Source organism: Onychostruthus taczanowskii, unplaced genomic scaffold, assembly GCF_017590055.1.
Source record: "Onychostruthus taczanowskii isolate IOZ18803 unplaced genomic scaffold, ASM1759005v1 scaffold25, whole genome shotgun sequence".
In the NCBI taxonomy this organism is placed as follows: Eukaryota; Metazoa; Chordata; class Aves; order Passeriformes; family Passeridae; genus Onychostruthus; species Onychostruthus taczanowskii.
Window position 1 is genome coordinate 8,428,731 of NW_024499796.1, and position 277,399 is coordinate 8,706,129.

General features: G+C 51.4%; 10 protein-coding genes across 28 annotated transcripts; 8 read left to right on the forward strand and 2 right to left on the reverse strand.

The window, feature by feature from the left end:
* Nucleotides 1-45,139: 45,139 nt before the first annotated feature.
* On the forward strand, nt 45,140-86,870 carry NOTCH1 (notch receptor 1). 2 transcript variants are annotated; one of them, XM_041406419.1, is made up of 34 exons: nt 45,140-45,357; nt 47,018-47,099; nt 62,940-63,202; nt 63,454-63,792; nt 66,756-66,878; nt 67,028-67,261; nt 67,365-67,520; nt 67,610-67,795; nt 68,176-68,289; nt 68,918-69,031; nt 69,982-70,215; nt 70,569-70,679; nt 71,355-71,547; nt 71,782-71,927; nt 72,393-72,506; nt 73,407-73,526; nt 73,770-73,922; nt 74,320-74,548; nt 74,683-74,884; nt 74,997-75,150; nt 75,393-75,577; nt 75,763-75,895; nt 76,203-76,460; nt 76,569-76,681; nt 77,122-77,693; nt 78,395-78,823; nt 79,618-79,766; nt 80,390-80,606; nt 80,945-81,035; nt 81,254-81,419; nt 82,094-82,389; nt 82,728-82,875; nt 82,987-83,084; nt 83,501-86,870. In XM_041406419.1, the coding sequence occupies exons 1-34, from the start codon at nt 45,300-45,302 to the stop codon at nt 84,992-84,994; spliced, it is 7,674 nt and encodes a 2,557-aa protein (XP_041262353.1). In that variant the 5' UTR covers nt 45,140-45,299; the 3' UTR covers nt 84,995-86,870. The 2 variants fall into 2 exon arrangements, with proteins under 2 accessions (XP_041262353.1, XP_041262355.1); XM_041406421.1 differs by having other exon boundaries at nt 76,341-76,460.
* A 4,306-nt stretch (nt 86,871-91,176) lies between these two features.
* SEC16A (SEC16 homolog A, endoplasmic reticulum export factor) lies at nt 91,177-117,948 on the forward strand. Of its 5 annotated transcripts, XM_041406449.1 has the most exons (32): nt 91,188-91,301; nt 95,193-97,738; nt 98,483-98,992; nt 99,543-99,685; nt 101,992-102,077; nt 102,773-102,902; nt 103,727-103,925; nt 104,931-105,102; nt 105,513-105,655; nt 106,084-106,145; nt 106,361-106,499; nt 106,758-107,000; nt 107,230-107,327; nt 107,806-107,887; nt 108,043-108,160; nt 108,381-108,492; nt 108,719-108,824; nt 109,298-109,438; nt 109,534-109,647; nt 110,229-110,430; nt 110,731-110,970; nt 111,649-111,737; nt 112,130-112,288; nt 112,541-112,618; nt 112,841-112,897; nt 113,069-113,180; nt 113,485-113,622; nt 113,699-113,799; nt 114,169-114,243; nt 114,860-114,919; nt 115,811-115,885; nt 116,302-117,948. In XM_041406449.1, exons 2-32 carry the CDS (start codon nt 95,264-95,266, stop codon nt 116,368-116,370), a joined length of 6,528 nt encoding a protein of 2,175 aa, XP_041262383.1. In that variant the 5' UTR covers nt 91,188-91,301; nt 95,193-95,263; the 3' UTR covers nt 116,371-117,948. The 5 variants fall into 5 exon arrangements, with proteins under 5 accessions (XP_041262379.1, XP_041262383.1, XP_041262378.1 ...); XM_041406445.1 differs by having other exon boundaries at nt 91,177-91,301; nt 95,190-98,992; XM_041406444.1 differs by having other exon boundaries at nt 95,193-98,992.
* Nucleotides 117,949-118,494: 546 nt separating this feature from the next.
* INPP5E (inositol polyphosphate-5-phosphatase E) lies at nt 118,495-128,125 on the forward strand. Of its 2 annotated transcripts, XR_005952842.1 has the most exons (12): nt 118,495-118,626; nt 119,331-120,381; nt 121,865-121,988; nt 122,195-122,292; nt 122,821-122,945; nt 123,065-123,184; nt 123,553-123,660; nt 124,496-124,657; nt 125,188-125,303; nt 125,662-125,798; nt 126,772-127,267; nt 127,620-128,125. XR_005952842.1 is itself a non-coding variant. In XM_041406630.1 (11 exons), exons 2-11 carry the CDS (start codon nt 119,540-119,542, stop codon nt 126,902-126,904), a joined length of 1,965 nt encoding a protein of 654 aa, XP_041262564.1. In that variant the 5' UTR covers nt 118,495-118,626; nt 119,331-119,539; the 3' UTR covers nt 126,905-128,125. The 2 variants fall into 2 exon arrangements, 1 of the variants encoding a protein (XP_041262564.1); XM_041406630.1 differs by having other exon boundaries at nt 126,772-128,125.
* Nucleotides 128,126-128,319: 194 nt separating this feature from the next.
* On the reverse strand, nt 128,320-134,400 carry PMPCA (peptidase, mitochondrial processing subunit alpha). The gene is made up of 12 exons (XM_041406716.1): nt 133,935-134,400; nt 133,732-133,811; nt 133,349-133,431; nt 132,959-133,053; nt 132,711-132,811; nt 132,082-132,345; nt 131,795-131,887; nt 131,440-131,558; nt 130,928-131,018; nt 130,769-130,831; nt 130,258-130,402; nt 128,320-129,960 (listed from the first exon to the last, which is right to left on the reverse strand). Exons 1-12 carry the CDS (start codon nt 134,398-134,400, stop codon nt 129,791-129,793), a joined length of 1,770 nt encoding a protein of 589 aa, XP_041262650.1. The 3' UTR covers nt 128,320-129,790.
* A 2-nt stretch (nt 134,401-134,402) lies between these two features.
* Nucleotides 134,403-137,109, forward strand: ENTR1 (endosome associated trafficking regulator 1). Its single transcript, XM_041406466.1, has 7 exons — nt 134,403-134,548; nt 134,625-134,801; nt 135,208-135,281; nt 135,410-135,521; nt 135,955-136,017; nt 136,536-136,672; nt 136,952-137,109. The coding sequence occupies exons 1-7, from the start codon at nt 134,450-134,452 to the stop codon at nt 137,043-137,045; spliced, it is 756 nt and encodes a 251-aa protein (XP_041262400.1). The 5' UTR covers nt 134,403-134,449; the 3' UTR covers nt 137,046-137,109.
* Nucleotides 137,110-137,322: 213 nt separating this feature from the next.
* SNAPC4 (small nuclear RNA activating complex polypeptide 4) lies at nt 137,323-150,549 on the forward strand. 7 transcript variants are annotated; one of them, XM_041406460.1, is made up of 23 exons: nt 137,323-137,622; nt 138,128-138,174; nt 138,437-138,604; nt 138,980-139,105; nt 139,775-139,853; nt 140,424-140,505; nt 141,022-141,126; nt 141,577-141,649; nt 141,910-142,079; nt 142,299-142,438; nt 142,734-142,840; nt 143,100-143,194; nt 143,313-143,407; nt 143,678-143,763; nt 144,210-144,605; nt 144,985-145,074; nt 145,293-145,527; nt 145,617-145,687; nt 146,000-146,098; nt 146,335-146,362; nt 146,789-148,815; nt 149,277-149,407; nt 150,025-150,549. In XM_041406460.1, the coding sequence occupies exons 1-22, from the start codon at nt 137,457-137,459 to the stop codon at nt 149,394-149,396; spliced, it is 4,605 nt and encodes a 1,534-aa protein (XP_041262394.1). In that variant the 5' UTR covers nt 137,323-137,456; the 3' UTR covers nt 149,397-149,407; nt 150,025-150,549. The 7 variants fall into 7 exon arrangements, with proteins under 7 accessions (XP_041262394.1, XP_041262391.1, XP_041262390.1 ...); XM_041406457.1 differs by having other exon boundaries at nt 141,910-142,074; nt 142,291-142,438; nt 149,277-149,425; XM_041406456.1 differs by having other exon boundaries at nt 141,910-142,074; nt 142,291-142,438.
* Nucleotides 150,550-150,677: 128 nt separating this feature from the next.
* Nucleotides 150,678-158,790, forward strand: CARD9 (caspase recruitment domain family member 9). Of its 2 annotated transcripts, XM_041406464.1 has the most exons (13): nt 150,678-151,400; nt 152,760-152,982; nt 153,434-153,571; nt 153,910-154,235; nt 154,636-154,815; nt 154,982-155,131; nt 155,387-155,512; nt 155,601-155,792; nt 156,306-156,347; nt 156,928-156,973; nt 157,589-157,659; nt 158,162-158,238; nt 158,428-158,790. In XM_041406464.1, exons 2-13 carry the CDS (start codon nt 152,799-152,801, stop codon nt 158,522-158,524), a joined length of 1,629 nt encoding a protein of 542 aa, XP_041262398.1. In that variant the 5' UTR covers nt 150,678-151,400; nt 152,760-152,798; the 3' UTR covers nt 158,525-158,790. The 2 variants fall into 2 exon arrangements, with proteins under 2 accessions (XP_041262398.1, XP_041262399.1); XM_041406465.1 differs by having other exon boundaries at nt 150,678-152,982; nt 158,165-158,238.
* A 24-nt stretch (nt 158,791-158,814) lies between these two features.
* On the forward strand, nt 158,815-160,586 carry DNLZ (DNL-type zinc finger). The gene is given in 4 exon segments (XM_041406467.1): nt 158,815-158,856; nt 158,859-159,143; nt 159,558-159,697; nt 160,258-160,586. Coding segments are annotated over 4 exon segments (639 nt in total). The 3' UTR covers nt 160,430-160,586.
* A 3,184-nt stretch (nt 160,587-163,770) lies between these two features.
* Nucleotides 163,771-228,972, reverse strand: GPSM1 (G protein signaling modulator 1). Of its 5 annotated transcripts, none has more exons than XM_041406896.1 (14): nt 228,869-228,972; nt 207,421-207,642; nt 206,857-206,992; nt 206,339-206,481; nt 205,106-205,229; nt 204,098-204,213; nt 203,460-203,615; nt 201,734-201,842; nt 199,166-199,292; nt 187,734-187,804; nt 185,335-185,499; nt 168,002-168,161; nt 165,809-166,017; nt 163,771-165,714 (listed from the first exon to the last, which is right to left on the reverse strand). In XM_041406896.1, exons 1-14 carry the CDS (start codon nt 228,925-228,927, stop codon nt 165,526-165,528), a joined length of 1,986 nt encoding a protein of 661 aa, XP_041262830.1. In that variant the 5' UTR covers nt 228,928-228,972; the 3' UTR covers nt 163,771-165,525. The 5 variants fall into 5 exon arrangements, with proteins under 5 accessions (XP_041262830.1, XP_041262829.1, XP_041262831.1 ...); XM_041406895.1 differs by having other exon boundaries at nt 185,335-185,505; XM_041406897.1 differs by lacking the exons at nt 206,339-206,481; nt 228,869-228,972 and having other exon boundaries at nt 185,335-185,505; nt 207,421-207,555.
* Nucleotides 228,973-251,278: 22,306 nt separating this feature from the next.
* CCDC187 (coiled-coil domain containing 187) lies at nt 251,279-274,824 on the forward strand. Of its 2 annotated transcripts, XM_041406940.1 has the most exons (18): nt 251,279-251,408; nt 251,846-251,945; nt 256,707-256,900; nt 262,589-262,686; nt 263,034-263,144; nt 263,431-263,543; nt 264,022-264,155; nt 264,639-264,763; nt 264,886-265,073; nt 266,144-266,231; nt 266,961-267,175; nt 268,319-268,502; nt 268,689-268,851; nt 269,569-271,898; nt 272,252-272,593; nt 272,934-273,077; nt 273,498-273,623; nt 273,908-274,824. In XM_041406940.1, exons 1-18 carry the CDS (start codon nt 251,294-251,296, stop codon nt 274,091-274,093), a joined length of 4,956 nt encoding a protein of 1,651 aa, XP_041262874.1. In that variant the 5' UTR covers nt 251,279-251,293; the 3' UTR covers nt 274,094-274,824. The 2 variants fall into 2 exon arrangements, with proteins under 2 accessions (XP_041262874.1, XP_041262876.1); XM_041406942.1 differs by lacking the exons at nt 268,689-268,851; nt 272,252-272,593; nt 272,934-273,077; nt 273,498-273,623; nt 273,908-274,824 and having other exon boundaries at nt 264,636-264,763; nt 269,569-269,769.
* The last annotated feature ends 2,575 nt before the right edge of the window (nt 274,825-277,399 follow it).

Genomic DNA, 277,399 nt, shown 5'->3' on the forward strand with positions numbered 1-277,399 from the left:
AGTGCCTTGCCCAGGTGATAACCTCGGGAAGCTCCCTGTGACCTGCAGGAGCTGGCAAAGGGAGAGACGGTGACTTTTAACCTCCTGCCGTGCTCCATCCTCCTCCTGGAGGGCTGAGCTCCCCCCTGCTGCTGCCCTCCGCCCCGAGCCCATCCATCTCCCTGGGGCCGCCAGCTCTTCCCACGATCCCATCTCAGGGAAGGAGAGGAAAGAGCTTCCCTTGAGGCTGCAGCTCACCTGGAGCTCCTGCTGGCCCTTCAGCCCCAGCCCGGGCCAGCAGGACCCAGCAGCAGCTCCCAGGCCAGCCTCAGCGAGAAAATGCCACAGGAATTTTGGCAGGGCTGCTCAGTGCCCAGATTTTGGCCGAGCCGCCGAGTGAGGCAGAGCTGACCCCGGCCCCTCCCTGCCCCACAGCCGCAGGACCTGCCGATAACCCCGGGGCTTTGATGTGCAGGGGAAAGGAGATATCCCTTATCTCCCTCTCCTTCTGGGCTGAAACCCTTCCCCAAAGGCATCCCTGGGATGGAGGGGCCGGGCAGAGCCTGGCTACCCTGAGAGCCCCGGGTCTGGGTGTGCCAGGACGAGGGAAGGGATGATAATCTTGGCTCCATGTTTCAGAAGGCTGATTTATTATATCATGAGTCTGTCATTGGTCATCAAGTAAAAAATTTCACATGCTGGGTAAACAATTTTCCAAATCACATTCCAAAGCAGCAAAACATGCATAAGCTGAAGCTTCCCAGAAGAAAATATCCTTCAAAAGGCAAAAGGATTTTTCATACAATATGTCTGTGGCAGCTGGGGTCTGGCCAGGCAGGAGCTCAGACCCAGCCGGGACACGCGGGCTGAGCACAGGAGCGATGCTGTGTCCCTCTGCCTCCTTCTGCCCTCCTCTGGCGTCCCTGGGAGGTTTTCCTTGCATCTTTCTCCTCGGCTGCTCCGGCTAAATCCCGTCGGGAGGCAGGGCTGGAAGGAAGCCCCCAGGGCGGCAGGGAAAATTATCATTATTGGTTATTAATCCCCTGCCCCAAAGGCAACCCAGCCCGGAGCCTGCCAGGGCTGGCACTCCTCGGGAGTTGTGCAAAAGGGCTTGGGACTAAACACAGACCACGAGGAGAGGAGGAGGAGGAGGAGGAAGCAAAGCCAAGAGTCGGGAAGGGGAGAAACACCCGAGTGGTTCCTTGGGAGGAGCAGGAGCCGCCTGTCCTCGCCGGGAAGGGGAAGCACACCCCGCTGTGGCTGCTGCTGCTCTCATCCACCATCTCCCTGTGGAGATCTCCCATCTCCAGCCCCCCCAAAGGCGCCCTCCTCCAAGGGGTCACCGGGATTTTCCAGCCGGGAAAGCCCAAGGAGGGGAATGCTGGGGCTGGAGGCTGCGCCTCGCTCCTCTGTCCAAGGGGAAAGGCAGCGGGGAGGAAAGGGAGAGCTGCTGCCTTCCCTCCTTCACCCCTGTCTGCTCCAGAGAGGTGAAAATTCGGGAAAAGGTGCAAAAAAATTCCGTGTATCCCGCTGCTGGATAGCACAGGCTGTCCAGGGAATGTCCCCACCTCGGGGGGACACTCCACAACATCTGGGATGCAGCAGGGACATTTTAAAATTATTTTAAATTATTATTTACTTTTTTTTTTTTTTTGAGCCTCAAAAACACATTTCAGGAAACCTTTAGATGAGAAAATATATAAAGCAAGGAGTAGCAGCAGCTGCAGGCGACAGGAAGGTGGAGTGGGAGAGCCACGCTGGCAGGAGCTGAGCTGTGCAAGAGCAGGGAGGTTCCTCTGGTTCCACAAATAAGAGGTTCAAAGTTGGAAAACGTGTGAATCTGTCTGCTGGCGTGGGTCAAATTGAGGCAGCAGCTTCACAGGGAAAGAGGAGGAAGGATGGATGCAATAAAAACATTGAAATACTTTGCAGCAAGGCTTGCCAGCAACAAGTTTAATTCTTGAGCTGCTGGATGTTTTTTGTCTCATTATTGTCAGATATGAAACGTGCTTCTGGTGAGCAGCATTTTCCCTGAGAAATTGCTCCCAGCCTCAAAAGAAAGAGAAAAAGCCTTTAAAGGATATTGAACATCCCCCAAGAAAGAAAGGAAGGTTTTAATTTCGCGTGGAACACGGCACTTGCACAATGAACCAGAAAAGGAAACATGGCAGAGATTCTCCCTTTGGGCCTGAGCCCGTCTGACTTTGCCCTTGTGGTTTTCGGTTCAGCTACAGAGCAGAAACCTCTGTTTCCCCCCAAATTTCTCTCCCTGAGCCCTCAGGAACAGCCTTGCCACGGACACAGGCATGGGAACTGCACCTGGAGCTGCACTGGGACATGACTCACCCCCTTTGGGTGCTGGGGGTTAAAATCCCTTCCCAAACCTGATTAAAATCCCTCCCCAAATCTGGTTGAAATCCCTCCCCAAAGCTCTCAGGCAAGGCTGCTGCTCCTCCGGGCTCAGCCATGTGTTTCTGTTTACTCCCTGTGTGTGCCAGCAGAGCCTCGGCGTCCACACACATCATGTTTGCATATAAGCTGCAAATTTGAGTTTGATTTGGTGGGCTGGAGCCCCCGGGGGCCTCTTGGATGCTTTTGAAAGAGCTGCTGGGTCTGAAAGGTCTCCAGTGCGTGGGGATGTGTGGTCCAGGAGAGGTGCTGAGAGGGGGAGTGTGGGAAGAAGAGCGGGAGGGAAGAGAAAGGAAAAGGAGATGAAAAGGATGGGGGTAATGGAGGAATTGCAGAGAGGAGAGGGAGGGCACCCAGCCCCCAGCCAGTGCCCGGGGCACAGCACACACAGCCCCAGCTCCCCACATCCTGTCCCGAGGGATGTGCTGGGATCTCAGCAGCCCCAGCCCTGCAGCCAAACTCGCTCCCCTGAGGCAGCAGAGGCAGAGCCACCTCTGGCCACCAAAACCCTGCAGTGTCCTCCTGCCCTGGTGTCCCTCTGCAGCCTGGGGGTGACTTTGTACAGCCCACCCTGTCCCCTGTGCTCCCTCCTGCCCTGGGGTCCCTCTGCAGCCTGGGGGTGACTTTGTACAGCCCACCCTGTCCCCTGTGCTCCCTCCTGCCCTGGGGTCCCTCTGCACTCTGGGGGTGGCTGTGCAGAGCCCATGCTGTCCCTTGTGCTCCCTCCTGCCCTGGTGTCCCTCTGCACTCTGGGGGTGGCTGTGCAGAGCCCACCCTGTCCCCCCATCTCCCCCCAGGCCCGGGGGCTGCCGTGCCCTCCATCCTCAGCGCTCCCGTCTGAAACACCCAGCAGGAGGCTGGGAACGTTTGGCTGCTCTCCCAAGGAGATTTTCCTTCATAAAACACAAGGCAGGCGGGGGCTTTTCACAAGCAGTGGGCACGGCTGAATCCTTTTTCTCGGCAGCCAGCGGGAGGAAAATGGAAGAGGGACAAGTGAGGGGATGGCCACTGCCTTTGTTCAGTTTTAGAGGCAGAAAGAGGACAGTGTGGGGGGTTTAAAGATATGATGATGGGCCTGAATGTGCTGAAGGAGCAGCTTGAGGTGGGGAGGCTTCAGACTGCCATGGGAGGGGAAAGGCAAGGTTTGGTTGTGGTGCCAGTGGCTCACGGGACAGGGGTGAGCCTCATATGGTGGGCATCCAAAGGGCTGGGGTCTCCCTGCTGCACTAGGGTGCTGTCCAGGGGGGAGCAGGCTGCTTGGGAAGGGTCCAAAAGGAGTGTGGGATGTTGGGGACACGGTGAACAGGTTGGTGCTGGGTTACCCATGACCATTGAGGGCTTTCCAACCTTAATGGTTCTACCATTAAATAAATTAATGATTTAACACTGTTTTGCACTTCGGGGCTTATGCACTGCCTCACCCCAAAAGAGTGAGGAGAAGGAACCCCAATCCTGCTTCCTCACCTGGCTCTGGCTTTGTCCCCCCAGCCCTGAGGAGCTGGGGATGGTGGGGACAGGGACACGGGGCCAGGGCCACCACTGCCCTGGGGACCCACTGGGGAAGCCCATCCATGTGTCACTAGATGGCGGCTCCACCTCAGGAATGGCTGCAGGGGCACGCTGGGGGCCAGCCAGGGGTGTCCTGTCCCCCATGGGGGCCCAGCAGAGCCCCCCATGTCCCCCTGATGTCCCCCTGCCACCCGTGTCCCCACGGGCACCAGCGGAAGCCACCACGGCCATGCAGGATTTTTCTCTCTCTGCTCACTGCAGCCTCCCCTTGCAGCACCATTCCTGCTGGGAGGACCTCAAATTGCACCAGAGGAGGTTTAGGTCGGATATTAGGAATCATTTCTCCACTGAACTTGGGATTCCCTGTATCCAGCTCCTTCCCACGGGGCTGCTCCTGAGCCACGGCTCAGCCTGACCGTGCCTGAGGTCAAAGAACTCTGTCCCTGTCTTCCCCCTCAAGGAAACCCAGATGGAGACACGGAAAGGATCTCATCTCGTGCCTAGACCAGCCCTGAGGGTATGAACCTCCCGTGGTGGTCTAAAACCCCCTGCAGCACAGGGGGGAAAGGCCCTGGAGCCCCGGCCTGGCAGGCACAGGCAGGGAGGGTGGGTGTGCATCCCTGGGGCACAGTCCGGGATCATCACCCCTGCTAAATCATCAGGGATTCATTCCCTGGCAGGTACAAAGAAATGGAGAGCAAGCACCTCTCCCAGCAGCACACATCCCCCAGCCCCTGTGGGGTGCTCACACTCCCAGTATGACCAGTTCCCTCCAGCCCCGGGCCTGGCTCTGCACGGAGCTGCAGCTCCAAGCACAGCCAGGCTGGAGCAGGTTCCTCCTCCCAGCCTCCAGTGCCCTGCCAGAGTCAACTTAGCCGAGAGTAATTAGTGTGGTTATCAAGGGAGGAGGTGGATTAATGTGGGAAAGTCATTGATGAAGGCAGAGAAGGGCAGATGCTTTCCTGGAGTCCCAAATCAATACAGACCTTGGAGGATGAATGAGGGCTTCAAAGAAAAACATCAGCCAACAATTGAGTGCTTTTAGCTCCCGGGACGGCTGCTGTGCCTGGAGCAAGGAGTGAAACACAGCCCAGGGCACCGCACCCCCTGCCAGTTATCCCTCCTCGTGCCCGGGAGAGCCTCTGCCCACCGTGCAGGGAGGAGGTGATGCTGCTGGGGCGGGATGGAGATGGGCACCGAGGATGTGCAGGTGGCCGTGAATCTGTTGGAATCCAAATTCCTGCCCCCTCTAGTCCCTCTGGGTCTGCCTCACACCTCCCCTCCCCGGCAGGGTGAGGGGACACCGGCAGCAGGGCTGGTGACTGCCAGGGCTCTCTGCGACAGCCACAGCCTTGAACGTGTCCCTGCAGGGCAGTGGGTGAGAGAAAACCATCCTTGATAGCCCAGCTCCTATCTGGGAGCCTGAGCAGCTTCCAGAACCTCGGTGCCCTGCCCAGTGCCCTGCCCTGTGCCACACAGCAGTGCCAGGGGCTGTGCTGCCTGTCACCCTGTGCCCCCGGCCCTGCCAGCATCCACTGCGTGTTGCTTTTCCTTTATTGCGCAATGCAAGGGCACACAGTGGTCGGGAAGGGAGGGAGAGATGGAGCTGCAAGGCTGTGCTGCCCCTCGGGGACACTCTCTGCTGGCCAGTGACACCAGTCTGGTGGCCACCACGGCTCCCGAGTGCCACCACTGCTGGATGTGGGCACACACACAGACATGTCCCTGTCCCCAAAGCTGGTCCTCTCCAAGGCGAAGCCTTGCCCGTCTCCAAGGTGCAGAGATGTCCTTGTTTCAGGGGAAACTGAGTCACGGAACGGGCAGCAGCTTGCCCAGGGCCAGCAGCCCTGGCAGTGCCAGCCAGGGGATGAGTGCTGAGCTGCAGGGGTGGCTCCTGGCACAGGGGGCATTTATTGCCGGGGGGCAGAAGGGTCTGGCCACAGATGCCGGTCACAGGGAGCATGGCCGAGGTGGAGAGGGGACAGCAGAGCTGTCCTTGTCCCTGGTGCCAGCAGGGCAGCGCTGGGTGCCCAGCCAGAGCTCCTTCCGTGCCCCCTGCAGCACCCAGCGCTTTACTCGAAAGCCAGGCGGGGCGGGACAGCTCTGCGGAGAGGGAGAAAAAAAAAAAAAAAACAAAACAAATCGCAGCATGTATTTTTTTGCACTCCCGGCCCAGCTCCCAGCGCCCCTCCTCTGTCATTCCCGCTGGAATGCGTCTCCAAATTCCTCTCTGGCTCGCTGCGTGCTGCTGCCGGCTTTGCCTGTGATTGTTTGCAGCGATTGCGCTTTTCCCACACTCCGGATCGTGGCTCGGCATCGCCGTGGCTCCGTGCCGGCTCCGCATCACCCGCAGCGCCACGGGCCAGCGCAGGCTGGGGCGAGCGCAGCGTGACTCTGCCCTGAGTCACACCTGAGTCACCCCCCATCCCCTCCAACGCCTCCTGCCCCTCTGCCCCGGCTCTCTGGGGGCTGGCAGGTAGGGAGAAGTGGCTGCTGCCCTTTGGTGGGTTCCTCACGGGATGATTCCTGCAGCCTCCATCGCCGTTTCGGCACGGCCGTAATTTTTTTTTTTGTGCCACTTTCGCCGCTGTGCAGGCTGCAGACTTTGGGATTTCTTCACTTTGGGGGCAGTTTCCCAGCTGGGCTTTGCTCTGTGCAGCCCTTGGAGAGGCAGGTGGGTGGGTGCAGGGATATGTTTGTGTCCTGCTCTTTGTTTTTCCTGGCTGGGGCCGCGTCTCCCTGCCCGGTGTCACTTCCCTGTTCCCTGTGCTCAGGGTAGCTGCCATTTCCATCACTCTGGAGGCTCTCAGGAGATCCCCAAACTCAGTGCTGGGACATCACAGCAGCAGGATGGCCCCAAAACCGGCTGAGAGCAGCTGTGCTCACACAGATCCCGTGTCCATCCCAAATCCTGAAACACCTACTCTCAGCACGGCATCACCTGGCAGCCACTTCTCCTTCCAGCACCCCAAAACTCCCTTATCTGCACCATAAACGGGGGAAGAAGCCCTAAGGAGAGGTGTTATCTCCTGCAGACACGCAGGAGGAGGTCAGGAAACACCTGGCAGTCCAAGGCCTGGCCTGGCAGGCTGAGTGCAGGGTTGCAAAACCCTCGTCTCACTCCCATTAATGGACTGTGTTTTACAGGGACTCCATAAAGCAGTTAATCCTTATCTGCAATTTACAAAAGGATAAACTGCACGTGATTAAAGCCACATTGTGTAAGGCAGGCAGCTCCAACAGAGCGGCATCACAGCCCTGCAGCTCCCCTGAGGATCCAGCACACCATCCCAGGTCCCTCGAGCTCCTCCTGGGATTTCCCCTCCTGGGACTTCCCAGGGGTCACCCACAGCCCTGAGCACCCTCCAGCTCCTGTCTCCCAGCTCTAATCTCAGGGCTCAGGACTCTGAGCATGAATAAACTCAGCTGTTATTTGCAAACAATTCACCCACAAGTACTCGACAAACAAAAACCTGTAATTAAGCAAATAACGAGAGAACCTTCTTCCCCATTAACCAGCGCTGCAGACCGGCTTCTGTTTGAGTTGTTTTATTGCAAAGGGTTTTAAATCACTCTTTTTTTATTTGAGATGAGGTAAAAGCTAAACATAAATTCAAAAAAATCAGGGGAAGGAGCTGGATGGGTGGCTGCCAGGGCTCTATCGCTGCTTTTCCCATAGGAAACCCCCCTAAATCTGCTGAGAACGGGACACCCACAGCATCGCCTGCTGCTCTGCTGCTATCACAAACCAAACACAGGGGAAGGCGAATGTAAACAGTTCCTTCAGCCCCATCAAATGAACACGGTTAAAGGTTGGCCCTAATTGCTCCTGCAGCAGGGCTGGCACAGCACCTCATCCCCCCGCCCCGGGGGGACAAGGACTCCTGTCCCCCCACTCCCTGCCCCCAAAGCAGCACTGCCTCCCGTGGATGAGGGGTGATCCCAGGTGAGAGAAGCCCCCAGGGAGTGATTTCCCCCCTTGCACCCCCAGTTTGGGGACAGGGAAGAGCCCCTGCAGACTTTCCCTGGCAGAGCTCCCCAGATCAACCTCGTCTCCTTTAGTTCTCCCTGTCCTGACTCTCCAGTTTTCCTTGGGCACCGTGATTCCTTCTGGCTCCTGGCCAGCCAGAGCCCCTCTCCTCCAGCCCCTGTGCCATCCCCAACCACCTCCACATCCCTCCACATCCCTCCACATCCCTCCACATCCCTCCACATCCTTCCACAGCAGGGACAGACTCACTGCATGTGCTGGCACGTGTGGCTCCAGCCCCGTCGCTGTCACCCCCGGGCAATCCTTCAATCCTTATCACGTTTTCCAGTCGCTCCCTCCTTCCCCACACAATGAAGGTCAGGGGGCAGAGGGACATTTGGGTTCTTGCCATCAAAACAGCCCGGTTCGGCTTGGTTTGGTTTATTTTTTATTTTTTTTTTCCCTTCTTCCTGCCCATCAAACCCCAGCTCCCCATATCCGAGGCTGAGGTGGCTGACACGGCTGAGGATGTTGGGATGGGGCAGCCCTGAGCCAGCTCTGGTGTTGGAATCTCACTCATTTCCACCAGGGAGAGCTGGGAAATGACCAAACTGGGAAATCAATGGAGTCAACAAGCATTTACTGCTTTGCCTGTTTTGTTTTTTTGGGTTTTAAAATTAAATTTTTTAATATTTCTATTTTAATATTTAATATTTATTTATATTTAATATTTATATATGTAATATATTTTTAATATTTATATCTTTAATATTTATATTTTTAATATTTATAATTTTTTTTCTGCTTAGAGTGTTTTGTTTTTAAAGGCTCAGTTTTTTCCAAGGCTGGGAAAACCTGCCCCAGAGCAAACCCGCTGGGATAGCCAAGCCCGGGGGAGCGAGAGAGTTCTGGCAATTTTGAAATAAAACTATCTTTTTCTGTCACAAAAACAAGTCCTAGGCTGGCCAAAGACAAATATTCTGAGTGTTTGCTTTTAACTCTTTCAGTGCCAGCCAGCTGGGGCTTCCCGTTTTACAGCAGCTCCTCACCTTGCACCACTCCCTGAAGGGGGGTGCCAGGTTTTTGATTAATAAAATAACACATTTTCATGTTTGCCTTTGTGAGGAGAAGCTTCCTCTGGCCGTGTGGGTTCTGCAGAAGCCAAAGTGACTTCCTCCTGCCTTCAGGGTCCCCTCAGCCACTCCAGCAGCCCTCCAGCCCCCCCTCCCCATGCCCAAACTGCTCTGTGTGTGCAGGAGAGCGAGGGGCCAAATCCAGGCTCCTCTGACCCCGCAGTGAGGCTCTCAGAGCTGTTTTCTGCCAGCTTCGTGCACGTAGGCGGCGGAACGCGAGGTCAGAGAGCCACCCTGGGTGTCACTGCTGGTGTCACCTCAGGGCCACTGCGTGGGGAGCTCAGCCTTGCTAGACAGCAGAGCACCCACGCACCAGAAACCATCCGAGAGGCGAGTGCAGAGGAAGCCAGGCGGGTTTCCTGCCCGGGCTCGGCTGCTCCTGGAGCTGCCCAGTGCCCCTGTGAGCCCCTGTGAGCCCCTGTGAGCCCCAGCCGTGCCAGCCCCTGTGCAGCCTGGCACCGCAGTGCCACGGGCTCAAGGTGGCTCTGCCATGCCACCACGGTGCTCTGCAGCTCTGTCAGGAATTGTGTGACACAAAGCTTTGCTGAGCTCTTTCTTTCTTTCTCCCTGTTGATAAAAGGATGTTGTGGCCATGCCCAGGGCTGGGTTCTCTGTGGAAAGGGGGATCCATCTGGCACAACCTGAAGCTTCCATGGTGGTGTCACAAACTTCCTTGAAAAACTGAGGGATGGGACATCTCCTTGGCTTGGGCATAACCAGAGGTGGGCAGGGCCAGATTCTTAGGTCTTGTGGCCCTGGTGACACTGATCACCATGCTGTCATCCCCAAAATGCTGGTGCCACGTGGCCCTGGCAGGGGACAGCTGCTGGCACCCAGCACTTGGCAGGGCTCAGAGGAGGATCTCAGGAGTTTGTGTTGGAAGCCACGGGCAGCTGGGGCTGGGGGGTGTGGAGAAGGGTGGCTGAGTTTTCAAATCCATTGGTTCACAGAGAAGCCAGTGAGGGAGGGGCAAGGAGCAGCCTGCCTCGTAATTGTAATTGTAATTGTGTTAATTACCCGGGCTGGCTCCGAGCAGGATCCCACACTGAAGCAGGTGCCTCATCATCCCCTACCCTGGCCACCATTCCCTCCTGTCCCCAGCATCCCAGCACAGCATCCAGCCAGGCCTCTGCTCCAAAGGTGGCTCCCAACCGGTGTCCCCACCCCTGCCACACACCCAGGGTCACATCTGGGGCCACCCCGAGCGTGCAGCTCGTGACACCACGGCTTTTGGCTGAGCCCACACGCTGCTGTCGGGAGGGCAGGGCAGGGATCTCATGATGCTCAGGGGTGTCACCAGGGTCCCTGAGTCCTGTCAGTCACTCAGGGCTGTGCTCTGCAGGAGCAGGCAGGGTGGTGTGTGTGGGATCTGGGCCCGGGGCGCTGGCTCAGCCGGGTCCAAGTGACGCAATGGAAAGCAGCAAGCAGGAGCGTGCCTTGCCCCTACTTGCAGCTCTTCCAGCTCTAGGGCTCGATGCTGGAGATAAACGGCCTTGATGGGACGGCAGGACAAGTTCCAACACTGCTTCCCAGTGGCTGCTGCCAGCTCCAGAGCGTGAGAAAATACCAGGCAGGGAGGGAAGGATCAGCATCGCACGGATGTTTGGAGATGATTGATATTTTTATGGTGAAGTTGGGATTTTTGGGTTCCTCCATCCCCTCCACGTGGCAGGTTCCTTGGCTCGGGCTTGCACGCACGTGTTGGGCACTGTGCTGCCCACGGGCACCCAGGGATATGTCAAGGGCTGGGCTGCACCCCAGCTCTTCACCTGGGCACCCACAGCGGGGTGCAGGCACCCTCTGAGGCCCTGCACAGCAGCCCTGTCCCTGTCCTCTCTTCACACCAGCGTCCCCCAGGCTGGCTAGGATGGACCCTCAAAACCAGCGAGTTTGAAAGTAAATCAAGCAAAACACTGGAAGCACAAGTGCCCCATGAGTGTCCATCCATCCCCAAGGACAGGGATTCCCTGGGTGGTGTCATGAGTGTCCATCAATCTCCAAGGACATGAACTCCCTGGGTACTGTTATGAATGTCCATCCATCCCCAAGGACAGGGATTCCCTGGGTACTGTTATGAATGTCCATCCAACCCCAAGGACAGGGATTCCCTGGGTGCCTGTCATGTGTCCATCCACCCCCAAGGACAGGGATTCCCTGGGTGCTGTCATGAGTGTCCATCAATCTCCAAGGACATGGACTCCCTGGGTGCCTGTCATGTGTCCATCCATCCCCAAGGACAGGGATTCCCTGGGTGCTGTCATGAGTGTCCATCCATCCCCAAGGACAGGGATTCCCTGGGTACTGTTATGAATGTCCATCCATCCCCAAGGATAGGGATTCCCTGGCTGCTGTCATGAGTGTCCATCAATCCCCAAGGACATGGACTCCCTGGGTGCCTGTCATGTGTCCATCCATCCCTAAGGACAGGGATTCCCAGGAGTTGCCACCTCCCTGCCCACAGTGCAGCTGGCTTCAGGGACTGGCCATAGGGAAGGGAAAATAAATAAAAAAACAACGAGAGAACTTGTTGCTCCTCAAGCAGGCAGTGAAAAACCCTCTCCCCTCAGCTCCCAAAGCTGTGGGGATCAGAGGGTCTCTCTCCCCTCCTTGTTTTGGCTCTTTGCATTTACAGCAGCTCCAGCACTGACTGAGGGAGTGAATTCTGGCCGGCTGGGAAGGACCAGACTCTCCTCAAGATGTCCCAGGCCATGGCCTCCCTCTCCTGGCACCAGTTCTCCCTTTGTAGCACTGGGAAGAAAGAAAGCAGGGCAGGGAACACTCTCTCTTAGCTCTCTCCTAGCAGGTTGTGGGACATGTCTGGGCATAAACCATCTCCTGCTGCAGACGTGGAGCCACCGTGTGCTCCAGGGATGCTCCCTCCATGCAGGGGTCTGATGTGGGCAGGAGCTTCAGGACACGTCCCCAGGAGGGCCCTGTGCCCATCTGGATCCCACTGGAGAGGGGAAACCACAGAAAGCAAGCTCAGCTCTCTGGGAAAGCTCCCTGCCTGCATCCCTTGGGGTCGAGCAGAGGAATTCAGCCTGATTATCATTAGAATAAAGGCCAAAGGAGCTCGGCTCACCCTGGCTCCCTGCTCTCAGGTTCCCACCGTGGATCCAGCTCAGGGACCTGCTCTGGGATGCAGCTGGAGTCCTGCCTGGTGCAGGAGCTTGCTGTGGGGCAGGCAGGGCTGGTGTGAAATGGCAGGAGATGGGCCACGCTTCCAGCAATCCTATTTTATCAGCTCCCAGGCCCTCCAAAATCAGCCACGCTCTCTGTTACCTGCCTGACCATCAGCACATGAAATTCAGGAAGGGGGAGATGGTAAAAGCATGCACTCCTGACCCTCCTGCAGCATCTTGTCAGTGCTTCCACTGGGACGTGGGTCAGGAGCAGGTGAAGCTGGAGGAGGGAGCCTGCTCCTTCCCAGACCTACGTGCCTCCCCGAGGTGAGGCTGCAATTGCTAAAAGGGACTATTTTCCTGAATAAAAATGAGGCTTAGCCACAGAATTGAACTAAAAAAGACACAATCTGCTTCAAAATGAATGTCCGGAGCGGCTGCTCCGGGCAAGGAGAGCCTTTGCAAAGGCACTTCCCACCCAGCAGTGCCCCCGGCAATCCTCCCGCACCACCTGCGGACGCTCCAGAAAAGAGGGAGACAAAGCTACCCGGGTGTTCTATCAGTTAATTTATGTCCGAGTGTGCAAAAATAAAAAAAATTAAAAAAAAAAAATAAATAAAAAAACAACCACCACGCACCTTGGAAGCTGGGCACGGGCTTTTTTTTTTTTTTTTTTTTTTAAATAAATAAAAAAACAACCACCGCGCACCTTGGAAGCCGGGCACGGGCTCTTTTTTTTTTTTTTTTTTTTTTTTGCCTGGGGCGCTCCCAGTAAACGCCGCGTTTCCGACAGCACCCGGGGGTTCGCTCTCGCCTCCTTATCGCAGCCGGGACGCGTGTGGTTTTGTGATGCGGAATTGTGGCCCGGGGCTCTCCACCTGCCGGCTCCCCCCGGCCGCTCCCCGCGGAGGAGGAGGCTCCGCACCGTGGGATCCTCATCCTCCGCAGCAGCGGCCGGGGAAGCGGCCGTGCCCGGGCAGGTCCCCGCAGCAGGCAGAGCTGGGATTGCTGCTCCCTGGCCATGAGCTCACCCCAGACACTCAGCCCGGCTCTCTCGTGTTTTCCCTTAAGGAATTCTGTGCAGGTGTGAGAGGAGGTTGGACTGGGGGGGGGGTTCAAAGGCCAGACCCTCACGCTGTCCTCAAACAGCTGCACAGCCACGCTTTAACCCCGCTCTGGTCCCTCTCCAGCCCTTGGGCAGTTTCCTTGCAGGTCCAAAATGTTTCTGTGAGGATTATGATCCTGCAAATTCCTGCAGTGGGGCTGGAGCACAGGAAGTGTTTCTATCCGACCTCTAAACCAGTGGTTTTCAGGGAACTGATCTGCACGAGCAGGATTGCACCAGCCTGTCCACATCCCCGTGTCAGTGATGATGGCAGGGCTGGAGGGCTCAGAATGTCCCCCCTGTCCCTGTCCCTGCTGCACTGGCCCAGCCTGGGAACACCCATCAGGCAGCACCTGATATGGGCACACCTGGAAAGTCCCAACCAGCTGTGCCAGGAGCAGAAGAGGGGACACTGAGAGCTGTCCTCATGGATTGTCCCTGCCCTGCTCCCTGAACAGAGCTCGATGCTGCCCCAGCTGAAAGGGGGCTGGGGCTGAGGTGCCAATGCCTTGGAACAAAAGGTTGGGAGTTTAATATTACAGCAGGAAAACAACTGGCTGGAAAGCTGCCACAGTTCCTAAATAAACAAGGCACCAGCCCTGACAGGTCCAGCTCACAGCTCTGATGACACAACCGTTCTTCCCTGTGCCCTTTGAAAAGCAGGAGTGTGGACAGGGAGCATCCTCCCCCTGCACACCCCAGCCAGGGATTGTGCCAGGCAGGCAGCTGCTGCACTGGCCAGGGACAGTGGCTTTTTCCCAGCCACTGGCCATGGCTCATCCTGGCAGAGCCACAATTCCTGTGGCACATTCCCTTGGCCCATCCCACATTCCCCATGCTGGACACTGCGAGGTGGGGAGTGGTACCTGGGAATGGTTACCCTTACCTGGGCAATACCTGCCCTGACAGCAGCAGGGAAGCCCAGGACAGGAGGAAATCTGGTCTCTAGAGCATGACTAATCCCTGGAAAGCAGAGGTGACTGACAGCTGTCAATCAACAAATGACACAAAGCAGGAATGGCAATTTGGGTGCATCTGGCCTCCAGTGGGGGCCCAGGCCAAGCATCTGCCTGCCGGGCTACTGATAAAAAATGGTGTTTTCATAAAACTGAGATTTGGGGGGAGGGTGCGTGGGGGGTGACATTTCCAACAAAACTCTTCTCTAGTGCCGGAACAGCAATCATTTTTATCACTTTTTGGCAGCCAACCAGATTTACAACAGCCTTTCACTGAAGAAACAGAGCTTCTGTTTGTTTTCGGGGCACCCACATTCCCAGGGTTTGACAGAAATTATTATTTTCCCCCCTTTTCTTCCAAATGTTGACACAAGAGTGAAACACTGCTGCCAGGCTGAGAAAGGGAAATGAGCTTGGCCAGAGGAGAGGCCAGGCCATGGCCCTGGGATGCTCCACCCAACCAAGGTTGCTCTGAGCTCAGAGCAGCTGCTCTGGCCCTGCTGTATCAGAATTCATCTCTTGGCCCCTGGGCCAGAGCCTGGGAGGGGGGATGAGGCACTGGGAGCTCCTCTGACACTGTCCCCCCACCAAGGCTGAGTCCAGCTGTGTCCCACGGGCTGGCCAGACATGTCCCTGCACAGCTGCCTGTGTCTGTGGCTCCTTCTGCAAGAATTGGGAGCTGCAGCATCCTCCCCCTCTCCTGCCTGTGCTGGGTGTTTGCATCCCCTGGCATGGGGGAAGCAAATCCCCCCGGCCATCCGCTTTCCCTGCTGCTGCCAGTGCTGGCTGTGCAGCCCCCAGAGCCATGCAAGGATAAATCTGGGGGTGCAGGGCTGATGGCTGGGCCCCGTGGCACTGTGGATTTACAGTTCCACTCTTGGGGATGGTGTTTGCAGACCCAGACCAGAGCAGGGGGAGCTCCCAGCTCTCTCTGCCCACCATGGCAAAGCCCCGACACTTGGGAAGCTGGAGCACCCTTCCTCTGGGAAACACCAGTGCCAGATTCCCAGGGAACTTGAAACAAAGCAAATCCAGTCCAAGACACGCATCTCCAAGCTCTGTAGCTGGAGGGCACCGGGGGGAGCTCAGGGGGGAGCAGGCTGAGGGGAATCAAAACTCCTTTTTGCAGCCAAGTGCTGGTTTTCCCAAATCCTTTGCAGCGCCTGCATCAGAGGCTGCAATTACCCAGACTTGCCCTCTCTGTCTGCACAAGGTTGCCGTGCTGGGTGCTGCCCCACGCTTTGAAGCGGCTCCTCACAGCAGGGTGAAGGTTCATTAAGTCTTTGGGGGTGAGCAGAGCGACCTCCAGCATCCCCTGGATGGTCAGCAGGGAGAGCACCCGCAGCACCACGCTCGGCCTCGAGCTGATGTGCCAAACACCTGCCCCTGGCACAGCTGTGCCTGGCAGGGCCATCCTGCCGTGCTCCTGCCCTGCTGCCAGATGGGGACATCAGCCCAGCGAGGGCTCAGCCACATCGTGCAGAGCTGATGCTTCCTGCATCCCTGCAGGCGCTGGCCATGATGCTTCCTGCATCCCTGCAGGCGCTGGCCATGATGCTTCCTGCATCCCTGGAGGCGCTGGCCAGCGGCACGGCCGGACGTGTCAGCAGATGGCAATGTTTCTGTGCTCTGCTTATCTCTGCTGCTGGCTGCTGTTCAGCCCACAGCCCACCACCAAACCCCAGCAGGACCCTCCCGTGGGCTCCAGTCATCACCCAACCCAGAAAATCCAGAGCAGCAAGGCCCAAAGGTGCAAAAACCTCCAGCGCCCTGCTAGCAGGATCTCCCAGCCCTTCTCCTCTGTCCATGGATGTGGTCATCTCATCCTCTCCATCGTGGTGGTGCTGTTTCTGGCCTCAGCCCCTGCCAGGAAGGGCAGAGGCGCTGACAAAAATAGCCAACAAACTGTTCAATGAAGCTTTTTCAGACGCTTGGGTGTGGTGTGACTTTTGGGCAAGAGATCAGGGGTTGGCTTTTCCCATCCAGCACTGCACTGGCTTGGCCCGGTTTGGCTCGGCTCAGCTTGGCTGCTCCAGGAGTTTGGGAGCACTAAGGGAAGCAGGGAGAGGCTGGGAACAGCAGAGGAGGTGGAAGAAGTCTGTTCCGGTGGTTAAATGTCAGCCAAAACATCCCTGTGGGGAGCTCTGCAATGCAAGGTGTGAAGGGCAGCAGGTCACAGGTCGGGGCTCTCTGTCCTCAGCCTCCTCCGGCCACAGCACCCCCTGAGCTGTGCCTGCCTGGCCAAACCCAGCCTAGCACGGTCCGGCCCAGCCCAGCCCAGCCCAGCCAAACCCAGCCTAGCCAAGCCAAACCCAGCCTAGCACGGTCTGGCCCAGCCCAGCCCAGCCCAGCCCAGCCAAACCCAGCCTAGCACGGTCTGGCCCAGCCCAGCCCAGCCCGCCTCGCTCGCAGCGGCAGATTTCGATTTCGCAGACTTCCTCTTTCGGGTGAGATTTATGGAGGTCTGATCACAGCAATTAGGAACCGGGAATGACCCAGCCAGGCTGCCCCAGGGGGTAAAAATAGCCCTGGCTGGTGACTCACTGCGCGGAGCCCCGGGCTGGGGACACGCTCCTGGCTGGGGACACAGCCCTGCGTCACCCTCTGTGCCCTCCTCCTGTCCTGCTGATGTGTCTCCCACACTGATGAGCCCCATGGGGAGCTTCCAGAGGCATCCAGGTGTGCGGAGTGGGGGGAAAAAAAAAGCTTCATTGAACAGTTTGTTGGCTATTTTTGTCAATTTGCATGGTGGAGCTCCAGGCGTGACCCAGCTCCCTGGAGCTGATGCCCACAGCCTGGCAGAGCCTGGCCAGCCGTGCCCATGGATGGGGGCTGCCTTCCCAGGAGCCTCACGCCCTGCCTGGGAAAGCACCATGGCCGCAAGGATCTGGAAAAAGCCAGGCTGGACCTTGGGAATGTCTGGGGATTACCTTTTACCTCCCGATGCAAACACCTGCAGCCCAGCAGCTCCGACCCTCCCTGCCCGCAGGCTGGGACTGGAGAGGGGCCAGACCCTTGGTGTGAGCACTGCGTGTCCCTGCCACATCCCCGTGCTGTTCCCTTTCCCTGTCTGATCCCATCAGGCACCAAGCTCTGCTGAAGCAGAAGTGTCTGCTGAGGGTGGGTGTTCCTGCAGGGCAATTGTGCTTCCTCCCTGCCAGCTAAAAATAGGTGTCAGAGCTCAGAGAACAAGGTGCTGGGTGCACCTCAGCAGTGCAGGGCACGGGAAGCAGGATCTGGGGAGTTGTTGCAAGAGCAGCTCAATTCCAACGCTCCAGTTTCGGGACTCCCCTTTTGTTTTCACGGGAGATTTGCACTTGAAAAGCCACTGTCAAATTTGCATGCACAAACATGTAGCCAGGCCAGGAACAGGAATGGTGCCCTCTGTTTTCCAGAGCCATTCCAGTGCCTGTTGCACACCCACGGAGCAGCACCAGGCTGCCGAGCTGGCCCGGAGTGGAGGCACATCCACCAGCACCGCTGAGTGCTGAACCCTCATCCCATCACCAGGCAGACAGAGCTGCCCTGCCTGCTGATTAATGACCCTCTGCTGAGGTTTCCCAGGAGGAAACAAGCCTCTTCCCACTGGAAGGAGCTCGTTTCTAACGACAGGGCCCCGACAGCTCCCGCCATCCATGGCAAAAGCGGCTTTGACCGTGAACTCCCGCCCTGCAGGCTGACTGTGCATCCCCGACTGGGGAACAGCAGCAGTGCCAGTCCCTGCGGTGCCCTGTGATGCCCTGTGGTGCCCTGGGGCACTCAGGAACAGGCACACATCGCCCTGGAGCGGAGCAGAGCTGATCCCTGGCTCAGCCCCTCTCTCCTTTGACAGCGAGCTGTTCCCTCGCGTGGCGACACGTCCCCAGCCGCGCCACCCAGCGCAGGCAGCGCCGTGCCAGCTCCTCTTTAAGGCTGAATTCTCTTTAAGGCTGAATTCTCTTTAAAGCAGCTTAAGGGAGCTGTGTGCTCCGAGCATCACCAACGAGGCTGCCCCGTGGGGGTTGCTCCCAGCACACGAGGCTGCACAGTGCCAGGGCCTGCGGGGAGCGGGGCTGCTGGGGCTGGGAATGCTGAAAGGAGCCACTTTTAGGGCCAGGGTGTCCCCACACGCATGGTTTGCACTCCCGTGGATGGTTTTGTATCATCCCAGAATGGAGGAAACCACAATCCTGGCAGGCCTCAGCCATCCTGCTGCCTCAGCTGGCACCCTTGGGGCTGGCCACATCCAGGGAGAGTTTGCTCCAAGTGCTTTTGGTCAAGCACAGAGAGCTGGAGAGGGCTCGTGCCAAGAGCTGGTCCTCTCCCACTCGCTGCTGGAAGGGTTATCAGGACAGGAGTGAAATCTGGAGCACGGCCGAGGTGGGAGAGGTGTGGGAACTCAGACAAGGCAGGGTTATTTCCCCTGCTCTGTGGAGAAGCCAGGCAGGAAAGACACACAAATAGACATAATTGAGGCTAAATGTCTTAGGTTTTTGAAGCAACATGCACCACTGAGAGCACAATCAAAGGCTCTTTAGTAATTTATTGACTTACCACGAAGTAAAATTATCTGCGTGTATTTATCACACCCACACCCACCCCCACCCCTTCCTATTAGGTAACTGAGTCCTTCCACAGCGCTCAGCTCCCCTGTGCCACACGCCAGGGGGAGGAGGATGGGATGTGGGACAGGGAATTCTGTGCAGGAACCAGCCCCACACCAGCCAGGTGCACAGCAGCACCCACAAGGTGCAGCTTTGCTGAAGGTCAGCGGACACAGCCGGATCCTGCTGCTCTGAAATTCAAATTACATACAAACACAGCTCCTGACACATCCCCAGTGGCTCTGTGGGCATGGGGCACAGGAAGATTCCTTGGCTGGCTCAGCAGCACCGTGGCATCCATCACACCTCCCTGCCCAGCCCAGCAGCACCGAGGCTCCCTCAGAGTGCTGGGAGGTGCCTCAAAATTATTTTGGGTTCATCACCCCACGATGTCCCACCTCCCCATGCTGGTGCTCCTAGTGGGAGTCATCACCTCCCTGCCCAGTCCAGCAGCACAGAGGCTCCCTCAGAGTGCTGGGAGTTGCCTCAAAATTATTTTGGGTTCATTACACCACGATGTCCCACCTCCCCATGCTGGTGCTCCCAGTGGGGAGTCATCACCTCCCTGTCTCTATGCCCAAGCAAACTCAGGGCAGGGCTGTCCCTTCCTGCCTCCAGGCCAGCTCGAGTGACGTGCCAGGCTCTCCTTGCAGGCAGAAAGGGGAAGGTGGCAGTGACAGGCGCAGCCAGCAGGCCCTGAGGTCAGGCTGGGTTCCAAAAGGCACGTGCAGGTTCTCTGCGCTTGCAAAACTTCCCCAGCCCTCCTCTTACGAAAGACCCTCGGCTTGCAAAAGAGCAGGGCCTTGGGAACAGGCGGGAAAATAAACAAATTGTAAAGAAAAACCGCACTTAAGGTGTCTGGCTCTGAGTTCCCCTCCACAGCAGCGGCGAGGGCGGCTCGTGCCTCAGTTTCCCCTTCAGCTGGGGGAGCAGCCAGTGCCACTAGGCTCAGGCTGTGCTCCCAGTCCTGCTCCCGTTCTGGCACCCAGTCCTGGCCCAGGGGCTCGGAAAAATCTTCCCTCCCCACCCCACAGTGCAGATTCAGAGAGCTGATTTTGATTACTGACACATGAGGCGGCAGACAATGGAGGAGGAGACCAATCCTGACCCCGCATCCCTGGAAAGCACCGACTGCAGCCGTGGGCAGCTGGGATGCAAAAGGGCTTCCATCGCTTCCAAAAGGGCTCCAGCTCCCACAGAAGGGGAGATGAATCACCAGGAGATGAAGCTTCTCCAGTGGGAAACCCCAGCACCAGGCACAGCCCTCCCACAGGGCATCACCACACCCCGGGGTGGTTATGGGGGGGTAAAACACAACTGGAGGGGGCAGAAGCAGTTTGACATCCCAAGGATTCACCCCTGGGCACCAGTGTGGGGTAGAGCCAAGCCAGAGGGCTGCTCCAAAGGAGCAGAGGATGTTCAGGCTCCAGCTGGAGAGGTGCAGGGTCCAGCCTGACCCATAAATGAGGGGGGGGATCACACACACCAAAATCCCCAGTGGGATTTGGGGTGTTTTCCCTCTCCACTCCAGCCCTATCACCCGAAACCAGCATGGGAAACTGTGAGTGTGACAAAGATAGTGCCCAAGGGCAGATATCAGCCACACTTCCTGCAGCACACTCAGCCCTCCACCCACCCACAGCCCCTCCGGCCCCCAGCTCACCCACCCTGGCATCAATTAGCCTGATTAACACCAGAACTTGCGTAGTGATTAGAGGGAGAGCCCCAGCCCGCTGCAGCAAAGCCTGGTGTGTGCATGGATCAGGGGATGCCTCTTCCCAGGCTGGTGTTACCCCAAAAAGGAGCAGAGCTGATGGCCCTGATACATTTTGGTTGCAGGCTGGCCCTGGATGGACAATGTCCCACGACACAGCAGGGAAAAGCTTCAGCCTTCCCTCCAAACCATCTCTGGGTGTGCCCACAACCACACTGCCCACGTGGCCCCAAACCTCTGGCAGACACCCCCTGCACGGGCCTGATGGGGAAAGATTTGACCCCAAAAAACCCCAAATCCCACATTTCTGAGCAGAATCATGCCTGAATCCCACTGCTGTGCCCATACCATGGAGAACAGAGAGCCATGGGTGTGAGCAGGCACAGATGAGTGTGCAAGGACAAGTGAGTGTGCAAGGACAGGTGACACCTCGGGATGTCACTGGCAGCAGGCAGGAGGTCAGAGCCCAGGTCAAGCCCTTCCCCGTGCAGGCTGTGAAGCCCAGGAGCTGGGAAGGGGCAGGGACGGATGCTGGCGTGGTCCCCAGTGACAAAGCCAGCCTTGGGAACAATCGCCAGCAGCTCGGCTGGGGCTGCCCTGAATTCTGGACACCAGTCCCCACGGCAGAAGGCACTGCTTGGGTTCAGCCCTCCCAGCTGCCTCCCCAGGGCTCCCCGGGGATGGCAGCCCTGGGAATGGGCACGGGGGGAGCTCAGCCATCCCAGGATGGGACCTGCAGCTGCTGCTCTGCCCTGGCAGCACCACTGCCGTGCCCTGGGGTGAGGCACAGCACCCAGAGTGCTGCAGAGCCAGCCCGGAGCTGCTCGTGCTCCCAGCACTGCCCACGGGGGTCCTGCAGCTGGGGAAGGGCAATCCACCCCATAAATCCATCAGTTGTACTGGGAAAATGTCTGGGAAGATCACACAATCACAGAATCCCACAATCACAGAACCATGGAATCCCATAATCCCAGAATCCCACAATCTCAGAATCACACAATCACAGAATCACACAATCACACAATCCCAGAATCACACAATCCCAGAATCCAACAATCCCAGAATCCCACAGTCTCAGAATCCCACAATCCCAGAATCAGAGAATCTCATAATGACAGAATCCCACAATCACAGAATCCCACAATCACAGAATCCCATAATCACACAATCACAGAATCAATCACAGAATCTCTGGGTTGGAAGAGACCTTCAAGATCATCGAGTCCAACCCAGCACCAACACCTCAACTCAACCCTGGCCCCCAGTGCCACATCCAGGCTTTGTTAAACACACCCAGGGATGGTGACTGCACCACCTCCCCGGGCAGCCATTCCAGAACTTTATCACTCTTTCCATAGATGTCATGGTTAAAGTCAGCAGAGTGCTGTGCTCAGCTGGGGGGAGGTGTGGGGTGAGACAACAACAGAGCTGCACAAGGGCTCCCAAAACTCTGGCAGCAACCCCATCCCCACATGTAGGATTGGATCCACAGTGAAGGACTCATCCCTGTCCCAGGGCCAAGGTGTCCCATTGGGGTTTTCTCACCCAGTCCCACAGGTCTGAGTGTGGAGTCCCTGTGCTGGCTTACAGCAGGATAAATCCTGGCCCTGGAGCAGTGAGGAGCCCAGCTCGAGGCAGCTGGGGACAATCCATGGGCGAGGAAGATGTGTGGGGGCAGGAAAACACAAGGCAGGGAAATGTGGCAGCACTGGGAAAAGTCAGCGCTTTTTTTTTTTCGGAAGGTGCCTGGGAAAGGAAGCGATTGTTTGGAGCAGATCTTGATGGCTCCAGGCCCCTCATTGGGGAGATAACCAGGCACAGCCCCTCCACCGTGTGAGACCCGGCCTGGCCCCGGTGGGAAATGTCCCTCTACAGCTGGGCAGCTGCAGGGGGGCTCAGACACCAAAACACACCCCCCTCAGAGCTGGACTGACTCGGGGAGGGGGTTCTTGGGGTCCCCCAGCAGTGCCACCCCCACAGCCGCAGCTCCAGGCCGTGTCCCCCACCTCGGTCCTGTCCGTTTGAGGCTATTTTGGGGGTAAGCAGGAATTAGGCAGCTTTAACTCCTTTCTGATGTTGCTGCCAAAAATCTTGGCTAAGCATATGTAATGAGGGACTCGGTCATTCCTGGAGCTGTTACCCCCCTGCCCAGCGCTGATTTGCAATATCCACCTCTTAAACACCACCGGCCCGGCCCTCTCCTCTGCTTCCCACCACCTCTCACGGCTCGGGCTGGAGATTAGGAAACAAGAGAGGGGTTTGGGGCCTCGCTGTCAGCCAGGAGATAGAGCGGGGTTTGCTCTGAGGAGGGAATTATTCTGGGTATGAATTATGTCATTTTCCTCTCCGGAAGCGGCGCATGCTCCCGGGTGTCACAGCTGCCGGGGCCGAGGGGGAGGCTCCTTCCCCGGCACGTCCCGGCTCCCTGGCTCCCCAAACCACGAGGAGAACAACGGCAGCAGCCAGAGGGGGAAGGAAAATGAGCAGTGGCTCCTTTTCCCTGTCCCCCTCCGTCCCAGCTGCCTGGAGGATGCGGCCGCAGTTGTGCCGGGGCCGTGCTGGGCCCCGCGGGCTCAGCTGTGCCCGGAGCAGGGGAGATGTGGGGAGGATCAAAGAGCCCGAGCCCCTCTCCCAGCCCCCCGAGGAGCCCCCGCAGGGTCCGGGCTCTGCGGCACGTGGAGCATCCCAAGAATCAGAGCAAATGGTGGGGGGCTGCATCCCCCTGCCCTTGGCGGGGCGGTTAAAGATAGAAATGAGGGGATGGGATCGGATGGTGAGCGGAGCCAGGCTGGGGTGCAGCACCCCACACGCTCCCACAAACCCCTCTGGGAGCTGCTGAGGAGCAATGAGCACCCCCCAGCCCCTCTCCCGATGGCAGCCCTTGGATTCCTGGTGAAAGGGAGCATTTAGGGCCACGCTGGCACCCTTGGCAGGCGCCGGGGCGCGCGGCCGGCCCAGCTGCTGCCGCTGGCGCCAGAGCCGGCGGCGCGGGCCGGGGGCAGGTGGACGGCTGGCTCGGCCGCCTCGCTCCCCACAAAGGCTCCCCTTTCTCCGAGGCAGGCAGCATCGGAGCTGAATGAATCCTCCTGATTTATCTGGCCTCGTTTCCTCAAACGGTTTTTCCGCCCCGCGAGCGTGTCCGTGCTGCCGCTCCCCCTCCTGCTGCTGGCACGGCCCCGGAGCTCCTGCAGCAGCAGGTGGGCGGGGGTCACAGCTCTGGGGATCCCCCTGAAAATGTCCAGGGAATGGGACACATGAGCATTTTTTGGGGAGAGGCCAAGTGGTTCGCCAGCACCCAGGGAAGATGTTGGGGGTGCGTGCAAGGAGTGAACTGCTGGTGGGACTTGCTCCAGAGGCTCACATTTACCCCAAATTCCTTCAAAAGCACACTGTGACCTGCCCACATCCTCCCTGAGCGCTGGGCACGCAGAGGGAGAAGCACAGCAAAGCCCTGCTCCATGCCTGGGGGTATCACCCTGCCCACCCCGCACCCTGACCCCAGCAGCACCCAGGGGCCCGGGGTTCTGCGGGAGAGCTGGGGCTCAGACATGAAAAGGGCTCTGTGCTTTCTTCTTCCTGGTGTTATCCCAGCACAATGTCAATTAAAAACCTCTCTGTGTGAGGATGCAAATGCTGCCCGGCGTGCCGGTGCAGACCGAGGGAGTCACCCCGTCTCTGTTGGTGAGGGCCCAGATCTGCTCAGTTCACTATCTCACCCCGTCGGAAACCTTAATTAAACACTGCCTTTGATTTTGGGCGTGCTCCTGCACCCCGTGCAGCTCCTGCCGGGGCGTGCAAGCCTCCCCCAGCACCCACCCACTCCTCCTGCCCTACACCCACAGATCCTGGGGGTGGTGGGTGCAAACCCCCCCCGAGTCAGGGGGTCCCTGAACGCCGTGACATGGCACCACACGTGCGGCAGGTGTGGTAAAACAGGACCTGAGATAGGAAAATCTTCATCAGCTGTAGAAGGCTGAGACTGGAGGCTGCTGGAGGTGCCTTTTCCTTCCAGGGTTTTCCACTTGAGTTGACATCCACCCAGCCGGCCATGCATGGCTGTGTGTCGGGTGCTTAAAAACTTTTTAAAAAAAGAGAAATATCAACCCCAAGAAGACGCCGGGGGTCGTGGCTGCTGTTTCCACACCCTGGTGACAGATAAAAAGCCATCCACGCTTATCAGAGACGCCTTCCCCCAGCATCCCCCCAGCCCTGGTGACTTTTGCCGGCGCAGCCCCCTCCTCCTGCCTGCGGGGGGGTTCCAGCCGGAGGGAGAAGCCAGGCGGGTGCCTGACAGCTCACAGATGGGGCAGAGCAGCAAAGTAGGACAGCTTGGGGAGGCAGCTCTGCCTGCCCGGCCCCATTGTCCCCTTTTCTTCGCGGGAGGACGCGCGGGGCTCAGCATCACGCCGGCGGGTTTCCATGGCATTTCCCTGCCAACCCCAGCCAGCGGCTGCCCCGATCCCGGCCCCTCCGTGCCTGCTGATGCCTGAGCCCCGCGTGCTCGGCACGGCCGAGCCTCCCTCCCTCCTTCCCTCCCTCCCTTCCTCCAGCCTCTCCTCCGAGCTGGACCATGAGCAGCCGTTGGGGATGGAAGCTGCGGGCAGGAATTCATTGACCTGATGGCAGCTGCTCCAAGGATGTGTTTCACCTGCCTGGTGAAATCTGGGACTTTCCTGCCCGGCTAACTTGGACCAAGCACAGGATCAGCTCGTTTGCTGCTAATTTGCTATTTTGTTCCTGCTGCTACGGCAAATATTTGTGTGTGGTATGTGTGGAGAAGTTCCTCCTTTGTTCAGCTGCCTCTCCCTCTGCCAGTCCCTGCAGCAAAGGCAGTCTGGGCTGACTGTTGATGTAAAGTGGTTTGGCAAGGAAGATCCTGTCTCTCCCCAAAATCTCCATCAGTGATGGGCTCGGGATGGCACCAGGCTCCACTTCCCACCTCTCCCCCTCCCACAGACCAAGGGAAGAGGGGCTGAGCAGGGAAGTGAAAAGTCTGTAGGAATCCACAGCCAAGTTTGCAAAGATTTCAGGCATGCACTTCTGCAGACTCCTCTGTAGCAGAGCCAGAGGAGCTCCTGCTTCCCAAGGCATGGGAACAAACTGTTCACAGACTCTGTGCTGGAAGTCTTGATGACCCGAAAAACCCCCAAATCCCAGCTCAGGGCACCTGGGCTTGCTGGAAATACTGCCCTGTCCCAAGGACCTGTCCCTCCTGCAGCCAGTGTGCTGGAGCAGAACATTCCCTCATGGAAAATCAGGGGCTTTTATTGGATGCTGAGCTGCCCCACAGCTCCTGGGGCCACCCCTAGCCACAGATGGTGTCTGCTGCAGTGCAGGGAGGGGTTGGAAGGATGGCAGGGATGGCTGGGAGCATTTACACACCCTGGTCCACCCTGTGCTCCTCACAGAGCTCCAAAATGAGCGCAAGCACCATGCCAAATCCAGCCCTGAAGACAGAAACCGAAATTCATTTGCTTTGTTAATTACCTAATTACCCTGGAGATAAACAACAGAGAACATCTTGGGGGCCTTTCAGTGTGTTGGATGTCAAATCCCTCCGACCTCTGAGGCCACCCACAGCACACCAGATCGATTTTGGGGTGCCTTGTGCAAGGGGCAGTGCTGCTGAGCTGGGCAACAGCTCAACTCACACCCGCCAGGGCCAGGAAAGGAATTTGGCCTGCAGGGCCACATGAATTAGGATTCCTCCTCGCTGCTGCAGCCAGGTTCCCTTCACATCTGTGAGCTTTGCAAACACCCACATCCCCGCTGTGGGACATGTGGGTCCAAGGAGCCTGGGATGCACCAGCCCAGCTCCACAGGTGCCTCCACATCCACCTGCTGCCCCATCCCCGGAGCCGAGACAAAGCGTGGCTGCTTCCCTCACCCTCCCGCTGCTGGGATGTGCCCGGGCAGATCCCCCTCGCCTCGATGCAGCCACCCAAAACTGGCTCTGCTGGAGTTCAAACGTGCAGGGATGTCCCGGGGCACAGGCAGAGGGGACTGTGCCGACACGTCGCCCGTGCGTGGGGTCCGCGTGCCTCTGTCGGGAGCTCCACAAACCCTCTGGAGCTGGGAAGGAAGGATCCCAGCTGGGATAATCCACCCCAGGCCTCCCCGTGGTGCCAAACCCCCCCGAGGTGCCTGTGGAGGTGCGTGGGCAGGGGGTGCTGGTGCCTGGGCTCCCCGAGCCGGCCGAGCCCCGCGTTTCCGCAGCCGCGCTGGTTTCACGGAGCAGGCAGGGCTCCAGCTGGGGCCCGGCCAAAACCAACCCATTCGTTACAGTCCGGGTCTCAGACTGGGCTTTACAGCACCCGCGGGCCCGGCGTGGAGGGGGGATGCCCAAACCCACGGCTCCTGCCTGTGTCCCTGCCTGTGTCCCTGCCTGTGTCCCTCCAGAGCCAGCTCCGGAGCTGCAGGGTCAGAGCTCTGCTGGCAGAACGGAGGGTGGGGCTGCACTGCTCTAGCCGTGGAGAGGATTTTCTGCTCCCAAGGGCCAGGCTGCTCCCAGGAAAGCCTCGTGGTGGAGGCACAAAAGGTGCTTCTGCTCCCGTGGGGATCCTCAGGAGCCAAGCCCGGTGTGGTGGCAGGGAGAGTGCAGGAAACGCTCAGGCTGGGACCGGGGGGGATGAGGAACAGGGAAAAACATCTCCAGCCCTCCCTCCACCGGGATCCTTACGCTTAACACTAAACGCCTTTGGCACAAACGTGCCGCTTGCTCAAGCCCTGAGGAGGCTCCGGGGGCCGGCGGCGAGCCGGGGGCGTGCAGGAAGGCGGCTTGAATTACCCCAGCGGCCTCTGCAGAGCCAAGACCTTGGAAAGACTCTCCGGAGCCTGGGAAGGGTCTCTCTGCCAGGTGACGCTTGGGAGAGCAAAACCCTCTCGGCGTTTGGGATCCCGCATCGCAGCCGGGGGATGCGGGATGCGGGATGCGGGATGCGGCGCAGCAGAAGCGGCGGCTGCGGAGGCACGAGCAGCTCCCGGCTCGCTGCCCCGGGGCTGGGATGGCTCCAGCTGGAGCGAGAGCAGCCCCGTGGGCCGGCCGGGGGGAGCGGTGGCACAGCTGGACACAGCGGTGGCACTGGGGACAGAGGCGCCGCGGCTGCCGTTCCGCAGAGCTGGAGCGGCTGGAGTGCCTCGCCTTCCCTTGCCGCAGTTTGGGGGTTTGTGCTTGGAAAGGCAAGAAGCGGTCCCCAAAAGTTTGATGGTTTCCTCCGCGCCCCCCCTCCCTCCTTCTCGCAAGCAGCGCGAGTTGAATTTAATGTTGTTAGTCAGGCAGTGCCTGGCTGGCTGTGCCGCTCTGCAAGCTGATGGGGAAACCAATTGAGGGCAAAATTGCTGCAAACAATTGTCCTTTTGTCCCTTTCCCTGGGGTCTGTCTGCCAAGGTTAGTGGAGCTGAATAAAACTCACTTGAGCTGCAACTCACACAACATACCAAGGGCTCCTTTCGGGGCTCGGCGGGGCGAGAGGAGGGGGAGAGCAGAGCAGGGGAGGATGGGGAGCAGGAGGGGACGGAGAGGGGAGGACACGCCACCGGGCACCGCGATGTGGAGGTGGTACAGGGAGCATCCTGCAGCCCCCAGCTCTCCATGAGCTGAGCCGCTGGGATTTGGGCTGCCCCGGCACCAAGCGTGGCTCTGCTCACCCTCAGCACCCCAAAACTGCCAGTGCTGCCTGCCTGGGCAGTCCGGGGGGGCTGCTCTCCCATTGCCCCCTGCCCAGTGCCAGCCCAGAAGCAGTTTGGCCGGTCCCTCCTCATGCCCTAAGGAATCGTTCCTCCGTGCCCGTGGGCAAACCCCTGTAAAACACACGGAAATCAATGCCTCCTCCAAATAAATAATAGCACACTTGTTTGATTTCCTGAGCACAATAATTAAAAAGCCCGGGGGCAGGAGGCATTGTCTGGGCGCCCCTGGGACCCAGCTCCCTCAGCTGACTCTTTCTGTTCCCCCAGTTATTCTTTGCATTCTTTTTTTTTTTTTTTTTTTTTTTTTTTAGCTTCTCCGTTGGCGAATGAAAAATAAAAGCACTTTTTTTCCATCAATCTGGCTTTGTTACTGGAAGCTGATGCCTGAAAAGAACTTCTGTGGGGTTTTTTTCATGAGTAATGAGCACTTCTGTTCTCGCTGCCCAAACATGTATGTGTTTTCCCATGGGGATGCCCCTGGCTTCCTCTCCCCCCACTCCTCCACGTCTGTCCCAGGAGATTTCTTGTGTTATCTGTGTGATGTTTTAGAGTCACTTTTCCCTTTCCCTGCCATGGTGCTCATCTTTAGGTATTTCCTCACCTGCCAGGTGGTGCAGCAAGGCCCTGGTGGGACCAGCAGGCTCGAGCTGAGGGGCTGCTGAACTTCTGGGCTGGCACATCTGTCCCAGCCCCATGCCAGGGGAAAAGTGACATCTCAGAAGGGAAGGAGAGGCTCAGCCTCACCAGCACCTGACACAATATTTGGTGCTCCTCTGCTCTGATATGGAGACACTTCAGTCAGAGGGGCTGCTGCAGCCTCCAGCCACCGCCAGACCGTGGTGGGAAGCTGCAACGTGCAAGAAAAACAAAGCAAAACGACACCAAAGAGGGACCGGCTGCATCCCTATTATCATTCCTGGGTTTGTTTGCAAAGCTGCACTGGGCAAAATCCAATTTCTGGGGCTGTCTGGGAGCTGGTTTTCTAGGAACCAGCCGTGGGAAGGACGAGGGGCAGGCGGGCTGGTGGCGGCTGTGCTGCCGTGACAGGAGCGTTCCGCTGCCAGCACGGGCAGGTTTCGGTTCCTCCTGGGATCGTCTGCCGGAGCAGAGCGGGGCTGCTCCCCACCTGTCCGTGCTGGCAGCCCCAGGAAAGGCACATTCCCACCCTGGGCTGGGGTCCCACAGGCACAGGGGAGGGAAGAGGGGCTGCTCCAGCTGCTGGGGTGAGCGTTCCCACAGGTGACGGCGCTCCGGGTGTTTTTATTCCCCCCTGGAGGCCCTGATTTGCCCAGGGATGAGAAATCTCTCGCCTGCTTGTGAAGAGCAGCTGGGACAGCTGCCCCTAACTCAGTGCTTCCAGTGCTCCCAGCACAATCCACGTGGACACAGCTCTGGCCCAGCCACCCCTGGGACACCCCACTTGTACTGGAACATGAGCCTGAGGAGACCAAGCCCTCCTTGCACACCCCATGACCCCCAAAATCCTGCAGCATTCCCAGGAGAAACCTCTAAGAGGGACATCAGGAAGGGTCCCATCACCTGGCCACCACCTCAGAAATATTTTGCCTTTCCGTTTTTAGCTTTGCTGATGAGGAAAACCAAGAAACACCCCCAAAGGAGCTGTGGGAAGGGGGGAATGCCTGAAAACGAATCAGCCAAAGCCAGGCATTGCAGTTTGCAGCCAGGAGTGCTGGGAAGAGCTCAGCAAGTGCTGCACCAATGTGGCAATTAGGTTCATTTCCCAGGAAAACATCCTCGAACACCAGCTGAGTGTTGGTTAACCAGGCATTGGGTTTGGTGCTTGGTTTGGTGAGCTGGAAACCAGAGAGGCAAAGCAATATCCAACAAAGGTTTGCCAGCACTGCCCACAGAGCTGTGCTCCCACCAGCCCAGATGTGATTCTGACCCAGAGTGGTTTTAGTTTACAGTTGTGAAATGCAAAAAAAAAAAAAAAAAAAAAATCAAGCCTGAACCATTCTTTTTATCCCTTTTTGGCAAGTTTTGTTCTGAAAAACCTCTGAGTGCTGTAGTATTCTTGTCTCTTCCATCCCAGAGCCTGCCTGGTGATTTGAACCATCAATGAAAGCTGCTGCCCCGGCCACAGCAAAATGAGGCACTTTGAGCAGCCTGGACGTGTCGTTGGGAAGTTGCCATCAAACGCTGGTTAAAAAAACACAGCAGAAAAAAAAAACCTCAAAACAAAGGCGAGAGTACAAACAGACAGAGCTTGGGATCAGACTGAAGGCAGGAAGAAAAAGGAGTTATGAACTATATTTACTCTGCCCGAGATCCTTCACTTCTGTGTGTGGTTATTTATTCACCGAGGGCCAAATCGCAGGAAGCGCTCGGAGCCGGCGGCTCCTGGCAAGTCACTGGAGCTGCTGCAGCTGCCACGGCCATCCTGCCTCCCACACCCCTCGGGGACCCTCTCCCAGCAATCCTGGCTCCTGCATCCTCAGGGAGCCTCTCCCAGCAATCCTGGCTCCCTCATCCCTCAGGGACCTTCTCCTGGCACAGCCCAGAGTCAGCGTCCTGGCTGGAGAGCACAGCATTCCCAGAGGCTGCAGTGGTCCCTGTGGTGGTTCCCCCACTTCCAGATGGTGGTTTCCAGCTTTTCCAGGTGGTTTTTGAGCATTGCAAGCTGCCACCACAAGCAGCGTCTCAACAGAGCTGAGCTGGTTAAGTGAGAGCCCAAATTTCACGTGTTTGACCAGAGGAGCTGGGAAGGGGCTGGTTGGGCACCCAAAACTGAGTCCAGCCCCCTTGAGTTTTGTAAGGCAAGTGCAGAGGAGTTCAGACCCACCCCAGCATGGCCAGGCTGCTCAAAAGCAAAAGACAGCAAACGCTGATGGCTGCGTCCACATCATTTTTACTTTTGTTACTTAATTTTTTCCACTGAAATGCCTCCTGCTGGGGCGTGGGGCTTTCCTAGGGAGCCCCAGGTGGATCCCTGACCCTGCTTTCACCCCTTTCAGGGGCAGCAGGTGGGGAATGACTTGAAATGCAAAATCTCCCTTGTTTTCAGATGCTCTTAACACCTCGCTCAGGCCGGCAGTGAAAGCGTGGGCAGCCCTGCCGAGCACTTCACACCCAAGTGTGCAGTGCTGTGCCATCCCCAGCCCCAGATGCCGGCACTGGGACCAGCCAGAGGCTGCAGGAAGGTTTCCCTTGGCTCTGCTGCTTTCCAGGAGCAGCAGCCCCAGCGAGGGGTTTCTGCTCCTGCGGCTGCCAGGGCTCAGCATTCCCACGTGCCTCCACGCAAGGTTATTTTTCTAACATTTCTTGGTTGTTTTTTTTTTTTTCCACTCATCCGGTACGGTTGTTGTGACACTGCAGTCAGCAAATATCACTGAGCAGTAGGAAACGTGAGGTTTTACTGCTTCAGTGAGACTCGGCTGATGAAAAGGGGAAGAGAGAAACCCTCTCTGAGAGGGTGTGAAGCCCTCGTGTGTCACCCAGGGCCTCCCTGCACCCCTGCACTGCTCAGACCCCAAAATCTGAGCAGAGTCTGGTCCAGGGAAGCACACTTGGTGTGGGTGGGACTGTGGTGTCACCCACTGAGATGCCAGGGTGTCACTGCCTTCCTGGCACCCCAGGCTGGAGAGCAGGCTGGGACTCCCTCTCTGCAGGCAGCACACGAGTGGGGTGCTGCTCCCAAATTCTGCCTAAACCCCACGGGCTCGTGCTGGTGGCCGTGGGCAGCACAATGGGACATTTCGAGGGAACAATGTCCCCCGTGGCAGAGCTGGGGTGAACAATGGGCGCGGGGCCGCTGGGCGGCCAGGCTGCGGGACCCCGGGCGCCCCGGCCCGCAGGAAATCCTTTTATTTTTCACTTGTGCACTGAAACAAACACAAGCTCCTGTTTATTTCCTGGTCGATTGTATTTTGGAGGATGGAGGTGGCTTCCCCACGCCGGCGGTTTAACTCCTGCCGTGCCAGCTGGGGCTGTCCCCCCCTCTCCAGCGAGGTCGTTCCTCGCGCGCCGGTGGCCACGAGCGGGACCCCGCTTCCCCCGCCCCCGCTAATTTATGTTTAATTTGAAAACCTGCGGGTCATAAATAACACGTGCTGGCGTGGGAAGTCTGGGAAGCGGGAAGCCAGCCCATCCCCTCCCCTGGATGAGGCCGGGGAGTCTGGAGCTGCTGCTGGAGGAGTGATGCAACATCCCTGAGGCTGCTCCACACCAGCCACGCTCCCGTGGGATGTCCCGCTCTGAAGCACAGGGAAACGGGGTGGCTCTGGCTCAGCTGGGCACCTCTGTCCCTCCTGTCTCCATGCCATGCCCAGCCCAGACAGCCACCATCCCTCGAGCAGGGGCTGGCACTGCCCCGGAGCCCTGTCCTGTGAGGAAGAGGCTCCCACGGTGAGGCCGAAGGTTTGCCGACCTCAGGCTTTTCTCACAGCTTCCCCATCACATCCTCCCCTCTCCCACGTCTGCCGTTCACAGGCGCTGCTCTCTTGGCTCCCGGCCCCGGGGCCTGTGCCTGGGTGGAAACAGCATCCAGATGGAGCTATTTTTTCACATTTTTGGGGGGGAGGGGAGGAAGGTTTGGGAAAATGCTGCCGGGACCAGGAAAGCAGAGGGAAGGAGAGGATTTGAAAGGGGTCTGGTTAGCATGGCCCTGTTTCTGTAGGGAATGGAGGGCTTGGCAGGGAAACTGAGGCACAGAGCATCCCACCAGGGCAGTGTCCTGGCTGACAGTGAACTCTGACTCCTGCCCCAGGAATTAAATCCTTTAACTCCTGCCCTCAATGCAATTAGGGCCACAGCACGGTCCAGATCCCACTTCCATCAGCGGGAGCAGCTGCCCAGACAAGGAATTTGGTGCCACAGGCAGAACCCAAACTCATCTCTCACTCATCCAGAGCCCAGAGGGGGAGGAAAAGCCCTTCCACCCCTCCAGCCTTAAATCTCATCCACAGAAAACTTTTGAAACCCCACCATTGTGCGAGAGGATAAACATTTATTGAATATTTCCTGTTTGGCACAAATTCTCTGCGAGTCCTCTACAGCCTTTTTCTTCTCGGGTCTTTAAATGAGAATTATTTGAGTTGAATGTAAAGGAAAAGTATCCCCCAAGTGTGGAGCCCCTGGGAGCAGGGAACGAAGGGAAGCCCACGTGTGTGCCATGCCTGCTTGCTGTTAGCTATTAATTTCTGTCTCCCGAGGTCTGACATGAGCAATGCATTGTGCAAAGGTTGTGGGAATATTTCAGACTCTGCATCCCGGGAGAACTACAATTTCAGTTTTACAGGGTTTGGGGTATTTTTTTTTCCCCCCTGTTTCTTTCAAATGTGTTATTTCACTGAGTTGGAGCAGTGGTTATGAGTTACACAGTGCAGGGAAGGACGAGATGGGTCTGGCTGGGGTGGCCAAGGCATCAGTGCCTGGCCCCTTGTGTCCACAGAGCTCTCCAAAGTAGGCATGCATCAAATCCAGGAGCAGCAGTGTGACCCCACTTGCGTATTTGGGTGCAGGAAAAACCTGTGGGGGTGGAGAGGGGCAAAAATCAGAGCTGGAAAGGGGTTGGAAGTGGGGATGTGAACCCTGTGCAGCTGATGCTGAGGCAGCAGCCAGGGTGGGAGGCTGGTGGGATGGGGAACACACTGGGGTTTGGGCCAACACTTGGCATACCCTGGGCTGGGAAAAGCCTTGCAAAACATGAATTTTTCCAGCAGATCAGTCTTGCAACAGCCACTGGGGGTCTTCTGCTCACCACCAGTGCTTGGGATGTGCCAGCACAGAGCCTCTGGGCTGGAGCTGGAGAAGGTGGGGGCACTCAGAGCCACCCTGTCTTGTGCCAGAGGCAGAGAGGCTCAGGCTGAGATGAAGTTGAACAGGGTTTGGTCTGAAAGCATTCTAATTCTGGCCCAGGCACAATCCAAAGGGATTTATTTTTAGGCTCTGGGCTATCGCTGCTTTGGGTAATTGAATGGAAAAATGTATATTTAGCTTCTTTGGTGATATGCTTAGAAAAATAAGCTCCTGTCACTGTTGTGGGTGGTGATTTGTGCCAGCCCTGCCCTTGCCAGTGCAGGGAGGCATCGCCCACCTCACAGCTGGAGCCTTCAGCCCTGGATCTCTTGGACAGCACGGAGCTGGGAGCTGGATTCCAGGCTTCCTTCTCTTTTGCATCCCAGAAGGACCTTGCCACCCATCCTGCTGGCTTTGCCCTCGCTGTGCAGGTGTTGAGGGCAGCACCAGGCGCCCTCCGTGTCCCCCACAGCCCCGTGCCATGGGTTTCCCCATGGGGCATCACAGCCGAGCCCAGCACTGTCCCCTCAGCAGGGACGCTGTCACTTTGTGCTTTGTGCCCGTGGGAAGCTTTGGGGGCCTCTCTGGTGTGGAAGCCATGCACGAACACACCGCAGGGAGATGGGGTTTCCTCCCTGAAACGCAGGTGAGAGGCAGAAGGGCAGCACTCCCGAGCCTCTCACACTATAAATACACCACATGCACAGGAACCCGGGGCTATTTTTGCCTGCAGGAAGCCAGGATGAGAAGGAGAGCATCCCTCCCTCCCTCCCCAGCACGTTGCTGGCAGTGGGACGTGCCCAGGGCCAGGACTGCCTCTGGCAGAGGGTGCAGGGTTCCAGGCTGCTTCCCATCATCTCCAGGGGGAATGGCTGGGATAGAGCCTGTGGTGGGTGACCCCAGAGCCACTGGACCCCGTCATGTTCCCCAGCACCCTCTGGTTGGGCAGCTAATGGAATAGCTTGGAAAGTTGCCTTCTGCAGGACTGAAATCAGCTCTACATCCCACGGAGATCTGACTGATGTCCTGCATGGGAAACACCAGCACTGGGTGAGGCCTCTGAAGCCCAGCCAGTGTGGGAGGCACCACTGGGGCTGCCTCCTCCTCTGCTCAGCTCTCAGACAGCTCTCTCTGTCCTGACTGCCTCCTTGCTCAGCTGTGTCTTGGCTGGCATCACTTCCCTGGAAGAAGCCAAAGGCAAAAATTGCACAGAACCAGGAACCATCAATGGCAAATCCCCAGCAGCATCATCACTAATTGCACAGATGTTATCACGCCCCCCCAGCAGTGCCTGTCTGTCTCTGCATCCTCTCACCTCTGGAAACTGGGACCCAGAAATGTTTCTTGGTGCAGAAAAACTTAAAGCAGAGTCCTGTCTTTGCCAGGTGCTTGCTCAGTACCTACCTGTGTGTGTGCCTCTGGGTTTGAGTGTGTTTGTGTGTGTAGAAAGCACATTTTGCAACAGACAAATGGGAACAAAATATTTCAAGAATGTCTCTTAAATCAAGTAATCTTGGGGAATTTGACAGCCAAGGTCACCAATGACTTTTGGTTCTTGTTTGCTCAGTGTGGAGCCAGGGCTGGGCTCTGCCCAGGCAGGGCCCCATGGCTGAGGGGGGTGTCTGGTCCCCAGCACCCTGAGGAAAAGCTGTGTGTCTTGAGATCTATGTCCAAGAGCAGGAATAGCTTCAGGACGTGGCTGGAACCCAGAGCTTCCACCTCAGGAGCAACCCTGCCTGGGGAGTGCCTCTCCTCCGAGTCCTGGCGTGACCTGCCGGGGCACGCTCCAGCTCCGGCATTCACCAAGAGAAAAGAAGCAGGAAAAAAAAGTCAGCTCCTCGTGATGCAGCCCAGTAATTACCTGTTATTCTCATATCGAGGTAATTAACAATTAGGCAGCTGTCTGAATCACATGCAGAAGAACAATCATTTTGTTATTAATGGATTCTATTTAACAGGTCCGATTTTCCCAGTTTTTTTTTTTTTCTTCTTCCTTGTGCTCTCATGAATTATCCTCGCAATTAAACCTGCACCAGAAAGAGGGAGGAGTAGTCCTAATATTTACTGAACCTTGCAAAGCATCACATTTCTCAGCTTATGAACCTGTCACAAGCCATCGGGGGGCTCTGGCGGTGATGGGGAGCCCGTAACCCAACACCCTGCGCTGTCACCTGCGCAGCCCCGCCGGCTCTGCCCCGCTGCTGCCGGCAGCTTATTCATTTCACTGCAGATAAAAGCCATTATTTACAGTCAGTTACATATTTCCGTTGGCAAACCTCCTCCCTCAAGAGCAGGTTTGAAAACATCCCGCTCAGCAAACCGAAGCCAGCCCGCTCTGGCACAGGGAGCGGTGCCCCCCTGCCTGCCCCGTGCCCCATGGGGCTGTGCTGGGTGTCACCCCACCATGGTTGTGGTTTGGGGGGCAGGGATAGCCTGGATGGGCCCCTCACCCTCGTGTTCCCTTTGCTGGAGGCACCTTGGGCTGTCCCCAGGAGTGCTGTGGGGTGGGATGAGTTCCCCTTTCCTGAGCACTGTGTTGTTGCTCCCGCATTGCTGTGCCTGAGCAGAGAAACACATTCATGTTTTCATTTAAATAATGTTTTAATTTAAACCCCCTGAACACTTAGCACAGCCCAGATCTGACCCTTAGAGTCATCTCCCATGGGTGCAAGAGGGGGTTTTGGTCACACTGCCAGGACTCTGCAGGGATGGGGACTTGCTGGGCTGCCTGGGGGACAGCAGGGATGAGGTGGAGGGGAATAGGCACAAGGGGGATAATCCCTCTCCAGGGAAAATTTAGTTTTCATTTTCTCACCTTTTCACTTTTTCTCATGCCCCAAAGCAGGAGGGTTTGACTCCCTCCCAAACCCATGAATCTGGAGTTTCTTTGAAGAGGGGATTTTTTTGAGTTGTTTCCTCCATTTCTGACTGTGGACCAGTCCAGCTCCGGAGTTTGTGTTTCCAACAGCCAGCCAAGGCTGTGCCCTTGCAGCTACCCTGCACAGGGCCAGGCACCTGCTCCGCTCTCATTTGTTTGTTCCAGGCATGGAGTTAGGGATTTCACTGAAAAACAGGAACTTTGCTGGACAGCAGCTGCTCCGAGGCAGTGAATCAACTCGTCCCACTGACGCCCAGCGGAGCCGTGCCAGCGCCGCGCTCCCACGTCCAGTGCTGGCACGGCTGGGGTCCCCACGTGTCCCCAGCAGTGTCCCCAGCAGTGTCCAGGGACTCAGCCAGTGGTGTGACCACCCACAAGGCAGCAGTGAGGGGTCTGTGGCTGCTGTCCCGGCCCCACCACTGCGCGGGAGTCAGCGGCCACGGCCAGGCGCGGACAGCTAATGCCTTTTGTCCCAGCCTGACTTTTCGCCTCCCAGCGGGATTAGGATGGGATGACCGGCAAGGAGGACCTTAATCCCATTAGGGATCCTGGCGCAGCCCTGTGGGGCAGCCCTGGGAACCGGCCTGGGCTCTGGGGAAGCAGCAGGAGAAGCAGCAGCCTGCAACACCCCGTGTGCCCCCATCCCACTCAGCCCTGTCTCCACCAGTTGTCCTAAATCCACTTTGCTCAGAGCGCTGAGCACAATGCCCTGGTATGCACGGGCAGCAAGGGGCACATGGGCATCCGCAACCCCTGGCAGGGTTCAGCCTCCCACAGCTATCCACCCAGCAGCATTTGGAGCAGGTGGCCCTTTTGGCCCATTTGGCCCATTTGGCTCATTTGGCTCATTTCTCCACGGGGTCACAGCTGAGCGGGCAGCAAACCTTCTCCCGCCTGGAGAGAGAGTTGTTTTTCTCCCCCGCCAGTTGCGAGGAGCCGTGTTTGTCTTTCTGTCCCTTCCTGTTTACTCGCTGCCATCAGGACACGCTTTGATGTGTTTATGCTGCTGGACATCCGTGGGAGCATCGTCCCGCGGGCTCCTGCAGCTCCCTGCTCCATGGGGCAGGGCTGTGGCTCCATCCAGGCCTTGGCAGAACCCAGGTGCCACAGGGGCACGGCTCAGCCATGTGCCAGAGCAGGACACCACCACCCTCGGCAGCTTCTGCACTCCAAAGTCCAGGTGACAGCACCAGCCCAGCCCAGCTGTGCCAGGAGCAGACTCCAAAGGCACAGAATCCTGCCAGGAGTGGGGAGCTGGTGGTGGCACGCGGGTCCCACCAGGCAGCATCACCTTGTCCCCATATGTTGGGACAGGAGGTCGTTCCCATCCATCCTGGGCTCCAGGTGTGTGTGGTTTCTTTCTCTCTTGCAGTCCCTGCTTCCTCCCGGCCTGGGAGTCTCCCCGCCCTGCGCGGGAGCTGCTGCATTTGAAAGGTCACCGGGCTTTGAAGTCGGCGGCTGCGGGCGGCGGAGGAGGGATCACACCTTGCTGGCATCTCCCGGCCGGCCGGTTCCCAGCCCGCCGCCCGCGCCGGCCCGTGCCGCAGGCGGAGGTGCTGCCGGGGGTGGAACGGCACACGGCCCGGCCCGTGCCACCGGGCTGTGCCCGCAGCGTGCCACGGCAGCAGCGACCCCGTCCCTGCAGATGGGGGAACAGCCAGGGAACCCCGAGCCCCCATCCCGCTGCCTCTCCGGCGGACAGGAGTGACCTCTCCCCGCGAAGGGGTGACAAAGGATTCTGGCGTGGCAGGGACTTGTAGTTAAATTTATTTTTCAGGCTAAAGCTAAGAAAAACAATAGTTATCTAGGAAAGCCAGTAGATGTAATCATTGTGAACTTCAGCAAGGTTTCGATACCATCTCTCACAGTATCGTGTACAGGGTCTGGAATTGAACTCCATGATCCTGACAGGTCCCTTCCAACTCCGCATACTGTGTGATTCTGTGAAAACCCACAATGATTTTCTGGGAAAGAAATCGCTCACGTAGAGCTGCCCATGAGCAGAGGTCTGGGAATGGGCTCTGGGGCTCCTCCAAAAGCTTTGGAACCGGCTGTGGCACCACCAAACCCCACAGCCAACGCTACGGCACGGGGCAGAGGATCCGGCCCAGGGGGTGCACTGGGCATCACGGGGGATTCCTGCAGCTCCTGGGTACCCCAAGAACGGCTTGCAGGGTCCTCCCTCCCTGCCAGGCTGTGGTGGGACACCCTGTGGTAGCACAGGGGGCTCCGTGCCACTGCTCTCCCAGCGGAAATGGCATCTTTGGGCCGATTTCTCCTGGTTCCCGTCTTCGTGTGCCTGGCTTTGATTCGCAGCCGAGCCCTGTGATAATGTGGCTGCCTGGGAAGGAAGGGAGTAGAAGGAACTGGCTATTGTGTTTGGCCCCTCTCCAGGAGGTGTTTTTGCTGGGAGGCACCAAGGTCAGAGCTGGGTGGGAAGCGTTCCCCGATAGCAGCCCTCACACATGTGCCCAGCCATGGCAGGGGGGGACAAAGGAGCACCCCCAGCACCCCAGCACGGGGCTGCCATTGCTACTGCAACAGCCCAGCACACCCTGCAGCAGTGCAGAGGATGTGTGGCCCTCCCTGTGCGTGTTTCAGGGGGCAAAGACTGCTTTGCAGACGTTCTGGAAAGTGAAACATCTCCCAGTCTTCCCGTTTCCGTGAGGAAGGAAAGAGGGGGCGGTGGGTGAGAGTGCCCGTGAATGGAGCATCAGCAAAGGCTGCTGTGCAGAAAATCCTTTTTTACTGTCTTTTTGTAATCACTTAAGAATTTCAGCTGTCTTCATCCCAGCACAGGAGTCCCAAATCCCAGAGCTGTGAGAACAGAGCTGGCACAGAACTACCCCTGAAACTCCCTGCTGGTATCAGTGGCATCCCGGGACCCTGCAAGGCAGCCCCCCCAGGGCCAGCACGGCGAGAGGGGGCACGCCCAGATCTCTGTGAGTGATGTCTCCCAGAAAACCTGCCCGAAACCTCTGCGGGGCGAGTGTCCACACGGCATGACGTTTTTCTTGAGCATGTGCCCTGGGAGAGGCAAATCCCAGCAGCACAGAGCCGGGTGAAACTGCGGGGATGCCAGCGTGACTTGGATGAGCTTGGCATTGCACCACGGTCCAGAAATCCAGTATCAGGTTCATGCCTGGGCTTGTGCACAGAGAATCACGCTTGGGTTTTCACTGCTGTGAGCGATGGTTTTCGATTATTTAGTGGAGATATCAGAGGAGGTTTGATCCTGATTCCACACACTCCGGTGAGCAATTTATTTGCTGAGGTGATGAAAACTGCCTGGGCAGGAAAAGGGGGAATGGAAGAAAAAGCAAAGAACGGATGGCCTCAAAGGGAAGATGCATGTGAAATACAAATGTGTCCCACATGTCCCCAGGACTGGGACAAATCTGGGCTGGGGTCTGCACTCCAGAGAGTCGGGGTCACCCCCTGCACCTCCTCTGTGGGTGGGAGCTGGTGTGTGCAGAGCTGCCCCATCCCCGAGCTGGGTGTCTGTGACACCCTAAATAACCGAGGGACAGGAGAGGGACACGCAGGGTCTGCAGCACCAGGGTGCAGACAAAGGCGTGAACAAGCACGGAGGGAACAGGGACACGCACCAAAGGACAGGGAGAACTGCATTTCCAGCAGCCCGTGTGGTTGGGACGGGCCTGGGGACAAGCACATTGTCACTCGCAGCTCCATAAACCCCACCAGGCTCTGTTTACACAACAGAGAATGTTTCAGTTGTTTTATGGAGCTGGATAGGAACAGCACAGGGACCAAGGGGCCAGGGCCAGGCTGAGCAATGCCTGCCCGGCACCTGCTCTCCCCTCACAGCCCATAAAGACATTTTATTTTAAATGTGACACAGATTTTATAGCGCAATTCTGCAGCAGCACCTTTCACCCAGGTACAAACAGCGCGGGCAAAGCTGCTCCTCGGGGACGTCTTCCCGCCTGTCACTAATCCCTGGGTGAGAGTTCCTGAGCTGACTTTACACACTCAGAAATGATGGCCAGGAGCAACCCTGCAATTAAAACCAGTTTCAGCAGCCCGTGAGGAGGAAAACTCCGTGAGTGCCAAGCCTGGTGCGGCAGCCGTGCCAGGGCAGGGACAACACATGGCACCAATCTCTGCCCATGGCAGCAAGGACTGATTGTCCTTTGTCCCATCCCAGCCCTGGACATCCTGATGGGACCAAATCCCACTGCACTGGTGGGAGAAAAGTCGTCTTCCATGGGGACGTGCTGCCAGAGCACTGTGGCAGAGGGATGGCACTCGGTGTGATTTAAGCTGTGACTGTTCAGGCACAATCCTCCACTCAGCTATTTAAGAAAGATAAGATTAAAACAAATCAGGATTTAGACCATTCTTGCAAATCCAGCCTCTTTTCTCTGGTGCCCCAGAGAATCATGCCTTAATCCCATTATGGAGAAGTTTGGGGATAGTTTCACCTCACAGACTCCATGACCAGTGCATTTTTATCTGCTCAGACTTTTCAGGATGCTCTACCTGCTTTGATTCACACTTAATTACTAAAAATTAGGTTTTTTCAGAGCATGAGGGAGGGTGGGGGTGCATGTACCAGCATGAGGAGGGCTAACCCTCCGTGCTGCTCCAAAATCCAGGCGGCAAAGCAATGCCAAGTCAAGCACGGTGGGGAAAGCAGGAGAGATCCAGTTTGATGTCTGCCTTATCAGTCTTATTTTTATTGCACCGAAGGTATAAGAGCAAAATATTGATTGTGATGATAAAGAGATGAAAGTGTCAAGAAGGAATAGGCACACAAGTTACTCAGGCGATTGGAAGCCGCCTTGGTTGTATTTAACAGGCATTTGCCATTAAAGAAAAACGCCTGTTTTTATTTAAATAGCCTCGGGCAAATTTCTCACTAAACCAACTTTCCCACGCCAGCCCAGTGCTCTAACTCTGGTTTTTGGCAAATTTTTTCCTGAGCTGTCAAGGCAAAATATATATAAGAATGCTGGTCTCACTTAGGTTTTTTTCCAGCCCCTGGAGACATGAAAATAATTTACAGATGTGCATTACCTGTTTATATTTGTATTAAGTTTTGCTTAACGGACATGATTTTCTTAGCTTGCAGTAACAAAAAAATATTCCCAGAGTTTCACTCATTTAATTTTAACTTATTAAAACTTTTAAACATGTGTGGAGGTTTCATGTTTTTAAATCACTAATCACATGGACAGTTGCCAAGGTTTCTATTAAAGCCTTTTACAAACACTATTTTTAAAAGGACCTAAAATCCCATTATTTTTAACCCCTGAAGACCACTCAAAAGAAAAAATTTCTTTAGATTTATGTCTTATTCACCTCTTATTGCAAAAAGATTTATGCTCAGTGCTGACTTCTGCCTTCCTCCCTTTTTTACTTTTGCTGGTAGGAGTCTCTGGAGGAGGCGTGTGGGAGAAGGAAACTTGAGGAGGTTCCCCACAAGGATCTTGCAGCAGATCCCTCAGTACCAGGGGAAGGATGGAACCAGATTAAAGCGGGACATCTCGCAGCAGCGCCTGGCTGGAGGAGCCATCCTCGTGTTCAGGCTTCCATGGGAAACCACAGAGGACCTTTTAGCTCCCTCCCAGCAGAGCTTTTTCCCCAAGCAGAGCCCCAGAGCTGTGGGGTCACAGAGCCCCGGGGTGATGGCAATAAATAGATGTATTTGACCTCCTGTGCTCGGGGGACGAGGCGACGCGGCTGCGCGGCCGCACGCCCGGTCCGCCTGTGTTTATGCTGTGGACACCACACAGACCCTTCCAGCCACGGAGGAAACCCAGGGCCAGGGCTCTCTCCTGGCTTCCCACGTGCCTTTCCAGTCCAGCACCTCCAGGAGCAGCCTGGGACACACGGTTATCCGGTGTCTCCACCGCCCTGCACATCCCTCAGCATCACCAGCTCTCCATCCTCAGATGGCACATCCCTTCCTCTTTCCCAGGTGTGGCACCCTGAGTGCCCCGTGTCCCCTGGCATGCCCATGATGATCCAGAGGGGCAGGGGGGGGTCTCTCCCAAGTCTCAGGGATCAAGTCCCAGAGCGCAGCTGAGCTGAATGCACGGTGCTTTCTGCACATGGGGAACAAGCCCGGGCAAAGCTTCGGCCGGCATTTCCAGGCAGGTGGAGCTGAGATGCTCCCTGCTCCAGGGGCTCTGATGGAGAGGAGGAAAGGGGAGAGATGGAGAAAGAGCACAGAATCTCCATCTCCAAGGATGGCCAAGTGGAGAAACCTCAGGCTGTCCTCACACCTCCAGATGAGGCTGAGGATGGTGACAAGGTTGTGGTGGCACAGCTGGGGTCACATCCCACTGCCCAGTTGTTGTCACCATACGTGTGTCTGCATGGAGGATAGAACAGGCAGCACCCATGTTTTGGAATTATTCCAGGCTCAAGCTACCAGTGGACCCTGAGTGGCACCACAGAGAGCCCAGGGCACTGCTTTAGAGCCCAGAGAGGGGAAGGCAGGAGGAGCAGGGAAGGAGGGAGCCGCGGGAGCGAGGTACCGCTGCAGGGCTCACGCCTTTGATCTGGTGAGCAGACTCTGCCCTTCGGTTTGTTTAATTGTTTCACACTTGCTCTGGAAATAGTTTACAACAGGAAGCAGTGGGATAACAGCAGGGCTGGCATGGGATGGGATGAGCCCGGGGGCTGGTGGAGAGGTACCCTGAGATGAGAGACACAGATGACCACGGTGTCACCTCCCTCCCATTAACCCGTTGCCAACCCTTCTTCCCCTTCCTCTTTCCCAAGCTTTCAGCCAGATGCTGGCAGCCATCCCTCCATGTCCTCACGTTTAGAGCTGTAAAAGCACCATCCAATACCCTCCAACAGCCTTGAGGTAGACACAAGAGTCCAATGGGATTTGAGTACCCACATCCCATGAAGAGTTGGTACCCCAAATTCTCCACACTGAGTTTTTGCTCCCCACTTTTGCAGGCACTGCAGCCTCACTGAGCAGGACTGGCCCCCAAAGCCTCATGAGGAAACATCATTTTTAAGTACCCTCACACGGGCTGCTCCCATTAGTGGTGCTCTGTGGGTACAGCCCTGAGCACCCCCTGCAGCCACTGCTTGCAGGAGACACCCACAAACACTGGATTAAGGGCTTCAACCTGTCCTGGGCTCAGGGCCTGGATGGATTTCAGGTGGGGCATTCCAGCTTGGTTTTCCAGGCTTGATTGTGGCCCAGTGGCAACTGGGGCAGGAGTGGGGCTCTGGGGATGAGGTCACGGGGACCCCCTGTCACCACTGCTCTAATAGCAACCTGCACACGTGTGGGGGTTGTGGGGCTGCCCCTGGGTTTGGCTTCCCCGCTTCTCCCAGAGTGTTTGTTTATTTGTGGATGTGGTGCACGGGGCTGGCCAGGCTCTGCCTGGGAGTTCATGAGTTCACAGCACAAAACAAACAACATCCGACCCAGCTGCAGCACCTGCGGGGGAGCTGGGTGGGAAACGGCTCCACGTACCTGTGCACACCTGAGTCCTGCTGGGGGTCAGAAGGGGAACCCCACACTGCGCTTCCCAGCACCCAGGGGTGGTCAGTCCGTGTCCTGGTCCCCCCGTACAGCCACCCCATTGCCGTGTGTCCCATGGTTTGTGTGCCCCAGGTCCTTGCAGGGACACACCATGGGACGGGCTGGGCCTGAGGTCTCCTGTGGTCACTCAGTGGCTACTGCGGTCCCGGGGACTGTGCAGGAACTGGGGGGGCTGTGCAGGGACTGGGGGGCTGCACTGGGGAAGCTGTGCAAGAACTCCACTGAGACCATGGAGGAGCTACACTGGGATTATGAAGGGTGTGCATGGGGGAGGGCTGCGTTAATACTGGGGTGGGGGCTGAACTGGGGGTGCACTAGAGAAATGTGGGACTGCTTGTGGGGGCTGCATGGAGGTGTCCAGAGCTCTGCTGAGGCTCTGTAGTGGTTGCACGTGAGAACTGTGCTGGAGCTGCACTGGGAATGGGGGGCTGCCCTGCGGAGTTTGGGGGACTGCAGGGGGAGGCTGCACCGGGGGTGAGCGGTGGCTGCACGGAGAGAAGGAGCTGCACCCGCTGCATCCGCGTCTGCTCGCGGGGGGCTGCACCGGGGGTGTCCGGTGGCTGCACAGAGGGACGCGGCCACCCCGGGGCTGCCCGTAGGGTCTGAGCGGACCCCGCAGCCCCACTCGGGGACCCTCCGTGGCGGGAAGGGGGTTCCCAGCGGCGGCCCCCCGGGCTGGGCAGGGAGGAGCGTCTCTCCCGTCCCGTCCCATCCCCTCCCGTCCCGTGGCGCCCGGCCCGCCCCGCACCGTCCCGTCCCGCCCCCCGCCGCCCGGCCCGGCCCGCCGGGGCTGAGCAGCCGCGGGAGGCGCCGCGTTCGGAGTCGCTGCGCTCGGGCGCGCTGTGTTTGGGGCTCCCGGCGGGGCGGCGCGGACCCGCACAGGCACCGGCTTGGCTCGGCTCGGCTCGGCCGAGGCCCCGCGGATCTATGCGGCTGTGAGCGGCGGGAGCAGAGCGGGATGGAGCGGCTCCTGGCGCCCGGCCTCCTGGTGCTCCTGCTGCCCGCCCTGACGCGAGGTGAGGGCCGCCGCCGCGGGCCCCGCACCGGCCGCCCCGCAGGAAGTTTGCCGGGAGCGGGGCCGGGAGCGGCGGGCACCGGAGCCCAGCGGGGCACGGCGGGCACCGGAGCTCGGCGCCGTCGGGGGGTCCGGGCCGGGAGGTTCCCGTGGGAACCGGGACTCGGCTTCTGCGGCGGGACCGGAGCGCGGCGCCCTCGGGGGGGTTCCGGGCGCGGGGTCCTCGTGGGAACCGGGACTGGGCTCGGCTCTTGCGGGAGAACCGGAGCTCGTTGCCGGCGGGAGAAGCGGGACCGGAACCGTGTTGGGAGAGCGGGGCTGAGCCCCGCGGGGGTGGCCGGAGCTCGGGGGAGCCGGGGCCGGGACGGCGCGGGAGAGCGCGGCGGGGCCGGGGCTCGGTGCCCCGAAGGAGGCGCTCGGGGCCACCGGGAGCCGGAGCTGGGTGCCCGGGGCTGCCGGGGGAGCGGCGCACTCTGCCGTCGGGGGGAGCGGAGCTCGCTGCCGGGGGAGCCGGGGCTCGGCCCGGCGGAGGGGCGCGCAGGGCGGCCGCGCTCCTGCTGCTTGTTCTGCGAGAGCTTTTGACCGTTTTGCAAATTTTTCTCGGTTTCCTGTTTCTTGAAAGTCGGGGCCCCCCGGGCCCCCCCCCCTCCGGGGCGGGTCCGGGGGTTTCGCCGCAAAGCGCTGCGCGACCGTCGGGGGCAGCGGGTCGGGGCACGGGAAAAGAGCCCCTAAAGCGGCCGGGGGTGCGGGACGGAGTGGGGAGCAGCCCACCCCGGGGGGGTCGGGACCCTGCAGTGCCCTTCTCCCCCGGGACCCAGCTAGTAGCCCCCTCCGGAGAGCCCTGAGAGGATTTTGGGGAGCGAAGGCAGCGGTGCTGCTCCCACAGCAGGGCTGGGAAGCCGTCGGAGGCGAAGTTAGCAGAAAGTTGTGCCCGGCCGGAGCGGTCCCCAGCAGCGCAGTCCGTGTGCCGTGGAACACGGAGCCCCCGCGGGGTGACGCCGGGCTGCGTGGGCTCGGAGCCCATCCAGGGCAGGATCTGGGTTGTGGCGGTGGCGGTGCGAAGCTGCAGTCGCTCAGTGTGAAACTGGCCCGGCTGCACACGCGTGTCGCAGAACCAGTTACCGTGAAGAGCGAGCGGGCAGAGAAGGGGAAGAGCGAGCCGGGGTGGAAATCGGAAGCGATTCTGGTACTTTCAGCGAGTTGCTGTGGTAACTCTGCAGAATTTGGCTCTGAGGGCCAGACAATGAAACCTTTACTCACAGCAAGTTATGACGGGCGACTCATTTCGTTACCGAGCTCGTGGTAACTAATGGGCCCCGGGCTGGATGTTTTTTCCCAAATGGCATTTGTCAGTCTAGGGCCTGATCTGGGGTTTCTCTCTGTCAGTCCTCCTGCTGGAGGAGCAGGCACAGCCTACCCTCAAACCCACCCTGGGTTTATTTTTAGGTGAGCCTCTCAGTGCAGGGGCCACACAGTCCCTGTCCCGTCCATCACCCTGCGGGTGAGGGCTGCCAGGTGCTGGACCACACCAGGCTGTGCAGGCACAGGGGGTCTGGGCGTCTCAGTGAGCCTGTCCCCAGCCCAGGTGACACCAGGGGATGCAGCCCCCCTGCTGCCACCAGGGCCCTGAGCTGTGGCTAATGCTGTCCCTCTGTTTGCAGGTTTACGGTGCTCGCAGCTTGCCGAATCCTGCCTCAACGGGGGCAAGTGTGAAACTTTTCCCAACGGGACGGAGGTGTGCCAGTAAGTATGGAACAGCCAGAGGATTTTCATCTCCCCCGACCAAAGTTATTGACATGCATGTTGACTTTGCTTTGAAGGCTCTGGATTTAATAGGGCAAGATGCGTTTTCTTTCCTTGAGTGGCAAGAATAACCTGCTTGTGTAGGAGTCACCGCGAGTTTGGCAGGATCGGGGCTTTGTTCCTGGCTGGGTGGAAAAACATGGGCAAAGGGCCATGTTTTGCTGGTGTTAGCCTATGCAGACTGCCCTGCTGATGGAGCAGGAGGTAGGGCCAGCCTGCAGCGCTCCTTGGACCGTCGGGCGGGGATGGAGGCTGTCTGTCTGTCTGTTTTCCAGCTACTCCCTCCTGGCCCCGAAGCATTGCCTTTCAGTCCCTTGCACACCAGGGTGACCGGTACATCTTCAGTAAACACTCAGGAGAGGTTCCATGGCATGGCTCTGGCTGCTGGAGCTGCCCCAGTGGTGTCCGTGGGCTGATGAGGCACTGCCAGGGGAGCAGGGCACCTCCTCCTGCAGCTCTGCCAGTGCTGGTGCCAAGCTGTGGTCTAGCCTGGCGTTCCTGGTGGGACCTGGCACCCAGACTGGGTCTTTCTCCAAGCTGATTGTGGGGGAACGGATGTGTAAAGCGTTGGGACTCTTTGAAGGACCAACCGACCCACCGCAGCGATGGCCGATTCACTCCAGGCTCCCAGGGAACAATAACCAAGAGAAATGAATAAGACTCCAGCTCCCTTTTTAAAACTATTCCATAAAAGAAATGTGAATGGGCAAGGCTCTGTTTTCCGGCCAGATTTCCCCTCTGCCTGTTGAACATGGCCTGAGCTGCGAGCAGGCGGGGAGACGTTCCCACCCACCCCAAATTTCCAAATAGGAAGTCCTCGGCGGAGGAACCTGAAGGCATTTCCAATCCCAACCTGTTGAATGGCAGTTTCCCTTGACAATGTGTGTTGCTTTTTTGCAAATCCGCCTGGGTGCCGTTACTCTGCCCAGTAGCCGGGCACCTCCCGCCCCTTCTCCAAGCTGAGCCCCCCAACCCTTTGGTGCAAATAAATCAGCAAATCAATCAGGCACATGAGCAATTTAATGGACAAAGGCTGGGTCCCTTTGTGAGGCACTAATGAATGCACGCCACTTTTTTTTGCACAGAAGCCCTTACCAACGCTTGACGCTCTAAATCTTGTTTTCTTTCATTCAAAGAGCGACAGCTGGGATTCGGTCGAAATTCGGCAGCTATTGTTAAGGGAGGCAGATTAATGCTGTGTGACTAATCATGTATGGCTTCCCAGAATGCCCAACCCTCCACCCCCTCCCCAACCTTACACCCCTCCTTTTCCTTGTGGTCATTCTTTCCTTTTTTTCTTAAGTCTCTGCAACTCCTGATTTACATTTCATGTGCAGATGGTGATGGAATCTAATTAGATCTGATGTGTGCGAGCTCTATTTGGAGAAGCCTCCAAAGTAGGCTCGGGGTGGGTTGTTTTTTTTTTTTTTTGAGAGAAAAAGTTAACTTTAAAGAAGTTCTTGGTTGCTGGCTGTGAATAACCACTTCTCTCTTGGCTGCGGATGCCTTGTGAGCGGGTGTGAGTTATTTTTGCAGGAGCACAAGGTGCGTGCTCTGGGTGTGTTAAAGCTCTTGTCCCGTGCAGGGCGATGGGGGCAGATACTGGAGGTACAGCCAGACTGAAGGAGGTGCAACTTCCCAAGTTACCTGATAGCGACTCGCAGAATCCTGGTTTTTCACTTTGTTTGAATATCTCTTGACGAGGAGCTTTGCTTCCAAGCTTCTTAAACAAAGCAGAGCCAAGAGCACAAGATACCAGACGCAGAAAAGCTTGGCACTGCCCTTTGGCGCCTGCGTGAAATGCACCATTTTGGCTGCTGGCCACATCTCTGCTCGGCCTGGCACTTAACAAAGTTTGGCCATAAAGCCCCTTTGTGCTGCCCCCACAAATCCAATTAGAAAGTGGAGTGAAATAAATAGTGTACGAGGGGGATGCTGCTCCAGAGGACGAGTGTCCTGGCGTTTGTGGCGGGACAGAGCTCGTTGGGTTACGTGGAGCCAACTCTGATAACTCCAAGCCCAGGTTATCAGCCCTGCTACGGAAGGGAAACCGCCAGTGCAAGACCAGGAGCTTTCTCTGCTTTTTATTATTTTACAAGGATAGTTTGTAAAGCTCCAGGTGCCTTATCTTGCTTGTCCCTTTGCCAGGCGGTGCAGGGCACGCAGGGCTTTAATTGAATGGAGGGACCAAGCATGGGATTGGAGGGATTGAGACAGAAGCACCCTAATTAGGCTCCTTTGGAGCTGCTTTCCATCTTGGCAGGGTAATCCGGGTCTTTCAGCGCAGGCAGAGCAGCAGCAGTTTTGTGGGTCTTGCACAGACCCCAGCTGAAGGCTCTGGGTGTTTTTGTCCCAGAGCTGGAGCTTTAAAAGGTCCAGGCTGGAGTTGGTGGCTGCTGCGGGGCTTGGTGGGAGGTTCCGTGCTGCTGGGAGCTGTGACATTCCAGAAAAGGCCCTTGCCTTGGACTAAGGCATTTTCCCAGACTAAATGAGAAGGTTTTTCCAAGAGGTCGTTTTTGACTTCTAGTGATAGCTCCTAATTAGACTGTTGGATAACCCTGGTTTTGACTGGCATCCCTGCAAATGAGTCGGGCTGATTTTAGCTCCCTGTGCCATGTGACATTTATTCCCAGGACCTCCCTTGCTCCGCTAGTTAAAAGCAGATGGCATTGAAAGAGGGCTGAGCTTCCAGCCCTGCTCCACCAGCCTCTCACCATTAAAGCCAGAGGAGCTGTGCCTGGGTTCTCCTCTTGCTCAGAGAAGCAGAAGAGATGGTGGAGGGAAAGAATAAGTTAAATTAATCACTGGGCTTGTGCTGAAAAGGGGGAAAAGTCGGTTTGCTAAAGTACTTCCTCTGTTTATGAATCAGCACAGCGTTGTCGTTCAGCCAGGGCAGTGGCTCCTGAGCTGGTGCCCGTTGCCACCACCAGCTTCCACGGGCAGCGGGCCAGAAACATGGGAAGAAACGTTCTGAAGGGGACCGTAGCGGGAAGAGGTGATTATTTTAGCTCAAAACTCTTTCAGGAGACAACCAGGAAGGCAGAGGAGTGATGTGAGCCCCGCGAGCTTCTGTGCCCTTCAAGTTATTCAACTGCTCAGTCATTGTTATCTCATTGTAAAGGGCGGAAGTTTCCTTCTGGTTTGGTTTTTCTCATGTGCTTTAAACCCAACGTTATTTCCATGAAATAATAACAAAGAAAAAATGCAGTCTCGGTGCTGGAGAGGAAGAGGGTGGAGTGTTGAACAATCAACCAGAGGAAGCTCTTAAAGAAGTAGACGAGCAGTGATTCAGCCATGTTGAGAACTCTTGTTGGCTCTTTCAAGTCTGATCTCATTCTCGGAAAGAACAAGGTGGAAATGGGTAAGAGGGGAGATTAAAAATACCAAAGTGTCACCTGTTGCGGATTCCAGTGGAATAGAAACTGAAGCCCAGCTGCTGAGGTCATTGGGACAGCAGTGGGGGTGTTAGCTCTTGTCTAAGAGAATCTCTTTGTGTCTCTGCTCTCTGCAAGGTGTCTCAATGGTTATCAGTTGTCTCAGGTGGTCCCACTCACTTCTGCTCTGTGTCCTTGCGATTTTATTGCTTGGGCTGAAGTTGTTTTGCTTGGTTTTTCTCGTGGCTTGGATGCCTGTGGTGGCCAGAGGGTTGTCCTGTGTGACGAGCGTGGGATGTGTTTGAGAGGAGATCTCTCAGCAGGTGCCACAGCAGAGAGGTGAGCAGATGCAGAGGGGATCAGGAGCTCACAGAATGGTTTGGGTCAGAAAGGACCTTTAAAGGTCATCTGCAGCGAGCAGGGACATCTTCAATTTCCATGGTCTCGTGGTGTGAGCAGTGCACGGGGCTCTGCTCCCTGGGGCTGGAGGTCACTCACTCCGTGGTGTGGGGTATGTTTTATTCCACCAAAATCTCTTCCATCTCAACACCTGACTCGCTGTCTTCCTTCCTGCTGGCAGCCACAACACGTCCATTTGTTCCAGATGATACCTCACACCTGGCCTCACCTCCCAGGCTATTATTGTTTATTGTATGTAGCATGAGGGTGACACGTATAAGTCACTGCTAGACCAGGCTATTCACCAATTAAGGGCTCGGACAACATAATCAGGAGGCTGTTAGCAAGTTTTAAAATAACATTGTTTGGAAATTAACCTGCTTTTTCCAAGCCTGGAGGTGTGGTGACCCTCGTTTTGCTCGTGTTGGTTGGTGTCCCAAGTGGTGGCAGCGTGTGTACATGAGTGGAATGTGAATTTTATAGAGCATCAGCGTGTTTAACGAGGGAGTAGCCCCAGGGTGCACTCAGGGAGAGCTGGTGAGCTCTGGATCTGGATGGAGACTTCTCTGTGGTTAACGTGCTGCCAGGTGAAGGTTTTGCACCATGTGTTGGGGCTGCAGAGTGGAAGAGCCTCTGGGGTATAACTTAAGCCCCCCTGGGAAAGCAGACCTGCTGTGGGGTCTTGGTTGAGTCCTGCCTTCTTCCCAGTGGCCAAGAAGGTACTCAGGATCCCCTGCTGCACTCAGGGCTGTGTGCAGGCATCCTTGAGGACCTGCCTGGGATTGGGCAGCACCAAGGGGCACTTGGGCTGCTCACTCACCACTCCCCAAGCTGGGCTACCCTGCAGCTCTGCTTTGTGTTCAGAGTTAGAAACACCAGCAGTCTGGGGAAGTGATGGTTTGGGATGATTCCAGTTTCTTCCCAAATGGTGTTTTCATCTCACTGCGTGCCCCTGGCACAGGGTGCTGAGCCCCATGCCTGAAGGGTGGTGCTATCCCCCCATCCCAGCAGCTGTGCCCAAATCCCATCAGTCCCTGATGCTGCCTTGCTGCAGGGTGCCCTCATGAGCCCGGGTTTGCTGCAGCCAGAGTTCTGGAATAAGGACGGAAATGCTGCTCTGGGGTCAAGGGGAAATGCTGGATTTTGGATTTCTCGGGTCTCTGAGTGTGGAGGCACCCAGGGGCAGAGAGCTGTGAGGGTCAGGCCCTGCTGACTGGACTGCAGAGCAGAGCTCCTGTGTGTGATGTTGGGAAGTCTTTGCAGCACCTGCTGGTGCCAGTGACACCAGACCATGGCAGCTCCCCAGGACAGTTAGAGATGCCCAGCTGGGAACTCCCCGGGGTTTAACACCTGGGTTGTGCTGGTAGAGCAGCTCAGTGCTGCTTCCAGCTGAGCATCTGGCCAGGTGTGATGGTGCCTGTCCAGGTGTGAACCTGGACACCCACATCTGGACTCTGCCTTCCTCTCGTGCACATCTGGTGGGTCAGGTCCTCTCCTGTCACCTCCTCGTGCTGGCAGGTCCCCCATGGGCAGGTCTGTGGTTGGGGTTTCCACATATCTCAACAATTTGCTGGTGCTTGATAGGGTGATCATGGAATTGTGGAATAGCTGGGGTTGGAAAGGACCTTAAAGGTCTCGTTCCACCCCCTACCATGGGCAGGGACACCTTCCACTAACCCAGGCTGCTCCAAACCCTGTCCAGCCTGGCCTGGGACACTTCCAGGGATCCAAGGGCAACCACAGCTGGAGGTTCCCACTGGTAAATGCAGTGCTGGGTGTGAGAGATGCAGGAATAAAACCTCTCTGAGGTGTTTGGAATGGGGGAGAGATGTTTGGCTGGGCTGTATGGGGAGCTCTGCCCCCAAAAAGATTATTTTCAGTTGGAAGGAACCTACCATGATCACTGAGTCCAACTCATGCCTACCACATGCAGCAGAGCTCATGCTGTGCTTAAAGCCAGCCATACCCGAAATCAGTTCTGTTGGGAATCCCAGATCACCCTGAGCTGGAAAGGCCACACAAGGATCATTGAGTCCAACTCTTGGCCCTGCACAGAACAAACCCAAAATCCCAGTGTGTGCCATGGGAGCAGGATGCTGGTGAGCTCAGGGTGTGCCTCCCTCACACAGCAGTAATTAATGTCTGCTTTAAGCTCTCACCCATCACGTCCTCCCCTTCCCCCCGTGGCAGCCTGGAGTTAATATTGGAAAAGCCAGTTAAACAGTTAATGTTTAGGCCATGGTTATTAGGCTCTTGCACATTTCCAGCAAAGGGAGCCGAGTCGCATTTTAATGGGAAACTTTCATGCTCAGTCAAGTTGCAAAAATTTATTTGCGCCGAAGTAATTTTCTTTTAACAAGTTTTCACCCTAATTCCCTTCCCCAAAACCTGGATTTAATGGTATTTATATGGGAAATGGATTTATTAAGTTTTAATGATGCTATAACGTTGCCCTTATTTAATAGAAGGGGCACCCTGCAGGCAAGTGGCCAGCGGTGGTGGGCTGGGAGGGCTGGGTGCCACAGGGGCACCCAGGGGTGGGGAACCTGTGGCTTTGGGCTTGATTTAAAGTCACCATGGCTGAGAGTGGCAGTGCCAGCTTTGCTTCTCCCCTCTGGGCTGTGCATGATCTGTTGTCAGGCCGGAGTTTGGCATCCTCCTCATCCTCTGTGGTGTGATGTGATGCTCCCTGCGCCTGTCACACCTGTCCCCAAGAGGAGCATGGCAAGGAGCCCTTGGCACTGTGGCTTTTGGCTTTGTCAGTGGGGTGATGGGGACCTCAAGGGCCCTGCTGGCATCACTGCTTGGGGATGGAGCATTTGTGAGTGTCCCGTGGTTTATTTTAAGGAATTTTCTGCTGTCAGCGAGCAGCCATGGAGGAGAGCATGTCCCCAGCACTCCCACCCTGCTGGAGCATCCCTGCTTGGGGGGAACAGGATGAGACCCTCCCAAAGGCACTCCTGGCTGGTTAACCCATGGGATGGCTCCTCTGGAGCAGGTGGAGGAATGTGCCTGTCCCTGGGATGCTTTGGGGCGGGCTGGGAGAGTGACCCCACGGGGGAGCAGCAGGGAGGGGGGGGCTGTCCCCGGCCCCCAGCCCCTATTAAAATGTTAGACACAGACCTCCAAGTCAAAAGGCAGGGCGACAGACGGCCCTTTCACAGGGCCTGCTGCTCCCCACAAAAGGGGGGTTTCCAGGGGAGGGGGGCAGGAATGCGGGCTGCGGCCGGAGGGCAGAGCCGCCACCATTGTCCCTGCTCCCTCGGCGAGGGCGTCATGTTGACACAGGGATTTCTGCCGGCAAAAGGTGTCGGAGGCAGAGGCTTCCCTCCCTCTCTCGCCGTTTCCTTGGTTAAACTCGGCAGCAGCAGAAATCCCGGGATACAGACCCCAGGAGTGACACCCGTCTGCTCTCGGGGCCTTAAGCACATGGTTTCCAAGTGGGCGAGAGTTTTGTTGCTAATATCTATTTTTGGGAGTTTTGCTTGCAAAGGGCAAAAGGGCAGCAGCTCCATGGCTGTGAGGTTGAGGGGAGCTGGATCCATCCCTGCCTGGCCATTGCCACCTCTGCCCACTCCCCATCCCGCTGAAACATCCCCAGCAGGAATTTCTTTGGCTTTCGGTTGGCTTTGTGCCACGGGGCACCCGTGTGCTCTGCAAAACCCCCCTCTCCTCCTTGTTTATAAATATCAGGGCTAAATTTAGCTTGTTTAAACTTTTGGTGGCTGTTCAGATCCTAATCGTAGGTTTGAAGTTCAGGATCAGACGAGTGGGATGGTGGGGTCACGAGTGGGAGTTTTCCATATTTGGCTCTGGGGCAGCGTGGTGTTTAGCCAAAACTCGGTTTGAGGGGGAAAGGGGAAAAAAGAGGGAGTCCATCATCACTTAGTGAGGTGGTGACACTGGGGCTGTGTGTGTGCCAGAGCTCTGAGAGCACAGCAGAGTGAATTCAACCTGCATGGGCAGCAAGTGCTGGGTCCAGAGTGGGGAAATCCAGCAGTTACCCCAAAAGAGGTGGTGAGGGAAGAGTGACCTCAAGCAGTGCTGGGCTGGCAGGCAGCCTGGGAGGTAGAAATTCCTCATCTCCCCCAGATTCTGACTTTTTCTTCTGCTGGCTTAAAGAATAAAACATTTTTAGAGGGCAAAAGCAGGGAGTACTTGCAGGGGGTGTTCTGAGATGCCACAGGGCCGGGTGCTGTTCCAGTGTCTGATGGGCACTGTGGGTGCTCACTGGGGGACCTGCCCTAGAAAAGTGACACAGGTGGGTGATGGGACCATGTGGCAGCCCCAGCCCAGGCTGTGTTCCCTGGGGATCCTCTGCTGGAAGCACATCCTTCGTGGTCACCCCATAAATGGGCTCCTGCAAGAGAAGGATCAGGGGCCAGGGTGAGCAGAGTGAGCCGGGCTCCCACAAACAATGGGGCTGTGCAGCTTCACACCGGCAGAGGATATAAAAAACATCGACTGGGGAAAACAAATATTTCATAGCAGCCATTGTTGAGGGTGGGAATGAGGCAGAGTTTTGTCTTGGGCTCTTCCTTCGACATCTTTCATGTTTGTTGTGAATGAAGCTCCATTGAAAGGCAGCTCCTTCCCAGGTAGCCAGTTACCACCCGTGAATAGCCTGGCCACTCTGCTTAGTAATGGGATTATATTGTTTTTCATTACAATGGGAACTTTGATTCCCAAACTGTCCTGACTAATGTCTGCTTAAGAAACAAAGCCATTTTTTTTTCCTTCGTAGGAGGAACAGGGCTCTAGCATTGTTTTTTCCCCACTCCTGTCCACGAGTATACCCAGCTTTGGGAATTCCTTTAGTTTCTCTCCAGATGAAAGTCTGGATCTTAAAATCTCAATTAGATGACTTGGGCTAGGTCAAAAATGAAATGGAACAAGAGAGAGAAAAAAAAAACACATCAAAGACTTGGGATTGCAGTTTGCTTTTTTAATTAAACGAGAATGGAGATCTGCTCTTGCTTTATTAACCTGATGTCACTTGGAGTAACCTGCTGCTTTGCCAACCACCTCCCTGTGTGAAACTCTGCTTTTTTCCCAGGCTGGTGTCCCAGAGTGTTTAATAAAGCAGGACCTGGATGAGACTTCTTAAAAAACCACCACTTAGGTCTTGAGTTTTGGGTTTTGGTTCTGGGAGCTCCGTGGTGGCTGCTGGAGGTTTCTGTGGGGCTGTGCTGGCGCCGGGGCAGCTTTAGGGTGCATCAGCCAGTCGGGGTGCCCCACATGGGTGAGGGCAGCCCTGCCTTCATGCCTTGGCTCTCCTGGGAGCTGTGGTGAAGCCTTTGGTTTGTTAACAGCCACACGTGCCAGGAACCACCGAGCCAAGCTGCAGGTGAGGTGTGGAGCCAGAGGGGGCTCAAGCAGCTCCCCCAGCCCATGGCTACCAAGGAACAGGGAGCATCCACAGCCCCATGTGTTCCAGGGAGGTCAGGGCAGCACCCAAAAGTATTCCTCATGCCCCTGCACCCGTTTCCTTCTGTGTGCTCCTGGTGATGCCAGGCGAGGTTGGGGCAGAGAGCAGGGTCCTGAGCTCTGATTCCCCAGCAGGATTGTTTTCCAGACCTCCCCGCCTTCCCCTGGCTCCAGAGTGTGCTCCAGTGTCAGCAGGATGTTTCCAAGGCAGGAAACCATCCTGGAGACCACAGTATGCACCTGCTGCTGCATGCATCACGGGAGGGATTCCTGGGGAGGCAGTGGAACGAGAATGAACGGAATAAGCTGGAGTAAGAAGCAGGTTTCTTCTCTCAGGGAGACATATCCCCAAGCACTGGCCTTTCCTCTGGTCAGATTTGAGCCAGGGGAGCTCAGGGCTCCCTGGGCTGGCAGTGAGCAAACGTGTCTTACGGGAAAGGGTGTAACTTCAGGAGAAAGCTGGGGTGTCACTGCCAGGCTGTGCCAGGCAGGGAGCCACTGGCACAACTGGAAAGGTGACTCTTGTGCGTGGCAGCCTGCTGGAAAGCAAGCTCCCTGCTGCCTGGGCTGTGCTGCTGCTGGGGTGCAGGGGAAGCTGTGGGGCAGGTGGCTGTGGTTCCCATTGTCAGCCCAGGGGCTGGGGTGCAGGGGAAGCTGCGGGGCAGGAGGCTGTGGTCCCCATTGTCAGCCCAGGGGCTGGGGTGCAGGGGAAGCTGTGGGGCAGGAGGCTGTGGTTCCCATTGTCAGCCCGGGGGTGACGCTTACCCCCAGAGGTGCAGGGCTGTGTCACTGCTCTGCACCTGGGAGCAGCCTGCACTGCCTCTGGGCTGTTCTGCAGCTAAGGGAGGCTCTCCTGCGGGTTGGTTCTCCTTCCCTCAGCTGTTGCCAGCAAACATGTGAAATCTGAGTGTCCTGCTCACGTTCGGCCACTTGCTTCGCTCCATGGGGTCCCGACCATGCTGGCACAGCCACCCACGGGTCACACAGCACATCTGCTGCTGCACGGGGCTCTGGGGGTGTGGAGATCCCAAGGGGGGACCCTCTGCACCACTCAAGGTCACAGTTGTGCTTCTGAACCTTCTCTGTGCTGGGGTGGCTCTGCCTGAGACTCTGGGGCTCATCTGAGGTGGCTGTTCTAAGCCACAGTGGCATCCCCCAGCCCAGCCTGTCGGGGTGGGGGCCTCTCCCCATGCTGGGAGACCCTACACCCAGCACCAGGGAGTGTCCTGGTCCCATTAGTCTCAAGTGCCCCCAAAATGGTGCTTGAGTAAAGAGCTGAGCCTGCCCTGCTCAGCTTTCCCACGCTGCTCGTACCTTGGGGAAAACAACCACGGCCGTTTATGCTTCCAGCAGCTGAGGGTGAGGAAGAGGTTAGGTGATAGCAGAGCAGATAAGAGGCAGCCTGGATGTGGGGCCAGGGGCCAGGCTGGGGCTCCCCACCAGCCCCCTGTCCCCTCCTGCAGTGTGGGGCTGTCCCTTGAACCTCCCCCTCCAAAGGATGGGCATGGGGACAGCCCGTGCATGTGCTCCAGTTTACACCCGGTTTCCACTTCGCTTGTTGGGGTTTTTTGTACATTTTAAGCCCAGAGTTTTACCTCCAGCCCTGCCACGGTCTCGGCATCCCTTGGGAGGACACGCTGTGGCCAGGCAGGAGGGCAGTGGGTGGTGTGAGCTGGGGGGTGATGCCACATCCAGGACATCCCCCGTGCAGCCAGCAGCCCTGAACACACCCTGGCCCTGGGCTGTGCATCCTGAATCTGAACAAAGCCCCCGTGCTGCCATGCGGGAACGCCTGGGTGTCATCTGTGCCGGCCGTGGCAGATGGCAGCTTAGTGCAGAGAGGAAAACATTAGTCTTGGGTCAGAGGTCACAGAAACATCTGCCTCGGGATGCTTTCAGTGCCCGCATTGCTGCGGAGGGACAAAACCTGTTGCTGGTGGCTTGGAGGAAAAGCCTTGAGCACCACGAGTGGGGACAGAGCCAACAAAGGGCTGGCAGCACCAGAGCCACACACAGGGAGCACCCAGAGCACAAACCACAGGCTGGGGGGCTGAGGTGGGCACCCCAGCTCTGCCACCTCTGCCAGAGGGGCTGGAAGCTGTGGCAGCGCAGCGAGCAGAGCTGTGGAGCAGAGCTGTGCCAGCAGCTGGCTCTGATACTCCTGCAGCTCATTCATGCTGTTGATTTTCTGATCTGCTGAGCTCTCCTGGAGCCCTGCTGGAATAGCTGCAGCGTTGAGCCTCTGGTTGTAACTCCTCAAGGATGTGCAGCAGACACAACAAATGCACGTGCCCGTGCTGAGCAGATCCAGATTTGGCCCAGGCTTGGTGCTGGGAGCAGAGTGGGAATTCAGGGCTGCAGTTGCTGTTCCCAGGCTGTCCCCAGGGACTGCTGTCTGACCTTGGACAAGGCCTTCTCCATCACCCTTCACACTGGCCATGAATCATGCAGATTTATGGCCGGCAGCTTGGTGCATTATTAATCGTGTCCCCCCTCACCACAGTTTGCACTTGGATGCTCATTCTGAGGGGGAAGACACATCCCAGCCTGGTGCTGTGGGAATCCAGCTCCCAGCCTCTGCCTGACCCCCAGAAACAAAAAAAAAAGCCACTGGGATGGCCGGCAGCCCCAGACACCCGGGGGGTGTAAATCAGAGTGTTCACCCCTGCAAGGAGCACCCTCATCCACAGGGGTGGGACTGGCTGCTGTCCCCTGTCCTGCCTGCTCCCGTGGTGGAACACACCCCAGAAGTGTAGAGTTGGGAGATTTCCTGCTGCAGTGTTGCTGGGAGAGGGAGAATTGTGTGTTGGAGCAGGGCTTGGCCATCACCGGGATGGGGATGGGGATGGGGATGGGGATGCTGTCACCTTCCATCAGTGGCTAAAACAGAGCACTTGATGCCTCCTCAGCACGTTAATGAGTCAATGGAAACAGTGAGGGAGACACAGGGGTATTTTTAGCCATTCCTGCCTGGTTTGGGAACTGGGTGCTCGTCATTCCTGGAGCTGGGACTGTGACCACACTGGCCTAGCTGAGGCTTTCACAGAGGCTCCTCAGGACCCCAGGCAGCTTGGCCACATTTCACTGCCTCAAAGCTGATTTCTAATGGCCCTCCTGAGCTGTTTTGATCCTGCAGCACCCGCCCTGTCCTCTGCCAACACGTATATCTGTAATTAAAGCCGAGCTTTAATGTCTCCTATGCTAATTTCCATGAACTGCTTGGGGTTTGGTTTGGGTAGCCCTGGCTTGGGAAATGCCAAAGGAAAAACCACAGGGTGATCTTCACCTGGCTGAGCCTGCGGGGATGTCGCATCCTCCACGTCTGCTCACCTGGAATCCCTGACACCACCTCATGTTTTTTTAAAGAAAATAAAGCTCAGCTCCCTGGGCTGAGCTTTAGGAGAGGTTTTTGGTCCCTGGAGAAATAGGTGAGGTTGTAGCAAACCTGGGAGTTGAACTTAGCTCTGCTGAATCCAGCCTTTCCAGACCTGGAAAAGTGGAAAAATAACTACAACTTGGGTTGCCCTGGTTCTTCACCTGGTTTTTGATCTCTTGCTTTGCATGCGAGACTTGTCTCCAGGCTTTCCTCTGCAGCCAGGACTCTCTGAATCTGCTGAGGTCGCTGGGCTTTGAAATGCAGCTCCAGTCTCTGTCTGTGGGTGAGCTCTGGGACTGTGAGGGGAGGGAACAGTGAAATTCATCCTGTGGCTTCATCCACAGCTGGGAATGTGCTCTCCCCTGCTTGTCCCAGACCTGCTGTTGCAGAGAGGGCAGGAACAGCCCCGTTCTCTGCTGGAGCATCTACAGAAGATGCAGGAGCAGTGTGGAATCCACCAGGTGTGAGGGAGGAGGCTGTCCTGGGCACAAAGAAACCAAGATGACTTAGAAACCATGGAAGGATTTGGGAGGTTCCCCGTGCTGGGAGCTGTGTGTGCAGGTGGGGAGCTGCTGGGCACCTACAGAGGGTCTGTGCTGCACAGCCCCACGTGGAATGACAGAAACTCCTCCCTGGGTTAGAGCTGTGGCTGCTGGATTGGAAGGGTGCCTGTGCTGTGGTGCTTTTTTCCTGAAGATTTGCTGGGAATGCCCCTTTTGGGAGGAGAAATATGGAGCATGAGTGTACTCTGGACTTGATGGGCCACCTGTGCCCATCTCAGCCCTTCCAGGCTGAACTCTTCCCTGCCATCTGCTGCACTCTCCTCCCTTCTGGAGCTGACTGTGGCCATAAATCAGCTCTTAACACAAACAAATAGAAATCAATTTTAAAATAATCTACGAACTCCATGAAACGTGAGGGGTTTCCTGAAGCACAAGCCTGGAAAGCCCCTGAGCAGCCCAGCCAGGTGTGAGGCAGCCTCCAGCCCGGGCACTGCCGCTGACCCCAGCTCACCCTGTGCCTTCAGGCAGGGCCTTCCCTGTCCCTGAGGCTTCTTCTTCCCATCACTAATTAACCTCCTGGCTAATAACCACGCCCAGATTCGGGCTGGGATTTACTTTGGTTTCCCATCCATGTGTTCAAACCCCCACTTGCCTGCGCTGGAATCAGAGAATTATTAATTCTCTGAAAATTAATTGTGCGGGAGGGCACTGGGCTGTGTGCCCCTCTCCCCGACCTCACAGCGCATGAACCCCAATTCCAGAGAGCCCTCCTGGCCTCCTGCCTTGGCCTGGGATGCCGAGCATCCCCTCGGGTCCCCCAGCATCCCCGTGTCCCTCTCCCTGGTGGCACCACCGCGCCCAGCGCTTCCCGCGCTGCCACCGGACCTCTTTGTCCAGCATAATTTTTTTTTTCCCCTCTCCTTATTCCCCTTTTTTTTTTTTTTTTTTTTTCTTTCCCTCCAAAAAAACCCTCCGCTCTCCGCCATCCCCCGCCTAGCGCGGGGGGGATTGTTTTAAGAAAAAAAGCGTGCGCGCTGCGCTCAGGCGGGCGTTTTACCAGATGACTGCACAGCCCAGCGGCGTGCCTGTGCCTGCTCCTCTCGCTGTCGCTGCTGCCGTGCCCGGCCCCGCACAAAGAGCCCTTCTCAGGCGGCCCCAAGCTCCGCATTCCCCCGCGCAGCCACCCAGAAGCGCCGGCGCTCCGCGGCCGCGGCGCCCGGGGCTCGGAGCCGCCGGCGAGCCGGGCACGGTCCGCGGGCGCCGGCAGCTGCTGTGCCTCATTAGGATGCACACCTGCTCCCCGCCGCCCTTTGTGTGCCGAGCAGATGCCCTGATTTATTATTATACACATTTTCTTTTTCATTTGGCCTGGATAATGCCGTCTCATTAACTCAAAATGTCTCCGAATCCTGACAAATTCTCACACAATCCCCGACAATGAAATCAGAATTGGGTTAAAAAAAAAAAAAAAAAAAAAAAAAAAGGAAAAAAAAAAAGGGGGGGAAAAAAAAAAAAAGGTGGCACCTGAGAGGGGGAGCGGGAGCGGGGCTGAAACGTGGTCTTGTCGCCGGCAAAGGGATGTGGCTCCGGGCTGGGGCGGCTGAGGGTGGGGTTTGCTGGTTGTGCTTCACCAGAGGAGCCCCACGGGCTTGTTTTGGGTGACTGCTGTGCTCTGCAGCACCCTCTGGGACCCCCTGCTCACCCCCTTGCCACAGGAGGCTCAGGAATGCAATGTCCCCCCAGATCTGATGGCAGCATGTGTGAGATGGTGGTGCCCTGAGCCTGACCTGCCACAGGTGCCCAGGTGCTGTCACCTTCCCCACCCACCACCTCCAGCTGGGGTTGCCTTACCCCCAGGCAGGGGGGCTTGTGCCTCATCCCTGGGATTTTTTTGTGTCAGGTGCTCAAACTTGGTCTGTCCTCATCCTCCCCCCTCTGCAGAGTCCTGCCAGCCACACATCCTGCCCAGGCCCACCAGGATGGCTGGTGGGGTTTGCCCTCAGGGCATATCTCTGGTGCCAGCTCCGGTCCTGCTCCAGTCCAGGTGGCCAGTGGTGACAGATGATGAAGCTGGTGGTGGCATCAGGGGTTCTTTTCTCAGGGTCCCCACGCAGAGGGATGCAGCAGCCAGAGCCACTCACTCCCCTTGTGCAGGGTTTGGCTCTGGGGAAGCTCTCAGCTGACTTGGAGCAGCAGGAACTTGTCCCACCTGTTGCCAGCCAGTGCTGAGCCCCTGCTTAATTGTGTTTGAGTGATTTAGGACTGAGGGAGGATAAAAATAGCCCTGGTGCAGCAGAGACTCCAGCGTGGGCAGGAGCAGGCAGGGAGCAGGGCTGTCCCCATGCTGCCTGGCCCTGTGGATTTGGTGTGGGTATGGGGATGCTCCTCTTACCCTCACCATTTGTCCCTTGTGCCTCGATTCCCTCTTCAGCAGAGAGGGAAGGGAGAAGAATCTCCCTGCCATGAGACGCAGGATGTCAGCGCCGTAACTGCGGTTGTGCAAGTCAGCACAGGCCCCTCCACGGGGGACGCCTTTGTTCCCAGCACCTCTTTCATCCTCCCCTTCCCAGCCCGGAGCAGCCAGGGCAGAGCCTCGCCGCTGCCAAACCCGCCGTGCGGGGCTGGGCCGGTCCCCGGGGCGCACGGTGCCCTCGGGGCCGCTCGGTGCCACGCCGCTGACGGCGCGTCTCGCCCCTGCCAGGTGTAGCGGTGCCTACGTGGGCGAGCGGTGCCAGCTGCCCAACCCCTGCCTGAGCTCCCCCTGCAAGAACGCGGGCACCTGCACGGCGCTGGTGCGCGGCAGCACCGTGGATTACAGCTGCGCCTGCCGCCTGGGCTTCACCGACGAGCTGTGCCTGACGCCCCGCGACAACGTGTGCCTCAGCAACCCCTGCCGCAACGGCGGCACCTGCGACCTGCTGACGCTCAGCGAGTACAAGTGCCGCTGCCCGCCCGGCTGGTCAGGTGAGGGGGGTGGCACCTGGGGACGCGGCTGGCATGGATGGAGTGCCACAGGGGTGGTGAGGTGTCTCTGAGTTTGGCTTTGGGGAGGGTGGTCTGCAAAGCTGGTTGGGGGCGGGTGGATGGCAGCTGAGGGAATTGTGACCCCACTGCGCAGGTACAGCCAGATGCAGGTCTGCAGCCTGGTGTAGATCACCGCCACCAAGAGCTGAGCTGCTGTTTGCATCCTCACCCTCCCTCCTTGCCCTCCCCAGGCAAAACCTGCCAGCAGGCCGACCCCTGTGCCTCCAACCCCTGTGCCAACGGGGGCCAGTGCGTGCCCTTCGAAGCCCACTACATCTGCCGCTGCACCGCCGGCTTCCACGGCGCCAACTGCAAGCAGGACGTCAACGAGTGCAACATCTCCCCGCCCGTCTGCAAGAACGGGGGCAGCTGCACCAACGAGGTGGGCACCTACCAGTGCTCCTGCAAGCCGGCCTACACCGGGCAGAACTGCGAGCACCTCTACGTGCCCTGCAACCCCTCGCCCTGCCAGAATGGGGGCACCTGCCGCCAGATCGGGGACACCACCTACGACTGCACCTGCCTGCCAGGTAGGGAGGGGAAGGCATGGGGCAGCACCTCAGTCCACCCTAAATGAGTAGTGCCTGAATTTCCAGCAGGTTGTGAGGCTGGGAGGGACAGAACCCTCTGGCTGTGGGCTGGTTGTGCTGTGCGTGCTTTAGGGAAGACGTTGGGCAGCGATGCCTGAGGAGGAGAGTTCATCTGGGGGCTTTATATACTTTGTGTTTCACCAAAATAGCTCTTCCAAAACAACTGTTTGAGCAGAGGCCCCTATGCGGATGCTCATATTCCAGAATAAGAGTGCCTTTTTCCGCTTTAGCTTAATCCACTTCCAGAATGGAATAATTAGCCCGGAATAGCTATTTTGGAAAGTTTCCGAGTGCTAATGGAGCTGGGGAAGGAAGACTCTCTCTGTGCTCGCTGCTGCTCCCTCTGGCAAACTCTGGAGCAGGCCAGAAGGATTGCAGCCTCTGGCATGGAGAGCTCCTGTGGAGGGGCCTGGTGGGCACTGTCCTGGGAGCTCAGCGCCCTGGAAGGGATCTTGGTACGCTGGAAAGGAGCTTGGCACCCTGCAAACCCTGGAGAAGAACAGCAGCTGAGAAAGGGCCCCCTGACCCCAGCAAGCCCTTTCACTTCTGCCCTCAGACTGTGAGTCTGCAGTGCAGTAAGGGCAGGGAAGGGACTGAGCAGCTTCACCCCATCCCTGGGTCAGCTGGAGAAACGAAACTGGAGTTTCTGCCCAGAGCCACACTCAGACCAGGTTGTGTTTCCTGGGATGAGTGCTGTCCTCACCCGAGCCAGCCAGCTGTGGCAGATGTGGAGGGGAGGCACCCGCCCTGTCCCTGGGAAGGAAGCTGTGGGCAGCAGTGCCCTGCCTGAGGAGTCTCTTGTGGGGCTGGTTTGATCCTCTGGTCACCCATAGCCCAGCAGTGGCCAGAGCGGATGAGGGTTGGGTGGTTTTCCCCTCTGCACCCTGGGCAGGGCTGGGCATTGCCATGGGGAGCTCCAGCCTCTCTCCCTGTAGCTCCTGCCCCATCTCTGCTGGGGACGTGGCATCAAGGTGGGGATGGGGTCTCCCAGATGGCACAGGCACCCACACCCTCCTGGCAGCCCAGCCGGGCTAGGGAAGATAAATAATCCCTGTGAGCTGTGTGGGGGATCTGGTCTTGATGTCTGACACAGGTTCAGAGGTTCCACCCCCTTCCCAAAGCTTTTGGCTGCAGTACCTCAGGAATCTCATCAGCCATCCAGGACAGACAGGGCCCTGCAGGATCTCCTGCCTCACCCCCACAGCAGCTCACCCAGGCTGGAGCAAAGCTCCTGTCCTTAGGGACAGGGATGTGTGGGGATGACCGGACGAGCAGTGCCAGGAAGGAAACCTTTCCTTCCAGCATGAGCTCCCGGGAGCGATGCTCCTTTGGAGCAGCTCCGAGCCCTGTCCCGCAGGGACGGGCAGGTGGAGGTGCAGGAGGAGCTGTGCTGGCCCTGCCCTGCCGTTCTGCTGACGAGGCACTTTCACCGAGCAGCCCCAGCGTCGGGCACGGCGGGGTGAGGCACAGCCCGGGGCAGAGCCCTGCTCCTGGCAGGATCGGTGCTGTCACACCCAGCTGCGGCTCCGTGGGCTGCTTCCAGGAGATTTGCATCCTGCAGGAGCTGCTTCACCTCCCGTGGGGTGGCACAGCCCCTGCTGCAGCGAACAGGGGGTCCCTCAGCAGCTCCTCCTTCGCAGACAATGCAGGAGCTGCACGGCAGCAGAGGGACAGGGCGCTGTTCCTCATGATAAGGGGGTGATTGATATGCTGGTATGTGGCAGAGCAAACGTGGAACAATGTCCTCTTTTCATTCCTGGAGAGGCCTGGCTGTACCGGGTTTCTTCAAGTTAAAGTAATCTTGGCTGTTTTATCGTGCCATCGCTGCAGAATGTAACCCTGAGTTTAAAGTAATTGCCCTACTAATTACTCATTTGGATGGTTCAAAATTAGTTAATCCTGGTTTCTAGGACATTGGGAGCTATGGCTGCTCAGGCTCAGCCCCACTGCTTAAAAATGAGGTGCAAATCAATCTTATCTGCTCTGGGCTCCTACCAGCAATCATAAAAAGCTGTGGATGCTCCCCATGTGATGGAGCTGGAGAGCGGAAAACGTGGAGAGAGTGAGGGGAAAGCTCCTAGCTGGGCCAGGCTCTGGGGTCCCACAGAGAATCAGTCTGGGCACCTGGTCCTTACCTGTGCAGGTGACCTGTTTTGGTGCCTGGGTGGGGAGCAGCCTGGTCTGGACCTGCAGAATGCCCTGGGGAGTTTGAGGGAGCTGCAGATGGACACTGGCACTGTGGGCTGGCATTGCCATCCCAAACCCCAAGCAGCTGGGTTGAGAGCTTTGAGGGTCGTACAGTAAATGCAGCTTTTAACACAAATGTCAGTCAGAGGTGGCTTGGCAGATGTCCTGAGGAGGGTCTGGCTGCTGTGCTCCTGCTGCAGAGGCTGGGGGCGGCAGGGTTTCCTTGCCATCAGCTGGAGGTGATAACAAACCCAAGCAGAGGTGGGCTGGGATGAGCCCAGCACCGTGTGGGATTGTGGCTCTCCCCGGCAGGGACTTGGATCCCCCTCAGGGGTAAGCGCTGCTGCTGAGGCTCTTTAAAAGGGAAATTAAACGCCGGTGATTCAGCACTGGGTGCCACAAGCCTTCGTGGGAGCAGCTCTGCTTCGTTCTGGCTTGTGTGGAGTCAGATCTCCACTGCTCGGGGCAGGCGTCTCCAGGGCTGGAGGCTCTGGCAGCAGGGACAGCCTGCCCTGTGCGGAGGAAGCTGCTGCTGCCAGGCCCCAGCAGAGGCGGATTGGGGATGAAGATCAAACCAGGCAGTGCTTCAAAGCCACCTGGCACATGCTCAGCACCTGAAAATGAACAACCTGCTGGTGGTGGGGGGTGGCTAGGGGCACGGTGGTGACACAGCCAGTGGGTGAGTTGGCATCATGGCAGCTGTCTCCTCTGCGCAGGGTTCACGGGTCAGAACTGTGAAGAGAACATCAACGACTGCCCAGGCAACAACTGCAAGAACGGGGGCACCTGCGTGGATGGCGTCAACACCTACAACTGCCAGTGCCCACCTGAGTGGACAGGTAGTGCCAGGAATGATGGTGGCACAGGGCTGGGCTGGGAGGATGAGTCCTGCCCGGGGGGATGACGGGCGCAGTGTGGGCAGAGCCGTCCTGCTTCACATCGGGAGTGGTCAGTGCCAGCTTCACGCAGGTGCCCTGTCCCCTGGCAGGTCAGTACTGCACTGAGGACGTGGACGAGTGCCAGCTGATGCCCAACGCCTGCCAGAACGGTGGCACCTGCCACAACAACCACGGCGGCTACAACTGTGTCTGTGTCAACGGCTGGACGGGCGAGGACTGCAGCGAGAACATCGACGACTGCGCCATGGCCGCCTGCTTCCACGGGGCCACCTGCCACGACCGGGTGGCCTCCTTCTACTGCGAGTGCCCCCACGGCCGCACAGGTGAGGCCTTGTCCCACCTTGTCCCCTGCCCTGCATGTCCCCTGGCTCCTCGTTGGCAGTGACTCGTGTGCCCATCATCCTTGACGTGCCTTTGGCTGCCCAGGTTTGCTGTGCCACCTGGATGATGCCTGCATCAGCAACCCCTGCAACGAGGGCTCCAACTGCGACACCAACCCCGTCAATGGCAAAGCCATCTGCACGTGTCCTTCGGGGTACATGGGGCCAGCCTGCAACCAGGACGTGGACGAGTGCTCGCTGGGTGAGCTCACATGGGTGACAGCAGCACGGCTGGGGAGGGCTCTGGCACAGCCAGGAGCGAGTCCTGAGTGCTGTGCTTGTGTTTTACAGGAGCCAACCCATGTGAGCACGCAGGAAAGTGCATCAACACCCAAGGGTCCTTCCAGTGCCAGTGTCTGCAGGGCTACTCAGGCCCTCGCTGTGAGATTGATGTCAATGAGTGCCTCTCCAACCCCTGCCAGAATGATGCCACCTGCCTGGACCAGATTGGGGAGTTCCAGTGCATCTGCATGCCCGGTGTGTGGGCAGCCCTGTAGACTCAGCCTTGGTGCTGGGGGTGGGCAATGGGAGGGTTTTGAGTGGCCCTGAGCTTCAGGTCAGTGTGGGGTTGGGTCAACATTTCCTGTGTGCCTGGGGACAGCACCAAAAAGAAGGAGCTCAGTAAAGGTTGTGTGATGGGGGCACAAGAAGTGAGATTTGGGCACCATCAGCCCTACACTGAACTCATCCTCTTGCCAACCTTAGCTTGGATTGAGCCAAAACCTGTTGATCCAAGGAGCAGCTCATGCATCAAATCCCACCACGTGTAGAACAGCCCCTGAGCTGCCTTTTAAAGACAGGGGATCCATTGTGGGGCTGTGCCAGCCCTGTGCTGACAGTGCTGGGTCTCTCGGCAGGGTACGAGGGGGTTTACTGCGAGATCAACACGGACGAGTGCGCCAGCAGCCCCTGCCTGCACAACGGCAACTGCCTGGACAAGATCAACGAGTTCCACTGCGAGTGCCCCACTGGTACGTGGCACCCCTCCCACTGCCAGCAGCCATCCCACTGCCACTGTGGTGGAAACAAAGCCAGGATGCATCCTGGCTCGAGCCAAGAATGGGCTCCTTAAATTTCACAGCCCTGCGAAATGGGGAGAGCGTAGGGAGCACCTCTTGGTGCTTTGGAGGGAGCTTCTCCAATTGCCACGAGGGGCTGAGCCCCGTGCAGGCCATACTGCTCCAGCTCCCGCCCATGGGAGAGGGGAAGGAGGATTAAACCCCACGGCTTTGCACTTGAAAAGGCCCCTCTTTGGGAAGGAGGGCTGGGGGCTGGGGGGGGCCGCACCAGCGGCTTTGAATGCGGTGTCAAAGTCACGGGGTGGAGCAGAGAATGGGGAGACGGTTAATCTGTGAAAGGAGGTTTTGAAGTTCAGAGACTTTGCTCCTCTAGAGATGTAAATAAGATGCTCTCAATGGTGGGTCGCAGCCCCGCATTCAGGGCCCCCAGCAGCCGTCCCCATGGAAACCCGGCGCCCCAGCCGGGATGCGGGGGGCCGGCGGGAGCAGGGCAGGGGGGCCCAGCGGGAGCTGCCCGGCAGGGAAGGGAGCCTGGAGGGTCTGGCCGTGAGCAGGGAGGTGACTTTTCCCTCCGTTCCAGGCTTCAATGGGCACCTGTGCCAGTTTGACATCGACGAGTGCGCCAGCACCCCCTGCAAGAACGGTGCCAAGTGCGTGGATGGCCCCAACACCTACAGCTGCGAGTGCACTGAAGGTGAGGGGATCCTGGGGGGCTGTGGGGGTCCTGCCCCGTGATGTGCTATAAAACCACACTGACAAATCATTTAGTGCCCACCTCTGCAACCACCTGCTGTGGCAGGTGTCCCCACCAGTGAGGTTGGTCCCTGCTGATGTGACTCCTGTGGTGCAGGATGTCCCTTTCCCTGGTGACGGCAGAACAAGTCGAGCTCTGGAGCCTGCTGGCCCCGGAGCCAGGTGTATGGAGCCTGGCACTCCTTAGGTGTGGCCCTGCAGCAGCCGTCCCACCGTGCTCCCGCCCGGCAGCGAGGGGGAAGGCAGGAAGGAAGGAATAAAGCTGCCTCTATGGGGACGCAAGGTGCAGGGCCGCTGGGGCTCGCCGACCGAAACCCAAGGAGCAGTTGCACAAAATGATGACTTGAGCCCTGGTGGCAAACAGTGGCTCTTTTGTGGAGCAGCTCCCGCCAGAAATCTTCCAGCTGAATGGCCTCTAATTAGTGTCTTGCTAATGCCAAGCCCCGATGAAAAGCTGCTATGTGGGCTTGGCGGGGTCTAGTCAAAGCTGTACTTTGTCCTCGGCTCTCCACCCCCAAACCCGGCGGGGAGGGAGCCGGCCAGGAGAATAGGAGCTGCTGGGGGGGTTATTATTGGGGGGTGCTTGGGGCCGGCCCCCCCGTGCACGCCGGGACGAGCGCGGGGCCCCGCTTGCAGCCGAGGCTGCTTTAATGCAGGTCATTGTGCACCCCAGGACAAAGCCCCCCGGCTGGGGTCTGACCAGCCCCCCCCCATCAGCACATCGGGGTGCTCCCTGCCTGCACCCCGCTCCTGGGGATCCCAGAGATCACAGTGGGGCAGGTAAAAGCTCCCCAGTGCACTGCCTCACATCTGGAGAGGGTGGGAAGGAGTGTCCCCCGTCCCCAGCCCATGTCCCCCATGCTCAGCCTGTGTCTCTCCTGCTGGTGGCAGGTTTCACGGGTGCTCACTGCGAGATCGACATCGATGAGTGTGACCCTGACCCGTGCCACTACGGGACCTGCAAGGACAGCATCGCCTCCTTCACCTGCCTCTGCCAGCCCGGCTACACGGGCCACCGCTGCGACATCAACATCAACGAGTGCCAGAGCCAGCCCTGCAAAAACGGGGGCACCTGCCAGGACAGGAACAACGCCTACAACTGCATCTGCCTCAAAGGGACCACGGGTGAGCAGGAGGGAATCCCTGCAGCTCCACATGGGTCAGCAGTGTTGGTGCAGCATCCCGCTCCCATCCTCTTCCTGGGGCAGCTTGGCCCTGGGCCACCACCAGCAGCCGCCCTGGTGCCGGGGCTGGCTGGGGCACCCTGGGTGAGGGCGAGTTCTCCCAGTTTGGTGCCCAGCTCAGGCAGGAGCCGCGCCCCAGCCGGGAGCTGCCCGTGGCGGAGGCGCTTTGTTGTGGGGTGGTGCTGGCAGTTGGTGCCAGCGGGGTTCATTTTACTGCTTTGACGGGTCTGGAGACCTCCTAATGACAGCCCTCTCCTCTTGGGGACCCCCTAACAAACCCCCTCTCCTCCCTAGGCTCCAACTGCGAGATCAACCTGGATGATTGTGCCAGCAACCCCTGTGACTACGGCAAGTGCATCGACAAGATCAATGGCTACGAGTGCACCTGCGAGCCGGGGTACACAGGTGAGAGCAGGGCCTCACACCCTGGGGACCTGCAGCTGCTGGTGCCTCACAAAACCAGGACAAGGGTGCAAGAAGGAGGGGGGATGCTGCCATCCCGCTTGTAGGAGGTTTTACACCCTCCAGCGCTCCTGCTTGTTCAGGAGGGTGACCCCGGCTCAGTCCGAAATCAAAGGGGTGTCTGGTGCTGCGAATTCGACTCCTGCTGCGCCCACTCCCATGGGTATCAGGTTGCTGCCTTGTCCAACTGGTTTGTTTGATGGCTGCTGGAAATGGTGGAGGGCTTTGATGGGAGCAGCCCCCACCGCTCCCTGCTCGCGCGGCCCCTTGTCCTCGGGCCCGCCGGGAGCTGAAATAAAGCCTGGCTTTGTCAGGCATGGCAGGTAGGGTTACAGGCTGAAACCTCCTCCCTTTGGTGTTCCCTCCTGGGCCAAAGCAGCCCAGGGCACGGCCTCTTCCCAGTCCCGTTTAATGAAGGCAGGCAGGCGATGCGGGGTGTGAAGTCACCCTGCCTGCAGGGCAGCCCACTCCTCTGCAGCCAGCACAGTGTGTCCTGAGATCCCAGCCCCCAGCAGACACTCCCTGGGTGGCTGGAGGGGGAGCTGCCTGGTGGGTGCACTCCCCAGGCCATGCCGTTCATGCTTATGGGGTAACTGTTCCTTGCTCCCCCTTTCCCAGGGCGCATGTGCAACATCAACATCGACGAGTGTGCCAGCAACCCCTGCCACAACGGGGGCACGTGCAAGGATGGCATCAACGGCTTCACCTGCCTCTGCCCCGAGGGCTTCCACGACCCCAAGTGCCTGTCTGAAGTGAACGAGTGCAACAGCAACCCCTGCATCCATGGGAAATGCCATGATGGATTGAATGGGTAGGTTAGAGGGCGCAGGGGCTGCTGGGGGGCTGCAGAGACCAAAGGGTCCCCAGCAAAGTCAGGGTTAGAGGAGGGTGAGCATCTGTCCCCTGAGTTGGTGCTTGTCCGTGCTCTGAGCCAGCGCTATGGGATATTTCCCTGAAGGGACAGGATTTGTTGGCTAATTGATGGCTGGTGCAGCCTAGAGGATCAGGATGGACCAGCTTTTTATGCTCCAATTTTTCCCCAAAGCTACAAGTGTGACTGTGACCCTGGCTGGAGTGGGACAAACTGTGACATTAACAACAACGAGTGTGAATCCAATCCCTGCATGAACGGTGGCACCTGCAAGGACATGACCAGTGGCTACATCTGCACCTGCAGGGAGGGCTTCAGCGGTGAGTGGGGGCTTAGGTTGGATATTCTGAAAAATTTCTTCCTGGAAATGGTGGTCAGGCACTGGAGCAAGCTGCCCAGGGAAGTGGTGGAGACACCGTTATTGGAAGTGTTCAAAGTGGTGTGGATGTGGAACACAGTGGTGCTGGGTTAATGGTTGGACTTGATAATTTGCCATGTTCCCCCCACACCAAGGCCTGGGTGGAAGCTGTGGGTGGGTGTTCCATGCCAGATGGGCTGGAGGCTTCATTTTGGGAACAGTGGAGCCCCAGGTGTGGCTGGGAGCTGTGGCAGTGCAGCCCTCCTGGAGACCTTGAGCAGAGTTCAGGGTGGAGCTGAGCACAGGAGGCTTTCCCAGGGCAATGGCTGTGCTGTTGTCATTGCCACCATGTCCCCACTGTACCCTCAGACCCCTGCCACCAGCACACCTCCATCACAGCCACTTCTGTCTATTTTTCTTAACACAGGCCCCAACTGCCAGACCAATATCAACGAATGTGCTTCCAACCCCTGCCTGAACCAGGGCACGTGCATTGATGATGTTGCTGGCTACACCTGCAACTGCCTCCTGCCCTACACAGGTGAGGGGAGCACCCTGTGCCCCACCACAGCTCTGTGGAGTTTCTGCTTCACATGTGACACCAAACTGGTCCCCAGCACATGCAGTGAGCTGGCACTGAGCATGAAAGCTTCCCTCATTCTGCCCTGCTGAGGGGCTGCCCACAGCCACGGCTCCACCTCTCCACGGCGCAGCTGGAGGAAATTGGCAGGAGCTTTTTTTTCCTCCCTTCCTCCTCTTCCTCCTCCTCCTGGAGGGTGGCTCAGGGGCAGCAGCACCCAGGGGCTGCCCCACTGACACCCCAGCGTTCCCCAGCCATGATGCCCGTGCTGGAAGGGGCGATCCGAGGCCGAGGGGCCGGGGGATTCTGCTGAGCCAATTCCTGTTTGCCGGCCCTGCGCTTCCGCTCGCGCAGCCCAGCACAATTGCAGGAAGCCATGAGCTGTTTCCTGCCCTCACCAGTGGCCATAGAAACCCCTGGGGGGGGGACGGGGACTGGGCAAGCAGGGAGGGGAAGGCTCTGGAAAATAGCAAAGGCCAGTTCAGGAGATATTGGCTGACAGGGAAGATAAGGGTTTGGAGGGAACGTGTCCCTTGGCTGGACGTAAACAGGAAAAGCAGCGGAGAGGGAAGGGGGGAGGGAGTGCAAGGGGGAAAAGACCCTGAGCAGCACTTCCCTGCCAAAGGAAGTGTGCATTGCTGTCATGCAGCCCAGATAGCCAGGGCTTAAAAGGTTGTGGGGGTTTGGGGTCATGGGTGACCAAGAATGGAGGAGACAGCCCCAGCTGGGCTGCCCTGGGGTGCTGGGGAAGTCCAGAGCGTTCCCCAGACTGGCAGCAGCCCAGGGCAGGGGACAGGGATAGCAGGGTCTTGGGCCACCTGTCCTTTTGGAGAGTGTCAGCGGGTGCTTGTGCCTGTGCAGGAGCCACCTGTGAGGATGTGCTGGCCCCCTGTGCTGGCAGCCCCTGCAAGAACGGTGGCGAGTGCCAGGAGTCAGAGGACTACAAGAGCTTCTCCTGCAGTTGCCCCCCTGGCTGGCAAGGTATGGACAGGGCTCTTTTGGAGGTTAGAACCCCTCAGGGAGGGAAAGGCACAGGGGAGGGAGCCAGGTCTTGGGGAGGGTCCTGACCTGCCCCATGGCTCAGCTGGGTGGATGGGACACAACCGTTACCTGCATCCCTTGGCTTCTGCTGTGGAGTGAGCAGTGCCCAGGATGTCATTGTCACCCCTGGGGCTTTCACCAGCACCCCCAGCCCGCACAATCCCTGTCCTGCTCTGTCCCCAGGTCAGACCTGTGAGATTGACATCAATGAGTGTGTGAAGAGCCCCTGCAGGAATGGGGCCACGTGCCAGAACACCAACGGGAGCTACCGCTGCGCCTGCCGGACCGGCTTCTCCGGCCGCAACTGCGACACCGACATCGACGACTGCAAGCCCAGTAAGAGCAGGGGCTGCCCCTGCCTGCACCCAGCCCAGCCCTGGGCCTCATCACCCTTCCTGGGGCTGGGATTCTCCTCTCCATGCACGGACCAGCTATGAGCTGTGCTATGAGCCGTGCTTGGCTTTTGGGCCACCTCAGGCATGTCCCTGTTGAGCGGTGTCAGTGCAAGGCAGGAGGATGGAGGCTGGGGGGACAATGTGTGCCATGGGATCTCCTTGTGCCCAGTCTCCTGGAGGGGTTGGTGTGGCTTCTGCCCAGTCCATGGGCTCAGTCCCATTCCTACACATGGCCAGGGAATGTGTATGGGGACAATGCCGTGGGGCAGCTCCCGGGCTGGGCTGCAGCACCACAGCTGGACCCATCACATCTTCACATGCACGTCCCTCCTCTCCAGATCCGTGCCACAATGGTGGCTCCTGCTCCGATGGCATTGGCACGTTCTTCTGCGAGTGCCTGGCTGGTTTCCGTGGGCCCAAGTGCGAGGAGGACATCAACGAGTGCGCCAGCAACCCCTGCAAGAACGGGGCCAACTGCACCGACTGCGTCAACAGCTACACCTGCACCTGCCCCTCCGGCTTCAGCGGCATCCACTGCGAGAACAACACCCCTGACTGCACAGAGAGGTACAGTCCTGCCAGCTGGGACAAGGGGCTGGGGTCCCTGTGCTGCCCCATCGCCCTGGGTTGGTGCGTGGGAGCTTTGGCGTGGGGCACGGCCGGCGGTGTGACTCACCGGGGCGCGGTGTCTGTGTCCCCAGCTCCTGCTTCAACGGTGGCACATGCGTGGATGGCATCAACACCTTCACGTGCATCTGCCTGCCCGGCTTCACGGGCAGCTACTGCGAGCACAACATCAATGAGTGTGACTCCAAGCCGTGCCTGAACGGGGGCACGTGTCAGGACAGCTACGGGACGTACAAGTGCACCTGTCCCCAGGGATACACCGGGCTCAACTGCCAGGTACAGGAACCTTGGGTGGATGCTGCTCTGGGGATCTGGGGGTCACTGCAGTCTCCGCTCCTGCAGGAGCCTTGCTGGGTCCTCACATTCATCTCTTGCTGTGCTCCCCCAGAACTTGGTGCGTTGGTGTGACTCCTCGCCCTGCAAAAATGGAGGCAAGTGCTGGCAGACCAGCAACCTGTACCACTGCGAGTGCAACAGCGGCTGGACAGGGCTCTACTGCGATGTCCCCAGCGTGTCCTGCGAGGTGGCTGCTAAGCAGCAAGGTAAGGCCATGTGTACAGGGTCAGGCTGGGGTCCCCAGGTGTTCCCTGTGCTGGGCACTGAGCAGGGATGTGGCTGTTTCTCTTGATGGCGATCTTTGGCACAGAGCGATCTCAAGGACTGGTCTAGCAATGCATGCCCAAGGCTGTGATTCCCTGAGGGATGTGTGGTGGCCAGGACATGGCCCTGTGGTATGTGTGGGTGTCACCAAGGTCCCTGCATCTCACTCTGCTCTCCCTGACAGGTATCGATGTAGCACATCTCTGCAGGAACTCGGGGCTCTGTGTTGACACTGGCAACACTCATTTCTGCCGCTGCCAGGCTGGCTACACCGGCAGCTACTGTGAGGAGCAGGTGGATGAATGCTCCCCCAACCCCTGCCAGAATGGAGCCACCTGCACAGACTACCTGGGAGGCTACTCCTGCAAGGTAGGTGCCTGGGGGGCAGGAATTCCCAGGGGAAAAGCCTCAGTTACTGCCTTTCTCCTGCCCAAGATGCTGCCCTTGCATGGTGCCCCTTTACCAAGTTGGAGATTCGGGTGCTGGCTATGCTCCTAGAGCCATGTGGGAATGGAAGGAACCTCTCTGATAGTTCCCCTTTTTCCTCCTTGCAGTGTGTGGCTGGTTATCGTGGAGTTAACTGCTCAGAGGAGATCAATGAATGCTTGTCCCACCCATGCCAGAATGGAGGAACTTGTATCGATCTCATCAATACCTACAAATGCTCCTGCCCCAGAGGAACTCAAGGTAAATTAATTCCCCAGGCTGGGGCATTAGTGGGTTGAGTGCAGATATCCTTGGATTCTGCTCATTAGCTGCTCGGGCTGGCGGCAGCAAACACAGCGGGTGAGGTTTGTGTTTGCTCGTGGGCTTAGCCATCAAGGCCAGGCAGCCTTGGCCACGTGGTGCCACGTCCCTACTGCCCAAGAGGTGGCTCAGGCTGCCACTGACGTGGTCAGGCTCAGCCCCTGGGCAGGGAAGGCTCACACAAGGGAGCAGCGGGCCCCCCGATACTGTTTGATGAGCTGTGTGGGTTGTTCCCCCCTCTCTCTAGGGGTACACTGTGAGATCAATGTGGATGACTGCAGCCCTTTCTTTGATCCTGTCACCCTGGGGCCCAAGTGCTTTAACAATGGCAAGTGCAAGGATCGGGTAGGTGGCTACAGCTGCATCTGCCCCCCTGGCTTTGTAGGGGAGCGCTGCGAGGGAGATGTCAACGAGTGCCTGTCCAACCCCTGCGACGCCCGCGGCACCCAGAACTGCGTGCAGCGGGTCAACGACTACAAATGCGAGTGCAGACCTGGCTATGCAGGTGAGCACTGCATCCCCTCTGCTCCCAGGGCACAGCCTGCAGCCCCCAGCCCCCACAGGCAGCCCTGCATGCCTTCGTCTGCTCCTCACACGCTCCTCTCCCTCGCAGGCCGTCGCTGTGACACTGTGGTGGACGGCTGCAAAGGCAAACCCTGCAGGAATGGGGGAACCTGTGCTGTTGCCAGCAACACTGGCCGTGGCTTCATCTGCAAGTGCCCCCCGGTAGGTGCCTGCTCCTCTCCAGGAGGAGGGAATGAGCGTGAGCGTGAGGGGTGGTCAAGAGGCCAGTTTAGCCCCTGAGGCTTCCCCAGCTGGGATAGGCATGAATGGGAGGATGCTTTGCTGTGGGTGCATCCATAAAGGTGCACCCTCCACACTTGCAAGGATGCTGGAATAGAGTTAAGGAGAAGATGGCTCAGGCCTGAAGGTAGAACAGGCTGAATGTTATTTGCACCATGCAAAGTGAGACAGGCAGCTGTGGAGGAGCTCCCTTCACTTTGAGGGGATGCTCTGACAGGCTTTACGTTTACATGGGCAAGATTATTCTTGCCCATCACCAGTTTTAGAGGGTGAGTTTTAGTTTCCCAGAACACACGTGTGTCAATGTTGCTCGTAGCACAGCATCAGTGGTTCTGACTCCCTCCTTGCCGTGCCTTCCCCAGGGATTCGTGGGCGCCACCTGCGAGAACGACTCGCGCACCTGCGGGAACCTGCACTGCCTGAACGGTGGCACCTGCATCTCCATCCACAAGAGCTCCAAGTGCATGTGCACGCCGGCCTTCACGGGCCCCGAGTGCCAGTACCCGGCCAGCAGCCCCTGCACCTCCAACCCCTGCTACAACGGGGGCACCTGCGAGTTCTTCAGCGACGCCTCCCCCTACTACCGCTGCAACTGCCCCGCCAACTTCAACGGCCTCAACTGCCACATCCTGGACTTCGACTTCCAGGGTGGCATCGGGCAGGACATCATCCCCCCCAAGATCGAGGAGAAGTGTGAGATCGCCGTGTGCGCGGGGTACGCCGGCAACAAGATCTGCGACGGGAAATGCAACAACCACGCCTGCGGCTGGGACGGGGGCGACTGCTCCCTCAACTTCAACGACCCCTGGAAGAACTGCTCCCAGTCCCTGCAGTGCTGGAAGTACTTCAACGATGGCAAGTGTGACTCTCAGTGCAATAATGCTGGCTGCCTCTACGATGGGTTTGACTGCCAGAAGTACGAGGGGCAGTGCAAGTAAGTGGCTTCTTTAAAACTTTCTTGTTTTGAAGCCTATTATGGTCACCATCTCTGGTGAGCCTCTGGTTGTTCTGATTGTGTCTGGTAAAACTCCTAGACTCAGGCCTGCTGTTCATTCCCAACGTTCTGTTCTTCTGCCTGTGGGGCTGCAATTCAAGCAGTCACATCTCCCTGTGGTCCTTCTGAGTTTACATCTACTTGGAAGCTCTCTGGGTTTGACTCATTGCAGATGGCTTCCCTGTCCTTGCTTGTATCACTGCACAGAAGTGAATTCTCCAACTCACAGCAGTAACACAGTCAGTTTCAAGGCAGGGAGACCCCAGATGGAAAAGCAGCCAGGAAACATGATGATGTTAACATCCAAGCATTTCCCAAACATTGTCTTTGGCAACAGCAGGAACTTAGTCCCAGATTCCTGGACCAACTGTGGTCTTAGTAACTATTCTGTGTCCCCATGCCTTCTCCGAGTCACAGTAATTTGTCCCTTTTTCTTTTACAATTTAACAGCTGCTCTCTCTCACCTACAGCGGTGCTGCATAAAACAGCTGCTTTCTATGTAAACTGGTTTAGTGTCTGTCAGGGTGAAGAATATTTATACAAAAGAGAGACCACCACTGCTTTTCTCAGCAGATAGGTGTTATTTGCAACAAACTACTTGGTCTAATTCTTCCTTCTGCCTTGCTTCTTCCTCCACCCAGCCCTCTGTATGACCAGTACTGCAAAGATCACTTCTCGGATGGTCACTGCGACCAGGGCTGCAACAATTTTGAGTGCGAGTGGGATGGTCTGGACTGTGCTAACAACATGCCAGAGAAGCTGGCAGATGGCACTCTGGTGGTGGTGGTCCTCATCACCCCCGAGAACCTGAAGAACAACTCCTTCAACTTCCTGCGGGAGCTGAGCCGTGTGCTGCACACCAACGTGGTCTTCAAGAAGAACCCCAAGGGGGAGTATATGATCTTCCCATACTATGGCAACGAGGAGGAGCTGAAAAAACATTACATCAAGAGGTCCACAGAGGACTGGTCAGATATGTCCAGTGCTGTCATCAACAAAGTGAAGAGCAGCCTCTACTCCAGGGCTGGCAGGAGGCAGAAGAGGGAGCTCGATCAGATGGACATCAGAGGGTAAGAGGGTTCCATTTTCTCTGAGCAGCACTCAGAGCGTGTTCTCTGTGTCGACAATAGCAACACGCTAGGAAGGGAAGGATGTAGGCCAGATAATTGTATTTAGATGTTGCTTTCTGTGTGAACAGAAACCGGATTTTGCTCTCATGTGGGAAAATGGAGTGATCATTCAGGAGTCCCTGATACAATGCTGCCCGACTCTCACGATTGAAGGAGTCCTGTGCATTGTTGGGAGCCGGGGCTGGGCTGGGTGGGACCTGGAAGCAGAGGTTGGCCTGACCGACTGTCTGACTTCAGGAAGTCATTAAGTTAAGCCTCATTTTCTCCCTGGGAAATGCTTTCTAGAGCTTTGTTGTAAAACTCAATTACTGCAATCTGTGTTTGGAGATCTTTGGTGTAAACATACACATCTAACCTGCTCCCTCTCTGTGGACTCAATCAAAAACCCCTGAAAGCAAAGGAGTTAGAGCAGTGAAACTGATATGAGAACATCTGAAGGCTCCCAAACAGCATTATTTAAGATACTGTAGTGTTGGGGTAATTATAAAACATTGTGAAGCAGAGACTCACTTCCATCCTGTAGATAAAGAGCTGGATTTTACAGCATCCACTGAGGCAAATCCAACAGACCATGAGTGTGAGCTAGAGACTGTGGGCCACAGGGGAGCAAGGAGATGGGTTCCCACCTTCTAATTCCCACTGATGGGGGTTAAAGAGGGAAGGGAGGCAGGGTTTGCCCATGTCCTCGGTGTGGTCATCTCTCCCTGTTCCTTATTGACTCTTCTCTCTCACAGATCTATTGTCTACTTGGAAATTGATAACCGCCAGTGCATCCAGTCATCTTCCCAGTGCTTCCAGAGTGCCACTGATGTGGCAGCATTCCTGGGAGCCTTGGCCTCCCTTGGCAACCTGAACATACCCTACAAAATAGAAGCTGTCAAAAGTAAGTACAGCTGGTCACTTGAGGAGGAGAGACAGCCAAAACTTTCCAGCCTTCTCCGAGTTTGGTTATCTGTCAATTGGCTGCACTTGAGCACAGTCTGGTTTTAATAACTTCACTTTTTTTTTTTTCCCTTTAAGTCTTTTCTTTAAAAAAATTGCAAGCCCACTTTATTATTTTTGCTTATTCCAGGTTTTATTTCAAAATCATTATCACTCTAAAAGTTATTAAAAAAAGAAAAAGAAAAAGAAAACCCAAGCAGCTCCAATCAATCAGTGACATACGAGGAGTTGAAGTTTGTATCTTGAAAATCCCCCCTAAATCCTTTTGTCTTAACAGCTCAATGCAAGCGCAATGATTTGAAGTTTGCTAATCCTTTTCCTTAAAGGAGAAAAAAGTGAAGCTGTCTCCTGGTGCAGGCTGCCTTGTGCAGCCGAGAATTTGCCGATAGTTTGCAATTCTGATTAATAGCGTATAAAATGACCTTATTTTGGGGGGGGGGGAGAAGCTGATTTAGATCAGACTTAGGTACCTCTATTAACAAATTTTCCTTCATTTCCACTCCGTCCCTGGTTTGCTATGCAGCTTAATGTCTCAGCATCTCTTTGTGCCCCACTGTTTTGTAGGTGAAACAGCCGAGCCCACGAAGAACTCCCAGCTGTATCCTATGTACGTGGTGGTGGCAGCGCTGGTCCTGCTCGCCTTCATCGGGCTGGGGGTGCTGGTGAACCGCAAGCGCCGCAGGGAGCATGGGCAGCTTTGGTTCCCAGAAGGCTTCAAAGTGACAGAGTCCAGCAAGAAGAAGCGACGGGAGCCCCTCGGGGAGGATTCTGTTGGGCTGAAGTGAGTAATTTGCTTGCTAACCCGATGGACGTGGTGCAGCAGGGCTGCTCTGGGCTCCTCTGGGAGAGCCTGCTGGAGTTTTGTTCTCTAGTGCATCGTAGTGGTGTGGCAGGGAGGAGAAGAATCAGGGGTCTTAAAGTTCTGCATGGGGAAGAAAGCAGTGTTCTGTCTGGTTCGTGCTATGTAATCATTTTTCACTTAGTCAGAAATGAAATGCAGCCTGAGGGAACCTCCTGGATGTTGGCTGATTCCTCTTTCAGTTTGTGCCTGTACGTGGACAAACACCACAAACAGTTCCTACAGAGGAGATAACTTTTTCTGTGGTTTTCTTTTTAAAGACCCCTCAAAAATGCTTCGGACGGCACGCTGATGGATGACAACCAGAATGAGTGGGGTGATGAGGAGACCTTGGACACCAAGAAGTTCAGGGTAAGCCCTCTGCCACATTCCCTGCCTGTGCTGCAGGCAGTCCCTCCTGGGTTTGTCACAGAAGGAGCAGAGGGACCCTCAGGGCCCCTCACTGCTGCTCTCAGCTCCTTTGCAAGCCTGCCTGTGACAAACACACAGCTTGGAGCCTCACAGAGCTTCCCAGGCTGGAGAGAGCCCAGGGTGCTTTCCTGGGAGCTCATCCCTGCTGTTTCCCTCAGTATGAGGAGCAGGCGATGCTGCCGGACACGGATGACCAGACGGATCACAGGCAGTGGACGCAGCAGCACCTGGACGCCGCTGACCTGCGCATTTCCTCCATGGCCCCGACGCCTCCTCAGGGGGAGATCGATGCTGACTGCATGGATGTCAACGTCAGAGGGCCGGGTAAGGACCCTTTGCCCTTCTGCACTGGCTGGCAGCTCATGTGGAACCCTCCCTGAGCCCCTGCAGGGAGCAGCCCCACGGCCCTCCCTGTCCCTTGCTGGTGCAGAGTCACTGCTACAAGCTCTGCACCACAGCGTTGCTGTTGTGTGTGATTTAGAGAGAGACCCTGTCACATTTTGCTTTCCATGAGAACTCTTTTGTTCAGTAACTGAGGTGGAAATTACAGAAGTACCTATTAAATCACCCAGGTTATCTCTCTGCTGCTCCTGTATTCTTCTCCTCCCACCCAACTGTACATTTCACAGTCTTCCTTTAAGGTTTTTTACAATGCTTTTTAAATTCTTACAAACACTTGGTCTTCCCCACGTCTGTGAAATTGTCCTCTGAAATAATGAAGGTATTTACCATACTCTTATTTGCTTTGAGCAGCCTTCCTTACAAACTGCACCTTACATGGAGCAGATGAAATAGGAAAAGCAGTGAGATACCACTAAGGAATTTCAGATCCATATCAGAGGAAGGATATTCGTGTTTGATGTTCAGAACTAGTCAGGAACTCAGTCTTGGTGCACCCAGGAGAATAAGCATCTATCGCAGGCAGAGCATCTGGCAGAGCCTCCTGCATTACAGAGGGTAAAAAGCCTTTTTTATCCTGGGCTCCCCTGTGCTTTCAGACGGCTTCACCCCCCTCATGATCGCCTCGTGCAGCGGCGGAGGGCTGGAGACCGGCAACAGCGAGGAGGAGGACGACGCTCCCGCCGTCATCTCCGACTTCATCTACCAGGGAGCCAGCCTGCACAACCAGACCGACCGCACGGGCGAGACCGCCCTGCACCTGGCCGCCAGGTACTCGCGCTCGGACGCTGCCAAGCGCCTGCTGGAGGCCAGCGCTGATGCCAACATCCAGGACAACATGGGCCGCACGCCGCTGCACGCCGCCGTCTCCGCCGACGCGCAAGGAGTCTTCCAGGTGAGCCGTGATTTGGCCGCCGGTTTTGGGGTTTTCGGGGGGAAATCGTGGGGCTGTGTGGAGGGTTTTATCACAGGGTCTCCTGCTCGGCTGGGCAAGGTGTGGGGTGACAGTTGTAAGCGAGGTGTGGGGTGACAGTTGGAAAAAATGAAGCCCCTGTTGTCTTGGGGAACAGTAAAACAGCAACCCCATGGCAGCAGGTCTGGACTGGGAGCAGAATTGGAGAATGAACCTTTGGAAAGGGCATTGCAGGTCCTGAGACCTGGATACCTGGAGTGCCTTGCTGTCTGCTCCTCCTAATGTTTGTGCTCCCTCTGTTTTGGCCCTGCTTGTGGCAGATCCTGATTAGGAACAGGGCGACAGACCTGGATGCCCGAATGCATGACGGGACCACTCCCCTGATCCTGGCTGCTCGTCTGGCTGTGGAGGGGATGCTGGATGACCTCATCAACTGCCATGCTGACGTCAACGCCGTGGATGATTTAGGTACTGAGGCAGCAAAAACACCAGTTCACCCAGACATGGGACAAAAGAGCTGCTTGCTGTTGATCTCAGCACTCTCTAATGTGTGTTGTATTTTGTGGTTTTCCTCTCCAGGCAAGTCAGCCCTGCACTGGGCAGCTGCTGTGAATAATGTGGAAGCTGCAATGGTCCTCCTGAAAAATGGTGCCAATAAGGACATGCAGAATAATAAGGTAGGCTCTCCTAGGCTGATAAATGTGAGTGAAGAACCATTTGGGGAGTCTGTTAAAGAGCAATTTCTGGCTAAAATACAAATGTCTGGCACTGAGACTCTGATTCGATTGTTCTGCTGTGAATGAAGTTGGATTTAGCTCAAAGGAGCACTGTGGGATTTGGTTGTAGGGGTGATGTTGAGGTGCCTGGTGAGCAGTGTCTTTGGGGCCACCTCCAGCGTGTTCTGGGTCACTCACAGGATTCCTGGTTTGATATCAGTACAAGGACATGGCTCAGCAGGGTAGGAAAAAAAAGGAGCAAACCCTCACCAGAGGAGAGATGGTGGCCACCCAACGACATGGGTGTGGAGCTCAGGGCAGCGCTAGCCAGGAGAATCTGTGAACTCAACCCTAACCAAACCTTGCTGGCTTTCCAGGAGGAGACCCCGCTGTTCCTGGCAGCCAGAGAAGGGAGCTACGAAACCGCCAAGGTGCTGCTGGACCATTTTGCCAACCGGGACATCACGGACCACATGGACCGGCTGCCGCGGGACATCGCCCAGGAGCGCATGCACCACGACATCGTGCGCCTGCTGGACGAGTACAACCTGGTGCGGAGCCCCACGCTGCACAACGGCCCCCTGGGGGCACCCACCCTGTCCCCCCCGCTCTGCTCCCCCAACAGCTACATCGGCAACCTCAAACCCGCCGTGCAGGGCAAGAAGGCCAGGAAGCCGAGCACCAAGGGGCTGAGCTGCAACGGCAAGGACGCCAAAGACCTCAAAGCCCGGAGGAAAAAGTCGCAGGATGGAAAAGGGTGTCTGCTGGACAACTCCGGGGTGCTGTCGCCAGTGGACTCCCTGGAGTCGCCGCACGGGTACCTCTCGGACGTGGCCTCTCCCCCTCTGATGACCTCTCCGTTCCAGCAGTCCCCTTCCATGCCTCTGAACCACCTGCCAGGCATGCCCGACGCCCACCTGAGCATCAACCACCTCAACATGGCGGGCAAGCAGGATATGGCCATGGGCAACTCCAGCAGGATGGGCTTCGACTCGGTGCCACCGCGCCTGTCCCACCTGCCGGTGTCCAGCCCCAGCACGGGGATGAGCAGTGCCCCCATGAGCTTCTCGGTGGGCAGCGGGGCCAGCCTGAACGGGCAGTGCGACTGGCTCACCCGGCTGCAGAACGGGATGGTGCAGAGCCAGTACAACCCCCTGAGAGGCAACCTGCAGCCCGGGGCGCACCAGCAGCCCCAAAACCTGCAGCACGGCATGATGACCTCGCTGCACAACGGGCTGCCCACCACCAGCTTGTCGCAGATGATGAGCTACCAGGCCATGCCCAACACCCGGCTGGCGTCCCAGCCCCACCTGATGCAGAGCCAGCAGCTCCAGCAGATGCAGCAGCAGCAGCAGCAGCAGCAGCAGCTCGCGCAGCCCAACCTGCAGCCCCCGCAGCAGCAGCAGCAGGCGCAGCAGCCCCAGCAGCCGCCGCAGCAGCCGCAGCAGCACCACAACCCCAGCGGCTCCAACGGGAGCGGCCACCTGGGGGGCCAGAATTTCCTCGGTACGGAGCTGAGCCAGCCCGAGCTGCAGCCGGTGAGCGGCAGCGCCATGGCCGTGCACACCATCCTGCCGCAGGATTCCCAGATGCTGCCCACCTCCCTGCCCTCCTCCCTCGCCCAGCCCATGACCACCACGCAGTTCCTGACCCCTCCTTCCCAGCACAGTTATTCCTCCCCCTTGGACAACACCCCCAGCCACCAGCTCCAGGTGCCCGACCACCCTTTCCTGACGCCGTCGCCGGAGTCGCCGGACCAGTGGTCCAGCTCCTCTCCTCACTCCAACGTGTCCGACTGGTCCGAGGGCATCTCCAGCCCTCCCACGAGTATGCAGTCGCAGATGGGACACATCCCCGAGGCCTTCAAGTAGAAAAAACAACAACAAAAACAAAAAAAGAGGTGTTTTAGAGACGCTTGCTGCGAGCCAGAAGCTGGAGGGAGATCTTTTTCTTTTTTAAAAGGACGTCGGGATGCTTTTATTAAAGGATCCTTTTTAAATATGTTTTTATAAAAAAGGAAAAAAAACAAAAAAGAAAAAGACGAATTAATTCCTTTTTTTTTTTTTTTTTAGTATTTATTTATGTACTTTTTATTTTACATGAGAACACTGCCTTTTTATTTATATGTTCTATTGTTAAGAACTCAGTGTGGGACACCAGTTGTGTTTTGAGAAATCAACAAATTAGGTTTTTATAGGACGTTCTCTTTTGTTTGGGGGGGTTCACTGTGTTTGATTTGAGAGGAAATGTTTATGTAAAGCTATAAGCAACGATTTCTGATTCTGAAATGCCATTAATTTATTTTTTTTCTCTTTCAACTCAGAAAGAGAGGTGAGAAAGAAGAGGGGAAGGAAAAAATTGACTAAATACCACTCCTTAAGGGGAAAAAAATTAAGTATGGACAAATTTTTTAAATGTACTTTAAAATGTTTCCTTTGCAATTATATGAGAGGACATTTTATGGTACCAGTCATGAATCTTTGTTTAAATTTCAGTATTATATAGTTGTACATTTGCCTTGATAATAGAAATTTTTGTTCTCTCTTGTTTTTATATATATAAAAATATATATATTTAAATGATTTTTATGATCTAAAAAAAAGAGAAAAAGAAAATCAGGATTATAGACCTGTAAGAACAGTTTCTAAGCTAAAAAAAAACCACCCTACAAAACATGAATACTGTCCCCCATCAAAAAGAAATGTATTTACCAAACTTCCAAGAGAGCAAGCCCATAACTATGGAGTATATACACAAAAGAGACTTAATTTTACTTTGAATATCTTTACTGATTTTTTGTTTTGTTTTCGTGTTTGAGTAACTGTTTTAAGAAATAAATGCCGATATAAACTTTGTAAACCACATCCTTATTTTAAGGATGGCCTGCCTATTTTTTTAGAAGAAGGTGTGTCTGGCAGTGCAGACACCCTGAGTGAGATTACAAAGCATTATCACACTGCCACCCCCACGTGCTCCTCTGACAGAGCCCTCACTGGGTGCCCAGTGGGATGTGCTGCTGGTTTTGGTGGGAGGCTGGACTGGCCAAACTGGAGGGCGAGGGGCCAGCACAGCTGTGCTGTGAAACGTTGACATTTTGCTCTGTGTTAGCCTGGAGTGATGCATCTTTTTTTGTATTGATGTGCACTCTTTCTGTGTATCATGTAAAATATAGTATAAGCCTGTGGCAGATTTAATGTTTGTAAATATGGGGGTTTTTTTGGTTTGGTTTTTTTGGTTTTTTTTTTTTTTCAAGAAAAGGTGGATTTTGTTTCAAAAATCTAAATGAGCAAGTCTTAAATATATCATAAATATATCACCTTATAGAGGTGTTGGAATATCACTCACTCGGGTGCAAAAGCAAGCAGACACCCTAAGACTAGATAATGTGTATGGGACAGGCAGATAGAGAGCAGTTAATCAAGAAAACCTGAGAAAAGGGTTCCTTTTCCTCATTCTTTTCTATTAGAACACCAAATAAAATGGATATTTCTCAAGGCACAGTGCCTTGCTGAGCACTCATCTTAGTTAACATTTCAGACCATTGTTATTGTGACACGCCTAATATGAGTGATAAAAACATCACGTGGTGTTGAATCTTCCTATGTTTTATAAACTAGAGTGTAGTTTAAGAAAAGATATCTTCTGTAATAAAGTTATCTACATGCAAAGTTGTAGTTTGCAAAAATGATGTATTTTTTTTGGTTAACTGATTTGCAATAAATGATGCTTCTGGGCATCTAGATTTTACTAAAACTGGAACTTGGTGTTTTTGTTAAGGGTCAGTTGAATTCTGGATTTGACACCAGCTGCTCCTTGCACAGAGGGCTGGAGCTTCCTCAACATCTTGTTCTCTGTGAGAAAACTCAGAGAAGAGCTTTGGACCATGAAAACTTCTCTTTTCTGCTAAATTCTCACTGACTTGAGACACCTGAGCAAGGCAGGGAGGGGCTGTGCCCAGGTAGCTCTTTACCTGCTGTGGGTGCTCTGATATCCTCAGGCCATCAGGTGAAGATCTAAAAGGGGAAACATGGAAAAATTGTTTTAAATACTGTCCCTCATGCACCTTCAAACAAGCCAGGAACAGCAGCACCAGAGGGACAGTTTTACTTGTGCCACTCTGGGGACAAGCACCACCCAGAAATGTTTGCTGTCCTTGCTGTGCTCAAGATTTTTAAGGTAATTTCATTTCATTTAATTTCATTTCATTCTTTCTCTACCCCACAGGGACTCTGCAGTGCAAATGCAGCTGCAAAGTCCCCAAATAACTGGATATAAATAGCAGAGCCATTGACCTCCTCCCAAATCACATAAGCCTGGAATGCTGGTATTTTCCACTCCGTGGCTGGGGAGGGAGAGGACTTGTGTGTGCATGGGCCTGGTGTCCATCCAGGGCCACCAAACACCTGCTGCACAACTGGTGCCGTGACAGTGGCATTTAAGTGCCACCCACAGCAGTGAAATGCACCTTCAGAGGTCAGGGAGGTGGCATTCCAGGACAGGGAGCCTCAAACTCCATGGAAAGGGGTATTTTGAGGGAGAACAAACCCCCCTTCCCTCTGCAAAACGTGTCACCGGCGAGGATCTCAACAGGCAGAGCTGGGCTTCCCAGGATGTGTCAGCCCCTGCCTGTGGCTGCATCCCATCTGGAATGCCCTAAATGGAGTTTGTCTGCCTCCAGCGTGACTCACACACAAGCTGCTCACAAATCCCACCCAGCCCAGCCTTCCAGGCTTCTCCCACACGTTCCCATCCCAGAGCCAGCCCAGTGCTGCCACTGGGGCTGGGACAGGCTCATCCCAAAGGGAGGAGGCTTTAGAAGGATGCTCTCCTGCCTGGTCTGCTGTAAAACTCAGTCACTCGTGGGCAAGGCAGGAATTTGGCCTGGGATAGATTTAAAAAAGGGGTTTATGAGGACATGGAAAACAATGTGACATTGCAAGAGGCAACACATGTGGGCTCGTTTAACAAGAGGGGCTGCAAAGCATGGGATTTTCCATGAGGAGTGGTCAGAGGGACAGGATGAGGAAAGAGGGGGCTAAATACCATGGAAAGAAGCAAATGGATAGATACTAATTAACTGTCCACAAGCTAATTCAAACTAGAAGTCAGTTAAGGTTTTTAAGGAGTAGAGGAAAAAGGATGCAAAAATTTCAGTTTTAAGTGTTTAGCCCCAAATGACTTTGATTTATGAAGGCATCTGGTGACCAACCAACTTATCTGTGGTTGAGATTATTGTGGTGTCACAGATCCAGCTGGCATGGAGGCTAAGTTAAAGGAGAAACAAGAGAAATGGCCCCAGTTTCAAACTCTCACACTTAAGGCTTCTTCCCACACCCACCAACCCACCACAAGCTCATCTTCACCTCGTGTGGGTAAAGATTTTTTAGGAGCTGAACTTCAAGCTCTCCCAGCACCAGAAGATGCCGAGGAGTTATGGATCATGGCAAGCACAGCTGCCTCAGCATTCCAGGTGAAAAAGGCTGAGAAGCACCAAAATCACATCCCAGGCTGAGGGAAGGGTTCAGGAGCGTTGGCGTAAAACAGGATTACCTATTGCCATGGCAGGTATGTTGGTGCTCTGAGGAATCCCTGCACCTGAACTATTTGTTTACATGCTGGAGGGCTTGGTTTTTTTCACCCTGTTTTCATTATTCCTGCTCAATTAGATGGGACATTTAGAAACTGCTACTCTGTATTGCTTCTCCCTCCAGGCTGTTGGTGTTCGCTCGCAGCTGCTCCAGCCCCGATTGAGGAATTGTTGCTGCAACTGAAATCAGCCCCTGAAGAATGTGCCAAAGGAGCCAAATTCATCTCGGGTTTAGCCTCACACAGCTCAAATCACACAGGGGTTAATGTGGCTGGGGTAGTCTGAATAAGCACAGCAACTGAATGAGGAAATAAATAAAACTCAGGTTGTCCGGTTGGCCAACACGGTGCAGAATACTGGTAAGGGATAGAGATCCTCTCCTTTAGCATTTTCCATGTTTCTAAACTCAAAGAATGATCCTTTTCATAGCAAGCCCGTGGGGCAAGGTTGTGTTTCTGGTTGTGTGCAACCTGAAGACTGAATAAATTACCAGAAAAAGGTCAGAGTCGTTTGTGTTGTATCCCAGGTGAGCTGAGGAACAGAGCAGCTGTGGCTGCCCCTGGATCCCTGGAAGTGTCCAAGGCCAGGCTGGATGGGCCTTGGAGCACCCTGGGATAGAGAAAGGTGTCCTTGCCCTGGCAGGACAGGGAATTGGATGATTTTTAAGGTCCTTTCCAAGCCATTCTGTGATTCTGTGAAGCAGGAGACAAAGACACATGCTGTCCTCACTGGCAAAGGTTTTCATTTATAATGGGTCGCTCCAGAACTACTGCTGAGTACAGCAAACCAGCTGGAAAACTTCATGTTAAAAAGGGATTGCATGTTTTAATTGGAGATTCTTTATAATCACATGTTTATCAGGAGAACAGCAAAGGTGAGATCCCATTGTTGGTGTTTGCATCGTGTTCTCCTGTATAAGGGGGTTAAATATGTAACATAAATATCTAACTATAGGCACAGATGTGAGCTATTGATGCTATTTAGCACACAAAAAGCCAATCAGGCTAATTAAAACCATGTTTCCTCAGATTACACCTGTTGGGGGAAATATCAAGGGAGAACCAGGGCTTTATCTACAACTCATGCCTGCGCAGGGAAATTGCATTTGACAAGCTGGTTTATAAGAATGTTCCTACAAAAGAGGGAGATGAAAGGCACTTAAAAATCACAGCGCTGCCTCTGGTTCCCACACCAGCATCAAAGTGCTGCTTCCCCTGCCTGGCTGGGGCTTTGAGGATATTCCTCTGCTTTAATGATGCGGAGTGCAGGAACAGCTCTGCACTGATAGCGACCCTTGATTAAGATGTTTGTTTAGGTCGTTGTGTTTTCCTCTCCAAGGCTTGTTGGGTGCAGGGCGTGACAGTTTCCATGCTGGGGAATGACAGGCATTCTTCTGGTGGCTGGAACAGGGGTTCACCCCCCCCCCAAAAGAGCTTTGTGTTTGTAAAATAAAGCTGAAACTCACAGAGATACAAAGCTGATGAAGGGTCTGGAGCACCAGGGGTGGATGAGGGAGATGGGGGGCTCAGCCTGGAGAAAGGAGGCTCAGGAGGGAATGTTTTGTGCTGCTTCTGTGCTTTTGATTCCCAAAAAAGCCGTTTTCGTGGAGTCACAGACTGGTGTGGGTTGGAAGGGACCTTCAGGATGATAATTTTGGATGACCTTGTCCATCATCTCCTTCTCCCTGTCCATGGCTCCCTGACAGGACGATGGACACGAGGGCCAGGGTGAGAGGAAGCGGCCTCCAGTCGTGCCAGGGGAGGCTTAGATTGGCTATTTGGGAAAATTTCATTGTGGAAAATTGTGAAATTGTAGAAAAGGGTGGCTAAGCCTCGGAACAGCGCTGGAATAAGCATCCCCGGAGCGTTCAAAAGGGATGTGGGATGGCGTTTAGCGGTGAGCACGGTTCTCGGTAATCTTGGAGGGATTTTTCACCCTTAAGGATTCTGGGATTCATTTCTGATTCTGCTGCTTTTGGACACGAGCACCCCAGCCTTCCCCAATTAACGTGCCTTTCCTAATTAGTCCCCCACGGACGTGCAGGACAGCACCGCGCTCTGTGAGGGAGAATCTCATTTTCCGTGTCTATAAACGCGGATTTCTCAGCTCCGGCCGGCCCGGGCAGCCCCGGCCCGCTGTGGGCAGCGGCTCCCCCGGGCCTGGCACCGGAGCCGCGGAGCTCTGTCCCGCCCTGGCGGCCACCCGCGCCACTGCACCCGCACCGGCCAACCGAGGGCACCGGGACGTGCACGGGGCCGCGCACGGGGCCGCGCTCCGCCGCTCCCCGGCCGAGGGCCGAGACCGCGGCGGCACAGGGGAGGCACCGGGCCGAGGCGCCGCGAACGGGACTCGAACCCGCGAACTTCTATCGCACAGCCGCCTCAGCCGGGATTCGAACCCACGGCCCGGCTCGCCGCCGGGTCTGCGCGCGCCGCCGTGACGTCACCGCGCGCCGCGCCGTGACACGTCGGCGGCGGCGGCGGAACCCCCGAGCCGGATGTGCCAAGATGGCGGCGGCCGGTGCTGGGGCCGTGCGGGGCGGCGGCGCCCGCGCCCGCTGCTGAGGGGCCTCGGCCGGCGGGAGCTGCCAGGTACCGCGGGGAGCGCCCGGAGGGAGGGCCGCGCGTCCCGGGTGGGCTGCGTGAGCAGCGCCGGGCTTGAGGTGCGGGCCCCGGTGTCCCCGGCGCCCACCCCGCCGTGCCTCAGCGTGGGCCTCAGGGCTGTCGCGGCGCAGGGAACCGGCGGGTCCCGCAGCCCCGGGCTCGGCCCCCGGCCCGGCTGCGGCGGGCCGCGGTGCCGCAAGGAGGGGCGAAGGCGCTGGCGCAGTCGCGGGCTGCGCTGCCCGGCGCTTTCCCCGCAGGATTTGGGTTGCTCGGGGCGGTTTCGAGTGGGGCGGCGGGGCAGGGACACTCTGCGGGGCTCCGGAGGTTGTTCCGTGGGGTGCGGGAAGGTTCTGACTGATGTTGGCTGTCGCCTGGGTATCCCCTGTGATGGCTGCGGTGGCGGTCGGGGGTGTTTTGCGGGCTGTCAGGTGCCCCAGGTCGGTGCAACTGGTGCTGACTCAGGAGTGCGGCTGCCGGGGAGCCTCGGCACCCGCCGGGCTGGGGAACCGGCAGCCGGGCTCCTTTCAGAATAAACGGGAGCCATTTGTGCTCCTTCTGTGCTTTGGGTTCCCAAAGAGCCGTTTTTATGGAGTCACGGGCTGGTTTGGGTTGGAAGGGACCTTAAAAATCATCAAATTCCACCCCTGCCGTGGCAGCGACAGCTTCCACTGGCCCAGGGTGCTCCAAGCCCTGTCCAGGCTGGCTTGGACATTCCAGGGATCCAGGGGCAGGGATCCATGCTGCTCTGGGCATCCCCACCCTCACAGGGAAGGATTTTTTTTCCCCTGATATCCCATTAATCCTGCTCGTTTAAAGCCCTTGTCCTTTAACAGCATAACATTTGCAGCCCCGGTAGGAATCTGTCAGGAGAGTGAATGATGTAGAACGTGTTCAATCTGTCACCCACATGTGTGCAGATGTGCAGCTGTTTTCATGAGATAAAACTGAAAAAGTACTTGCTGATTTTAAAGCTACAAATCTCATTTTTCCACCTGTTCCTATATTTGAGGTTGCAGTGGGTTGTTTTTTGGTGGTTTTTTTTTTTTTTTTTTGTTTGCTTCATGTGTGAGGATGAGAGTTAATATTAGTCCTCTGTAACCTGCTTTATGGGCATAGTTATTCTGTTTAATTTATTTAGATAGGTTTAATTTAATTGCCCCCAAAGGAATTACTTATTTATAGATGAAGCTATAGAGCTCATGACATGAACTTAATTTTATGGCCTTGTCTAGAGGGTTTTAATATTTTTTTCCTCTTTGGCAATGTTATTTTGGTACACCTTGAAACACCTTCTGCAATTGTTGCTCTTGGTGACTCATGTTTAGCAGGCTGCTCTGCTTTATCAATTAATAAACCAGCTGAAATATGAGAATTTCCAAACTATACAAAGCAGAGGTGGATTGCTCTTGAGTAGTTATTTCTAAATTCCTTAAAATCAGCATTTCTGTTAATCCTGGATAAAGCACAAGGGAGGGTCAGTAGCACTGAGTTATCTTCTGTTTAAATTACCTGACATGGACACATTCATTTTATTTGGACTCAGTTCCTCAAATCTTGCTTGCTTTTACTACTGTGTGCAGTCTGTTAATATTAACTTTGCTTCTGAGGAAGCTGATCTCTCATATGGAACCTCTGTCATGCACCATCAAAGATCCTGTTAGAGGAATGACAAGTTCTGCCTCAAAGCAGGACTTTACACTTATTTTTATTAGCTAATTACTGCTGCTGGCTGTTACAAAAATATGGTAAAATATTCAGATTTTTTTTTTTTAATAAGACACTGCAAGGAGTAAAGTCCACATTAGACATTTGGAAGTGGGTATTTGAGTTGGCTTTTGTGCTCAGCTGTATTTCAGAAACAACTTTTCCATGAAAAGCAGAGCTATTTAGTAGACACCAATCTTTTGGTCAGTGAAGTTTGTGCTTTCCAGGACATAAATGCCTTGGCAGATGGTTTCATTAACTTTTCCCTCCCCAGCCCAAAGTATGCTGCATAAACCCATGTGTTTGTTTGGAGGGGAGAGAGAAGTTTTTGAAACCTGGTTAACACAACAAAGAACGTGATGAAAAAGCAATGGGGATGCCCAGAACTGCCAGAGGTTCCTTAAACATCTGGAAGTTGGGGTGGGTGTTCAGGCAGGATTTCCTGGAAATGTGGTTGGCAGCAAGGCTGGTAAGCATGGCCAGCTGGAAAACCTTCACCTCAGGATTGTAGCAGGAGAAAAGACTGCAAAGTCCTGAAACCAATTTGTAAGCATTCCTTGATGGAATTCAGCAGCTGTGCTTTAAAAAGAATGGTGAGGGCACGTGCAAGTAATGCATGAAACTGATGGAGCTCTAATGCCTCTGCTGAAATCTGTTTGGTGTTGTCCTTCCCATCTTAATGAAACACAAATTTATGGAGTCTTAACTCTAGGTGTGGCTGTGGAATATCTGGAGTGGATGTGGGGGAGAAATTGAGAGTCTCTGTTAACTCTGAAAGAGGGACCTGGATTGTACACAGAGCTGTTGGAGGTGTTTTTCTTTGGAAGTTGTACTGATGTCCAGTAAAGGCTGTGTGCTGTGGTACTTCAGTGTGCCTTTTATTGGAATTCTTTAGGTATAAATCTTGATTAAATACATGTAGTATTTTTGATAACAAGAAACCAGAAGTGCTTTGCATTGAACTTCTCTGTAACTATTCCAGTTTTGTCCTGATTACAAACATCTGACTTTTCTGGCTTCCCATTTTATTACTCTTACTGACAAGATGCTGAATCTTGGAAGAACTACAAATAAGAATTGCCCAGCTTTCTTCTTTTATAAGCAGAAGTTCATCTGGGGTGGAGCAATTGCTGTGGGTACTTCACTGTGCATATTGTAAACAATATTTGAGAAAAAAAGATTACCATATGCTGCTAAGGCTTCGCTGAGCTCCACTAGCTAAGTATTGATGAATTCCTCCGGTTTGTCAGCCTCCATCCTCCCCAGATTGTTAAGAGGTGATAAAATTGAAAAAGACACCCTGATGAATTTACTGAACTTCCTGTGTACCAGATTCCTGCCTGGTATTGTTTGGAGCTGGGGTTGGATTACTTCTGAGCGTGTCCTTTCCACCCTGAAGTGCAGCTGTAACTCTGATACTGTGCCAAAGTCCCACTGGTGTTAGTGAGAATGGTCATTGATAGCTGGGGGTAGTTGATTGTTTTTCTGTCCTTAAATGTACTTTTGCTATGCAGCATTCATCTAGAAGAGAGAATATTAGTGATGAAGATGCACTTGCCTTTCTCAAAATAAATAATAATGCAGTACCACACGATGTTTTCTTGGTTAAACCAAAAGTGGACTGTTGAGGGTGATAACATCTGATGAATTCTTTCTAGGGATGCTTCTCATCTTACCTGTGAAAAGGTCCAGTCACATGGAGTGCCAGTGCAGCAGGGCTGAAAATCATCTCAAACAGAATTAGAGTTAGATAATGACTTCTCAACTCCTCATAATGAAATTGAGCAGGGCATGGTGCTGCAGGCTCTGTTCCAGGCTGGTTGCTGTCCTGTCTGATGCAGATTTCTGGGAACAGTGGGATACCACTGGAGGGCTTGACACTGGCACAGGTGTGAGCTGTGTTTCATTAGTCTTACTTGGATACGTTTAATAGAATTGTTAAATAATGTGCATTGAGATCACACAGCCTCACTCTTCATTAATGCTGGACTGGATTTAGAAATACAATGGAGTTTGTCAGTTCCTTATGCATTCTGGAGAAAAGGGAGATACTGTCCACTTATTTGACCGATTTGTCCAATTATTTGCGTGATTTTGTTTCTAAAATAAAAGTTCCTTAAGTTCTGCACGTATTGTGAGAAAGGGAACTGACCTGTACCCGTGTTGTCTCAGCAGGCCAGAAGAAGAAATCTCTGCGCTGCCTCGGCGGGCGGTTTGTCACCGTGTGACCCTGCCAGGAGGCCACCATGCAGCAGCCACCGCAGCCTGTCCCTCCGGGGGCCGCTCCTCCTCCTCCCGCCGGCGTGGCTCGCAACATGTACTGGAGGAACAGCCCGCTGGGCAAGCGGGCAAACGCCGCAGCCGCGCCGGTGCAGCCCGTGACGGACCCGTTTGCCTTCGGCAGGCAAACCCCCCAGGGCTCCCCCTTGGATAATCCATCCCAGGGCAGCGCAGCGGCGTTCCCGCAGCCAGCCCTCGTGCCTCCGCCGCCCGCCCGCGCCGGGGACGGCCCTCACGGACCACACAGCTCTCTGTCAGCTCCTGTCTCTCAGGCAGGGATGAGCAGCAGTAGCTTTTCCAATGTTGCAGTTCCTTCTCCGTGCCCGGGGTATGTTATAAATAGTGCTGCAGAAGGGCATCCCAGCGCCGATCTCGGACTCCGCGGGCCTGCAGCGCCCTTGCGTTATAACCCAGGAGCAGCAGTGGAAAATTCTTTCGGTGTGCATCCCGCAATGGTGCCTGCAGCGAACAAACCTGGAGCTAGACAGGATGTTGGCAGAGATCCAAATGATGCAGCTTCAGCACCCAGCACGGCAGCGCTCTTCCCACCACCTCCCCAGCAGCCTGGGCCCCAGTGGAGGCCTGTCCCAGGGAATCTGCAGTCTCCAGTTCGGAATTTTGTGCCCTATCCTGAGCCGTCTCCTCAGACTGACGTTCATCACATTTCTCAGCCTTCCATCAGCACTTCTCACCCTCCTCCACACGTAAATGTCCCACAGGGTCCTGGGCACCAAGGTATTCCACAGAACATTGTGCAAGCGCCTTTATCCGCTGGTTGTGAGAAGAACGGCAAAAATGGCCCTGCAAACAGCACTCATCACATGAACAGCATCCAGCCTGGAAATGTGTTTAGGCAGAACACAGACATGACTAACCCTTGGTCAAACCAACCTTACCAGGAACAGTTTTACCCACAGCCACCTTTGCAAGACTCCGGTTTTGTCCTTCCCACAGCTCAGGAAAACAACCCCAAAAACCAGTCTCCAGCTATGTCTGAAACGTCAAATAGATCTATTCCTACAGATAGAGATCCAGGAACTCTATCCATGTTTTTCAAAGGGGATGAGGCAGAAAATGAAGAAATACTTTCATCTGAAAAAAAATACGTAATGGAGAAAACAGAGTTTGATGCCTGTCAGCAAAATTCAGCCTCCCTGTATCACCAGCCTGTGCATCCTCAGCAGGTGGCAACCAATATTCTCTCTCAGGCACAGCTGGGTACAGCTGGTGAGATGGTACAGAAAGGAATGGATGTCCAGTACTTCCCTAAACTTGTCAGCCATCAGGAGGCACAGGCTGCTAAGCACTCTCTGTTTGCTGGTGATGACAAGGCACAGATGGGTGACACAGCTGCTGGGTCCCAGTACGAAAATGTGGAGAACCTGGAGTGCATTCAGAATCAGGAAGTGCTGCCCAGTGAACCACAGAACATGAGCGCTTCGTCCCCTGCTGCTGGTCCCGATCCGTACAGGTACGGATCCTTCCCGGGTCAGATGCTTCCCAAGAACGCTGCTGTGAGCCACGCTGAAGGAGGACCAAACTTGGAGGCACCTGATTCCTTACCTCACCCTGTCCGACCAGACAGCGTCTCTTCCAACTACAGCAACATCAGCCACAGGAGCACTTCCAGCTCTGCACGGCCCCCAGAGCAAGTCGGTACGTTTATCCAGCAGGAAATTGGGAAGCCTGATGAGGAATCCTCTGCCAGCTTCTTCAAACAGATTGACTCCTCTCCTCTGGGAGGTGATTCAGGTGAGCTAAACCTGAGCAAGAACTACCATGGCAATCTATCTCAGCCTCCCACTCCAAGTCCTCCTAAGCCTACAGGAGTGTTTCAGACAAGTGCAAATAGTTCTTTTGAACCTGTGAGGTCCCATGGAGTTGGTATAAAACCTGCAGAGATTGACCAAGCAAAGATGGTGGTGGAATTAAGAGAGAACCACTCAAACCAAAAGAATATTAAGAAGAACACAGCAGTGCCTGCTGCATCCCCTGGTAACCTTGAACAGCCACCAGATAATCTGGAAACAATTTACATGCCTCAGGTACACCCAGGGCCTCTTGCGGGCGCTGGGGAGGCTGGAAACACGCTGCACTCTGGACCTGTTGTGGAAAATGTACAATCAGTATCTGAGAGACGGTCCTCAACCAGAGCTCAGGGAGCAGTTAAGAAGTGTGATAGCCCAGCAACAACTTTATGGGCTCACAATGAGCTACCAAATTTTGGGGGAAATGTTCTCCTAGCTCCTGCTGCTCCTGCCGTGTACGTACCTGCCAAACAGACTGTGGAAGTCATTCAGCCACCAGAAGAAGGCCTGTCTAATCAGCAGCCATGTAAACCAGGGACTATTGCTGTGCAGCATTCCCAGGATGGAAATATAGCTTTTGAAAATCTTGAGAATCCTCCCAAAATGGGAGAAGAGGAAGCACTTCAGTCTCAGGCAAGTTCTGGTTATGCAAGTTTATTGTCTTCTCCACCTACAGAGTCTTTGCAAAATCAGCCAATCCTGATTGCTCAGCCTAATCAAAGCTATAACTTGGCTCAGCCAATTAATTTTTCTATTTCTCTATCTAATCAGCTAAGCAACAATGAAAACAATCAGCCAATGAAGGACTCTGGAGTTGGGGACAAGCCTGCAATGGGTCCCCAAAGTTCACATGCTGGTGGGGAAAACATGCCGTTACCTGTGATGCAAGTTGGATCTCTCTTAGTTAATGCACTTCCAAATACTAATCTGTTAAAACATAATTTATTACAAAGTCCTGTTAATTCCTCTGATGCTGCTTCTAATCAGCCTGCAAACTTGCTTATGAAAACTCCTCTTAATTTGACTCCAGAAGGGCAAAAGAATGTTAATGCGGAAGGCCTTGTTCCTGAATTTGCTAGCAAGCCAGGGTCTAACTCATCTGTTTCTCCTGGGACAAATCTTCCCAGTGGAAGTGCAAGTGGCTTAGTCTCCCCTGTTAATTACATAGCACAGGCTAATAATTCTGCAAATCAATCAAGTAGCAAAGAAGCTGCTGGAGTGCTGGACTTCACAGTGCCTCGGACGTTGGAGAAAAGCAGCACAAGTAATTCTGTCCAGGTGCACAATCAGTCACCCTCTGGTGCTCCGGTCCAACAGGCAGCTGGTGCTGCTCAGGTGCGTCCCGAGGTGCCTGACAAACAACATTTCTATCAACAGGTGACAAAAGATGTGCAGCACCAGGCTGCAGCAGACCGAGCTGCACAGGGAGCGCTGCTGCCCCAGCCACAAATGCAAACGGCTCAAACGCAGCCACCAACATCTGGGCAGTCCTCAGTTCCTCCAGATTCCCAGATCTCCACAGGGGCTAAAGCCATGCAGAAGGGGGACAGCCAGGCGCTGGGTAACCGTCCCCAGCCTGGGGGGCCCCAAGAGGCAGGTTCAGCCCAGCCAAGGTACGACCAGACGAGTCCTGGGAAGCAGCCGGTGTCAGAACAGCCTCCAGGTGCTCCAGCTGCCTCAGCCCCTCCTGCCACCACTGCTCAGGCAGTCCCACCCAACGGGCAGCAAGACCTGCAGCGTCCACCCCCTCCTCAGACCCCTCAGGAAGCCTTTGGTCCACCCCAGAACCCTTACTACTACTACAGACATCCTTACGATGCTTACCAGGCCCCATATCCACCACCTTACCCTGCAGACCCCAGGACAGCAGCTCACCTTTATTACATGGTAAGTTTCTGTTTTTCCCTTTCTTCCCCCTTAGTATGTATTGTTAATTTTCATTTTTGAGTTACGAATTTAAACAGTTGTGTCATGATCAACATTGAGCAGAGAATTCACGCTGAGTGTTTAAGTGTAGGGAAAATGCAGACAGCAGTAACAAAAGTGAAACTGCAAAGATCATGGAAACTTAAGTGGTTGCTGATACCAATTCCATTTGGCACACATGTCAGCTCACAGCAGTTTGTTTGGTTCTTTGGAAAAAGTTGGCAGTCCAGGTGCTCAAACTTGGTTCCTATCTGCTGCCTGAATTATTGATGGTTTAGTAGAGAGGTTGAAGTGCCTTTAGCCCGGACACAATGGGGTTTTTTCCCTTAAGTTTAGGATATTAATAACTTGACTATAACTTCTGCCACAAAAAGTAATGCAAGCGAAGCTGTAGTTTTATTAACCTGCATCTCTTCAGGTGTCACGGCTGTGGTGTGAACAGTGATGTTTTTTGGTTTGAACTGCTCATTTTGGAGGTGTGAAGCCTTTTCCCTTGCCTGTGCTTTTGCAGGAGGACAGCTATGGGCAGTACGACCCCCGGTACCGGCACTACGAGGGCAGCGCTGCCTACATGGAGCCCGGCAGTTACCGCTACCCCGAGCCCGAGCGGCCCAGCTCCAGGGCCAGCCACTGCTCTGACAGACCTTCCTCCAGGTGTGTGATTCCTCAGCTGAGTCAAGATTTGGGTACCCCCAAGCAGGGAGTGTAGTGGTGCCTGCTGAAGTTTGGCAGCAGAAACCACAGGGAGGAATTCAACACCTCTTTGTGTGCTGCCCTAGGGATGGAGGGTATCAAGTACCACGTCTGCAAAGGATACAATTCCCCAGCCTTTTCTCTTGCTTGTTGTTCCTTACATTCAGTTCTTTGGGGGTTGTTGGTGTTTTTGCCAGGCAGGAAGTCGCTGTGATAGCCTCAGTGCTGATGTTTGCTGTGAAAGAGCAGTGCAGGCCATGGGGTTATTAGTCAATACTCATTTATTTTCTGCCTTGCACTTAAGCAGGGGCCCCTTGTTCTGTTAATGAATGGCAGTTTTGCACATTGGGTGGGTTTGCCTTGCAGCACCATGGGTACACAGTGGTCCAGGTGCTCAGAGGAGAGTGGTGAGTCAGGTGACAACATCCTGGTGCTGTGTCAGGTCCATTTGTGTGACAATTCCCTCAGCTGTGGATAAGCTTTCCTCACAGAGCTCCCAGAATGTGGCCTGGCTGGCAGAGGAGCTGTGTGGGCATGTCCCACCCACTCCTTTCACTGCAGATTTTGATTAGGGAAACTTAAAAGCCTTGATCTGATTAATACAAAATAAAGATATTCAAGAGAGGGGAACAATGTGTTCAGATGCTACTTGAAAATGTTAAATAAAAGCAGGATTAAATCTCTACTCAAGCAAGAAGCAGCAAATTACCTTGAAGAGATTGCTGCTTTCTGATGATAATTGTGTAAGTTATTTGTATGAACTTCAAGTTAATGAGAAAATGTTACTGTTGTTATCTGCTGAGGGGTTTGCAGTTTCTAACACAGAGACTCCTGTTACTTCTCTGGAAATTATTAAACCATTTGTAATGTTTATCTGTTGTTGGTAGTTCACTCATGGAGCAGTGATCAAATTACAAATACCACATTTTGTTTACCATCTCCAGAAGATTATAGATGTATTTTGGTCTTGAGGAGAACAAAACAATGGCTGTAGCTCCATGTGATAACTTTTACCATTTTCTTAAGTGAATTTCAGTGTGCTGTGAGCTCTTGAAATGAGATGATAACCTCTAGTAGCACTTCTGGTGTGTACTCTCCTGAGGTGCTGTTTTTAGAAGGGGTTGAAGTTTCTGTACGTGGCAGTGGGCAGATCAAAGCCTGTTAGAAGTGGCTGTGTCAGGGCTGCTGTGTGAGAGCCAGTGCAGGGGCTGTGGTGTGGAGCTGCAGGGCAGCAGAGCTCTGTGTGTGTGTGAAACTGCCCTGAACGTGCAGTGATGGTGAAGCAGCTTTGTAAACTCTGCTTGGAGAAGGGAATAAGATCTCTCTGGAGGAGACTGGGGAGACTGGTTGGGTGGCTAAAGCTGATGTGATAAGATCAGACCTCCTGTGCAGAGTGAGTGCTGTGTTAGCAGACTTCCCACACTCCTGGACTCGCTGGGCCGCTCTGGAGTTTGCACTCTGAGTTGTAGGACCAGTTGTAGGGGAAGGTGGAAGTTTCCATCACTCAACACTGGCATTAAATGTGTGTGCACAGGTGTGTTTGAGAGATTCATGCATGTGTAGGTACAAACATACATGGATGTATACATATACGTACATTCATGTGTGTGCACATACATGCAGACACTGCATTTTTCATCTAACATTCATCCTCCGGCTTTTTTCAGAAATTCTAGGATGATGACCTGAAAATGTTGTATAATAAAAGCTCATGATATTTGAAATAATGGCCACATCTTTCTTTCTTCACCAGAATAAATCATCTTTTTGTATGCACTGACTCTTTGCTGTGTTAGTTTTAGCAAGGTTTTTGTGCTTGTTTGGACAATCAGTTCTGTAAATGAGTATTTTCTTCATCATAAGCTGTATAATAAAACACTGTTAAATTTGGGGCAGCTATTATTTCTTAATGAATTGTTAAATTATCTACTTCTTTGTTGAGACAGTTCAAAGGATGCTAATTATAGCAGTACTTTTTGTGATTAATTGTCTGTAAGTAATTAAACTTATCACCAAAGCAGTTTATAAAGCCACTAAATTACCGTATGCTAAGGGCTGTCAGCTTTCAATGGCAAACAACAATTTAGTGGCATATTGGGTTGTAAAGTCTTAATTTTATGATTCCTTGCTTTCTTGGAAATGCATTATTTTAACTATGCAACTCTGTCTAATCAATTGTGGCACAGAGTTTTTCCTACCTCCTACTGAATTTAAAAGAGATTAAGGAGAAACAACAACTGTTTTTATACTTGTGTGCTTTCTTTCAGGCAAGGGTATACAGAAGATTATTATGGAAAAGGTGGATGGAGTGATTATTATTCAGGCTATTACCCAAACTCCTATGATTATGGAGGTAAGATGTCCAAAAGAACTCTGACTTTTTTTTCCATAGATTTTCCTCACTTGAGCCTTGAGTTTCCCTTTCCTTTGTGCAAACCCTCCACTGTAAGGGTACAGAGCAGTTTTGTTCCATGTGTTGCAAGGCTCCCTTTCACTGGGGTGTGTCCTTGGTGTGTGACCCGAAGGCAAGCCTGTAAAGTGAATTTTGGGTGGGTGTAAACAGAAGTTGACTCACAACTGGATTTTGGTTTTGTCCATCATTATCTAAGTGCTCACTGAGACAAGCTGGTGTTGGGAGTCTGGAGGTAATTGCTTGTGTAGTGCCTGGGAGGGTTTTGAGCAACATCTGTCCACATCCTGAGATGTTTTGCTTGGCACTCTGCAGACTGATCACAGAGATTCTGTGAATGTCATAACAAATAGTAGGATTGAGTTGTAAAGATGTTAGAAAAGATCTGATGGCAAACACTGACCCCTCAGGAGTAACTAACTCTAGCAGCCATGTTTCTCTGAAAGGTGTGAAATTGATTTTTTAAGCTTTTTTTCAGAGTAAAAAGGAGTGGACATATTTATGTGGTTTTAAGTATATTTCTTTGTGTTTGCTGTGTGCTTCAGCACCAAACCAGTATCTAATCAAAGAGAAAGGAGCAGAAAAAGATTATAGGCAAACCTACTAACATCTGAACAATTTCTTTTTCTTTTCCAAAGATCCAAGTCGCTGGGAACGATACCCATATGACCCCAGGTACAGAGACCCAAGAAGTTATGACCAGAGGTACTGGTATGATGCTGAACACAACCCTTACCAGAAGAGAGAAGCATATCCATATGGCAGCAGGTTTGTCCAGTCAATCCACGTTCTCCCAGTGCTCTTTCCAGAGCTGGGGCAGCAGCAGCTCTGGAGCAGGCTATTGAAATGCAGTGTTACACATATTTCACAGTCTGTGTGTGTGTGTGTTGCTAGTTCTTTCTGTAGCTTTAACACAGGTCATTGAGGGAAACCAGATGAGCGGTCACGTCACTCTGAGAGAAGGATTGAAGGTAGCAGCACTTGTTTTTAGAGCACTTGAACACTTTGTGGGTTTTTAGAACACACTCTGAGTATAATGTTGGTTTTGATCTTGTTTAATCTGGATGAACTCTGTGAAGGATTGTCAGTTTATTTACTGTAACAACAACTCAGTGTAGGCAGCGATTTAAGAGCCTTTCTGGAGTGAGGTCCTGTCACCATGATATTTTTATGAAAAATCCCTTGGCCAGGATTTCTTCTCCTGGGAAGATGAGAAGCCTCAGAAGAAAAGAAAAACCAATTTTTTTGATCGCTTCTCCCTGTGTTTTGCTGCTTTGGCATGTGGCAGGTGCATCTTTGCTTGGTCTCATGTGAATTGTTTTTACTTAATGACCAATCCCAGTCCAGCTGTGTTTGATTCTCCGGTCTGTCACAGGTTTTTGTTATTCATTCCTTTCCTAGCCTTCTGATGTATTCTTTTTTGTATAGCTTTAGTATAGCATTTTAATATCATATCCTAATATAATAAATCAGCCTTCTAAGAAATACGGAGTCAGATTCATCTCTTCCCGCAAACATCCTCCGCGAGATCCAGCTTTCCTCCCTCATTCCCTCGGGTGCCTGAGCTCATTCCACCTCTCTGTGCCCCTCAGGAACGAGCGATACGAGGACAACTGGAGGTACGACCCCCGTTTCACCGGGAGCTTTGACGACGACTCGGAGCCGCAGCGGGATCCCTACGGGGACGACTTCGACCGGCGCAGCGTCCACAGCGAGCACTCCGGCCACAGCCTGCGCAGCTCCCGCAGCGTCCACAGCCGCCACAGCAGCTTCAGCTCCCGCTCCCAGCAGGTGAGCTGCACGCACAGCCTGCCGCCTGCATTGGGAAATAAGAAAATATTTCAGGGGTTAGCACGGGGAATGTGTGCTTTTTGAAAGCTGAGGGTGGTTTGTGATGCAGTTTTGAATGTTTGTCGCAGTTGTCAGGAGGTGCCGCGCGCGCAGAAATGGAAAACTTCCTCTGCTGAATGCATTTGCTGTTTGTGAGAATATTGCTTCCCTGTGCTTGGCTGTAGTGGACAGCGTGCCTGGCTTTGTGTCATGTCATTTTTCTCATCACAAGCTTGGCTGTGTTACTGAACTTGGGATGCATTGAAGGACTAACTATGTTAGTATGATGTTGTTTTGACTTTCAACACAAAAACCAAAGCTAACTGATTACTCATCCACTTACACCACAAATACAGATAGGTGAAAAGCTCAGAGAATATTTGGCTAATTTTTGAGGTAGAATTTTTGTTCGTGTAATGGGTCATTTCACCTGTACTTGCATTGAAAAGCCCCTGTATTGAAAACCTGTACTTGGTTCATCGTTTCTTGGAAGTTTAGGTACTGTTCCAGTCTGAATTCCAATTAATTCAGTAATGTTTGAAGCAGTATTGGAAATCACTTAGGCATTAATCTTTAGGCACCTGCTGTTATTTGGCATTTGTTGGGGTTTTTCAGTTGGGATTTTCTGTCTGTTACAGCAGAAGTGAACATTCATTCTGACCCACAGTTGTTGGTAACAGAACTGGTGCTATAATCTTAACTTTTCACACAAGCACATGGAAATTCTGTTGTGAGAGAACTGAACATTCTTGGATGTGAACAGATCAAACGATGGTAAAAACACTGGGGGAGAAGACAAAATGATGAATTATCACAGAAGGGTCTCACAGGGGGCCTTTCTGCAAGGCTGTGATGCAGTAAGCCTGTTGCACAGCAATGGAAGCTGTCAGGGAGCAATGCTGACTGTCTGCAAAGCTGCTTGCTGTGTGTAATCCCAGCTAACCCTGGCTAATCTGCCCTGCCTAGAGCCAGCTCTACAGGAGCAATCACGATCTAACGGGCAGTGCCTATGAACCTCCTGCACAGGCAGTGCACCCAGAGTATCCCTACGGAGCCTATGACCCCAGCTTTGATGGACAGCAGCCTTTCCCAGACTATGGCTACCCTGCTGAAACAGGCTGGTCAACTGTGGAGCAAGGTATGGACACGCTGGGGAATGAGGGAAAACATTGTGCTATAGATACAAAACATTTCTTCTGGAAAAGCTTTGCCAAAGTGTTGATGTCTGTTTAGCTTTTTGAAGATGTGTTAAATGTACAGAGATGACAGGAATGTGTTTGATACTAACAATCAAAGCCCCTACCTGCACTGAAAAAACATGGATTTTAAAGATCTGGAGTTTAGTTTTGTTCTAGTTATTGCAAATCTTCAGGTTTTGGGCTTTGGGGTTATAAAGGAACTGTTTGTTTCTTACAAAGTTCAGCCAAATTCAGTAATTTGTTTTCCACTAACACGGCAGGATTATGGAATTGGGTGAATACATCAGCAAGTTTCCTTAGCTGCAGGCCAGGTTACCTGTTCTTATTTTATGTTTTCTCCCCATTTCAGCACCTTTAAGGCCCTCAACACCTGAGAAATTTTCAGTGCCTCATATCTGTGCCAGGTTTGGGCCTGGGGGCTTCTTAATAAAAGCACTGCCAAACCTGCCTTCGGAGGGTCAGCCAGCTCTGGTTGAAATCCACAGCATGGAGGTAAAATTTAAAAGGAAAAATGGGAAGTAATGGAATAAAGGTCTTTCTTTTGGAAGGGAAATGGGGAACTTGAATCTATTACTTCCTGATTTCTCTTTTTTTATGTCAGTGCATGTATCTTTATCTGTTTGGGCTGTAATCATAAGTAAAACAGTAAATTTAAAAGTTCCTTTCCTCTGAGAGATGACTTAGTCATGATGAGATCATCCAGCTCCTTATAATTTTGTTCAGGAAGATGTACAGAGTAATTACATGTAAAGTAGATTTCATAATTTATCATCCTTGTGCAGGTTGTGACAAAGTCACCCTTTAAATTTTGCTTAAGAGGCTTGGTTACATGATGGGTCACGTTCAGCTCTGGGGGTTTGATCAGTAAAAGCAAAATTTAGAGTTACAAGAATTTCTTATGGATTATTTTTGTGTTTTAGACTATGTTACAACATTCTCCAGAGCAAGAAGAGATGAGAGCCTTTCCTGGTCCTCTTGCTAAGTATGTTCCTACAGTTTTCAGAAATAATTTTCATACATTCAGAAATTATTTCTTCATTGCAAATTATAGGATTTAAACTGACTTAAAAGATTTGTGGCTTTTCACCTGCTTAAATAATACATGAGCTTTAAATTTATTCCTCAGACTAATCACAATTAATGACCTGAATGTTTACATTTGTCTCACTAAAAACTTTTTTCTTCTTTTTTTTTCAGGGATGAGACCCATAAAGTGGATGTTATTAATTTTGCACAAAGTAAAGCTGCACAGTGCTTTAAGAATGAAAGTTTAATTGACAAAGAATCTGCAAGTCTTCTTTGGGACTTTATTGTACTGTTGTGCAGGCAGAATGGGGTATGTGTCACTGCTGGAGTTTTTATCTATCCTAAAGTGTTTTGTACACAAATAGTTTTTGTGCAAAGATCAGGAATTTGTGTTCTGGTCACTGATCTTGGAATATGGCACAGACTGAAGGAATGTGTAAACTGGGCACTCACCCTCAGCTGCTCAGAGGTGCTGATGTTCACATATTGCTGTTGAAGTGCCAAATAAAATGCAGACAGTGTTGAAATAACAAATTTTTCAATTTTTCTTTCCTCTCCACACACACAGACTGTTGTGGGAACAGACCTGGCTGAACTTCTGCTCCGAGATCACAAAACAGTGTGGCTTCCTGGGAAGTCCCCTAATGAGGCAAATTTGATTGATTTCACTAATGAGGCTTTGGAACAAGTGGAAGAGGAATCTGGTGAAGCCCAGCTCTCGTTTCTCACTGATAATCTTGTAACCACAGTTGACAGTTTTGAGAAGGAGACTGAGAGATTCAGGGAGTTGCTGCTTTATGGCCGTAAGAAAGTGAGTGCCTGTGCTGCTACTTATTTTGTGGTGCATGCAATATTTCATGGCACTGTATTGCACTGATACAGAAATTTATACCCTACAGCTCATAATCTAAAGCAAAATTATAGTGTGTTAGCTTTTATCTAGATATATTTTGATTTGATCACTAATTACTACTCTAAAACTGGTTTTTATGGGTAACATGTGAAGTTATTCCCAGGAAACTAATTTGTGTGTTTATCAGGATGCTTTGGAGTCTGCCATGAAGCATGGTTTGTGGGGCCATGCTCTGCTCCTTGCCAGCAAAATGGACAGCAGGACACATGCAAGAGTGATGACCAGGTACTGGGTTGCTTTTTGATGAGTGAAATTTGGCTGCCTGTTCTGTTAATGAGGTGGAGAATGTCAAAATTATGGGTTATGCATAGTAGTTCATTCAAGATTTATGCTTTAATTTTACCTGTGTATTTATTTGTTAATTACTACTTTTTTATTCTGGGGTCTTCTGGCTATAAATTTAGACCTGAGAAGTTGTTCTCTGCCCCCTGATCCATTTAAGGAGTATTTGAACAATGTCATCTGTGGCCTTGCTTGGAAAAAAAAAAAACTGCAAAAACTCAACTGTCAATTTTGTTAATATTTTACTGGTAATATTTTACTTTTGAACATCATCCACTGGGTAGTTTCCTCTTCAGTGTAGTATTTTCACACAGCACTTCCTTCTCTTGAGCTAGGTTAGATTAATTGCCTCTGAGAGCTGAAGTACATTTTAACTGCTTACCCCATGTCTGTTTTGTTTTTCTCTGCAATGTCTCTGTAGATTTGCCAACAGCCTCCCAATTAATGACCCTCTGCAGACTGTTTACCAGCTCATGTCTGGAAGGATGCCAGCTGCATCCACGGTAAGATTCACTGGGAGCTGCAGGGAGGAGCGGAGTTCCCAACAGAAATCTTCCTCAGAATGTCAGAGAAGTTGTTTTGGTCCCTTTTAGGTTGAAACACTTAACCATACAGAGCTCCAATCACTGATTTGACCTAGTAATTATTTTAATTTTAGTGCTGTGGAGATGAGAAATGGGGAGACTGGAGGCCTCATCTAGCCATGGTGTTATCCAACTTGACCAACAACATGGACTTGGAATCCAGGACCATTGCAACCATGGGAGACACTCTTGGTAACTCTTGGGCAAACGAACAGGGTGGTGATTGAAGGAGAAGCTTGGATTGCTCAGCCTGTTTTTTTTGAAAACAGACAATTTCTTTATATTTTATAAAGTGGAGAAGTTCTAGATGGGCTTGTCTCTATTGTGAAAGCATTTGATGCAAAACCAAACAATACAGGGCACTGAATGTGCCACTGAAATATCCTGAGCTCTGTCCTTCATTTCTCTACAGCTTCTAAAGGCCTGCTGGATGCTGCTCATTTTTGTTACCTTATGGCCCAAGTTGGGTTTGGAGTTTACACAAGGAAGACAACAAAGCTTGTCCTAATTGGATCAAATCACAGGTTTGACTTTCTTTTTAAACACAATTTTCTCAATACAAAAATGAAAGTTTGAAAGACTGAATTGCACTGTTCCCCTTATCCTCACTAGCTGGTTTTGAGATAACTATTTGGTGTCTTGTCTTACAGAAGTTGTTGATATTTTGTGTCTAACAGAGCTGTGTGCCTGACAGTGACAGTTCTGTGTTTGTCAACTCAAATAATGTTTTCCTTCTCCTGTTTGAAACAGCTTGCCATTTTTAAAGTTTGCCACCAATGAAGCCATTCAAAGAACAGAAGCCTATGAGTATGCACAGTCACTAGGAAGTCAGCCTGGCTGCTTGCCCAATTTCCAGGTGAGGAGCTGTTCCTGTTTTGGTTTGGCTTCTGTTTTGGCAGAGCTTCTAATGTTTTGTCATGTTTCTAATCTCTCATGTGCTGTAGTCAGTGTGGCAAATATTTTCTCTGTTATAACATGAAATGTTCATGGATAGTAATGCCATATAACTGTTTTCCTGTAGTCATTTCATTTTCTTTTTTTTTTTTTTTTCATCTCTACATCCTGAACTTCTGAATTTTAACTTTATAAATAGTAATACTGTATTCCAAAAGGAAAATCCAGCAGAATTTGCTGGCACTAGCTGTAGATAAATAGACAACTTCCACTGGATGCATTAGGTGGAAGAGGAGAATTGAATGCTTTTTCCTTTAATTTTAGATGTGATAATGAGATACCTGAGCTTTCACCTGAAATGTCAGACTGCCTTTTATTTGTTCCTACCCAGAGTGTTGTGATCACTTGTTTTATTTGTCCTGCTTGCCTCCCCAGGTTTTCAAGTTCATCTATGCCTGTCGGCTGGCTGAGATGGGCCTTGCTGCCCAGGCTTTCCACTACTGTGAGGTGATTTCCAGAACTGTCCTCAAAGATCCACATTACTATTCCCCTGTGCTGATTGGCCAGCTAATCCAGGTAACACGAGGAACAATGAAGTGTTTGTGGCTGGATATTGTAGGTGGGAAGCTGTGGCTGATGAACCCACACTTTGCCATGGTTCCTTTCCTCAGATGTCATCCCAGCTGCGCCTGTTTGACCCTCAGATAAAAGAAAAGCCAGAACAGGAATCTTTTATTGAACCCTCCTGGTTAGTGACACTTCGACATGTGGATGGACAGATCAAGGTATGGTGTGGCCCTGTAAAGGATTAGGGTAAATCCAGTTTTTTAAATGGTTTTGTTTACACTGCTAATCACAGAAACACGGGAAGTGGCCTTATATATTCATGTCCTAAATGGCAAATTATTATGGTGTAAACCAAGTGAATTTACCACACTTCAGTGCCCTGAGATTCAATACAGAATAATTAAAGTTATGAGAGACAGGTTTTTCGTAATGCCATAATGCAAGGAGAACTGCAGGACTCATTAGGTTGCAGTAATCAGGGGATCTGCTTGCCATAAAAGTATCTTGTATGTGGATTGGTGTTGCTAGATTATAACAGTGGAAATAATTATTGTCTATTTAAAGAGATGTGTTGGAAATTGGAACCCTGAGCTAATTAACTGTGTTTCAATTTTTAAAAAAATAAACCCTTCAAATTATTGGTCGATCTTGGCTTATAAATGGCTGACAACTCATTTTTCTTTGACTGAACACTAAAAAACTATTTTCACACCTAAGATTTCCCTTGCTCTGTTTTCCTTTGGTTGTGAACTGAATGTCTGGTACAGATCACTTAACAATACCTTGTTTTTTCCTGCAGGAGGGTGCAATAGCCTATAACACAGACAGATCCACTCCCCCTCCCTACGAGTGCAGCACTCCCAGCTCTGAGCTGGACCGTGCCAGTCAGTGTGATGGGGGAGGTGGCCGTGACGTGGGGCCAGGTGCTGAAAATGCCCTGCTGGCATCCTTGTTACCCAATATGGCTCAACAGATGCAGAGCGTGCAGCTGATGCCTTCAGGTTGGTGTTTCATATCCTTTATGGCAGAGAGAAAACAAAGGTTTTGGGTTTCTGATACAAGAAACCACTTAAGAGGCTGGTTGGAACAGGGAGATTTCACTTCTGCATTGTATCATTCTTAGGGTAAAAGGTTCACACTGGAATTTCTGCTTGATTTTAACTCTGTTTTTTTTTTTTTTTCATGCTGCAGTACCTCAGGCTGTCCTTGATGGCTCAGCTGCCATGATTCCTCCTGGTGACCAGGGAAGTGGTTTCTGCTTGATTTTAACTCTGGTTTGGTTTTTTTTTTATTTGCTGCAGTACCTCAGGCTGTCCTTGATGGCTCAGCTGCCATGATTCCTCCTGGTGACCAGGGAAGTGTCCCCTTCTACCCAGTGGCTCCCCAGCCTCTTGGCCAAGGACCTGGTTTTGCATCTCAAGGATTTTCAAATCCCTATGGAACTGAACCATCCCCACTATATTTAGGGACAACACTACCCCCAGGAGGGCCACCACAAGCCATGGAACCACAGCCAGAAGAGCAGACAAACCTGGAAACAGGTCTGGGATCTTATTAAACAGCTTTCCTTCCTTAAAAAGAGAATGAGGTGTTTCAGGGAATAATTCAAAATATCTCAGTATTTAAAAAACAGTCATGTTTTGGGTAATGAAATTCAAAACCACCATGTAATGGTATAGAAACATCTGCAGAAAATTGTAGTGTTCATCCTGCTCTTTTGGCTTACTTTAAAAGAGGGGTCAGACTCAGCAGATCGTGATTTAGACCTTGACAGGTAATCCCTGAGTGCAGTGAGATTGACAGTTCTGTTTCCAAGGGATATCAGGGATTTCTGCCCCTGGACATGAGTTTTTAGGACCCTGCTAAGTTTTAACTCTGTGACAGCAGAGCCTGACACATGTGGAGGGAAGGAAATTCAAGTTTGGCAGAGTTTGAGATGTGAGGAGCCTTTAACTGCTCCATCCTGATGGTTGCATCCCTCAGCATGCTCTGGCCTGTGTTTAGAACAAACACAAGCCCAGACAGGATAGGAGAAAAATCACAGCAATTGCAGCTCTCATTCTTTAAAAAACCAGGTTCTCCCTAGCACAAATCTCTGGTGCTAACTGGTGAAAATTTCTGCCTTAAAACTATTGTGGGGCTTGGGGGCTTTGGTGTTTATTATTGGGTTTTTTGTTGGTGTGTGTCTCTGCTAACATAATCTATTTTTTTTTTTTAAGGAATGCAGAGAATTGCCCCAGAGTCTCCTTCACAAAACTCCTTCCCTGAACAGAGAGAGGATGATTTCTATGGCAGAATGGCTAACATGGTATTGTTATTTCACATGTTTCTTCTGCTGCATTGCAGCACAATGCAAACACAAGAGGATTTGGGGACTCTGTATTGCTCTTCAGCAAGACTTGAAGCTTGGTTTTTAGAAGTCTCCAAATAACCAGATTAAATGTCTTTGTGTGGAAATTCTTGATAAAAAATTAATGCTGTGTCAGATATTTATCTGCTTGTTTATTATGCACTTATGTCCTGGCTTTTTATCTAACCAGGCAGCAGGACAAAGATCCATCTTAAGGTTTATTTGGTATGAACTTCTAGATGTGTTCTGTTCATGGATTTTTCATAGAAGGGTTGTTTGTAGCAAGATGGAATGTGATCCATCACTGCAGCAGTGACAACTTTGTGCTTTCCTGTGTATTTGTCACCCAGGGCTATGGACGAAGGTCCCGAACAACCTCGGAGTCCTCTGCTCATTCTGTGGGACGAGAGAGATCCAACTCTGCAGCAAAACAACCCTCTCCTCCTCCCTCTGCTCCTGCAGGGAAAGACACTAAAAAAGAAACAAAAAAGGAGGCAGCACCCAGAAAGGTAAACTTTCTTAGAAAGGTACCTGCAGCTGGAGGAAATTTGTTAGTTGAATGTGGTAACTCCTGGTTCACTGTACTTCAAAAGTCCTGACTAAATTATTTCTACTTATTAGTTGCAACTCTGGGCTCAGAGTTGAAGTCCCTGACAGAAAATGTGTTGTTGCATGAAAGTTTGTTTTAACTTGCCTGTAAAGTGAGGCAAGAATTAACTGAGAGGGAGAGAATTAACTGAGTGGATTTAATTTGTTTTTAGAGTGGTGGAACCTGGTTTCGCTGGCTGATGGGAAAAGGAAAGAATGAGGCTCACCTGCCAGATGACAAGAATAAATCAGTAAGGCCCCAAGAATCACAAAAACCTTTATATACTTCAATTGGTTCCTGATCTTCTCCTGGATGACAGATGAACATTGTTTTGATGAGTAACAGATGATTGTAAAACTTTGAAGATTATTCTTATTCTAAGACCAGCTTTAAAAAAAAAAGTTATGGTTATTTTAAACTTTTTTTGCAGCTTGCTTTGAGCTCTTTGTTTTTGACTGTGATTTTCTTTTAGATTGTTTGGGATGAGCAGAAACAACGTTGGGTTAATCTGGATGAACCAGAAGAAGAGGTAAAAATCTGAGTCCTCATGATTTCTCCAAGTGGAAAACAAAAATCTGTACTTGGCACTCAATTTTCTTTAGTGTGTTACTGTCTCTTAAGAGCTGCTTTTTACTGAATTTGGATTAAAATGTGCTACATCATACAGTGATGTGATTGGATTTGTTTTGTCTCCTTGCAGAGTAAACCTCCTCCACCCCCTCCCACAGGATTTCCTAAAGCTGCTCAGGCTGCTCCCCCTGGGCCTGGAGGCCCACCTGGTGCCTCTGTCAATGTGTTCTCCAGGAGAGCAGGTAACAGCCAGCACTGACATTTGAAGACTTTCTCCTGCATAAAATATGAAGGCAGAAGTTCTGACTTTTCCCTGGGTTGCTTGGGAGCAGCTGGCACTCAGTGGAGCTGTGGCTCTTGCTGGCTTTGCTCGTGCCCAGCTCCTGCACTGCTGTCACAGTACCATGACTTGGGTATTTCTGTTTGTATCCCTGGAGTGTTATTTCCTGATCCTGAAAGATGTTTTAACCAGCCAACTGCTCAAAGTAGACACGGGCATGATAAACACAAGGGTTCTTTCTGTTTTTCTGCATGTTTCTGGTTTAGCTGGAAGCAGAGCCCGTTATGTGGATGTCCTGAATCCAGGAGGAACCAAGGCAAGTGGTGCTGTTCCTGCACCATCAGACCTGTTTGCCCCCCTGGCACCCATGCCCATTCCTGCCAACGTGTTTGTTCCAAACTCAGGTGTGTGCATAGGATTGTGGGGAGGTTTTATGGCTGTTTATGGGGTGTGTTTGGCTAAATCCCATTTCCTCTGTAGTTCCAGGGGAATCCCAGCCTGTGGAGGGGAGTGGAGCAGCAGAGCACACAGCAGCTGCAAACCAAACCAACACAGACCCTGCTGCAGCTGTGGAGCCAGAGGTGGGTTCCAAGGAATGTTTTATAGGCAGAACCCACAGTTCTGATTCAAACCCCCTCAGGATTCTGAGCAGCAGTTTCACAGCCACATCCATAAAGCGTGATGTTGTTGTAGGGTTTGTGGTTTTACTTAAAGAACAGGGGGGAAATACAGGTGAAAATGGAGGTGGGAGCTTGCATTTCCTAATTTGACAGAGCTGCAGCTTCCATGGGTGCAGGAAAGGGACTGGGAACATGGGAGGAGTTTTACACTGCACATTACACCTGCCTGATGTGCTGTGGCATTGTTCTGCCCCAGTGGGATCTCTAAGGGAAATGTGGAACAGCCTCGTAGGAATGATGATAAACAGAAAGTGCCTTGTTTTCCTTCAGTACTTAAACCCTGCAGCCCTTCCTCCTGGATCTGGACTTCATGTTCCTAACCCTGATGGCTCCCAGTCAGGCGAGGTAAGGCTTGGTGCAAAGTATTTAATTAATGACTTTTTACGGTTAATTGTAGCGGTCTTACAATGGGCCATCTAAAACAACCAGTAACTGATTCAGTTGGTGATAGGTAGGCAAGATGTGATATGACTGCCTCCAGAATTGTACAGAAAAGACCTCTAAGCCCATATGAGAAATTCAGCCTCCACGTCCTACATTCTGTGATCTCCTTTTCCTATATAAGTACTTTTAAAAGCCTTTTTTTCAGAGTAAAATGTCAGTAGCAGTTGAAGGGTCTCTTCTTGCCTCCATGCATGCATATAATTTCACTAATATTAAGTGCAAGACACAAGGAGAGCAAGTTGCTGTGTGCCAGGCAGAGTAACATGACCTTTGTTCCTACTAAATGTTTTCTATACCTACATAATTTTGTGCTTTAAGAAGTCCTTTTGATTTAAACTAACTTCTGGCTTTACGTTTGTTTTTGTTTTTTGGTTTTTTTTAACTTGAAGTTGGTTTAACCTTTGGCAGTGAGACTTTGACAATGAAATAAAACAACTGAAAGCTTGGGGCAGTGACATGCATGACGACTTTTTTTATTTGTGTTTTTTTGTATTTGTGTGTTCTTGCTGTTTTGTAGCTTTCGCGCTCTAGTTCAATGAGTTCATTATCACGTGAAGTAAGCCAGCATTTTAATCAGGTACATGTGGCTGGCCATTCTCATTTATGTTAACTTATTTACTTTTCCCCCTCCCATCTTTATTTTGCATTCGCTCAAATACTAATGCTACTTTTAGTCATTTCCCCCTCATTTCACAGAATTGTCATTAAAACTAGATCATGATGTAGTGTTCCTTTTTACACTCAAACAGGGTCTTCAGTTTTGTGTATTTATGGGAGTGCATGTAATCCAGGCATGCTTTTTATTTATGTTCCTAAGAGATTCATATAATTTCATCATGTTATTTCTGGGATATTAAAGAAATCAGTTGATTTTAAACAAAAAAAACCAAGCATCCTCCAACAAAACCAAACCAACCTCCTAAAAAGTCTCAATACAAGCAAAACTTGGTCATTGTGCTGCTGCCAGTCTCAAATTGTTAATAAACCATTTGCAAAAGTCCCTGTAGGAATTAAAGGAATGCTTCATCTCTGCTGGAAGTTCCAGAGCTGTGGGGTCACCGCAAAGGGGTGACACAAACCTTTCTGATATTTCTTAATAAAGCAAAACCTGACATAGAATGTTTATTTTGGGGCAAGTCCTGAGGTGTGTACTAACAAAGGCAGAAGGTACTAATTGAGTGGAGTTGCACTGGTGTCTTGTGTTGGTTTTTGCATGCTTTGGACCTGCAGAGCTATTTGCAGTTGATGCATGTGACAGTGTTTGGCCAATTCCTACATTAAGCCAGACCTGTTCTAGATCTGGATGCAAACTGTACCAGCACTCTGGAGTTGTTCCAACAGGCTGCTCTCTCCATGTTGTTGGCATTATTCCTGTGAATATTTGCTCTGTATAACTTAGCAGACCACATTTGAGAGGCACTGCAGTTCCTCTCAGCCCTTGTCTGATTTCAGTGTTTTCTCTTCCCAGCCTGCCACTGTTCCACCCTCGGGGGGACCTTCAGCAGGGGCAGTGCCATTCTACAACCCCTCTCAATTTGCACAAGTGAGTGAAGGCCTCATCTTTCCTTTTCCTTATCCTTATTATCCAACATTTCCCAGAGCAGCTGTGGCTGCCCCTGGGTCCCTGGAAAGGTCCAAGGCCAGGCTGGGCAGGGCTTGGAGCAGTCTGGGACAGCAGAATTTGTCCCTGCCCATGGCAGGGGGTGAATGTGGTGGGCTTTAAAGTCCCTTCTGACCCAAACCAGTCTGATTCTGTGCTTTGAACAAAACATGATTTTGTGCTTTATCAGCTTCATCTGGGTTGTTGCACACAGAGTGTTAAACGTGCACAAAGATCAGTCTGGCACCTGTTCAATGTAACAAGTTCCCATTCAAGACTTTATTCCTGATTTCTTGAATTTTTTGTCTCCAGCATGACACTTACACAGAACATTTTGTTTATCCCTGTTCTTTTTTCAGTCTCCTGCAGCCACTGGAAGTTCAAGACTGGGAAGAATTGGACAGAGGAAGTATCCAACATTGAAGTAGAATACAATGGCTTTGTATTTGGAGTCCTTACTCACATTCTGAGGATGCAAAGAACTGTTCAGCCTTATGGCACGTGGCATCAGCTGCAGTTGACATGACAGAAATCTGATGATGGGTGATCTTTTTCATGCTTGCACCTCATCTTCGCAAACCATTACCAAACATGAAATATATGTAACTTTTCCTTTTCAAAACCTGGCTAGAAATAGCTTTGCTGTGATAAAGAATAGGCACAAGAGAGGAAATAGTTGCTGTCTGTTACAAAACCTCTTTGTAAATTGCATAGGCAATTTATTCCTTAAGTTTATTTTAAACCTTACTAGCGTGACCTTCCAAGACATAGTTTCAGGGATTCCTTAATTTCTGAAGGATGCTCCCCTCCCAGCAGGGGTAAAAAAAAACAAAAACAAACATGTCCACATTGTAAGATAACACTGTGGCCTTAAGAGGACCATGCACAATCAGCCAGAGTGTGGAAGCAGAGATGTTCCCCTGGGAGAGGCTCACCCAGGAGCTGCCTGGTGCTGGTTTGGTTTGTGGGAGGAGGGAGGGGGCCACAGCTCATCCAAATAAATCGACTTCTATTGAATGAAAACTGTGACTGTAATCTAATCCTGCTTTGATTTGGATCTTTCCTAGTCTGTATGTAGTTTGTGGTTTAGACTACCTGTAAAGCCAAGTGTATAGTGGGAAGGAGCTCTGTATCATAGCCAACGCTGTTCTCTTGACGAGTGAGTGTTTGTTTAAGTGCAATACGGTTACTTTGCTTTCTCTCCAACTGCTGGCACTCTGCACCTGGGGGGTAACAGCTTGAAAGTTGTTTATTTTTTCCTTTTGAGAGTGCCAGAATCAGTGTAATAATCCGTTCTTGAATCTCCCTTGCTAAAATAACCAAGGTCTTAAATAGCTAACAGCTAAATTTCATACTAAAAGTAGATGGATTAGACCTCTACAGATGGACTTCAAAATCTTTAGGTTTAATGTAGGAAATCTTGAAAACCATGGTATGCAGCGTTTATATTCACTGAAGAATCTGAATTATCTGCAAAGAGAGAAATAAACTTTAAATATTTATTAAATCATTAGGCCATATTTTATTTAGAACTTGCCGCCAAACTATTTGATTTTACTTGAATTTCTGCCCAGGAGTAGAAGTAATACGAATGTGAAATTGCCAGTATTTGTCCCCAGTTGTGGTTTTGTTTTTGTTTTTTTTTTCTTTTCCTGAATAACACCACTTTTCTAAGATTGTGATAGCCTTATCTATGTCCCAAAAAGTTTGTGTGCAGCCCAAATAAAACACTATTTGGGGGGATTGGAAACCTTTGTGTGCTGCTCCATTCTCAAGTCCCAACATGGACAGCAGCAGTCAGTGTGGTTTACTTTTCTATAATTGAAACCTAATCAGACACTTGGCTTTCCTCTAGTCCAGCCAGGCTGCTGATTATTTTCTCCTTTCAGTAGAGACTGCCAAACAACTTCATTCAAGGAGGCTCCCCATGAGCTGGGAGCAGCTGTCTTTCCTAAGTGTAAGATTTGACACTGTAAATTCTTAAATAAAATATTTTGCGCTCTGGAGCACTTTCACATTTTACTTTCTTCTTGTGGTTATTGCTTGAATGAGGTGGGTGAAGGGACCTTTCCTGTTTGTCTGGGAATGATCTGCGTGGGGAAAGGCAGCCTGAAGTTGTTGGAACAGCTTCATCAGAGCAGGTTTAGATGCAATATTGGGAAGAAATCGTTCCCCGTGAGGGTGAAGAGGCTCTGGCACAGTTGCCCAGAGAAGCTGTGGCTGCCCCATCCCTGGCAGTGTCCAGGGTCAGGCTGGACAGGGCTCGGAAGGTGTCCGTATCCATGGCAAAGGCTGGAAACCGCGATCCTCAAGGTCCCTACCGCCCCAGAGCGATTCTGTGATCGCTGCTTGTACTGAAATGTTCAAAACCGAAGCTTTAGGCTTAACATAGGCAACTTCTACATTTCTTCACGTGTGACACGTTCGTTTTTAAGCCGCTTTTTAAACGCTTTTTTTTAAACGCCGCCGTCATCCCGTGTCGCGACAGCCGCGACTTTCCGCGCGCGCTGCCGGGCGCTCCTCCGGCCGCCGGGGGGCGCTGCGGGCGGGCGGGCCCAGCGCTGCCCCCGTTGCCACGGCCGGGCCGGGGCGGCCTCAGCGGCACCGAAACGGGCACCGGCAGCGAAACGAGCACCGGCAGCGACGCTGCGACCACGGATACCGGCGAGGAGCCTGAGCAACCCGTAAGGCCCGGTTTGCGTCCCGCACGCAGCGGCGGGGAAGGGGCGGCCCCGGCGGGCGGGGGGCGCGGCCGGTGTGAGGGCGAGGGCCGGGCCCGGGGCCCTCCCGCCCCGCTTGGGATGCGGGCGGCGGCCCCTCGGTGCCGAGCCCGCTGCGTTCAACCCGGCGTTTAGCCCTCCCAGAGCCGGGGGAGGCCGGCCTGAGGTAGCCGCAGAATGACGAGGTGCTTCCCCCGTGTAGAAATGTGCTCGGAGCCCGGTCCCGTAGCCTAAAGCCACCCCCGGGGCGTTTTCTCGGTGTCAGCGGCGGTGAGCGGGGTTGGTGCAAGGCAGGGAAAGGCGGCAGCGATTTCCCGGCTCTTGGGATCGCTGGAAATTTCCTGGCCTCGGGCAGCCGGTGCTGCGGGCTGGTCGTGCTGGTGACGCCTGTGTACAGCAAGGACAACGAGCTGTGGTTTCTGTGCGGCTTAAATTCCCTTTCGTGCCAACAGGGCACACCGCCTTTCCTTAAAGAAGGGTGTACACGGCCGTACAGGAGGTCTCTGCTCTGCTTTTGGGGTAAAAAACGGGAAAACAGTGATTTTCTAACAAGGTCACGTTAAGGTGTGAGTTGTGCTAGAGGGAGGTCCTGCAAGGAGATGCTTTCTGATCGGGGAGTACAGCTCAATAACTTTTCATTCTTACCTCTTTCTCTTGGGGGAATCCAGGTATCCCACGTCTTGGAATTTTACAGACAATGCCTCTGCCTGCACATTCACCTGCCCTTCGTTCCCAGCTAAAGGCTGAGCTGTGTGCCATTGCCATGCCTTGCTGGCTGAGTAAAGCCCTGTGAACCCACAGGGTGATAAAGGGAAGGAAGCTATGCTTTGAGCAACTTTTCATCTGGAGCAGCATCCACAGCTGGTACCTGGGGGACATGAGTACTCCAAATGGATTTCCGCAGCACTCAAGGGTGTGTCTTACTCGGAGCATGGAGGGTGGAGCAGTGCAGGACCTGCAGGCAAAAAAAGCTGGAAAAGCAGCCAAAAAGGAGGCTAGGGGTGATGGGGCACCTCCGAAAATAGGCACTCCCATAAGTGAGACCTTAAAGCTTCTGCCAGAAGAGCTCAAAGCTAATATGAAAATTAAATCGATCACTCCAAGGCCCCCTCGGAAGCCCCGGCTGGAACGTGCTGCATCCCTGGATGAAAAGAGCTGGAGGAAGTGGAGGCGATTTAGGACAAGCCAGGAAAGTCTGACTGATCCCAACGAGACGAGCTCCTCCAACGGTTCCCTGCAGGAAGCGTCCCCCAGCCCTCCCACCAGGGGCAGGGCCAGCCCCTGCAATCCCTGCTGCCAGCAGGATTCCTCGCACAGTTCACCGGACGCCTTGGAAGCCAGTCCCGGGGGGAAGAGCAGGGGAGGCGCCTCGGACCTGGGCAAACGAGCCTCCGAGATCTCCAGTGCCTTTGGGGGGCTCCTGCGGGGCAAGGGGTTCGCGGGGGGCAAACCCCGGCTGTCCCAAATCATGCCGGCCCGCCCCCTGCCCCCCATGGAGCTCAACGTGGCCTCCCACTCCCTGAGGACAGCTAATAGGATCGACTCAGATTGTCTGGATTACCGACATTATTCTCAGCACAAGTTTGGGAGGGTGAGCAGCAGCCTCAGCGACTCCAGGCTGCAGGGCAATGGGACTCTCTATGACAATTGCTCCACGGACTCCATGAAATCCACCTTCAGCGTGCTCACTCCCATCCGAGCCAAGGATGTGCGCAGCAGGTAGGGCTCCCCCAGGTTTCTCCTGCTTTTGGGGTGTCAGCAGAGAGGAGAATCCCACTGGGCAGGGGCAAGGGAACTTCTGAGCTCCTGGTAAAGCACAAAAGCCATTCTGTGTTATTTAACCTGCTGTGAAGAGAGTTGGAAGATGGAGATCAGTGCAATTTGCTCCTTTGAGCTAAGTGTTTTCATAAACACGAGTCTGCTTTGCTGTCAGTTTGCTTGTAATATTTACATAATCTGGTTTGAGAATTAAGAAGTGGTGGCTGTGCATGCCAGCAGTTGGGAAAACTGTTTTTTAGAAAAATCTAAAAGTACATTGGGCTTGAACCAAAATAATAAATTACAGAAAAAAACAAAAAAACAAATAGCACCAGATATTTTAAATTGAGATTGTCATGAAGCATTATCACAGTCCTGTGAGGTGCTGAGCAGAGGTTGCACTTGTTTGTTTTCTGGCAGGATCAAATGATGTGCTGGGAACTACTCCAGTATCCCACAGGAGCTCCTCTGCAGGAGGGAAAAACCTAATCAGTGATCCAAACCGTGGGAGTCTGTAGTAGAGAGGAAATAATTCTGAGATAAATTGAAGTGTTACTAGCTGGTAAAAAAGCCCCAGAGATAGATTGTTACTTGTTTGCCATGAGGGTTTTCTTTTCCATTCCTCCCTAAAGCAGCTGGAGCCAGCTGGGTTGCCCAGAACTCCCCAACATTATTCTCTCATCATTATTTGCAGAGCTTAAGCAAGATTAAAAATGCTTATTCAACATGCAGTCCCTGTGCCAGCATCCCTCACCTCTGTAAGCATGTCCTTCAGAGAGGCACGTGCTGTGGGATGCATCTGTCCTTCCCAAAGGGGATATTTTGAGACCTCAGGCTCAATAAATTATTTTCTTGAAGCTGATTTGATGAACTGAATTGAAGGAAGGATGTGAGTTTGAGTTTTTGGTTAGAAGAAACCTGATGCCAGAACACTGGGAATGGTGGAGCTGTTTTTATGTTTGAAGTAAACTGAGCTGCTTCAAGGTACTCAAATTTAATGGAATCACAGAATGGTTTGGGTGGAAGGGAGCTCAAAGCTCATCCAGTGCCACCCCTGCCATGGCAGGGACACCTCCCACTGTCCCAGGCTGCTCCAAGCCCTGTCCAGCCTGGCCTTGGGCACTTCCAGGATCCAGGAGCAGCCACAGCTGCTCTGGGCACCCTGAGGTTATCAAACCAATTTGTTTGTTCTGTGTCTGGATGAGTTTAGTGGGGCTGAAGACTTTGGATGGCTTCAGCCTTCTCATCACAGCATCAGCCTCACCATCACCCTCATGTCCTGGCTTTGGAAGGAACTTCAGGCAAGCAGAACAATTTATAAATATTAAATTCCTTCCTCCTAAATGTATGTTCTTGATTACTTCAAGATTCACACATTACACATCAACATCCCAGCTGCCATGCCCTTTCCTTAGATGCTCTTTTTTGGGTCTTCTGTCCACAGGAGCTATTTGGAAGGCAGCCTTCTGGCAAGTGGTGCCTTAATGGGAGCAGAAGAACTCAGCAGATATTTCCCTGATCGGAATATGGGAATCTTTGTGGCCACCTGGAACATGCAGGGGCAGAAGGTGGGTGCACAGAGATCTTCACAGGTCCTTTGGCAGCAAAGTTACCCCAGCTCTACTGAGAGGACTGGGGTGATGTTTTTCTGTTGAAGACTATGTTCCTTGTCAATCATCTTTGTCAAATTATAAGGTATTTTTCTAGTAAATCTTTGCATAACTAATACTGCTTTTCTTTTCTTCCCTTTTGTTTCAAATTTCTTGTGTAATAGGAACTTCCAGTGAATCTGGATGACTTCTTATTGCCAACAGATCCAGACTTTGCCCAGGACATGTATGTCATTGGGGTTCAAGAAGGCTGTCCAGACAGGTAGCAAAAACAATGTAATGAACCATCTTCTCTTACTGTTAACTAATCATTTTGCTTTAAATTAGACTAGAAATAGTCTCCGTTGTATTCCTAATATTTTCAATAATCAACCTATTTAACAAGACTGAATTCTATTGCATCAGCACCAGAGGAAATGGAATTTAGAGGAAAATGTCACAGAGATCTGTAAATCCTAAAATCCCAGAATGGTTTGGGTTGGAAGGGACATTAAAGCCCACCAGTGCCACCCCCTGCCATGGGCAGGGACACTTTGCACTAAACCAGGGTGCTCCAAGCCCTGTCCAGCCTGGCCTTGGACTCTCCCAGGGATGGACCAGCTTCTCTGTGCATACAGAATTTCATCCTGATGGCAAAGCTCTGCTGATCTCTGTGGCTCCCCCTTAGCTGAGTGCAGGGAGGTTTGATGCTGTGTGTGAGAGGGTTTGCTCTGTGAGCACAAGGCTGCTCTGCTCTCCTGGTTGCTGTCTGCTGTGCTGTGTGTGCTGCAGCTGTTGTTCTGTCCTGCAGGAGGGAGTGGGAGATCCGCCTGCAGGAGACGCTGGGCCCGCACTACGTCCTGCTGCACTCGGCTGCCCACGGGGTGCTCTACATGTCTGTCTTCATCCGCAGGGACCTCATCTGGTTCTGCTCGGGTGTGTGGGGGGCTGAAGGCACTCTGCCAGCCTGTGCCCTGCCCTTTTCTCCCTCTCCTAACCTCCCTGCTCGCTGTCAGAAGCGTTTCAGTAACAGCGTCTTCTTTTCCTCCTTCCAGAAGTGGAGTATGCCACGGTGACAACTCGAATCGTGTCTCAGATCAAAACCAAGGGAGCTCTGGGAATCAGCTTCACGTTTTTTGGGACCTCCTTTCTCTTCATCACCTCCCACTTCACATGTGAGACATTTGCAATTTTGCTACGAGTGTCCTGGTTGAGGGAGGAGGGGAGGGAGCTGAACAGAGGTGAAAAAGCAGGACAGGCTGAAGCCAAAGCTCAGGATTGCTGAGCTGAGAAGGATAAGGGAGGTTTGTTTGGTAACAAACTCACAAAAGAACTGTGTTTGTGGAAACAGAAATGAACTCTGCACCATTGTGTCCCTTTTCCCTCACTTTCTGCCATCATTATTCAGTGCAGACACTTCCAGAGTGTCACATTTTATATGTGGAAAATGTCTGATGCCCTTTGGAAGCTCCTGGTTTAACCAAAAATGATCATTGCATGAAAATGATTCACTGTTGGCAGTAATGGGGTTTCTGTCTTGCAGCTGGGGACAGTAAAGTGAATGAGAGGAAACTGGACTACAATAAAACCATTCAAGCCCTTACACTTCCCAAGAATGTTCCGGACACAAATCCGTATCGATCCAGTTCCAGTAAGTGGGAAACCATGAGCGTGGGGGAGCCCAGGTCAGCAGAGTCTGGGCATTGTCTCTCAGTCTGCACTGGGAAAGAGACAAGAAGAGTGATAATTTGAGGGTGTAAAAAGAAAATACAGATCTTTTTGTCTGAGGATGGTTCTGACTGCCATGATTTTTTTTTCTTGAAATTGGGGATTTGAGAAAAAATTGAAACGGGAGAGAGAAAATTCAACAGGGAATTTTTACATGATGTATTTTTTTAGCAATATGATAATTTTGGTTTAATATTAATATTACAGACGGGTTTCACTTTCCAAGTGTTTTCTGGAACAACTAGGAATTACTTTATTTCAAATTTAAGAGAATAAACCTTATGTCACTTAATATTACAGACGTGTTTCACTTTCCCAAGTTTTCTGGGACAACTAGGAATTACTTTATTTCAAATTTAAGAGAATAAATACTTATGTCACTTATGTACATGGGTCAGAGCATTGTTTGCCAAAGTCCATTATTGTTTTCTTTTACTGTGCTGACAACTTGATACCTACATAGATAAGTAGGTCCTTTTACTAGGAAATTGAATATACTCTTTATCTACAGTGTAACATTAGCTTTTTGTGTTCCCTCTGGTGTTAGGTCCCATAGATAGTTTGGTCTCTTTTCAGCTTTTTCTATGGTTTTTAACATTTCTGTTCTGTTTTCTCCTGGGTTGTTAACTCCCATATTCAGTGGTGCTCACAGGTAGAAAACATACTCAATATCACATCTCCAGGTAGTGAAAAGAAAGAATTTCTTCCTCAAACACATTCAGCAGCATCCCTTGAACACTTGTGCTGTGAATTTGCAGGTGATGTCACAACTCGGTTTGATGAAGTTTTCTGGTTTGGGGACTTCAACTTCCGGCTGAATAAGGATCGGGAGACGGTGGATTCCATCCTGAACCAGAACCCGGACACTGACGTGTCCAAGCTGCTGGTGTATGACCAGCTGACCAGTGAGATGAGCCGGGGTAAGGGCCAGCTGTTCATCTCCCTGCTCTCCAGAAACAAAGATACCTACACACAGGAGTAATGCCAGGCCAGTCTCCATTTCCTGGAGACCTTTCCTGCTTTCTTTAAGTTCCCTAAAGAACATTAGCAGCAGCTGTGAAATGCAGTGGCAGTGTGTCAAGGGACTTGTTGCTATAGCAAGTTGTTCTGTTTCATCTCCCAAGCCATTTGCTGCTGTTTCATCTGACTCCTCCATAAGCTGGGTATCTCTCTGTCCCAGTGTCCAGGGAATTTAGATTTGAACAGCATTTACAAAGCAGCATGAGCTTTCAGTGGAAGTGCACGGACCAGTTCTTCCTTGTTTAATTGACCACTGACTAAACAGCCACTGGCTATTTTTTATCTTCTCCATGTCAGGACTGGAGCTTGCTCCCTTTCTGGAGCCCAAGCCCAGGTTTTTCTGGTTTGGGGCTCTTGTTCTAGCCAGCATTAGTAGACACAGTTCTCAGGAAGGAGAAGTTTGTTCATGCCATTCCCCCTTCCCTTACAGGGTCTATTTTCAAAGGATTCCAAGAGGCTGATATCCATTTCCGTCCTTCCTACAAGTTTGACATAGGAAAGGACAGCTATGACACCACCTCCAAGCAAAGGACTCCCTCCTACACGGTAAGGAATAATTTCAGGAGTCAAAGGGGATTCAGTTGTGCTGAGATTGTTGCTTAAGGGCATCTGGGACTTGTGGAAGAAAGGATTGTAGAATCTGTGAGCACAGGGAGAGTTTGGCCCAGGCTGTTAACCTTCTTTTCCCTGCCTTACATCCTGAGTGGGCTCTCCCCTGTGCTCAGAGCTGGCACAGAACTGTTGGGATCGGACAGTGAATGGATCCCCATCCAAGGACATGTTAACTTCACCAAGAGGAGCATGGTGACTGAATGGATTTGTCTCCTGTGAAGCAGTGCTGCTTTCCAGGGTGGGTGATTTGCAGGGGAGTCACCCTCACTGTCCCCTCTCCCCCTGCCTCCAGGACCGAGTCGTGTTCCGCAGCCGCTACAAGGATGACATCCAGGCTGTCAAATACTCCTCCTGTCCTGTCATCAAAACCTCAGACCACCGACCTGTGTTTGCCTTGTTTCGTGTGAAAGTGAGGCCTGGCAGAGACAAGTGAGTACCTCCTGCAGCTCCACATGATTGTTTGCTCCAGTGACCCCGAGGATATCCTCCTGTGTCTATCCCTGCAGCCTGGTTGGGTTTTACCCTGTACATGCTGGTGGTCAGAGCAGTAAGAGCTTAAACCTTGCCCTGACAGCTGAAATCCCTGCTGCCAGGTCTCTTAATCCTTCTGAGGGGGATAAACAGAGCCCATTGGAATCGAATGCAAATATCTGAGGTGCAGCTCTTTGTTTTTCCTATCAGCATGGGCAGCTTTCCTCTTCTCTTCCTCTTTCCTTCTTTAGCATCAGTTCTGTTTTCCCTCCCCAGTGATGGCTGCAGTTCAGCACAGCTGGATGTCAGTGGAGCATTTTGAGATCCTCCAAGTTCTTCATGTCCTACATAGGCTGTTGTATTAGTAGAAATCCTTAGGAAATTTGGTTTGGAATTATTCTCTTTTTTGTGAGTAACATGGTCAAGGATTTCAAGACCTCAATATCTAGAAAAGGGATTTCTCAAAGTATTTGATCAGCAGTGCAATTACAATGGGAATTTTTGTTTCTGGGTATTAAATACCCATTAAATAGTAGTGTGTGATGGGCTGCTCAGGTTTCCTCTCTAAAAGAGACCAAGGTAAGAGTTGTTGAGATGAACCACACCAGTGAGTACACCAAGTCAGCAGTAACCTGGTATAGCTTTTCAAATGAGTGGATTTTAGTTGAGTCATTAAGAAAGTCCTCTATACATGAAAGCAGGTGAGTTCATGCTGAAATTTAAAGTACATTTCATTTTTATAACCAGCATTTTGAAGTACTGTGAAAAACCTTAACTTGTTGCTGTGAAAGGACAACTCTTGTTTCTCCCATAGCAGTTGCTGAATGCCTTAAGAAAGTAAAAATCAGATTTGTGGCCTTTGTTGTATGAAGTAATAGGGGAAACAAGAACCTATTTATGCCCTGACCTGCTGGCTTGTTTCCTGTTGCAGCATCCCCCTGGCTGCAGGGCTGTTTGACAGAGATCTGTATTTAATCGGAATAAGGAGGAGGGCCACGAGGGAACTTCTGAGACGCCGGGAACAAAAGGACCAAAGATCCAGCAGCATATGTAGCATTTCTTGAGCTGAAAGCTCTGCAGTGCTTGTGGCAGAGGTGCCCCAAAAGAGGATTTCAGACCATGGCAAACTCTGCAGGGAATTGTCTGCATAAGCACCTCTGGCAGTTGCTGTGGCTTGTGAAGAATGTCTTAAACCTCATCCTGGATTCATTTGCATGAGCTAATCCATGTAGCTCAAGTGCTTCTGCCTAAGAAAAGGAGTCAGTTCTTTAAGACATCCATCCCAGCTGGTGTAATTGATTTATTTTTAACCAGACTATCTTAGGAAGCCACTGGGTGCAGACCCTTGGTTCCCCTCCACGCAGGGGCACAGCTGCTTGGAACTGGCATCACCAAGAGCAGGGGACCTAAGAAAAGCCTGCAGAAAGGTGAATTCTTTGTTTGTCTCTTTGGTTTGGTCAGATTACCTTCCATCCAGTGTGGGGTTGGGTTTGCTCCTTCTCTGTAGCCAAGTGTTGGTATTCTGTACAAGGAGTAACAGGGACCAGTTCATGGCAGTTGTGTGTATGGATGGTGCTCCTGTGTTGGGCTTTTTGGGTCCTCTACAGCAAATTGTTGTGAATGTACTCCTGTACATTGAAGTGTAGAAACATTGCCTTTCAATAATCATTCTATAGGCCTTCTGTTACTAAGGGGGTAAATACCAAACTCTCAGGCCATATATTTATCTGCTGAGACTGCCTGAAGCAATCCCTTCCTGAACTCACTTGTCCTCCCCAGGGCTGATTGAGCACTACCTGCCTTCAGCAGCAGGAGTTGGAATTTACCTGAGAACAGGCACTGTGTGATGCTTCACCAAAGTGATGCCAAGTGAGTGCTCCAGGGAGGTTTGCAGGGCAACTGCAGCCACTCAGCTCCACACAGCTCCATTACCTCCAGTCACAATTCCTTTTGGTTTTATTTTTCCAGATCAGTAAACTGTGAATAACTTGCTATTTCTGAGGTAGTGTTGTCTTAAGGCTATATATACTACAAGGACCAGTATGGCACTGGTAAAATGTTAAGTACAGCTAACAATTAAGAACTCCTCATGGGCACAGATGGGATCATTAATCACCTTAGGACCTAAAACATCATGCAAACACCTTGGAGGAAGTGCTGCTGCCTATGCAACCTGTCCAAGACAGGCTCCTGTTCTGCGGTACATTTATGGCACTGATCTGTCTGTAGCCATCAGGTATCTGGATTTCCTTTCTTTTTAAAGGAATAAAAATAAATTAATGCAATACCTTAAGTGAGAACTAGCTTTTATTGTCAGAACCAGAGTTCTTTGCATGGTGTGTTTGGGTGACCTGGGCCATGTCTTCAGCTGGAGGGATGGGAGAGATTTCTCTGGAATTGTTTGCATTGAACAGAGCATGCTCCACTGGCCAGCTCAGGAAAGCTTTGGCAGATGAATTTCAGAACTCTTACTACTTGCTCAGTTGTTCAGAGGTCTCTTTATTTCCTCACAAGCATACACAACAACTGAACAGGACTTCCACACTGTGTGGGTTAGGGTTTTGAAAAGCACAAAGCCCAGGGCTCCAGGCACACTGCAGCTGCAAAGGGCATCCCAAGGGGAACACAAAACTGCCACAACATGCCTTCCTTCACAGCTTTTTCCCTGCAACCAGCCCTAGCCCTAGGCTGCTTTTCCCTCTGCAGGGAGCAATGCAACGTTTTCTTGAAGTTGCATGAGGAAAGGATGGGGTAAAGTAGGTCACAGCAGCTCACAGTGCTCTGCTCCCAGCTGCATGGCTCCTTACCACACACATCTAGCAGTAAAGAGCTGCAGTGCAGCCGTTTTGTATTTTTAAACCCATTTATTAGGGGATTATATAAATCCAGTGGTTTATTTCTCTTTTGAGACTCCATTTCTTTAGCATGTCACACGTGTGGCACTTGGCGTTCTGTGGCAGGGTGGCAGTCAAGATTGTGTTTCTAAATGTTGTGATTTTGTTATCTTGACTTCCAGCTGAACCACATCTCTGCTGTGAGACTGATTGTGTCTTCTTTTTGCAAGGCCTTAAGTCCATCTGGATGACACTGAGGAAATGAGGCACGAGTTTAGGGTGCAGCAGCAGCAACTCCTTTAATAACTGTTTTTAAAGCAACTCTGGAGGAAAAGAACATCTACTCTTTAGCACAGTTCATGTCCAAGTGAAAAACCTAAAAAATAGGATCAATCTCATTCTCAAGTAAGTGTCCATTATGTACAGTACCTCTGCAGAGAAACTCCACAGAAAATTGGTTCTGTCATGGGGCTGCTTTCCTTGGAACTCTAGCAAGATGATGAAGTTACTCCCAGGAGAATGATTCCTTGTCAGATGGTGAATTACACTGATGAAATGGATCCATGATTTGTAACAAAATCTGGATTGCAGGAAACTTTTTGCCAACTTCACAGGGACAGTAACTATTATTTTCCTAATTCAGTTTGACCAAGTCTTAGTTCACCTTGGTAACAGTCATAAATATTCTCTGAATTCAGACATGAAGCCAAGCTGTTTAAGGTGCCACACATTCCTCAGGAAGGGCACGGTGGGGCCTCATGTGACAGCCCCACTTCCACTGCTGGGGTGATAAAGAGGCAGTGACTCACTGCTCAGAGATGTGCTTTCACTGTAGTGATGAACATTTTGGCTTGCTCTGTTCTCCCCAAAGCCAAGAGAAGGGTCTCAACACCCATCTTCTCTTGTAACCTCCTCCGAGGGTCAAACTCCTCCTCCAGAGCCAGCTCCTAACACGAGCTCTTCACAGTCCAGTGCTCCACAGCAGCTTTGCTCAGCTCCATGGTTGCACAGAATGCCTGGGAGCATTGGGGGGAGGGAGGGTGGTACAGCAACATGAGAATAAAAAAAAAAACCATTAAAAAAGAAGGGATTTGAGGCCGGGCAGGAGGTGCTGCTCTACCGGAAGAGGCGGTAGAGCCGCGGGAGCCGCCCGTCCTTGCTGGAAAGGGCAGCCTGGATGTGCTCGTAGGTGGGCAGATCTCTCAGGTCACCCAGGGCAGCCACTGCTGGCTTCTTGTGCAGCATCTTAGTCACCACCCTCTTGATATCACTGGGTTTCACCTGACCTGCAGGCAGAAGAAAGGCAGAGCTGTGATACACCTCCATTGTGAACAGCACAAAGCAGCTCTGGGCCCATGCTCAGAAAACCAACTCCATATCTTCTCCACCATGGTTCTTGTTTTCCCTTCCTTCTGACTAAAATAAGCCCTGTGTTGTTAATTGTGAAAGCAATTAAGGTCAATTTGAAATGTATTTCTGTAGCATTTATGCCCCCACTTTCAGAGGTAATTCATCAGTGCTACAAGAGTATTTTAACTGTACCTACAGTTCCCTCAAGGCAAGGCAAAGCATTGTCTACTCACTGATGAGGTCACAGAGCTCATGAGGTAGCTTCCTTGTGTTTGTTGCCAAAACCTGCCTCCCCACATCTTCAAAGATCACTGGCCGAGACTCCAGGTTCATCATGAGCATGGACTTGAGCTGTGTCTTTGCTCTCTCAAGTTCTACCTGTGAATGAGCAGGAAAGAAAAAAATTCTGGTTGCTGCTCTGCAGCACAAGGTAACATGGAAGAGCTCTGCAGACACCTCTCTCCTTGTGGATGCACTGCTAATGTTGCTGTATTCTTTTACAGAAATATATAACAAAATTATCTATAAAAGTCCATTCTAGCACAGTCAATGCAATGCATTCACAAAATCCCAGATGGTTTGGGTTGGAAGGGACCTTAAAGCCCACCCAGTGCCACTCCCTGCCATGGGCAGGGACACCTTCCACTGTCCTAGGGTGCTCCAAGTCCTGTCCAGCCTGGCCTTGGACATTCCAGGGATTATTTCAGCTCAAAAACCATCTGCAAACTCAAATGTGTTGCTGACCTCTCCCACTGCTCCTGCCATGAGGATGAATTCCCTGGTGATGATTTCCACCATCTCCCGAACCTGGGGAAAACAGATCGTGGAAAGAAGATCAGAACAATGCTTCCTGTGTCCACAGAACTCTGGAACTGATGTGGTTACTGTTCAAGGACTCTGTACCTGTTTTGGATCTGCACTGGCATGGATACACAGGAGACCTGTGTCCTCATAGCTGTGGTGGTAAGAGGTGGCATTGTACATCCAGTGGTGCCTGTGAGTATATAAAGAGTAATTTAAAATTTAAAACCCAGAATTTACAATGTAAAAATTAAACATGGACAGTGAGCACCCTCCTAGTGCATTCTCAGGATTCTCAGCAGTGCAGTGAGAATTGTCAATCCCTTCTTTGACAATTTATGCATGTGGCATCTACTCCCTTCTCTCCACTTGAATCCCTGACAATACAGAGCAAATCCTGTTAATACTCCCCGATTAAAGCAAGGCCAGGGCTACCAGAAGAAAACACAACTCCTGGTCACTTCTGCCCTTTACTTTCACCCTCTCAAAATGCCAACTGACACACCAGTCCCAGCAGATGAAACTGATGTAAAACCTGGTGGGGTTTCCTTTTTCCCACGCAAAGCTGCTACAGGATTGTTTCTGGCAGCCCTCAAACAGCAAGACAAACCCACCTGTTGAGCACATTGAGGTACAGCCGGGTGAACATGCCCTTGCCAGGCCCTCCAGCTGAGAAAGAGCCACCACCTCCCATCATCATGTTTAGCACCGCAAAAGGAATGAAATCATCCTCCTGGAGTGCAACAACAAACTCAGGTAAGGGCAGAGCTCTCGAGGGTCTGGGGTGAGCAAAGGGGAGGGAAAAAACACAGCACAAGAGCAGTGTGAAGGTCAAGGTCTTCAGTGAAGTGTCGTGGGAAATGCTGCTTGTTTTTATGTGCAGCAGCAAAATGTTTGTGGAATGAGTCAGTGTTCCCGGGATTCTCCAAGTATAAGGCACACAAAAAAGGATTTCAGGTTAATACTTACTAAAAATGAGCAGCTTTCTAACCCAATCATGATGTGGGTGAGCTCTGGGATGGGAGTAGGGCCCAGACTCACATCTGACATGTCTTTTTCAACCTGTGGGAAGGGCAGACAGATCATTAACGCCGATTTTCACAGCAGTTTGATACATTCCCAATAATGACCACGCCACCCAATTTACAGCTATCATAGCCAGCTGAGGCTCATACCCATGAAATGCAACTTAAGAAAAGCAAAAGCCTGTAGAGAAATCAGCAAATCCCAGCAAGCTGCTGGCTGCCACCACGTACCTTGACGATGCCTCCGGTGTACTGAGCCACGGAGCTGTCCACAGCCCTGCCCTGCCCCGAGCCCCACACGGGCTCCACCCCCAGCAGGTATTTCCTGGCACACTCCACCAGGTGCTCGTGCTCAATGCCCACCCCAGCCAGCACCATCCTCTCTGGGGTGTAGTAGCTGCTCAGGTAGGAGTGCAGCACGTCCCGGGTGATTTTGTCCGTGTTCTCCACGGGGCAGAACCTGTTCAGTCCCACTGTGTTGTCTCTGAAGGCTGCCTAAAGGGAACATTAAAGTCACAAACATCACTTCATTTTTCCCTGAACACCCCTCTAAACCTCCTTTTGCTTTGGAATCAAGCCCACACCTGACAGAGGCAAAGCTGAGCATATTTAACTAATGGCAGTGCAACTCAGTAACATTTTGTCACCCACATCAACAAAGGAAAGTTACAAATAGGTTTTTTTTTTAGTTTGGGTTAGAATCTTCCACATGTGGAGAATGCTGGATTTCAAAGTGAAGGGACAGCAAAATTCTCCCATCACAGAAAGTGAATAACAGAAAATCTGGTTTTAGAACAGTCTAAAATAAACCCTGAAGCTGCCAAAACAAGAAAGAGAATGCAGAACTCCCAGGGTGTTACCGCATGGATCATTTCTGTCAGGAGAGGCTCTGGGTCAGGCCTCATGTTCAGATCCTCCAGCTCAAACCTGATGGCCATTCGGGTCATCTCAATTTCTTCATCTGCAACGAGACAAAGCAAGGGATGGCAACCCCTACAGAAAACCCCAGCTGCTGCAGGGTCACCTCTGAGGGAATTCTGAGCTCTTAGGAGCAAGCCATGTGGTGGAAATGTTTTTTTTTTTGGGGCAGAGGATTGTGCTGCCAGACCTGATAACCTGGGCTGGAGGGTTACATCAGCCAGCAAATTGACCACGGTGTCCAGGCCTCTGGCATCAGCAGACACTGCATACATGATGGTGTCCCTGCAACACAAAGCACAGGTCCTGCACTGAGACATCACTTCTGGGGTCACTCAGTGTCATCTCAGCATCAGGAAAGCACAGATGAAGCTGTTCTAACCATTAAATGCTTCTGAAATGAAACAGATCTGAGTTTTATAATCCTTTCAGGCTCACTTTTGTAGCTTCCCAGCAGCCCAAACAAAGGGATTTCTGCTGCTTGGGAACAAAAAGTGGATTTTCCTGCCCCACAGCAGGAAGAGAGATTCAAAGTGCTGTCAGTGCTGCAACACCCAGTAAGAGCAGAAGGAGCACCCACCTCGATGCCTGGCAGTCACAGATGCCTCCATGCTTCTCTAAGGTGAGGAGAATTTCGTCTTTGCTGCCAAACTGAGCTGTGGACTAAGGAAGAAGATACCAATGTTATTAATTAATAAAGCAATAACTGTTTATAACCCTTCAGTGTAACCCAGAGCATCTTTGACATTCTTTCAGTCCAATGGTTTGATCACTATGTGCCAGCCTTGGAGGTGAAACCACAAAGACTTTTAGAATTTAATTACAGTCATGCTAATTAATAAGCAATTAAGATTCTGTGACTCTATCGATGCTGCCACCACTGTTTAACAGCTGAGTGCAGAGAGCCCTGCAGGGCTCCTTGGCTGCTCTGTGCGGATTTGGGGGCCCCAGGGCAGTACTCACAGAGAACGCCAGCTTCTCCAAGAAGTGGGAGATCCCACTGAGGTATTTCGCTTCGTGTCTCGATCCCGAATTCACCAGAACTGGTGCAAAGAAGAGAATAAACCAGCGTGACTTTTACACCCGCGGGCCTCGCAAGCACAGCCCGGCTCGGGGGGACACCGGCTGTCCCCAGCCCCGCCCGGTACTCCGTGCCCGGTACTCACTGCCCACGGTGCAGAACTGCCCGAACTTGTTCTGGGAGGCGACGCGGAGCCCGTTCTCCAGCACCGTCACCCGCGTCTCGAAGCGCTCCCGGCTCTCGGCCGCCGCGAACACGGCCTTGGGCACGCCGGGCAGCGGGCAGGTCAGCGACACGCTGGGGTACGCGCCGCCGCCGCTGTAGCTCCGGCCGGCCGCCAGCCCGCACCTGAGGGACACCGGGCACACCGTCACGGGCCGCGGGCGCGCCGCTCCGCCAAGGCCGGGACCGAGCGCTGAACCCCCCCCACCCCAGAGCGGGTGCCGCCTGTCCCCCCCGCTGTCCCCGCGCCGTCCCCAGCGGCGCCGTGCCCTCCCCGCGCGGCGCCGNGCCGCAGCCACGCCATGGCCGCCGCCATCTTGCCGCCACCGGGAGCGTGCGTCAGGGGGCGGGGCCGCGGTTGGGCGCGGCGGCGGAGAACGCGCGCTCATTGGTCCGCTCCGAGAGGGAGGCCCCGCCCCTCACCGCCCTCAGGCGGCCATGGCCGTGCCGGAGCCGCTGCCGGGGGCCCCGGCCGAGCCCAACCCCTTCTCCTTCCGCGAGTTCGTCCGCTCCAAGTCCCGCGGCGGGGACGCACAGGTAAGGCCGTGCGCGGCAGCGCGGCCGGGAGCCGTCCCGGCACCACGCGCCCCTCAGCCCGCTGTCCCCTCCGCAGGCGGCTCGGGCCGGGCCCGCCGTGCCCCCGCTGCCCGCGGTGCCCGCAGAGTCGGGGGACGAGCAGGAGGAGGAGGAGGAATGGAGCGAGAGCTACCGGCCGCTGGCCGTGGAGCAGGCCCACCTGGGCAGCGCCGGAGCCGCCGCGGGGCCGGCCCCGGTCCCGAGCTACGAGCAGGTGAGCGCTGCCGCCCGCCCGCCGCTCCGCCGGAGCCGGGCCGTGACCCGGCCTGCCGGCACCGGGAGCTGCCCGGGAAGAGAACGAGCTCTGGGAATGTGCATTTCACCACAGCCAGGCCCAGCTCTCTGTGCTGCTGAGACGTGACCCGGGTGACTTCCTCGTGCCCTGCCCCTTGAGGTCATGTTCATTTAGAACTGGCAGCATTAATTAGTCCCGTGTACACTGGTGGTTCAGTGCCACGTTCCTGTGCCCCACAGTGGTTTCCAGATGGGTAAGCTGAAGGTAAAATTAAGATTGAATGTATTACAGAGCACGAGGATTTCTAGTGTTAAAGTTGAGTATTCTGCTATTGTTGTGAAAATGCACCTCAGTGTTAATAAGAATTTTTTATTTCTTTTTTTAGCTAAAAGAAGAGAATGCTATTTTGAGAAGCAAGATCAATAAGCTTCAGATTCTGGCTGAAACTCAAGCAGACAAGTGAGTGAGAAGAATTCATTTTCCTTGTAACACAAAACCATGAGATCCTTGACCCTTTCCCAGAATTTCCCTCCTAAAGTATTTAATTGTACAAGTGCTTACTGTGTGCCATCTCTTATTTTTTTAAGGATGAGGAAGCTTGAGAAGAAGCTTGAGGAAAACAAAATCAAAGAAGAAAAGGAAGCACAGGATTTGGAAGCAATGGTGCAGCACGTGGAGCAGAATCTGCAGCTGATGACTGTAAGTGTTGGCTTTAGGCTGAGATCAGATGTCAGAAGAAATTCTCCCCTGTGAGGGTGGGGAGGTTCTGCAGATCCCAGAAAGGAGCAGTGAGGAGGGAAGGAGGGAGCTGTTCCTACCTCCTAAAACATCCAGAACACAGTGTGTTGGAACATAAACCTTATCCCTCCAGGTTCTGTGCTGGAATCACTCATTCCCAAGTGGCTAAACCTGCCTGGGTTATTATTATTGTGATTTCAATTGAGTTATTGTTATTATTATTAGTAGTAGTAGTACATTATTTTCAGTGATCAATTTGATAATTATCATTCTTATAGAATAATTATTATATATACTAATATGTAATATTAGTAAATATACTAATATATAATGATATTCTATCATAAATCAATTCATAATTATTATTATTTCAATAATCTCTGTTCTGTTGCAGAAAAGGGCTGCCAAGGCTGAGAACAGTGCTGCCAGACTGAGGCAGGAGAATGCCCAGCTGCAGGTAGGCAGCAGCACTGCTGGGGCTGCAGGGACACACCTCAGAACTGAGCTGCAAGGGTTTTGCAGGCTCTGAGGAAAATGCTGGGTGTGTTTTTAGGCTCAGTGAGGGCCTGGATGGTGCCAGATTTCAGTGGTGAGGAGCAATGGTGAGGAAGAACTTCTTTCCCTGGAGGGTGGCAGAGCCCTGCAGCAAACTGCCCAGGGAATTCAGGGAGTCTCCCTCCCTGGAGACCTCTGGAATTGTCCCTGTCACCTGCTGCAGGTGACACGGCCTTGGCAGGGGTTGCACTGGATGCACCCAGAGGTCTTTCCAGCCCTGCTGGTTGTGTTTGTGGGCAGGCACTCCCTGCAGGCAGCTGCTGCTGGGCTCTAGTCGCTATTTACTGCATTATTTATTGCATTCCCTGTCCGTGTGTCAGTTAATGATTACACTCCACGCCCATCAGCTGCTGTGGGAATAACGCATCATCAGCTGCAGAGCATCTGCCGTTTCTCACGGACTGTGCCCTTTCTGCCCAGGCTGAGCTGCGGAATTCCCGGCGGGAGCGGGAGGAGCTGCGGGCGGGCCAGGCGGGATTGGCCGCGGCCAGGCGGAACGCGGCGGCGGCGCTGCAGCGGCTGCTGCAGGTGACAGCCAGCTCCCGAGCGTCCATCAGGTCAGCTGCGCCGGGACAGCGCTCCCGGCACCCCCGGCCACCGGGGCTCACCGATAAACCTCCCCAGCGCGTGTTTTTGGGGTTCAGATCCAGGGGTTTGTGCGGTGTGCCAGAGGAGCTGCTCCGTGTTCTCACCCTCCGTGTGTGAAAATAAGTGGGAAGTGGGAGTCTTTGAGTTTCTAATCCTGATAAAATGCTGCTTGATAAATCACAGAATGTGGGGAAACTCCCCCAAAACTGCCCGTCCCCACCTGTAACGCTGCATCTCTCCCACTGCAGGCAGCTGCTGTCTGGGGCAGAATCCCTGCAGCTCGTGGCCGATCTCCTGAAATCCATAGACAGAATCTCTGAGGTGGCAGAGCACGGACAGTGAGTGCCTCACGCAGCACGGACGACTTTGTTTTCATACGGAAACCGTTACTAAAAAGTGAATTTTTCATACTTCGCCTCATTTTGACGCGTCCAACTGCACACCCGGGCTTCTCCATCCCCTGCCGCGGTGCATCCACAGCCAAGAGATCCCTGAACCGGCAGGGACCCGCCTGCAGCGCCGGCACCGCGGCTCCTCCTCCGGGGCACCCGCCACCCCCGGGCTGCGCTCGGCGAGCACCGCGGGCGCGGCTGCGGCTGCCGCTCGGTGCTCTCCCGGCCGTGCATGTGCGCCGAGCCCCGTCCGGATTGGCTGCGCCGTGTCACGTGCCGTATCACCTGACCCGCGCTCGCAGCAGCGATTGGCGGAGCGGGAGGGCGGGGCCAGCGCAGCCCCGGGAGCGGCGGTGCCGCCATGTCCCGCGGGCCGGGCCCGGCTGGGCCGCTCCGCTCCCCTCAGGGCCTCGACCTCGATGCGGAGCGGGAGAAGATCCGCCGCCAGATCGAGCAGCTGGAGCGCAGCCTGCAGCCCGGCGGGACCGACGTCCAGCTGGCCCTATCCGACTCCAGCCTCAGCTCCGGTACGCGTTCGGGGCGCTCCCCGGTACCGGCGCTTTGCACGTTCCCTCTGCGGCCGAACACCGGCAGCCGTGAAATCCCGGGGCTCAGAGCGCTGGGTGAGCCGCAGCGTGCCCAGCTCCTGCGGCTCGTTCAGCGGAGCTCGGTGCCAGCGGGAGCAGCGCTGTCCGAGCGGCTGCTCCCCGGTGCTGGGGGCTGTAACCCCGGTTGCTGGTGCCCGGTTTGTGTCGTCCTGCCTTGGAATTGTCACTTGGCTCACTCCCGGGAGCCTCTCAAGTGCAGGAGCACCGTTCAGCTCTGCTGTGCTTACCCAGAGCTGCTCGTTTTTACCTTCTCCAGAACAACAAAAAAAGCATAAATGGGCTGTAACAATGCACTTTTTACATGACAGCGTTGTCAGTATCCAAACCCACTGATGGTCGTGCTTTTTCCTCTGTGCTTTAATTGGAAATATTTGGGTTTAAAGCTTACTGCAGTCAGCGTTTTTGTGTTTTGTTTGTCTAACAGATGGTGATGATGAAGATGATGATGATGAAGATTCTTATGCTGAAATGGTAAATGTTTTTTCTTTAAGCCTATATTTCCAGCTGTCTATTGAAGGGAACAGGAGGAAGGGAAACCTCACCCTGCTCTGGGGAAATCCAGGCAATTGTCCTGGTTTTGTGCTCAGTAAAACCTGGATTTGGGGTGTTCCTGCCCAGGATTTTGTGATCCACAGGCTGTGGGCACACAGCAGCTTCAGCTGAGGAAGGGCTGAGTTACAGCACTGCTTTTCAGACAGCTGCTTTTCTCTCTTTTCTCCCTAAATGCCTCAAGGAAGTGGAAGTGGATGGAGCAGAAGACAGCAGTGATGATGATGATGATATTGAAAGCTTGCCCCAGGATCCAGAAACCTGCCTGCAGATGAACCATGTGTACCAGGACGTTATCAAGGAGAAGATTGAGGAGGTGGAGCTGCTCATTGCACAAAACAGAGCACAGCAGGTGAGCAAAGCAGGAGTGAAATGCTCATTTCTGTGCTTCTCTGGGTTGCCATTTGCCATCCTTCCTTCCCCTCAAGCCCAGGACTGAGCTGGTTTATTTAACTGATGGTTCCATGCTTTCTTACCATAAAAAAGGGTATTTTACATGGTGTATTTTAGCTTGCTGTGGCAAGTTAGTATTTTATTAAGCTTATAATTGTCTGCACTGTGCAAACTGAGGAAGTTCCAAATCCTTCCTTTAGTTCTGCACTGATTTTGGAGTCTGGTGCTGCAGTTTGAGCCCTGCCTGGGGTGTTTGTGAGGCTCAGCCTCTGCTCTCTGAAATCAGCAGTTTGGAGGAGACACTGAGGCTGTTCAATTCATTTTTGTATTGCAGAAAGAAATCGTGGGTGAGCTGCATGGTTCAAAAACAGCCAAGGCAGGAGATGGCAGAAATCTAGCAGCAAATGTGTTTTTGGGTCATTTTCTGAAGCCATACTTTAAGGATAAAATCACAGGAATTGTAAGTAAATAAAAGCAGCTTCCAGACTGATGTGTCTTCAGTGATGGTTGTACACTGTAATGTGTTTAAACTGTTCTCATTTCAGGTGTGTAACTGATTGTCACTCCTCAGCCTGAAACATTTTTGTCCTCACTTGTCATTCTCCCTCTTTTGAAAATGTTTGTTCAGCCCTGTGAGGTCTGAGGAGTGAAATTGCAGCCACCAGGGGCTTGAAAGGTCCTGGGTTTAACTTAACTTTAATTGTCCATGCTGCTCTTTAAAGCCCTCACTGAAATCTGATTTTCTTTGAAACTGAGTTTTCTCAGTTCCTGAGATTTTCTGTATTTTTTTTATATTTTCTGGAACAATCAGTAGTACTTTTTTTTTTTTTTTAATGTGTTTTTAAAAGGCCATAAGTGAAAGCAGATATTGGCTTTTTGTGGTAGCCAAGATGTCAACTAACATCATCCATATATTAATATATTCAAGCAATTACTGGTAATATTTCTGTTTAATTAAATGATGTGCCTGTGAGCTCTTGCTAACAAATGTAACTGAGCAGTGTGAGCGTGACAGTTTGCACAAGTTTGAGTTTTCAATTATTTTAGTAGCAGTTCATGCTGGAGTTCTAAGAACAAACAGTAATTTTGTCTGATTCTAATTGTATCTAACTTTTCTAATCCTCATCAGGGCCCTCCTTCCAACGAAGATGCCAAGGAAAAGGCAGCTCAGGGCATAAAATCCTTTGAACAGCTGCACTCAGCCAAGTGTAAGTAAGTCTGGGTGCTGTTCAGTGCTCTAGAAGAGCTATAACATGTGTTTATTAGTATAACAAATGTATATATTCATATAACAAATGTGTATATTCATATAACAAATGTATATATTCCTATTGTTTGTGTGTGTTCCTGCTTGCAGTTAAACATCACCACCTCTGCCTGACTCACAAAAAGTTGTTAGAAGGGAATGGGGTGCTCTGTAAATTCTTTCAGCGAGTCATTAATTCATGACTCCTTTTTCATTTGTTCTGCTGCTCAGCTCCTTGAGCACTCCCAAACCAGGTAAGGTGGTGCAAGGGTGGTGCCCAGATGAGGGCAGGTCAAGGGACAGCTGCAGCTCCAGATGCTCACGGGGTGGTTCCTTTTTTGGGGTCCCTTTGCAGATGCCAGTAAAACTGAGCCAGAGGCTGTGCCCTGCCCAGGTCTGACACAACCTTGGTGATTTATGCAGGGAGCTCTCCCTGCAGAGCTGGAGGGCATTCCCAGGGGTGCTGGGAGCACTGGGTGTCTCCTGGCAGTGGTTCTGCACTGATGTCTGCCTGCTCCCCTGTCTGCTTTAGGGAAAGCTGCAGAGAAGACCCTGCTGCAGAAATCCGTGGTGAGCGACCGCCTGCAGCGCCTGCTCCAGCCAAAGCTGCTCAAGTGAGTTCTGCCCCAAAATCCCCTCTTCTCCTGCTGAGAGCATTGCATGGCAAAGGAGGAGAAGGGACATGTGCAGATGTCCCCTTCCTGTGTTAATTGCTTGTGTTTGTAGGATTTCTCCATCTATTCTTCCCATTGGCACTGTGGTGTAGCTTAAAATTCTTGGCAGGGCTTGAAGCTGAAATGGTGATGTGTGGTGAGGCCTAATGGTGTGTCCAGCAAGGGATTTCTGTGCTGGAGCTGGCACAGTTCTTTATGGCTGTTGCAGCAAGCCTTGGTTCTCTGTGTAAACACCAAAATGGTTTATCTGAAACCTCTTGTGGGTCAGGGATTGCATTGAAGGGATGGCAATGAGTGTGCCTTGAGGGAAAACGTGGGAGAACAGTTTTGTGTGGAAATAAACCTGAAGGGAGGAATGATACTGATGGGGAAGGTGTCTCTGCTGTACATCTTCTGATGCTATTGACCTCATTCCCATCTGTCCTTTTAAGTAGTGATAACAATGTCTTTGAACAGGTTGAGTTACTGGAATCAGAAACTGGAGAAAATCACGACTGAAACAGAAAAACAATCCTTGGAAAAGCAAATCAAAGACTTGGAGCAAGAAATAGAGGCAATTAAGTAAGAAGTCCTTCTGTGTTCTTGGTGAAAAATGAAATGTCTTAGAGTTTAGCTCTAAAACTTCCCTTCTTCTGCTTCTAGATGGGTCGTTGGTGTTGGGTTGTAAAAAGTTAGGTGCTGTTGTGGCTCTGCAGCTCTCTCCTCTCCACTGTTCTTCACTAAGAAATGTGTTTGGGTCTTGATACACAAAGTGCCTGCACCCAGTGTTCTTTAGCAACAAAGGAGCAGAACTCTGATTTTTTTCATATTTTTGAGCTTTTGCTCATGAACAAATCTAGAGCAACATGTCTGGATATGGCATTCATTGTTTCTCCTGCTAATCCAAGTGTTCAGTTCTTGTGGCAGTCAGGAACAGGTGGGAGGAATGAGATGAGGCAGGATCAAGAAGACAAAATGTTTCATTAACCCTTTAATATGATTCTTTCTTCCTCTTTGTACCTTCTGCTTTAGCCAACTCCCAGAGAGTGACTTAATAGGAAACAGATTTGATGAGCATGACTGGGACAAAATTTCAAACATCCATGTGAGTTGGGGGATCAGCTGTTTTATTGCTTCTGATATCTGGGTCCTTCCTCTTAAGAATCCCTGATCTGCTTTGCATCCAGTGTTTCCATCTTGCATTTCTCCAAGCTGACTTAAGTGATCTCAACTTGTTAAATTTGGTGATTTAATTTTGGAAAACTTGTCAGTAAGACATCTGGAATGCAAATACTGGTTTTCCTGTTTGTCCAGGTGTCTTAATCCCAGCTTTGAGACTAAACATATTTTTGTTGTTTTTTTTAGTTTGATGGACAGCGTAGCTCAGAAGAACTGAGGCAGTTTTGGCAAAACTGGGAGCATCCAAGCATCAACAAAAAGGAATGGACTGAGGAGGAGCTGGAGAGGCTGAAGCAGATAGCTGCTGAACACAACTGCCTGGACTGGCAGGCCATTGCCCAGGAGCTGGGGGTAAGGTGTGAGCTGGCAAGTTGGTTCATTCTGGCTTTACTTTGCCTCTTGTCAGGTTTAAAAAACAATGTTAATATTAATTCAGTGTTAATTAATGCTTTCTGAGGAGTGTCCAAGAACAGTACCAAAAAGGTTTGGTGCTTTAGCTTTTCCCTCTTGCTTTTTGTCCTCATAAATAACTAATTACCTGCTTCTCTCTGTTGTCCCTGTATTAAGACAAACAGGACACCTTTCCAGTGCTTGCAGAAGTACCAACTCTCTAACAAAGATTTAAAAAGGAAAGAATGGACCAAGGATGAGGATCAGATGCTTTTAGAGCTTGTTCAAGAGATGAGAGTGGGAAGCCATATCCCATACAAGAAAAGTAAGTGGCCCACAAGTGACAAACCTTTCATTCACCTGGAATGCTTCACTCTCCCATTCTCTTTTCCTTGGTGATCTCTGCCTTTCCTGTACCTATCTGGGAGTTTCATTGTATCAGCAAGAGCTTAATATCTCTTAGAACCTTCATCTATATTGGAAATTTGGCTGAAACTGGCTGAGCACCATTTTTTAAGAGATTAAAGTGCTGCTTATGGCAATCACTGCTTGCAACTGTTGTCCAGATAAAGGAAGAAGCATTAATTACAACAGAGTTAAATAAACCTTTTAATTTCCAGTTGCCTATTACATGGAAGGAAGAGATTCTGCTCAGCTGATTTACCGCTGGACAAAGAGTGTGGACCCCAGCTTGAAGAAAGGACCCTGGACACCAAAGGAAGATGCTGTAAGCTCCATTCTCTGGGTCTGGAATTGCAGGGTGGGAATGTTGGGCTGCTGAGGTGTGGCATGGCTGTAGATCTGAGCTTTAGCAGTGGCACAGAGGAGTCAGACCAAGGTGGGCACTTCGCAGCTTAAGAGGGCTTAGGAGCTCCTAAACAGTTTTGTCCAGAGATTTGCACAGAAAACAAATAGAACTGCTGCTGTCTCAGGCCTGTTGGGTTGACCCTGGTGAGGATTTCAGCTCTTGCTCTGTCTGCACACAGATGCTGATGGCTGCAGTTAAGAAGTACAAGGGGAAGAGCTGGTACAAAATCCGGACGGAGGTGCCGGGCAGGAGCGACGCGCAGTGCCGGGACAGGTGAGTTCAGGCCAGGCACCAGCCCCTGAACAAGGGAAAGCTCTGACTGGGAGTGCTGGGTTTCTGATTCTTACAAACAGGATTGAATGTTCCTGACTGTAATGTTTTCATTTTGAAGGTATTTAAAATCATTGCACTGCGATGTAAAGAAAGGAAAGTGGAGCTTGGAGGAAGAGGAGCAGCTGATTGAACTGGTTCAAAAGCATGGCCTGGGTAGGTGTTTCTGTGGCTTGAGCTATAGAAGTTTAGAGGTGTCATTGAGGTTTTCCCTTCTTTTACTGCAAGCCCTGCAGGCTCTGCTTTGTACTGATGATTGCAACTTCTTTGTATTGTGGGTATTAAGGGTTTGACATCCATTCAGGCAGTAACTCTGTCTCTTATCCAGGGAAATGTATAACATGTGTGTAGTGGCTGCATTGAAAGGCCTGTTGCTCAGCTTGTGGCACAAATAAAAATGTTCTGCACTCTCTGCATCCTTTTCAGGTCGCTGGAGTAAAATAGCTTCAGAGCTGCCCCATCGGACTGGTGCCCAGTGCCTGAGCAAGTGGAAACTCATGATTGGCTCCAAGGTATTGTGGGAATCCTGCTGTGTCACAGTCCCATCTCTTCAATTAAGTTTCTCTAAACTAAAAGTGGAATCCTGTGAAATGAACAAAAAAATTGACACTGATTCCACACAATCAAGGTTTTTGTTGTGGATTTCACAGTTTGATTTTTTGGTGGGTAAAGCAGCCTTTGTTCTGAAGGGCTGAAGTTAATTTGCTATATATTTGTATATCATCCAGAATCCTTTCCTGTCTTGGGATGCCTGTAAGAATGGGATATATGCAGGTTTTCATGTCTGTACCTCATGAGTTGCCAGTTTTGGTCCCAGGCACTCAAGAAATTCTGGCTGCTTAAGACCATATTAAAGATGGTCTTGTTTCCTTTGGAAAAGGAGACTTCCTGATTTGAGAGAGTTGCAAGCCAGGGGGTGAACACTGACTAAAACTTGTGTGTGCTTGTTTTGATCAAGAAGAAAAGATCTGAGGCAAGCAAACGGCGCCACGCTGAGGAGCGCTCCAGCCCTTCAGAGAGCAGCAGTGAGGAGGACATGGAGCTGGCAGACAGCTCAGAGGAGGAGGTGGTGACCAGCAGCACAAGAAAGAAGTTTGCAGTCCCCAGCATTGACCTGTGGATACCAACAGGAACAGAAACAGAGGAGGCAGCCAGAGAGAGATGCCAAATCCAATCCCTCCTCTCTGCTGCCGGGGCTGACGCGGGGAGCAGCTGCAGTGACCTTCCAAGGGCAGGGGGTGATGGAGACAGAGCTGCTGATAAATCATCTGAGCTGAACACCCTGCTGATGGGCATTGGATGTCCCCACTCTACAGATGTGCTGGTGAAGAATCCAGCAGAAGTGATGGCCAAGGTGAGCTGGGATGGGAGCTTGGATCAGAAGTTAGAAGGGAAGTGCAGCTGCTGCAGTAAGGGCAGGATGTGATGAGCAGGCAACGTCTTGCTGTTCATTCCCTTCTGTTGTTAAGTACAAAAATGTGAAGATAATTACCCAGCAAATTCTTGGTTTTGGGTTTTTGGTAGATTCCTCACACAAAAGCTTCTCTGAAATAGGCATTTGGTGTTGTGATGATGCACAAGGTTTAAAAGTGAAGGTCTTCAGAGTTGATTTCATTTAATAAGATACCTTCAACAGCAGGAATGTTGAGAACTTGTACCTGCTGTGCATACCCAGAGCAAATAATTTCCTTTGACTTTTCCTTGTGTGTTTTCTTGTGTTCTTTCATCTTCAGGCTTCCCAGAGTGGAAAACACGTGCTGCGGGTTAGCCTGGAGGATATGAGAGCAATATTAAATAAAAACATGAGCTTCCAGAGGAAACTGGTGAGTGCCTCTTGTGTCTTGTCTACTCTTGTGACGTGAGCACTGCCAGGCTGTGCTTAGTAGGAACTTATTTTTATATAATCACAGATATTGCACTGTAATCCCAAGAGGAAAAGCTCACAGTTTTTTGTCCTGTGATGATTTGTCCTGGGACTAATGGCACAACCTTCCTAATGGGAACTCTTAATTGTGTATTTTTTTATGCATGGCAATTAAAGATGCTGAGACCTCTTACCAGCCTTTTAGCCAGGCCCCCTGGAGTGGCTGCAGCATCTGGCCAGGATGATCAGAGGCTGCTGGAGTTCTCCAGTAGAGCTCAGCTCTGGAGCAGGGAGCACTGGAAGAGTCTGAACCTGGACAGGAAGCTGCTGCTGGCAATGACCCCTTGGGTGGGCAATGTGCTGCTGCCCCGCACCCTGCAGGCTGGCAGGATGGCTTTCCAGCACACAAAAGGTACTGGGGACCCATCCTGCCTTTGTCCCTACTTTCTGATGTCTTCTGAGTGAATTCCCAGCTGATTTTGATGTTGGATTTCTTCCCAGCTGCTGCTATTCACGAGAAGATTAAGTCAGTGAATCTCAGCAGCACTCCCCTGTTTGTACTGCTCATTCAGGTAAGTTTTACTGTCTTAATAGCATTGCTTTCAAACAGTGGAAGTCTTTATTTTTTGGCATTTGAGGCTTAAATAAATGATTTATCTTTGTTTCTTAAAGAAATAATCTAATTATTAGACTAATCTGGCCTCATGGTTTGCACTTAAATAAGTCCTGCATCCAAAGTCTGGTCCTGCCAGGGTTTTACTGTAAGTGTAAAATACCCCCAGAATCTTGCATGTGAAGCATGTCCCATCTATCTTGCTTTGTCACTGACCCCAGCAACACATTTTTGTCCTCATTTAAATGTTAATGAAGCTCTCACCTTGCAGCTCCTCCAGATTGATACCAAAGGCTGTATGAAGGTTATCAAGGAGAGGAAGCTGAGGCAGTTGGAGCTGCTTAAGGCTAATGTAAGGAGCCCTCAGCAGGTATTGTGGTTTTAAGCTGTCCCCACTGAAGTCTTGACTAAAATAAGCACTTTAATTGTGTGGTCACACAATTTACATGTGTGTTAGCTGTTTTGGTTCAGAGGCAGAATAAAGTGCTGGCTGTATGGCCATTTGTTCAGGAGGTGGCAGATGTGGGTTTGATTCACATCTGTGCTGTTTTAATCATCTTTAAATTTACCAGAAGTATAATTTAATATACTTTTTTTTTTTTACAGGCTTCCCAAAATACAGAGACTTCTTCAGGTACCTACCAGAACATTTATTTTTGTGATGTGCAAGAGCTTTCACATAATTCATCACTAACATTAATAACCAGTTTAACTGAAGGAGAGCTTTGGGGGACAAACCTGCATTGTCATGCTCATTTTTGCTAGCTCTTGGATCTTTAAGCATGTTCCCCTTTGGTAAGGACTGGAAAAAACCCTGGAGGGCTGGGGAATCAGTGGCTCTGGACCAGTTCAGTGGGGGTTAGGGTGCATTCCTGGCCCATCTCTGATTTCTGGGGGCAGTTTTTACCCCTTGTTCAGTTGTTGGGACATGGCTTGATTAAATCAGGACTGTAGTGTTGTAGGAATTCTCACAAACAGGAACTTTGCCACGTTCCTTGATGTTTAATGAGAAATGGCTTTTGGAAATACTGTTAATTCATTGTCATTTTATCCTCTGCAGGCAGCTCATCCCAAGCTTGTTCTAAGAGGAATTCCCAACAGGGCATGCCAAAGAGAGCTGTCAGGAAAACTGCCTTGAAAGGAGCACGGGCCAGAGCTGTGCAGGGGCAAAGGCAGAGGATGAAAACTGTCTCAGAATTGCTGCAGGAGAAGCGTTTGAGGCAGTCCCAGGCCAAGGCAGCCATGCAGAAGACAGTGGTGGTTGCCCCACGGGTGCTGGTTTCAGGGCCTTTGATAATCCAGCACCCAGCACAGCAAATCATTCCCTCTGCACAACCTGCAGCAGCTGCTGGGACAGATGGCCAAGTACAGGGTTCACAGGTGCCCACAAGGACTTCTGCTGCAGGTTCTGCTTCTGCTCCTGTGCCTGAAAACCATTCCTCAGCAGTGCCAGAAACTGGGGAGAGCCCTGCCTGCTCACAAGGGACAGATCTACAGTCAAGTAAGGAGCTAAAAAAGGAAGTTCTGGAAAGCAGCCCTGAAGGAAGGGTTTCTCCAGGTGTGAGTCCAGCTGCAGCAGAGAAGGCCCCAGACCAGGGAGGGTGCAATGGTCAGGTCACAGCCAGTAGCTCAGCTTCAGCAGTGTTGCAAAACCAGGCTTTTGTCCCTCAGCAGATCAGAGTGGTGGCCCTTGGCCTGGACTCTGGCACCAAGAAATTGTCCCTTCCCACACCAGTCACCTGTGAGCTGAAGAGTAACAGGCCACAGCAGAGGCCAGTCAGACTGCAGCCTGCTCCTGCCACTCCACAGGCTGCTTCTCCCGTGATTCCCAGCAGCATCCTGCCCTTCAGGTGGGTTGTAACCCCCCAGGGTCTGCTCCCCAGCCCTGTGCAGACTGTGGTGGGTGTTCCCCAGGGAATGCCAGCTGCTCCTGGGGGAAGCCAGGGTTGGACAGCTGTGACTTCCAATGGCAATGTCTCTGCTTTGGGAGGGACTCCTGTACCAGCTGAAGCAAATCCACCTCACCCCAGCAGTGCAGAGACAAAAGGGCCAAGTTCCCAGCTGGCAGGAGTTCCTTTGGGAAAGGCAGCTGACCAGAACACAAATCCCTTACCTGTGACCCCAGTGAGTGCTGGATGCACCACATCCAGCATTTCTGCTGTAACCCCTGCGCGTTCAGATGGCTCCTGCACGGCTCCAGACTCCAGTGCAGCTCCAGCTGCCCCTCCAGCTGCCAGCCCTGCCCTGTGTGCCGTGGTGCTGCCCCAGACACAGCCCCCTGCCAGCACTCAGGGCTCTGGCTCCCAGCCTGTGCCCAGTCTCAGCGTGGGAAGGAGCAGTGACTCCATCACAACCAACGGATCATCCTCCAATCCAGGCAGCCTCAGGAGAGGGGTTGTGCTCTGGGAAAGAGCTGCAGCTCCTCACAGCAATGTCCCAGGGAGCTCTGCTCGCTCTGGTGCCCAGGCACGGAGGAACAGACCCATTGCCTCCAAACCACCAAGCACTGATGTCCCCCCCCAGCCGAGCACCTCCCATGAACAGAAGAATCTCCTTGACTTCAGCCTGATCTCCCTGGAGGACCAGGGGCTGGTGAAGGAGTGGCTGAGTGGGAAACAAGGGGTTCAGGTGCCATCACTGCAGACCAGGCTGCCTTATCTGCCACCTTTCCTCTGCAGCATAAAAACCCTCTCAAAGCTCCTTCTGCAGAAAACAGCTCTGGAGGAGCAAGCAGCCTCTCTCCTGCCCTCCGAGGCCAGCGGGGACGGGGGCACTGGGGATGTTTTCCATGCTGTTGGAGAACTGGTGCAGCAGAAACTGGGGGATAACCCTGCTTACCTCCTGCTGAAAGCCAGATTCCTGGCAGCCTTCACACTGCCAGCTGTCCTGGCAACTCTGCCTCCTCCCAGAGTGACAACAACTCTGTCAGCCATCAGGCAGCAACTTGAGGAGAGTGATGACGAGGAGTGGCAGAGGGAGAAAAAACTATTTGAGGAAGAGAGCTGTGGGAATGAATTCACAGGAGTACAGGAGGACTGGAGACTTGGGGATGAGCCTGGAGTCAAAGATGCTGATTTACTTAATCAGGTAAAACAGATTCCAGGGGCTAAAAGTAGAAAATTACTGCCAGATAAATATTGCACTGGAATCCAGGGGGAAGCCCCCACTGTTTGGTCCTTTTGAATAAACACAGTTCTACAGCTGATGAAAGGAAAAGCTCTGCAGCTCAGCTGGGAGGATGAAATCTCATGGTTTATGTAGTACTTTAAACTTGCCATGACAGTTCCCAGAAGTGGGTATCAAAGTTCCCTTCCCCTTTCTTTTTATAATCTGCTCTTGCCTTTTTGAAATCAGGCCTTTGTTTTCATTCTGTAAACTGATGTTTTGTGCCTTCTCTGACGTTGGTAATGGAATGTTGTCCCATGCTTCATTTTGAAGGTTAATGAAAGGTTGTTTAGAAATCTTGCTGAGCTCCCTAAATCAGGAAGGTGGCTGAAGGGGTTATTTGTAATTCTCGTGGTGTTGATCATCTCCTGCTTGTGTTGCAGGACATGGGGGCTGAGGAGAGCCCTGCTCAGTCTGCCTCGGGCTCCTGCACTGATGTGGCTGATGCCACAGCTCCCCAAAGCAGGAGAAGTGCCCGCTTCAAGAAGAGGAGGAGGACATGAGAAGGAGATGTGTTAGTAGCTCCTCAGTGGTTTGTACATTTTGCTGAGAAGCTGAACCACGTTTGTCTGTGGTTCAGCTCAGACAGTGACTCATGGCCCCAGGAAAGGACTGAAATGATCTCTGCTCTTGTTCCCCAAGGACACAGAGTTCTGCAGTCACCATCAACCACAGCCTAAGGCTGATAGTATTTTGGGGAAAGTTTATGTCTCTACAATAAAATTATATATAATTCAAACATTTATTTGGCAGCCTTTTAGTTCATGCCCTGAATCCTACTTAGTATGCACCTAATTGGTAACACTCTACAGGCTTGAGAGTGGAGTTTTTCTTGAATACTTCATCTTTGAGCAACTTGGTGGGGTTTGGGGTTTATTTCCCCTCTTTGGCTTCATTTCTGTGCAGTTACAACAGGTCACCTTCTGCAGGGTACAAATGGGTGATGTCCTGATGCCTGCTGAGGCTTTTGGTGCACTGGATGGGATGAACATGAGCAGTGTTTGACTCACACAGTTGTCAGATGAGACTGGTTAGAGATTTTTTTCTTGAAAATCAATTTTAGGAACTCCAAAAGGTCAAGTTCCCTATAAAAATGTGTGACTGATAGGAGCTGTTTGTGCTTTGTTACAGGGGTCACTGGAATGAGCACTGCCTTCCTGCATGGCAGGAGGAGATAATCTTTGCACTGTTCACCTTTACCACTTCTAATGCTGACTGGATGGACCTGGGGAAGAGGAAAATGCTGGATTGATTTTCCCATCCCTCAACAAAATCTGCATCTCTAGGCAAGGTGATTTCCTTTTCCTTGCCTAAGGTCATTTCCTTAAAAATGAAGGAAACTGGCTGGAGGGAAATCTTTCAGGCACAGACTTCTGCTCTTTCAAACTCCCACTTGCCATAGATTCTGAGGGGGAATTTTGCTGGAGATGTGGGGAAGCAAGCAATGGTGGTTATTTATTTCCTTCTTGTGTTGTTTATGTGAATGTTTATCCATGTTCAGAATATGTTAATTGGGTGATTTTTAGTGCTGTGACAGTGGCTTTGCTTGGTAACTGACTGAATACTGTGGAATAAGCAGCAGAAGAATTTTGTATCAAAATTGCTCTTAAGTATTTGTTGAAATACAGATGTTTTATTTTTCTCACTTAAAAATTACTGATGTGTTCTGTGTGGGTTTTATTCTTGGTAAATAATGCTTTTAATAATGTGTGTATGAGAATGATTGCTAATGAGAAAAATGAAGTTTTCAGGCTGCATGAAAACCAGGGAAAATAGGGGGAATGAATATTCATGTGCCTAAAACTGCAGGATTGAATTAGGATTCTTCCTTGATTCTTCCACAGCCTGCCCTGTACAGACATCACAAAATCACTTAAAAAAAAACTTGTTTCTTCATTTATAACCCAGCAATTTCTGTCTCACAGAGAGGTGCAAGGTTAGCTGAGGCAAAGCTGGTAAAATCTAGAGGGAAAGTGCTATGAAAGCTTCATTCCACTGCACTGACTGAACTCCCCTGAGTGTAGTGGGGAGTTGGGAGTTTGAGCTTTTCCACGAGGGCTCTTCAGGCAGAGCTGGGGGCAGAGGGGCACTGGCTGCCAGTGTTGCTGTAATTTGGTGTCAAGACTTTATGGAGCAAAAGGAATGATTGTGGAAGGCTCTCCTCTTGCAGTGTACTCTGTTTTTCATAACCCATTGTAGATACCAGTTTTCCAGGAAATTCAGCTGTGGAAAAGGAGCTGCTGCAGAGTTGTGGGTGCTGTGCCCAGGCTGTTACAGTGAGACACTGGTGGGAAAGGTGAGCTGTGCTCTAAATGATTGTTGGCCTTTGCAAATGCTGCTGAAAAGATACCCTTGTCATTTATTTGTGGGAAAACTGCGTAAGCAGCAGCTGGCTTTGTCCTTTTTCAGGATTAAATTGATTTGTCTCTAGAATAAAACCTCCCCAGGCTAAACTGGTCAATCAACAGACACACTGATTACCAACAGCAAGGGCACAGCTGACACAGGTACTGCATCTTTTTTTAGTGTAAAGCTAATTTAATGACAATAAACACAGGCTGGAAGAATCTCTGAGCATCTCTGCCCTACTCCTAATGATAACAAGGAAAAACTCTCCATAAACTTAGAAAGCAGAACAAAGAGGGGAGTGGGAAGCTAACGGGAACATGTGTCACGCTGCCATGGCATCAGAGCCTCTGTGTTCTCCAGGCTTTTTGAAAAAACACTGAGTGAGTTCTGAGTTCAGCTCCAGGGCTGTGGGAAGGAGGGAGGCAGGCTCAGGTCTTCTGGTGATGCTCAGCATCATCACAATGGCATTGTCAGCATTGTCACATAACCCAGCTGCTTGCTGGGCTGCTCTTCTATTGCTGCCATGGCCACAGCCTGTCATTTGGGAATCATGGGTGATGTTCCTTGCTTTGCCAGGACTTGATTCCCTTTCCCTTTCTTGTCATAATTATGCTGGAAGCTTGAGGACATCCAAAATTAGAGGCATCAGTATAGAAATCACCCTTTTCAGCTGAAGAGACCTGTATCTAAACTGAGAGTGAGTTCTTGCTGCCACCCGTTTTCCTGGAGGAAGATGTTAACAGCTGGAAAGCCTTTGAAGAGCCTCTTCTAATTTTGTATCTTCTTTTGTCCCCTGAAATCAGCTGCACACACCTATGGCTGTGACTTTCATTCCTTTTAGTCTTTCTGACCCACTGCACAAGGAGACTTTCTGGACCCCAGCAGGTCCTTCAGTGGGACAGATTAGAGAACAAAACCAGAATTAATCTAAAATCACTGCTTATGTGTTGCTGCTGACTCACGATGCCACTACCATCTTTCTCCTCCCCCATCAGCCATTCTGGCTTCTGCTTTTTTTAATTTATCTGTCTTTTCCTTCCCTTTCCTGTCTCAGGGTATAGCTGAGTAGTTTGCCCTTTTTTCTCAAACCAGTTTTGTTCCTGGAGTTATCTTTTCTCTAGTCAGAATACAGAGGGAGGCTGCACCCAAGACAGGTTTTCTCAGAGCCAGGACACAGCAGGAGAATCAAGGAATCTTTTGTGACTGCAGGGGTGAAGGTTGGTGATACAGAATGGCTGATATTAACAGGGAATAAGAGTTTATTTCACGGCTCTGAGGTGAAGTGTCAGCTCCTGTGGGTGTTAGATTTGGTGTCTGCCTGGTCAGACAGGACACAGGGATCTCCCATGCTGGGAGGTGGAGAAGGAAGAGTGAGTTGCTCATAAAGCAGAGGCAACAGCTGATTAGGGCACTTCTGCATTCTCACTCTTGACGTCCTTGGTCTCACCACCACTGCCCCACTGCTCCGAGAGTCCCAGGGGCTGCTTGTTTGGTTTTTTGGTGGTTTTTTTTTCCAGACAGGACAGTACTCCTCACTGATTCCCCTCACTGCTGACATGCTGGAAGAGGATAACGACGAGATCTGTTGGAATAACCTGGAGAACTTCCGTGTGAAGCTGATCTCAGTGATTGACCCGTCCCGGATCACCCCTTACCTGCGCCAGTGCAAAGTGCTCAGCCCTGATGATGAGGAGCAGGTTCTCAACGACCCCAGCCTGGTCATGCGCAAGCGGAAGGCAGGTGGGAGCACTTCAAATCCTTCTGTGGAGTTTCCAGGCCATTGGTTTGGGATTGTCTGGGGGGTCAGACACTGGAAGGGCTGCCCAGGGAGGTGCTGGTGTCTCCCTCCCTGGAGGTGTTTAAACAAAGCCTGGATGTGGCACTTGGTGCCGTGGTCTGGTTGACAAGATGGTTCAGCCATAGGATGGACTTAATGATCCCAGAGGTCTTTTTCCAACCTAATTTATTCTGTGATTGGATCCCAGGGACTTGTGTATGTGGAGGAAGAGAAGCCATTTTTTCTTATGTTAAAAACAGGAGAGAAATAACTGAATAGAATATCCTGTTGCCATGATTATGATTGGATCCCAGGGACTTTTGTGTGTGGAGGAAGTGAAGCCATTTTTTCTTATGTTAAGAACAGGTGAAGAGAGAAATAACTGAATAGAATATCCTGTTGCCATGATTTCAGGTGTTCTCCTGGACATTCTTCAGCGAACAGGACACAAGGGCTTTGAGGCATTTATGGAGAGTCTTGAGCTTTATTATCCCCAGCTGTATAAGAAAATAACTGGCAAAGAGCCCAGCAGGGTTTTCTCCATGATTATAGGTAATGTTTGTGTTCTCAGCAACAACAGCTCTTCCTTTGGTGCTGCTGAGCAGAGTCAGGAGCATTCCCTGCCTTGCTCCATGCGTGCTTTGGAAGGGTTCTGGGAAGAACAGCCCTGGTGTCACGGGCTGGGTTGGGGAGGGGGAGGAGGAAGCAGAAGGATGAATTCTTCCCTCTGCCTCTTGTGTCAGTGACTCTGCAGTGCAGAGAGGCACGGTGGGGATAATTTGGTGACACACCATCAGCGTTGGCTGCAGTGATAAGGAGGGGAAGCTGAGCTCTGTGTGTGCCTTGGCAGCAGCCAGGACAGCAGAGAGTGACCCCAGCCCCCCAAACAGACACGGCTGGCGAGTCTGGCCTGAGCCAGGTGCTGATGAACGAGATCATGAAGCTGCAGAGCGCGGTGCAGGAGGAGCGGCGCAAGGCGCAGGAGCTGGCGGTGTGGCTGCACTCCAAGGAGGACACCCTCAGGGAGATGTGGGTCAGGGACAGCCTGCTCCGCAAGCACCAGGAGCGCGCCCAGAGGATGAAGGAGGAGAGGGACAGCCTGAGCAAGGAGCTGCGCAAGTGCAAGGACGAGAACTACAGCCTGGCCCTGAGCTACGCCAAGCAGAGCGAGGAGAAGAGCGCGGCCCTCATGAAGAACAGGGACCTGCTGCTAGAGGTCAGTCACAGTTTCTCCAGCTTCTCCTCCTTACCTGACCCTGGAAAGCAGGGCTGAGCACCTTGTCTTTGCCAAGGATGGTCCAGTCCAGCATGAAGCACTGAGCATCTTCTCTAGCATGTGTCTTTGTGGTCCCTAGCTCAGCCCTGTAGGCCTGAATTTTACAAGTTGTGCTGTGAATGATGATCAGACTTGCCCTCACTCAAGGCTGCTCTCAAAAAGGCAGCACAGGAACATGGACCTGTTAGCACACAGGCAGGACTCTGGCCCCAGGGCACAAAACTTCCTGAGGAAAACAGCTGGGGAGAAACTTGGCCTGTATTTGGCTGGGGAACAGAGAACTGGTTTTGCAGGCCAGAGCTTTCTGCTTTCTCCTGCTGAGCTCTGAACCTTCTCATAGATTGACCAGCTGAAGCACAGCCTCATGAAGGCTGAGGATGACTGCAAGCTGGAGAGGAAGCACACCATGAAGCTGAAACACGCCATAGAGCAGCGCCCCAGCCACGAGGTGGTGTGGGAGATCCAGCAGGAGAAGGAGCTGCTCTTGGCCAAGAACCAGGAGCTGGAAAACACTCTCCAGGTTGGTGGGGTGGTTGAGTATGGACTGAAGAGATTATTGGTAGCAGCCAGGGCAGCAATGCTGCAGTAAGATTGTGAGCATCAGCTGTTGCCCAAGAGCCCTGAGGGGAGAGAGCTGATATGGAGTTAGATGGTGGCCCTATCTCACTTCTGCCTTTGTCCTGCAGGTTGCCAGGGAGCAGAACTTGGAGAAGAACCTCTCCAAGGAAACCCTGGAGAATGACTGCAGCCAGACTGTGGCAGAACGGCGGGAGCTGGTGAACACCATTTACAGCCTGCGCAAGGAGCTGCGCCGGGCCAGGGTGCTCCAGGACAAAGTAGGTGCTGCTGCTCCAGTCCCTGCTGAGGCTCATGGATCACACAGGCAGGTGAAGCACCTGCAGTGTCCTGCCTGTGGAGCAGCTGCTCAGGAGCAGTCCCTGCTGCTCCTGCTGTAGTACCTGTGTTTCAGCACTGTGTGTGTGGCACCCCAGGGAGCTGTGGCCAGAGCAATCTGTGGCACAGAGCAGGAGTGGGGACAGTCTGGCTCAGGCTCTGCCCACAGGCAGCTGCTTTTGACCTTGTCTCGGCAGTTTGCAGAGGAAAAAGAGGTGCTGGAGCTACAGTGCACATGTCTGAGGAAGGACTCCCAGATGTACAAAAAACGGATTGAAGCTGTCCTGCAGCAGATGGAGGAAGTGGCTTCGGAGAGAGACCAGGTGATCAAATATTCCTCACTGCTTTTTGGGCAGACAGTGCCAGCCTGTGCGTGCTGTTGTGTGAATGGTGTGCTGTCCCTCTGCACAGGCTCTCCTGACCCGAGAGCAGTTCCACATGCAGTACTGCAAGAACCTGCTGGAGAGAGACGCCTACCGCAAGCAGGTCCGGGAGCTGGGGGAGAGATGTGACGAGATGCAGCTGCAGCTCTTCCAGAAGGAGAGCCAGCTCCTGGCCACTGAGGCCAAGCTGAAAAGGCTGCAGCTGGAGCTGCCCACTCTGGTATGACTCTCCTCCCCCTGATGGATTGGGAAGCTGAGGGTGGGGTCAGACTGTGGCTGTTCCCAGGCCTTGGTGCCTGAGCAGCTCATCAGTGAACACCTGCCTGAGCCACCACCAAGATTAATTAAAACCATTGCCATGCAAATGCTGAGTTTAGAAAATTAAAGGTGTGATGGTCCCTCTGACCTCACCCTGGTTTCAGGCATGGAAAACCTGGACAGATGCAAGCTCAGGTCGCCTGTGTTTGTGTCTGGAGCATTTCCAAAGGTGGTGAGGGGTTCCTCAACCACCAAAGAGTGACTCTAAATAGAGACTGGGTGTGAGCCATTTGGGTGAAATGGGGAGCTGAGTTTTCTGGAACTAAATTAGATATATTTTAATTAATATGGCATCTTGTGTACTTTCTTGAGTGGCCAGACAGGAGTGTAGGAGTTCTCTGTGGAGCTCTAAGTCTCCTGTATTCTCCCTTCCTTGCTTATGAGGAATGATCAATCTATGCTGGTTTTGTTTCAGACCTCTGACCTGGATGACTCCTCCTCCAGAGATTCCCAGGAAGTGAGTAGGGTTCCTTGTTTCCCTTTCCCTTTCCTCTGGAATGGTTTCATGTTGCTCACCTGTGCTCAGCTCCCCAGGTATCAGCAGTTTTCAGTGGCTCAGGCTCATTTCAGTCAAAAAGTCCAGAGGCAGCAAGACAGTGACAGAATCTCCCTGTGCCCTGAAGTTCTAAGTGTAAGACACAGTTATGGCATTAGTCAGCAAGATTTGTTGAGTCTAAGCAAATCAAGGGAATTGAATTATTCTTTACTTGTCTGTCTTGTGTAAGAACAGGCAAAAATAAGTCTTACCCTGGAGCCATCTGTAGTAAAGGGTTTCACTTAGTTCATAACCTCAGTGAGGGAGTGATTGTCACACTGTCTGGGGGCCAAAAGTATAAATGAGGCCAAAGGAAGCTGGATCTATTCATGGAGGAGAAATCCATGAGCAAATCTGTAACTCCTGGCTCAGTGTGCTGTTTGCTGTTAGCAACAGGGAGAGGGAGGTTGGTTCTAGCATGTCCTGGGTTTTATATTCCTTTATCAGTTCCTACAGACTGAGGGACAGTTCTGATGTTCTTGCTCTGTTTTCTGCCCCACAGCTTGTTCTTCACAGTCACCTGGATGAAGACGCACAGACAGCTAAACGTAAGGGCAAAGCTCTGAGTAGAGCTCTGGAGGGGGTGGTCCACTCTGTTTTGCTCTCCTGGAAGATATAAATGATCTTTTAATTCATTGAGATGGGAGAATTTTCACTAAAACTAAACAGTACTGATCCAAAAAGGCTTTTATTATTATTATTATTCTACCTTGCTCAGTTCAAAAATATATATTGTAATGGGTTTCACCAAAATAGGATCTGGTGTAAAGTGCCATGATATTCACAGCCTGGGGAGCAGGGACAAATGATGCATAAAATAATGATTAACACATTTCTCACAGAAATGGCCTCAGAGGAGCTGCTTGGCAAAGGTTTGGTTTGCTGCTGCTGAAGTTGGAAGTGGGAAGCTCTGTCTCTCTCTGAGTGAGGTGGGGAACTCCACCAGCCTGGGCAAGATTCAGGGCTCTTAAAACAAGAAGTGACTTGTGATTGATTGATCACAGGATGGAGTTCTGAGTGCTTTGGGCTTGGTTTCAGTTCTGCTGTGGGCTCTGTGCACTTACATCACAGCTCTTCTGTTGGAAGAACTGCTGGAGGGAGAAGTTACTTTGCAATGGCAACTCTGACTAAAGCTGTGATTTATTTTTTTTTAAATCTTTCAGAAGATTGCCTGGAAGTACAAAACCAGGAACTCAGCCCTCAAGAGAGCCATCTGCCCCCAAAATCACCCAGTGTAAGAGAATCTTTGTGGGCTCTTCTTTACTATGGCTGGGGTTTGTGATCTTTAATATTCTCATAATTATGGATTTACCAGCTTGGAGAAGCATGTCAACAGCTCCTGCTTTTCCAAACTCTGAGCACTTAGTGCAGAATCCACCCTCCAAAAAGGGTGAGCTCTGAACAGCAAAACATTTACAGTGGACATTTATCCATCTGTGTACAAAAACTTCTAATTACTTTCTGCCCTTCATCTCTGGATAGGGATGTTTTCCAGCATAATTACTGCAGAATTACTGTTGCTGCAGAAAACAGACTGCCAGAATTGAGATGTTGAGGGAATTAATGTAGTAAAACTGTGTGAAACAGCAGCATTTCCACCCTGCACACACAATAAAGAACCTGCTGGTACTTGACTCTGTAGATGCAGGAAGCAACCTGGTGTTAACACTGATCTGATCAAGAAAAAATTCATATTTTTTAGTTTGGTTGTTGTTTTTTTTTTTTTCTATTTCAAGGAGTGTGTCTTGGCCAACGAGGAACTGGCAGAAAAGGAGAGGAGGAGGATGAAGGACTGCTTTGAGCGTTACCGAAGGTCTGGGCTGCAGTAAGCAGGGCTAACCTGGAAATATCCATTATTTGGATTTCCCCTTTCCTGTCCCCAAGCTTCATTCATGGAGCACATAAAATGAACCACAGAGGGGACTGATACATACTAACAGTATGAAATGCTGCTTGTTTGCAGAAAACCTTCTGAAAGTTGTGTGTCTGGTGTTGTTTGCAGAAAAAGAGCAATGAGAAGGGCGCCCAAGGACCGGCACCACGAGGCGGATTGGGAGAACACCTCTGGCAGCGACAACACCGACACCGAGGGCTCCTGAGAGAGGGACAGCACCTTGGAAAGGGACACCACGGCCACCAGAGGCTCCTGGGGAGCCAATCTCTGAGGGGAACACCAGCTTCTACAGGGTGGCCATGCTTCTCACTTTCACTCACAACGGACAGTTTAGATTCTAAAACCATCCAAACACCCATTTATGAAAAGCACTACAGTGACACTATTGTCTGGCTCTGACAGCACCTCGGTCAATAAACAGGTTGAAATGCCTACGTGTGACACAGGCCGAGCTGATTAATTACGGGTTAATGAAGGGCATTGCCCGACACCACCATGGCCGCTGCCCGCACCCAACATGGCCGCCGGCGCCTCAGGGCGCCCGCCCCGCGCGCATGCGCGGCGCCATGCTGAGGGCGCTGCTCCGGGAGCCGCCGCCATGGCGGCTCCGCTGCCCCCCGCCCGGCCTGAGGGGCCCGGCCCGCACCGCCCCGGGGCCTCTCTGTCTGTCCGCCCGCCCGGCCCGCACCGCCCCGCGGCCTCTCTGCGGGCCTGCCCGCCCGGCCTGCACCGGCCAGGGACAGCGCTGGGGCCCGGCCCGCCCGCTGTGCACCGCCCCGGGGCCGCCGGCGGCCACGCACTATCGCCTGGTGTACACCTGCAAGGTGGGCGTGGGGCCGGGGCGCTCTGAGGGCACCGTCGCTGGGGTGGCCTGGGGGCTCCTGGTGTAGCTGTTTTCTTGGTTTTAAACTTGTAAAGATTAATTCAGAGTGGAAGAGCCCTCTGGAGGTTTCAAGTCCATGCTCCGTGTTGGAGAAGGGTGTTCGGGGTTTTGTGAGTGTCTCTGAGGGGGGAGATCCCACAGCCTCTGTGGATCCTCCTTATTAGGGAGCCAGTAAAGCAGTGAAACCTCTCTCAGCCTTTTTGACCTGGGTTGAACTCACGACATCCTAACATGATGGAGCTGACTTGGAATAGAGGTGAGGGAGGGAAAACGCTTTTAATGTCAGAAGTATTTTTGTCTGAAAAGTCCCAGGAGCTGCAGTTACCATGGTCATAAAATCCACATTGTTTTCCAGGTGTGCCAGACCCGCTCAGCCAAATCAATCTCTAAGGCTGCCTACCACCGCGGGGTGGTGATCGTGACCTGTCCCGGCTGCGGGAACCACCATGTCATCGCCGACAACCTGGGCTGGTTCTCCGACCTGCAGGGAAAGAGGTGAGTGTGCCAGCAGCACCCTCCCCACACCCTGCTCCCGCCTGCAGCTTCCTCAGATGATGCCTTGTTTCGGTGATTTTTTTTTTTTCCCTAATGTGGCTCATACTAAAAGTTTCATCCAGTTCAGTAAAACAGGCTCTGTTTTCAGTCGTTATAATTTGACTGTTGCTGTCTAGGATCCAAATAAATTGGTGTGAAGCTCCAGTAGAAACTTCACAGGGATCCTTAGTGGTGCCAGCGGGTGATTTGCTGTTCCCCTCAGGCTTTATCACTTCACTGCTGGCTTTCCTTGGATGTTTCAAGTGTTTAGATTGATCTGCTGTGGAATTCCAATGATTTCTAACTTCCCAAGATACCTTTAAAAGCTTCTGTTTAGCTGTCATTGCTAAATCATTGATCCTCGTGGATGAGAGTAGTCCCAGAAGGTTTGGGTGGTTTTCTGTGGTTAATTTTGGGTGGTTTTCCTGGTGATGTGACTCCTTGCGTGGTGTCAGTCCTGAGGGCAGAATGCAGCGGGCCTTTGCTGTGGTGTCACTGCTGGTTCTCAAATCCCTGTCCAGGAATATCGAGGAGATCCTGGCAGCCAGAGGGGAGGAGGTGAGACGTGTGGCTGGTGAGGAAGCGCTGGAGCTGCTGCTGGAGAGCTCGGCAGAGCCCGGGCCCCGAGGGCAGCTGGCAGAGGGGGACGACAAGGAGGCCCCCCCAGATGCTGGCAGCAAGGGACACACCTGACACGAGGGATTGTGGCCTGTGGGACACACCTGACACGAGGGATTGTGGCCTGTGGGACAGATGTGGAATTTGGGACATTCCGCTTGTGGCAGGAGACTCTTCACCTTTGTTCCCTGATTTCAACTGTTTCTAAAATAAACTGGGGTGTTGGGTTTTCTCTGTTGTGTGTCTTTGCCTTTGATCAAGCTGATGTCTTTAGAGATGGTGTTGGTATCTTTCCTGATACTCATTTTGCTGACTTTCAGGCAATTTTGAGTGCCCCAGCAATGCCCTGTGCCTGGCTTTGTTCCCTGCTGAGAAGGCAGACAGAAACTCTCTGTCTGTGTGTGTTTGACCTAGCGAGGTGCAGCTGGAGCTGGAGGTTTTAGGGATGCTCAGGTGTGGGAAATCAGGAGAAGGGGCAATTGATACCACCTGAGGAGATGGGTCCCAGCATTCTAAAGCCAAAATAACCCTGCAGGAGGGTCAGATCACCTGCTCTTAATGCAGTCAAGTGCTGCTTTTATCTGTTCTTTTGACCTTTTCCAGAGTTTTGTTTTGTGCCCCTCATGTCAGGGCTGAAAGTTTTGTATTTTGATCCCACTTGAGCTCCAGCGTGGGGGTTTTACCACTCCTTGTTGGTGAGGGGGAGTGTGGGTGTGAAGGCAAAATGAATAGTGGTGGAGAGAAGAAGAGGACCCAGAAAGTTGTCTTGGCAGATATTGAGGGGCTTATTAGTGCTACTGCAGTATGTTAAGATTAGTTAGAAATTTAAAAAGAAATAAATGACAGATGTGGGAGTTTGTCAGCAGGCAGCTCTGGGGTAGTGGTGCATCAGCACTGAGAGGATGATGTTGTGCTTTGTTAGGGCTTGTTCCCTCTGCACAGTGGAATACCTGCTTTCTTAGGGTTTTGATCTTGCAATCAAAGACTAATTCAGTTTGGAAGAGCCTTCTGGAGGATTCCAGTCCGATCTGCTTGTCAAAGGAGGATATTCAGGATCTTGAATCACAACCTCTATGGATCCCCCTCATCACTGAGCCACAGAAAGCAGCAAAACCTCTCTCAGCCTTTGTGTCTTGGGCTGAGCAAACCCAGTTCTCTCAGCCAAGCATCTCCAGCTGCTTGTGGTGCTTCATCAGCCATGGATTCAATGAGGGTATTGCAGGCATTAATGAGTTTCCTTCATCTGGAGTGTTCATAACAATTTTATTTATGTTGCATTGTAGGTGTTGGGTCAGAACACCAGGAAAGTTGTCACGTTCCTGTGGGTGTGTCAGTGCAGAGTGATGAAACAGGGGCAGGAACTTCATCAGCCAGCTCATGTGTGCTCAGATCCTGGTGAGATGCAGCTCTCCCTGACACAGCCAGCTGCTGGAGTGACCCAGGACTGACAAACAGGAATTTGCATCTCAGAGCACTGCTGTGTTCTCCCCCTGAGCTGGGCTGCTGCCACCTATTAGCACTGCTGGAAAAGTGTTTGTTTTATTACCTTTAATCTGAAAATCAGCATTCTGCTTCCATGGTGCTGATGCCTTTGATGGGGTGGAACAGAGCAGCTGTTGCAGGATCCGTGTTGCCTTGGAAACAACTCATTTACAATCTGGCTTTTTTATACTGTTTTCCTTACCTTTCTTACCTGTTACTAGGTCCCAGCTACAGGAGGGTGGTGCAAATATTTGCTGTGTTACAGTAAAAAATGTAGCAAAATGTAGCAAAATCTGTGTTAGCTGTTCCTAAATGTTAATGTTTCCTGGTCCCCCTGCCCTTTGGCACCAGGTGCTCCCTGGGGGCAGGACAGAGACAGGTCTCTGTGCCCTGGGGCTGCCTCTGCAGCTCTGAGCATGGAGGGTGGCAGTTCTTGCTGCTGCTCTGAACATTCAGGCCAGCACCAGGGGAGGGAATTTGCACATAACACAAAAAAGATTTGCTGCTAAGAGATTGCAGCTAAAACCCAGAATTTTTTGTTCCCTTTTGAAGCTGTTTTTTCTGTAAAATGTTGAGTCATGGGGTTTGCTCTGGAAAGGGGACGCAGGTAAGCACATGGGCTTGCTCTAGCCAAAGGCAGGGAGTGAGGAGAAGCAGCCTTTCTCCTGAGTGCCTTTCTCCAGGCCTGGCATCAGCCCTGTCCTGCCAGTGCCTCTGGCTGCTTGTGTACAGCTGGGTAGGAGAGGGCAGGAGGCCTGACATCAGCCTGCAGGACAGCAGTGCCTCTGGCTGCTTGTGTACAGCTGGGTAGGAGAGGGCAGGCTCTCGTGTTTCTGCTGGATTTTTAGGGCTCTTCGTGAAGAGGACCTGCCCTGCACTGGGGACAGCCCTGCCCCCAGTACCTCACACCCACAGCTGCAGCACAGCTCACGGGCCGGCAATCCCGCGGCTCTCCAGCGGATGTCAGCATCAGAGAGCTCTTCCCGACGTGGGAACGAGCCGGGCAGCGTGGGAGAGAGCAGGATTCAGCACAGCAGCCACCGCTGCAGGCTGCTCTGGAGACTCAGTGGTAGCCGGTGCCCTCTGCTCACAGGAGCTCAGAACGAGCCTGTGCTGCTCAGGACGGAGGCACAGGAGGTGAGACACCATCACTCTCTGCCAGGGATCACCTGCTCCTGGGAATCTGAGCCTCTGCACACCTGAGGGCACAGTTCTGGCCCCAAGTCACACGCATAGCTGCTGTGTCCAGGCACACAGAGGTGTGAGAGCACCTGATGAGAACAAGCTGGTGGCTCTTTACTAATCTTTGATAAGGCAGTGGCCAGCACTAATGAACCAGGCATGGAAGCCCAGCTGTGACTTGGCTTTATCCTCCAAACTGCTTGCTCCCAGGCTGCCTTCCAGCCCAGTCCAACAGCCTGCTCATGCCTGCTGTGCTGGAATGAGCTGGTGCTGCTGCTTTGTGTCTCCTCCAAGGGCCAGTGCCCAGCACTCCCTGCCCTTGTCCCCTGGCTCTGGGGAACAACCCAGCTTTGGGCCAGGCGCCGGGGTGGCACCGAGACCAGGCAGAGCCAAGCAGGGCCTGAAAGGAACAGCTCAGCCTCTCAGCCTTTTCCAGTGGCCTTTTCTCAGCCGTGCAGGGCTGCTCTGTCTGCCCTGTCGTCCTGGAAACTTCTGGGCAGGCAATTCTCATGGCTTTGTGCCTTCCCTCCACAGCCACAGCCATGCTGGCAGGCAGGCAGAGGTGGGATGGTGGCGGCTGCCACGAGACCCGTGTGCTCATAAAGTGATGTGGAGGTGGGTGCACAATGCTTTCCTTAGCACAGGTGGTGGTGTCTGTTACCAGACCCCCCCCATTCACCCCCATCCTTATTCCAAATGGCCAGGATTAGCCCTGCTGTCAGCCAGGAAATAATGGAAATGAGTATTTGCACTGAAGCTTAGACACAAATATTTATTAAGCACAATTCCCCCCACCCCTTGCCCTTGAGCTGTATTCATTTCTAATATATTAATCCATTTGGCAGATTATTTTTTAGAAAAAAAACAAGTACCTGTGGGTTGGAAATTCCCCATTAAAATGACATTAGCAAATGCACATGTAAAAAATAAATAAGCTCATACATTCAAGTATATGGCAAATAATACCTCAATAATACCTCTGAAAGCTTAATGGTCAGGTTCCAGTTCACCACCTGGCTGAGAGCTACACAGGCCTGAGCCTGCAGCTGGTCAGGTCATCATCATCAATGTTTTTCTCTTTTACAAATGCCAGCTTGGCTGGTAGGCAGGGGATGGGCAGCTCCTCCTCTCCCCTCTCCAGAGCTCTGCCCAGCCCCAGGAGGGAGGCCCAGCCTCGGCCAAGCAGCAGGTGAGTGCTCCCAGGTAGCAGGTAAACTGCAGCTACCACTCCACATGGTCAGTGCAGGCAGGGTAAATGCCCCATGAGCAGCATCACTGGTCTAAAAATATCTCCCTGCTGGCTGGGAATGTTTCCATCAAATGCATTTTGAATCCAAAGTGCTGATTTATTCTCTGCAGGAGCGGCGCTGCTTCGGCACAACTCGGTGCTGGAGTTGCTGAAGTCCAGCATAGTCTCTGGTCAAGCAAAGGAAGAATACTGCACCTCCTCAAGTCAGGTCCCTGCTCCCCCCCTCCAGCTTTTCCAGCTGGTCCAAAAGGGGAAGGAATGACAGTAAATGTGAGTTCCCAGCCAGCCCCCAGGCTGGGGCTCTCCTGAGGCTCCAGGGGATGGAGACAGGTGGACAGAACCAGAGAGCCTCACTGGGAGCAGCTCAGTGCTGGTTTGGGGAGAAACAAGAGGAGGGAAGGGCCATTGGCCCAAGCTGCAGTTGGACACAGAAGAAAGGAGGGATGAGCCATGGGAAGAAAGCTTTGCTGGCTGTTGAAGCAGGGCCCTGTCACACACAGGTTCTGTCTTGGACACCCTCACATTGGCTCAGTGGCACCAGGAGCTGTCCCTGATTGTTGTGGGCTGAACACTTGGGCAGAGACCTCTTTCCTCCTTCCCTCTGCCCAGGAACAGCCCCTGCCATGGGGCTGCAGAGGGCTCCAGAGGTAACAGATCCCACTAAAGCTTAGCATCAGCGAGGCTTTTCCCCTGCTCAGGAGGTCCTGCAGGGCTGCAGCTGGAAGCAGAGAATGTCCAGGGCTCTCCAGAGAGTCCTCAGCAAACCTAAAAAACACTCAGCTGGGATGGATAAGGTTTAAAGGACTTGGGCTTTTTTTCTCCTGTAGAAAGAACAAAGCTGAACAAGATGTTCCAGAGAAGGATCCAGAACCGTTTGTGTCAGGGAAGACAGGAGGACTTGAACATGGAAAAGGTGTTCTTCCCTTTCCTTATTTAAATAATACAAGTGTTGTGGAAATAAAAGAAATCAAGGATGGAGTTAGCTACCCCCTGTGGGCTCCTCCAAGTCCCTGGGGTTTAGGTGATCAGCAAGGGGCTGCCAACGTCTTCCAGGTGCTGTGCCCAGAGTTACAGTGGCCAAGTGTCCTAAAAAAACCCTTTTTTAAAAACTGTCCCCCATCCGCTGGGCTCTCCCATAGGAACACGATGGAGGTGCAAGACTGGGAGCACAGGAGCACTCGGGCTTGAAACCACCTACTCTGTTCTTCCTTTTTAAAAAACAAAGCTGAAACAGCCCCCCCAGCCCAAAGCCCAGTTCTTAGCTGGAACCAGGCCTCTGCTGCTCCTCCTCGGCCTCCTCCTGGGCTGAGGCCAAATCCACACGCTGCTCGTCCATGCGTTTGGCCTGGACACGCTGGATGAGGCTGAAAAAGTCTTCGTCGGGCATGGTGGGGCCACGGGGGATGGAGTCTGGGGGGGCACAGCGCTGGTCATCAATCCTGGAGGACTGCAGGGGAGAGAGGGGCATTAGCATTAGCACAGGGCGGGGAGGAAGGGGCTGGAGCAGAGGTGTCAGAGCTCCCCCAGCCCCGTGCCCGTACCTGACACTTCATGAGCATGTTGAAGAACTCGTCCCCGGGCTCCTGGGCGTCCCCCTCCACACGCAGGTGGCCCAGGTTGTTTTGGGTTATCCGCAGGCCGGGCAGGTTGCCCACGTTGGCACGTTGGTCATCCAGGCGCCGGCTCTGGGAGCTGGCGATGAGGTCGAAGAACTCCTCTGTCTGTGGAGATGCCATCAGGGTGGACGGTGCTGGGGGAGAGGAGCACAGGGCAGGGTCACTGCTCTGCCTGCCCTGCCTGGGCTGAAGAGCCCAAATCCCTTCCCCAAACTCCTCTCCAACCCACACAAACCCAGCAGGAGAATCGGGTGCCTTGATAAAGCAGAACCTCACACACCCACCTTGCATGGCTGGGTCCCCTGCGGGGCTCCCTGCCTGTGCCTGGCCAGCTCCTGGAGGCCACCAAAGGTGCCACCTCAGCCCAGGAGATCCAGTGCCCTCGGGCTGACAGGCACCCACACAGTCCCAACAGCTGGGAATAATTGCAGACAGGCCATCAGCAAAGCCCAGGCCTGGCTGAGCCTCTCACCCGGCAGCACCTTCCCAGGTCCCCAGAAATCCGGGCTGTTTGCCCAAGGAGAGGCACTGCTGAGGTGAGTCTGGCTGTCACGGGCTGCAGGACCTGCATCAGCACCAGCCAAACCCTCCTGGGCTCTGCTGCTTCTTATCCCAGAGCCTGGGCTGTGCTGGGGGTGCCAGACCAGAACCAGTACATTCATCTATCCACCACTGACCCTTTGGAAACACCTCTGGGCCACGCTCCCTGGAAAAAGCCTGTTGGGCTCCTGCAGCTGCTGGGTAGGGAGAGGCTCCAGAACAACAGACCAGCAAGGGAAAACTGAGAAATCCAGCCCAGGTGGCATTACTTTCCCTGAGCACAAGGCACTGGAGCAGAGCTCTGAGTCTCCTGACACAAGTCCTTAGAGCCCCAGCTCATGGAGCTGCAGAAACACAAGAAAATCTCAGTGCTGACGCAGGGATGAGTTTCCTCCCCTTCAGCTCACAAAGAATCCTCAAAAATAACACGTCCAAAAGGCTCAGAGCCCAAAAGAGCCGAACAAAATGTGGGGCTGCTCGTGCATTCTTTATAAAGCTCTGCATTTTCACCCCCATCTCCTAAATTACACAGCTGTTACAGCCAAATACAGTTGTGTGTCAGAAATGCATCTCTTGACAAAGCAATGCTCATTTCCACCTTATTTTTAGACAATAAATACCCTCTCACCTCAGAGCCAACCTGCCTTCCTACCACAGCCTGACCTCTGCTTCAGTCCCTGCCCTGGCACACGCTCCTTGTGTTGCAGCTCTGGGAGCAGTGTCAGGGGGCTTCTCTCCTGTTTGCACTTCGTGTTCATTTGGAAACTGATGATGAACAAATCCATCAGCTTAAATAACTGGTTTGAGCCCTCTGTGCTGGTGATTAAGCGTGTGAGGGTGATCCGTGCATTTTAGAGCTTTCTCCCCAGCTTGGGTTAAACAAAGGCCCTGAACACTGAAAAAGCCACGAAACCCAAGTGCAAACACCGCCCTGCCTTTCCTGCCCTGTTTGTCAGGCGCTTTCCTCAATTTATCCCTGTCCTTCCTAGGGCTGAGCTGTTTGCCTGAGCAGCTTCCCACTGTTTATCCATCCTCCTGGCTCCTCTGTCCTCACACAGCACCTATCACCACCGCATCCAAGAACAGTACAAAATCCAGAAGTTTTTCCTCCATGGCAACGCTATTACAAAAACTGGCAATATTTTAACTTGCCTGAGAAAGCCCGACCCAGCCCCTGCACGTTCCAGACCCCAGGTTCTCACAAAGCTCCCTCAGCAATGACCATCAGCAATGACAACCCCTGGATGTACTGGAAGTGGCACAAGTCCTGTGCCAGCCTCCTTGTTCAGATTCCAAGACCTAAAGACCCACACTGAAAAAATCCAAGTGTGTTCTGCATTTCTCTCGCTAATTTACTCCCCAAACCTTAGCTCACATTCTCCAGCCTTTCCCTCAGCAACCATTTACATAAGAATGTTTTTTTCCTTCCTTAAATAATGACGGAGATTGCCAAGGAACTGCTAAAGTTCAGAGAGCTGAGGCTCAGGGAAAACATCACGGGATGCACGGCAAACCGCAACAGCTGGGCACGCCGCGGGAGCAGCAGGAACGGGGAGCTGGGAACGCATGGGTGCTCACATATCCGCTCTGCCAGGGCAGGGACCCGCGTGGCAGCTGCCTCGGCAGCCTCGGCTGGGCACTCCTCCAACGGGCAGCGCTGATCATCCATCCGGTTGCTCTGGAATTTGCTCAACAGGTCAAAGAAGCATTCCTCGTCCGAAGGGGTCCGGTTGATTTTCTGGGAAGAGAGAGGAGCGTCAGAGTCAGAGCACCCTGAATGAGTCCCTGAGTGCGGTGGCTCTGTCTGGCACAGCCTCGGGAATAGCCGTGCCCCTCTCCTGGTCTGTGCAGGGCTGGCTCCTGGCTGTGCAGTCTGGAGCCTGCTGGGGTCTCTGCTCCTGGGTCCCTCTGATCCCAGAGCTCCAGGCACTGCCACAGCGCAAACCCGTGCACGGATGAGCCTCATGCAGCTGTTGTCACTGCAGAGCAGCCAGAGGAAGCTGGAGGCTGAATGGGAAAGAGGGAAAAGGAGACAAGCATTTACCCTGGCACCGCTCTGAGGGGAGCTTCTGGGCTGGACAGGGCTGGGCTCAGAGCAGGATGAGGGGAACCATGCAGCCACCCTGGCTGAAGTGCTGCCCTGTGCCCAGCCAGGGCTCAGCTCAAGCTCAGGGTTTGCTTTTTCCACCAGCTAAATCCAACCTTTCCAGGCCACTGCCCCTCACACCCCAACACTTCCCCTCGGTGCCTGTCTCCTCAGCACAGCACTTGTAGCAGTCACCCAGCTGAAAATGCCACAAAATTACAGATTTTCAGGACAACAGTTCTTGCACAAGAACCCCAAATGAGCACCTTGCACTAGACAGGGATATATTTAAGTTGTGCTGCAGGAGGCTCGCGTTGGAGGCAGCCTCTCCAAGCCACTTCCAGCAGGGAGAGGGGCTGTGTGTCCTGATCTGGAGCAGACAGAGCAGCAGGAACCACAGATCCTTCCAAGGAGTCAATTGGAATGGAAAATAAAATTAGCCAGTGATAAGAGGGGCATCTGCCAGGCTTGGGGACATTCCCTACACACTGAGCTGGTCCCACCAGTTGCTGGGAAAAAAACACAACAGAAAGCAACCAAAACCTCTTAGAACTGGGTCTATCTGAGCTATTCTCTGATTGGTGTCTGGCTAGAAAATGGGCACTGGGTCCCTCCACATTCCACCAGAGAGATGCAGAGGGCACAGCCAGACTTTACAGCAGAGCAAGGGATTCCCTTGGCTGCTGGTAAAGCCAAGTCCCTCTCCCAGCTCTGCTGGTGGCCACTCTGGGCAGCCTGGGAGCCCTCCCAATCCCACCACACACAGTGCTGCTCCCACCAGAGCTCTTCCCCGTGGCAGGGGCAGGCAAAGCCCTTCACGGGAGCTCTGCAGTGGGGAGAGACTTGTGCTGACAGGGTTAAAGCCACAAGTTGGATTGGGTAGATGAAGGAAAACAATTTTCCTGTATGCTAAGCGAAGCAGATGAGATGCACTCAGCTTCTATTTAGGGCAGCGTCAAAATTAGCAGCAGGCCAGAGAGGAACATTGGCAATGTGGGAGCTGATCAGGGAGGGGAAAAACCCCTCTCACCTCCTGCCTGCCACGTGCTGAGCCACTAATGGAGCCACAGTCCACAGCACAGGACCCTCTGAACCATCAACAGCTGCACGTCAGAAATCAAAGCTGGCTTGAGCTTGAACTGAGGGTGAACTGCATCTCTCACAGCTCTGCTATGTTGGGTTGTGTGACCCAAATTTCAGGGTAGAGGAGGAAACCGGTTCATTCACACCGAGCCTCCCTCCCGCTGTTCCACGACTGCCTGGAGTAAACCAGAGCAGTCCTGGATCCAGGGGGAAGTTCCAGCTTGCAGGAGCAGCCTGGTAGTGCGTGCCAGAGCCCCCAGCTCAGCTCCCCTCCACAGATCCCCCCACAGCACCTCCTGCAGAGACCCTGCAGTTTGGGGTGGCAGGATCCTGCTCCCAATGCACCTGGCAGAGAAAAGGATGCTCTGAATCTGTGGGAAGAGCAGCCAGAGCATGGAGGTGTGGGGCAGGGCTGGCTGTGTGCCTGGTACCTCCCAGTGGCACCCGAGGGGCAGGAGGTCAGTGCCCATGGGCCACGTTAGTGCTGACAGGGCTGTGCCAGCCCATGGGCAGCCCCAGGGCAGCACCTGCGGGCACCAGGCTCCCTCCAGCCAAACCCTGCCCCAGGTCTGAGCCTCTCTAATTAAAATGCCCAAATACAACAAAGCAGGGAGTGCTGGGCTCCTTCCCTGCCAGGCTGCTCGCAGCCCTGAGGCAGGAGCTGCAGGGCAGATGGAGGTGTGATCACACCCTGGGGCTCGCCATCTGCTCGGAGCTGTGCTCGCCCAGGGCTTGGCACAGCCAGGGTCAGGAGGCTCCCCGAGAGCCAGGGCATCCCCTCGTGGGGCTGAGCAATGCCCTGCCACAGCACAGACACACAGCCACATCCCCAAATGGCTCCTGGGCAGCAGCTTTGGTGTCCAGCCCCGAGACCACCTCTCACCTCACAGCCCCCCATCCTCTGCCTCCAGCGCTGCAGCTGCCCAAATTCTGCCAACTGCCACCTTCCTGCGGCAGCCAGATGCTCCCACAAGGAGTAAAACCAACCCCATCTGCACGGGGCAGAGGGACCCGAGGGCTGCTGGCACTGCAGAGATCACCCCAGGGCAGATTTGGCTGCAAACACACTTGTCCTTGGCACGGGCACAGAGACACTCCCACCTCTGCCCACACAGGGACAAGGAAAAGTGTGGAGCCTCTGCTCCTGCTCCCTGACCTCGGGGAGGACAGGGATGGCACCATCCCAAGCAGATGGAGGTCAGAGCTTTGTTCACATTTTCTGAGAGTGGCAGGGAGAGGATTCCCTTTCCTCACACAGGCCACTGGAAAGCATCCAGGCTTTTGCACACATTCTCATGCTGGAGGAACAGGCTGTTTAACCTGCCTGGGTGGATTCAGGATGTGTAAAACCACAGCTGAGTTGTTGGAAAGGCAGCAAAAAGCAGCTGCAGTGTGTGACAGGCGCCTGCTCTGCCACTGTCCCCTCTCCCTGCAGGCTGGGACCACCAGCTCTCTCACGAGCCTCAAGCCAAGATCATGACACCCCGTGGAGAAGCACAAATCCACCCATTTTCTTCTCTGATAAACTGTCACACCACATAACACCTGTCACGGTTTTGGGCTGAGAAGGTCCTGGGCGGTCCTGAGAAGGTCCTGCACCCGAGGTGCAGGACATGGAGCAGCACCTCCTGTGGAAATCCCTCCGTCTGACCACTCCAGATGTGCAGGCGAGGCAGAACAAAGTCAGAGCTGACTCCTGTGCCTCACCCCCCTTGGCCATTCTCACTGGGACTCAGGAAAGCCATTAGACAAAGGCAGAAAGTCTCACTGCAAGAACTAAACCAGCTCCCAGCACCTGAAGGCACAGCCCACAAATGCCCTGCAGGGCACCGGACCCACTGCCCACCCGGGACTCTGCTGAGAACCTTTCTCGGACACGTTCCCAGTGCCAAGCCTCATCCTGGGATCAGCACCCTGTCCCAATCTCTCTGTGGCATCTGAGCAACCCAGACCCCCAGCCAGCCCCAGCTGTGCCCCCACGACACCAACATCTGCTGCCAGAGATGCCTCAACCCAACGCTCTGGTGGCGGCTTCTCCCACAGCTTCCTGCTGCCCCCACAGCACTCGGGATGCAGCTCTTCCCACAGCCCTGCTCCACCAAAGCCTGTCAGATCCACTCTGGGACAGTGCCCCAGAGGTCGCCAAGCACCACAGCAAGTATTTCTGTGCTGGCCAAGTCATGGCACATCCCTCAGAGATTCCATGGTCACCCAAACATGGGTGGAAAGTCCTCTTCGGAGAGAGCTTTGCCCACCAAACCAAACCATGGACACCCAAGAGCCAAACCTTGTCCCTCTGTCAGACCAGCTTCTCTCACAGCTGGTGTCCCCAAGGCACTGACCTGCCTTTGGTTCCCCTCCTCTCCTCTCCTCCAGGCTCAGCTTCTTCCAGCCCTGACCCAGCACAGGATGGAGCCGTCACGCTCGAGGGCTGCTCACTCCGGCTTTGTCCAGCCCTCCCAGGGGACAGCTGGTTGGGACCTGCAGGCAGGAGCCAGGGGTGGATGGACCCTGGTGGGTCTGGTACAGCAGATCCAGCTCAGGAGCTGCTGCCTGAAGGAGCTGTGAGTGCCCAGGTCAGGGACGAGCGAGGAGGGCGGCGGGTTCAGTTCAGCAGTTGTCACTGTCACCCTCTCAGAGCACGCTGCCTCTGCATTTAAACGCATCCACCACAATCCCACCTCATTTCAGGAAGGACACGACCTGGAGATGAAGTGACCTGACCACATCCCACAGTAACAGAGCTGGGACAGGACCCAGCAATCAGTGCCCAGGACCAAGTTCTCCCCTGTGGACAGCCCTTGGAAATCCATGCCCTTGCCCAAGCAGACGCTTACCTGCCCCAGCAGTTACCCATTCCCACACATCCGTGCCCACGTGCCCTGCCCTATCTGCCTCTCCCCTGTGAACCACACATGTCACCGCTCCTTACCTCTGCTCTTTTCAAGGCAGCCGACCTCAAAATGTCCAGGCAGGAGCAGGGCTGGTGCTGCTGGTGACCACCAGTGCTGGGAGCACCTCATCCAGGGCTGTCTGTCAGTCCCCTGCACGCAGCTTTTCTTTATCCTGCACCACCCCACACCTCACCCCGGAGAACTCACCGTGGGGGCTGCGCCTCCTGCACAGCCACAACCTCAAACCCCAAAAACATCAGGCACTGAACTTCCCAGCCTCACCTGGAGCAAGGCTCTGAGGGGGAGGTTTGCAGAGAGGCAAGCGGGGGCTGGAGCAGAGGAGTGGAAGGAAATCCCTGGCTGAAATCCACAGCCTGTTTTACCAGGAGCTGAAATGCCTGGAGAAGCGTCCCTGTGCTCTGGAGCGGGGCTGTCCCTGTCCCCAGCTCCTCGGCTGGAGTCCCCACTCCTGTCAGCTTCAGAGGCAGCAGAGCTGTAAAACTCGCCCGCTCTTTGCCCAGGACACGCTTCCCTTCCCGTGCCAATGCCCCGCGGGGCAGGGCTGCTGACAGACACCCTGTCCCCCCAGCACGGCTCAGGGACCCCCCGCCCACCCTCTGCTGCGACACCCGGCACACGGAGCAGCCTGAGCACCGCTGCAGCAGCATTAACAACACAAAGTTCAACCGGAGCTACCTGAAAACTTTAAACCCCCGAGCGCACACACACGGCACATCCCGGCCCGAGCGAATCCTCCGCGTCTCCGCATCCACCACCTCCTTCCTCCTCCCGACGCTCTCATTTCAGAGGAAGAAGGAGCCACGAGCAAGCCCCCGTTTCCCTCACTGACCTCAGCAGCTCCTGCCGGGCTCCGGCTCTCGCGTGGCCGCGGGCAGCAGCGCTGCCACCGCCCGAGGCTCTGCCGGCCCCCGACCGGGGTCTGAACCGAGCGGGGTCCGAGCCCAGCGGGGCTTGAACCGAGCGGGGCTTGAACCGAGCGGGGTCTGAGCCGAGCGGGGTCCGAGCCGAGCGGGGTCCGAGCCCAGCGGGGCTTGAACCGAGCGGGGTCTGAGCAGAGCGGGGCTTGAATCGAGCGGGGTCCGAACCGAGCGGGGTCCGAGCGGGATCTGAGACGAGCGAGGTCCGAGCCGAGCGGGGCTTGAACCGAGCGGGGTCCGAACCGAGCGGGGTCCGAACCGAGCGGGGTCCGAACCGAGCGGGGTCTGAGCAGAGCGGGGCTTGAACCGAGCGGGGTCCGAGCCGAGCGGGGTCCGAGCCGAGCGGGGTCCGAGCCGAGCGGGGTCCGAGCCGAGCGGGGTCCGAGCCGAGCGGGGTCCGAGCCGAGCGGGGTCCGAGCCGAGCGGGGTCTGAGCCGGGCGATGTGAAGAACGTCGCCGGCTCCAGTGACCCGCTGGGTGCGAGCCGAGGTTTAAAGCGATCCGAGCCCAGCGGGGCTTGAACCGAGCGGGGCTTGAACCGAGCGGGGTCTGAGCCGAGCGGGGTCCGAGCCGAGCGGGGTCCGAGCCCAGCGGGGCTTGAACCGAGCGGGGTCCGAGCCGAGCGGGGCTTGAACCGAGCGGGGTCCGAGCCGAGCGGGGTCCGAGCCGGGCGATGTGAAGAACGTCGCCGGCTCCAGTGACCCGCTGCGTGCGAGCCGAGGTTTAAAGCGACAGCCCCGCTGCCACCTCCCCCCGGAGCCGCTCCGTGCCCGGGCACGATGGGGGGGCTCCAGAGATCGCTCCTGTCTCCCTCACCTCGCTGCCACGATCCTCCCGTTATTAGATGATGCTCTTAAACACACAGTGCAGCTACGTGAATATTTAGCTTCCCTTCCACCTCCTCACCTCCCACCCGCCACACTCACTTCACCTTAAAATAGATTGGGATCGATTCTCCCAAACTACATCTGCAAACACGCTCGGCTCCGCAGGCACAGGCAGCACACGCTCTGTGCACACACAGACACACTCTGATCATTTGGATTTAAAGAACCAAAATACTGAAGGACCATTTTTAGCTCCTGATAGTCCTCCTGCTCCTTGTATTATTAGATATGTGTGGTTTTTTTGTCTTATTGCAAGAGCCTAGGCTGCTCAGCCATAAGCATCTCTTGATTTAAATGTAACACTGCTCGACAGAGGGAAATTTCTAATTGCAACAGGGTTTTAAACAGGGGAAGATGGAAATGCCACGCAGCAGCCAAAGAGCTGTTCTTACCTCACGTTTGTGAGACAGGAATTACTGACAGTGAAATGGGAAGAAAAGCACTTTTCCAAAGGGGCAAAACGGGGACAGAGCCCCACTGGCACTCTCACTTGTCCTTCATTCTCATTTTTCACTGCAAAAGTAGGAAATCGCTTTAACCAGAAAACGAAGCTCTGGGGAACTGCCCATGCTGTTCCACACCGGTAAATTCATTTCCAGGGGTCACACAGTATTTTCCAGAGAAAGATGCAAACTGTGTGGAACCTGAGATCAGGACTCCTGGCTCAGTATGTGGCCCAGACTGAAGAGGAAGAAAAGGGCTGAGGGAGGGCAGGGCACAGCCACAGCTCCTGTGAGCTCAGTGCTGGTGCTGCAGCCCCATTCCCACTGGGGATGAGATCAGGGATCCATGGACAGAGAGGGGCAACAGGGGAATGAACCAGGGTGGGGACTCTGCCCCTGATCTGCAGAGCTGAGCCACCTCTGGAGAGCTCTGAAAGGGGGAATCTGCAGCTGGTATAGGGGGAAATGCAGGAAAGAGGTGTAACAGAGGGGGAGAGGTGCTTGGAACAACATGAGGAAATGACATTTTCCCTGTGAGTTTAGGATGCAGCAAAGAATAATGAGCGAGACATCTGTGATCTGCAGAGACACCACCTACAACGTCAGGCTGGAGCTCAGGGAGCTGAGCGTGCCCCGGGCACACGTGTGCCCTGCACTGTGCCATGCCCAGCCCCTGGCACAGCCCATCCACACCCTGCCCAGGCCCAGGACGTGCACACGCTTCCCTTGGAGCGTGAAATTATCACCCTCACTTGGACAGTTTTCAAAGATTTTTTTCCCTTTAAACAACTCGCCCACTCATCCCTATAAACGCCGGTGCTAAAAGCTGGTTCTGTTGTTAAGATTTCAAATAACTCGGGTTTTATTGTTCCAAACAAAATCAAAATAACTCACCCACGCTCCCTCCTTCCGAAATACAGTAAGTGCTGACCTGTTGGGACCGTGCCCTGCTGCCACACACGGCTCCAGCACAGGGCTGTGCCTCACAGCAGGTGACAATATCATTCCTGACTGCACTGGAGGGAGCCCTGGGGGTGTCTGCCTCCAGCGCTACTGACACCTCTGCTGCTTGCAGGGCTCATCTGTCTGGAAGCCACTGCCACCAGACCGGGTCACTTTGTGCCACAGCCACATTAACACGGGATTTACTCTTTTTCCTCAGCTACACAACAACCTGTCCTGAGATCATGGGTCAGTCCAGCCCTCACTGCTGAGAGCAGGGGGAATTACTCCTGCTTTCTCTTCTGTGTATTCACACAATCCTCTGCAGTTAACGTAGCAACTTTTCCACATGGATTTTGGCAGCATTTACCATGCCAGGCTGGGTTTCCCTGGCACTATTTAAAATAAACACACCAGCCTGGATGTAGCACCTGGAGCTTGTTTTACTAACCAGGGACACAAGGTAGGAGCATTCTCACTCCAGGTCAGTCCCTGGAGAAGATGAGTGGCTACAGAATGGCCCATCAAAAACCTGGGGGATCCCTTAAACACCAAAACTGGGAGTGAACCTGAACCACTGCTTGGAACAACCCAGGCTGGAGGTGGATAACAACAAGCAGTAAGTTTTTGGGGTGTAGCTCTCACCCAGGGCTGTGGCACCTGGCTGTGCACACCAGCACACACCCAAAGCAGTAAAACACAGGGTTTTGGCTACAACTCACTGCAGTGATTGACCCTGCACTTGGAGAGGAATGGAACCAGGACCACGCTCAGCCGTGGAGTCTCAGCTGAGCAGCACTAATTTGCTAAACTGAAATAACTCTGCTGCTTGAAAGGGTATAACCCATATTCCTGGTTAATTAGCACAAGGTTAATATATAGAGCACTTTCTCTATCCACCTCCCCACTCCAAGCCCCACGGAGCAGGGCAGGTGAGCTCCTCTTCAGTGATGGAGACAATCCAGTGCTGCAGCTGCAGAGGTGCCCTGCTCTCCCCATCCCTTGCACTCCCTGCACCTCACACTGGAACCTCCTGACAGTTTGCTTTGAAAACGCTTTGCAAAGAAAGCCTGCTCGTCTCTGGATTGCCAAAATTGTGCTGCTTCCTTGAATCAGACTTTGATTTAGACACCTACTTGCTCTGAGCACAGCGAGGTTTTCAGCAGGAGCTGAGCGGATGCAGCACCTTCCTCAGGGGTGCTGGGGATGGGGGAATTCGGTCGTGGAGCTGTGCACACCCATCCACATCAGCACCCATAACACATCCAGCCTGCACATAAACACCCCCTGCTCAGCACACGCCCAGATCTTAATTATTATTTACTCACAGCCCCGAAATGCCTGAAGGCCGCGTTCGAGATCAAGGCTCTGTTGTGCAAGGCACCCCACAAAACACGAAATCCTGGCCCTGCTGGGGCAGGGAGGGCTCCTGGGGCTGGTCCCTGTGGGTTTGCCACTGCAGCCATGGTCTGTCTGACCTGCTCGGGAGAGTTGAAACAGGCAAGACAAAAAATCACATGCAAAGGCAGGAGCAGCTTCTCCTATCAGCCAAAAGCATCTCCTGCTCTGGTACCTGCTGCTGCAAAGGGCAGGATGAAACTGCACCCTGTTTGGGGTTTGCTCCGTGTGACAGTGCCCAGGGAACACTGGGATTCAAGTGGCTTCAGACACAGGCAAAAAATCCTCCTGGGACTTCCCTGCAGGTGCCAGGGAGTGGCACCTCCTGCACCCGGGCACAGGCAGAGCCTGGCTCTGCTGGCTCCCAGACAGGGCTGCATTGACTGCTCCTCAGTGAGCACTGCAGGGAGCTGGAACTTCCCCTGTGGCACAAACAGCATGATCCAGGCTGGAAAAGTTGGATCCATGGGATGGTTTGGGGCCCTGCTCTAACTGCACATCCCCCCAGGGGAGCCCCTCCAGCCATCCCTGCACTCGAGCACCTCACTGGGCTCAGCTCTGCCAGGGCTTCTGGGGCCACTCGGGGAAGGGGAAGGAGCCAGGGGCTCTGAAAAACCATTATTTGGGCTCTTTTAGATTAATTTGTGTTAACTGCCTAGGGAGGTTTAAAAATAGCACAGCTAATGGGAAATGTGGATGCTGAAGGTGAGGTGTGAGCAGAGGCCACGTTAACCTGACAGGCTATGCCCAGCCTGCAGCCAGTGCCCAAACCAGGAGCACCTTCTGTCCAGCTGTGCAGGGACACCTTCTGTCCAGCTGTGCAGGGCCACCTTCTGTCCAGCTGTGCAGGGGCACCTTCTGTCCAGCTGGGAATTGCTGCCTGCACCTCTAATTCTGCCCCCCTCAGCTGCCTTCACACCCATCTGGGGACAGGAGGAACCTCCTGCTGCCACTGCAGGTTTTATCAGGAGAGCTCCAAGAAACGGCCCCTAAATCCTCCTGTGATTCATGGATTCCCATCCTTCTCCTGCAGCCAGCCTCAGTTTCCTGCACCCTGCAAGGACAGCTCAGAGAGACCCCAAAGCCTCTGCTCGCCCCAAGGCCACCCTAAATCCAGAGGAGAGGACTGCATTGATGGGACAGTGTCTATCCTAAAGCAGTGATTTAAGGAACAACCTGTCCCCTGAGGAGGTCACTGCCCCCATGAGCCCCCCTCCCTGCCCACAAACTGCAGGGATGGAGCTGCCTGGTGCCAGTGAAGGCAGCAGGGTGGCCTCTGGGCAGGATGCCCCAGTGGCTGCTCTCTGGGGGTGATCTGGCCTCCCCAAAACTGGGCAGTAACAGAAAAACCCAAACCTGCCCCAAGGCTGTGCTGTGTTTGTGTCCTCTGGGAGAGCCTCCATTGCCCAGTAGCTAAAAACAGCCACAAAGATAAGGCTCAGGCAGAGCTGGTCTGGTTGTACAGCTCTGACCTTCAGTGAAACCCTGAAAACATAACAGCAGCAGCATTTCCTGGGTCTCAATATAATTTACAGAAAGAGAAACACAAGTTACTGGTACAGAAAGGATTCTTTAGGTAGCCCCAGCAAGCACAGCCAGACCATGAGCCCTTCCCAGCACAGGGACCTGCTGGATCCATCCCTGCCAGACCCCACCAGCCACAGCTGGGAGCTCAGGGACGGTTGTGCAAGAAAATCAAACACAGCCCCGAGTCACCAGAGGTCCCCTTGTCATCTGATGTCACCCCGGCTCCAGAGTTTAAGCCAAATTAGGCTGATTTACATCCAAAGAGAACCTGGGCTATGATATTTTCCAAGCTCTTCACTCAAGTGAAGTTTAATAAATGCCAGAGACCAGAACTGTGAAGGTACAAGGTGCCCCAGGCACAGCAGAGACCCAAGAAAGGAATGAGAAGTTCCAGATTTTGAGAAAATCAAACATTTTGAGGTTTATCACTCTGGGTTTGGCTTCAGTTCATCCTTTTTTTTTCCTGTGCTGTTCCCTTTAAAGTGACAGTTTCTAGGAAATGGTGAGTGTAACATCTCTTTTACTGTCTCATCCCACTTGATGGCTGACAGTTTGCCGGGAGAAAAGGTTGTGCAAGCAGGAAAGCAGACCTCAATTACGGTTTCAAAGTGCCAATAACTGCAAACTCAGTTACAGTGAGTCAAGGGGAGAAGAATGGATTTGGGGAGCTTGGTTTGTCACCTCCAGCCTGGCTCATCGACCTTCAGACCTCCAACACGAGTCTGCTGGGTGGCCTTGGACAACCAGCTCAGCTTTTACCTCCCTCCTCAAGCAGATTGCTCTGCTAAGAGCTTTTCCTCACAGTTTTCTAGCCCCAGAGCTGGCCTCCACATGGAGCCAGGTAAGGGTGGAATGTGAAGTCCCTGATCCACAACCACAGACACACCCAGACCCTGGGTGACCTTGGTGTCACCCCTGCAGATCCAGGGCTTGGGCAGCCTCCTGCTCGTGGCACAGCCCGTGGGCTCTGCCCTGTGTGTGGCTGATGCACAGGCACAGGCTTGTACAAACCCTGGCTCCCATCTCCTTCCACAAGGCTCAGCTTTGATCCACAGCCTGACCTCAGCCTGGGAGGAGGGAAAACACAGAAAGGGTGTGCAAGCAACAGAAATATCCCAAAGGGAGAGCAGGGACACTGATCCCTGCAGCCCAAACAGACACTGCCCTGCCAACACCAGCCCTGTCCCAGGGAGCACATGGAAGTCTCCTGCCTTCTCAGGAAGGGCCATTCCCAGGTTCAATCCCTTGGATCTGCCCCTCAGGAAGGGCCATTCCCAAGTTCAACCCCTTGGATCTGCCCCTCAGGAAGGGCCATTCCCAAGTTCAATCCCCCAGGCACGGCACTCTCCTGCAGCAGAGCCAGCTCTGCCCTGCCTCCCTCTCACTCACACAGGCTCATTGGATAATTACAGAGAAAACGAAGGCAAATCCCAATTTTAATGCCATTATAAAACAGAGAGGGGGAATTCATTACCTGGCAGCTGTTCATATTCAAGGAAGAAACTGATAATTTGCCTCTGAGGCAATGAATGCAGCAGAGGCAGCACAAGCCAGAAAACGCTGCTGCCTCCCCCCACCTTCTCTGTGCAGCCACTTTTTGCAGAGGTTTTCTATCCCCACGTTTATTTCCCTGCCTCCCATGACCAAAGTCCCAGTGAAGAATTACTGTCAGGGCTCTGCAGAACTCCTGAGAGCCTTGGCTCTGCTGCACCTCTCCAGATTTGGGGGAGCAGCTCTTACACCTCTCCTGGCTTGTGCAGCATCTGTGCAAGGAGCCCACCTGAGCCAGAGAACAGGAGATGAGGGGACCTACAGCTCAACAAAGAGACTCAGAGAGAAAGACAGGTCAGACAATCCAAGATGACTCTGGGGAGACATCCCTGACTGCTTCTCCCAACAGCCCAAATCCCTGGAAGAGCCTCCCCATACCTGTCAGGCTGGAGCTCTCCAGGTTTTCCTGCACATCCTGCCTGCAGCCAGGAACCAGCACAGCCTCCCTGCCCCGAGCACTTTGGAAGGTCCCAGCAGCAGAACAGGGAGAGAAAGCACTCAGAGAACCAGGCACGGCTCTGTGTTTACCTGCTCACTTCCAAGAGGACTGACACCACCACAGCAGCCTCCAGGTGTCATAGGAACAGTCTTAAATTTAGCAGCAGCTGCTTTTCCTCTCTCCCTGGCTCTGGCTTCTCCCTTCCTCTCAGAGCACGTTTACAGCAGAAAGTCTGACCAGCACTAATGGCATAATTACAGCCCTGCAGCTGAGCAAAGGAGGCTGTGGGATGAGGGAGGGTGTGATCTGCACTGCCCCTCTGTTGTGGGATTCACACACAGGGAGATGAAGCAGGGACCAAGCTGATGTGAAAACAGGGAAGAAGCACAGAGCAGCGAAGGCTGCCTGGTGTAAACCCCACATCCCAGCTCCAGAGGGAATTGGGGAAGTGCCAATCTCCCCTCAAACAACAGAAGGCAAGCAGGGAAATGAGGCTGTGGGGCCAGCAGCCCCACGGCTGACACATCCCTGCACCCCAGCACCCATCCAGCCCATTCTGCAGCTCCCAGTGGAGTCACAGGGGAGGGATGGGGACACATGACAGCCAAGAGCTGCCTGGACAAGCCCTGATTCAGCAGGGACAGGCAGGATCCTGCAGATCTGCTCCCTGCCAGCACCCTCAGGGCTGACCCTCAGAGGGTCAACCACGAGCATCCTGCAACCCAACAGTCCCCCAAAAATCCTGAGACAGAAAAACACCAAAACAACTCTGGCAACCTGCCTCAGGGGTGGGGATGTATGACCTACAAAAAATTCCTCTCTTTTATGGCTCCTTCTCCCTGTCATCATAAAAAAGGCCTTATAAAAACATTAGTCCCAGGGAATGTTTGGCGATGCAGAGTGCTTGAAAATCGTTCAGTGTCTGAATACATCAGCAAGCCATCCCTGCAAGTCATCACTGCCATCACACACAGCTCCTCTTCGCCTTGACTATAAATGGGCCTGGCTGGGGACAGGCTGGGGACAGCTCTGGAGGGTGAGGAGTCACTCTGGGAAGGGGAGGGTCTGAGGATCATTGCCAGAGCACACATCCAGAGAGGGCTGGGTTTGATCCTTACCTCACTCCGTGGGTTTTGCTCCAGCTGTTGGGCCATGACACAATAAAGTGGTTTAACCCTTGAGCTCTGGCTGATGCTCAGGCCCTCCAAGACCCCTGACCTTAAACACAGGCCCAGAAGTGGGGCAGCTCCCCAGGAAGTCTTTTCCAGGATACACAGCCCCTTTCTTCCCTCTCCTCTCTGCACAGAGGAGGGTGAGGGACAAGTGTCAGAAAAATCCCATCCTTCCAGTAACCTTCTAATAACCCCCTAAAACACATCTGCTACCAAGTCAAACCCAAGCTGCAGCATTCTGACCTTCAGCACAGTGGAGAGAGGGGTTAAATTTATGAGCAAGCCTTTGATGTCTGCAAGTTTCATGTAGTACAAAACCCCTGCTTTGATGTTCCTTTTAAAAGAGAGGGAACTCAGAAAGGTGTGCACTGCACGAGTCCCAGGGAGGGATTTGGAGGGACTTGGATCTGGCTGCCCACAGCTGCAGGCACAGGGACAGAGCTTCAGTGCTGCACCAGAGCAAAAATGTGACCAAAAGCACCATGCCCTCATCAGCTTCTCCCACACCAAATCCTCCTGAGGGCACTGACAGCCCTGAGTGTCCCCAGGGGAGCTGCACACCTGAGCTCCCAGGTGAACAGGACCCTGTCCTTGCTCATCCCCACACCCTGGCAGGGCTGCTCCTTCTCCTCCAAGTGACCACCAGCCATGGCTGGGAAATCTCCCCTCTTCAGGGGGCCCTGGGAAGGGTCAGGAGCCTCCTGCAAGAGCACCACCTTCACCTTGGCAGGAAGGTCTGAGGCACAGGGGACCTGCCACGCTCTCCTACCTTCGGCAGCAGCTGGGCCATGGCTTGTCCCATCCATCCCAGCATCGCCAGGCTTCTCCCGCAGGCTGAGCCCTCCTCTCGGGGCCCCAGCGAGCTGCCAGGAGGGACAGGCTCCTCTCCATCCCCTGCTCCCTTCCCTTTTCCCTGCCTCCCCTCCGCCTCCTCCCAAGGGGAGTTTCCCAGCAGTTTCTCGGTAATTAGCAGCATCATCACCGATGCTAATGACAACCACCAGGGCTCCTGCCATCCCAAGCTCCAACAACTTCACAGCCATCATCATCACGCCTCTGGAACCTCCCCGGGGGAGGCAGGAGAGCAGCATTACCCCAGCACACCGCGGGGAAGAGGCAGGGGAACAACAGGGGATGGGTGGTGATGGCAGGAGCTCTGAGTCAGGACCTCGCCCCCAGCACCTCCCCAGCCCGGATCTGCCCCGGGATGGAGATCAGGGCAGTGCTGGCAGCTGGGCTTACCCACAGCTCACCTTGCTGCAGCTGGGATGAGCTTTTTCCCTGCTCACACTCTGGGTTCTCCTCTGCCGTGGACAGCAGGGATTGTGGCACCTGAGATCAACCTCCAGAGATCAGCTCTAACTAAGGACTCACAGTTTAAAGTGGATTAAAGTGGATTTTTGCTTTGTTCCTTGCAAAATGAGGAATCTGGGGGAGTTGTTGTCTGAACAGGAGCCTGACAGGAAAAGGTTCTCTCCCACTGGGGTGGGGTTTGCTCCCTTTGACTGCAAAGGCTGCCATGGATGGAACTGCAGCTTTTCAACTCCCCCACGACAGCAGAACACAGAGGGGCTGCTTTGCTCATGGCAAAACCCACAGGACAACGCTGACTTTGACCATCCTGAGGTCTGGCCCGTGCTGCAGAGTCAGCCTGGCAAAGCTGGGAGCACCAACACAGCAAAGCTGCCCTGAAGTGACCCTGCTGTGTCCCCAGAGCCCTCTGCCTCTCCCCAAACCCCAGGTGTGCTGCCAAGGGGGCACCAGTGGCTGGCAAAGCCCCACAGGGCCACTTTTCAGACACAGCCCATGGATCCAGAGCTACACTCCTCAGGAATGCCTTCCCCAGCTCTTGGTGGAGCGTGGCTCTTGTTTGGTCTCTGGCTGAATGTCTGAGTTAAAAATACAAGGCTATTTCTGGCAGAAGTGGTTTTTTTTTCTCTCTTTGTATTGCCTTGTGTGCCCCCATGCTGCTGTCTCCTCTCTGGCTCAGATGAGCTTTGTTTTCCTTCTCACTGATCATGTTTGCACCGGTGAGCTGCAGGAAATGTTTTTCCCAGCAGACCATTTCCATGAGCACTGTTGGGAACGAAGAATGAGCTCAGAGAAGTCTAAAAAAAAAAAAAAAATACCCACTTGGTGTAAAAGTTCAGTCTCCAATGGCCAGAGAACTGAAAATCAGGAATGTGTGTGGTAAAGAAGGATGTGTCCACACTCATGCACACAGGTAGAGCAGGATATGTTCTCCCCATGATCCACAGCTGAGAACAAAGGACTCAGAGCCAGAATTCCCTTCAAACATCCCCACTCCACAGCCAGGCTTCATCCCAAGCTCTGCAGCTCTGACTCTTTCTTAACCAGCATGAAAATATTTAATTTCTCTTTTTCTTAAATGCCAAGGAAAAAAAAAATAGGCCTATCTTTTCTGGCTTGGATTTATTCCATCTGGAATCACTGCATGATCACAGCACTGTGACAGTGTGCTAGAGACCCAGTGCAAAGCAAAAACCTGAATACTTCCCAGCACCCATGAGATCACTGATGGTTCCTGTTACACTTCATCTCTCCTGGCAACAAGCTGAGGATCTGGGGCTTTCTCACTTGAGATCACCGAGTTCAAACACCTCCAAGCCCCCTCCCACGGTGCAGAAACGTGCCATCATTGTGGGGGTGAGCCCTGCTTCCAGGGCTGGCACCAAACCCAGCACAGCTGCAGGAAAGCTGCCCAGTATTTGTGTTTGTCACAACAAACATCAACACCAGCAAGGGAAGGGCCCAAAGCCAGCAGAACTGTCAGGTTAAAAGCAGCAAAAAGGCATCTGGGGAACTCCCCAGGACAGGGATCCTCACCACCCTCCAGGGAGCTGAGCACAGACTGAGCAGAGCTCCAGGAACCTGGAAATCACCAACACCCCAGCCAGCTCTTGAGGAAACGAGCTCCATCCGTGCTGCTCCCAAAGAAAAGCTCCTGGGTGATGATTTCTGCCATCTCTGATGAATTCTAAGAGACCACTCTGCACGTTGACCATCAGTGTGATCACAAGATGAGGGAGAACTGCTACAGTTCCACATTTGGCAAAGGCAAAAAGCAAACCAGCACTTTTGGCTGCTTGCCACAGACCTGGGAAGGGCTCTGCTTTTTGAAGGCACCAATCCCACTCCTCATGAGCCCCAGGAGCTGATCAATTCAAGCTCCACAAAGCACCCAACTGCTGTGTTTTTCTGGAATTCAAGGCATCATGTCCTGACAATCCTGAACTCAGCTGAGCTCAGCTCCAGGCTCCTGTCCCTCAAGAGAAGGTTATAAATGTCACCACTGAGACACAGTTTGTGATGGAGACTGGTTCCACTGCTCTGCTAAAAGGAGAGTGGTGCTGAGGCTCAAAAAGCCAAAAGGATTTGCCCACAGCTGCCCCAACAAACAGAGCACAGCCACAGAATCTCTTTTCCAGCCCAAAGTCCCCTCTGCCACCCCCACACCCGGCTGGAAATGAGGTAAAAACAAACACGAGGCACTCCCAGATCAGCACTGGAGATTAAAACCATCTTCCTACCGACTGTGGCACCTGCACTCTGACCTCCCCAGCATCCAGAGGGGATCCCTGGGGTTTCCTCCCCGAGCTGGCCTGGTGCTCCCGGGGCTTCCTCGCTCTCGCAGGCAACGACAAGAACTCCTTCCCTGAGATCTTCAGCTCTCCCACGTGGTGGCTGTCCCCATTCTGCTCCTTGGGAAACAAGAAACATCACTGCAGCAATTGCCTGGCTCGGGTTTTGGTGGAGAGCTTTACCCACAGAGCAGGAGAGGCACAGGAGCACAGCTAATGGGGGGCTGGTGCTCAGTGCTCCCACAGAAACACAGGACTGACACACAGGACAGAAATACAGGATAGAAACACAGGACAGAAACACAGGATAGAAACACAGGATAGAAACACGGGATTGAAATACGGGATTGAAACACAGGATAGAAACACAGGATAGTACAGGATTGAAACCCACGACTGAAATACAGGATAGAAACACGGGATTGAAATACGGGATTGAAACACAGGATAGAAACACAGGATAGAAGTACAGGATTGAAAACCCACGACTGAAATACAGGATAGAAACACAGACTGAAGTACAGGATTGTCACCCCAGGTGTGGGGAAACACAGGTGACAGAGATCCCAAACAGGAATAGTGAGAAGGAAGGAGAGATTCATTGCCATGTTGGTGGCACCAGCGCAGCCAGGCCAGTGTCCACATGTTAAAAAGCAGCCACAGGAATATAAATCAGAAGCAGAGAGTGCCTTGCAGTGCCTTGGCTGGAGCCCTCACAGTGCATGACAGCAGCAGAGATGACTCAATTACAGCACGTGGGCACCTTCAGGGTGAAACCCAGAGCGTGAGAAAGAGATTTCAGTCTGGTACACAAAGGAATAAACAAGAGGCTGGGAGACAAAACCGGAGGAGATGAAATGCAGGAGTGAGAGACGCTGGAGAGAGCAGGGCGAGCGGGGAGCAGCATTCCTGCAGTGTCTCTCAGCTCCAGAGCCAAGGTGGGGGCTCCTGTGCCCAGCACACACCCCTGTGAGAGGCACTGCACTGGGAGGCTGGTACTGGCTGTGCTGCCTTTGAAGCATCTCTGGCAGAGAAGAAAAATAAAGCTTTTCTGGCAGAGACAAGACTGGGAGGATGCTGGAGAGGTCAGGGCTCAGTCCGTGGGTTTTTACTCCTTCTCACTCCCAGCACAGGAGCCTCTCCCAGGGCTGTAACCCAGAGGGACAGAGCAGAGGAACTGCATCTGAAGGAGAGCTGACCTCACACCCTGCAAGGACACTGCAGGGGGAACAGGAGTGCTCCCAGCTGCCCCCCAGCTCCTGATTGCCCCATGCTCCCCACAGAACCCCCGAAATCCTTTCCCTGCCTGAACTATCCACGGGGCTCAGCTCTTACAGCAAAGAGCAGCAAACCAGCAGCAAGAGCAGCCACTCACACACCAGCACAGCCCAGGCCAGCCCTCAGGGCTGTGCTGCTCTCATGGGGACACCACCAGTGTCCCCTGACCTTGGGCACTGCTGTCCCTGCCATCGACACCCCAGAGATGGAGTCACGTTGGAGAGAGCAGGAAAAGCCAAAATAGCCAAGGGGCACTGGGAGAATTGATAAAAATACATCAGGACATTGGGAATTTATTTTCCAAAGAGAGCTAATTCAGGGAGGAGCTTTTGCCTGGCCTTCCCAGTGTTTAATGGGATTTTTAGGTACCTAAATGGTTTCTCCAGCCTGAGGTTGTGTCCCATTGACCACCTGCAGCTTGGGTGAGCTTTTTCTCTCTGTGACAGCTCTGGAAATGCTGTGCCTGGAAAGCACTGGGTGAATGGGGATGATTTGTGCCAAAAACATCCCAAAAAGGCAGCATGGCCAGCCCCTCTGGGAAAGGGGCAGGGCTGACCCAGGGTTTTCTGAGAGGCTGGAAGGGCTCAGAGCCTCCCTGTGCTGCAGGAGCAGCCCTGGGGACATGGAGGAAACGCTGATCTGCTCGGATCTGACATTCCCAGGAGCAAAGCAACCCCTGGAACAAACCCTGGAACAAAGGCTCTCCTCCTGCAGGGCTCCATCCCCTGTGCCTGCCCTCTGTGCCACTCACTGGGGTGACAGGCACTGGCAGCCATCAGGGGCTAAGCTGCTCACCATGATCCCCCCAATAAAGAGCTGCTTTTGCAAAAAAAAAAAAAAAAAAGCCCAGAAGTGACTTTTCAGCTTTGAGTGTTAAGTGCCTTTTTAGTCAGACCAGCTGTTCCTCTCCTCCAAGCTCTCCAGAAACCCTCTTTGGTTAATCCCATTGACTCCAATGATATCTGCTAATTGCATATTTCCCTGCAAATGAAGCCAGGCAGCAACAAACCAATTGGAATCTGTGCACAGATTCCCACTGACGATCTCTGAGGCCAGACATCTTTGCTTACCTTTTCAGAAGGGAACTTGAGGAGGTCTAAGCTGTCCATGCTGTTCCTCTGGAGTCTCTTTGGCCTGGCTCCTGCAAAACAACACTCTGACATCAGGGGGGTGGCACCAAGACACAGATGTCACACAGAGAGAACCCAAACCACGGCAGAGCCTCTGCTCTGCTTAACTAAAAGTCAAAGGGGTGGGATGATGCAGCTGTGCTGGCCCTGAGACTCAAATGTGGGGTTTTTTTCTTATTGTTTTGTGTCCTTTTGAAGCACTGTCACAGGGCAGTGTGAGGCTTTGGCCGTCGAGCTGCAGCCAGGTCACACCACGACCCTGATCTCAGACAAGGTCTCTGGAATTCAGGAGTTACAAACCTCACCCTAAACCACAAAAGCCATGGGACTGGCATTGAGAAAAATCATAACAAAGAGACAATTTAATACATCTGTGGAATTTCTGCTTTATCATCATGTTTTTAGCTGAAAGAATGTTTGTGGGACTCAACTTTGAGCTTTTCTTTACAGTCACAGAGGCCAGAAAACTAAGTGAAGGAGCAAATGTGTTCTATCACAGGCCCAGCCTTAAGGGCAACAAAATCTTGCCTTGAACCTGAAAAAAGAATCAAAACTTGGCAGGATTTATGATATTTATTTGAGATTTCATAAGATTTTAATGTTTGATTCCAACAACAACAGAGTGGGTGAAACACAGTTCACTCCTGGTTTCCAAACCCTCTTTACCTCCAGAGTCTCCCTTCAACCTCCTTCAGCTGCTCTTGCCCTGCTGACAAACAGCCAGGATGTACCAAATGGCTCTGGAATGCTTCCACCACACCTGGGAAAGCTTCTGCCCTGCCCTGATGGCTCCTGAAGGCTCAGCTGAGCTGTTCCCATGGGACACCCCACTCCAGCAACACCACACAGGGCAGAGCCCAAAACTCTGCACTCAGTGTCCTGTGACACCTTCCAGGCTCGAGGGGAAACCCTTGGGTGGGGATGATCCCCGTGCTGAGCCCTGAGAACAGAAACCACAGAGCTTTGGGGCATTCCTGCAGCAGCAAACTACCCAAACCCACCATTCCTGAGCTGCCCCAGCCCAGCACCAGTGCCCCTCTGAGCTCAGGGGCCACAGAGCTGCTCACTGGGCAAACCTGACAGAGAAAAAGCACAAAATTCACAGATCAAGGCTGGCTGAAAGCAGAACGTGGGGATTAAATGGAAAAAGGCTCCAAGGAACCCTGCACCAGCACACCCAGGGCTCCAGATGCCACCACAGCTGGATCCAGACTGCACCAACTGCAAGGACAGCACTGCTGTGAGAAGCTCAGATCAGCAGGGTCCTCACCAGGGTCACAAACTCACAGCTGGGCCAGAAGTGACCTGAAATTGATGTTTATGCCCCTCACCACTCTGAAGGGATTTGCTGCTTGCAGCCACAGAGACTCCAACCAGCAAAACATTTCTGCACATTCCTGCCTCTCTCCTCCAAAACGCACACCAGCACCAGCTTTGTTTTAAGGTGATTCATTACCAGGCTTTAAGTTCAGGGGACTGACATCAGGGCTGGAGGTGGAGAACAGACACTGAACACACGTCACGAGCAGCAGTTCCCACCAAGCTCACCCCCTTCCACACAATGCCAGGGGCCCACCTGTCAGCAGCTCAGAACATTTGAGTTGGAAAAAGCCTCCAAGACCTCAAATCCAACCAATTCCCACCCTGTCACCCAGATCTGAGCACTGAGTGCCACGTCCAGGTGCCCTGAGCACCTCCAGGGGTGCTGACTCCCCAGGCAGCCCCTTCTGATACCCAAGAGCCCCATCCCTGAAGAAAACTCCCCTTGCTTCACCACCTTCCCACCACCCCCAGCAGGGAGGAGATGGCTGTGAGAAGGCTGAAGGACTTTTGGCTGCTGCCACGTCGCTCAGGCAGGAGGGGACAGCGGCGCTGGGCTGCTCCCAGTGGCTCCCAGTTACACCCTCTGGACACTGCTACAGCTGCTCCTGGCTTCCCTCAGAACAACCTACAGCAGCAAGGAGGATCTGGAGTAAAAAGTCACCCACAAACACCTGAGCAGAGGCACATTTGGGTTCCAGAGGCGAGCCCAGCCCCTGGAAGTGAGCGTGCGTCACGGCTCCGTTTAACAGCCACTTCCAGGAAAGCAAAAAGCAGCAAAGTGTGCCCAGTTAGATAAACACACATCATTTCCAGCTGTCTAAAGAGCCATTAATTACACACCTCCATCCCCAGGTGCTTTTGTGTGTTCCCAGAGCACTGAACTGCTGGCCAGCAGCCATTAATCTCCGAGCAGAGAAAACCTGCCTGCTGTTAATTTAATACTCACAGGCAACTGAGTTTACCCCAGCAGAACAACTCATCTTTTTCTCTTGCTCTGATGCTGGTGGCTGTCTGTGACTGTGTGAGGTTTGCACACACTTGAGGTGAGAGACAAAGAAGTTCAGAATTACAAAAAAACTTCATCCAACTCAGCTGCTTCTTCCAGAAATCCCAGCCAGGGCTGGGGGCACTGTCCCCCCTCAGCACCACTAAAACAAGCAGCTTTAAGAGGGTTCCTATCACCCAGGGCTGCAAGAAACTGGATCCACACCAGCAGCAACTCCCACCAGACATGTGGGAGCTTCTCCCCTTCTCATCCCACACATCCTCATGCACCTTCCAGGAGAGCAGAGCTTTCCATACTCACAAGCATCCCACGGCAGGAGGAGTCCCTCTAACTTTCTGTCTCCATTCCCTCAGATGGCTCCAGTGTAACTTTCAGCCTCTCCCAACTTATTTTCCCCAGAAATACCTGCAGCACCACTTAGTGCTCAGCCAAAGCTGAGCTCTGCCTCCTTCTCCCCAGGGCTGATCCTCAGCAGCAGCAGGGATGTGAAGGATTGAGCAGCTCAAAACCCAGCTCTGCTCCTCTGGAAGGTTTTTTTCCCCCTCTCTCACTCCAGCATTTATTGGCATGTTTACCAAGCCTGCTGCAGAGAAATGGAAAACCTCAGGGGCCTTTCTAAATGCTCTCTCTGTCTTGGAGGTTTACTGAGGTCTCAAAGAGAGCAAGTTGAAACCTTCTTGTGAACATCAGCTGAGCAACGCTCCTGACTGGCTGCATTCATGCCCTGTTTTCCTGGAGCTCCTGGGATGTTGCTCTTTTCAGGGGTGTTGTTCCTTTTTTAAATATTTTTTTTCAAAATCTCTTCCTCCTCCCCGTCTATGATGTCAACAGCACCATGAACCAAGGGGATTTTTTAAAAAAAAAAATTTAACTTTTTGCTTTTGCAATTTCGTTGCTGAGGTGAGTTTAACGGTTTTGACATTCTTGTCTTTAATCTGCAGCCACAGAGAACACAAGGAAGGTTTATCAAGGATGGTGATGGGATCATCTCATGGAAAGGAGCACTAGGGCAAGCTGGGCAGACAGAGCCTTGTTCCTGCATGGACAGACTCCATCTCCAAGAGATTGCAGTTGATAAGATGGAGCTGAACATGTGTAGAGATTGCAGCTGACAAGATCAAGCTGAACATGTGTAGAGATTGCAGCTGACAAGATCAAGCTGAACATGTGTAGCAACAGCTCAGGGAGGCCTGGCTGGAGCTCTCATCAGGCTGACATGTGCCTTGATAAGCCCCAGCTCTGCCCCCTCTCCCGCAGCTCCAGGAGCTGCTGCCTCCCTCCCAGAGCAGCCCACCCCCCCACCACAGCACCAGTTCTACATTTGCAGCTGGAACAGGCTGGATCCCTCTGGGGGGCTGTGCCAGAGCAGGAAGAATTCAACCTGACAGGGGATCCATGGAAAGCCAGCAGGGAAAGGTTGTGGAGCAGCATCAGCCCCGGCTGCCTGCAGCACTCCTGGGTGACAGCCCCACAGAACACGGGCTGGGCACCACAAACAACACAGCAAACCCACATCAGGACTTGCTGTATTCTCATGAAAAGGTCATTTCCCCCTGTACCTGCACTAACCACGGGTGAGTTCTCTCAGCCCTGGACAGTGCCTTGCCCCTCTGAACAGACCCAAGCCTTGATCCAGGCAGACAGCTCTAAATACGGCTGAGGACAATTCCACCAGAGCAGCCAAGGCAGCTATCTGGGGTGGAATGCTGGTCTGGAAACCCTTCCCAGCCCCGAAGTGACAGTGGAGATACAGCCCAGTGCTCCCAGAGCATCTCCAGTCATACACTGCTGACATCTGATCAGAGGAGCTCTGGCAGCCTCGTGCTCCTTTATTACAGCAAAGCTCTTCCACAGGGAAGGGGGAGGGGGAGAACAAGCACAGCAGCAGGAAAAGAAAGAAGGGAAGAAAAAAAAAAAAGCATCCTCCAGTAGGACAAGCATCTCATTTAAGGCTTTAATTAGTCTTCAAACACATAATGGGTGCTGGCACTATAAATCCACTTGACCTCCATTATTGTCAGCACTCGCCTGATAAATGGTGGCATTTGTTTTCCCAGTTGCTACTGGGGTAGAACAATACTTCTCTCTAAACAGAGAAAGCAAATAGTATCAGTTATTTATGATGACTGGGCCATAAAATGCTGGTGCCAAGCTGCTGTGTGCCCATCCATGGGAAGGACCATCTGTTCACCCTGCTCCTGCAGGCAGGGAAGGACCAGGGAATCCCAACAGCTCCGGGTCCTTCTGTGTCTGAGGATACAGAACTGGGAACCACAAGGACAGGAATGATCCTGCTCTGCTGGGAGGCACTGATGACCTCTGACCAGAGCACAAGCAAATCTCAACATCCCAACAGGCCCTGAGCACAACAAAGCCCTGCTCCAGAACAAGAATCCTGCAGTTTTCCCCTCTGTGGCCAAAGCTGCACAGTCTGTGGCAATAAAGAAGTTCCCTTTGCATCAAGATGCTCTGTGTTTGTGTCACCCCAGCTCTGCACCTCCACAATCCAGTCTGACAGCTGAGCAAGGGGCTGAAAATAACAGAAATAACAGCAGTGCTGCCCAGCCACATGGCACCCAGAGCCCTGGGGCATTTCCTGACTCACTCAGGGTGAGCAGCTGGCACAGAGGCTCCTGGATGGGGAGAGGGAATGAGGATCTGGATCACTGGCCAAAGAGCCCTCACAGTCACATGGAAGAGGTGAAACCTGGAAAAAGAATCCTCCTTGCAGGTAGAAATAGCACAAGGGAGCTACTTTTTTTCTTATTTGTCATTTATTTCCCCCAGCAGGACTAAACTCAGTGTAGGAAAGCTGCAGTCTTGGCATACAAGGGGATCTTATTTGTAGCCTCACAACTCTTGAGTAATTGCTGTGGTGTTGGGCACATCTTTGATTTCAGTTTTCCCCCAAATGTGCAACAGGCATTAGCTTTTCTCTAACCAAAGGTGAGTTACAAATACAATGTTGGCAATTTGGGTCAAAGAATGAAATATTTAGGAGGGGTATGGCAGAAAACACCCTGAAACACTTGACAAAGACAAGCCTGGAGGCTGTGGGGAGATTGGACATGTCAGGCACAGCCTCCTGTAACCATAACCCCCCCAGGCAATCATCTGCTCCAGGGAGGAACACTTGTGGGGACACAGGGATCTTCTGGGAGATCAGCTGAGCTGGGTGGAGCAGCCTGGCAGGAGGCTCATAACCCCAGGGCTAATTCAACAGAGGTGGGATGGACCTGGCAGTAGCACCTGCCTTGCTTCAAGGGCAGGATTTTCCCTCCAGGATGCAGCAGAGTCTCATGACCTCCCACCATCCATTATCTGCTGGTGTTGAGCAAGCAGAGATCAAAAGCAGGGTTTAGCTAAAAGTGACACGCAATAATTAACAGGGGTAACATCTCCAGCAGGCAGACGAGCCCAAGGACACGATTCTGTCCTCCAGACTGACTCAGGGAGGGCAGAGAAGGAGCAGCCACGTGTCAGCTTAGCAGCCATCAAACACCCACAGTAAAATCCTCTAAAAAACAGGGGGGATGGACTCGATCCCTGCTCCTGTGATCAGCCAGCAGCTCCCAGAACACGCTGCCCACGCTGCACTGGGCTCCTGAGCTCTGCCAGGGGTTTTTGCTAAGCCAAGGTTGGCTGTCCCAGGGCTTGTCCCTGCCAGGGAATGCTCCTGAGGTCACCCCAGGGGTTACAGGGACCCTGCTGAGGGTCTGGCCTTGCCCTGCTCAGAGATGCCAAGGCACACCATGGCCATCCTCACAGAAAGGTTTAAAAGAGAAAAAGAAATTCCAGCTGGGCAACAAAGAGAACTTCTTTCTTCTCTTTTCTTGCTCTGTGCTGGACAAAAGGAGCAGCAAGCAGAGGAATCTTGTTCCTCAGGGCAGTGCTGTGTTTTTGGCCAGAGCAGCTTCACAGCCAGGGCATTTCCCACCCAGCAGCTACCAAGGAAAACTGTCTGGGGAAGGTGCACTGAGGAACCAGACAGCACAGCAGAGCTGGGAGCGCTGCTGGAGTCTGGAACTGCAGCCAAAGGGAACTGCAGCCTTCCCAGAACCAATGGATTCCAAGTTCTCCCTCCCCACAAGAAGAGATTTAATCTTGAATGGATGGATGGCTTTGCCACAAGCCACGTTGTGCCTTCTCTGCCACAGGCTTCAAGAATTGGCCTGTTCCTCATCCTCTTTTCCAGCATTTGCCATCTCCCCTGGCATCAAGATAAAACAAATTTCAGTAGCACAACATCATCTTCTCCAGTCCTGGAGCATTTCCTGTGCTGTGAGCCAAGAACTCCTGCTGTATTTTACACCAAGGCTGGGAAGGAGGCTCATGTACACAGCAGGATGAGAGAGCAACGTTAAAATACTTGGGAAGAGTATTTTAGAACTTCCTAAAGCCAATACTGGGGCAGTCTGAAGTGAGTGCTAAATTACTGAGTTTAAAATCCAAATGACTCAGAGGTTCATCCCCCCCACCAGCGCTGCTGGAATGACTTCACAGCTGTAACAGCAGAGGATTTAGGAAAAACTCATTATAAAGAAGAGGTATCTTTGAGGAGTCCTGAATGTTGACTGCAGAATCCCCCTGTGGAAGCAGCTCTCCTGCCCTGCTCCCTGAAGGGCCACACAGGGTTTTTGGACACCTTCCTGCAGCACATGGGAATATCTGCCCCAGCTGTGCCTGGGAGCACCTCCTGGAGCACAGCAAAGCCACCAATCCTTCCTTCCCCACGGCCAAAAGCCACTCTGCTTCTGCAGCACCCCATCCATCACCCCTGCTCAGCAGGTACAATTAACCAGCACAGCCTCGGGCTTTCATTTTCACAATGGAAAAAAAAAAAAAAAAAAAAAAAAAAGGCTGAGCTGCAGCCCAGCAGCTCCTGGGAAAAATCCAATCGAGCTGAGGAGATTTCACACGAAGCACCTTCAGTGGCTGCCCTCACTCAGCATGGCTGCAGGGACAGGTTCCAAGCTGGGGATGCGACCCCGACTCTGCCCCAGGGAAGACAAATGCTTCCCAGACAGTGGAATCACAGCCCGAGGGAGCAGGGCTGGCCCACTGTCAGCAAGATGCTGCTCTCACACGGCCACAGCTCTCAGCTGACAAGTTTTCTGCAGGAAGATTGAGCAAACCACAGGGAAGGAACATCCCTGTGGCTGGGCAGCATCCCAGCCCCAGGCACAGGCTGGCAGGGGAGCAGCATCATCTCAGGGATGGTCAATCCTGCCTGCTTTATCAGCCCTAAACACTTTTTAGGTACTTCAAAGATATTTAAAGCGAGCAAACAAACAAAAACAAACAGGCTGGAAAACATAAAAGCAATTTTTTTTTTTCTATTTCAGTCTGATTGATCCGAGGGTTCAAAGATTCCTGTGAAGAGATGAGCTCAAAACTGCACTGAGGATGCAGAGCCCCACAATCAAAGCCCCACAGAGCTGAGCAGTGCTCAGGAGGGAGTGGGGTGTTGTGCCCACTGCAGAACACAACGTGAAGCAGGGCTGCCTCACACAGGGATGAGCAATCCCAGCCTCTGGAACACCAGACAAGCAGGGCAGCCTCCTGCCTACCACCCCTCAGCAGGAGATAGCAGAGGGGCAAGCCAGGCTCATTCTTTGACCCAAACTGACAAGAATTTTCCTGTAAATAAGCCTTGCACCAGCTTGGTTACAGAAAAGCTGATGCCCATTGCACGTGTGGGGGGAAACAGATGTGCCCAACAACCCCTCAGAGCTGTGAGACCACCTTGTACTCCAGCATTGCTGGGTTTGCTCCCAGTCAGGCTCAGGGCTGAGTCCTGCCCTGCCCTCAGAGCAAGCACAGCAGGGCAGTGGTGTCTGTGCTCCAAAACCAGCACAGGAACCCTGCCAGCAGCCAGCTCTGGGAGCATCCCCATGCCAACGCCCCCTGAACACCTGCAGCCCTCCCCACCCACCTCCAGCTGCCAGCAGAGGCTGTTTCTTGTCTGCTGCCTCTGCTGCTGCCAGCAGGGATGGCTGAGGCTGATGAGAGCAGAAGAAAAGCAGCCCAGAGCCATTTCTCACTGTGGAGAGGTGCAGAGGGGGCCAGGGCTCCTGGGGGATCCCCTTCCAGCTGGCAGGATCCCCCAGAGGATCAGAGCATCCCCAGCCAGGCAGGGACCAGGAAGGGTCAGCTCAGTGCTCCCAGTCCACACTAGGAAATCTGGTCCTACAGAGCAGATCTGCAGCTTCAACTCATCTGGAAAAGGGCACCAGTGCTGTGTGTCTGCACCCCAGGACATTTCCAGAGCTGATTCTCACCCTGCTTGCCTTCTCCCCTAAAAACAACCCCGTGGAGCCACAGCAAAGTCCTTCACTTCTCTCCAAAGGCAAAGCCTACCAGCACTCAACTCTTAGCTTGCAGTGTGTGAAAGAGAAGCAGATTTATTCAGGGCCACATTTTTGGTTGTTTGGAGAAGCAAAGCCAGCCCCTGTTTGTTTACTTCGTGTTCCAGCTCCTCTCCAGCTTCCTTCAGTTTGTTGCTTTAAGCTCTCTGTGTTTGCCTTTCTCAACAAGGTCGCTGCTTTCACAAGACTTCTGCAGCACTGCCCCACTTCCCCGGCCTCCAGCTTTGTCTTCTGACATCCAAATACTCTCAGAATATTAATTAAAATCATCAAGAGCTCAGCAAGGGGAGCCAGAACAGCAGAGGGAAACATCAGGCACTCCTTCCACCCCCAGAGCCCAGGGAAGGGCAATGACCAAGAAGGAACCTGTGAAGGACACCACAGTGAAAACCTGGCCCAGCCTTTGCTAGGAAGCTTTGCTTGATGAAACTGATGTGTTTTATCACATTTGCCTAACCAGAGGGTTTTAGCATCCTTAGGAATATGCAGCCATTTTGTAACCTTAAGCAGGAAAAATAATCTGAATAAAAAAAAATAAAAATGGAAAGCTCTCCTCACCATGAGATTTGTCAACATCAAAAGGCATGGCTGGTTCAGGGGAAAAAGAATCTGAATTTAAAAAAAATAAAAATGGAAAGCTCTCCTCACCATGAGATTTGTCAACATCAAAAGGCATGGCTGGTTCAGAAGCCAACTCAAATCTCACCTGCTTCCTACTACAGAAACAGATGTTCCTCTGGCTGGAAATTGCTGCTATTAATAATATAAATAATTATGCTCTTCTAATCATTTAATAGGTGCACAGGAGGGTACCAAAATTTCTGGCAGTCATAAAATACATCTCCCTCCCCTCAAGGCTCAGAGACACATTGGTGGCCTCTCCAGAGAGCTGGAAAGGATAAAAGCTAAGGAGAAATCAAGGAATCAGGCTCCTGTCCACATCCCCCTGTGACAGCCCCTTCCCCACCTGCAAGGCACTGAGAGCTCAGCCAGGTGTGACCTCAGCCCACCAACACAGAGCTGATTTTTACCTCCCCAGCAGATTCCCAGGACCTGGAGAGGGGAAACGTGCTCTCAAGATCCTTCTCTCCCTGCACTGCAAATCCCAGCTGTTTGCTGGTGCTCCTCCCAAGAACACTTTGTCCTTCTCTCAACAAACAGCCCCAGCCTTGGGAATGTGAGCGAGAGCAGCACGGATTAACGGGGTCACTGCAACCTCCAGAGCTCTGACTGCAGCTGCTCAGCCCCTTCCCACCTTCCAGGGATCCCACACACACAGACCTGCACAGAAACATCACTGGCAGAAACATCACTGCTGGCTCCAGATGTTAGCACATCTGCATCTCCAGAGGGCACTGAGCAGCCCGTGGGCCACATCACTGCTGGCTCCAGATGTTAACACAGCACATCTGCATCTCCAGAGGGCACTGAGCAGCCCGTGGGCCACATCCACACTTCCTCTGACCCAGACACAGCACCAGGTTCATTTGAGGTTCATTTCCTCTCCCCCTTTCACAAGAGAGTAACCTGCCAGAAGGAATCCCCTGAGGAGATGCCAGGCATGAGTTCTGCAGGAGTTACAAGAGATGAGGGGCACAGGGAGCTGGGGGAGCTGCTGTGGCCCTCCAGCATTTGAGATGAGGGGCACAGGGAGCTGGGGGAGCTGCTGTGACCCTCCAGCATTTGAGATGAGGTGCTCAGGGAGCTGGGGGAGCTGCTGTGACCCTCCAGCATTTGAGGCAACAGCTCAGCTCCAGTGTGGCACAGCAGGACACGCTGGCTCCCTCACCACAGCTCCACTTGCCAGGAGAAGCTCCAGCACGAGGCAGCAGGTTATCAATGTGAGATCAACACAGGGCACACACAGAGCCAGCCTCTCCTCCCCTCCAGGGCCCCAGCATCATCCCCTCCACGTCAGTGCTGCCCACAGGGCAATGTGCCCCTGCCACAAGGTCATATTTAATCAGTGCATGCCCCTGGGATGCAGGGTGTGTGAATTCATAACTCTGCCCCAGCATGGAGCTGCCAGCTGGCAGTGCCCGTGCCAGGCACCACCCTGGGCAGTGCCAGGACAGTGCCCATGTCAGGCTGGCAGCACTGAGGTGAGCTGTCTGTGCTACCCTGCTCCCTGGCAGCACAGGCAGAGACTCAGAGCCCAGCAAAGCCACTCTGGCTGCTGTGACCAAGTGTTGCCACATCTTCTTTCCAAGTTCAGCACTGCTGCAGGTGTTCCAAGGGTGAGATGTCACCAGTGTGTGCTGATGGTCCAAACTGGTTCCAGCCCCTGCCCTGGGATTGTTACTGGGTGCTAATCAGAACAAGAGCAGGCAAAAATCCCTGCCAGTCACTCCTGAAAGCCTCAGGTATCAGTCAAATCAGAGAAAAGAGCCCTGCAGAGCTTTAAAAGACACAAAAGCTGGCTTGCTGCATGGCACGTGGAATTTCATTCCCAATGCAGATTAATTCCATTAACTCCTTCTGTGCCCTTTTTGGGGGATCCTTCCCTGCCTTTGCAGAGCAAACCCATCACAGCCCCCTTTGTGGTGAAGGCACTCACTGCACAGCCTTATTCTGCTCCAGCATTTCCATTTCCTGCCCACTCCCAAATGCCTTCCCCTCCCCACACCACCCAATTCCTGAGACTTCCCAACGGCACCAAAACCCCAGGAACTCACCTTGTGCCTCGTAGCCAGAGTAGGGATGAGCTGCAGCCATGTCCTCCTCCCCGGGGCCCAAGCCAAGGGCTGCCCTGAGCTGGGCCATGTTCAGCTGGGCTGCCAGCTCCCCGCTCCTGTCCCCAATCTGCAGCAGGAAAACCAACAGGGCACGGGTTAAAGGCATGGGCTGCCACAAAAAAACACCCCCAGCCAAGGGTTTGCCAGTGCCACCCCAAAATCAAACACAGAGACACCTAAGAGAGACACCGGAGAGACCACCCAGCTCTCCAGAACTATTCCCCAGTGATAATTTGGGAGAGTCTGTGCTCACTGTGCTGCAGCTCAGAACAGCTCAGTGCAAGGCACTGAGAGGGCTCAGCTCGCCCACTGCCACAGGACTGAGCCTAAATGTGCTTGTCTGGGCTGTCCTGGAGGCACACATGGCTTGGCAGAGAGCCCTGGAGCTCCCAGCCCCCTTCCTCAAGTATTTCCATAGTTACTGAGCACCAGACACCACGCTGCCATCAGCCACGTGGGCATGCACCAGGGCCCTGGAAGCCCTTCTCTCCTGGCTCCCAGCCATACAACTTCGAGTTGTTCCTAGTGATCCACCCACACAATGCTCCAAAAATTCTTTTTCAAGTCCACATTTTCCCCAATTCCCACCTCTCTCTGGCCCGAGGCCAAGGAAGCTGATGTTCCATGTTTGGACAGAGATCTGTCCAACAGCTCCTGCTACTTCAAACCAGGAGTTGTGGGACACAACGCTGGATCCTCCTCAGAGTTTAACTCAAGCAGAGGGCTGTGCTGCACACCACAGAGGTCACCCAGAAACAGCCTCTGATCCCCAGAGCAAGAGCAGCCTGTGTGACAGAGGAGGACCTTGGCTGTTCCCCTGGAGAGGCCAGCTCCTGTTAAATGCCTGGCAACAGCTCTTTTGTGTCCCCTGCCACAGTCTGCAGCACGGAACAAAACCATAAATCCCCACATTATTTATGACAAAGCCCCAAGCTCCAGTAAAGGGAGGCAGATCAAAGGGCTTATCACCAGGCATAAATCCCCCTGCCAATTACAGGAGATTTGCTGTTGACATCATCTCCAGAGAAATTACTATGTCCATGTTAGGTCTTACAGTGCTTGATGCTCATTTATTAAGTGCTTCCCTGACTTCCACTCATTTCAGATCATCTCCAAAGCCTGTTAACAACCAGGAACAGACAGGCAGGACAATGACCCTGGGCAGGACCTGCCACACACCAGAGCAGAGCCCTGATTCCTGCCCCCAGCCTCCCAGGAGCTGCACTCTGAGATGACAAAAGTACTCCAGAGCAGTGGCCCAGAGCTGGGGCAGCTTCCAGGGTTTTTAGGTACATATCCTTTATTCCAGTGGGATTTTGTGAGTAACCTCTGATCAACCTGCAGCAGTTTCCAGTGTGGTTACCCTGAGCTGGCTTCATTTGGATTCAAATGCCACCATTAGATTTTTGTTGGGAAGAAGGTGATGGGAAGTGAGTTATGAACATCAGCATGAAAAGGTTGAATTCACAAGGTTTCTCCCGGCCAAAATCCTGATGCTTGTCAAAGAGACAGTCTTTCCACTGCCCCATAATTCATGATGGGGGGACTTCATCAGCCACCTGCCAGGAGGAACCCGCTCCTGACACAGCTGGAGCCACAGCCAGCACCCTGAATGACAACCCTGGGACCTCCCACCCTGCTGGGTGTCCCCTCCACCCCCAAAGGCCCCAGGACCACCAGGGCTGATCCTCCCAGGGCCCCTCAGATGATGTCTGGCTCTGAGGACTCAGCCCCAGCCTGAGCAGAGCTGGGAAAGTCTTAAAATGTGCAGGGCCAAAGAACAGTATTTCTTCTGTGTGTCTGATAATTAAATCTGTAATTAGGCTATTGTGTCAGCCCTACTTGGAGATTTAGCCAACCTAACAGACAGGCAGGAGAACACCCAGCACACTTACAGATGGTGATTTCAATAGTGCTTCAAGAGGGCAATTTCTTCATCTGGGGAAGACTAAAGAGGCCACAGCAGATTTCCTCAACACACTGAAGAGAGCAAACAGTGGAATTCTGGCTTTCTGCACCTCTGAGCCACCTGAAAACAGCAGGAAAGCTGCAGAGAGCTGGGCCAGGCCAAGGTGAAACCAGAGCAGCTGCACACACAACCCCCAGAGGGGTGGCAGTGTCACCGAGGGACAGCATCCACTGCACCAGGACACCGCAGCTCCAGCTCAGCTGGGATCTCCCCGTGCTCAGCAAAGTGGGATCTCACACACTGCAGACTGCACAACACCTTGGCCAGCCAGGGGATGAGTCCCCAGGTCCTTTCTCACTCAAAACTTTGGTTAAGAGCAAAGTACAGCTCACGTTTGCTGTAATTACAGGCAAGGCTGGGAGCTTCCCATCAAGAGAGAGTTTTCCAGCCAAGCTCTGCAGTTCCTACCACCACTGAACCAGCACAGAGAGAAGGGCTTTCCAGAGCAGTGAGAGCATCAATATAACTCACTGGCATAAAACAGCCTTGCTCTCAGCAGGGGTCACAGGTTCCCTCTGGTTTGCACCAGCTTCTCTTACCTCCTGGGAGATTTCCAGGTGTTTCCTTGCAAAGTGCAAAGCCTGCTCGTGGCTCCCCAGGGACACGTAGGCATTTCCCAGGCTCCAGCAGGCTCTTCCTTCTCCCACCCTGCAGGACAGGAAAGTGTCAAACCACAGAAATGCTGGGCAAAGCCCAGCAGGGCCTTTTGGAGAGCACTGACAGCCAGGCTCCCTGCTCTGCTTCCACCTCCACAGAGGTTCTACGCTGAAAATGAAGCGTGCTGGACATTTTCAACTCTCCTTACACTGGGGATGAAGAGCCTGGGAAGCAGGACTGCACCCACAGGGACAAAATGCAAGCACTGCAGGAAGGGCCAGGATGCTCTGGCTTCACTGGTGAGCCCCAGCCTGAGAGGAGAAGCCAAAGCTCCTGCCCAGCTTCCACCTCACACAGCCAGGGCTCCTCTCAGAGCTGCACGGAGAGAATGCAACATCCAGCTCTGGTTCATCAGCACCCAGAGCTGAAGCAGCAGGGAGAGAACGCTGCAGGCAGGCAGCAGCTCCAGCTGAGCCCCAGCACTGCATCCCCAGGGCGAGCACACAGCATGAAACTGCACCCAGAGGGGACAGGCACAGCTTTCCACGAGGTCTCCAGGGCACTGCTGCTGGTTTCCAGGAGCCAGGGAGAGCAGGGGGATGTGGAGCCCACCCTGGGCAGCCCAGACCCCCAGCCTGGCTCCCTGGAGCTCCAGCAGCTGTTTGCAGGAGCAGGCAGAGCCTCCTGCTCCCCAGAGCCTGCTCAGCTCTGCAAACGAGCAGATGTGGGGGGAGAAGGGATAAAAAAAGCACCTGGGGGCGCAGGGGGAGGTTCAGCATGACTGCAACTCCCTTTTCAGAGGTTTGGGCGGGTTGATCAGCATTCCACCGTTTTTCTTGTCACCCTGTTCAATACCTTCTGCTCACAGGGTGTGTTCCCAGAAATGCAGGAGCCCACAGGCCTGCACCCCCACAGCATGATTCACCCTTGGGTGGGATTGTGCCTGCCCTGAGCAGAGGCTGCCCGGGTGGTGGCACAGCTCTCCCATCCTGATGTCCCTGCTCCATCTAGTGGAGGACACCCAGGCTCCCAGGGAATCCAGCACCACGCTCAAGGAGCTGCAAAGTCACTTCAGCTGCAAGAGGGCTCAGGATCAGAATATTCAGGAAAAAGGAACCAACCTCTCAAAAAAAAAAAATAAAAATCAGAATTTAAGAAAAATTGAAGGCCAAGCCTTCTAAAGAACGAGGAGCAAGACCAAGATACATCATCTGCACACTCTCTATGCAACATCATCTCTACATGGAGCTTTCCAGCACCAACCCAGAGCAACAGGGCACAGTGGCACATCTTGTGTGCCCCAAACACACAGCTTTTAAGGAAAATACAACTTTTGGGAATATAAGGGAGCTCTCGAGAGGCCCTGCTGGGATAACACAGCAGCAGCACTGGCAAGGCACTGAGCACGATGCATTTTCTTGAAGTACCTCGTTAGAAATCTCACTCAGCCCACACAGACACAGCACTGAGGGCACAATCTCCAGGTCTGAGTGACACGACAAAGGTGAATGAGGTCAAGGTTTTGACAGATTACTGGACTAAGGACTGGCTGCCCAGAGATTTCTGATGCCTTTCAAGCACACACATCACTGGTGCTTAACCCCAGCAAGAGAGAACAGAAGTCAGAAGGGTCAGGGCTCTCCAGCCTCACCTGAGGCCCTCCCTTACCTGTCTCCCAGCTCCTGTGCTATCACCAGGTGCCTCAGGTGGTATTCAATGGCTTTCTCATAGTCTTGAAGCAGTGTGCATGTGTTCCCCAGGCTGTAGCAAGCCTGGGCTTCCACTGCTTGGTCCTTGAGCTGTCTGGAGAGCTGGAGCGTTTTCCTGCAGGGAACAGAGGGAACCAGGAGCCCTGGTCAGTGCCAGGCCACAGGGAGGTCACCCCTTGGAGCAACACCCTGCATCACCCCACAGCAGCCCTGTGTCACCCTTCTTTTGACTTCTAAGCCTTCTGATGTTTGCATTCTTGAAATGAACTTTCTCACACACTTTATGTAAATAATTAATTGTTTTACATTCCTTTCTAGAGGAGGAGAAACCTGATAGACTGTTAGTTTGTCCAGTGGCATTGGAGAGGTGGCATTTTCACCCTCCAATCCACTGTCACTTTTGGAAACCTATAAATGTTAGAGTCAGAAATTAAACTCCCCTTCTTTTACCTTGACAGTTCCAGCGTGCGTGTCATTTTAATCCATGTCCTAGAGTGACAACCCTGCCACCCCACGTCCCTTGCCACAGCCCCTGGAGCTGAGGGGCTGGCTGTGACAGCTCAGGATCCCCAGGAAGGAGCAGCCCCTGGCACTCACTTGTAGTACTCAGCAGAGATGTCGAACCTGCCCAGGAAGATGTGGGCATTGCCCAGGTTGCTGTAGGCTCGGCGCTCGGCGGCCTTGTCCCCAAACTCCTTGGCAATGGCCAGGCGCTGCAGCAGACACAGCCCAGTCAGCACTGACCCCCTGTCCCCAGCACTGACCCCTCTGTCCCCAGCACTGACCCCTCTGTCCCCAGCACCGACCCCCTGTCCCCAGCACTGACCCCTCTGTCAGCACTGACCCCCTGTCCCCCAGCACTGGTCCCCAGCACTGACCCCTCTGTCCCCAGCACTGACCCCTCTGTCCCCTCTGCTCTGGGGATCAGCTGCCAGGGCTGCAAAGCTCCCACCCCAGCGAGGTGCTGAGCCTCCCTGGCAGGGTGGCTGCAGCAGGAAACCTCTCCCTCTTCTGCAGCTCAGCATCAGGAAGGGCTCTCGGAAAAGTGGGAGTGATGCTGCACCCCAGTGCTGTCCCCCCCAGCATTGAAAAACCAGAGGAGCAGTGAATTTTCACCTTCCACTGCAAGGGAACTGATACACACTCTGCAACAGAAGCTAAATTGCATTTGAATTGGGGCAGGGACTTTGTCACCTCACCTCCCTGTAAAGCTTTGCAGAAAGTTGTTATGTTCTACAAGCAGCATTTATTCTTGATCAACAGCTCTTTCAGCAGCTTAATTAAATTCATGGCTTGCATTTATTAAAATCTAGACTGAGACAAATTAAGAGCAGAAAAAAACCTCCTTGCTAGACCCAGCTGCAATTTGCCCTTGGATACCTCCTTTGGTTTCCAAGCCAACAGCACCCTTCCCTCAAGCTGCTCATGAGGTGCTGATGGGACTGGAGTAAGATTTGCTCAGTGTGAGTTGGTACAACAGGGCAGAGCCTGGGGCTCACACAGGAGGAGGAAAACTGCTGGGGGAAACATCTCCCTGTTCTGCTGGGCTCTGGTGAGAAGGAAATCTGCTGCCAGGCCAAGGAAGGGAGCAGAGGTGTCTCCTACCTCCTTGTGGAAGGCAATGGCCTCACTGAAGTTGCCCAGGAGGTACTGGGTGTTGCCAAGGTTGCCATAAGCCCGGCCCTGTGCAGCTCTGTCCCCCAGCTCCTTCACCAGGGACAGGTTCCTCCTGAAAGAAACCAGGCAGAGCATCCATGAGGCACAGCCCTGCAGGGGACAGAAAGGGAGGAGAGGCAGCCCTGGAGAAGGCATTTCCCTCCCAAGCACAGGTGACAGGCTGGTGACCTGTGCTGGACAGCCCTGGCAGCTGAAGCCAAGCTGGGGTGCAGGTCCTGCTGCCCTGTCCCCTCAGGCAGTGGGTGGCTCTGTGCAGAATCACAGCTGTGCTCACACAGCTGGTCTGATCCATCCCACACTAAATCAGAAATGGCCTCGCTGCAGCATGGCCACAGGAAGAAGATTTCCCTGTCCTGCTGCAGGGAGAGAGGCCAGACCCACAGTGCCACGCCAGACTCTGCTCTGGGAGCCTCCTGGCATTTCTTTATCTTGCTTTTACCCCCTTCACACACTCAGCACACAGGGAATAGTGGAGCACTCATCACTGGCACATGTTCACCCCTTGGCTATGCTACATGCACCACTCCTTGGAAAAAGGCTGGTGAGCTGTTCATGGGCACTATCACATCCTCACATACCACGGGAGGGATAAAAGATCTTAGCACTCTCTTCACTTAAAAAGCCTATTTAAAAAACTGCTTCACAAAAGCAGAACTCTGAAGCACAAGGAGAAAAACACAAGCCCCAAATTCTGGTGCTGACCTTCCCTGGTGGCACATGACTGATCTTTGAAATGATTTGGGAAAAGGAAGGTTGTGGCAAGTGCAGATCCTTGAGAAGAACCAGGACTTCAAAGTGCCTCCTCCCTTGGGTGACAGGGATGGAGACACACAGGGATCCATCCTCACAGAGGCCAGCAGAGAGCAGCAGGGGCCACAGGAGCTGCGAGTTCAGCTTCCCAGCACAGCTCTGGCAAGCAGCAGACTGTTGCACTTCACTGCATGATGACAATTCAACCCACAGAGAGTTTTACAAAGCCAATGCCAGCATGAATTTCATCTCAGATTTTATAAAAGACCTTTCCTCACCTTCCTTGAGATTAATTTGCCAACACAGCTTGGCATCTCAGGGAAATATTCCTAATCTATTACAACCTGCAAATTCTCAGCCAGTGGCCCCATTCCCTGCAGGAGAAGGGGCTGGCCAAGCTGGAATACTTACTCATAATATTCTGAAGCTTTCTGTAGTGTGTCCTTGACCTCCTGAGGCAGGTAGCCCGGGTCCTGGGCCGTGTTCCAGGACAAGTGCTTTCCCTTTGCATGGTAAACATTCCCTATATTATAGAGAGCTCTGGCCTCACCTACCTAAAAGGAGGAAGAACAGGAAACAGCAACGTATCACACTTCACATCCCAGCATGGACCTCCCACTGCTGGGCACAGATGGCCAGAACCACGAGCCACATTGTCCTTCCCCATCTTTCAGAGCCATGAGCTCACCTTGTCCTTCCCCATCTTTCAGAACCACAAGCCCACCTTGTCCTTCCCCATCTTTCAGCACCACAAGCCCACCTTGTCCTTCCCCATCTTCACCCTCACAGCAGCAGATGTGTGATGGCAGCCAGAAGGGAGAGCTTCACCCTTCAGCTCCTCCCAAAGCCCACCTTCACCAGATCACATTTATTGACTTGCAGACAGGTTATTTTCAAAGCCAGGAAATATTTCCTGCTGGAACCATTACCTTGTCTCCCTGCTCCCGAGAAATGTCCAGGTGTCTCTGGCAGCAAACCACAGCTTCATCAAACTGCCCCAGGATTTTCAGGGTATTCCCAAGGTTGCCACTTGCCTTGGCCTCTCCAATTCGGTCCCCAATGGTTCTACAAGATGAAGATGTTGAAGAGCTCAGAGACTTTTATTCACCAGCTGCTGGAGACAGATTTAAGCTGCAGCTTAGCACAGACATCTGGGTGGAGAGCTTCCCACGGGCTCCCACAATTCTGAAGGCAGATCCCTGTTCCAAAGTTGCTGTTTCAGAACTGTTCTAATGACTGCAGGTCATTGCAGGCAGTACTGGGGACAGAAGTGGACCCTGCTCTTGCTCCAGGCACCCTCCCACATCCACATCCCTTTCTCCACCTCCCTGCTCTGAAGGCAGCTGTCCCATCCTTGGTGAGTCCCAGGTTCTCCACAGGACAATCCCCCTCAGGGCCCATTTGGGATGTGTATTTCTGGGTTCAGGCCCCACAGAGCCTGCCCTCACTCAGGGCTGTGCCTGATGAGGATGAAGCAGTGCTGTCAAACTCACCTGGCCAGGGTGAGGTCGTGCTTGTGGTACAGCAGGGCCTTGGAATACTCCTTCAGGTAGAAATAGGCATTGCCCAGCTGGCTGTAGATGGCACTGAGAGTCTTCAGGTCCTCTGTCCCCACCTGCACTGCTGCTTCAAAGAAGGCTGCCCCAGCTTTGAAGTCCCCAGCCTTGCACAAGCGCTCTCCTTCCAGGGCCAGCTCCAGGCAGGATGCCTCCATCCTGCCAAAAACAAGGGAATTGTTTCTAGAGGAGTGGCTGCAGTGCTCCCACTCTGCTCTGCAGTGCTTACAGGGTTTGCTTCATTGCACACCTTGAATTTTTCCCCTGAATTCAGAACACAGGAGCATCCAGATTCTACCTTCCAGTGGGAGATGTCCCTGCCCATGGCAGGGTTTGGGATGAGAGGGTCTTTAAGCTCCTTTTCAACCCAAACCATTCTGTGATTCTCTGATTACAGACCACATCTGCAAGGCAGCCCCTGGGCTCCCAGCAGGAATCTGCACAAGAAGCTCAGGGCTCCTGGCTCCAAGGCACGGAATCATCACAGCAGTAACACCTGCTTTCCTCCAGGTGCTGCAAAGCCACACATCCAGGACTTTATACCTGGACCATTTTCCCTGGGGTAAAAGAGAGGGAAGCCAAATGGTAACAGGTTTTTCCTGGATACCAGAGAAAAGCCTGGACTGTGCAGATTTTCTTGGCTGAGCAGCTCCCAGCTCGGTGCACCTTCCAGTGGGAGATATCCCTGCCCATGGCAGGGTTCGGGATGAGAGGGTCTTTAAGCTCCTTTTCAACCCAAACCATTCTGTGATTCTCTGATTACAGACCACATCTGCAAGGCAGCCCCTGGGCTCCCAGCAGGAATCTGCACAAGAAGCTCAGGGCTCCTGGCTCCAAGGCACGGAATCATCACAGCAGTAACACCTGCTTTCCTCCAGGTGCTGCAAAGCCACACATCCAGGACTTTATACCTGGACCATTTTCCCTGGGGTAAAAGAGAGGGAAGCCAAATGGTAACAGGTTTTTCCTGGATACCAGAGAAAAGCCTGGACTGTGCAGATTTTCTTGGCTGAGCAGCTCCCAGCTCGGTGTCTGCTTTCCATTAACTCTCCTGCTGTCAGTTTTCCACAGGCACTCAGCACACTGGCCTCCAGGGCAGCTTTCCTCCCGTGCATTTTCTGACACCTTTGGCACTGGCACACTCCATGCTGTCAGAAAGAGCACTGTGAGCAGTGACACTGCTTCAAGAGACAGAAAACACTCCCCTCTGAGTGCTCCAAGCCCTCCCTAAGTCACAGCTGTCCCTGTTAGACCATGCCTATCCCAAGCTTACATTGGAAATGTCCAGCCTGCTGCAAAGCCAGCCCCTTCCCAAGGGGGATGGACACAGCATGTTCCTGCTCCTCTATCCTGATGCTTCTCTTTGCTCTTTTTCTGCTCAATTTATTTTTAAAAGTCAAAACTATCTAGGTCAAAGGTGGACATCTGCTGAGAAACATACAGAGCTCCCTTGTCCAGAGGCAGAACAGCAAGGGTCTGTCAGAAGATAATAAATGCCCACAGGTGGTTCCCAGTCTGTTCTCAGCACTTGCAGGGAGTCTGTGGTACCCAGCCCAAGAGCACAACTTGCCCAGCTGACTCCTGGAGCAGTTTCCTGCTGAGCCTTGGGAGATGCTCCCCCAGAGCCACCCAGGAGCCCCAGCCCAGCCCTGAGGGGCTCTGCAGAGCAAGGACAACCTGCCCTGCACACAGCAGCTCCAGGACACAGCTCCTGCTGCTCCAGCCTGTGCTGCCCCATCTCCTGCCACCCACACCAGCTCTGCCTGCCCTTCCACCACGGGGCACAGGGAGGGGCACGCAGGACACACCAACCCTGACGTGTTCTCCTACAAAAAGGCAGCACAGTGCTTGCTCAGCTGCCAGGAAACAAAATGAGGTTGGAAGGGACCTCTAAGACCATCGAGTCCAACCTGTGCCCTAACACCTCAACCAGACCAATAGCACCAAGTGCCATGTCCAGCCTTTTTTTAAACACATCCAGAGATGGTGACTCCACCACCTCCCTGGGAAGAGCATTCCAGTGATTTATTATTCTTTAAATGAGAAGTTTTTCCTAATATCCAACCTATGCCTTCCCTGACGTAGCTGGAGACTGTGTCCTCCTACAAAGGCAGCCCCTCCAGGAGCAGCTCATGAAGTGCCTGAAATGCAAGCCCATTTCCCTGGCAGTCTCCCTGCTGATGTCCCTGCTCCTGTGGTTCCAAATACACAACACTTGGCATCCTGCAAAGCAAAACAAGGACTGGCCAAACAAAAGAAAAACAGCACAAGACCTGGTTTGAAACTCTCCCTCCAAACACACCTGTGACCTCTTCTGCCTCGCTGTCCATCTGTCCCCAAAGCCACCAGGTGACAAGAGGAGAAGGAGGTTGTGAAGCAGCTCCTGTGAGCTCCCACCTCAAACTCCCACACACAAACATTTCATTCCAAAGCAAAGCCCACATTTGGGTGGCTATTTTATTTATACAAGAAAGCTGCCTGTGCTGCCAGTGCAGCATTTGTCCCTGCCTCAGCTTCTGTTTGACAGCAGGAATAAAAATATTAGGATCAAAAACATTTAACTTCTCTCTGCTGATCCTCTGGCTAGACCACATTAAAATTACTAAGAATGAGTTTCTACCCAGGGATCCCACCAAAATTTCATCAGTCCCAAGGTACATCCATGGTTTGTAGATCCTCCATCATCTTCAGGTATTGACAAGTCTCTGCTGATGGGAACAAAAGGAGCTTTGGGACTGAAGGCAGACAAGAAACAGCTTGTACTCAAATCAGCAGGATTAACTTCAGCCAGCTCAGTGGGGATGAATCTTGAGAGGACCTGAAATGCAGCAATGAGCCACTACCACTGGAGCTCATGTTGGATTCCAGTTAGAAGGTGGCAGAGACAGAAGCAAGCTAATTTGAAATCCAATTTCAACCCAAAACTCTTTCCAATATCCAGGTTGTCTTTGAGAAATTGAGTTCACCAGCTGTAAACAGTCCAAAAAAGTGGGGTGGAGACCAATTTCCCAAATCCATGGCATTGCTGTACAGCTTGTGTGGAATTCTTGGGGTGATTTTAAGAGCTTGAACTGAAGGTTTCCATTCCCACAGGAACAAAACCCAGGTACACATTGCAGGGGTGGGAGCATATCTGCCACACCCCAAAGTGAATTTTGTGCCCCCAGCCCACTTTGTGACACTCCCACGCTCTGTGGGGGCTTTCCTGGTGTTCCCATAGTAACTGTCCAGGCACAAGGCAATGACATGACCTTCCAGTGCACACAGCCCTTAATTAAAATCTGTTTGTCCTTGAACAGGCTGCTCTGCAGAGTATCTGACTTATCTAATTAACATCACTGCTCAGACTGGGACCTGAGCAAACAAGGGGAAAGCACAGGAGGCTTTTCCCTGCATCCTGCTCTGCCAAGCCTTCGCTGCCTTGGACAACAAACAAGGATTGCAATTGTTAACAGAAACACAATCCACTTGTAAAACCCAACTGCCCTCCTGAGCTGCTTTTGCAGCACCTCTGCATGCAGTTCCATCACTTCAGGCTCACAAGCACGCAGCAAAACAATGCCAAGGGCAGAGGAATCAACTAAAGGTCAAGGAACAAACTCAAGCACACTAAAATTCCACTTAAAAACCTTCCAAAGCCCACAGCTCAAGCAGCCATAAAACACAGCTGAAAGGACAAGCCTGAACCAGGCAGTGAAGGGAAAACAGTCAATGACAGCAAGGTGCAAGCCCTGCCCTACCTCTCCTGCTGTCTGCATTTTCTGAACATACACGCACAGCCCCAAAGCCTCTGGCAGGAGGAAGCAGTGGGGCTGAGGCACACATAACTGCAGTGTTTGGCCACCAATGCACTCAGAAATCTGCCAGGGGAGTGAGTGGGTGGCACGATGCTGGCACATGACTTGGTCCCCAGCAGTGTGGCACCTGCCAGTCTCCAGCCCAGAAGGGATGGCACTGCTCACACTCATTTCCTCCTTCCACTGTGCAGGGACAGGCAGGAGGAAACCTCTGCCCCATCCAGCATGGGCAGGGCCTCCCTCCCTCCTCCTTAAGTCTTTCTTTAAAGGATAACTGATGTGAAGGCAGAAAGAGCTGAGAAAAACGGGAGGAGCAGCCTCGAACAAGAATTCCCAGGGTCACCCATCACTGTCAGGCAGCAGCTAATGAGGAGCTGGAGCACAGATTGCCTTTTGCCTGCTGCAAGCTTGTTCAAAGAACTCCACAGCAAAAATGTGCCTCTGGAAACGGTCAGATAGAAAGATTTTCACATATCAAACGTTTTCAGCAATTTGGAGAAGGCAGAGAGAGTCCCAGGAGTGCTGGGGAAGCCAAGGACACTGTGAGAAATAAAGGGAACACAGAAGGTGCCACCAGTGCCATTATCAGTGATCACCATGACTGCTGTCAGACACCATAATTAGGATATAACTGGGTGATGATAGAGGTCCCCAGAGTGGGAACACCACACACTCAGACCTCCCAACACCCTGCTCAGGGCTGCCTTGCCCACAGCAACCTGTCACTGCTGACAACAGCTCCATCAGGGCACACAGAAAATTATCATGTCACCAGACAGAGCCTGGGGTCACCTGTCTGCTGCCTTAAATATTGCAAATGTCACAGGGCAAGAGAAACTCTTCCTGTCTGCAAGGTGAAACTGCCTTTAAAAAGGAGAGAAGGGAAAAGGAAAGGTATTTATAGATATTTGATTCATGTTTAGTGGGGGCGATTGCAGAGCTCATTCCCAATCAGACCTCGTGCAGTTCAAAACTCCAAGCTTTTAGACAGAAGGTAAGGCAGAAAAAAAACCCATCAAAACCACCAAGAGTAGTAAAAAAATCCCCCTTAGTATTTCTATTGATTTGAATTAGTGAAGCAACAGATTTTAGCATCTTACTTGCAATCTGATTAGGTTTTGTACAAAAATAAATCTAATTCCAGAGCGCTGGTGACGGGCAATTAAACATTTCTCCGGAACCAAAAAAAGGATCAGATTTACCAGGTGCTCAGTGTAAATGCATATTCACTGCCTTAACGAACTAAATATGCATTTCAAGAATGACTTTCTTTAAGGGTGTGCTGCCAGTCAATCAAGCTGGGAATTATTCCCCTTCAGCAATTTCCTCTCCCAGCCCTGCATGGCTCCTGTACCTGAGAGGGAGCTGATGGCTTTGAGGCACCAGCTCCAGGTGGCCTCAGACCCTTGGGGATGTGTCCCCTCCACTGATGGAGAGTGGTCTGAATATTTTCCTTTGCCTCCCTACTGAGGAAAGCTGTTCCAGACCCTCCTGAGGCACAGCCTGAGTTATTCACAATGAATTTATACCCATTTAGCCTCAGGCACTGCTCTTCTCTGCCTGGGGCACTCTCCCCAGGGTTTGGGGCAGTTTTCCCTGTTTACTGTGCCCCAGGCAGGGTCCAGCACATCCACACCTGCCTCTCTCTCTCTCACTTGCTCCCAAATGAGCTCCAATCTTTAAGAAAATCCCATTCCTTGCTCCTAAACACAGGGGATTTCAGCTTCCTACCCTCAAACACCATCTCCTTGCCACAGCACTGCACCCATCCATCACTCAGTCCCTTTATCCACACTGCTCCTCTCCATCACCAACACACCCAGCAGCAACCTGGCAGGAGAACAATGGAAATACTCAATTATCTCTCTCCCAAGTCCAGATCTGGTGGGACGTGGCCAGCACAGCCCCTCACTCCCCAGCCACATCACATCCCCAGCTCTGATCCCTTCCTGACAAGCAGGTTTCTGTCTCAAGCACAGGCTGGCAGGGAGGGTGACAAACAAACCAAGATTTCCATGAAATGAGCCTGATTCAAAGTATTTTTGGAAGCTGGAAACAGCACACAGGAGCTGGTTCCCCTGCAGCCAAAGGGCAGAACCCCTGGGACACCCTGACCTACACCTCACCTCATCAGTGAGGGGAAGGAAACAAAACCTCCTGTTGAGTTTGGAGAGGAAAAGGTCAGAGATGAGACCATGAATGCTGCACCCAGTCCTCCCCAACTTCTGAACTGGTTCCAAACATCTGGGCCAGACAGACCCCTGCACATCTGGAGGGGAGGAGGCTCCCACTGCACACACTTCCACTGCTAGGAACACTGCAGTGAGTCCTTTCAGTGACCCCTGAGCTGGAAATAACAATATCCACACACTCCCTGCTGCTGGGGAAGTGTTTGCTCAAGCTGGAGCTCTGGGGATTACCCAGACCCAGCGATTTTCACCGCAGGCTTTTGCCGAGGGCATGAAACAGAAAATCCAGAGGGAAAAACTCCAGGGAGTTCTGGAAGCTGCTGGGTCTGTGTGCTGGCTCCAGATTTCCTGTCCCCTCTCTGCTGCAGCATCAGTGCTCCACAGTAGTCATTTCAGCTAATTGCTATCTACCATTAGCTGCAGAGTACTTACAAGGGATTCAATTCCACTGCATATTTGCTAATAAATCCCAAATGACACTGAGGAAGACAGCTGTATTTAGCTGCCTTTACCCTCTCATTAGCAGTGCTGAATGAGACCCCGTTTCAATGGGGAATGGCTCCAGCAAGCTGCGTCATTGTCACAAATCCAAATCCGAACTCCCCACTGCCTGCTGGAAAGCAAAAGTCATCCAGCATTCCCCTGCTTGCACGACCTCTGTGGCTTTGATCCGTGGGGATGGGGGAGCAGAGGACAGATGGGAGCTATTTGCTGTTTTCAGAGTTATTTGATGGGTTTTTTTATGACTCTGAGTCGCTAGGTGCAGGAACTTTAACCTAAGGACTCCAAATATTTTGCAGAGGTGTGAGGGCAGCAGTTACCCCCTTCTTCAGACAGGCAGCTGAGGCTCTGGGGGAAAATTATGCCTTGCTGTGAGTCAGCTGTAGGGAAGGGAAAGGAAGCCAGGAGCCTGGCTCCCAGAGCCTCTGCCAGGCCCTCCCTCCCTCCCAAGGGGAATGAGGCGCATCCCTTCCATCCAGGCAGGGATGCTCCCAGCTCAGCACCACCCAAACAACCAAAAAAAAGCCCCCAGCTCCAGGAGCTGAAGAGATCCCTGACCTGCAGAAACCTGACCCACACCTGGGAGGTTTGGGCTGGCAGTAAACGATAACCTGGCAGCAATTCCCTCGAATCCATGACCCAAATGCTGCCCACAAATCCAGCTGGACCCACAGGAAGAACAGACAGCACAAGGAAATTTTTCTGTGTCAGCTGAGGAGTGAAATTTCTAACGGGCAATGAGCAGAAATTTAAGTCATTGTGCTCCAAAATTACCCAAGTATCAAAGGACTACCATGGATGTAATTAACTTCCAGCACTTGAAAATGCTCAGACGAGATTAAGGTGCAAATGTGAATTTCATCTCAGCCTGGTTAACAGTTTCACTTGATAGCCAGTTTCAAAGCACTTAAATTATAAGATGCAAATACTTTGCAGGGTCTGAGGAAGTGATGATTAAGGAGATATCAATTTGAAAATTAATTCATTAAAACATGTCCTGACTCCCAAACGGGGAAAAAAATTATTATGAATCCACCAAGTGTATGAACTGATCAAAATCTCTGAAGGAGAACTGTGCAGGAGAACTCACTTTCAAGAAGAGTGAGAATGAAATGAGCCTGGAACACAATTTCTTTGCACAGCTCATCAGCAGGGCACAAACCCAACCATCAGCAGCCATGTGAGAAAAACAGGAATAAATGTAGAGGCCAGGAGCACCAGCTTGCCAAACACAAGTGGAGTCACGATGCTGATGCCTGAGGATGCTCTTTCCTTCCCAGAAACACAAAATCCAGCAGTTTGGGCTGTTCCTGCAGCACCTGACCCCTGAAATGTGCCCTGCAAACCAGCACCTGCAGCAGGATGGGGGTTTAGACATTTCTGTTTTGTCAGAGGAGGCTTGGAATGAACTCAGCACAACGAAGGAAGCTTCCTGAGTTTTCCAGGAGTATTTTGCTTTCTTGTACAACACCAGCACCTTTAATGAGGTTAATCCATCACACTGCCATTAAACAGCTCCCTGGGGATGGTTTCACCAGCAGTGAAATGCTGTTTCCTTCAGTCACCTCCAGAAGCCAGAGAGCAGGAGAGGACATGGAGGCCGAGAGGCTTTTCATGACAAACTTACTTGGGCAACTGGGTCAGCACATCTCTCACTAAAATATATGCTGTGATTTAAACAAACATACTGCAGAATCCAGCAGGTTACAATTACCACATACACTAGAAAAAGTAAGTAATTGCCTTATGCACAGCCACACAATGAAAATAATGGATTTATTTGTTGCCTATTTTATTTGTGCCATTCAGCTTTTATTACCCACCAGTATAGAGGAGCTCATTCAGGTCAAACTTAACATGAAAATGGGCAAGTCCTGCTTTGGGGGGGTTCTTTTCAAACTCACAAGAACCATAAATAAGAGATGTACAGACATCTCCTCTCTAAAACTGCCCCAGACACCCAGAGGGGGCTCAGCCAGTTGCCATGGGACCAGCCTGGATTCTTTCCTGGGATGGGAGAAGGGGCTCCTGAGCCAGGCATGAATCCTCATGGATCCCAGAGGATCCAGCAGGGCAGGAGCAGCTCAGGACCAGAACCAGCTTTGTCTGAGACCATCCCAGCCTCCCCCAATTCCTGCCACCCCCAGCTGCTGGCAGGGTCAAGCTCAGCCCCACAAGTGCCACCAGCACAATGGTCCCAGTTGTTCTGGGCAGCTGCACAGGCTGTGTGAGGTTTCCCTTCCTGCACAACCTTGAGTGAAAGCAAGGCTTGTTTTCTCACAGGCCCCAGTCTATTCTCCATTCAAGCTGCCTGGAAACCCCTCCAGCTGCAGCCCCCACTTCTCCTTCCTCTCTCAGCCTGCCAGTCACTCCTGCCTGCAGCAGGAAAACAACTGTGCATGGAAAAGGTGCTGCCAAGCCCCAGAACCACCAGGGACTGTTACAGCCAAGCCCAGGCAGCCAAAGGAGCCACCTCAGCCTGTCCCAGGTCCCACCTCATCCCAAAGCTCCTGCAGGCTGCACAGTCCCCATGTGGTGCCTCCTTCCTGCCCACAGCCCCTGCAAACCACAGCTCAGGCTCAGGGCACGGCCATGGCATCGTCACCGTGATGCAGCACAAAGGAAACCATGACAAAGTTCACACCACAGCTTTTTCCACTGACTCCACAGCAGCCTACAGCCAATTTGCTTCTGCTCCCTTCCTGTCTCATCTGCTTCCTCCAGCCCCAAGCCTAGGGTTCCAGTCCAAGAGAGATCCTTTAAGATCCAGCACAGAACTCACCCCCTGAGCCTGGGCCGTGCAGGCTGTGAGCCAGGGAGGGGCTGAGCCATCCCAGCTCACCAGAGAATGCTAAGAGTGCTCACACTTGCACCTGAAAGGTGTTTGGATGGGAGCTCAGTGACAGAGCCAATACAAACCTGGCCCTTGTATTTCCTGCAGAGCTCTCCAAAGAGCAAACAGCAGGAACCAGATGAATCCACTCAATCCAAACATGCAGCAACTTCTTTTTCAAATGACCATCTGGTAAAGCCTGTGTGGAGGTGAAATCCAGCCAGGGAGAGCCTGTGCTCTCAGTGATTACAGCCCTGAGTGCCCAGAGCAGCAGGGTTCACAAAGGTGGCTCTCCCAGGTCACCCAGGGCACGTGGCAGAGCTCCTGCCAGGGCTGAAGCCCTGCCAGCCACCAGGACAGAGTGCTGCTGGCAGAGCCGCAGCACAGCAGATTGCACCAGTTTGACACTGCTTTTCTGCAGCTGCCTCCTGCTCAGAGGGCTGTTTAAAGCATTGTTGTGCTCTCCCTGAAAATTCCAGGGGTGCCAAAAACCAGGCATCAGCCCAGAAACACTCACTGGTTTAGAAGGCCAAGACCACAAGAGCTCACACTGGACACTGCCCTTTCCCCTGGCTCTTACACAGCCACAGGGCATCCCTCCAGACTTTGTAAAGATAATTCCATATCTGTCTGAAAAACAAGGGAAGAGGCTCCCCAGGAGCTCAAATATCAGCCAGGTGTCCACTGCAACCCTTGCCAGCATCTCTAAAACTGCTCCTCCAGCTCCTCAGTGCAAACCCAAACCCAGCAGACCAGCACCAAAAGTACTTCAGGGCACTCTGTGGCACTGTGGAAAAATCTGTGTATCCTACCAGGTGGGAAGCCCCCAAAAATCCAAGCACGGCAGGAGTCCCAGAAAGCCACGTGGTCCCACACAAGGTGAGAATTCCACTCAGCCCCGCTGTCTGGCACTGTGCTGGGTGTCTGCTGCCTCTCAGGGAACCCTCCAGCACCCTGCCAGCTGCTCCCACTGCTTCCACAGCACCGTGGGACTGAGTTCTCCACCACATCCCCCCAGATTTTTAGCACTTCTGTCCCAGCATGGCTCCATGGAAAACATCCACCCTGGAAATGCTTCTGTGCAAATCAAGCACAGGGAGGCAGCTCCTGCTCCTCCCCACACACCATCAGCTTGGTCCTGACACTGTGGTATTTGTGCAGTTCATTCACAGGTGTAAACAGCAGCAAACACACATTTTGAGAAGAGTTTGTCACGTAGATCACATCCTTTGTGTGTGAAGTGGGCTCTGGTCCTGTTCTTCCACAGGAGGAGTTTGTATGAACATCATGTTTCTTGAAAAGTCTTCCCAAATTCAGCAAGAATGCTCCTCTCCACAGGCCTATTTTGGGTTTAATTTAGATCCTTCTTGTGATCTCACAGGTACTGCAATGAGTTTACAGACCACAGGCTGCTGCTCTGGAGCTCTGGGAGAATTCCCTGCTCCCCTCCTGCCTCACACTGGTGAGGGAAGGGAGGATCCAGCATCAGGCTCACACACATGCCCAAATCCAGGGAGCCCATTTATCCTGACAACTGAATTATGCATGTCTGCAGAAAAAGAAAATCTCTTCTCCAGCACAGAGACATCATCATCACCCAGCAGTGAAAAAAAACACATGGCACAGCACCAGGCTGCATGGGAAATGTGCTTCAGGAGACAGCTGACAAGACAGCTCTTACCTTAACCCCTCAGGGTGGTGGGCTGGGGGAGCTGCTGCCACGCAGGAGCAGCTCTGCTTCCACAGGGATTTCGTGTGCTGGAGGAGCCAGCCTGTTCTAATCCAGGGCATTCCAGAGCTGCTGCATTTGTGCTGCACAAACAGCCTCCACCAACCTTCCAGGAGCAGTTCCATCCACCAACACACATGGCTTTAATTTGGGATGGGTTTTTTTTCACTTCCATTGCAGTCACATGTTGGGAGCTGTTACTTTTCTCTCTTCTGTGTGTATCTGGATGGCTGCATCCTCACTCTCCTGCCTGAGCCATGCCAGCCTCAGGCAAGCAGCTCTGAGAGCGTCAGCCTCGACAAATGACTCAGTTCTGTCTGGAGCCAGGGCTGCAAAGCATCTCCTGCCTTCCCTTCCCTTCCCCTCCTGAGCTGCTGCTCTCACAGCTGCCCTGGGCAGCTCAGCTCTGCTCTCAGCACGTGGGTTTGGAGCATCACAGAGCAGAGCTGGAGCCCCCAGAGAAGCTGAGGGGAATTCCTGAGTCACCCAGGGCCGTTCAGGAAGGGATTTCCACCAGCACAGGGGAATCACTTCGCTCAGTGCAAAGAACACAACATTTTTCTCTGCTCACTCCTCATCCTTACGTGACAGATCCGCTGCTGGTCCCCTCTGCAGAGTGGTCACTCACTGGCACAGCTGGTGACAACCTTCTGCCAAAACCACTGGTGCCAAAGGATGGTTTCATTGAAGACAACATCAAGCAGAGTGAGTTTTCCTTTTCTCCAGAACAGCAGAGGAAAATGTGAGTATTTTCAGTCATTTCATTATTAACTCCTCAGACACCTGAGCTCTCTGTGGACCAGCATCTCCTCAGAGCCTGTGGTACCTGCTGGAACTCTTCCTGCCTGCCCTCCCAGCAGGGCACACCAAAGGGATGCCCACACAGAAAACAGCAGCTTTCCTTCCTCCCCTGCTTTACCCAGGAAGGCACCAAACCACAGATTTCCATCAGCCAAGCCGTTCGTGCTCGGAGTTTCCTGGATTACTGCCCTGATGGAAGCAATTCATACCAGAGCTGGCCAAGGGCTGCAGCCTTAAAATTCTGGGCACATGGTAGGGAACTCATATGTTTTATTATTTAGATTCATGCAGGAGCTCAGACACTCAGCTGAACTCGGAGGCCAGGAAATGCCTGGAGGTACACGTGGAGGATCACAATTCCAGGACATTCAGCTGCTTTTATGGGTGTCAGTCTCCTCTCAAGCACCATGAAATGCTGGCCTGTGGGCTTCCCAAGATGGAAATCACAAGCGCTTGTTTTTCAGGGGGAAAAGAGAACCACCCGTGGCTCAGGAAGCTCAGTATTTCCATGTGCTAGTTGCTGGTGGTTTGTATTCCTGCCTTCATGCTGCAGCAGGCTGGGCTGATAAACAAGCTCAATCTGATGGCCTCTGTGTTTTGCAGCAAGATCCAATCCCCAGAGCATTTCCTCCATACAAATCTCTGCAGACAGCTGCTAAAAAAAGGGGCTGTTGCTGCTGCAGCACCAGCTGGGATATGGTGAGTGCACAAGGACAGTAAGGACAGGACCCTCCTCAAAGCCCTGGCAGCTCCTGCCCATCCCAAATCCCTCCTGCCTGACTGGAGCTACAGATGTGTGCTTTTCTCCCTCCATCTTTCACCATACCCAAAGGCAGGGCAGCTCCACTCACTCCCACAATTGAACTTGCAGGATTTTCTGACAGGGAACATTGCTGTGTGTCCCTCTTTCCTTTTTAAATTAACTGCTCTCTTCTCAAAGCCTGAGAGGGAACTCGTGGAGTCACAGGTGCCTGAGCACTCAGGGCTGCTCTGGCTCTGGGCTCTTCTCAGTGACCAGAGTGACCCAGGCTGCTCCTTCTCCTGTGGTCTGCAGGGTTCCCTTTGCAAGGGACACCTTGTAAACAGGCAGAGGCTGGAATTTAATTTAATTCACCAGCTGGAAACTTCCTCCTAAACAACTTTCTGCTCCCTGTTAGAACAGCAGAGCCACTGTAATTTCGTGTGACACCAGTGCTGCAGTGCCCAGCAGGGCTCAGTGAAGGACAAAGCCAAGGTCCCCAATTCACAATTAGCACAATTACCCTCACTCTGACGTGGGTAAGGAAGTGCTGAAGGAAAGGAGTGGGAGTCAGGACATTCAGCTCCCAGTTTTACCACCTATGTTCTCTTTCACCCTGAAGGCTATACAATTTCCCACCCTTGAAAACAGGAACAATATTTCCCAGAAAAGCTGCAATAAAACATTGGTGTTTACCATGCACTCTGAAGCCCTGGAACGGATGCAACCCTGCCAGGATCCACTCAGCACCATCACACAAACCATGAATAACAGTAATTAACAAATAGCCCCAGAGAGATGAGTATTAATCAGCACTTCCCAGCTCTCCTCAGGCATGAACGGATATTCCACAGATGGAGTGCACAAAGAGCCACCTCAACTCTGCAGCATGGATCACAGAAACTTCTCCCACAACTAACTAATTTGGGCTGAAGCTGCTCCAGAGCACACGAAAAAGTAGCAATTCACACCAAAGTGCCCAAGGAAGCACCACCAGGTACAGGTGAACACTCAAATGGCACCTGCTGTGACAGCCCCCAGAGCAAACACAGCCCTGCAAAACCACAGGAGTGTCAGGAAAGTCCTGGAAACAGAACTGAGAAGGCACTTGGTCCAGCAAACCCCTCTGTTCTACCTGGAAATACACATTTGTGCAGCTCTGTTCATCGAGGCATGCAGAAACTCCACCACACACAGGGACCACTGTCCCAGCAGTGGGCTTCCCCTGAGGAACTCAGCACAACTATTCATTATTTGCTGCCCTATGGCAAAGCTGATCTCCTCTGCTGCAATCCTATAAGAGAATCCAATCCTCCCAGGGAGAGGCTGCAAATCAGGCAATCTGCCCCAAACCCCATCACAGATGAGCAGCTGGACCTGCAGCCACAGCACCCAGGAAAGAGCTCCCTTTCTCAGGAGCCAATTCAGTGTGAAAGCAGCCAGAAAGGGTGAGGGGAACAGAGCAGGGTGCCCGGGGCAGGAAAGGAGCCCTGTCAGCCCCTGGGTGCTCAGAGCAGCCCCCAGCAGCCACCCTGTGCAGCTCAGAGTCAGCTGCAGACAGAGCTGACAGCTCCCAGCCCTGCCCATGCATTTTTAAAAGCAGCTTCCAAGACAAAACATCTGCTCCCAGGTGGAGCATGAAACAGCTCTTACACTGAGCTGTGTTATTAGTGTTTTCCCCATTTAAGTCCTTTTTCTTGGCCTTTCTCTTCCATGAGCCCCTAACTCGCAGTGAGGAGCCCCTCTGGCTGCTCCAGAGGGTGGAAGAGCAAAGGGTAACAGAAAAGCTTGAGGAGAGCCAAGACAATCCAATATTCCTCTTCCAAAAATCCCTCCAGGGGTAGCAGCTGCACAGAGCTGTGGTTCACAGCAGAAGATGAAGCTTCTTTGGATGGATCCTGTCTAATCTCAGAGCCAGAAAGGAAACACCTGTGGTGCCAGTGCCTGCCATCCTCGAGCAAAATCCTCTTGCTGGAAGCAAACTGGGAATAGATTTCTAAGCTATTTACTCCTACCCTGAAGGTACTGAACAGACAGCAGCACTGCTTTCCAAAATTAATTCGGGGTTTGTTGCTGCTCTAGTGTCCAGGGCCTTGCAGAAGGTCTGCTTATCCCTTCCACTGAAATAAGGAAGAGCAGGTATCAGCGAGGTGCTTCAGCAGATGCTTGTCCTCCCTTTTCCAGGCTTCAGTGGGACAGGGATCCCTCCATGACATTGGTTTGGGTTTGGCTGCCCACTTTGAAGGCTCTCAGTCCCATGCCTCAGACTCAGCTCTAAAAAGAGCCTGTCTCTGCCCCACTCCTCAGGGAACAGAGGTCATGGCTATTGTCCTCAACCAGCCCTGTTAATTTTATCTCAGGAGAAGTGAGTTAAGCGACTTAAGTACAGAGCTGTGCTGCAAATTGCTCATTTAATATTGCCCTTGAAACTGCACTGTAATGATAATTTTTCACTTCCTTCCCTAGGCAGTTGCATAACATTGCTGGGCATTGTTTAGAGAGCTCCAAAGCTGAGGCAGCCGTGTCCCTTTCACCCTCTCCTCACCAAGCACTGGCAGGGATGTTGACTTTCTGGTTGTGGGGGGGTTTTTGGCTTTTTTTTTTTTCATTCTATTAGCTTATTACATTAAACAACAGATGGACGTGACTCTGAATGCAAATAGCCTTCCAACAAAATGATTCCTACTTTCTTCAGCTTTCAGTGGGAAAAAAGTCCCATTTATACCAGTTAAATCTAAGCCAATTAGAAAGGCAGATCTGTCAAATAACATTTAATTAAAAGTGTCTTTAGGGAGGGAGCAGCTTGGTCAATGAAAAGCTTTCCCACTGACAATATAAATAGCCCAGGCCCAGAATTCAACAGCCCAAATTTGTGGTTGGGATACTCAGCCTGTGTGCCCAGACCAGCAGGAATTTGGGTTTCATGGCTTTGGTTGGCAAAGGATTTTATAAGAGGGAAGTGGAATTCTGGAAGCTGGGCTGGCTAATCAAAGGGGCACAGAGAGCAGGACTGGGATGGGAGGGACAGCACCAGACACACCTGAGAGCAATTTGGACATAAAATTGCTCTTCAAGCAGAACAGCATCGAGTTGGGTAAAATCCCTCTCTCCACTTTCAGAAACTTGCTGCTGGTGGCTTCTTGCAGCGTAAGACCTGACAGAGTTCAAACCTGTTCTCCAGGCAAGTCTGGACACCACCTCGAGTGCAAAATCATGAGACAGCAAGAAATCCACATACCACAACAAAAATACAGCTTGTGTTCTCCAGTACCAAAGCCTGATCTGCTGGAGAGGAGGCAAGAGAGCACAGAGGGGAAAACAGGAGCATGAGAGCTGGGGAGATGGGGCTTGAGACAGAGAGCATCTGCTCTGTAGGGAGCTCAGAACAAAGAGCAGAGACAAAGGTGTGTCCTGGGGATGTGCTAAAGCAGCACAGATGAAGGGAGCCACATGCAGAAGTGCCTGGATCCAGGACACAGGCCAGGCTCAGGGCAGGTGGCAGCAGGGTGGTCCTGCAGGGACCCCCTGTCCCACCTCCAGCTCCAAGCACAGAGAAGCAGAGGTGGGAATGTCACCCCTCAGGGCACACCTGAGCCCTCCTGCTTTAACTGGAACACAGACACACTCCACAGGTCTGAACCCAGGCAGGATCTTCCATCCTGATTACTTCCTTTAACAAACTAAGCCATTCCATCACTGCCAGCCCCTAAAAGCATCCCCTCCTATCTGCCTCCCACAGATGCTCCCTCCAAGCCTGAGGCTTGGATCAGTGAGAAGAGAAGTTGATTCCCCAGCATTTTACCAGCATTTCCAATTTTAAGCCTTTCTGCTTCTGGCTATGACTTTGCTCATCCTCAAGGCACTACCAAGGCAAGGCCCTGTGGTTTATGTAATGTATCAGGAAAAAACCAAGTGTCTGGGACTCTCATCCCTGAGCTGGAGGAGGGGAATGCCAAGGGAGCTGTGCAGCCTGTTCCTGTCCCCAATCACCAGAATGGGCATGGTCCAGCTGCATTTGGCTCAAGAGAGGAAAAGCCAAAAAGGATTTTAAAAATCACTCTTCTATAACAAATCAATTGCTCAGCTTTCATAACACGTTTTCATCCTTTGGTGTAACAGACACTGTTTCCCTTAACTTTGAAAATAAGGGGCAGCAGATCCCTAATTGGCCACATCCTCCAGGAAAACAGGAATTAATCACACACAGGATTTTCCTGTGGCATAAGCAGCTCATGCTGTGGTATCAGCCAGAGCTCTGACAGGACCTGGAGCCAGAACAGGACCCAGCACTCAGGGAGTGAACAGAACCAGTCACCACGACCCAAACACCGATCTCCTGCTTACAGGAACTCTTCCCAGTGTCCCTCCTCCCCTGCTGGCCACGAGCTCTTGCAGATACCTTTTCTCAGGAGAGAAGCAGCCAGTGACCAATGCAACAGGCAGCAAAAAGCACCTCAGCAGCTGGGCATGGAGCTCTGGGCAGCACAGCTCCCTCCTGCCCCACAGCCAATATACCAATATTCCAGGTGGGAAGCTGCTTCCAGACCCAGCTCTGGTGTGATTATTAATATTTATCTCACAGAAAACTGGCTTTGAGGGGCATCCTCAGGCCATAGCCAAGTCACAAACTGATTTGACTTCAGCTGACTCAGAGGCAAACTTGGAATAACCACAAACACGTGGCCAAGGCACAACGTTCTCTTTCTGGTCTGCCTGGCACAAACATCCTGTACAGGGCAAATTTGGGGTTCAAGCATCCTGAGGGACTGCTGTCACCCAGGAGAGGCACAACAAGCAGCACCTGGATCAGAGAAGTGCAAGGCAGCACAGGAGAGGGCAGAGCATCAGCTCAGCTCCATTTACATGTGCACACAGTCCAATAAATGCCCTGAGGACAAGAAGTGTTTGTATGGCAGCAGCACCTACAGGGCAGAGGCAAAGCAGGATCATTGTACCAGGCACAAAGCACAGCCCTGTCCCACGGGAGACCAGGGGCAGAGCTGCTCTCCCCACATCCCACCAGGTGAAACACAGAAGATCCAAAAAGAATGCCCAAAATCCTGGGGAAACCTGCAAAGCACCAAGCCCCAGGTCTGCCCAGCAGGATCCCTCTCCCTGCTGGGGTGGACACTCAGTGTCCTGCCTGGCTCCACTTTGGGATGCACACTTGACTCACCAGTGCTGAAAGTACAAGTGAGAAGTTCAGAACATCCCAAGACAGATGTCAACAAAGCCAACACTGCCTGCTGAGCTATCATGGAATTTTTGCCCAGGCCAGCTATTAAACAGCACAGCTATTTTAGAAATGTTTGTCCTGTTTTACACGTCCTTCTGCCGGGTGGAGATTGCCAACAGAAGAAAAATCAGAATCTTTCAGAAGCCTCTGAACCAGCATTCAGAAATGTAATAAGCAATTTCAAGTTTAATCTACAGAGTAAACAGAGACCAAATGGCCATTCCCAGCTTTCTGGTAGTGCAGCTGAGCCCTTTCCCAATCCCACAGAGGAAGCTGATTGCACTTTGCCAAACCCAGCACTGCTGCTGGTGCTAATTTTCACCTCAGGCAGATAGAATTAAATATCACCTCTTGGAAAGAAAATAGCTGTTAGCCTTACATAAAGTCCAGATTCAAAAGTTGTGTGAGTTTACAAGAACTGGGGAAAATACCAAGTATTTAATGGTATTGTTATCTCTTGCTGACACACAAAACAAAGAACAAATCCACCCCAGACATGGATTTTCTCCCCAATTTGCTTTGCAACTCCAGTATACTCTGCCTTAACCACCAGGCTGAGTTGTGCCCTCTCTCACTGCCTTCCATGTCAGAAGGCAGCAGTTTCTGTATCCCAGTTTTCCCGTCAGAGCAGGAGGAAGGAGCCTCCTCTCAGAGCACTCTCTAATTGCCCGATGCACATTCAGGTCAGGTCCTCACCCTGGTGACACTAATGAGTGAGATGGGGACTGTTTGTGACACAATCAAGGGAAGTTTGTAAACATCACAAAAGCCAGGAGTGCTTTGGAAAACAGAGCCTGCAGGAGAGCAGAGAGCAAGGGAAGGGAAAGGTGTGTTTTTATCTGAGTTCTCAGGGCAGATGAATGCATTTCTGCACTGACTGCAGCATTATCTAATGTTCTTTCTGTGTGGGATCGATAACATCTCCATGATGTCAGTGCAGGACAGTGAGGGTTTCCCCAGGACATGTCCACGTCTCCCTCCCAAACCCAGAAATCTCCAGAGTGGCCTTTTAAAACAAGGGCCCAAATCCAGGGGAGATCTCTGGGCAATGGTGGACTTGTCCCTGTCCACAGTCCAGGGGAACCACTGGATGGATTTGGTGCTTCCAACACCTTCAAAATCAGCCAGCCAGCACAAAAGGGCAGGTTAGAGCACCTGCAGCAGAGGAGAAGAGAAGGACACCTGCTGCCAGCAGGTATTTCACAGCTCCTACAAGCCCTATTCTGCCCAACAAGTCCTCAGAGGTTACACACAGCTGAGTTAATACCAGCTGAAAACACCAAGGAAGGTAAAGCAGCAACTCAGGCTCACACAGATCACACAAACTCAAATTTGAGGGGCACAGTCACAGAACTGGACAATTCCAACAAGCCCCAGCAGTGACCCCATAGATACACCAGCCCTGCAGAGTCACAACTTCCAAAGCCCTGGACTTCCAACAAGTCCTGCCTGAAACTCCACAGCTCTGTGGAGCAAGTGGCACCAGAAAGGTGAGCAAATGCACACACAGAGCTGCACTGGGGCAGAAACACCCTGGGTTGTGGTGTGTGACTGCTGCAGCAAAAGTTTTGACTCCAGTCTCTGTAAATAGAGATGTTTGGCCCAGTCAGCACACAGATTATTTGCTGCCAGCACAACAGAGCAGATGCCTTTGTTTAGGAGGGGTTGAATTTAGGGAACTGCTAAAGGATGTAATAAAATGAATAAACACTTTCATTTTTGGCATGTTTCTCCCCACCTCGCCCTGTTTCTTAGAAGGAAAATACCTTCCTCAGCTCTCCTGCCTGCACAGGTACCTTCTGCAGTTCTTGCACCTCAATGAATGCTCCCAGGCAAAAAATAAAACACCACATATTAAGATTTTAGTAGCAGTTACTGGATTTTTAGTCCCAGTCACCTGAGGTTCCACCCATCACAGCAGACAGAGCCACTGAAGTCACCCTCGTTTCTGCACTGCAATAAAAGTGAAATTAAGGAAGAAACTAAGTTACCACTTATTTTGCAGAGCAGGGACAGACCCTCCACCAGCACTTGCTTTCAAGGCCTAAAAGGCACAGCAGAGACTCGTAAAACCACATGCCCTGCCAGAGCCACCCAGATAAGCCACAGGAAAATGCTTCCCAATTCTCTTCCCCAGCAGCTGGGAGCAGAGCTCATATGCAGGCACACATTTGTGAAAAGCAATCTCCCACTATAATTTCCTTTGCAAAAGTGACCAAAATCTAGTCCCCAAAAAGGTTCCATGAAAAACAAAGAGAAAGAAAGAAGAAGCCCAAGTCTGGTTACAATCCAGCACGTTTTTCCCTCGCTCTAGCTCCCCCAGAGAAGGCAGAGCAATGATATTAACTCTGCTGCCTTCTTTTTCCCTGGAGTTGCTCTACAACATAACCAAGAAACACCTGCTGCCCACCCTAATGAACTCACACTCATTAAAGCAGACAACCCACTAGCTGCTGTGCTAATTACTGCAGAGCCTGCAAAGAGAATTGGTGAAAAGCTACTGTATCCCATACACTTGCAGCATTCTTGGGCTTTTTTGGCTCTATAGTCCAGTCACTGCATCACCTCCAGACTGCTAGAGGACACCATGGTGAACAGCATGGACAACACTTTAAGGCCTCAAAGTCTCTCATTTAGTCTTCTTTGGGTTTAATGTTTTCCAGTTTTGATCTAAACGAAGAGAATGAGCCTTGCCACGAACACCAAACAGCCTGGAGCTATTTGTTCTCCCCCCAGCCCCGTGTAAATTCCTGTAGCGCCCAGTTTTAAAGCTGAGCCTCGAAGTCTCCGCTGTGCGATCAGGAGCCTCCCATGCGAATACCCAGCACCGAGGAGCTTCGAGCATCACCCTCCCCAGCACAGGATCCGAGGATCCCCCCCGGAGGGAGCGCCGCGTCCTTCCCGGCTCCTCTCGGGCTGCATCCCCGGCCGTGCAACAGCTCCGGGTGCAGGAGCGCTCCCTCCGCCCGCTCCCGGGGCTGGGCACGGCTGCGGGGCCGGGCTGTCCCCAAGGACCGGGATGTCCCCAAGGACCGGGATATCCCCGGGGCTGGGCACGGCTGCGGGGCCGGGCTGTCCCCAAGGACCGGGCTGTCCCCAGGGCTGGGCACGGCTGCGGGGCCGGGCTGTCCCCAGGGGCCGGGCTGTCCCCAAGGACCGGGATGTCCCCGGGGCTGGGCACGGCTGCGGGGCCGGGCTGTCCCCAAAGACCGAGCTGTCCCCGGGGCTGGGCACGGCTGCGGGGCCGGGCTGTCCCCAAAGACCGAGCTGTCCCCGGGGCTCGGCGGGCTCGCAGCTCGGGGCCAGGCTGTCCCCAAGGACCGGGCTATTCCCGGGGCTGGGCACGGCTGCGGGGCCGGGCTGTCCCCAAGGACCGGGCTGTGCCCAGGGCTGGGCACGGCTGCGGGGCCGGGCTGTCCCCAAGGACCGGGCTGTGCCCAAGGACCGGGCTGTGCCCAAGGACGGGGCTGTGCCCAGGGCTCCCCGGGCTCGCAGCTCGGGGCCGGGCTGTCCCCAAGGACCGGGCTGTCCCCGCTCCGGGCTGTCCCAGCCCCGCTCACCTGCAGTGGAAGCGCCGTGCGGCGGAGCCGGGGCTGTCCCCGCCGGGCGGGCTCGCCATGGGCGCCGGCCCCGCGGCGGGGAGCGGGCAGCGGAGTATGGCAGCAGCGCCGGGAAGTGATGCACCGAGCAAAGAAACTCGCGGGCAGGCCCCTCCTCCGGCTGATGTCACCCGGCCTGCCTCCCTCCCTGCCGCCCGCCCGGCTCGGCGGGTCCCGCCGCGGGACAGGGAGCGCAGCCCCGGGCACGGCATCCCCCGGGCTGGCAGAGCCCCCCTGTCCCCCCAGGACATCCCTCCGGGGACATTTCCCCCGGGGACATCCCTCAGCGCTCACCTGGGAGCGGCCCCGGACACGCAGCAAGGTGCGGGCACCACACCTGCACGTTGTCGCCGGGGAGAGCGGAGGAGTATCGCTGATTCCTGCCCAGCTAGAGCTCTGGAAAGTCATAATGGGTCTCGGTTTTGGCTTGGCCGCAGCCCTTTTGTCTTCGAAAGTGTCTGCACCTGAAGGCAGCCAGGATGAGCAGCTGGGACCAGGCAGGACCAGGCAGGGCTGTGCCACAGCCACAGAGCAAAGTCTGGCTGCTCTCTTTGGTAGTGAGGAATCCCCCAGGAAAAAGGATTTTCCCTCCAGCCCATTGCACTTTATTTCAGTTAACTATGTCCTGTTGGATCTTGGGGCCTTAAGTTTTTATTTCCACCCAAATGCCTAGAGAAGGATGCAGGTCATCTTCAAACACTGCATCCATCTCCTTGTGTTCTCCAAGGGCTTGAGATGCTCCTGGAAAAGTTAGGGACTTGGTCACTCAGCAGAAACCTGGCTGAAAGTTTGGGCCCCTTACCCAGCAACATCAAATTATACGCCATTTTCCTCACAGACCCACCCCCAAATAAGCACAGCTATGAATTGTGGCTTTCTCTGAGTTCCAGCAGCTTGCTCTGCACACACAGAACCCTGTAGTCACTGGGAATGCAGAGCCATCCCTGTTTACTGTTTCTTTCACCCTGGGGACCTGCTCAAAACCCCTCTCAGGAGTAAACCCAGATCCTGCTCAGGAAAGAACATCATCAATAACGCCCCACTAGCAAACCACAAAAGCCTCTTTCCCAAGAGCTAATTGATTGGGCATTTAAATTTGAAACAAAACCCCATAAACAAACCTGTGTCTGTGTCTCAGCTTAGGAATAGTGTCAATTCTGTAGATAAACCACAGCAGAGAAAGCTGAAAGCGTCCTGCTGAGAGCTGTCTCCTCACCCACAGAGGTGTGGTGCTGTCCTGGGTGCCTCATTATCCCAAAAAAAGGAGCCCCCTGCTCCCCTGAGTAACCAGCCACAGCACCCCCCCTGGAAGGAGCAGGCTGGGACACTGTGCCTCACACCAGCCAGTTTTTACCCAGCTTTGTGGTTTCACTGACAGCAGCAAACATCCTGGTGCAAAGCAGCTTTTCACAAGCCATGGAAACATGGGACTTCTCAGCCTAGGAGATTTTGGCACTTCAGGGGGGGTGTCTGTCCTTGCCTCTCCCTCTTCCAGACAAGGACATGAGTGCAAAAGATGAAACCCAGGCTGTGCTGCTGCCCCTCCTCAGCCCTGGGCACTGAGGATGCCAAGCTGAGCTGGGCCCCAGCGCTGGGCTGGCATTCAGCGAGTGTGGGAAGACAGAGGAATTGCCCTTTGGAGAAACAATGCTGGAAAGGAGAGCAGGGGAAAGGAGGGAGGAGGCCAGCTTCCATTTTGGGCTCCAGCCAGTTCTCTGGTGTTCCACAGAGCTCTGGGCAAGCGGGTCACCCCCACATTAATGCCACGGGAATGGCTCGGGCACATTCCAGGGCCTGGGTTGTGCAGGAGGTCAGGCTGAGATGAGTGTAATGGTCCCCTCTGGCCTTCCAACTCATGAATTTGCAATGGATAATTTATCATCTGACAAACTCAGCTTCTCTTTCTTCTTGTACAAGTGGCAAATGGGTCACAATAGATTTGAATTCATTAGATGAAATAATTCAATTACTTTGCTGTGGGTTGGGTTTGGTTAACCCTACATGTTCATGCCAAGAAGCTCCCTGCAAGCACTTGGACCTCAGCCACAGCTCAGATCCATTGCTCAGCAGCAATGAAACAGGGAAATTGTAAGAGTACCGAGAGAAAGAAGCCCCAGTACTTCAGAAATGCCACTAATTCCTCTGGTGAGCTGTGTGTACATGTGCTGGGAAGGACCCTGAGCAATTAGAGAGGCTCCAGATGAATGTGACAAGTGTGACCTACCAGAGAAAGGCATGAGAATTGATTTGTTCAGTGCAGATAAGATCAAGAAGTGGAGCTGGAATCTTTAGCCATTAAAAGGGCTGCTGCAGAGTGGAAGAAAGGAGGAGTGGATCCTGAAGAACAGGGCAGGGTACAACACAGCTGGGCCAGAGTCCAGCAAAGGCAATGCAGGGTTCATTTTCCTTTGACCTTACACAACATCTTTGTGTCCCTGCACAATGTCCCTGCAGCTCCAGCATCTTTTGTCTCTGCAATCTTAAAGCCCAAAATCTTGTTCCTCCCAGTTCCTGAGTGTCTCTACACCTTCACTTACCAACAGACAGAATCCCAGCTCTAAGCAATAGGATTGCAGGATCCTTAAAACTTCTTGGGTACTTTTTAACATTTCTTTTGTAAACTGATACCCAAAGCTATCACTACACAAGATGAAAGAGCTCCAAGTATTGCCATATTTCCTTCCACTTGGAAGAAACAGCCTTGAGAGCAGGAAGGCACAGAAAGCTCAAGGGAAGACAGAGAGACAGAAGTCAACAGTAAATTTTACCAATTAGTTAAGAACTGCCAGGACATAGGAACATCCCTCCGCTGCCTCCATGTCTTCGTCATCCAGACACACCAGAGCCAGACACTCCCTTCAAAACACAAAGATTTATCTTAATTAGCACGGCAGCTCTCCTGCAGCTCAAGGAATGGATTGCTGGGGGCCTCTGCTGGGGTTTGTGTGCAAAAAGAGCTCTGCAATTCAGGCTCCCAAGCTGACAGACCCCAGCTGAAATCACTACAGAACTGGCACTGTAATTGTCTTCTCTTTCTGGCAACAGCTGTGATTAATCACCAGACTTTGCACTGTCTTTTTTTTTTTTTTTTTTTTTTTTTTTTTTTTTTTTTTTTTTGCTTAGCTGGCAGGTTCCAAAAGCACCTTGCTATTGTCCTGCATTCCATTTTCTAAATCCCTCTAAACATAGCCTGCAAGGAAGTTCTGGGTTTGAACCAGTCTAAAAAAGAACCACACAGCAAAACTGAAGAAACTTTGTCTTGGCTTATATCAGTTTCGCAGCTGTGAATTTACATGGAGATAAACTTATCTTGGAGGAAGTTTGCATCTTTTTAAAAACAAAATACCCCAGTGGATGTAGCTTCCTTTGTGTGCAGGAGATGAGAGCTCACAGTGGGGATTTTTCAGCTGGATCCAGCTCTTCCCCAGCACACAGAGCTGGAGAGGAAGGGATGATGTGCAGCCTTGGCCAGGGCTGCTCTCCTGTGAAACATCACTGTTGGTGCTGCCTCATGCCAGTTTGTAAAGTGGAGATAACAAAACAACTTCTACTCATTCCTCCTGGGGAAAGAGCAATGGCTGGAGATCTCTTATGTGTCACTGAGCTGTGAGCACACGAGCTTGAATCAGCCTGACAGCAGTGTGAAGATGGGTAAGAGAGGAGTTGGCTTTGTGAAAGAAAAAAGGAATAATAAAAATGCGCCTGGAGGGTCTGAGGGCTGGTGTGCAAAGCGGGGCCACACACGGCCTGTCTGAACCAGGAACATTTGCCTTGGCTTTGGGGTTTTCATAAAGCATAATTACATGAGTTGCAACAACATCCTCCTCAGAATAGCCCAGAGCCACGCAGGACAGTGGGGAGGGAGCAGGGATGGGTTTCAGCAGGAGTGCTTAGCTATTCCTTTAGTTAAAACAACAAATTAAGAACAAGGTTCAGTGTCTGTGCTTGGGGAAGAGAAGCCTCCATGCTGCTGAAAGATTGAACAGGTCTAAATAAAACTGCTGTACCACACAGCTGTTTTTCAGGAGCTGGAAAGAAATTACAGTTTTCAAGGGCTTTTACAATCCTTCCTTCCACTGAGTCTGATCCTAAGGCAACAAAACTCCTCTGATCAGAGGGAAGGACTCAGTGAGGAACCATTATTTTATCTCCAAAGTAGAAGCACAAAAGGTTATTACAATCTGCAGATAACCTGTAATAGAGACTCACAGCCAGGAATATTATTCATACCTGAAATAAAGAGGATCATCTGAGAGTGAAGAGTTGTTTTGCTGACTGTGATTGTCTCTTTTAAAAACCTCTTGGAGCACAGACATTCAGGAAAAGCTCTGAGTAACGAGCTCCTCTGAATAATTCAGCTGTGTGCAGGCACTCCTGAACCAGCCCCAACTGCTGAGCACAGAGGGGCTCAGGAGAGCTCAGCTGCCCAGTTTGGGGGTGGGTGAGCTGGATTCAAGCCCTTCCCAGCACCTGGGTGGGGAGACAGCCAGTGGGCTCTCACCTGTCCTTCCCCACCCTCCTGCCACCCCTCTCTGCTGGTGCAGCATTGAAAACACACATCAAGACCTCAGTGATTCTCACAAGTTCCATCCCCTCGTGTTTGGGTGCACCTGAGGATCTGGCCTTTGCTTTGTGCATATTTTTACATCCTGTGTCTCTGATGTCCCTGAATTTCCCTTTCATTAATGCTCCTCTGGGCATCAGAGGAGACAAACAAAGCGACAGAGCTCATCCGCTTCCTTCAGCCTTCAAGCTTGACTGCAAATGCTTCATCAAATAAATAGCAAGAGATCCTTAAAATGCCCTTGCTCCCAGCCTCGTAGAGAGTTTGATGAGATGGAACCCTGTGGGCTGGCACTGGCCTGCTGGGGAGATGGGGATGTTTTAGGCAGGGCCAGAAGGGACTGTCCTGATGCCTCTGTGCTAATGTCATGTATCCCTTGGATCCACCACCCAGCAGCTCCTCCTGCACTGGGATCCTGCTCTTTGCCTCGGAGCAGAATGACTCTGCAGAGTGCCTGGGAAGGCTTTTGAACTCAGCAAGGTTCAAGCACAGGAGCTGATGTGGCAGAGTTTTGCCTCATGCCAACCTCCCCTGTGCCCTGGCATCTCCTCTCATGCAGCTTCCTAAGGGGCACTGGGGCAGCTCGCCCTGGCACCCAGTGATGTCTGCAGCAAGCTGGACATGCTCGAGCAACATTTCTGCTTCTTTCTCATCCCTTGGTGAATTCCCACCCCTTCTCACTGCCTGGGAGCAGCTCTTCTGTTCCTGCAGCAGAATCCAACAGCCTGGTGGTGCCTGTTCCAAGAGAGCTTCAACCAAGAACCCAGCGGGGTGGTGGGAGGCTCTCCTGGGGCTCAGCAGAAACCTGCTGGATTTTCCTGGCCTTGGAAGCCTTGATGGCAGTACCAGGGAGCTCTTCTTGGAGGAGCTTTATCAAAGCTCTATTGCTCAGACAAATATCCCAGAGCTCAGTCATGATCAATTTCTATTTACAATGTTGGCAGTGGATTTGTTTAACCAACTTCAATTTCTAAGAGTCAACAGACAAAACCCCAATTTCTTCTGCTGGAAGTCTGGGAAAACCTCCTGTTGGCATTGACTGAAATGAAGAGTAATATTGTGTTAAGAATTGAAAGCCCAGAGGGGGAAATAAACATTTTCACCTTTGAAGGGGGCTTTATATCCTTTTAAGTTGTAACTGTTGGTACTGACATTAATTACAAGCATGTTTGGATTTGTTTTTAAGCAGACTGTCAATATTTGCAATGTAATTGCATTATTTAGTCAAGCTTCTGCAAGTGCTTTCCAAACAGGGTGGAACTCGTTTCTGTGTAGCTCCCAACAATTCTGAACCAGAGGCAGGCAGAGCAGAAGTTGCTGCTGAAGTGACTCTGTCACCAACCACAAGGTCACCGAGGCTCCTGCAGCAGAGCCCCTCCAGCCCCCAAACCAGCACGTGGTGGCAGGAAGCACATTCTGGTTATCACCAAAACTGCATCAAACCACAGGCTCAGGTCTGAACCCATCGAGTTTCTAATCAGCAATGAAAGGCAGTGCAAAAATAGCACCATTTACAGCTCAGCTCTGCTCAGTTTATCCACATTTCTCTACATTTCTTGCGTTTGGAGGTAAGGCTGTTCTTAGCATTCTAGTTGAATATAAGGATAATATTTTAGCAACATTAAGCAGCATAAAAGTAATAATTCTCATTTATACTTGTCAGTTATAAAAGTAATAATTCTCATTTTAGGACTGGTAACTGGCAGACACCATTAATGCTGATTTTTGAGCAAATAATAGAATACAAGGAAAGTTTCAAAGGCCCAAAAAAATTCTTCCCTGTGAGGGTTGGGAGGCCCTGGCACAGGGTGCCCAGAGCAGCTGTGGCTCCCCCATTCCTGGAAGTGTCCAAGGCCAGACTGGACAAAGCTTGGAGCAGCCTGGGATAGTGGAAGGTGTCCCTGGATGAGCTTTAAGGTCCCTTCCAACCCAAACCCATCTGTGATTCTGGGATTTTATTAAATATCTTAGAATAAAAGTAAGTGGGATTACCCAAGTAACTCATTAATCCAATACTGGTGCAATGCTAATATGGGAGGCAGTCAAAAGGGCTGAGGAATGTCAATCCCTTGCTCCAGAAAACTGTTCATCAAAGAAGCAATCTTTCATATAATTTCAGTTAATAAAGATAATTCTGCTGACATAATATATTTAGACTTCTGCAAAGCAATTGACTTAATCTTGCATGACATTCTGTTAAAAATAGTATCCAAAAGAAGAAAAAAAAAAATCAATGTAGCTTGTTTTAAATGGATGGAAAAATTAGTAACATGCATCAAAAAGTAATTATCTGATGAAGGAATTTCTAGTGTGTCTAAAAGGATTTACTCTTGCTACAGTGTTATCCAAGACTTTTATCAATCCAGCCTTTCATCAAAGCACCATTGTGGCCAAGACTGTAAATATCACCTACAGGAGTGATGCAAAATTTGCAGGTGAATTGGTTCTGTTTGCTTAAGTGGTGTTTAAAGTCTGACTTCATTTTAGGTGAGAGTTAACTTTATCAACAAGAAATTTTCTGGCAATAGGAAGTGTTTTAGTCCAGGAGAAAGTGGCACACCCAGAACTTGTAGGGAGGCAAACTCAGCCTGGAAATAAGAGGTGATTTTTAAACGTGGGTAATTAAACAGTGGCACAATTAACTTCTCACGAGCAGAGTCAGCCTGCATTAGGGGGTGTCTGGAAGAACGGTGCCTAAAAATGCTGCAGTTCAAACACGAGTCCTGGGGCTGATGCAGCGTTCACCCAGTGTTTGTGTTAAGCCAGACCTTTAATTAGACAATCTGCCCTGTTAGCTGTGAAAACACTCTTCTGGTTTTACCCATTGATCAGGGTTATCCACCGATATTTGAGATGTTCCCTGGCAATCCCAGTGCCGCGTTTGTGGAATATCGATCCCGCGGGTGATTAACAGCCCGCGTGGCCCGGGGGGATGGAGATGGATGGGAGCGTTTGCTCCAAGTGCTCCCTGCCATCAAACATTGCTGTCCTTGGCTGTTCGCAGGGAAAGAACAGCCCTGGTTCCGAGGGAGAGGTTTGGGCTGGCAAAGCAGCGTTTGAACATCTCCATCCCCTCTCTTTTCCTTGGAAAGGCAAAAGCAGAAGCCCCTCGGAGCAGTGTCTGCCCCTCTGGCTGCTGCTGTTGACTTTGACTCCAGAAGTGATGTTGTCACAGGAACCAAAAAGAGACATGTGGGAGCCCTCCCAGTCCAGGCTGTGACAGGATATTTCCCTCGCCTCATCTTGGTCTCTAAAACTCAACACCTTCCTAGCAGAAAAATTCATCGAGCCCATGTTTTCTTACCAAATTCTTGCATAGTGCTGGCACTCCTTGCCCCCTAAATAACCATCATTTCCAGGTGCCCAGGATCTGCTGTCTCTCTACACCAAACAGAAACTCCTCGGGGTCAGCTTCCCTGCTTACACAAACTGGGAGAGCTCTGGTTGCTGCACCACTTTACATCAGCAGGGAATCAAGCTTTCAACATAAACAGGGTTTATTTTCCATTGGAGATGGGCAGGCACTGGTATCTGTTTTTCTTTGCACTTATCTCCATATAGATTCATTTTGTCAATATTAAGGCAATGTTTTTGTTGGTTTGCATGATTATCTGAAGAGACAGAGAGAAAAAATAAATAAAAATAAGGGCAGACAAACAGATTCCAGTCAGTCAGAAATGATCTTGGGTTAAATGACTGTGCTGCCTGGCATCCCAGGGGACAGCAGGAATGAAACTCCAGCAAATCTGAGGGCAACCTGACTTGACAGAGCATAACAAGGCAGGAGATGGCCTGTTGTGTTGGTTTAGCCTGCTGCTTCTCCACTGACACTGCTTTGGATTGGCATTTAGTGGTGGAACAAAGATAATCCAGGGGAATCAGGTGAATTTATGAGCAGAGGGTCAGTGACCCTGGGGGCTGTTCTTGGCAAGTGGGGTTTCTAAAGCTCCTCTGCTCTCATAACCTCTGCTAGTCGTGCTGGTGTCCCAGCTGGGACTGGGCAGAGCAGCTCTGATGTCAGGGCTGAGATTAATGGCCTGCAAATTGCTGAGTAGATAGAAAGAGCTGAAAGGTGGAAGGAGGGAATTTGAAGGCTGAAGGCCCAAGGAGAGCACTCCAGAGAGGAATAAATGCAGCAGGGAAGTGGAACTCTTGCTGGCAGCATCTGCTGTGTGGGTAGGACTCAGGAGGACCCAATTCCCAGATTCTGATTGGACTGTCTGGATTTTGAACACATCATTCTTGTTGAAGGAACAGGCTAAATCTTGCCATTCTTGGTAGCTGTTTGATATCTTATTGAAAGGTTGAAGCAGAACAAAGTAACATATGAAGAAAAAGCTGTGGAGCACAATAAAACACCCTCACAGAGTGCACAGAGCTTTGAGACTTTGCCACCAAGGACTCTAAATTTCCAGCTCAAAAAGAATTTTCCTTCTTATATTTAGTGACACAAATATAGCCAGGTGTGCAGCAACCTGCACACTAAGCCATGGTAAATCAGGAGATTTTGAGGTTTGCAGGATAGGACAAAAAGGCAAAATGGTTAAATTTAGAGGAGCTAAAACCCACCCTGGCCCCATGGTGGTTCCACATAAGTCAGATTTAACCACTGGCCTTAGCTGGGAATGGGAGCACACAGGTGTGTAATCCAGGGAATTATGGATTCAAGCACTCAGGACCTGGCAATACATGGTGATGAAGGCAACACTGCAAAAATAATGTTGTTTCTGTCTCACAGCACTCCATAGATCACTGTGCTTGAGTGCCAATAAATTGGGGCATCTGAACACAGTAAATCATTCCCTATTTACCTGATCCCTTGTTACAGAGCAGGGCTTGGGGCTCACAGTAAATTTTGTCTCACTATTAGGTGTAACAGGCTGGTTTGGGAGCTTTACCAGATGGACTCTTCCCCAGCTCCAAACCAAAAGAACAAATTGGGAGCATCCCTGAGCTGTGGGGTCTCCAATCTGTGCGTTATGCAAGCAGGGAATGGACTCTGCTTCTCATCCCTGCGAGGTTGTTGGACACAGGGATTGTGCCTGCTGCTCTGGTTTGGGGCACAGGGAGCCCCAAAGAGCTGCTCCTGCCCCCACCAAGATCCACAAGAATCTTTGCATCAGCTCCTGAGCATTTTAGGTCAGGCTTTAAGACACCTCATCACTCTGTACTGTAATTCTCACCACCCACGTACCCTTCCTTTCTCACTTGGCAGTGTAGGGAGACAAGGTGGAAGGAAATGTGCTATTTTACCTGTAGATTGGTGATTTAAATTGCCCACTCCCGGCCTGGCACTATAAATCCTCTCCTGCAGCTGGAGAGCCCCGTTTACTACAGTGGGTTTCCATGGCAATGCTGTGCTCTCTCACATTCCACTGCACCGTGCAGGCAGCCCCCCCTTCTCACTTCAGATTCCATTCACACAGTTTCCTATTGATAGGAAAAAAACCCAAATGGGCCATGGATAGCTATTTGCTATCTTAACACACTTTCCCCAATAACTGGATGATGGATCTGTATTTTAGCACATCAAGAGAACACTTGCCCTTTGCCAGACACCACTTGGCAGGCAGCATAAAATCCAGATATTCTGAAGGTCTAGTTCTATCCTGACACACATTACTCCTGTTATTTTAGGACATCAGTAGGAAAACACGAGCTTGATATTCCCTTGTGTTTCTGGCTGCCAGCCAAGCTAAGTCAGTGTCTCTGTTGCAGCAAATCCTTCCCTGAGCTTGGGCAGCCTCGTGGCAGCCTCCCACCTGCAGCCAAGCTGTTCTCAGCACTCACTGCAACTCAGCCACTGAGGGGATGGCACAGCCCATGGGAAAAGGATCTGCTGCTTCCCAGCAGCGTGGGAAGGAATTAGGAATTTTGTCTGCTAGGACTGAAAACAAAAAAGAGGAAATGTTATCAGTGGTACCAGGAAAAAATCAGACTCCTCCCCTGTCTCCGGGTGTTTTACATGAACACTGATATCTCACAACATTACCTGTGGAGGAAGAAATTTGTGTCTTATCTCAGCAACTGTGACATGGCACCATTAATGGTGCAGCCCATTTGTCTCAGTCTTATTATGCAGCTGATTTGAGAGATGATAAGTACTGCTAAGAATGACTTCAAAGCTTAGTGGTCACCTAAGCTCCTTGCAGGTTCAAATCAAATCCCAATTTATTAAGTATCTTTATCTTTGTCCCTTTTAACTTCAGGGAGTGTTTTGTCACAGATTCCTGGGGGTGCAGGACTGGGGTCTTGGCTGTCAGACCAAGAGCAATGCACTTGGTTTTTTTATCAGCTGCCTCTTCCCTCCACATGCTCACTCCAAAATTCATGTCACATCCAGCTTGCAATCGAAGTCTACATTTGGGCTTCGATTGTTTGCTAACTGAGAATTGCTGTGAAGATGGTTTACCATAAAAATTGCTTAGTCAGGCACTGTAAAAAAATCAACAAAGAAATACCATTCTCTTTCTTTTTAGCTGGACGTGTTTCCCAGAAGTGAGGGAACTCATAATACTCCCACAAAGCCAGGCACGGGGAGCAAACCAGCAAGAGAATAAAGGAGTGTGGCTGCCAGAGCTGTGGGTTGTTTGTAAGATTCTTGGAGCATGTCTGGAGGGTGCAAAAATTTCAAAACACCGAGACTTAGGAGGAATTTCTGGTTTTGGTTCACATACATCTGCACTTCCTGAATTTTGCTAGACCTTGTGGGTTAGTGGGTGAAAGATTTCCTAAACAGTGACAGTGCACAGCAGCAGAAACTGAAGCTTCTGGGAGGTGAGTCCATATCAAACAATCCTTCAGAGTCCAAACAGCCTCGTACAGGGTTGAGTAAATACCAAAGCCACTTGCCTTTGCCTTGCAAAACCACCAGAAATCCACACTGGAGCTCTGAGTGCCACACTGTGTCAGAGCTGGGCACTTCTTGCCCCATTCAGCATCTGTGTGCAAGGGGGAAGTGCTGGCTGGGAAAAAGAAGACTCAAACCCAGACCATGTGCTCCTCGTGGGATAACCCCACGTGGGGGGTCAGCAGCACCTCCCTTGGCAGGTTATTAGATGAGAAGTTCTGCAATATCCTTGCCAGAAAAAAGTTAAAATTCCTTTGTAAAATCTGCTCTGAATAGGCCGTAGTTCCTTGTCTAAATTGCTAAAATGAGTGGGTGGTAGTTGGAGTATCTCAGTTGGGGAAATTCAGTGTTTTGGGGGCTGGTGCCTCAAAATACCTTTAGGAGTTAAAACCCAGGGCCTCTTCCTGCCTTGATTCCGTGAGACAGGAGCTGTGGAGTCAGCAGGACAGAGCTGTACAAGACTGGCTCATGTTGCTCCTGCAGATCTAAAATACAAGCCCTAGTGGATTTGCTCCTCTTTGCCTCAGCTCACCCTCAGCTCCCTCACTTGGGAGTTTCACACTCTGCAGAAGTGGGATTTGGCCCAGTGATAGGTTTCACTTCATCTCTCAGCAGATTTGTGGTCTAACACTCCAAGATGTGCAGCATAACACAGTGGCAATCTGTCACTCTCCTGGCTCTTGTCAGCTCCAACAGCTTGAGAAAATACAGAGCCAAAATAGGCACCAGTCCGACCTGAGGGACCCAGAATCACTGCCTGCAGAGAGCTCTGCCTGTCACAGCACAGACATTCCTGCTCCACTTGGCTCTCCCACCATCCCAGCAGGCTGGGACCAGCCCTGGGCTTTCCTGGCAGCTCTCACAGCTCCCCATCTTCCCAAATCTTCCCTGAGCGTTGTCCTCCCACTGCTGAGGCTGCACATTGTGTTCTCTCCCCTCTTGGAGGTTCCACCCCTGAGCCCTGGGACTGCAATTAGGGCTCTTATCACTCGTGCACCCGGAATAGCTGTGGCTCCCTCTCGGGCAGGCTCTGCATTCCCACACTGAAACCTCTAATCAGGCCAGAACGTTGGCTTGGAACTGCTTGAAAAGGGAACTTTGCCACTCCAGTCTGGAATTCCTTGTTTGGTTAGGCTTGAAAAGCTGAAATTCTGGGGATGTCTGAGCACAGGCTCTGAGCAGGGACGTTTATTAGATTAGGCTGAGTCTGTTTCTTCAGGAGGAATTCTCAGAGACCACAGGGATCCGTGGGCATGGAAGGAGGTGGTGCCAGTGTCTCACCTCACCCTCTGAGGCCTTTCCAGGAATAACCAACACTCACAATCCTGACATTGCTGCTAAAAGCAAATCTTGTAGACTTATACAGACTTACAAATAATGAACAAATAATTGAAGATATAAACCAGAAAAAGGAGTCAGATTCAATATAAATCAAAATGCTGATGGAACAGCACACAGCTGGCTCTGCCCTGCAGTGGGGTGGGAGAAGAGGATACAGAGCCTTTTCTTGGGGTACTTACTGAAATTCAACCCACAGCAGCAGTAAGTGGGGTAAGAAGAAATGTGTTTTATGGCTTTGCAGAGGTAATTTTGAGGGGTTGTAAGAAATGCACTGTCAGCCCTCAGCCCAGGACATCACAGCTCACTGAAGTCCAACAGATGCCCCATAAAAAGAATGAAAACGAAAAGGAAAGTGAATTGTTTGTGTTGTGAGAGTTTTGCTGCTGCTCCCCAGTCCAGGCTGTCTTTGTCCGAGGTGGCACCTGCCCCTCCCCTGGGTTGTCCCGGCAGAACTGGGGCCGGGAGGCGCCGAGTGCTGCAGCTCCAGTGTGCAGGCTGCGTTTGCCCTCTGCTGTTGGTTTATCAGACTGTTCCCTCCGGATAACCCAAAACCTGGAGAACCTCAATGGTTACAGCCCAGATTTCAAATGCTTATATTTAAAAATTTGTGATGCTTAAAATAAGTGATACCCACAGAGGGGGAAAAGCTTCACCTGAGACTTTTGTATACATATATTTTATATTATCAAGTTTTTGCTTATAATCATAAAGACCAGAAACTTTAAAAAAAATTTCCCCTAAATAGAACCCAAAAATGAAGCCACTTGCTCTCTTGAAAGCAGGGGTTCTCAGAACAACAGCTGGGACATCCTCTGGGTTCTCCCTGTCTTATCATCCTCTTAGTAGGGAACATGGTGAAGTTGTGAGCACAGCAGCTGCTATCATAACTGACATTCCTTGGAGAAATGCAGAATATTATCCAAATCCACGGGGTGTTGCTTGCACAGCAAAGCCTGACAGCAGCATCCCACTGCTGAAGTTGCTCTTGGCTGGGGTCACCTCCAGCTTAAGCTGTTTTTCAAAACATCAGTAAAAATCTTAGGCACACAGACATGCAAAGAGTAAATAAAGGAGAGAGGTGATTTCACCTCTTATCTTCCCAGTCAATTGCATTCTTTCCAACTGTAGGAAATAGCACATGGAACATGCTCAGACAAGCCACTATTTACACAGTAACTAGGAGCTGCAAAACTAATCAGAGAAGCAGCGGATGCCAGCAAAAAGCGTCTCCAGAAAAAACCCAAAACATATGTCTCCCTTCAAAAGAAAAATCTGCTTTTTCACAGCTACAAAGGATTGAAAACAAATTTTGTCATCAAACGTGGAGCTGTGCCAAATCACAGGCAGCCAGAAGAAAGCTTTGGCACGAAAAGAGCTTTGGTGAGTTCTGAGTTCCTGGGAAACTGCTGGGATGGGACTGCTTTGGTGCTGGAGGGAAGGGAAGGTGACAGGAGACAGGGAAAACTCTCTTTATTGAAAGAAGTGTGTATTTTCATCAGCTTTCTGCGTGTTCCCAGCAAAATATCACAAAGCACAGGAAGTCATACCTTGCTGGGGAGAGCTCAGGCAAAAGCTGCAGCATCAACACCCACCAGCTACAGCACAGAAAAGCTCCCTGTGCTTCTCCTCTGAGGGTTCCTTCCCTAGAGATAAACTGATGTAAATGCAACATTTTGTTTGCTAACTTTGGCAGGAAATACATGATGTGTTTAAAATCGTTTCTAAAAGATGAAGTGGGAGAAGGAAACAGCAGGAAATTTAACCCAATTCCAGAAGGTTCTTACAAATTAATGACAAGAACAGACTTCACTTGTTATTTTTGCATCTGTTAAATATTTGTTTCTGAGGTGGTTTCTTGGCTGGGAGCAGTTTCAACTGCCATCCTTTAATATTTATTTAATATTTATGGGCCAGGATTTTTGGGGAGTAGTCCCCAGTCAAAGTTGCTCTTTGAAAATTTAATGGTTAAGGAATATTTTTGACATTTTGACATTGACATAGCTTTGATTTGCTGTAGATGGTGAGAGGAAGAAAGATGAAACAGCTTTGAGTGAGAAAAAGAGCAATGAGATTTCTCTAGCTCAAAGGTAAATAATAATCTGAGTGTACAGCACTTGGGGGGTGAGCTGGTAAAGGCACACATAAAGGGATTTAAAATTTGGGATGCAGGACTTCAGAAAAAGTTTAGCACCTTACTGTTTATTAAGGGGGAAAAAAGGAACAAAAGAGTGACCAAACAATTTCTCCTCCAGCTGTGACCAACAAGGCAGTGGAGGAAGGCAGTGCCTGGTATCAGTTCTCTGCCCATGCTCATAATTTCTCATATCAGATCACAATTTGCACTGTACTTCCCTAACATTATCTTCATTTGCCAGGCTGCTGGTGGCTGACAAAGTGCTGATTCTGTGGAGATGCTGAGGTCATGAACAACTCAGCAGTCACTCATGTCAGTGTATTGACCAATTTAATAATTTTTAACCCTATATACTGACCCTTGTTTCTCTTTTTCCAAAGAGAGAGAAGCTCTGCTGTTCTCTCCCCTGCTCACTCACAGACCTGTTTGCCTGGGAGCCCTGCTGTGATCTCTGCTCCATCCCAAATGTCCCTCCTGTCCCCCAGGGCAGCCTCAGGATGCTGCAGCCCTGCCAGGAATTGGGCTGTGCATGGAGAAGGCTCAGCTGGGACATGGGTGCCTGCAAAGAGCCTGAACAGCCCAAGAAGGGACAATTTCAGGGAGCTGGGAGGTTCAAGAGCATTCCCAGCACAGAAGGAAAAATCTCCCTGCTGCCTGCATGGCCCACCTCGCTGCCCTGCAGGGAGCAGCTCCTTCTCTGTCCCTGTGCCCACGGCTCTCCTGCTTCCCACATCCCACCTGGCAGCAGCCAGCAAGGCCAGACAGCAGAGACTGGAAGAGCTCTGGGGAAAATCACCCCAAAATAAGTTAGAGCAACTCAAGAAGAGGATCCAGGAGCAGAAGAGAAAGCAGCAGCAAGCAGCACTCTGGGAGCAGGAGCGCCTGATTTTTGCTAAAGACCCCCTGCCAAAGAGAGCCCTGAAAAGAAAGGTTTGCAGAGTGGCCTCTGCTCCTCCTGCTCCAGCTCACAGAGGTCAGTGGTAGTCAGGAATCTCTGGAGAAAGGCTGGAATTGGGTATTCCCTAGCAGTGCTTTGGCCCAGCTGAATAACTTGGGACAGATTCCACCCTGTGGTATCTGGGGGACATCACCCATGTTCTTGTGATAAATCCATTTATTTCTGCAGGTCCAAACCTCCCTGTGCTGTACATCCCACCCTGCTCACTGAGTCCACTGGATTTACTCCCCAGCACACTCAAATTCATAAATTTCCTCAACATAGTAAAGACTTTGCTGCAAATCTCCCCTTTCCTCCCACATCCTTCCTTTTGCCACATATAAAACATGGAATAGGAGGCAGTACAGCAGTGAGGAGAGGCACCACAGGTATTTAAAGCAGGAATTGTGTAGTTCAGAGGCATTACAGGGGATTTAACAGTTCATTCACTGGAACTAGTGTGGATCTGAAAGCAAATATTATTAGACCTTCTTATCCTGCTTTGCTGCTAAATTTGGGGCTGAAGAACCATCCATCTACAGCTGTCACTTCAGTTTAGTGTGGTTTGAGATCTGGGATTGCTGCAGCAAGGCGTGGGGCCGGGACTGCCCGAGGCCAGCCCAGCCCAGGGGGATTACTGAGGGAACACTGCATGAGAGGAGCCCAGCTGAAAAGCTGCACGTAGTAAATCCCATTGCTGTAATAGCATTAGTGTTAATTCACTGGGCACTGGCATCCCTGGCACACCCTGCCAGCTTCCAGGGGCGTTTCCCTTGGATTTGCTCCCTGCCACATTTGGGAGGGATGTTGTGGTGCTGCCCCCAGCTCTGTGGCAGCCACGTGTCCCTTCCCAGCTGCATCAGGCAGCTCTTTCTGTCACCAGTGCCTGATGTTACCCCTCCTAAAGCCAGCAGCCAGAGCCACAGTCCAGGCTGAGCCAGGACATTCCCAAGGGAAGGCTAGTTCAGTTTGTTTCTAACCCAGACCATTTTATCTAACTGAGAGAGGGGACTGCCAGACAAACTGTTCCACTTGTGAGAAACACACAGACTCTGAGGCTGGGGATTCACAGCTCCACACACTCAGTTCAGCTGCATCTTGTTCACTTTGTCTGCCTGTCCCCTACTACTGAAAGAATTGTGTCACAGCTACTTTGCCAAGTGTTCCTTCTGCAGACACCCTGGGAGCCCAGTGCTGCTCTCCACACCTGCAGGAGCTCAGCCCAGCATCTGCACAGCTCCTTGTAGCCTAATGGCTCTCAAACATTTGTTTTTCTGGGTTTTAGTGCTCTGTTCCCTCCTTGCCTGATGAAGAGCATAGAATACCAGGCAGAGAAGGATTTACCATCCCTGGACAAGGAAGGGTTTATAAAAAAGCCCCAGAGATCCCAGGTTAGCAATGAGGTATCAGAGTTGGGAACTTCCCCAAGTATTCAGTGCTTGCTCTGCATGGAAAGGTTGGCCTGGATCTCCAGAGACACCAAGGGGAGGTGTCCCACTGCACCCACAGGATGCAGCAGTCAGGGCAGGGCTGTTTCTTGTGTTGTGTGGATGGACAGGGTCATGGATAGAGCCTCAGGGATGGATCCAGGCCACTGCTTCCTTTGCTGGGACATCTGCACAACAAAAATTAAATAAAGAAGGAGTCCTGCATGTTTGTGACCAGTTTCAATGAAAAGACTCCTGTTCTTGCATTCCGAGGGAATGGGGCTGGAATTGAAATGTTGGGTTCAGCAAGTTTGATTTTAGCTACACTAATTCTTTTCTGTGTTTTATTTTCACCTCCTGATTAAGACCAAGGAGAGAGAAGCTCAGCATGGAGAATTCAAACAGAACACCAGAGGCAGCTTTCATCCAAGCCCTGTGTTGTGGAGAGAGCAGTGGCAGGGAAAGGTAAGGCTGAAAACCATGAGAAATTACAAGCACTGATGAAGAGAACTGCCTGCAGCAGTTGAATTCCAGACCTGCCAGGATTGAAATTCATCAGAAATGAAAAATAAGTTGTACGTCCTCAGTGGGAAGAGCTGTCTGTCACCTCTTCAGTTCTGTTTCCCTAATGAATTAAGGGTGCCACCAAAGGCAGGGATTTCCTGGCCTGCCAAGCAGGGACTGAAAAGTCACATGAATTATCCAAGTCTCAATTGCTGGTTCTCAGTTTTATTTGACAGATATTTCTAAGGGCAGGTTGGAATTCCTGGTGTCATTTTACCCATTTAATGCTATAGCTTTGCATAGAAATGGTTGCATTCAAATGTTGCGGGGAAGAAGTGGAAGTGCTGTGGGTTGTACTTTACACCAGCCAAGTTCCCAAGTCACTTGTGTGAAGCAAAATAAAAAAATTCAAACTCTCTAATCCAGATAGAATTATCAGGATAGTGTGCTGTATTCCCTAAGTATGATTTAAAATGCATGAAATATGTAATAATTTCCTTCTCCCTCCTTTTTTTTTTTTTTTGGTTTTTTTTTTGTTTGTTCTGTTTTGTTTTTGTTTTAATGGATTGTTTGAAAAATGGCTTGCTCTTCCTCTGAGAGTGGGTCATAATAAGACCGTGCCACGTGAAGCATTCATCATTGTAACTGCCAGTGTCATGGTGTCTTTATTGGCTATTAGTTTCTGTCACTGAAAGAGCCAAGGCAGGGCTACAAAGAGATGAATGAGGGGCAGGGGTCAGAGCCAGAGTACTCAGGAATTTGATGAATTATAAATTTGCTGTAGTTAACAAAAAATTAAGTCACCACAGCTATAAAATATTCATCTGTTCGTAGGTAGGGAAAAAACCCAGGAGAATATTTAAATCAAAAGAGTTTCTTCTATCAACTGTTCTCATCAGGAATGCAGGCTGCTCATGAACTTCAGCATCATAGTTGCTGTAGTTAATGAACACAATACAGATAAAAAGAAGATTTAATTGAAATAAACAACATGGTGAGGCAAAGATTGTTAGATCCACAAATTAATTTGTCTGGTGCATTCAGAGAGGCTAAGACAGGGTATAAAATAAATGCATTTTTTAGTACTGCTAAACACAAAACAAAGTGACACAGCAAGGTGTTTCCTTAAAGACATGGATGGATCCCAGCCCTCCTGAGCCCAGCAGATTCTGACAATTCCCTCTGTGTTCCTGCTGTGAACACCAGGCACAGATCTGGTGATAATTCCTTCCAAAGGAAGTCCATGGGATTGTAGGAAGTGACTTCAGCCCCGCAGGGAGTGCAGCTTTCCCTTGTCTGAAAAGCATCACTCTCCCTGTGACACGACTCACAGGAGCCTGCAGAGCATCTCAGAGGCTGCTGCAAGTGAAGAATAGAAGCTGCTGGCTGTGACCCCTCCAGTGGCCCTGGTACACAGGAGATGTTGCCTTACCCTGTTCCCAAAGCACAGGGGGATCTCAGGACAGCCCCACTGAGCAGTGAGTCCGTGGAAAGTCCTTTGTGTCCAGCAGCTTCCCTGACCCTGAGGTGCTGTACCATTGACTGAGCACTGAACCACAAGAGCTGAGGCTGATTTCAGAGTAAAATCTTTCCTGTTAAAAAAAACCTTGAGCATTTTAATGTGGGGAGATTTGGGGAGGTAAAATTTCCATGCAAAATCCAACTTAGAACCTGTTCAGCCACCTTGTGCTGGAGAAGTGTTTGCAATAAATACATAATTGTGCCAGTATTGGCATGCTGTGAATGCAATCTGAAATTATGAAGTAAAACAGTGATAAATGTTGTCTATTATGTGACACCACCTATTAAGCAAGAGTAATTTGTTTGTGCTGCATTCTGTACAGTTTATTTCTGCATTAGACATTGTCCCTCGTGCTGTATCCTCCATTGATTCTTTCACACCACATCCTGCTGATTCTCACCAGTTTAAAAATAAATTAGTTTCCTCTGGTGAGTTTGAAGTAAGCACTTCAAAGGAAGGAAAATAATAATTTTGTTATCTCCTTCCCTTCAGTTCTCAAATGTGCTGGTACCCAGGAAGTTCTGACCTTTTCTCAGTGTTTTTGAGGCCTCTGGGAGTCAGTGATTTCTGAGTAAAACTTGTAAGAACTGTGTGAACATACTACAAGTGTTAAATTATATATTTGCTGATAGTAAAGCCTTAGGAAAGCACTGAACCTTCACATTTTACACTACTGAACTCATCTGATTCATGACCCTGGCAGCCTTCAAAGTCTGAGTGCTTTAAAAACTTTTTGTTATCAAAGTAGCACCAATTTTTTTATTTTAAACCTGCTCTGACTGAAACTTTTTAGATCTCCCCACACCTTGAGTGTGATTCCTGGAAATCACCATTAAATAGATTTGAATAAGAGAGTTAAAATATTCTTTCCAAGAACATGTGGGGCTTTAATAATGAAATACAAACTCTCTGTTTCAGGTGTGAATCTGCCTGGTGTTTCTGCATGGAGAGAAGGTCAGAAGTTGGCTAGAAGGCTGCTGGGTCCATCCCCTCCACTTCCACATTTGAGGAGCAGAACTGGAGAGCAGAGCACAGCAAAGACCTTTGGTACAGCTGTCCTTCTACAGCACTGGCTGTTTTAGCACAGCTAAAAGTTAAAAAAAAAAAAAGGCTTATTAAACCTAATTTAAACAAAAGCTTTCCAGGCCCTTCTGAGCACCTTTCTTTAATGGCCCTTGCAATAACAATTGGCCACTGCAACTTCAAATTCCACCTTTACAGGTTTATCTTCTCCCTTGAATATCACAGATTTTACAACAGAAAATGCAAATAGTCCTCAGAGCTGTGGTAGGAAGCAGGCTGGGAGATGCACACTATAGATACAGAAATTGTTACTCCCTGAAATAATTACATCACTGTTGTTTCCAAATCTTTCCCACAGAACCTTTGGAAGGAGGTCAAGGATTTGGGGCAATGCCGGTGATGGAAAACAGCCCCAGAGTGGAGGTAAATGAACGTGTGGGGAGGAGCCCTGGAGCCCAAAGTGCTGTGGTCACTCCCAGCAAGGCTGAAAGGGGCAGCAATGCACCCACAGAGGGTACAAACCAAGCACTCAGGAACCTTCTCTTGCAAAGGCAGTCCTGTGAGGAACACAGACTCATCAGGGTCTCCAGAGAGGCTGTGAAACACCAACCCCAAGGGATCCATTCTCCTTCCCCTGCACTTTCATTAATGAAAGATGGAGCCAAGCCCAGCACCTCAGGAAGCTGCAGCAGAGGGAAAAGTGCATTTCCTCAGAGACAGAAAGGGCCTGAGAAAGAAAAGCTTAAGCAACCTTCAAAGAGGAGGGCAAATCTTAAAAAACCTCACCCCTACAGCCCTGAAAGCATTCGGGAATTTATGTATCGAAAAAAGGCAGAAAGAAAGAGAAAACTCCTCAAAGAGAAAAAGTCTTTGGCACAGGCTGTGGAGATGAAGAAGAAGAGGTTGCAAGAACTGTACAGGAAACAAAAAGAAGCTATTGGGAAGAAATCTTGTGCTGATGAGATGCACAAACGCCTTGGGAAAATGGGTTCTGCCAAAGGAAATCCTCAGAGTGAATTGGAGCAAGTAAGTCCTAAGGAGTGGCAAACTGAAACCCCTCCAATCTTGATCAGTGCAGCACTGTGTAGGACATGAAACACTTCATACAAATCTTTGAGAGAGAGAAAAAGTTTTGTCTAGAAAAGCAGAGCAATTAGCTTATAATTATGGCATGAACCGCTGGGCTCTTTGGTAGGGCTAGAACCCTCAAGTTCAGGCCAAAAACCTGGAAATCATCACTGCCTGAGCTGCATTCCATGAGCGAATTATTAGGTGGAATAAAAGCCAAACATTACCCTTCTGTTGCAACTGTTGAGTGCTTACACTGCTGGGCTCTTCTCTTTCAGAGGCAAACCAGTGGGGGAGTACTGGAAAGGAGTTTCATGGCCTGGGTGGATGAAACATCCTCTCCTCTATCACCAGAACATCACACAGGCAGGTACTCAGACATAAAAGGCATCCTACAAAGCCATTTTCTCAGCTCACACTGCAGACATCTCTCTTGTTGTTTTTTTAACAGGAATCAACTCCTGGAAACAGCTCAATCACCTAAAAAAGGAGAAGCATCAGGTCCTCCAGCACCACTGGAATCTGAACACTGGTTTCTCAGTCCTTTGAAATGTGAAGACTTGAGGGACTGCTCTCCCCCAGCTCTGCATTCATGTCCTGTGAGCTTTTCTGTTCCTCAGAAAGATGCAAAACCTTCCTCCAAGGACTCATCTTTTGGGCTTTCTCCACACAGAAGCAAACAGGATCGAGTGAGAGCCATTCACAGTCTGTCCAGGGAACTTGCAGAAAGGATTGACGTGGCAAGGAAGAGGCTGAGTGCAGCCAGCTGGGCTAAAGCCTCTGCTGACAAACAGACAACAGAGACAGCTCTGGGTCTGTACAGTGATCCTCCTTGTGCCCCAGAACCTGAGACTTCCAGGGATAGGCAAGAGAGGACAATGACTGCACAAATGCCTCGGGACACCACGGATCCTGAAGTGCTTGGTGTGCCATCCCATAGGGAATGCCATGGGCTGGGCAGGATTGGCCTGCTGGGCAGCACTGAGGGGGCAGCAGCCCTGGGCACACAGAGGGAAATGCCATCTCCTCTGCCTGGTGGGAATGCTGAGAGGGAACAATTGCTCTGGATCGCTCATAGTGCAGGACAGAGTCACCTCAGCTCTGCAGGAGAGCTGAGCAACACCTTGCAAGGTAAATCCTTTCCACATGACACAACAGGGATGCTCAGGTGCCACTGCCCAGGTCTTTCAAAGCTACAAGCAGGGGTTAAGCTTCATCTCCCCTTGGCTATTTATTAGAAATGTTGTGCCTTGGAAAATCCCTGAGCAGTGGCTCTCCTAGGTTTTACTTTCCTCCCTTCTCCTTACACCTCTGAAACTACATCTCATAATTTTATCTGTGGCTTTGCCACCAATTTTGGACATGTCACTTTCTGGTGCCTAGGCTTTCCCAGAAGTAAGAGAATTATAAACCTAAGCCCATGTAGTTAAAAAACCTGTGGATAAGAAGAGATGTATTGAAATGAAGTGCTCACACATAAGTAGGCAGTGAATAGATGCCAAAGCTTGGGCCATTTCATTTCTATGAAGAGCATATTTATTAAATGTCTTAATTTGTCTTTTTAAAAGGTTTCCCTGTGAATAAGGGCTCCAAGGTGGACATAAGTCTATGGCATGAAAAGCCAATAACCAGCCCAGCCTCTCCAGCTCACAGATTCCTCACTAGAAGGTAAACAAAGCCGCATATTTTATTCTCTGCTTAATGTGCCTTGCATGTATCTAAAATAAGGAGCATCAATTCAGCATGGAGCCAGACTCAGGACAGTGGGTCTTCTAGACTTCACTTTCCTCTCATTGCATCTGTCAAATGACATTTCCTAATTTTATCTGTGGCTTCACCACTGATTTTGGACACATCACTTCCCCTTCTGCTGCCTAGGCTTTCCCAGAAGTAAGAAAGGAAATATAAACCCGACTGTATGTAGTTGGAAGTCTGGGGATAACAAAGCTGGATGTATTATCCTCTGCAGAATGGGACACACAGACTTAAAATAAATAGCAGGGATGGTGAGTTCCCGGGGCTGGTGGATTCCTGGGATCAGCAGATTCCTGGGAGCGGTCAGTGGATCCCGGGTTCAGTGGGTTCCTTGGGAGTAGTGAATCCCAGAGAGCAGTGGGTCCCTCGGGAGCAGTGGATCCACGGGAGAGGTTGATGGATCCCTGGGTCCGATGGGTTCCTGGAAGTGGTGGATCCCTGGGCTTGCTGGATCTCCCAGGAGTGCTGGATCCCTGGCTCTGGTCGGTGGACCCTGGCTCCAGTGGGTCCCAGCTCTGGTCAGTGGATCCTGTCTCCAGTCAGTGGATCCTGGGTCCAATCGGTGGATCCTGGCTCCAGTCGGTGGATCCCGGGCGGCTCCGGTGGATCCCGGGTGGCTCCGATCGGTGGATCCCGGGTGGCTCCGGTGGATCCCGGGTGGCTCCGGTCGGTGGATCCCGGGTGGCTCCGGTGGATCCCGGGCCCGGTGGATCCCGGCCGCGCTGCCATGACGCTCTCCCGCCACCGGAGGGCGCCGCAGCCGCGGGCGCGGAGCAGGACGGAGCGAGCCCCTGGGTAAAGCTGCCCGGCCTCCTTTCGGGCGGAGATTAATTTAAAAAATTAATTTCTAGTGATTGTGTTCACTCGCTTTGCTGCAAAAGTGGGTGAAAGATTCCCACCAGTGCAGCTCTGTAGGTTGTGTGTGTGAGGAGCAGCACCTGCTCACACACAGCACCTTTCCTCGCACAGAACTCGTGTGATTATTGTGGAAAATTGGTTTGGTAGCAGGAAGTGTAGAAAAAAGGATTACATTAATGTAGGTTGTTGTCAGCCTACGTTAATTAAATATTTAATGTAGACAGCAATCTTTGAATTTGGCCTGTCTTAGAGAGCAAACTGCCCCATTGGGTCCTCTCTGGTGACAGGGGACACCATGGAGGGACAGTCATTAACTGCAGGTCAGAGCGTGTCCCTGCCTGGCCACAGAGAGGGACAAAGCCAGAGTTGCCACAGAGGCCACACGACTCTGCAGGGAAGAGAATAAATCCCCTGAGCCCTGGAAGATTAAATATGACCTGGACATGCATAACCAAAGAAAGGACATATGTGCAGCAAACTGGCCACCGCGTCCCCAGTGTCCCATTCAGAGACAAGGACAAGGAGTTGGTGCTGTGGGATCCTGCCCAGGCAGGAATGGCCTGGATCTGCTCCACGGGCACTCTGATGGTGCCTGGGAACGAGCTGGCTGGGCCAAACTACCTGCAGCTAAAGTTCTTTAGTGGGAAAAATAGTGTTTTTTCTCTTTTTAATTGAAGGTAGGATATTAGGCCCAGCATTCTTTTCAAGAATATTGTTCACAGCTTTACAGTGCAAAGTAACCAGGAGGAAAATGAAAACTGGGGCGATAAGTCCAGACAGATGAGTTTACCAAAGTTATGAGGAGTAATTACTGGAATTACCAAGAGTTAAACCCCTGTTCTTTGTGCACAACCACTACACTCACAAAGGTTGGGCTGATCTCTGCTCCGAGAGATCTGTTGCAAGGATTATGGAGCTGTTCTGTCACAGAGGGTGGCAAATGTATAAAACATGAGCAGTGGGCACTCCAAGTGTGCAGTGGAGAGTCAGAGCTGTGTCTGCACTGCACCTTGGGGAGCACAGCCCAGCAGCTGTGGGCTCCATCACTCTTGTGCTGACAGCACCCAGACTCACAGCAATGGTGGTAGGTGCAGGATCCCCTGGGTCCAACGGGAACAGCCCCCAGCTGTAAGGGACAAGCATCAAACCAAGGAGAAATAAGACAGATTGCAGTGATCTGCTGAACAATGCAATTACTGAGAAAGCAAAGCAGCCAGAGTCAAAAAGTCCTCAGAGCATCACCGAAAAAAACGCCAATAAAACCTCTCAGACAATAAATCACAACCCTCTTGCAAGTGATGCTTCAAAAGATGAGGAGAGCTACTTGCAGATAAAATATCGCTGTATTTAGAGATTAGAAGTGGAAAGTGTGGCTGTATTGTGAATGATTCCAGACTCATCTCCTGGACTGAGGGCTCCCTGTATTGCAGCAGCAGTGACAGTGAGGGGACAATCTAAGGGAAAGAGCACCCCATGCCTAGCCCTTCCATAGCTACTGGTAAAGTACATCATCAGCACAAAGGCTCAGAGTAGAAGCCAGTCTTTTTTCCTCAGCTTTTATTTGTATATAACCTAAAGTCTGATTTAGCACCTCTCCTGAAGTCTGCACACTCAGAGGAAACAAAAGTGGATGAGTTCTTTGGCACACAGAGTGAGGCTCCCATGATTAAATTATTCCTAAAGTTGATCTGGTATCAACTGATTCACTACAGATCAAATCAGACAGAAAGCCACCAGATAAAGGAGCTCTAAGGAGGTGACTGAGGAACTTTGCAGGGCCATAATTTCTCCTTCTCCAGGAACATTTGCACTTTGAGTGCATGAACTCTCTGTGGGGAGTGTCAGCAGGCAGTGAAGGGAGCCTGTCTCTTAACTTGCACACAAACTTCACAGGCTGTGCTAATAGGAGGGGTCCATGCTGTGTTCTTGGCCTTGTAAACCTGTTTCTACAGAGCTCTCATTGATGTAGCTAGAGCTGGGGTAGAAAATGTGCTGGTAAAAGCAGCTGAGTCGGATCTGTGCTCAGACTTCCACTGCTAAGGAGCTAGGAGTCCACATTTGGATACAACAGCCCAAGCTCTGGCTCTCCAATAGCTCATCTGAACAAAGCCACCTGTTAAAACTGACTGTGTGCTGGCCTCATTCACAAATACAAAGCATCCAGCACTCCAAACCCAGCGCTCTTGAGCATGACCTTCTCCATAGCCAGTTTCAACAGCACAGTTTGCTGTTTACATGTTTAATTATAGCTGAAAACAGCAGCTCGTGTTCATGCAGAAATCCTGCAGGTGCCTGTTTCCATAAGCAATGTTCCCATTTCATGCCCGGCTGCTCCCCCGTCCGCAGGGGCGGCGGGCGGAGGTTTGGAGGTTTGTTGCTGATGCAAATGACTCACTGATGGGAATTCTCCAAACTGCCAGAAAATGTGTGGGCAATTCCATCTTATTTTGTTTCAGTTGCCTCTATAAGTGGTTACACTCTCGAGAGTCAAAAACATCATCAGGTTTTTGCTGTAAGTTCAGATTTGAAAGTGCTCTGGGTGGCTCCAGGGACTGGGACAGAGGGTGGTGGCTGGAGAGTCACCTGTTGGATCTGCCTCCTCCCGTGGACTCAGCAATGCTTTCTCTTCAGTGCAAACCCAAAGAGCCTCATCTGGGAGTTTTGGTGGTTTATGCAGAGCTGGCTGTGTCTGGAGGGCAGGTGTTGCTGACCCCTCCTGTGGAAACCCAGTGTTTTCTGTAGAATCTGCATTAATTTCTACTGATGCCCTTCCCAGGACACAAACCTTGGCATCAGTCTCCCCAAGCAGAGAAGGCATTTCCCAAAAGCCAAAGAGAACAGTGCCTAAAAAACCATCACAACACAATTGCAGAGACAAAACTCAGCACAGTTAACCAATGAATATTAGAACTATTTTGTAAGAAATCTCTGTTTCCTCTGTTCTTTCTCTCTCATGCACCTTTGCTCCCACTTTCTGAAGACTACATCCAAGACGCGTTAGTGGAAGCTGTTCTAATCGTTTTAGCAGTTTCTGGGTCATGAAAAACAAAGAAAAGCTTATTAACGAGAAAAATGAAACAAGATTTCCCTAAGCTGATTGCTGATAAAAAAAATTCCACGTTCATTTTTCTGTATAAAAAAGAAAACATCTGTCACCATTTCAGTGTCTCAGTGTCCCTGCGTGTGGTTCAGCTGAGGCTTGATCAATAAATGCCCATTTTCACACCTTCTTTCTTAATCTTTTTAGTTAAGCTCAGATAGTTGCAGACCAAAACAAAGTAAAATCAGCTAGCTGAGGTCTTCATCTGAGGGACTTGGTGCTGACAATGTTTTGAAATATTAAAGTATATGTATCACTCCCAGATCTTAGTTGGGCCACAGCCATGCTCAGCACAAGTCCCAGAAACACTAGAACAGAGTTCAGGACTTTGTGTTTCTAAACAGATTTCTTTGCCAAGGTTCAGTGCTGGATTGTGCAACCAAGTCCCAACAATGGCACGGATTGTACAATGCAGCCCCCATAAATTAAGCTTCCGCATTGCAAGGTTGTTGTTTGTGTTTGCCACCAGGTTGAAAAATACCCAGCAGTAATCAGAGTAGGTAAAAATGAGTGTTGTTAGCTTTCCTGACAGCATCAAGGTACAAGACAGAAGATTTTGTTCATTGCCAGGTATGACTTCTCAGGGAGCCTTTTGTTTCCATTTGACAAAATGTAATAGTTCTGTTTAAATGAAATAATCTTTTTTTTTAAGGTTCAAAAGATTGCTTTATACACATCTCAAAACCTTAGTAATTGTTGTTGTTACCTTGACACAGCCCGCAGGGAGAGCTCACAGCACGGAGGGATCAATGTGGATGTGAGACTGCTTTGAAAGTTCAGAACCAAGAGGAAATGGCCAGCCTATCTCCTGGAGAGAGCCTGAGGATCTGGGACAGCCTGAGGATCTGGGACAGCCTGAGCTTCCAGCCCTCTGCCACTCTGAGCACTGGCAGCTTTCAGCAGGATTTGGGTAAGGTGACATCTCCCAGAGGGTCACTCGGTGCCCTCCCAAAATATTTCTTGTGCTGTGGCAATAGAATGAACAGTCCCTCATTGCAACAGAATTCTTAATGATGGTTCTGGCTAGGGCTGAAAAATCTTCTGGGGTGAGGGGGAATTTCAAATAGATAGTTCTCTTCCAGAATTCAAAGGTGAAAAAGGAGTGCTTGAAAAGTTGTGCTCTCAACATTCATGCACAATCTAAGAGATTATATGGAGTTATTATTAAAATTGCATAAAATGCAGAAGCTCTTTGCCTTTTCCATGCTGTGCTGTCACAGGTGTGAATTCAGCTCACTGTGACAGTTACAGGTGGAGCAAACCCCATTTAGCTCAGAGACATTTCCAGCACCTCACAGCTTCATCTGAAGGTCTCTGGGAGCCTTACAATTAACTCTTCATAATTACCCCATCCCAGCAGTGTGGGATATTGTCCTGCTTGGACAGCAACAGACATCAAGGCACACCACATGGGCAGGGTGCAGGGAGAATGGAGGGATGTGCTGCAGGGTGCTCGGGGCTGGCCAGCGGTGCAGGGCATGGCCATGTCTGCCAGGGGCAGAGGTTTGCACGGAAACAAGAGAAAGTTTGTGGCTGAAAGGGTTAAAAGCCGACCAGTAGCGTGCAGACCTCTCTGTCTGAAGAGATCTCTGCCTGCTCCCACCAAACAGGAGCAGATGGTGCATTGTTTTAAGGGCTTTTCCGAGACAAAAGAACAAGATCAGATAACCTTTCCTCAAAGAGGGTACTTACAAAAAGCCTTTGCTCTTATTAAGGATTCTTCATTGTTTTCCTCACAACATTTTATACATCATATTGGATTTTGGGGTGGTGGAGAAGCCAGCATTGTTTACTGTGCTTCTCCCTCCCCCCCCAGGGACCAGGAGGGCATCTTAGACGATATGGCAGCAAGGCCGTTGTCTGAAGTGTTTTATCCTAAGCAAAAGACAACCTATTTATTTACTATTAATAACTGAGGGCCCTAATTCTGCAAGGCCCAGCCACCCACTATTCACCACAGGAATAGGAGCTGCTGCCTCGTGTCTGTGCCAGGAGAAACCTCTCCCTTCCCCGAGCATTTGCAGGAGCTGCCAGGCCAAGGCTGCCCTGGGAAGCAGCGCTCCCACCGTGGCCACGCTGCTGCACAGGAGGCACAGAACTGTCGTGCTCAGCACAAAGTGGGTTTGAAATATGGGTCACAAGTGGCTCTGTCACCACCCAGAGCAGGGACAGGGCGTTCAGACTGAGGCTGCATTGTCTGCTCAAGGCATCACCCAGCAGTTGGCTCTGTCCTTTCATGGGACACAGGAGTCACCGTGCGCACGCAACATAATGAGGTGTAATTCTGCAACTGCTGCCAAATGTACATATTTACCTTTCAGAGGGATGCACATATTTACCTTTCAGAGGGACATACTGCCAGTATCCAACCCCCTTTCAGAGGGACTGGCCATCACTGCTGTGCCAAAGAAAGATTTTCTGTAGTAAACACACTTGGCAAAATAACAAATTTCATTTCAAACATCTTAAAGCAGAGAGAAGATATTCACAAAATATTTGCTTACTGCCTGGGGTAAGACAGTGAACTTGTCCTGAATTGTTGAATTTTCTTTTTAAACGCAGCCAGTATAAAACCTAGAATTGCAAATCCTGTAAGCTCATGCTGTGGTGAGCAAAAATTGTCTCCACAGGTAGTGTTGGGAAGTATTTCACTTACATGAATTTCTCATCAGTTTAGGCACAAAACTTGCTATAAGCCGTAAGCTGATAAGGAAGGACTTTGCATATTACACTACTTTGTAAAAATCTTTCTGTCATTCCTGCCAAGCCACCAGGGCTGTCCCACAGGGAGCTGAGGAGATGAGCTGTACTCTCCTTGCTACTCCAGCATGTCCTCTGAATACAGCTCACAGTATCCAAATTTCTGTATTTCTATTAAATAAGAGAACTGTATGATTTTTTAAAACCCCAACATTTTGCCTTCCTGCAGTCTAGAGAATGGCCATTGAAATGAATTGGACTGAATGAGCCAGAAATCTCATTTCATCAGACCAGACTTTTTGTTTCCTTTTTTTTTTTTTTTTTTTTTTTTTTTTTTTATATTTGAGAAATATCAACACTTAAGCTGAAACTAATTGTTTAAAAAGTATTTTCTAAATGTTGAAGCTTAATCATGGCTAATGCTTTAAAATAATTTGCATTAGGAAAGCAAATGGAATGTTTTCCATTGTTCTTGAAATGCAGAATTTTAACCTGAACTACAAGGAAAATGTATTTATATGTATCATCTTTCCCCTAAACTGCTGATTGACATATTTTCTTGTGTCACTAGAGGGAGCTGCCTTCTTGCTTCTAGAAGAGGGAGAAATTATTAAATTAGTGGAATAAGCACAGAAATGTATCAGCATGGCTTCAGCTAATTGTGCTCTGATGGAGAGTGTTGAGCTGAGGCAGCTCTTCGTGTTCCCTCCCAGATCCTGGCTGTATTTTGTAATTCCCACAGCTCCAGTGAGCTCCAGCCCTGCCTTCAGCACCTCTGGAGTTGCCTGCAATGATGTTGTCACTGACTGAGAGAGTTTAGAATAACTGATGAGGAACAGAAGGACCATTCCACGGAAATTCAGGATTCTGGTTAGGTCCAGGTTCAGGCCCAGCTCTGTTGCTATCCTGAGCCAAGAGCTGCCCTGCAGCTCCATGTGACAAGGGGCAGCAGCAGGGTGAGACACTGCCATGTGCTGCAACATCTGGCTGGGAGCTGAACTCAGGCCAGCCCTCCACACCAGAGGATTTAGACATAAATACAAAATATGCAGAGCACAGGAGCAGCACAGGCCACATTAATCCCCTTGTTTGGTAAGCAGCCACTCCTCAGTGCCAAGCAGGATACCAGACGTGTTTAGAGAGGAGAGAAGGACCTGATCCAGCAGCTGTGGAAATACAGATTCTCCAAGGTACTCCAGAGAGCAGCTCAGCCCATGGATTTCCTGAGGGACCAGGCAGAGCCTTCACACTGAGAGTCTCTTGCTGGGGGATTGCTCGTGGCTCCCAGGTCTTGTGAAGGGCCAAACTGCCCTTTGTGATCAGAAGTTACCAAACCTCTTTTCTTCCTCTCATTTTACCTGTCATCACTGCAGGTCCTTTCCTGCACAGAGGGTGCTGAAGTCTGGGTGGGTTTTCACCTTACTTGAAGAGCACCCTGAAATAATAAAGCAATTGAGCTAACATGGTAATTTTGGAGAGGGGAAGGACTGCCCAGATGGGGGCTAATGGGGAAATTCCTTCTGGATCTGCTGCTGCACTCCACAGCAGCATTTCAGGACACTTTACACCCCATATTCCTACACCTCCAGGCAATAATGCAGACAAAGTCGTGCTTACAGTTAAAGTTGCAACTATGTCTTTTTATAATAACTGGGTTGGTCTGATTGCTGACATGGGCAGAAAGAGAAAAAGCTGTCCTTGAGTAAAGCAGCAGTAAATGCTTCTGCCTTGCTTCAAGTGATTAGAAAAATGAGACTTTTAGCCTGGCTTTTTTAATTATATGTCAGGGAGATTCTACAGGGCTTTGCTGAGATTCTGCAGGTGCAGCGGAAAGTGATTTAATAAATAGCATTTTTTTTCACAAGGCTGAGTGTATGCACATTGAAGCTATCTGGGTAGGCAGTAAATGCCATTCATCATCACCTAAAAGGACGTGAAGTTTAGCCAGATGGTATTTTCTTTAATGCAGGATGTTGCAACACAAGAAATGCATCTGGAAATAGCCACAATTAGGAAAATTACATTCAAAAGAAGGGAAAAGAGATCAGAGCAAACTTTTTAATCACTTTGAGGTCAATATCAGTGGTTGGGCTTTAGTCAGAATAACAAGAGCATTGTTCAGTGTGAAGCACAAATTGAAAATATTTGTCAGGTTTTAAATTATATCCTAATAGATAATCATATTTCTGACTGGCACAGATATTAACATTAAAAGCTACTCAGACAACTTAGCATCAATAAATATAGCTTGCAACTTTTTTTGTAGAATGACCTTATTTGTTACTATTGAAGGAGCTTTTGAAAGTGCTGCTGTGGACCAACTGAAGAGTTGTTCACTTGTCTTTTTTTCTATTTCATTGCTTAAAACCACTAATAAAACTTTCCTGTACAAAACCCAGCTTTTTCATCCACTCCATTTTCCTAAATAGTCTGTGGACCCACTGAAGAATTGTTCACCTGTCTTTTTTTTCTATTTCATTGCTTAAAACCACTAATAAAACTTTCCTGTACAAAACCCAGCTTTTTCATCCACTCCATTTTCCTAAATAGGTCATTGCACAAAATCACCTCTAGTCAACTATCAGCATTAAGGAGTCTGACTCAGTCCTCAAAATTAGAAAGACTGGCTAAAATGAAAATTCTTTCTGAAATGATGAACTCTTAATTTGGCACGTCTAGATAATTTAGTATGATTTTGCCTTTCCAAACCACCCTCCAAAACCAGGAGAGGCCCATTCCCAAAAGAAAGGATGAGATTTCCATCCAGTCTGTTGACTCTGAAAAGGAAGGCGTTAAGTGAAGCCTTGTACAGTACCACTGTAGGAGGAAAGTGAAATCTGCAATCAAGGTGTTTATAAAGACAGAGCAGCATTCTAATAGAAAATCTGCACCAGGCTCAAAGATTTAATATTTTATTTCACTCACACCCACATAAACACAAAACCCATCCTGGCATGCAAACAAGCCCACATCTCTGCTCCTTCTGTGTTACAGACCCTTCAGTCTGTAAAACAAACAAAAACTCTGCAGGCTTATCCTGCACCATGGGGTGATTTGGATTCAGGTGACCTGGCTAGAGACAGAGATTTTATCTCAAGTTTCCAAATCAAACCTATTTCTATTTATGACCCTCACTTCCATTCTTTTATGACTCTGGTTGCTGTGACAGTAGCACAGCACAGAATAAACACACAACCTGTTTGCATAAGCTGAGCAATTCAATTGAGAAGCTCAAGCAGCCAAGAACATTTCACTGGTAAACATAATATCAGCTGCATTGTCACACACAGGCAGGGGAGGTGCAGTAAGGAAGTAGCAGTGAAAAAGGTGAACCTGGAGCAAGAGGGGAAACTTCCCACTTCAAAAAGAAAGATTTTTTCCAGGGGTTTGTGTCCGTCTGTGATGAGAGAGGAAGCAGCCTACATCCCAATGCAGATGGAGGGGACATGCAGGATGCTCCTCAAGTTCCCAGAAAAGTGACCTTTTTTCACTTGGGAAACCTTGTCACAATGTTGGGAATTTTTTCTTTTGTACCCAGTGGCTGTGATCCTGTTGGTGCAGCAAAGGAGCAGTGGGATCAAGAGTGACAATAACCCACACTCTGAAATTCAGGCTTAGAACAGGAATTGTTCCTCATTCCTCTCTCCTTAAGTCCTGACAGTTCCAAATACTTGCAGGACTTTGTGCTGACCCATTTCTTGACAGGATGTAGGTACTGACATTTTCCTCCTCCAGTTATGGTGGAAGAGGTAAATGTATGCAGAGAAGTTATTTCAGTAATAAAGGCAGATGTCAGATGTAGGAGGCTTCCAAAAATAGGCCCAGGGAGGATTCAAAGGAAAATGCAGTTGGAACAATGTATACATTCCCCTTGTGATGATCCCCTAAACTTCTGCAGGTGAGGGAGATTTTGGCAGCACAGAGCTGGAGGACAAACACAGGAGACACCTGGACATTTTGAGGCAAACCTCCTTACTGCTGGCTCACAAAATGAAGGTCAGTGGGAAAGCTGTGTAATGAGAAAAGGGAATTCCAGTTCTGCTGTCCCAGGGAAAAAGTGCTCCCTATCCCCAGATTCAGGTGTGCTTAGGCCATAATCAGTTGGCATCATCTGCTCTGAGTCAGGTTTATAAACCCTAAGGTGAGGTGCCAGCCCTCATCTGCTGTTTGGAGACATCAGTGTAGCTCCTGTGGGTAAGAGGATGTTGCTGTACTTGCCCAGGGCAGCAGGATGTGACAGGAGCTGGCTGTGCAGCTCCTGTCCTGCCCTTTGCCCCCCAGCTCTCAGGTGTTGTGTCACCTGGTTGGAGATACCATTTATAATGTGTCACTTCCTAACACAGCTCCAGCAGCAGCAGCAGAAACATCGGCTTTTGGTGCTGAGGGAGAAGGCAAAGCAAGAGGTTGAGGAAAGCCACAGGTTTTTGAGGGGCCTGCTGCACCTCAGTTCTGGGGTAAGTTATCATTTCAGATCCTGGCTTAACACCTCTAGCCCCAACTCTCATGAGAGCAGTTCCAAACACACAGCAATTTGTGAGCTGCTGTAGCACCTTAGTCTCACATGCCCACAGAGCTTTCTCCCAGCCCATTAGTGAATCAACTCTTTAGGAATTGTTGGCATGGGAAAAGCATTGTCTACAACCAGAGGCTTTCCAAAGAAGATGAGGAAAAAAGGTTTAAATGTTTTGCTTTTCAAATAATTCAGATCATTGAGACATGTGACAATTTGTGTGTGTGCAGGAGAGCAGGAATTCCAAAGGCAGTGATCCTGCTGTGACAAGACCTTACCACACAGGGCAGACACAGAGAGGACACTGGCAGGGAGGTGACCTTGCTGCTGGCAGCTACAGGAGGTAGGATACAGTGAGGCACTCCAAGGATTTGTGGTTTGGCTATATTACTATTTTGGGGCACTAAAGTAATTGCTCTATAGTCTTTTTAACTCGATTTGTGCTCATACTACAGTATTAACACCTTTCCAATGTTGTGGGAGTTCTTGCACTTTTAGAAAAGTAGAAACCCCTCTGAAACTTGTGTGAAAAGTACAATTTTCTTCATTTTGCTTTACTGTCATACCCTTGATATAAATTAGAATATTGTATGTGCATTTTTAAAGTGGCATAAAGACTTGAGAATTGCTTCCAGGGTCTTATGGATGCAATTACCAGAAAGGCAACTTTGCACAGGCAAAACTTTCAGTATCACATAAAAATAAGCAGCATTCTGGTTTGAAAAGATTCAATCTCCATGGAGGACTTGGCTGTGAAAGTAAGGAATTGAAATAATATTTCTGACTGCAGTAAGAAAATATTTCCTTTTTCTTACCTTCAGTAATCAAGAGATGGGTTCACTGAGACACTCTGCATTGAAGATAGAAAGAGATCCCAATCCAGTGGATCCCAAAATATTGGGAGAAAGAAAACCTTTAGGAGGAGGAGGTTCATACTGCCTAGTGCTTCAAGGAGGTGAACGAGACATTAAAGGATTTAGTGGTATTGGGAAAATGCCCCATTCAGCCTGGCCTGGAACACAGTTTTCTAACTAATTTTGAAAGCTTTGACCTGAATATTTATATTCATTATGCATATTTAAACTATGGCCACATTCCTTTGTACTCCTGGCCCTGCTAAGACAATCTTGTTGGGAGCTGAGAGTTATTTACCCTATTGATGGGCCCCTTTTTAAATTTTTACCTGTTTGTCCTGATTTTACTTGTAAGGGAGGTTGATGTCCATACCTTGCTCCTGGAAGTGAACAGCTGAGGGATGACTCCTCCAGCTCCTGCTGAGGGCAGTGCACGGGCTCGGCTGACAAATATTTGCCAAAGGCACCTTGAGTTCAGAAACAGATGTTGACTTGTACTGTGGGAGTTGGTTTTTGTGTCTTTTCCTTTCAGTTATTTTATTTTTGGCGACATTAACTCTTTGCCTTGGGATCTCTGCCAGCAGATCACAGGCAGTCACAGCACAGCCATCACATCTCGAATGTGCTGTCACCTTGGGTGAATCTGTCCCATGGGGAGATGTGGGACAGCTCTGAGGACAGCAGTGACCAGGCCAGCTCCAACAGCCAGGTAACACCAGCTCTTGAAACAGTCTGAGGAGCGTTTCTGTCTCTGGGTTGGTTTTTTTTTTGGTTTTAGTCCCTCTATCAAACTGTTCACCTGATGACGCCAATACTCTGCTCTGTCCCCAGTGGAGCGCAGCCATTCCACGCTTCGGAAGCTCCAGCAACTTCTGTGGTTCCAGCCTGGCTGTGGTGGAGCAGAGCCTGAGGGCAGAGGAGCTGTGGGCTCGGCAGCAGGCAGTGCTCCTGCGGCTCCGGAGAAAGGCTCTGCGGGAGAGGGCCAGGGCCGAGCTGGCCTGGCTGGGCCACCAGAGACGGTGAGGGCCACGGGGGCACCAGCGCTGGAGGCCTGCTAGGCCAGGACTGCTTTTCCTCCTTTCAGGGAAACACAGTAAATGTAAAATCTTCTTAGAAAGCAAGTAACAAGTAAAAAATTAGGAGAGGAAAGGAGCCTGCATGGTTTTAGTGTCTCCAGAGCAGATTTGAGCTTCTGTTGCAGCCTCCTCTGTGGTGGGTGATGCACCAACTGTGCTGAGGTGCCCTCAGGGATGGACGGTGAGGGCGTCCCTCAGCGCTAATGAGGATAAGGAGCCCTCGGGGCAGTGAGGGGCATTCCTCAGCACTGATGAGGATAAGGGGCTCTCAGGGAGAGTGAGGGGTGTCCCTCAGCACTGACCAGGGTGAGGAGCCCTTAGGGATGGACGGTGAGGGGTGTCCCTCAGCACTGACCAGGATGAGGAGCCCTCAGGGATGGATGGTGAAGGGTGTCCCTCAGCACTGATGAGGATGAGGAGCCCTCAGGGATGGACAGTGAAGGGTGTCCCTCAGCACTGACCAGGGTGAGGAGCCCTCAGGGATGGACAGTGAAGGGTGTCCCTCAGCACTGACCAGGGTGAGGAGCCCTCAGGGATGGATGTTGAAGGGTGTCCCTCGGCACTGATGAGGATGAGGAGCCCTCAGGGATGGACAGTGAGGGGTGTCCCTCAGCACTGACGAGGATGAGGAGCCCTCAGGGATGGACAGTGAAGGGTGTCCCTCAGCACTGACCAGGGTGAGGAGCCCTCAGGGATGGATGTTGAAGGGTGTCCCTCGGCACTGATGAGGATGAGGAGCCCTCAGGGATGGACAGTGAGGGGTGTCCCTCAGCACTGACCACACTGAGACACTGTGAGGAACCCCCCAGTGCTCAAGAGACTCCATTTGCTTCAGGAGAGGTCCAGGCACCACAGCCCCAGAGTGGTGAGATATTTTTCAAGTCCATTAGAGCTTTCTGCAGAGCCTTCCATACCTACATCTGCTTGGAGAGGAAGGAGCTTTGCTCCCATCCCATCCATAGATTCAAGGCATTTAATGATATGACTCTGATTCTCATCCTTGTGATCTCCAGTGTTCTGGAAAACCTGCAGGATAGTACAGGAGCCTCTGCCATGGCAGCAAAGCAGCACAAAATCCTGATGGAGCTGAAACTGGAGCAGGTAATGCTGCAGTGAGAGGAGCTGGCATTCATCTTATATCCACAGGGAGGTGTCTGGAGTTGCTGGAGCAAGTGGGCTTTGTGTTTAAAAAAAACTATTACTTTGCATCCATTATTCTGTGTGTTTCCTACATACCCACAGTGAGGTGGCTTTTGTGCCAAAGTCAGCAGTCTGTAAATCTTGGATAAAAGAAAACATCTTTTTTTTTTTTCCCCTCTTCTGCTACCTCACTGTTATTGTGGATTTTTCTATTTATGCCATAACAAACAGGTCATATAATGTAGGTTTCCACTGATTTATGCTTGTGATGTTGAAATATATTAAATTAATCTGACAGCTAATTTTATAGTCTCAGTTATTCCACTATGCTAGATTCATAATTACACTTGGTAGTGAGAAAATGTCTGTCCTGCTCATTTAAGTAAAGGAATTCCTAGTGCAAACCACAAGCACCCTGTAGTTTTGAATGATCTGAAGACAATTAATTTTTAAAGGTCTCACCACTTGACACCCCATCAAAACATCCCTTTACCTGTCACCAGTTTTCACAGGTGAAACCCCTGTTGAAAAATAAAACTGCAAATTTTTTATAAAAAAGGAAACTATTGAGTTTTCAGGGTATTTTGGGATTAATAGTTCCCTATATGAAGAGACATTATATATATTTTTAAGTATAGCTCTTCATTATCTTCACTCTATTATGCTCCTTTCTTTCTCTGCTTTGTTTAGGCAGAAATCCAGCACCTGAAAAACATCCACAGGGCAGCCCATCAAGAAAGGAAGCTTTTATTAAAGCAGCAGAGAGAAATCTTAATGATGCAGCATTCAACAGCACAACTCCAGGAAAAGCTGCACAGTTTGGCTGGGAAGCAGGAAGTTGTGAAGTCAGGGAGTAAAGACAATTGTGTCCAGCTAAAGCATAAAAAGAGCAAGAAATATGAGGGGTAAGTAAAACCTTTCTCAGTGATTGCTGAAGGTAAGATCAAATCCAGTGGAGAAAATGGAGACAGGTATGTCCTAGATAATTGTGTGAGCTTTAGATACTCCAAAGAGGGAGTGTATAATAATAAATTTTTCCAGCTTCTGTGTTCAAGCAGTTGATAAGTCAAGATCTCTGCTTATCATTCTGTCCCAAATGGTGAGTTCCTCAGGGCATCTTTAATGATGCCACACAACTGCTAATGATAGTTCATGCTTTCATGGTGGCTTTTAACTACAAACCCAAACACTTTGCAACTATATATTAATTAGGCTTCACAATACCCATATGGAATGAGTAGAAAAGTATTGATTTAATTGGGGAAATTCACTCCTTTGTCACCCTCTGGCTCTGAGCCTCTGTATCACTCAGCCCCTCAGAGCTGGTCTGCGCTTCACTAAGGATTTAACCAGAGAAGGATTTTGTAATACACAGGGCTAAATTTAGGCTTAAACTGAAGCACAGAGGTGTCATGTAAAATCCTACAGTGAGATATAATTCAGGAGTTTAGTCAGACTGAGAAATCCCCATCCTGCTGTTCCCTAGGAGCATCCCTGTCTGCTTCCTGCTGGGCTGGAGGAGCTGAGCAGTGTGAATGAGAACCCCACAGCATCCACACTGCTCCAAACAAAAATATAGTTTGCTTCAGGAAGAGAAAAAGCAGTTAAAGACATATATTTATCAATGTGAATTAAAACCCCCTTTCATTCAGTGTTACCCAGAGCTTTAGCAGGGTGGTGAGTCAGGTTTGTGCATTTACTTAAGTCCCCACAGGGGAAGGCTTTCAAATAAATCCCTGCATGGAACTGATCTATAATTCATGGTGTTATTGATTACAAGTCAGAGAAATCTTTAAAAGGTTTCTTGGCTGTGCTTTCACTTCTTATTACTGACAAGGCTGCTCGTAGGAGAACAGTGAATATTGGTGTCAGTCTGCAGCAGCCAGGGGCTGGTGGAATCAAATGCACCCAAATTCTGTCTGATTGTCCCTAGATCTCTGTCCTGTGTAGGAGGGCAGATAGTGATTATCCTATTTATCCCCCTGCATGGGTATGTTCATATTTTATACTGATCAGGAACAAAGCATTCCATGTCTAACTCTTTACAGCTTTTCTACTGAGAACAAGGAATCACTGGTACAACACCAGAAACAGGTGGAGGAGTTGCCAGGTTTGGAGCAGTCCCTTCATTCTCAGGATGATGTTTTCTTACCTCTGGAACCTACAAATTCAGCTGGAATGGAACCTATAGCCACACTCTTTACAAGAAAAGGCCAAAAGTGTGTATTTCTGGTAAGGACCACCTCTGGAATTCCATTAATGCCTAAAGAAAGGGTGTCCCAGATTATATTTCCCTTAAAATAGGATCAGCCCAAGACTCATTTGGCACTTAGGAACATGAGGTCAAAATAAGTGTGTTGGTTATATGCAATTTTTCCTTAAGACATTAACTCTGTCTCCTAAATGTTTACATTCTAGGAATCTGTGCTGGAGGACAAGGCACTTCTTTCAAAACCTGATTCTAAAGATAATGAAAATATTAATCCATGTGGCAGAAAGTACCCAGTGAAAGGCTTGGGAATGCTTCCTACTTGGTGTAACTTAAGCCTGGTTCAGGCAGAAAATACTCTTGAAGGAACAGGTCAATCATATTTAATGCTATTATGTCCAATCTGTTTCAACTACTTCAATCAAATTTTAATCCAGACAGAAAGAGAGACAATCTTCTCATTTATTACCAAAGTGTCTTGCTCACTATAGCCAATGTATAAATCACTGCTGGGCAAGATGGTGGGGATCTCTCTGAGGTTTATTAGGAGATATGATTATACTGCTTCCCCAGAACAAAATCATAACTTATTCTGATTGTGTCATTAACAATTTGCTCTCTTTTGATACAGTTTCTCAAGAATTTAAGGCTGTTCTTTTTAAAAGAACATAGATTGAAGATAGACTTGGACAGGACTTGCTGGAGTTATTTTTGTCTCCAGGTTTTATCCTCAGTTCATATTTCTTACTCTTAGTAGGACAGGTGAAAAATAAAACTGTCTGTTAATATATGAGTCAGTTACATAGTTCTGGGTATGCATAATTTCTGTAATATAAATATTTACATATTGTGGCAGTATTTCCTCTTTCTGGCCCTTTTCTAATGAACCATCTTTCTGCATATCATAGAATATCCTGATTTGGAAGGGACCCACAAGGATCATAAAGTCCAACTCCTAATTTACCCCTAGATATCATAGTGAGGAGCATGATAGATTTGAGTGTCCTAAGTGATCTATCAGCAAGCTCTTCTATAAAATATTTTTCTTTTAAATGCTGATTTAAAAAAAAAATCTTTTAAATGTTCCAGTTAAAGAAGTGGAAATGCCTGTTCCTTGTGAGATCCGTCAGGTGGATGCCAGTCAATGTTTGAAGCATTTGGACCATGTTTCTCATGAAGCTTCTGATGAACTAAATGTAAAAGCATTTTCTGAGGGATTAACTTCCACGGAATCATTGTCCAAGTCAAATAACTTCTTTTTGCAATGTAAAAGTGCTAAATCAGACTCTTCTCATTCAGAATTTCAAAAAGTGTCTGCAGTTTGGATCAGCTTCTCAAAAAGTTCCATTTCAGACCCAGAATTAGAGCTGAAACATGGAGATGACACAGATGTCAGTGTCCCAGAAGAGTTTGTCTGTGACAGCGGTGATGTGTTTGCCAATCTCTCAAAAGACATGCCAATAGCAATAAGCAATGGAAAGGAAACATCACCTAGTGGCAAACACAATGAACGTGAGCTGCCTGAAGATGACAGAGCTGAGACTTCATCTCTCTCCCAGAAATACTCTGGAGGTGTGTTGGATCATGGCTGTACTGATCACCTGCTTTCCTTCATCCCAGCAGACAAAGCACATGCCTCCAGAACCGAGTCAGCACATTCCTCCCAATCTGAAAACCCTTCTGAGGGAGTGGATGAGCCACACCTGGGTGCCTCACAAAGCTGCAGCAGAAACAAACCCTGTTCTCAGGAGATCCCAACACTGGGGAATGATGAAGCTGCCAGCCCTTCATGCACAGATGCAACCTCCAGTAGTGATAAGGGTCTCCCTCCAACTGACAAGGATACCTTGTCGGAAATGCTCTGTCCTGTGGGTGAAGTATTGTCCTCTGGAAGTGCTGACTTGCCATCTTCTAACAAAAAGGATTTGTCATTTCCAAGGGAAGATCTTCCTCCTCCCCCTTTAGGTGCAGATACAATGAAAAATGGTGATCCTGCCTCCACCACGGATGATTTCCCATCTCCACCGGAACAAATGACAGGCTCAGAGCCTAGTCAGGGCACGGATGAAGATATATCACTGGAAATGGATGCATTACCCCCATTACCTGATAACACCATGCCTGGAGAATTTCCCCTGCTCAGTACAGAGACAAGTGGTGCTTTTTCAACTCAGGATGATTGTCTCTCAGAACAATCTATTACAGCTCTTTCCAGCTGCTTATCAGAAAACCAGCAGGGAGAACAGAAGATGCCTTTGCAGCATTTGGAGTTTCTGACTGTGTCAGATACAGATTCTTCTGGTCCTGAATTTCCAATGAAACAATGCAAAATGTGTGAAAAGCCGCCCAGTGCTGAGGACAGTGATGACCCATTATCATCATTTGAAATTGGGGACAGAGTGTTGGTAAAGCAGAGCCAGCCTGGAACTCTGATGTTCAAAGGCCAGACTCATTTTGGCAGTGGTCACTGGGCCGGTGTTGCACTGGACAAAGCTGAAGGTGACAGTGCTGGAACTTATGAAGGGGTGAAGTATTTTGAGTGTGCTCAGCACTGTGGGGTCTTTGTCAGACCTGATGAGATTTCACACCTGTTTGGGGTTAACAAAAATAGTTCCAGTTCCATGGGGAATGAAGATTCTGACTCCTTCCATGATGATGATGACTCCCTCAAAGGAGACTGCAACTATTCTGAAGATGATGAGCAGAGAGTGGCGTGTGCAGAGGAGAAAGCAGAAGATACAAAAAGTGCAGGAGGTTCAGAAGTGAAAGAAAACCAGTCTGGATTACACAGTGCCTTGCTGTGTGGAAAAGGGCAAAAGTTTCCCCATTCCAAGCAGTGTAACTGTAATGAATTCCTCTGTCAAAAGAACTTAATGTGCTTGGGATCAGATAAAGAAAAAACAGAACTGGCACAAATAAAACAAACCATATTTGCAGATGCTCTTCCACAGAAAAGCAAGACAGATGAGGTAAACACAAGCAAAAATATTTGTTGCTTGGTAGAGGATCAGAAAAGAATTAAACTTGCTGATGATATTGCAAGTGAACTCAGTAAAAAACTTCTGTTTGACATTTTAATTGCATTTTCTGAAACAGCTCAACACAAATATAAAAGTGCCTTTGAAAAAGACATGATGAATTATGGCAAAGGCCTGAGGCAAGAAGACAATCAGAAACCATTTCCCCTCAAAGAAAATTCAGTTGCTGCCTTATCTGAGCCATCAGCAAAGGTTTCTGATGTTTTACTGGGTGATTTTGATATGCTTTGCATTCATGATTGTCACACAGTAACAGACAGAATTGTAACTAAATTTATAGATGATGCAGTTAAAGAATATAAGAAGATTAAAAGAAAACACAGATCAAAAGCAGACAAGATACTTCATTTATCTCCAGAGACTTCTCCAACCACTTTGCCTGTAAGTACAGTGAGAAAGTTTTTATTTCAAGTGCTGGGTCTATAGAGGCAAGAATTTTTGTGGCCCAGTTTTTCATCATCCATAGAAATTATATCAGTGTTAGGAAACAGATTGCTCACTTCATGTGACCCATTCCTTATTTAAGGAGTTATTCTGTGTCCATTGGATAGTACATGTATGGTCCAAACAAAGAAAATGGGAGTTCTTTATTGGAATTTTTAATAATACATCAGTAAGCCTTTCTTTGAGCCCATGAATAAAATGGTTTTAAGTATAATCTTGACCAGTTGCTAATAATCTCAATACCTCTGAAAAGATGGAATATATCTGTCTTTTCTTTTTCTCTCTTGAAGCTCCTTTTAAAAATCCTTGATGCTGGTGTTTTTGGAAGCTCTGAAGATTTTGATCAGCCTAATTCTGACCAAAACATGCTGGTGAGACAGACACAAAAGCAACACTTGTATAAATTAGACCAATGGCACTCAGCTCCTTGGAAGAAAACTGTGGAAGTTCCTCTTGTGATACCACACAACAGTTCGTATGTTAAAAATTTGTCTGCATATGCTGTGGAAGAATTATGGACCCCAGAGAACATAAAATCAAATTTCAGGAACATCAGTGTGCCAAAGTACTTGGAATGTAGTGATCTCCCAGGGAATGATTTGGAAGCAGAAAGCAAGAGGATGTATAATCAGGTATTTTTAAAGCACTAACTGTTAATTACCTTTTGTAGTGTTCTGGAGGCTGAATCATATTAGCTAATATTTAATGTTATTCCAGTTGTTAACACAAAATATAACTAAAGAGACACTGAAAGGTACTGCCAGGAGTCTTTTGCAATTTGCTGCAGAATAATTCCAGTATAATAAACGTCCTTGCAAAGATTCCAGAGTTTTGCTAGAGTTCCACCATAAGCCCTTGGACACCTGGCCCAGTGTCTGGTTTGGGTCTGCTCAGGGAAGGCCAAGTTCCATGGAAGGCTGGGGACTGGAATCCAGTTTTCCTGACTTCAGTGTCCTGCTGAGTTTGTTACAGGTTATATTTGATTTGAGCCATGAGTTGCTGCGTGCAGAATATCAAGTGTCTGCAAAGCCAAATATGTTCCCATGGATGGAAAAAGAAGTGGGATCTCCCTGTTCCAGGCATCTCTGCAGAAGGACAGATGTCAGTGATGTCAAGGTATGTTCTGGCAATGTAAAGTACAGGAATAAAAGTGAGAAGAGCAGAGATTGCAAAAAGAAATGTGAAATTTGGGAGGATTATGGTAATGTAACTGAGGTGATGGGAGAAGAAACAGCATCACCCTGAAATGTCTGAACAAATACAGACTGAGCTGATTCATTGAAATATTCCATATGTGTGGAGTTAAGCATGGGAATGGGCCTTTAAACTCTCCTAATTGTGACTGTTTTGTGTGTAATATTATGATTAGAATGTGTTGGTTGGCCAGTATTGATCAGCTACCTCTAGGTCAGTCCCCTGAGCTTTGGGATGTTTCTGGATTTAAAGCTGCATCTTCACACTGGCACCTGTCACTCATCTGGAACCGCACCAGAATTCTTATGAGGAGAGTTCTTTTCAGCCTTCTTTATTTTGTAGACGTTTGTTCAGGGTGAAATTATTAAAATAATGAACCTGGAAATGAATGACTTAGAAATGAAAAGAAAATACCTAAATATGACCAAGTATGGAAACTGTAAGAGAGACAGAGTGGACCTTATTCTGGTAAGCAGAATTTCCAATGGGGATTTGTTTATTTCCTCTAGATCCAAACTAGAAATTCTCATCCTTTTGTGAGAATCACATTTACTTAAATTAACATCAGAACTTCAAATTACTGCCTTTTTAAAGTTGAATTAATAATCCAGTATTTCCAGCTCTTGTGAGTGGTTTAAATTAAAAGAATTAATGATGCAGATGTAAAGCTGTTGGATTAGCTGCAGTGTCTCAGTACTTTTGTGAAGCTCTTCTTTTTTGAAGTAAAAATTTGTTTCCATGTTCTATTTTAGATCCAGGAGCTCCGCAAAGAAGAATCTCAGTGGACTTCCTATGGTGATGATGAATTAACAGTGAAGATGAGGATGACTGAAGCCATATTTGATAGCTTGATCCTTGATACAATCAGAGTTCTTAATAAGATTTATCTGAAAAAAGCCTGTTTGAAAGGTGACTGTGCACCATCTTTTTTCCTTTAATACACTTGGAACTGTTAAAAGGAGCCTGGAGATGGCTTCAGAGAGGTGGCACAGGGAATGGCAGGAGCTGGAGCCAGACAATCAGGTTAAATGTCTATAATTTTATGCAAATGAAGTAAATACTAATGTGATGCACTTTAAATTGGAGATTTTTCTATCAGCACCTTCAATTCCTAACTAGATGTGTGCCAGCACTTGGGTTATTTATCATGCAATTCACAGGAGTCCATTGAATTTTTTACAATATCCAAATGTGGGGTGCTGAGAATGTACTTTAACAGACAAAAGAGAAGAAATCAATATTCCTTTTGTATTGGCAAAGCTGGAAAAAATCAAGATTTTGACAAGGAAATAGAAGCATTTCTTCAGCATGGTAATTGTTCCCTATGCTAATTGCTGTGGTCCCACCTATTTTGTATTGAGAAAATCCAATTTTTGTTAGTTCTTTTTGAAATAAATACTGTGCAAATATTTCTTACTGGAATTCAGAAACTGTTCATTGTTGAATAATTGATTGTAAAGAGATCAGATTTTTTCCAATCCCATTCATTCAGAGTGTCTTCCAAATAAAATTAAAATCAGGATCAATAAAGATAAATTATAGATAAATTTAAGATTTAAAAATACAATACTTAAAATCTGCTTGGGGAATAGAAAGATATTTTATGTTTGTATTTTTAAATACTGTTGGCTTAACTGTTTTTTGTACTTGTTTTCTGAATAAAATATGATACAAATGGCTTGTTTTGTTTATTTTCACTGAAATCAGTTAGAATTACAGATTATCATCTCAGCAGTGAATGGGTGCATTTTTGCTTTGTTTTGCTGGGCACATTAAACCCTCCCCTGCTTGTTGCCATATGAACAGAAATAAAAAGGCAACTTCTGCCCCCAGCGCCTTAACTGGTGATCTTATCCTAGAAACTATTTTCATGTCTCTAGTGGTACATTTCCTTTTCTCTGACTTTATCCTCATTGATTAGTTAATCCACATAAGTTACTTGTTTTCTTGTTGTCAGTTTATAGCAGAATTTAACTCATTTTTTTTTCTTCTGGACTTGGAGTGTTGGATACAATATTTTGTTTATTTATTTTCACTGAAATCAGTTAGAATTACAGATTATCATCTCAGCAGTGAATGGGTGCATTTTTGCTTTGTTTTGCTGGGCACATTAAACCCTCCCCTGCTTGTTGCCATATGAACAGAAATAAAAAGGCAACTTCTGCCCCCAGCGCCTTAACTGGTGATCTTATCCTAGAAACTATTTTCATGTCTCTAGTGGTACATTTCCTTTTCTCTGACTTTATCCTCATTGATTAGTTAATCCACATAAGTTACTTGTTTTCTTGTTGTCAGTTTATAGCAGAATTTAACTCATTTTTTTTTCTTCTGGACTTGGAGTGTTGGATACAATGACAAATCTATAAATTGAAGCACTCTGAATCTTCAGTTTATTCTCACACTGGTTTTACAGCAGCAGGATCCCTGTGTTTGGAATGAAATATATTAAAAATATCACTTAGGTATGAATAAATAGCTGAAGGACTTATTTGATTTTAGCCTTATGCTACACCTGAGGCAGAGACCCATCAGATTTCAATGAGGGTTGTGAGTGAAGCCTGAACCCTCACACGCTGCTCTGCAGGGAAGGACACAGCTATAAACCACCTCCTGCTGATGAGAATAAAAAGTGTGTACACAGAACATGTCAGACATGTTTAATATCCCCCACCATTCTGTGTTCAAAACCTGAGATTCTGGCACCCAGATATATTGACCTGTTCACTCAGTGGCAAGGCTTCAATATCAAGATTACTCTCCTTCAAGGTCTAATATTTTGTTTGCCTTGGGTTTGATCAATATTAACCTCCTGGGTCAATAAATCTTGATACTAGCCTCAAGAGGAGTCATTATCTTTCATAGAAAATGATTATTTCTCAGTTAAACCCTACATTTAATTCTCCTGTAATCCATCTCTTTCATCTTCATACATTTAACAATTCTTCTAAATAAAATGTGCTCTAAAATATCCTAGGCACTGCAGATTTTTAAAATCCTAATTAGTAGCTGCTACAAGGTTTCTCGGTTCTTGGAAGCTGTTGTAGCTCTGCTATTGCAACCATCTATTTTGTTGCTTGCTCTACCCAGAAAAAAAAATAGAGAAAACCCCAATGCTGGGATGTGATATGAGAAACCATTTAGGTCGTAGCTGTGGATATGGATCAAAAGATATGTGTCTGAAGCATTTTAGATATAATGGTCAAATAAAAGAGTCAGGAAAAGGCAAAAGTAGCAGAATTTTTCTCTTGTACTGTTTGTGGGTTGTTGGCCACAAACAATGATGAATTAAGTTCTAACCCTGAACTCCCCGATGGGCCTGAAGTAAGAATTTAAACCCCTTTGTTCCCTACTTGTTCTTGAAGGATTAAAAGAAGTGTTTGTGAGCAACAGAAGCAAGAATTATCTTTTCAGAGACCTCAGTCTTTCATTATCTGAGTTTTTAAATCCTCTGAAACCCTTCCCTGGGGATGTTGTTGGGTTTCTGCTTCTCATTAAGGTAATGAAAATTCTTCAGCCTGTATTTAGAAATGAAAGGAGACTTCCATAGTGGGTCAGAGGGAAAAGGTGCTAAAATCCATTTTAGTGCTCATCCTGAATTTATGGAAAGGACAGAGCTTTTCTCAAACCACCTACACACAGCCTTTTATCAGAGCTTCAGTTTGAGGAGAGGCTCTTCCCTGCCGAGAGAGGTGCTTAGCGATGAAAGAGCTCTCGACCCAAAGGCTGCCCTGCTTTCATCTCTGCTCAGCCAGAAGACTCGTGAAGCTAAAACTTCTCTTTTCATATAATCACAAAAATTTGGCCACCGAGTGATGTCACAGAAGGAAGGGACCACGGTGGGTCCGGCAGTGCAAGCTCCTGGCGCAGCAGGGTTATCCCATAGCACAGGATCGTGTCAGATGGCTCTGGAATATCTCCTGTGAGGGAGACTCCAAACCCTCTCTGGGCAACCTGTTCCTGCTCCTGGCCACTCCGGTGACGAGCGCTTTTCTAACACTTGGAGCTTGTTGGTTGCTCTCGATTGAATCAAACATCAAAGAACATTCTTTTTGAATAAAATATATAGATATATTCCGTATTTTTCACGCTCAGAGGACACGGAGAGTCCTTGCTCCCCTCAGGGAAACCGGACGGTCCCTGCTTCTCTGAGGGACACGGACAGTCCCCGCTCCTCTCAGGGGGCAAGGGATAATTCCCGATCCCCTCAGGGGACAAGGGACGGTCCCCTCAGCAACAAGGACAAT

What these genes read in the sequence shown, in the direction of transcription:
- NOTCH1 (XM_041406419.1), top strand. Translation starts at nt 45,300, where the DNA reads ATGGAGCGGCTCCTGGCGCCCGGCCTCCTGGTGCTCCTGCTGCCCGCC. An exon ending in TTGCCCCCCTGGCTGGCAAG is followed by an intron (nt 73,527 to 73,769) that starts GTATGGACAGGG and finishes CTCTGTCCCCAG; the next exon opens with GTCAGACCTGTGAGATTGAC. An exon ending in GATCAGATGGACATCAGAGG is followed by an intron (nt 78,824 to 79,617) that starts GTAAGAGGGTTC and finishes TCTCTCTCACAG; the next exon opens with ATCTATTGTCTACTTGGAAA.
- GPSM1 (XM_041406895.1), bottom strand. Translation starts at nt 228,927, where the DNA reads ATGGCGAGCCCGCCCGGCGGGGACAGCCCCGGCTCCGCCGCACGGCGC. An exon ending in ATCTCTGCTGAGTACTACAA is followed by an intron (nt 203,616 to 204,097) that starts GTGAGTGCCAGG and finishes TGTTCCCTGCAG; the next exon opens with GAAAACGCTCCAGCTCTCCA. An exon ending in TCAAGTTCCCTTCTGAAAAG is followed by an intron (nt 185,506 to 187,733) that starts GTAAGCAAAGAT and finishes TTGTTTCCCAAG; the next exon opens with GAGCAGAATGGGGACAGCCA.
- CARD9 (XM_041406464.1), top strand. Translation starts at nt 152,799, where the DNA reads ATGCTGGAAGAGGATAACGACGAGATCTGTTGGAATAACCTGGAGAAC. An exon ending in CATGCGCAAGCGGAAGGCAG is followed by an intron (nt 152,983 to 153,433) that starts GTGGGAGCACTT and finishes CCATGATTTCAG; the next exon opens with GTGTTCTCCTGGACATTCTT. An exon ending in AGACGCACAGACAGCTAAAC is followed by an intron (nt 156,974 to 157,588) that starts GTAAGGGCAAAG and finishes TAAATCTTTCAG; the next exon opens with AAGATTGCCTGGAAGTACAA.
- CCDC187 (XM_041406940.1), top strand. Translation starts at nt 251,294, where the DNA reads ATGCCATCTCCTCTGCCTGGTGGGAATGCTGAGAGGGAACAATTGCTC. An exon ending in GCTGAGCAACACCTTGCAAG is followed by an intron (nt 251,409 to 251,845) that starts GTAAATCCTTTC and finishes TCTTTTTAAAAG; the next exon opens with GTTTCCCTGTGAATAAGGGC. An exon ending in CTGCCTAGTGCTTCAAGGAG is followed by an intron (nt 264,156 to 264,638) that starts GTGAACGAGACA and finishes CTCTGCCAGCAG; the next exon opens with ATCACAGGCAGTCACAGCAC.
- SEC16A (XM_041406445.1), top strand. Translation starts at nt 95,264, where the DNA reads ATGCAGCAGCCACCGCAGCCTGTCCCTCCGGGGGCCGCTCCTCCTCCT. An exon ending in ATGGCAGAATGGCTAACATG is followed by an intron (nt 111,738 to 112,129) that starts GTATTGTTATTT and finishes TTTGTCACCCAG; the next exon opens with GGCTATGGACGAAGGTCCCG. An exon ending in TGGATGAACCAGAAGAAGAG is followed by an intron (nt 112,898 to 113,068) that starts GTAAAAATCTGA and finishes GTCTCCTTGCAG; the next exon opens with AGTAAACCTCCTCCACCCCC.
- SNAPC4 (XM_041406457.1), top strand. Translation starts at nt 137,457, where the DNA reads ATGTCCCGCGGGCCGGGCCCGGCTGGGCCGCTCCGCTCCCCTCAGGGC. An exon ending in CAGCAGAAGTGATGGCCAAG is followed by an intron (nt 144,606 to 144,984) that starts GTGAGCTGGGAT and finishes TTTCATCTTCAG; the next exon opens with GCTTCCCAGAGTGGAAAACA. An exon ending in ATGCTGATTTACTTAATCAG is followed by an intron (nt 148,816 to 149,276) that starts GTAAAACAGATT and finishes CTTGTGTTGCAG; the next exon opens with GACATGGGGGCTGAGGAGAG.
- INPP5E (XM_041406630.1), top strand. Translation starts at nt 119,540, where the DNA reads ATGAGTACTCCAAATGGATTTCCGCAGCACTCAAGGGTGTGTCTTACT. An exon ending in CCTCATCTGGTTCTGCTCGG is followed by an intron (nt 122,946 to 123,064) that starts GTGTGTGGGGGG and finishes TCCTCCTTCCAG; the next exon opens with AAGTGGAGTATGCCACGGTG. An exon ending in CATCACCTCCCACTTCACAT is followed by an intron (nt 123,185 to 123,552) that starts GTGAGACATTTG and finishes TCTGTCTTGCAG; the next exon opens with CTGGGGACAGTAAAGTGAAT.
- ENTR1 (XM_041406466.1), top strand. Translation starts at nt 134,450, where the DNA reads ATGGCCGTGCCGGAGCCGCTGCCGGGGGCCCCGGCCGAGCCCAACCCC. An exon ending in GCTGAAACTCAAGCAGACAA is followed by an intron (nt 135,282 to 135,409) that starts GTGAGTGAGAAG and finishes TATTTTTTTAAG; the next exon opens with GATGAGGAAGCTTGAGAAGA. An exon ending in AGGAGAATGCCCAGCTGCAG is followed by an intron (nt 136,018 to 136,535) that starts GTAGGCAGCAGC and finishes CTTTCTGCCCAG; the next exon opens with GCTGAGCTGCGGAATTCCCG.